Genomic DNA, 288,358 nt, shown 5'->3' with positions numbered 1-288,358 from the left:
GAGTGCAGCTCACGCTGAGTAGTGTGTCCTGCAGCTACGTCTGGCTGTAGGACGCTCAGCGTGCGTCAGTGCCTCACACATATTTTTATTTGAGTGCAGCTCATTTTTTCTTCTATTAGTGTGCATCCATCCGTCTCCATCTACGGTGGTTGCAAACACTATATAGGAGTACACAGTGGAGCCTTTCTGCAGCCTGTCAGTGCCAGTGCCCACTTAGCTGCACTGTTGACGGCTGTCTGAGAGGCCTCTGACTGTGTGTGAGTGCAGCTCACGCTGAGTAGAGTGTCCTGCAGCTACGTCTGGTTGTAGGACGCTCAACGTGCGTCACTGCCTCACACATATTTGTCTTTGAGTGCAGCTCATTTTTTCTTCTTCTATTAGTGTGCATCCATCCGTATCCATCAACATTGGTTGGTTGCAAACACTATATAGGAGTAGATAGAGGAGCCTTTTTTTCTGGCTTGTGCCCTGCCGGCGCAGCCAGATTAGTATTACCCAATTTTTTTGGAGCCTCATCTTTTGCATTGTAGGTTACCTGCCTGCATTGTAATAGCTCCAAAAAGTTGGTGATACTATCAGTTTCAATTCTTTGTTCACATACTTTGAGTTTGTTTCCAACAAAGAAACCACAAAAAAAGTTCACCAAACACTACATTTTGAACTTGTGTAGGCCACATCAGCTCCTATTAAAGTCTAGTCCACACACACACACTTCATAAAATTAGTGTTTCTTGTACCTGTAACCAGCTGTTCAGGAATAAGCACACTAAGGCCCCCCTTTGTCCTTTTTTGCCTATCTTAAGCAGTCTTGCAAGATGAAGAAGGCAGGGAGTAAGGCGCGTGGGCGTGGGCGTGGAGTTTCAGCAGGGAGAGGACGTGGGGATTCTGCAGGGAGAGGACGTGGGGATTCTACAGGTAGAGGACGTGGGGATTCTACAGGTAGAGGACGTGGGGATTCTGGGCCTGCTGCGGGCACCAGTGGATCAGCATCCCCCAGTTTTAGCAGGCAACAGTCCTTTATGCGCAGCTTTGTAGGACCTCAACGTACCCCACTGCTGCGGGAGGAACAAATTGAAGCCGTTGTCGGATGGATGGCAGCTAACGCATCGACTTCAATTACTTCCACATCCTCTCAGGGTCAGAGCACCGAAGAGCAACCATCTGTCTCTTCACCACCTGCCAAAGTGCCCAGGCAGTCAGAGAGACATGGACAGGAGCCATCACAGTCTCTACTTCTGTTCTCGGAATCTGTTGGCTTGGAAAGAGGGGGCCAGCCAAGCAGCATTCCTGAATGTGAAGAAGAGGGAGTATGCAGTGATGCGCAACTTCTTTGTCCCTCTGAATCTGAAGAGGCGAGTGGGCCAGTGCCTATGGTCAGCACACCTCAGTACGCATCAGATGATGACGAGACTCAGTTGCCACTTTCTGGTGCGTACGGTGCTGGCGAGACAACCCCGGAGAAGCAGCTGTTTGAAGAGGGGAGGGAAGATGATGAGGTCCTTGACCCATCATGGCGTGAGCAACAGGAAGGTGGTGGGAGCAGCTCGGAGGAAGAGATTCCCCTACCGGCCAAAACAGGAGGCAGAGGGAGGGGGAAGACTTGGTTGCCTGTACCCTCCACTTCGGCACCCGTTAGGAGCATTCCTCTTTCCAAAGGCAAACCGGGCGCTCACAAGAGTTGCAGTGCGTGGTCCTTTTTTGACACAGTTGCAGATGACATTTGCTTTGTCAAATGCAAGCTGTGTCATCAGAGAGTCAAAAGAGGGAGAAATGTCAGCAACCTCAATACCACAAATATGTGGAAACATGTGCGCACCAAGCACGAGTTGGAGTTGCAGAGACACCCTGAAGACGTAGGCCAACGTACAGCACCACCTACCACCTCTTCAGCTTGTGTTGGGCCCTCTTCCTCCAGCTCACACACTGCTGGTTCGGCTTCCTCACAGGATCGCCAAGGAAGAACCTCTGCCACTGTTGTCCGGAGACCCTGTCAGATTCCACCCATAACAGCACGTTCCCATCCATCACAGCCATCGGTAGCACAGGCATGGGATAAAAGGCGCCCTTACTCGGCAAACCATCCCCGAGCACAGTCTCTGAATGCTGGCATTGCCAAACTTCTGGCAGTTGAAATGCTGTCATTCAGGCTGGTGGACACTGACACCTTCCGGGACTTAATGGCATTGGCAGTCCCCCAATACAACGTGCCCAGCCGCTTTTATTTCAGCAGGCGAGCCGTCCCTGCCCTGCAGAAACATGTTGAGGGCAAAATAAAACATGCGCTACTAAACGCCGTTAGTAGCAAGGTCCACCTGACCACCGATGCGTGGACCAGTAACCATGGACAGGGACGATACCTTTCCCTCACTGCCCACTGGGTCAATGTTGTGGAGCCGGGTACGGATCTGGAGAGTGGCGCTGTACGTGTTCTTCCAACGCCACGGATTGCAGGACTCCAGTCTGTACACATAGACTCCTCCTCCTACTCAAGTTCCTCAGAAACAGCAGAGCAGGAGCCTGTTACGACCGATATGAGCACAGCCGTGGCCAAACGTCAACAGGCTGTACTCAAATTAATTTCTTTGGGGAATCGAAGCCACACAGCGCAGGAGCTCTGGAATGCTGTCAAGCTGGAGAGCGATGTGTGGTTTGGGCCAGCGAATCTCCAGCCGGGCTTGGTAGTGTGTGAGAATGGCCGAAATCTGGTGGCAGCTCTTGGCCTAGGCAACCTCACACACATCCCATGTCTGGCACATGTTCTTAACTTGGTCGTGCAGAGCTTTCTGAGGGACTATCCGGATCTTGCTGCACTGTTGCACAAGGTCCGCATAGAGTGCGCTCACTTGCGACGTTCCAGCACAGCAAGATCGCGCCTTGCTGCTCTGCAGCGCCGATTTGGCCTTCCGGAACATCGCATCATATGTGACCTACCCACCCGGTGGAATTCAACGTTACATATGTTGGAGCGGTTGTGTGAGCAGCAGGCAGCAGTAATGGAGTACCAGCTGCATCAGGCACAAACAAGTCGCACTGTGCGCCGTTCACACTTCAGCACCACTGAGTGGGCCTCTATGAAGGACATCTGCCTCGTTTTGCGTGCCTTCGATGAATCCACGCGGATGGCGAGTGCAGATGATGCACTAGTCAGCATGACTGTCCGCCTTATCTGCCTGCTTCAACAAACACTGCAAGCACTAAGGGAGGAGGTTTCAGAAGAGGTGGAGGATGAGGAGTCCCAAATGCCATCTGCTTCTGGACAGTCTGCGCTACGTGTTTCCTCACAAAGGCCTAGGCAGGGGACACTTTGTGAGGAGGATGAGGAGGAGTCGATGGAGGATGAAGACATCTCTCCAGAGGAGGGAGGTACACAAACCTCTACTCAGTATGTACAGCGAGGGTGGGGTGATGCAGAGCAGGCCGAGGTCACGCCTCAAACAGGGGACAGCGGTTCTTTGGCAGTTGGGAGTCTGCAGCACATGGTTGATTTCATGCTGCAGTGCCTGAGAAACGACCGCCGCATCGCCCACATTCTCGTCTCGGCTGATTATTGGGTGTACACCCTCCTAGATCCTCGCTACCGGGACAGCGTACAAAGGCTCATACCAACGTTGAACCGGGAGCGTAAAATGCGGGAGTACGAAGAGTCACTGGTGCAGTCCATCATGTTTTCCATTCCACCCGACAGCATTGTTGCTAGTGCTTTACAAAGCAGCTCTGTGCGTCGAGGCAGTGGAGGAAACTCTGCACAAAGAGGGAGCAGAGGCAGTGCCGCAGCACAAGGCAAGACCACTATGGCCCAAATGTGGCAAAGTTTTGTGTGTCCACCACAATTGTCTACACCATCAGCGACGCCTCGAGTCAGCAGGAGGCAACGCTTCCGTCAGATGGTGTCAGACTACATGTCTTGCCATGTCGCTGTACTCCCAGATGGCTCTTCCCCCTTCAAGTTTTGGGTCTCTAAGCTGGATACATGGCCAGAGCTTAGCCAGTATGCATTGGAGGTGCTGGCTTGCCCTGCTGCCAGTGTATTATCGGAACGTGTCTTTAGTGCCGCAGGTGGTGTACTAACAGACCGTCGCACGCGACTATCTTCCGATAATGTTGACCGGCTTACTTTTCTGAAAATGAACAAGGCCTGGATCTCCAAAGACTTTGCCATTCCTCTTACAGACTAAATTAGTGGTTGGCAACTGTATCCAGGTCTGCTGGTGTGTTCATTTTTCTACCACCTGAACTATAATCCCTTTGCTTCAACACAGCCAGTTGTCGCTCAGATGTGTCGTCTGCACAGAGAAACACACTAGCTCCTGTGTTAGTGGGGTTCAGTAATGCCAGCTGATCCCCTGCTGTGTGGACGGCAGAGTCACCAGCTCCATCAACATTCAAACCACTACTGATTTTTAACCGTGCCCAACTTAGGTCTCTGGCTCCACTGTCTCTACTATTTCCCCTGACCTCCAACCCCGCCATCTACATCTCTGAAGTGGCGTCAGCACAATCTACACTTGTTCCTGTGTTCCTGTGGCTCAGTCCCGTCAGTTTATCCCCTGATGTGTGTCCGGCAAGGTCTCCTGCTCTGTCCACATTCCCATAACCAGTAGTGGGAATGAGGACAGAGCTGGCGAACTTGCCAGACAAACATCAGGGGATCAACTGACGGGACTGAGCCACAGGAACACAGGAACAAGTGTAGATTGTGCTGACGCCACTTCAGAGACGTAGCTGGCGGGGTTGGAGGCCAGGGTAAATAGTAGAGACAGTGGAGCCAGAGGCCTAAGTGGAGCATGGTTAGAATCAGTAGTAGTCCACAACCTCCATAAAAACCGCTGCCCATTGGCCTCTGCATGCGGCATGCGTAATCCTGGGCTCCAACAGCGTCAGTTGGTGTTCAGAAGTGTCGTCTCCACAGAGCCAAACACATTCGTTAGAGTGTTAGTGGGGTTCATCATTGCCAGCTGATCCCCTGCTGTGGAGATGGCAGTCTCTCCTGCTGTCTCCGCATTACAAAGACAGTAGGCCTCTGCCTACACCCTCCTGTTTCCTGGGCTTCAACACAGCCAGTTGTAGTTCGGAAGTGCCGTCCACACGGAAAGAGATACTTGCTCCCGTGTCTCAGTGGGGTTCAGTAATGCCAGCTGATCCCCTGCTGTGTGGATGGCAAAGTCTCCTGCTGCCTACACAGTCGTACCACTACTGATTTTTAACCGTGCTCCAATTAGGCCTGTGGCTCCACTGTCTCTCGTATTTCCCCTGTCCTCCAACCCTGCCAGTTACAGCTCCGAAGTGGCGTCTGCACAATCCACACTTGTTCCTGTGTTACAGGTGTTCAGTCCGGTCAGTTAATCCCCTGATGTGTGTCCGGCAATGTCGCCTGCTCTGTCCACATTCCCATTCCCATCCCATGTAACACAGGAACAAGTGTGGATTGTGCAGACGCCACTTCGGAGCTGTAACTGGCGGGGTTGGAGGACAGGGGAAATACGAAAATCAGTGAAGCCACAGGCCTAAGTGGAGCTTGGTTCAAATTAGTAGTCTACAACCGATCTTAAAATTTCTTCAATGCAGCCTCAGCCTGCTCCGTGCTTGTCCCTGGGCTTCAACACAGCCAGTTGTTGCTCGGAAGTGCCGTCTTCACAGAGTAAAACACTAGCTCCTGTGTTTGTGGGGTTCAGTAACGTCAGCTGTTCCCCTGCTGTTTTGATGGCAATCTGTCCTGCTGCCTCCCAATTGACAGCACATCAGGCCTCAGCCTGCTAAGTGCTTGTCCTGGGCTCCAACATCGCCAGTTGCTGCTCATAACTGACTTTGGCACGGGTACTCCCTCCTGCCCAGCTTGGTTCCAGCCCTGCCTGCTGTTTCCGGGAAGTGTCAATGTCAGTTTGCCACCCCAAGTTGCCATGTCGTGTTGCGGTTGGGTTAGCCGAGGCTAGGGTGCCAGCAGTTTAGGTGCTTCCTATGTGGACTGCGGGTTCTGGTAAGAAAGGCTTGTTCCATAGTGCCAGTAGGACAAGCACCCCCTGTAGGACTGTGTGATTCGGTAACTGCGGCCAGCTTGCGGCATGCCAACTTTGCTTTTCAGGGGTAACTTCTGATACCCCTCCGGGTTCCAGCACCGTCAGCTGGTTCTCGTCAGAGCCTTTGGCCTAGGTGCCTCCATCTCGGTATCCGAGTTCCGGCAACGTCTGCTGGTCCTTGGTAGTGCTTTGTAGCACAGGTACCTCCTGCTTAGTAACCGGGTTCCAGCACCGTCAGCTGGTCCTCAGTTGTGCCATTGGCTCTTATTCCTTCTGCTGCCCCTCCGGGTGCCAGCACTGTCAGCTGGTCCTCGCTATTTCCATTTGCTCTTGCAGCTTATGCTACCCCTCCGGGTTCCAGCACCGTCAGCTGGTTCTCGTCAGAGCCTTTGGCCTAGGTGCCTCCATCTCGGTATCCGAGTTCCGGCAACGTCTGCTGGTCCTTGGTAGTGCTTTGTAGCACAGGTACCTCCTGCTTAGTAACCGGGTTCCAGCACCGTCAGCTGGTCCTCGGTTGTGCCATTGGCTCTTATTCCTTCTGCTGCCCCTCCGGTTGCCAGCACTGTCAGCTGGTCCTCGCTATTTCCATTTGCTCTTGCAGCTTATGCTACCCCTCCGGGTTCCAGCACCGTCAGCTGGTTCTCGTCAGAGCCTTTGGCCTAGGTGCCTCCATCTCGGTATCCGAGTTCCGGCAACGTCTGCTGGTCCTTGGTAGTGCTTTGTAGCACAGGTACCTCCTGCTTAGTAACCGGGTTCCAGCACCGTCAGCTGGTCCTCGGTAGTGCCATTGGCTCTTGTTCCTTCTGCTGCCCCTCCGGGTGCCAGTACCGTCAGCTGGTTCAAGAGGACAAAGAACAGGAAGACAACCACCAAGATGCAGAACAACAAGAGAGAGAAGACAAAGAAGCATAAAAAAAACAAAGCAGAAGAACATTAAGCATAAGACTAATACTCTGAGCAAATGATATTATCTTATTTATAAGCAGAAGAAGACTAAGCAGTGTATGGGGGTGAGTCCGTTCCTCCTCGTGGTGCCCCTGGAAAAGGCCTGCTGCTGCAGGCCAAACTGAACGCGGACAAATCCTGTTGTAAATCTTTTGTGACAGGCAGAACGGAAGGTGTAAACTTCTAACTTTTCTAGATAACAACTACAGGAATGCCTGACACAAACAAGAATATGATGAAGAAGAATAGGAAGAAGATGAAGAAGTTGAATATGTAGAATAATAATTGTTGAATAAGAAGAATATGAAGAATGTAAGAAAAGGAAGAAGAAGAAGAAGAATGTAAAAAAAGGAAGTAGAAGAATTTAAAAAAGGAAGAAGAAGAAGAATGTAAAAAAAGGAATAAGAAGAAGAATGTAAAAAAAGGAAGAAGAAGAAGAATGTAAAAAAAGGAAGTAGAAGAATGTAAAAAAAGGAAGAAGAAGAAGAATGTAAAAAAAGGAAGAAGAAGAAGAAGAAGGTAAAAAAAGGAAGAAGAATAAGAAAGAAGAAGAAAGAAGAAAGAAGAAGAAGACATACATGTCTGGCAAAATATAAATGAGGCTAACATAGTCAATATCTTTGTAACTCCTAACATCTTTAAAAAAAAAGTTTAATTCCTGCTATTCCATTTGATTGGGCTAAACCTCTATGGCTTTAATGTCTCCTCCACCTCCCACAATACATTCTACATTATTCTTAGTTGTTTTTCTTCATGTAGAATTAACCTACAAGGAAAGAAAGGGTTTTTTTTAATTCCGATATTTTGGCCCCATTGACTTGCATTGGTTCCCGGTATCGGAATCGGTGATACCGATACTTTTTTTTAAGATCGGCCGATCCATTCCGGTCCGATATTTTCAAGTATTGGCTGGTATCGCTCAACTCTACTAGTGATGAAACAAAAAAAAAAACTTGAATTTTATTATTATAGGGATTGTACTCTTTCAAAAAAATCCCAGGCACAGTTTGTTATAAAAAATAAACCGTACATGACATGGAGGGGATATCTGAGACATGGCTGGATGAGAGCCGTGACCGGGGGATAATTTACAGGGCTATAGTCTGTTCAGAAATGACCGTACAAATAAGCGAGGGGGAGGGGGGTGTTTATATGTAAAATCATCCTTACAACCCATCCTGCGTGATAATATATATGAATCTAATGAGAATGTAGAGTCCCTGTGGGTGGAGATAAGGGGAGGGGGGAAAAAAGCCGGATTACTTACCGGTAATGCTCTTTTAATGAGTCCACGACAGCACCCACTGGAGGTATCGGATCCGCCCATTTGGAACAGGAAACCCTACAGGAAAGATAAAAGGGGCGGTCCGCCTTTCCTCCTCAGTTTTACGTTTCAGAGTACCAGAAGGACCGCCAAGGATTAGGCAATGTTCTCTTATTTTAACATCTTTCTTATCCATTATTTGGTTAATATTCTTTAACTATTAATATCTTTAGGGAGGGAAGTGAGCGGGTGCTGTCGTGGACTCATTAAAAGAGCATTACCGGTAAGTAATCCGGCTTTTTACTCTTCGCCACGACAGCACCCACTGGAGAGATTCCAGAGACCATCACCTGGGTGGGACCACCGTGCCAAGGATAGTCCTGCCAAAGCTTAAGTCAGAGGTTGATGAAAGATCAAGTCTGTAGTGCTTATAGAAGGTAGAAGGGGATGACCAAACTGCCGCCTTACATATAGTTTCAATCGGAACATCTCCCTTTTCCGCCCAAGAGGTTGCCATTGCCCTGGTGGAATGCGCCCTGATGTTCCCTGGAGGATCTTCGTTTTTTGCGGAGTAGGCTAAACGAATGGCCTCTCTGATCCACCGGGAAATGGTGCTCTTCGTGACTCCATACCCCTTCTTACAGCCCTGAAATGAAACAAATAGGGCCCTGCTCTGCCTCCAACTGTTGGACCTCTCAATACATTTTAGGACAGTTCTTTTGACGTCCAGAGTATGGAACTTCTGCTCTTCCGGAGTAGAGGGATTTTTATAGAAGGTTGGGAGGAGTATCTCCTGAGATCTATGGTATTTTGTTGCCACTTTTGGCAGGTAGGCAGGGTCTGGTTTTAATACTAATCTGTCTTGGTATTCTTGGAAAAAAGGTGGATCTATTGACAAGGCCTGAATATCACCCACTCTTCTAGCTGAGGTCAGTGATACTAAGAGGGCCATTTTAAGTGCTAAGTATTTGAAGGGTATTGTGTCGATCGGCTCAAAGGGGTCTACCGTTAGGGCGTCTAAGACCAGATTTAGATCCCATGTAGGGACGGAGGGTATGTGGATTGGAGCTATTCGTTCACATGCTGTAATAAAACGAGTTATCCACTTGTTGCCTGCTATATTATGGACATATAGTGCTCCTAATGCCGATATTTGTACTCTCAGTGTATTTACTGCTAAGCCTAAGTCTTTCCCCTTCTGCAGAAATTCCAAGATTGGGATTATCGGAACTTCTGTTGTATGAGGTACTGTATGGAATTGAAGAAATTTTTTCCATATTCTAGTGTAAATTTGGGTTGTGGACTGTTTTCTACTTTGTAGTAGTGTAGTAATTAAGGACTCCAAGAATCCTCTTGTCCTCAATAACTGCCTCTCAAATTCCACGCCGTCAAGTGCAAGCTGAGCACTTGAGGGTGGAAAAAGGGGCCTTGGGAGAGTAGATTGGCAGTCGGAAGGACCCAAGGATCTGTTATCGACATAATCTGCAGCCACGAAAACCACGGTCTTTTTGGCCAGAACGGTGCTATTAAGATTATTCTTGCTTTGTCGTCTCTGATCTTCCGAATTACTTGAGGTAGGAGGATCAATGGAGGGAACGCATACGCTAGGTTGAAATTCCATGGAACTAGAAAGGCGTCCAGTATGTTTGGGTGATCTGACGGAGATAGGGAGGCAAAAGTTTTTATCTGCCTGTTGTCTCTTGTGGCGAAAAGATCCACCTCGGGTTGTCCCCATGCGGCTACTATGTCCCTGAAGACCTTCCGATTGAGGCACCACTCTCCTTGTCGTAGAGTGTGACGGCTTAGGAAGTCTGCCTTTTGATTGCTCTCGCCTCTTATATGAAGGGCCGAGAGGGACAAAAAATAGTTTTCTGCTAAGTTTAAAATTCTTGCCGCTGAAGACATCAGAGTCTCTGATCGAGTTCCTCCTTGTCTGTTTATATATGCCACTGTGGTGGTATTGTCCGACAGGATCCTTACATGCTTCTGTTGGAGCTGCGGAAGGAAGTTGTATAGAGCATAGAACACTGCAGTCAGTTCTTTTAAATTAGATGAGTAATCACATTCCTCTTTACTCCACCTTCCCTGATAAAACCCATTCTCCATGTGGGCTCCCCAGCCCTGGGGACTGGCATCGGTGGTTACAATACAGGATGGAACTATAACCCATGGGACTCCTGAACATAAATGGTCATCATCTATCCACCACTCTAGGGAAGTCAAGACTTCTTGTGACAGGGTTATTTTGCTCTGTAAATGACCACTATGTCGCTTATCCTCCTGGAGGATCTGGTGTTGTAGCGTACGGACATGGTACTGGGCCCACCGGACTGCCGGGGTGCAAGAATTTAGTGATCCTAATAGTGACATTGCTCCTCTTAAGGATACACGTGGTTTATCTATAGCTGCTTGTATTTTTTGTTTTGTGAGGATGATTTTTACCTGGGGTAGTAGACATCTCTGGGTCAAGGAATCTAGTTGAAATCCTAGAAATGTCTGGAGAGATTGCGGATCGAGTCTGGACTTTTGGATATTGATGATCCAGCCAAGGCTCTGAAAAGAGGAGATTGCGTCAGTCACGCGTTCAGTACATTGTTTGACTGAATTCCCAATTACTAGGAAGTCGTCTAGATATGGCACAATTAGTGTGTCCTTTTGGCGAAGGTAGGCCATCACTTCTGCCATCACCTTGGTAAATATTCTCGGTGCCGTGGAAAGCCCGAAGGGCATGGCCGCGTATTGGAAATGACGAATCCTTCCCTCGACTTCCACTGCGACTCTTAGGTATTTCTGGAATCTGTTGTGTATAGGGAGATGATAATAAGCATCTTTTAAATCAATCCCTGCCATTACGCAATTTGGGAAAAGAAGCTTTATAGTGGATCTGATTGATTCCATTTTGAACTTATAATTTTTTATAAATGAATTTAGCTTCTTTAAATTAATAATGGTTCTAAACGTACCGTCTGGTTTAGACACCAAAAACAGGGGAGAGTAAAAGCCTCTACCTTGTTGTTCCTCAGGGACGTCAACTAAAACTTTTTTAGCTAGCAGGACTCGAATCTCGTCTTCGAGAGCCTTTTGCTGAAGTGAGGAATTAAGGCGAGTTATAACAAAGAACTCATAGGGGATCCGAAGGAATTCAATCTTTATTCCTTCCTTGATTATATTCAAAATCCATGGGTTTAACGTAATCTGTTCCCACTTGGTAAAAAAAAATTTTAATCTACCCCCAACTGGTGGGTCTAAACTTTTAATTTTTTTCTCTCCTATATGTTGGCCCTCTGAAGATGGTACCCTTCTGCTTTTCGTCTTTCGTGGCCCATCTGTTCGTTCTGTCCGATTGCCTTCTTCTCCCGAATGGCCGTCTTTTAAAGGTTTTCCTATAAAACGGAATGGGAGAATCACTGAAGGCCTTTTTCCTTTCTTTTGCCTTGGCGAGAATTTCGTCTAAGGCTTTTCCGAAGAGGAACTCACCCTCGCATGGGGTTGCACTAATTTTGGATTTTGACTGTGCATCCCCTTTCCAGCTCTTTATCCACAGCGCGCGTCTGGCGTTATTCACCAGGGCTGCCGACCTTGCTGCCAGTCTTAGGGTGTCCGCTGAAGCGTCTGCCATAAAGGCAGCTGCCCCTCTTATCAACGGGATGGCTGCACGCAGTTTCTCCCTTGACACTCTTTGCTCAATCTGCTGGTCTAACTGATCTAGCCATACCAGCATTGACCTAGCAGTACATGTGCTGGCTATTGCGGGTTTGAATACCCCGGTGGTGGATTCCCAGGACCTTTTGAGCGAAGATTCAGCCTTTCGGTCCAATGGGTCTGCTAACAATCCTGCGTCCTCGACCGGGATCGAGGTCTGTTTGGAAGTGGAGGATATGACAGCGTCCACCTTTGGTATTTTAGTCCATTTTAATAGATCTTCATCAGTGAACGGGTATTTCCGTTTTGAAGCGGATGGGAGAAAACCCCTCTGGTCGTGTTTTTCCCACTCTCTTTTGATGAGATCTTTAATTGCCGGTATCACTGGAAATGATCTCCTCTTTTTCTCTGCCAATCCCGCAAACATAATGTCCTGCGCGGTCTGGGCTCCCCTTTCCTCTTCACACCCCATAGTATTTCTAACCGCTTTTACCAGGTTATCTACGCTGTCCAGTGGAAAACAAGCGCGTCCTTCCACCTCCGAGGATGATGATGAGGACGTGGATGCGGAGCCTGAGATTAACTCCTGTTCTTCCTCTGACTCTGAACTAACAACGACCTGTTTTCTATGACTGGACTCTGCGGGAGTGCTGGCGCGGTTGATGGCTTGTATTTCCTCCCTAATTATGGCTCGGATATCCTTAGAAGATATCGTGGACCCCTGCCTGGTCTCTTTAATGCATTGTTTGCAGAGTTTTTTGGGGTAGGAGTCAGGGAGAGGCTCTGAACATAATGCGCATTCTTTATGTTTTGTTTTTCCTTTTTTCTTTGACTGAAGTGGGAGGTCAAAGGTAAAGAGAGGGGGGAGGGGGGGGAGGAGAGGAGGTTAGCTTAATAGGTAGAGCATATGCTTTGCACACTCACCCAGTGAAGCTTAATACCGGTTCGGATGGCTGAGACGGTTTGGATCGGGTTTCTGCTGCCTCGCTCCTGCGGGCAGTCTCTGTCCTGGCGCTGCGGTCCCTGGTGGAGTTGCCCCCAGCTGAATCCCCTGCTGGGGTCTGCGACTCTGCGGGGGACGACATGTTCCAACGTTGCAGCGCTGCAGCGCTGTTTTATCTGTACACTTATCGTACCCCCGGAAGTCGCCCTGTCACAGGGCGCATGCGCCGCGTCATCGCCATCTTACCCCGGAAGTTCAACCATTACTTCCGGGGCATAGGAGCGTCGGGCGCCGGCCTGCTCCCGCGCCACCGCTATTGACACGCGCGGCTCGCGCGCTCATGGCCTCACCATCCACGTTATACCCCCACCGATGGGGATGGGGGGGGATCTCCCGGATGCCAGACCGGCCCGCTCCCTGGTAAGACTGGGCGGCCCTCCCCGGACCCGGCCATTACCACTATGCCACCAGACGAGGGGGGAGCCGTCAAACGGAGTCTCCCCCGACGCTGCTTCCGGACCGCAGCCCCTGCCGTTCCCGAAGAGACCGCACAGGCGGATGCATGGCCCAGGTAAGATCCTGCAGGATCCTGCTCCATTTGGAACAGGAAACCAAAACTGAGGAGGAAAGGCGGACCGCCCCTTTTATCTTTCCTGTAGGGTTTCCTGTTCCAAATGGGCCGGATCCGATACCTCCAGTGGGTGCTGTCGTGGCGAAGAGTAAAATAATAAATTACTGATAGGGGTTTGTTATAAGTCTCCAAAAATAATGGAAGCAACAGAGAATATCCTCATAAAGCAAATAGATGAAGCAGCGACTCAAGGAGAAGTCATTATTATGGGGGACTTCACCTACCCTGAAATACATTGGGGAACCGAAACCTGCAGTTCCAGCAAAGGTGATAGGTGTCTGACAACGATGAGAGACAATTACCTTTCACCACTGGTTCAGGACCCAACAAGAGGGGGTGCACTGCTAGACCTAATATTACCCCACAGGCCGGACCGCAGATCAGATATAAGGGTTGGGGGTCACTTGGGTAATAGTGGTCACAGGATAATAAGTTTTCATGTGTCCTGTAATAAGATGTGTAGTAGAGGGGTTACAAGGACACTAAACTTCAGGAAGGCAAATTTCCGACGGATGAGAGATGATCTTGGTGCAATTAACTGGGACGATATCCTGAGACATAAAAATACACAAAGAAAATGGGAGACGTTTATTATCCTCCTGAATAGGAGCTGTGCACAATATATACCGTATGGGAATAAACCTGCGAGAAATAGGAGGAGACCACTATGGCTAAATAGAGCTGTAAGGGGCGCAATAAGAGAAAAAATAAAGCATTTATCAAATTAAAGCAAGTAGGTAGTGATGAGGCATTAAATAAATACAGAAAATTAAATAAATGCTGAAAAAAGCAAATCAAGACAGCAAAGATTGAGACAGAGAGACTCATTGCCAGAGAAAGTAAAAATAATCCCAAAATATTCTTTAACTACATAAATGGTAAGAAACTAAAAAATGATAGTGTTGGTCCCCTTAATAATAGTCTGGGTGAGATGGTGGATGAGCAAAAAGCCAATATGCTAAATGACTTTTTTTCAACAGTATTTATACAAGAAAATCCCATGACAGATAACATGATTAGGGATAAAATTCTCCATTAAATGTCACCTGCTTAACCCAGCAGGAAGTACGGCGGCGTCTAAAAATCACTAAAATTGACAAATCCCCGGGCCCGGATGGGATACACCCCCGAGTACTGCAGGAATTAAGTACAGTCATAGATAGACCATTATTTTAATCTTTATAGATTCCATAATAACAGGGTCTGTACCACAGGACTGGCGTATAGCAAATGTGGTGCCAATATTCAAAAAGGGGACAAAAACTGAACTTGGAAATTATAGGCCAGTAAGTTTAACCTCAACTGTGGGTAAAATCCTGGAGGGTTTTCTAAGAGATACTAGACTGGAGTATCTGGAGAAGAATAACCTCATGACCCAATATCAACATGGGTTTACGAGGGACCGTTCCTGTCAGACTAATCTGATAAGCTTTTATGAAGAGGTAAGTTCTGGACTGGACCAAGGGAATGCAGTGGATGTGGTGTACATGGACTTTTCAAAAGCTTTTGATACGGTGCCACACAAAAGGTTGATACATAAAATGAGAACAATGGGGATAGGGAAAAATATGTGTAGGTGGGTTAAGAGCTGGCTCAGGGATAGGAAACAAAGGGTGGTTATTAATGGAGCACACTCGGACTGGGTCACGGTTAGCAGTGGGGTACCGCAGGGGTCAGTATTGAGAATCACAGGGGTTAGTATTGGGTACCACAGGGGTCAGTTTTGGGCCCGCTTCTTTTTAACATATTTATTAATGACCTTGTAGGGGGCATAGAGAGTAGAATTTCAATATTTGCAGATGACACTAAACTCTGCAGGGTAATCAATTCAGAGGAGGACAATTTTATATTACAGGAGGATTTATGTAAACTAGAAACTTTGGCTGAGAAATGGCAAATGAGCTTTAATGGGGATAAATGTAAGGTCATGCACTTGGGTAGAACGAACAAGTTGTATAATTATGTGCTTAATTGGAAAACACTGGGCAAAACAGTCACTGAAAAAGACCTGGGTGTATGGGTGGACGACAAACTCACATTTAGTAAAGTATAGGAGTAACCCCGGCACACTAATAACATGAAAGTAAAGTCTTCTCAACGACAGTCTTTAATTGTTGTGATTTTATTGATTGTGAAAAAAAAGGGTGGTGTTACAATCCAAAAAAGGGTGGTGTTACAATCCAACGTTTCAGCTCTACATCTCGAGCTTTCATCAGGGATATGACTACAATATATACAATAAAAGAACAAAAATCAATAAATAAACTTTATAAAGTATTATAAAACCAAAAATCTAGTGATAGGTGATACATAAGGTGGGGACAGTGTCAAACATCCTTTGTGAAGGTGTGTATGGATCTATAATGATGTGAGGCCAGTGAGTATGTATTGTGGTGTGATACGGTGAACATGTGAGAGGTTGAACAGAGGAATAGAGTGAAGGTGTAAGGAGTTGAAAAGCATGAATGTGTAGGTAGTGTTGAGAAAGGGCATTAGGGGACAGTGAAGTGGAGTGGGAATAAAGGTGAGGTCATCTAAGGAGGCAGTGTGTAAGGGGTGCTCTTGGAAATGTTAAGGCATAAGGTATAAATACCTAGATCCTTGGTTTTGAGGTGTGTGTATAAGTGGTATAGGTTTGCCTTTGTAATCCAGCTGCTGGAACGGTACCTATAGTAACCACTGAGAAAGTGTATAGGTTAAGGAATAGCAAGGTATATAGAAAGAAAAGATATAAAAGAAAGTTTTAGGGGTCACATACCGATGTGTAGGGTCAGCACGTGACTCCCGTCCTAAGGACAAAAAAGCAGGTCAATAAGCTGAGATGGAGAAAGGAAACCCAGTCTATGAAGACTGTAGGGCACCATTACCTTGTGTCCTAAATCTAGTCAGGTGTGGAGGAGGCCGGAAGTGCATGTGGCTTAGTGCAGTGATGTTAAATACTGTCAAGCACTTCCTGATTGGGTGGGGAAGGGGCGGGAATGGGGGGAAGGGCCATCGCCATCTTGGTGAGGTCAAAAATGTCTGAATGAATGTACTGAGCATGTGCAGTGCGGGGATAGAGAATGAGCATGTTTTGACTTGACAGGAAGTGATGGTGGCAGTCGCCATCTTGGTGAGGTCAAAAAATGTCAGAATGAATGTACTGAGCATGTGCAGTGCGGGGATAGAGAATGAGCATGTTTTGACTTGACAGGAAGTGATGTTGGCAGTCGCCATCTTGGTGAGGTCAAAAATGTCAGAATGAATGTACTGAGCAGGTGCGAGCCATCCAGGAAGTGAAGTAAAAAAGGGAGGGTTGTGAGGAAATGTCACATGCATACAGGCGGCCATTTTAACGGTGGGACTGTGCTGAATTCATGCACGGTGATAATTTCAGTGCTGGTTGTGCCTATCAGGTTTCAGAGAAACTTCCTTTTCCTGCCTAAAAACAAAGAAAGGTAATTAGAGCAAGGTTTACATACAAAGAGTAAAACGGCGTTCATATTAACACACTTATGTCAGAAATATCTCCTATAAACCAAAAAACCTTGTGTAGGAAAAGAACTTATTTGGTAGTGATTTTAAACTCCTGATGAAAAACAAAACTAATAAAAAATACATAAAAATTTGGAAAAGCCCCCCGGTAGACCCATAGTGGCATCTACCGACTCTATCCTCTCACCCCTGTCAATAACCTTGGAAAAGATCCTCACTCCACTAGTACCAAAAATTCCATCTTATCTCAAAGACACCGGTGATTTTCTGAACCACGTTAGAACCCTCCATGACATTCCTTCCTTTTGTTTATTAGCCAGCCTAGACGTCAACAGCCTATATACTAGTATAGATCACGATCTTGGCATCGAGGCTGTCAGATGGTTCCTAGATTTACAATCCTCTCTTAGCGAACCCCAGAAATTGTTCTGTACCGATACACTCAAATTGGTCCTCAACAACAACTATTTCCTCTTTGAGGACCAATTCTATCTTCAGGCACGGGGTACCGCGATGGGGGCGAATGTAGCCCCCCCGTACGCTAACATCTTCATGTGTAAATTTGAGGCTGACTTTGTCTACACACATCATCTATATAGAAAACATGCTCTTACCTGGCTCAGATACATAGACGACATCTTTTGTGTATGGACAGGTGACACCAATAGCCTCACAGATTTTGTACATGACCTCAACCAGAGTATACCGAACCTAACCTTTACCTCACATTCCAACACACAGTCTGTCAGTTTCCTTGACACCATGATCTCTAAAACTGACTCTGGCACCCTTACAAGTGACCTTTACGTCAAACCTACAGACCGTAATAGTCTACTACACTGGTCCAGTTGTCACCCAAGACACGTGAAGATAGCTCTACCTAAATCCCAACATGACAGAATTGACCGCATAGTCTCAACACCTGATATCAGGCAAATGAGACATGACGAGATGACTGAAAAGTTTCAAACAAGAGGATACCCCAAAATTAACGCTGAACAACAAACCAGAATTACCCAACGTGACTGTGATGTAGAGAATAGGGTTAAGTTCATCAACACCTATCACCCGTTCTCTCCTCTGATCAAAAAAGCAGTCCTTGAACACTGGCCCCTACTAGAAAAGGCTTACCCGGGGATTGAAAATTTCCAAAATCCTCCTCTCATCTGCCATAAGCGGGCTCAGAACCTAAAAAACACTTTGGTTAGAGCCGACGTGGGCTCCCACTTCAAGACATTCAGGCAGAAGACATTTAGCACGGTGCGCAACGGAACCTTCCCTTGTTTGGGTTGCGCACAATGCACGAATGTTAGTAAAGGCGATTCATTCACCCATCCGAGGTCCGGCAAACGGTACAAGATCAATGGCTATTTTACCTGCAACTCAAATTTTGTCGTCTATTTAATCAAATGCCCATGCGGCCTAGGATACGTTGGGGAAACCACCCAGCATGTGAAAGACCGCATCTCCAAACATAAATCAACCATCCGGTGTGAGAACACACTTTTACCAATTCCTGCCCATTTTGTGGAGAATAGACACTCTGTAAGCCAACTGAAATTTCAGGTTATCGAACAAATCCCTGTACCCAGACGAGGGGGTAATAGAATCCAAACGCTCAAAGAGCGTGAAGCGTATTGGATGTATCACCTAAATACCCTCCATCCACACGGTCTCAATAGAGAATCTGAAATGTATTATTAATCCCTTCTAAATTCCACTTCAGAGTGAATTAGTTTTGTTTTTCATCAGGAGTTTAAAATCACTACCAAATAAGTTATTTTCCTACACAAGGTTTTTTGGTTTATAGGAGATATTTCTGACATAAGTGTGTTAATATGAACGCCGTTTTACTCTTTGTATGTAAACCTTGCTCTAATTACCTTTCTTTGTTTTTAGGCAGGAAAAGGAAGTTTCTCTGAAACCTGATAGGCACAACCAGCACTGAAATTATCACCGTGCATGAATTCAGCACAGTCCCACCGTTAAAATGGCCGCCTGTATGCATGTGACATTTCCTCACAACCCTCCCTTTTTTACTTCACTTCCTGGATGGCTCGCACATGCTCAGTACATTCATTCTGACATTTTTGACCTCACCAAGATGGCGACTGCCAACATCACTTCCTGTCAAGTCAAAACATGTTCATGCTCTATCCCCGCCCTGCACATGCTCAGTACATTCATTCTGACATTTTTTGACCTCACCAAGATGGCGACTGCCACCATCACTTCCTGTCAAGTCAAAACATGCTCATTCTCTATCCCCGCCCTGCACATGCTCAGTACATTCATTCAGACATTTTTGACCTCACTAAGATGGCGATGGCCCTTCCCCCCATTCCCGCCCCTTCCCCACCCAATCAGGAAGTGCTTGACAGTATTTAACATCACTGCACTAAGCCACATGCACTTCCGGCCTCCTCCACACCTGACTAGATTTAGGACACAAGGTAATGGTGCCCTACAGTCTTCATAGACTGGGTTTCCTTTCTCCATCTCAGCTTATTGACCTGCTTTTTTGTCCTTAGGACGGGAGTCACGTGCTGACCCTACACATCGGTATGTGACCCCTAAAACTTTCTTTTATATCTTTTCTTTCTATATACCTTGCTATTCCTTAACCTATACCCTTTCTCAGTGGTTACTATAGGTACCGTTCCAGCAGCTGGATTACAAAGGCAAACCTATACCACTTATACACACACCTCAAAACCAAGGATCTAGGTATTTATACCTTATGCCTTAACATTTCCAAGAGCACCCCTTACACACTGCCTCCTTAGATGACCTCACCTTTATTCCCACTCCACTTCACTGTCCCCTAATACCCTTTCTCAACACTACCTACACATTCATGCTTTTCAACTCCTTACACCTTCACTCTATTCCTCTGTTCAACCTCTCACATGTTCACCGTATCACACCACAATACATACTCACTGGCCTCACATCATTATAGATCCATACACACCTTCACAAAGGATGTTTGACACTGTCCCCACCTTATGTATCACCTATCACTAGATTTTTGGTTTTATAATACTTTATAAAGTTTATTTATTGATTTTTGTTCTTTTATTGTATATATTGTAGTCATATCCCTGATGAAAGCTCGAGATGTAGAGCTGAAACGTTGGATTGTAACACCACCCTTTTTTTTTCACAATCAATAAAATCACAACAATTAAAGACTGTCGTTGAGAAGACTTTACTTTCATGTTATTAGTGTGCCGGGGTTACTCCTATACTTTAGTCTTGTTTTTCCCAGAGCACCTAAGTTGGGGTTTGAGCCTGTCATATCTACTTTATAAACTCACATTTAGTGGCCAGTGTCAGGCAGCTGCTGCAAAGGCAAATAAAATAATGGGATGCATTAAAAGAGGCATAGATGCTCAGGAGGAGAACATAATTTTACCTCTATATAAGTCACTAGTGCGACCACACTTAGAATACTGTGTACAGTTCTGGTCTCCGGTGTATAAGAAAGACATAGCTGAGCTGGAGCGGGTGCAGAGAAGAGCGACCAAGGGTATTAGGGAACTAGGGGGTCTGCAATACCAAGACAGGTTATTACACTTGGGGTTATTTAGTTTGGAGAATCGAAGGCTTAGGGGTGATCTTATTACAATGTTTAAATATATGCGGGGACAGTACAAAGACCTTTCTAATGATCTGTTTACTCTTAGACCTGTGACGGGGACAAGGGGGCATCCTCTACGTCTGGAGGAAAGAAGGTTTAAGCATACTCACAGACGCGGATTTTTTACTGTAAGAGCAGTGAGACTATGGAACTCTCTGCCATATGATGTTGTAATGATTCCCTACTAAGAAGTGACTGGATGCCTTTCTTGAAAAGTATAATATTACAGGGTATATACACTAGTCTCCTTAATATTGCGTTGATCCAGGGAGCTAGTCTGATTGCCGTATGTGGAGTCGGGAAGGAATTTTTTTCCCCAATGTGAAGCTTACTGTTGCCACATGGGTTTTTTTTGCCTTCCTCTGGATCAACATGTTAGGACAGGATATGGGTTAAACTAGATGGACTTAAAGTCTCCCTTCAACCTTAATAACTATGTACTTTACTCACTGTCCCCGAGACCAAGACTGCACTTGGCTGGTCTGAAGGAGGCGGCCAGAACTATACACAGATCACATCCAAGACCCCCAGAATCATTGCACTGAATGTCTGCGACTGTCAGCCTGTGGTCCCGATGATTTCTGCCCCCCCCCCCCCGTCTCTAATACTTAATGCATAATTGGGCCACCAGGCAAGTATTGGCCGAAGTCTCACATCTGTAGGATTGGACCTCTGACATGTTCTCATCTCACGCCAGCGGCTGCTAATCTGTGATCCTGAGGCGCCATACACCAGACCATAGCCACATAGTGACGGCATGATGCCACCATACTGCGCACTAACACATACCGCTGTACTGACACCAGCGGCACCACCATAGAGTGACCATATAGTGATCTATAGCACTGCTGCACCTGTGCTCTCTCACTATATATATATATATATATATATATATATATATATATATATATATATATATATATATATATTAGCTATGAACCCGTTCTACGCCCGAGTGGCGAGCATTTTTATTGGTATATGGTCTCCCATCCTGGTATGTGCTGCCCCCTCCTATCCTGGTATGCATGGCCCCCTCATCCCCCCCCCCCATTCCTCATCCTGGCATGCATGGTCCCCTCACCCCCCAATCCTGCTATGCATGGTCCTCTCACCCCCCTATTCTGGTATACATGGCCCTCTCACCCCCCAATCCTGGTATGCATGGTCCCCTCACCCCCTATCCTGGTATACATGGTCCTTTCACCCCCCTATCCTGGTATGCATGGTCCTCTCTCCCCCCCTATCTTGGTATGCATGGTCCTCTCACCCCCCAATCCTGATATGCATGGTCCTCTCACCCCCCTATCCGGGTATGCATGGTCCCCTCACCCCCCAGTCCTGCTATGCATGGTCCCCTCACCCCCCAATCCTGCTATGCATGGTCCTCTCACCCCCCAATCCTGCTATGCATGGTCCTCTCACCCCCCAATCCTGCTATGCATGGTCCTCTCACCCCCCAATCCTGCTATGCATGGTCCTCTCTCCCCCCAATCCTGGTATGCATGGTCCTCTCACCCCCCTATTCTGGTATGCATGGTCCTCTCACCCCCCTATTCTGGTATGCATGGTCCTCTCACCCCCCTATTCTGGTATGCATGGTCCTCTCACCCCCCTATTCTGGTATGCATGGTCCCCTCACCCCCCAATCCTGGTATGCATGGTCCCCTCACCACCCAATCCTGGTATGCATGGTCCTCTCTCCCCCCCTATCTTGGTATGCATGGTCCTCTCACCCCCCAATCCTGATATGCATGGTCCTCTCACCCCCCTATCCGGGTATGCATGGTCCCCTCACCCCCCAGTCCTGCTATGCATGGTCCCCTCACCCCCCAATCCTGCTATGCATGGTCCTCTCACCCCCCAATCCTGCTATGCATGGTCCTCTCACCCCCCAATCCTGGTATGCATGGTCCTCTCACCCCCCAATCCTGGTATGCATGGTCCTCTCTCCCCCCAATCCTGGTATGCATGGTCCTCTCACCCCCCTATTCTGGTATGCATGGTCCTCTCACCCCCCTATTCTGGTATGCATGGTCCTCTCACCCCCCTATTCTGGTATGCATGGTCCCCTCACCCCCCAATCCTGGTATGCATGGTCCCCTCACCACCCAATCCTGGTATGCATGGTCCTCTCACCCCCCTATTCTGGTATGCATGGTCCTCTCACCCCCCTATTCTGGTATGCATGGTCCCCTCACCCCCCAATCCTGCTATGCATGGTCCTCTCACCCCCCCTATCCTGGTATGCATGGTCCTCTCACCCCCCTATCCTGGTATGCATGGTCCTCGCACCCCCCCTATCGTGGTATGCATGGTCCCCTCACCCCCCTATCCTGATATATATGGTCCTCCTCACCCCTATTAAACTGCACACATACAAAAAACATTTGTACTCACCCTTCTTCCCTGTGCTCCAGCAAGGTCCCGTTCTGCCGGACGCCGGGGGAGGAGTGCAGCGCTGGAGTACACGCATGCTCATACCGTGCTGTCCGGTGCCATATTGCTGAAGACACACTGCAAATGTGTCTTCAGTAAAATGGCGCCATATAGCGCTATGCGCATGCGAGATTCCGACGCCGCACTCCTGCCCCGGTCTCCGGCGAGAAGCAAAACGCTCTTCCCAGTCAGGAAGGTATGAAAGTATGGCGCCGGAGATCGCAGTATGCATTCAGTGTCTACACGTACCGCGATCTCCGGTGCCATACACACTCCTCTTACCTGCAACCGCTGAATGCCTTCTGTCTGGAGCCAGAATGCACAGGTGCGTCGCGCTTGCGCAGTCTGTAAAGGCTTCGGACAGAGTGACGCTTGTAGTGTTATATTACACATATGCACAGTGGATATAAAAAGTATACACGTCCGTGTAAAATTCCAGGTTTTTCTCATGTAAATAATCCTACCAGAAAGAATCATTTCAGATATTTCTCCTTTAATGTCGTCCATAATCTGCACAGATTCGGTGTCGCAGACTCGGACATTCCAGAGCTTCCATCTTCTCCTGGAGAAGCCGTTCTTTTGATGATTTGGAGGTCACTTAGGGCCGTTCTCACTAAAGGTAAAATTCCTCCTCATCTTCAGCCTTTTAGCAGAAACCGGAAGGTTATGATGTAAAATTGTCTGATATTTCTTCTATCCATAATTCCCACCACATTGACTAAAGTCCCAGAGCCCAATGCTGCCTCCACCATGCCTCACTGTGGGGATTAGGGTATTCTGGTGATGTGCAATGTTGGCTTAAAACCTTCTAGAATTATGGCCAAAAACTTCCCCCTTGGTCTCATTGGTTAGAAAATGATCCCTATATGCATTTGGCAGAATCGATGGATGTATTGTTAAAACGTCGCCGGGTCCTGATATTTTTCTTTATAAGAAAAGACCAGATGTTCCTGCAGCTCCTTTAATGTTGCTGTCGGCCTCTTGCAGCCTAAAGAGACAACTTTCATCTTGTTTTTTCATCAATTTTTGAGGGACGTCCAGTTCTGGGTAATGTCACAATTGTGCTGTCAGATTTCAGCCCCTTCTTGATGACATCTTCACTGTGTCCATGGTGGATCTGATGCCGAGGAAATATTTCTGTACCGTCTCCAGACTGACAACTTTCCATACTGATATCCTTTGCTGTGTTGACAGCTGTTTACAGACAAGAAAATGTCAGGAAAATCCTCCTAGAGCAGCGACATTTTCTCTGGGGTTGATGATAATCACTGTAAGTAATACCGGCTGAGCACTGACTATGTAACATGGGGGAGATTTATATCCACGGTACAGATAAACCCACTGACACAGGTGATATTTCTCTCACTGAAGTTGTTCCCAGTCTTTTTTCTTCTCCGTCCACCCAGACCACAATAAACGTGATAACAGAACGCAGCAGAGATGTCTCTGACTCATCACTTATTCCTCACCTCTTCACATAAAGGAATAAACAGTAATAATTGCTCCAACACAAAGTCATAAAGTCCAATCTGTGCGTCGTACAATATTATTATTTATCATTATAGCGCCATTTATTCCATGGTGCTTTACATGTGAGGAGGGGTGTAAATAATAAATACAAGTACAATATACTGTCCTGTAACTGGTACCAGTCACCATCTGTGCAAGAAGTCACCTTACTTCAATGATTCGCTCATGTATCTCCTAAAGAATCAATGATCAGTATATCTGATCTGAAATAACTTCATTATTCTTAATATTCATTATTGCTCTTCTTCAGGTTTAAGTCTAATTGAACAATAGTAGTAGATACAGTGCTGCCACTAGGATTTTTTTGGGGCCCCCTTGAGATTCTCCAGGCTCCACCTCAGCCCCGCCTCCACCCCTCGAACTGTCCACAGCCCCACCGTCCTTTCTTGGAAAACTCCACTTCTCACCATTCTCACATTAACAGTTGCCATCACCAGATTACACATATAGCCAGCAGCTTTTGTTTTGGCTAAAAGATTTTTTTAAGCCGCCACCCCGACAAAGTAGACTCTTTTGTCCGGACCCTACTCTACCCAATCCTATTAATCATTTGTTAAAATATCCAATACAATTTAGGCATATTTTTATTTATTTTTCAATGTTTAAAATGACCAATAATACCACATACAAGGGACAAATACCGCCACACCATGTCCAGACCACACATTACCACCACAGTGACCAAATAATATCACATACGAGGGACAAATACCACCGCACTATGACCAGACACAATATTACGACCATAAGTGCCACAGGAGATCTGTACTTAGTATGCAGTGTCCGTGTACAGGTAACACAGTGATCACCAGTGACATTATTCACAGGAGCTCTGTATATATTGTCAGTGTACAGGTAATACAGTGATCACCAGTGACATTATACACAGGAGCTCTGTATATAGTGTATAGTGTACAGATAATACAGTGATCACCAGTGACATTATTCACAGGAGCTCTGTATATAGTGTCAGTGTACAGGTAGCACAGTGATCACTAGTGACATTATACACAGGAGCTCTGTATATACTGTCTGTGTACAGGTAATACAGGGATCACCAGTGACATTATACACAGGAGCTCTGTATATAGTGTCCGTGTACAGGTAACACAGTGATCATCAGTGACATTATAGACAGGAAATCTGTATATAGTGTCAGTGTACAGGTAATACAGTGATCACCAGTGACATTATACACAGGAGCTCTGTATATAGTGTCAGTATACAGGTAATACAGTGATCATCAGTGACATTATAGACAGGAGCTCTGTATATAGTGTCCGTGTACAGGTAACACCGTGATCACCAGTGACATTATACACAGGAGCTCTCTATATAGTGTCAGTGTACAGGTAACACAGTGATCACCAGTGACATTATACACAGGAGCTCTGTATATAGTGTCAGTGTACAGGTAATACAGTGATCACCAGTGACATTATTCACAGGAGCTCTGAATATAGTGCCAGTGTACAGGTAATACAGGGATCACCAGTGACATTATGCACAGGAGCTCTGTATATACTGTCAGTATACAGGTAATACAGTGATCACCAGTGACATTATACACAGGAACTCTGTATATAGTGTCAGTGCACAGGTAATACAGTGATAACAAGTGACATTATACACAGGAGCTCTGCATATAGTGTCAGTGTACAGGTAATACAGAGATCACCTGTGACATTATACACAGGAGCTCTGTAAATAGTGTCTGTACAGGTAATACAGTGATCACCAGTGACATTATACACAGGAGCTCTGTAGATAGTGTCAGTGTACAGATAATACAGTGATCACCGGTGACATTATACACAGGAGCTCTGTATATAGTGTCAGTGCACAGGTAATACAGGGATCACCAGTGACATTATACACAGGAGCTCTATATATAGTGTACAGGTAATACAGGGATCACCAGTGACATTATACACAGGAGCTCTATATATAGTGTACAGGTAATACAGCGATCACCAGTGACATTATACACAGGAGCTCTGTATATAGTGTCAGTGTACAGGTAATACAGGGATCACCAGTGACATTATACACAGGAGCTCTATATATAGTGTACAGGTAATACAGTGATCACCAGTGACATTATACACAGGAGCTCTGTATATAGTGTCAGTGCACAGGTAATACAGGGATCACCAGTGACATTATACACAGGAGCTCTGTATATAGTGTCAGTGTACAGGTAATACAGGGACCACCAGTGACATTATACACAGGAGCTCTATATATAGTGTACAGGTAATACAGCGATCACCAGTGACATTATACACAGGAGCTCTGTATATAGTGCCAGTGTACAGGTAATATAGTTATCACCAGTGACATTATACACAGGAGCTCTGTATATACACTGTCAGTATACAGGTAATACAGTGATCACCAGTGACATTATACACAGGAGCTCTGTATATAGTGCCAGTGTACAGGTAATATAGTTATCACCAGTGACATTATACACAGGAGCTCTGTATATACACTGTCAGTATACAGGTAATACAGTGATCACCAGTGACATTATACACAGGAGCTCTGTATATAGTATCAGTGTACAGGTAATACAGTAATCACAGGTGACATTATACACAGGAGCTCTGTATATCATGTATAGTGTACAGGTAATACAGTGATCACCGGTGACATTATACACAGGAGCTCTGTATATAGTGTCAGTGCACAGGTAATACAGGGATCACCAGTGACGTTATACAAAGGAGCTCTGCATATAGTGTAAAGTGTACAGGTAATACAGTAATCACCGGTGACATTATACACAGGAGCTCTGTATATAGTGTATAGTGTACAGGTAATACCGTGATCACCAGTGACATTATACACAGGAGCTCTGTATATAGTGTCAGTGTACAGGTAATACAGTGATCACCGGTGACATTATACACATGAGCTCTGTATATACCGTCAGTGTACAGGTAATACAGTGATCACTGGTGACATTGTACACAGGAGCTCTGTATATAGTATATAGAATATAGTGTCAGTGTATAGGTAGCACATTGACTCACCAGTGACGTCTCTAGGTGAAGTACTTCCTTCATCTTTGCTTTTCATCTTTCATCCAGCACAAATCGCCATCACTTCTTCCAGCCAGGGCTCGGCTCTGCAGGAAATAACACAGTTACCTAGAGCTCCGCTTGTGGAGCACATTACTTTTTTCCCACATTCTACAATACACCAGATGAATAAAAATGGCGACAGTGTCGCTCTGCACAGTAACAGGACTGCCCCCCCCTCCCCATTTAAAACAGTATCCTCAAAAAATAAAATACATGACTGCAGTAATAATATCCCTTAATTAGCCCCCAGGGTAATAATATCCCCCATCCTGGCACCCTTGTGTCTCATTCCTTTCTCCATCCATATGTTCTCCCAACCTGCCCTCATTACTATCCATTCTCCCCATGTGATGACCCATCCTGCTCCACATGATCTCCCCATCCTGTCCCTTCTGTCTCCATCCTGCCCCATCTGTCCCATGATACTGCCTCATCTGTGGCATCGTATTCATCCTGCACCATGTCTTTCAAATCTGCCCCATGATCCTGCTCCATCTGTCTCCATCCTGCTCCATGATCCTGCCCCATGTCTCCATCCTACCCATGATCCTGCACCATCTGTCTCATTGGGAAAGGTCAGAGAGGCCCAGGGCCTGTGCACTGCAGTACTTTGCTCTGCCCTCAACAGGGAGAGAAGTGCACCTGCGCAGGAGTGCGATGCCGAGGAGAACGTGGATGACGCATGAACGCGTCATCCACACGGAACAAGGAGGAGGACAGCATCACAAGAAGATGGGAGGTGCCGGACCAAGACCTGCGACATCCCTAGGACCGCCCCGCCCCGCAGGCAAGTATAATGAAAGGTCTTTTTCTTCTCTTTCAGGTCGGGTTGGGGGCAGATATACAGCATTATAGAATGCTGTATATCAGCCCTGAAAGGTGATGGCTGTAATGCGTATTGGCCAAACCTGGTATATAGACAGTTGTGTATACATTATATAGGTGATACTGTGACTGGTGAGTATAGTCGTAGTATCACCCATATATTGTAGTTATAGCAGTCACAATATCACTTATATCATATATAAAGACTGCTGTATCTATACACATGTTATAGAGGATACTGCGACTGCTATAAATGCAATATATGGATGATACTGCTGTATATATTATTATTGTCCATTTATATAGCGCCATTTATTCCATGGCGCTTTACATGTGAAAAGGGGAAATATAGACAAGTATAATAAACATGTGTAAGACAAGGGACACACTAGTACATTAGGCGAGGGGACCCTGCCCGCGAGGGCTCACAGTCTACAGGGATGGTTGAGGATACAGTAGGAGAGGGGAGAGCAGGTCGTGCTGTGGTTCAGTAGACTGAGGATAATTGCAGGCTTTAGGCTTGTCGGAACAGGTGGGTCTTCAGGTTCTTCTTGAAGGTTTCCGTTGATGGTGAGAGTCTGATGTGTTGCGGCAGAGAGTTCCAGAGTATGGGGGAAGCACGGGAGAAGTCTTGTATGCGGTCGTGGGAAGAAGAGATAAGGGGGAGTAGAGAAGGAGATCTTGAGATGATCGAAGGTTGCGTGCGGGTAGGTACCTAGAGACCATGTCACAGATGTATGGAGGGGACAGGTTGTCGATGGCTTTGTATGTCATGGCTAGGGTTTTGAATTGTAGCCTCTGGGCAATAGGAAGCCAGTGAAGGGCCTGGCATAGGGGGGAGGCTGGGGAATAGCGGGGAGACAGGTGGATTAGTCGGGCAGCAGAGTGTAGGATGGACTGGAGTGGAGCCAGAGTGCTAGAGGGGAGGCCAAAGAGTAAGAGGTTGCAGTAGTCGAGGCGGGAGATGATAAGAGCATGCACTAGTGTTTTTGTGGTTTCGTGGCTGAGGAATGAGCGGATCCGGGAAATATTTTTGAGTTTGAGGCGGCAGGAGGAGGCGAGGGCTTGGATATGTGATTTGAAAGAAAGCGCAGAGTCGAGGCTCACCCCAAGGCACCAAGCGTGCAGGATTGGGGAAAGAGAGCAGCCATTGGCGTTGATGGATAGGTCTGGTGGAGGGGTAGAATGAGATGGGGGAAAGATGATGAATTCTGTTTTGTCCATGTTCAGTTTGAGAAAGCTAGTAGAGAAGAAAGCTGAGATAGCAGACAGACAGTGTGGGATTTCAGTCAGTAAGGAGGCGAGGTCGGGTCCAGATAGGTAGATCTGCGTGTCATCGGCATAGAGGTGATACTGGGATTCTATGAGCTGTCCCAAGCCGAAGGTGTAGATGGAGAATAGTAGGGGTCCTAGGACACAGCCTTGAGGAACACCGACAGACGGGGCGAGGTGAGGAGGTGGTGTGTGAGAGGGAGACACTGAATGTTCGATCTGTTAGATATGATGAGATCCAGGATAGGGCCGTCTGTGATGCCAAGAGATGAGAGAATCTGTAGCAGGAGGGAATGGTCTACGGTGTCGAAGGCAGAGGACAGGTCCAGGAGAAGGAGGACAGAGTAGTGTCGCTTGCTCTTGGCGGTTAGCAAGTCGTTAGTGACTTTAGTTAGGGCAGTTTCAGTTGAGTGAAGCGGTCGGAAGCCATATTGTAACCGGTCAAAGAGGGAACAGGAGGAGAGGTGGGAGGACAGTTCAAGATGGACATGCTGTTCCAGAAGTTTTGAGGCGTAAGAAGAGATAACGGGCGATAGTTAAACACAGAGGATGGGTCGAGGGAGGGCTTTTTGAGGATGGGTGTGATTGAGGAATGTTTGAAGGATGAGGGAAAGACATCATTTGTAAGTGAAAGGTTGAAGAGGTGTGTTAGAGATGGGATGAAGACTGTGGCCAAGTTAGGGATGAGGTGAGACGGGAGCGGGTCGAGGGCACAAGTGGTGAGGTGTGATCTTGACAGAAGGGTGGAGAGCTGATCTTCTGTCATGGTGGAGAAGCTGGACTTTGCAGAACAGGGCTGAGCAGCTAAGAGGGGCATTGGGGGCTGCGGGCCAAAGTTATGTCTGATCGTGTCAATCCTCTGCTTAACCCCTTTCTGCCATCCGACATACTATCCCGTCCATGGGACCTGGGCCCCTATGCCCATGGACGGGATAGTACGTCGGCGCGATCAGCGGCGCCCACGTGGTGAGCGCAGCTGATCGCGGCCGGGTGTCAGCTAATTATCACAGCTGACACCCGGCACAATGTGTCAGGGGCGGTCACGGACCGCCCCGACACGTTAACCCCTTGCACACCGCGATCAAACATGATTGCGGTGTACCGGGGGTTAAAGGGAAGCATCGGCAGGGAGGGGGCTCCCTCCGTGCTTCCCTGAGCCCCCCACGGCAGCGCAATGTGCAGCGCTGCTGCGGGGGGCTCCTTTCCTCCAGGCCCCCGAATCCAAGATGGCGACGGGGGCCTGAGGAAGCTGGCATCCTCAGTGCCTGCAAAGCGCAGGCATGAGGAAGCCTTCTGCAGTGCCTGTGTCAGATCGCTGATCTGTCACAGTGATCTGTGATGTGACAGATCAGCGATCTGTCACAGGACAGTGATGTCCCACCTGGGACTATTTAATAAAGTAAAAAAAAAATAAAAAAAAGTGTTAAAATAATTTAAAAAAAATCGCCAAATAAATTAGAAAAAAAAAAAAAAATATTCCCCCAATAAATCCATTTTTTGGAAATAATAAAAAAAAAAACAATAAAAGTACACATATTAGGTATCGGCGCGTCCGTAATGACCCGCCCTATAAAACTGTCCCATTAGTTAACCCCTTTAGCGAACCCCTTAAAAAATAAAAATAAAAAACGAAGCAAAAAATAATGATTTATTATCATACCGCCAAACAAAAAGTGTAATAACGCGCGATCAAAAAGACGCATATAAATATCCATGGTACCGCTGAAAACGTCATCTTGTCCTGCAAAAGACGAGCTGCCACACAGCATCATCAGCGAAAAAATAAAAAAGTTATAGCTCGCAGAATAAAGCGATGCAAAAATAATTATTTTTTTATATAAAATAGTTTTCATTGCATAAAACGACAAAAACATAAAAAAAGACCTAAATGAGGTATTGCTGTAACCGTACTGACCCGAAGAATAAAACTGCTTTATCAATTTTACCGCACGCGGAACGGTGTAAACGCACCCCCCCAAAAGAAATTCATGAAACGCTGGTTTTTGTTCATTCTGCGTCCCAAAAATAGGAATAAAAAGCGATCAAAAAATGTCACGTGCCTGAAAATGGTACCAATAAAAACGTCAACTCGTCCCGCAAAAAATAAGACCTCACATGACTCGGTGGGTCAAAATACGGAAAAATTATAGCTCTCAATATGTGGTGATGCAAAAACTATTTTTACAATAAAAAGCGTCTTTTAGCGTGCGACAGCTGCCAAACATAAAAACCGCCATAAATAGTAAATCAAACCCCCCGTTATCACCCCCTTAGTTAGGGAAAAATAATAAAATAAAAAAAAAAGTATTTATCTCCATTTTCCCGCTAGGGTTAGGGCTAGGGTTAGGGCTAGGGATCAGATTAGGGTTAGGGGTGTGTTGGGGTTAGGGTTGGAGTTATAATTGGGGGGTTTCCACTGTTTGGGCACATCAGGGGCTCTCCAAATGCAACATGGCGTCTGATCTCAATTCCAGCCAATTCCGAGTTGAAAAAGTCAAATGGTGCTCCATCCCTTCTAAGCTCTGCCATGCGCCCAAACAGTGTTTTACCCCCACATGTAGGGTATCAGCCTACTCAGGACAAATTGCAAAACAATTTTTGGGGTCCAATTTCTCCTGTTACCCTTAGGAAAATAAAAAATTGGGGGCAAAAATATCATTTTTGTGGAAAAAAATGATTTTTTTATTTTCACGTCCGAGTGTTATAAACTTCTGTGAAGCACTTGGGGGTTCAAAGTGCTCACCACACATCTAGATAAGTTCCGTGGGGGGTCTAGTGTCCAAAATGGGGTCACTTGTGGGGAGTTTCAATAGTTTAGGTACATCAGGGGCTCTCCAAACGCACATGACACCCGCAGACCATTCCATCAAAGTCTGCATTCCAAAACGTCACTGCTTCCCTTCCGAGCCCCGACATGTGTTCATACAGTAGTTTTCTCCCACATATGGGGTGTCAGCGTACTCAGGCCAAATTGGACAACAACTTTTGGGGGTCCAATTTCTCCTGTTACCCTTGGGAAATTAAAAAAATTGGGGACTAATTGATCATGTTTCTGGAAAAAATACGATTTTTTTTATTTTCATGCCCTGGCATTATAAACTTCTGTGAAGCCCTTGGGGGTTCAAAGTGCTCACCTCACATCTAGATAAGTTCCTTAGTGGGTCTAGTTTTCAAAATGGGGTCATTTGTGGGGGGTTTCCACTGTTTAGGTACATTAGGGGCTCTCCAAAGGCAACATGACACCCGCAGACCATTCCATCAAAGTCTGCATTCCAAAACGTCACTACTTCCCTTCCGAGCCCCGACGTGTGCCCATACAGTAGTTTTCTCCCACATATGGGGTATCAGCATACTCAGGACAAATTGGACAACAACTTTTGGGGTCCAATTTCTCCTGGTACCCTTGGGAAAATAAAAAAATGTTGACTAAAAGATCATGTTTGTGGAAAAAATACGAATTTTTTATTTTCACGCCCGGGCATTATAAACTTCTGTGAAGCACTGGGGGGGGTCAAAGTGCTCACCACACATCTAGATAAGTTCCTTAGGGGGTCTAGTTTCCAAAATGGTGTCATTTGTGGGGGGTTCCACTGTTTTGGTACATCAGGAGTTTTCCAAACGCGACATGGTGTCCGATCTCAATTCCAGCCAAAAACGTCAAATGGCGCTGCTTCCCTTCCGAGCTCTGCCATGCGCCCAAATAGTGGTTTACCCCCACATGTGGGGTATCAGCGTACTCAGGACAAATTGCACAATAACTTTTAGGGTCCTGTTACCCTTGGAAAAATAAGAATTGAGGGTGAAAAGATCATTTTTGTGGAAAAAATATGATTTTTTAATTGTATGGCTTTATGTTATAAACTTCTGTGAAGCCCATGGGGGTTCAAAGTTCTCACCACACATCTAGATAAGTTCCTTAGGGGGTCTAGTTTCCAAAATGGTGTCATTTGTGGGGTGTTTCCACTGTTTTGGTACATCAGGGGTTTTCCAAACGCGACATGGTGTCCGATCTCAATTCCAGCCAAAAACGTCAAATGGCGCTGCTTCCCTTCCGAGCTCTGCCATGCGCCCAAATAGTGGTTTACCCCCACATGTGGGGTATCAGCGTACTCAGGACAAATTGCACAATAACTTTTAGGGTCCTGTTACCCTTGGGAAAATAAAAATTGGGGTGAAAAGATCATTTTTGTGGAAAAAATATGATTTTTTTAATTGTACCGCTGTACGTTATAAACTTCTGTAAAGCCCTTGTGGGTTCAAAGTTCTCACCACATATCTAGTGAAGTTCCTTGGGGGGTCTAGTTTCCAAAATGGGGTCACTTGTAGGGGGTTTCCACTGTTTAGGTACATCAGGGACTCTCCAAACATGACATGGCGTCCAATCTGAATTCCAGCCAATTTTGCATTGAAAAAGTCAAACGGCGCTCCTTCCATTCTGAGCTCTGCCATGCACCGAAACAGTGGTTCCCCCCCACATATCAGGTATCTGCGTACTCAGGACAAATTGCACAATAACTTTTGCAGTCCAATTTCTCCTGTTACCCTTGGTAAAATAAAAAAAATTGAACCTGAAGTATTTTTTTTATGAAAAAAAAGTTAGATGTTCATTTTTTTTTTAAATATTCAAAAAAATTCCTGTGACGCACCTAAAGGGTTAATAAACTTCTTGAATGTGGTTTTGAGCACTTTAAGGGGTGCAGTTTTTAGAATGGTGTCACTTTTGGGTATTTTCTATCATATAGACCCCTCAAAGTGGCTTCAAATGTGATGTGGTCCTAAAAATAAAATGGTGTTGTAAAAATGAGAAATCGCTGGTCAACTTTTAACCCTTATAACTTCCTAACAAAAAAAAATTTTGGTTCCAAAATTGTGCTGATGTAAAGTAAACATGTGGGAAATGTTAGTTATCAAGTTTTTTGTGTGCCGTATCTCTGTGATTTAAGGGCATAAAAATTCAAAGTTGGAAAATTGCGAAATTTTCGCCAAATTTCTGTTTTTCTCACAAATAAACGCAAGTTATTTGAATGAAATTTTACCACTAACATGAAGTACAATATGTCACGAGAAAACAATGTCAGAATCACCGGGATCCATGGAAGCGTTCCAGAGTTATGACCTCATAAAGGTACAGTGGTCAGAATTGTAAAAATTGGCCCGGTCATGAACGTGCAAACCACCCTTGGGGGTGAAGGGGTTAAAGAAGGAGGCAACGTCTTCAGCAGAAATGAGAGGAGGGGGAGGAGGTGCTGTGGGACGGAGCAGAGAATTGAAAGTGTTGAAGAGCTGTTTAGGGTTGTGAGCAGCGTCGGACTGGAACACCTTGGGCCCACCAGAGAAAATCATTCTTGGGGCCCACTATGTAGCTGCATAGAGTTAAATACCAGACCACCAATTATGTGGTAAAACACGCTAATATCCGGGTATAATATAAGGTTGTACATGTCTTAATTATGTAGCAGGAGTTGGGGTAGCCCCCTCATAGAATATAAAGCAGCCCCCTCACATAGTATAATGCAGCCATCTCATAGAATATAATACTGCCCCCCTCATAGGGTATAATACTGCCCCCCTCATAGGGTATAATACTGCCCCCCTCATAGGGTATAATACTGCCCCCCTCATAGGGTATAATACTGCCCCCCTCATAGGGTATAATGCTGCCCCCTCATAGGGTATAATACTGCCCCCCTCATAGGGTATAATACTGCCCTCCTCATAGGGAATAATGCACCCCCTCATAGGGTATAATACTGCCCCCCTCATAGGGTATAATACTGCCCCCCTCATAAGGTATAACAATGCACCCCCTCATAGGGTATAATACTGCCCCCCTCATAGGGAATAATGCACCCCCTCATAGGGTATAATGCTGCCCCCTCATAGGGTATAATACTGCCCCCCTCATAGGGTATAATACTGCCCCCTCATAGGGTATAATACTGCCCCCTCATAGGGTATAATACTGCCCCCTCATAGGGAATAATGCACCCCCTCATAGGGTATAATGCTGCCCCCTCATAGGGTATAATACTGCCCCCCTCATAGGGTATAATACTGCCCCCTCATAGGGTATAATGCTGCCCCCTCATAGGGTATAATACTGCCCCCCTCATAGGGTATAATACTGCCCCCCTCATAGGGTATAATGCTGCCCCCTCATAGGGTATAATACTGCCCCCCTCATAGGGTATAATACTGCCCCCCTCATAGGGTATAATACTGCCCCCTCATAGGGTATAATACTGCCCCCTCATAGGGTATAATACTGCCCCCTCATAGGGTATAATACTGCCCCCTCATAGGGAATAATGCTGCCCTCCTCATAGGGTATAATGCTGCCCCCTCATAGGGTATAATACTGCCCCCCTCATAGGGAATAATGCTGCCCCCTCATAGGGTATAATACTGCCCCCCTCATAGGGAATAATGCTTCCCTCCTCATAGGGTATAATGCTGCCCCCTCATAGGGTATAATACTGCCCCCCTCATAGGGTATAATACTGCCCCCTCATAGGGTATAATACTGCCCCCTCATAGGGTATAATACTGCCCCCTCATAGGGTATAATACTGCCCCCTCATAGGGAATAATGCTGCCCTCCTCATATGGTATAATGCTGCCCCCTCATAGGGTATAATACTGCCCCCCTCATAGGGAATAATGCTGCCCTCCTCATAGGGAATAATGCTATATAGATATAGAGTTAGATAGATATAGATAGAAAGATAGATGTAGAAATAGATAGATATAGAGATAGATAGTAGATAATGGATAGAAAGTAGATAATGGATAGATATAGATAGAAAGATTCATAGAGATAGATATAGAGATAGATAGATAGAAAATAGATAATGGATAGATAGATAGATATAGAGATAGATAGCTATAGATAGAAAGATAGAGATAGATAGATATATAGATAGAGATAGAGATATACAGTAATAATAATAATAATATAGACATATATAGATATAGAGATAAATATATATAGATAGATGGCTATAAATAAAAATAGATATAGAGATATATAGAGATAGATAGATATAGAGATAATAGATATAGAGATAGATACAGTCATATGTAAAAGTTTGGGCACCCCTATTAATGTTAACCTTTTTTCTTTATAACAATTTTGGTTTTTGCAACAGCTATTTCAGTTTCATATATCTAATAACTGATGGACTCAGTTATATTTCTGGATTCAAATGAGGTTTATTGTACTAACAGAAAATGTGCAATCTGCATTTAAACAAAATTTGACCGGTGCAAAAGTATGGGCACCCTTATCATTTTCTTGATTTGAACACTCCTAACTACTTTTTACTGACTTCCTGAAGCACTAAATTGGTTTTGTAACCTCATTGAGCTTTGAACTTCATAGCCAGGTGTATCAAATCATGAGAAAAGGTATTTAAGGTGGCCACTTGCAAGTAGTTCTCCTATTTGATTCTCCTATGAAGAGTGGCATCATGGGCTCCTCAAAACAACTCTCAAATGATCTGAAAACAAAGATTATTCAACATAGCTTTTCAGGGGAAGGATACAAAAAGTTGTCTCATAGATTTAACCTGTCAGTTTCCACTGTGAGGAACATAGTAAGGAAATGGAAGAACACAGGTACAGTTCTTGTTAAGCCCAGAAGTGGCAGGCCAAGAAAAATATCAGAAAGGCAGAGAAGAAGAATGGTGAGAACAGTCAAGGACAATCCACAGACCACCTCCAAAGACCGGCAGCATCATCTTGCTGCAGATGGTGTCACTGTGCATCGGTCAACAATACAGCGCACTTTGCACAAGGAGAAGCTGTATGGGAGAGTGATGCGAAAGAAGCCGTTTCTGCAAGCACGCCACAAACAGAGTCGCCTGAGGTCTGCAAAAGCACATTGGGACAAGCCAGTTACATTTTGGAAGAAGGTCCTGTGGACTGATGAAACAAAGATTGAGTTGTTTGGTCATACAAAAAAGCGTTATGCATGCGCTGTATTGTTGACCGATGCACAGTGACACCATCTGCAGCAAGATGATGCTGCAGGTCTTTGGAGGTGGTCTGTGGATTGTCCTTGACTGTTCTCACCATTCTTCTTCTCTGCCTTTCTGATAGTTTTCTTGGCCTGCCACTTCTGGGCTTAACAAGAACTGTACCTGTGTTCTTCCATTTCCTTACTATGATTCTCACAGTGGAAACTGACAGGTTAAATCTCTGAGACAACTTTTTGTATCCTTCCCCTGAAAAGCTATGTTGAATAATCTTTGTTTTCAGATCATTTGGGAGTTGTTTTGAGGAGCCCATGATGCCACTCTTCATAGGAGAATCAAATAGGAGAACTACTTGCAAGTGGCCACTTTAAAAACCTTTTCTCATGATTTGATACACCTGGCTATGAAGTTCAAAGCTCAATGAGGTTACAAAACCAATTTAGTTCTTCAGGAAGTCAGTAAAAAGTAGTTAGGAGTGTTCAAATCAAGAAAATGATAAGGGTGCCCATACTTTTGCACCGGTCAAATTTTGTTTAAATGCAGATTGCACATTTTCTGTTAGCACAATAAACCTCATTTGAATCCAGAAATATAACTGAGTCCATCAGTTATTAGATATATGAAACTGAAATAGCTGTTGCAAAAACCAAAATTGTTATAAAGAAAAAAGGTTAACATTAATAGGGGTGCCCAAACTTTTACATATGACTGTAGATAGATATAGAGATAGATATAGAGACAGATAGATATAGAAAGATAGATATAGAGATAGATATAGAGATAATAGCTAGATATAGAGATATGTATAGAGATAGATAGATATAGAGTTAGAAAGATAGATATAGAGATAGATAGAGATAGATAGATAGATATAGATAATAGAGATAAGAGATAGATATAGAGATAGATATAGAGATAGATAGATCAATAGATAGATCAATAGATAGATAGATAAAGAGAGAGAGATAGAGATATAGATTGATAGATAATGAGATATAGAGATAGATATAGCGATATAGTGCTATAGAGATAGATAGCTATAGAGATAGATAGATATAGAGATAACGGATATAGAGATAGAGAGAGATAGATAGATAGATATAGAGATAGATAGATAGATATAGAGATAGATAGATAGATAGATAGATATAGAGATGATAGATAGATATAGAGATAATATATAGATAGCTATAGAGAGAGAGATATAGAGATAGATATAGAGAGAAACAGATATATATAGAGATAGATATAGAGATAGATATAGAGATAGATATAGAGATAATATATAGATAGATATAGAGATAATATATAGATAGCTATATAGAGATAGATATAGAGATAGATATAGAGATAATAGATATAGAGATAGATATAGATATAAAGATAGATAGAGATAGAGAGAGTGGTAGATAGAGAGAGATAGATACAGAGATCGATAAATAGATAGAGAGATAGATATAGATATAGATAATAGATAGAGATAGATAAAGATAGATAATAAATATAGAGATAACAGATAGATATAGAGAGAGTAAGATAGAAAGATATAGAGATAGGTAGATATAGATAATAGAGATAGCTAGATAGATAGTAATAATAGATAGATATAGATTTAGATAGAAAGATAGATATAGAGATATATGTAGAGATAGAAAGATAGATATAGAGAGAGCGATAGATATAGATAATAGATAGAGATAAATAGATAGATAGAGAAAGATAGATATAGAGATAGATATAGAGATAGAAAGATAGATATACAGAGAGATAGATATAGAGATAGAGATAAATAGATAGATAGATATAGAGAGAAATAGATATAGATATAGAGATAGATAGATATAGATATAGAGAGAGATAGATACAGAGAAAAGATATAGAGATAAATAGATAAAGATAGATAGATATAGAGATAGAGCGATAGATATACAGAGAGATAGATATAGAGATATAGAGATAGATATATAGATATAGAGATAGAGCGATAGATATACAGAGAGATAGATATAGAGATATATAGATAGATATAGAGAGAAATAGAGATAGATATATAGATATAGAGATAGAGCGATAGATAGCGAGAGATATAGATATAGAGATAGATAGATAGATACAGAGAAAAGATATAGAGATAGATAACGGATAGATAAATAGATAGATAGGTATAGAGATAGATAGATATTAGATAGAGATATATATAGATAAAGATAGATAGATATAGATGGTAGCTAGATAGATAATAAATATAGAGATAATAGATATAGAGATAGATGTAGGATGTAGAGATAGAAAGATAGATATAAAGATAGAGCGATAGAGATAGATATAGAAATAGATAGAGATAGAAAGATAGATAGATATAAGAGAGAGAGAGATATATAGAGAAATAGAGATAGATAGAGAGATATAAAAAACAAAACAAAACACAATACTCACCTCTCCTCCTCGCTCCCACGCTGATCCCGGCTTCAGTGTCAGGAGCTGCCCCCTCTGCCAGACACAGCGGGTGTGTGATGTAGTGACGTCATCGCGCACTGGCTGTGAGCCAGGAGCAGAGAGGACTGAGGGCGGCGCCGGCCCTGATTTACAGCTGTAGTCTGCAGAGCAGCTTACTGGGCTGTGGCGGGGCCTCTGGGGGTGTGGAGACCTGAAATGATATTCACTGCTTCGCAGTGAATATTCATTTCTCTTTAGCAGCGGGGACAGGGGCTCCTGCCTCCTGACACTCGCTGCTGCTCCGCTGGCAGGGGCCCCATAGCAGCTGCATGGTGTGCGACACACCACTGGCTGGGGGCCCCTGGAGCAGCGGGGGCCCTAGGCAACTGCTGGCCCTGTATGCCAGCAGATGCCAGGGCCCACCGGAGAATCCACCGGTTACCCGGTGGGCCAGTCCGACGCTGGTTGTGAGACAGGGAGGATATGAGAGATGCGAAGTAAGTTTGTTTTGCGGCAGAGAGCGTGGACTTAAAGCTGGCAAGGGACTGCTTGTATGCGCTGAAGTGCTTAGTAGAATGGGTTCTCTTCCATCTCCGCTCAGTTACATTGGTGATACTGCGACTATACTCGCCAGTCACAGTATCACCTATATAATATGGAAATACAGAAAAAAACACAAAAATTGAGCTTGGTTTGAGTTGGTATAGATGCAGCAGATAAATGCATGTTCACATTGGCCATAAAGCATACAAAACCTACAACAGACAAAAGGAGAAAATCCCTGCTGTAACTAAATAAGTAAAAAGTAAAAGTGCATTTAAATAATTCAGAGTTCTTAGAAATACTGTATTTGATCATATATAGTATAAAGCCGTTCCACCGCCGACAAGGTGACTCTGATCAGTGCGGTCCTACACCGTCTAATACTAAAAACCTTATGTGTCAAAGTTGACCTCAGTGTGCTGACCAGCGATTTCTAATTTTCACAACACCATTTTATTTTTACGGACCACATCACATGTGAAGTCACTTTGAGGGGTCTATAGGATAGAAAATCCCCAAAAGTGACACCATTCTAAAAACTGCACCCCTCAAGGTGTTCAAAACCACATTCAAGAAGTTTATTAACCCTTCAGGTGCTTCACAGGAATTTTTTGAATGTTTAAAAAAAAATGAACATTTAACTTTTTGTAACAAAAAAATTACTTCAGGTCCAATTTTTTTAATTTTACCAAGGGTAACAGGAGAAATTGGAGTACGCTGATACCTGATATGTGGTGGGGAACCACTGTTTCGGGGCATGGCAGAGTTCAGAAGGGAAGGAGCGCCGTTTGACTTTTTCAATGCAAAATTGGCTGGAATTGAGATCGGACGCCATGTCACGTTTGGAGAGCACCTGATGTGCCCAAACAGTGGAAACTCCCCACAAGTGACCCCATTTTGGAAACTAGACCCCCCAAGGAACTTATCTAGATGTGTGGTGAGAACTTTGAACCCACAAGGGCTTCGCAAAAGTTTATAACGTACAGCCGTACAATTAAAAAATCATATTTTTTCCACAAAAATGATCTTGTCACCCCCAATTTTTATTTTTCCAAGGGTAAAAGGACCCTAAAGTTATTGTGCAATTTGTCCTGAGTACGCTGATACCCCACATGTGGGGGTAAACCACTATTTGGGTGCATGGCAGAGCTCGGAATGGAAGCAGCACCATTTGACTTTTTTGGCTGGAATTGGGAATGGACGCCATGCCGCGTTTGGAAAGCCCCTGATGTACCAAAACAGTGGAAACCCCCCACAAATGACACAATTTTGGAAACTAGACCCCCCCCCCCAGGAACTTATCTAGATGTGTGGTGAGCACTTTGAACCAAAAATTGCTTCACAGAAGTTTATAACGCCCGGGCATGAAAATAAAAAAATCATTTTTTTTTACACAAAAATTATGTTTTAGCCCCCAATTTTTTATTTTCCCAAGGGTAATAGTAGAAATTGGACCCCAAAAGTTGTTTTGCAATATGTCCTGAGTAGGCTGATACCCTATATGTGGGGGTAAACCACTGTTTGGGCGCATGGCAGAGCTTGGAAGGGAAGGAGCACCGTTTGACTTTTTCAACGCTGAATTCGCTGGAATTAAGATCAGGCGCCATGTTGCATTTGGAGAGCCCCTGATGTGCCCAAAAAGTGGAAACCCCCAATTCTAACTCCAACCCTAACCCCAACACAGCCCTAACCCTAGCCCTAACCCTAGCCCTAACCCTAGCCCTAACCCTAATGGGAAAATGGAAATAAATACATTTTTTTAGTTTTATTATTTTTCCCTAACTAAGGGGGTGATAACGGGGGGTTTGATTTACTATTTATGGCGGTTTTTATGTTTGGCGGCTGTCGCACGCTAAAAGACGCTTTTTATTGTAAAAATAGTTTTTGCATCACCACATATTGAGAGCTATAATTTTTCCATATTTTGACCCACTGAGTCAGGTGAGGTCTTATTTTTTGCGGGACGAGTTGACGTTTCCATTGGTACCATTTTCGGGCACGTGACATTTTTTGATCGCTTTTTACTCCGATTTTTGGGACGCAGAATGAACAAAAACCAGCGTTTCAAGTTTTTTATGTTTTGAAATTGTATGCACTAAAAGGTTGAAACAAGAGCGCAATAGGGTCTTATCCGGGTAAAATGTATAAATAGTAAAGGTATTATACTCACCTTCTCAAAGAGAAAGTAAAGCCTGTATAGTATGTCAGCCTGCTGCATGTCCAACGGTCCACAGCGGAACCGCACCACAGTTAATAAGGAATAAATTCTTGGACTTTAAGTGCGCTTCAGGGTAAAAGGTCCCAATTCCGGACCATAGCTTTCTCTTCTGACTCATTGACAACACACAGGATTGCAGGCAGGGGCTGGCTCTCAAATTTTACCCTGAAGCGCACTTAAAGTCCAAGAATTTATTCCTTATTAACCAAGTTTTTTATGTTTTGGCGCTCTTATGCAATGAAAACAATTTTAAATAAAAAATAATTATTTTTGCATCACTTTATTCTGCGAGATATAACTTTTATTTTTTCACTGATGATGCTGTATTGCGGCTCTTTTTTTGTGGGAAAAGATGACATTTTCAGCGGTGCCATGGTTATTTATATCCGTCTTTTTGATCGCGCGTTATTGTACTTTTTGTTCGGCGGTATGATAATAAATCATTATTTTTTGCTTTCATTGTTATTTTTTACGGGGTTCGCTAAAGGGGTTAACTAATGGGACAGTTTTATAGGGCGGGTCGTTATGGACGCGGCGGTACTAAATATGTGTACTTTTATTGTTTTTTTTATTTCCAAAAAATGAATTTATTAGGGATTTTTTTTTTTTTATTTATTTAGCGTTTTTTTTATAAATTATTTTTACACTTTTTTATTTTTTTAACTTTATTACAATGTCCCAGGGGGACATAACTGTCATGTGACAGATCGCTGATCTGTCACAGGCAGTGCAGAAGGCTTCCTCATGCCTGCGCTTTGCAGGCATGAGGAAGCCGCCTCCCTGCAGGCCCCCGAAGGTCCCCACCGCCATTTTGGATCCGAGGACCTGCAGGGAAGGAGGCCCCCGCTGCAGCGCTGCACATTCCGCTGCTGTGGGGGTCTCAAGGAAGCACGGAGGAGCCCCCTCCCTGCTGATGCTTCTCTAAACCCCGGTACACTGCGATCATCTTTAATCGCAGTATGCCAGGGGTTAACGTGTCGGGGGCGGTCCGTGACCACCCCTGACACATAGGGCCGCGATCAGCGGCGCTCACCACGTGAGCGCCGCTGATCGCTATGACGTACTATCCCATCCATGGGCATAGGGGCCCGGGTGCCATGGACGGGATAGTATGTCAGATGGCAGAAAGGGGTTAAAGGTTTCCCCTGACTGGTGTCCAGTCCTTTTGTCTGCCCTTATTTAAATGCACTTTTGCTTTTTATTTATTTAATTACAGCAGGGATTTTCTCACTTTGTCTATTGCAGGTTTAATATGTATATACAGCAGTCGCAGTATCACTTATTGTATATACATCAGTCTATATACAGTATACAGGTGGTGCTGCAAGTGCTGTATATACAGAAAACAAAGTTTCCATATTGAGACTCACCCAGGTCACTGAGATGGGGGGAGGATGAAGAGATGAGAAGGGTCCATCATCGGCCGTGCAGAGGAGCAGATCCCTGGCTGGGACTGGTGGTGAGTAGCGCAGGAAACAACAAACAGAAGCTCTGACGCTGGTACCGGCCAGCGTCAGACAGAAGAGCCCTGCGACTGTCACAGTCCTTGTCAGCGCATGCAAGCAACACAGCGTGCATGCACAGGGCCTCTAGTACGGCATTTTAACGGGCCAGCGACCCACTTTGTAGTATAGAACCGCCTGCCCGGCCCAGCAGATTAGCAATCCGAGCCTGGGCCCGATGTGGGCCCCCTCTGCTCAGTGGGCCCCACATGCCAGTCAGGGAGATAATATGTTGGCCCTGGGTAGATACATTACATACTGTACATCCTGAGTTACATCCTGTATTATACCCCAGAGCTGCACTCACTATTCTGCTGGTGCAGTCACTGTGTACATACATTACATTACTTTCTGAGTTACATCCTGTATTATACTCCAGAGCTGCACTCAATATTCTGCTGGTGCAGTCACTGTGTACATACATTACTGATCCTGAGTTACCTCCTGTATTATACTCCAGAGCTGCACTTCACTATTCTGCTGGTGCAGTCACTGTGTACATACATTACATTACTGATCCTGAGTTACATCCTGTATTATACTCCAGAGCTGCACTCAATATTCTGCTGGTGCAGTCACTGTGTACATACATTACTGATCCTGAGTTACCTCCTGTATTATACTCCAGAGCTGCACTTCACTATTCTGCTGGTGCAGTCACTGTGTACATACATTACATTACTGATCCTGAGTTACATCCTGTATTATACTCCAGAGCTGCACTCACTATTCTGCTGGTGCAGTCACTGTGTACATACATTACATTACTGATCCTGAGTTACATCCTGTATTATACTCCAGAGCTGCACTCACTATTCTGCTGGTGCAGTCACTGTGTACATACATTACATTACTGATCCTGAGTTACATCCTGTAATATACCCCAGAGCTGCACTCACTATTCTGCTGGTGCAGTCACTGTGCACATACATTACATTACTGATCCTGAGTTACATCCTGTATTATACTCCAGAGCTGCACTCACTATTCTGCTGGTGCGGTCACTGTGTACATACAGTTGTGGCCAAAAGTATTGACACCCCTGCAATTCTGTCAGATAATACTCAGTTTCTTCCTGAAAATGACTGCAAACACAAATTCTTTGGTATTATTATCTTCATTTAATTTGTCTTAAATGAAAAAACACAAAAGAGAATGAAGCTAAAAGCAAAACATTGATCATTTCACACAAAACTCCAAAAATGGGCCAGACAAAAGTATTGGCACCCTCAGCCTAATACTTGGTTGCACGACCTTTAGCCAAACTAACTGCGACCAACCGCTTCCGGTAACCATCAATGAGTTTCTTACAATGCTCTGCTGGAATTTTAGACCATTCTTCTTTGGCAAACTGCTCCAGGTCCCTGATATTTGAAGGGTGCCTTCTCCAAACTGCCATTTTTAGATCTCTCCACAGGTGTTCTATGGGATTCAGGTCTGGACTCATTGCTGGCCACCTTAGAAGTCTCCAGTGCTTTCTCTCAAACCATTTTCTAGTGCTTTTTGAAGTGTGTTTTGGGTCATTGTCCTGCTGGAAGACCCATGACCTCTGAGGGAGACCCAGCTTTCTCACACTGGGCCATACATTATGCTGCAAAATTTGTTGGTAGTCTTCTGACTTCATAATGCCATGCATACGGTCAAGCAGTCCAGTGCCAGAGGCAGCAAAGCAACCCCAAAACATCAGGGAACCTCCGCCATGTTTGACTGTAGGGACCGTGTTCTTTTCTTTGAATGCCTCTTTTTTTCTCCTGTAAACTCTATGTTGATGCCTTTGCCCAAAAAGCTCTACTTTTGTCTCATCTGACCAGAGAACATTCTTCCAAAACGTTTTAGGATTTTTCAGGTAAGTTTTGGCAAACTCCGGCCTGGCTTTTTTATGTCTCGGGGTAAGAAGTGGGGTCTTGCTGGGTCTCCTACCATACAGTCCCTTTTCATTCAGACGCTGACGGATAGTACGGGTTGACACTGTTGTACCCTCGGACTGCAGGGCAGCTTGAACTTGTTTGGATGTTAGTCGAGGTTCTTTATCCAACATCCGCACAATCTTGCGTTGAAATCTCTTGTCAATTTTTCTTTCCGTCCACATCTAGGGAGGTTAGCCACAGTGCCATGGGCTTTACACCACTTGATGACACTGCGCACGGCAGACACAGGAACATTCAGGTCTTTGGAGATGGACTTGTAGCCTTGAGATTGCTCATGCTTCCTCACAATTTGGTTTCTCAAGTCCTCAGACAGTTCTTTGGTCTTCTTTCTTTTCTCCATGCTCGATGTGGTACACACAAGGACACAGGACAGAGGTTGAGTCAACTTTAATCCATGTCAACTGGCTGCAAGTGTGATTTACTTATTGCCAACACCTGTTAGGTGCCACAGGTAAGTTACAGGTGCTGTTAATTACACAAATTAGAGAAGCACCACAGGATTTTTCGCACAGTTCCAATACTTGTGTCCACCCTCTTTTTTATGTTTGGTGTGGAATTATATCCAATTTGGCTTTAGGACAATTCTTTTTGTGTTTTTTCATTTAAGACAAATTAAATGAAGATAATAATAACAAAGAATTTGTGTTTGCAATCATTTTCAGGAAGAAACTGAGTATTATCTGACAGAATTGCAGGGGTGTCAATACTTTTGGCCACAACTGTACATTACATTACTGATCCTGAGTAACATCCTGTATTATACCCCAGAGCTGCACTCACTATTCTGCTGGTGCAGTCACTGTGTACATACATTACATTACTGATCCTGAGTTACATCCTGTATTATACCCGAGAGCTGCACTCACTATTCTGCTGGTGCAGTCACTGTGTACATACATTACATTACTGATCCTGAGTTACATCCTGTATTATACTCCAGAGCTGCATTCACTATTCTGCTGGTGCAGTCACTGTGTACATACATTACATTACTGATCCTGAGTTACATCCTGTATTATACCCGAGAGCTGCACTCACTATTCTGCTGGTGCAGTCACTGTGTACATACATTACATTACTGATCCTGAGTTACTTCCTGTATTATACTCCAGAGCTGCACTCACTATTCTTCTGGTGCAGTCACTGTGTACATACATTACTGATCCTGAGTTAGATCCTGTATTATACTCCAGAGCTGCACTCACTATTCTGCTGGTGCAGTCACTGTGTAGATACATTACATTACTGATCCCGTGTTACATCCTGAATTATACTCCAGAGCTGCACTTACTATTCTGCTGGTGCAGTCACTGTGTACATACATTACTTTACTGATCCTGAGTTAGATCCTGTATCATACTCCAGAGCTGCATTCACTATTCTGCTGGTGCAGTCACTGTGTACATACATTACATTACTATCCTGAGTTACATCCTGTATTATACTCCAGAGCTGCACTCACTATCCTGCTGGTGCAGTCACTGTGCACATACATTACATTACTGATCCTGAGTTACATCCTGTATTATACTCCAGAGCTGCACTCACTATTCTGCTGGTGCAGTCACTGTGTACATACGTTACATTACTGATCCTGAGTTACATTCTGTATTATACTCCAGAGCTGCACTTACTATTCTGCTGGTGCAGTCACTGTGTACATACATTACTTTACTGATCCTAAGTTACATCTAGTATTATACTCCAGAGCTGCACTCACTATTCTGCTGGTGCAGTCACTGTGTACATACATTACATTACTGATCCTGAGTTACATCCTGTATTATACTCCAGAGCTGCACTCACTATTCTGCTGGTGCAGTCACTGTGCACATACATTACATTACTGATCCTGAGTTACATCCTGTATTATACTCCAGAGCTGCACTCACTATTCTGCTGGTGCAGTCACTGTGTACATACATTACATTACTGATCCTGAGTTACATCCTGTATTATACCCCAGAGCTGCACTCACTATTCTGCTGGTGCAGTCACTGTGTACATACATTACTGATCCTGAGTTACATCCTGGATTATACCCCAGAGCTGCACTCACTATTCTGCTGGTGCAGTCACTGTGTACATACATTACTGATCCTGAGTTACATCCTGTATTATACCCCAGAGCTGCACTCACTATTCTGCTGGTGCAGTCACTGTGTACATACATTACATTACTGATACTGAGTTACATCCTGTATTATACCCCAGAGCTGCACTCACTATTCTGCTGGTGCAGTCACTGTGTACATACAGTTGTGGCCAAAAGTATTGACACCCCTGCAATTCTGTCGGATAATACTCAGTTTCTTCCTGAAAATGATTGCAAACACAAATTCTTTGGTATTATTATCTTCATTTAATTTGTCTTAAATGAAAAAACACAAAAGAGAATGAAGCTAAAAGCAAAACATTGATCATTTCACACAAAACTCCAAAAATGGGCCAGACAAAAGTATTGGCACCCTCAGCCTAATACTTGGTTGCACAACCTTTAGCCAAACTAACTGCGACCAACCGCTTCCGGTAACCATCAATGAGTTTCTTACAATGCTCTGCTGGAATTTTAGACCATTCTTCTTTGGCAAACTGCTCCAGGTCCCTGATATTTGAAGGGTGCCTTCTCCAAACTGCCGTTTTTAGATCTCTCCACAGGTGTTCTATGGGATTCAGGTCTGGACTCATTGCTGGCCACCTTAGAAGTCTCCAGTGCTTTCTCTCAAACCATTTTCTAGTGCTTTTTGAAGTGTGTTTTGGGTCATTGTCCTGCTGGAAGACCCATGACCTCTGAGGGAGACCCAGCTTTCTCACACTGGGCCCTACATTATGCTGCAAAATTTGTTGGTAGTCTTCTGACTTCATAATGCCATGCATACGGTCAAGCAGTCCAGTGCCAGAGGCAGCAAAGCAACCCCAAAACATCAGGGAACCTCCGCCATGTTTGACTGTAGGGACCGTGTTCTTTTCTTTGAATGCCTCTTTTTTTCTCCTGTAAACTCTATGTTGATGCCTTTGCCCAAAAAGCTCTACTTATGTCTCATCTGACCAGAGAACATTCTTCCAAAACGTTTTAGGATTTTTCAGGTAAGTTTTGGCAAACTCCAGCCTGGCTTTTTTATGTCTCGGGGTAAGAAGTGGGGTCTTGCTGGGTCTCCTACCATACAGTCCCTTTTCATTCAGACGCTGACGGATAGTACGGGTTGACACTGTTGTACCCTCGGACTGCAGGGCAGCTTGAACTTGTTTGGATGTTAGTCGAGGTTCTTTATCCAACATACGCACAATCTTGCGTTGAAATCTCTTGTCAATTTTTCTTTTCGTCCACATCTAGGGAGGTTAGCCACAGTGCCATGGGCTTTACACTTCTTGATGACACTGCGCACGGCAGACACAGGAACATTCAGGTCTTTGGAGATGGACTTGTAGCCTTGAGATTGCTCATGCTTCCTCACAATTTGGTTTCTCAAGTCCTCAGACAGTTCTTTGGTCTTCTTTCTTTTCTCCATGCTCAATGTGGTACACACAAGGACACAGGACAGAGGTTGAGTCAACTTTAATCCATGTCACCTGACTGCAAGTGTGATTTACTTATTGCCAACACCTGTTAGGTGCCACAGGTAAATTACAGGTGCTGTTAATTACACAAATTAGAGAAGCACCACAGGATTTTTCGCACAGTTCCAATACTTGTGTCCACCCTCTTTTTTATGTTTGGTGTGGAATTATATCCAATTTGGCTTTAGGACAATTCTTTTTGTGTTTTTTCATTTAAGACAAATTAAATGAAGATAATAATAACAAAGAATTTGTGTTTGCAATCATTTTCAGGAAGAAACTGAGTATTATCTGACAGAATTGCAGGGGTGTCAATACTTTTGGCCACAACTGTACATTACATTACTGATCCTGAGTAACATCCTGTATTATACCCCAGAGCTGCACTCACTATTCTGCTGGTGCAGTCACTGTGTACATACATTACATTACTGATCCTGAGTTACATCCTGTATTATACTCCAGAGCTGCATTCACTATTCTGCTGGTGCAGTCACTGTGTACATACATTACATTACTGATCCTGAGTTACATCCTGTATTATACCCGAGAGCTGCACTCACTATTCTGCTGGTGCAGTCACTGTGTACATACATTACATTACTGATCCTGAGTTACTTCCTGTATTATACTCCAGAGCTGCACTCACTATTCTTCTGGTGCAGTCACTGTGTACATACATTACTGATCCTGAGTTAGATCCTGTATTATACCCCAGAGCTGCACTCACTATTCTGCTGGTGCAGTCACTGTGTACATACATTACTGTCCTGAGTTACATCTTCTTTTCCTCCCTACAGCTGTGATTTCCCTGTATGAACACTAGGTGTCGCTCTCGCTCTCCATATCTTCGCGATCCGATTCAATGTTTCTATTGAGGTGAGGAGGACACAACTTATCTCTGGACCATTCTGGGATTTTGCACACAAGTTGTTTCCAGCCTCACTTTTCTGGACGTCACCTTGAAGTTTCGTTACATCCAGTCACTTCTGAGCTGCACTCTTTTATTTCCTGACATCCATCTGATGATCCACACACAGGAAAATATCATTTGTGTTTCCTGCTGAAGGCGACAAGTTAATGAAGTGTTCGCTATTAATGATTGCGGTGAAAGCGCTGCAGAGAAGGCTCGACCTTGATGAACAATTCGCTGGCCACATTTGTCCCGACGCGTTTTCCATCCCTCATCAATGCTGGTTGTGGCCTCATCAGTATAACGAGCCGCTGCTCCGTGGAGCGATAAATCCTCCGCAGCCACCAGTATGACCAGTCTGACCAGTTGGGTTTGTTTAGAGTAAAAAAAAAGGCAAAATAACAAAACGTAAACAGCGCCACATAAGATCCTCTATTATTAAGGGCGACCTGCGAATTCTGCCGACCCAGCAACTGAGAACGCGACAGCACCCAACACAAACCAAGGAGACGGAGACGCTGCTGCGGCTGCTGACGTTTTATTGGAGATTTTCCAGCGCTGGATTTTGCACATCATTTGCATTTCATAGATTAATAACCAACACACAATGAGTCTGAAATCTGCGTCAGCGACCTCCGGCGAGGACGCGGGAAAGTGCAGACGATCCGACAACGCGGAGCTGAAATGTATGTCATGGAATGTAAATATTTACAGATGGGTGATGATGTCACCGGTGCAGGATACAGGGCTGCGGCACGGTGCCAGCGATGCGGAGGATCGATCACAGACGAGATCGGGATAAATGGCCAATAATGACCTGCAGGACAGCATGGAGGGGTCTGCTCCCTGCAGGGATATCGGACCACACTGCATCTACCCTCCACATCACCGGACCGCAGAATCCGGCTCCCGAGGCTGCAGCACATAACACAGGAGTTGGTCTCATTATTTTGCACCATGGACCCATCCATCAGCCATCGCTCTTCTTGCCCCCTGACACAAGCCCACATGTTCCTGACTAGAGGTGACACCAGCGAGGACACAACGCCATGACATGACCTCAGCCGTCAGATGGCCATTTCCTATAGACCTGGATCAGCAATTTACAAAGTTCATAGAAACGACATGGTGATTCCCCCGGAGATGAGAAACTTTATTCTTGGCGCTCATGAGATTGCAGCGTTTTTGTGCCTATTCATCAGCAATATTGTGCCCCGGACAATAACGACTAGAACAAGTGGTAAAGCCGTACAGCACATTCAGCTGAGCTCCATATGCAGAGCCGAGCTTCGTGTGCAGAGCCGAGCTTCGTGTGCAGAGCCGAGCTCCGCGTGCAGAGCCGAGCTCCGCGTGCAGAGCCGAGCTCCGCGTGCAGAGCCGAGTTCCGCGTGCAGAGCCGAGTTCCGCGTGCAGAGCCGAGTTCCGCGTGCAGAGCCGAGCTCCGTGTGCAGAGCTCAGCTCCGCGTGAAGAGCCGAGCTCTGTCTGAAGAGCTGAGCTCCGCGTGCAGAGCCGAGCTTCACGTGCAGAGCCCAGCTCCGTGTGCAGAGCCCAGCTCCACGTGAAGAGCCGAGCTCCGTCTGAAGAGCCGAGCTCCGCGTGCAGAGCCCAGCTCTGCGTGCAGAGCCCAGCTCCGCGTGCAGAGCCCAGCTCCGTGTGCAGAGCTCAGCTTGGAGGACAACAGCTCCACTGTGCGGGACCACGTTCCACCGGCTGCACAAACACTGCATTTCTGTCGGGTTTTTTTTTTTGCAGAAACTCTCCTGCTTTTAACAATTGAAACAATACTCCCACTCGCTGTGTATTTCAAGGCGCTTTGTACTGTGTGTTTTTTGGTCTCTATAGACTTCTAATGGAAGATCCAGAAAAAAATGTCTTTGTGAAGCAAATGCAATTTTTAAGTGCAGAATCCCAGAAATTCTGCACTAAATATGCATAAAAAATGGAACAATGCATAAAACCCCCTCTAATATATAGAGTAGATTGCTGGTGTGCGCTCTGGTGCAGAGAACTGCGGAATGAACGCGGCATCTCCATTACTGGGAACACGGCCTCATATTAATCCTTGTGCTTCTGGACCTGCCCTATGTTTGTGCAGTTGACTGGGCCCCGTATGTTCTGGATCCCATGAGCAGATGTGTATATACAGTTGTGCTTAGAAGTTTACATACCCCAGCAGAATTTTTGCTTTTTGGCCTTTTTTCAGAGAATATGAATGATAACACCAAAACTTTTTCTCCACTCATGGTTAGTGGTTGGGTGAAGTCATTTATTGTCAGACTGCTGTGTTTTCTCTTTTTAAATCCTAATGACAACCCAAAACATCCAAATGACCCTGATCAACAGTTCACATACCCTGGGGATTTTGGCCTGATAACATGCACAGAAGTTGACACAAATGGGTTTGAATGGCTACTAAAGGTAACATCTCACCTGTGGCCTGTTTGCTTGTAATCAGTGTGTGTGCATAAAAGCTGAGTGAGTTTCTGGGATCCAGACAGACTCTTACATCTTTCATCCAGCCACTGATATTTCTGGATTGTGAGTCATGGGGAAAGAAAAAGAATTGTCAACGGATCTACGGGAAAAGGTAGTTGACCTGTATAAAACAGGAAAGGGATACAAAAAGATATCCAAGGAATTGATAATGCCAGTCAGCAGCGTTCACACTGTGATTAAGAAATGGAAAACCACAGTCAGATGGAACAAAAGTTTTGTCCACAACTGCCAGGAAAATTGTTCAGGTTGCAAAGAAAAACCCACAAATAACATCAGCTGAAATACTGGACTCTCTGAAAACTAGCTGTGTGGCTGTTTCAAGATGCACAATAAGGAGGCACTTGAAGAAAAATGGGCTGCATGGTCGAGTTGACAGAAGAAAGCCATTACTGCGCAAATGCCACAAAATATCTCACCAATACGCAAAACAGCACAGAGACGAGCCTCAAAACTTCTGGAACAAGGTAACTTGGAGTGATGAGACCAAAACTGAACTTTTTGGCCACAATCATAAACATTACATTTGGAGAGAGGTCAGCAAGGCCTATGATGACAGGAACACCATTCCTACTGTAAAGCACGGAGGTGGTCGCTGAAGTTTTGGGGATGTGTGAGCTACAAAGGCACAGGAAACTTGGTCAAAGTTGAAGGAAAGATGAATGCAGCACGTTATCAGCAAATACTGGAGGCAAATTTGCAATCATCAGCTCGGAAGCTGCGCATGGGACGTACTTGGACGTTCCAACATGACAAAGATCCAAAACACAAGGCCAAGTCGACCTGTCATTGTCTACAGCAGAACAAAGTGAAGGTTCTGGAGTGGCCATCTCAGTCTCCTGACCTCAATATCATTGAGCCACTTTGGGGAGATCTCATACCAGACAGCCCAGGAATTTACAGGAACTGGAGGCGGAGAGTGGGCAGCTTTACCATCTGAGAAAATAAAGAACCTCATCCACAACTACCACAAAAGACTTCAAGCTGTCATTGATGTTAGAGGGGGCAATATACGGTATGGGTGTGTGACCTTTTGATCAGGGTCATTTGGATGTTTTGGATGTCATTATGACTTAAAAAGAGAAAACACAGTAGTTTGACAATAAATGGCTTCACCCAACCACTAACCATGAGTGGAGAAAAAGTTTTGGAGTTATCATTCATATTCTCTGAAAAAAGGCCAAGTGTTATGAATGAGTCACCGGAGGAGGAAAAAACAAAAATACAAGCTAAGTCCAGAAAACCGGAGAGGTTGGTAGCTAACGGATTGCAGACCCCTGATCCTATTCACAACAACTAACAGTAGCCGTGGGGTGTTCCTACGGTGGTCCTAGACACCTCGTTCACAGCCGGAGAACTAAATAAACCTAAAGAAAGAAAGGGGAAATCTAAACTGCCCCAGAGCAGACCCCAAAGCAATAGACAGCCCCCAACATGTATTGACGGTGAAAACAGGTGAAAACACAAACACAGACAGAAAGACAGGCTGAGCAAACGATGGGGCCCTCACTAACTAGATAGGACAGGAAAGAAAAGCAACTGTCTGCAATCACGCAAAAACCCTGCCAAAAATAATGTCCAACACGTCTGATAGAAAAGGCCCTGAAGTCACTAGACTTCAAAATCACTATATCAGCACTCAGGTATATTCTGAAAACAGAGCAAAGAGATCAACTGATCAGAGACAAAAAAGGAGTTCAGCCAGTCCCAACCAGGGCTGGCTGAACACAAACACTAAGTAAACCAGACAAAATTTCATGGAACAATAGCAGAGCAAAAACTTAGCTTTAGCAGACAGGACTAAACTGGAGGCCAGAGCTCAGAGCAGAGAGGATCACCAGCAACCCAGCAGGGCGTCGGCGGCCTTATATCCACTCAGAGATTCCGGATGTCCAATCACACTCCACCTGTTCAGATGACAGGTTTTTCCAATCCAAATCAATTTCACTACCTCCTTTCACCAGCAAAGGGAGTTCATCGGACATCAAAGGTGAAGGAGAAAATGAGCTCATAACAGCCAAGAAAGCAAAAATTCTGCCGGGGTATGTAAACTTTTGAGCACAACTGTATATATGTACACGTTTAGGAGCCTCTCACATGTTTGGTTCCCAGGATCTGTCATTTTCTTGTACAGATTTTTTGGTCTCTAAGGTTAGACTCTGGTTTCAGGATTAGAGATGAGCATGGTCCCTGAAATTTGTATCTGCCTCAATTCTTCCCAAAAATTTTGATTAGGACCAAACTGATTCCTCGTGAATCGAGAGTCTTCTAAAGATTTCAAAAGCCCTGAAAAGACTCTGAGGTCCCCTAAGACCGTACCCGACGCCTCTCCTGCTGCTTAACGTAATCACAGCAATGTGAGCAATGTCCAGGTGACCAAAGCAGAAAACAGAAGAGGAACCTACTGTGACCAATGATAGGAGCCTGGCACCTGACGCGCGCTGCACAAATCGCCGGCAGCAGGAATCAGGGCGGGGATGTAAGATTGTAATTTGTCAGATTTTTTTCTGCATCTCTCCGGAATGTCAAAGAAGAAACTTTCCATTTGGGATTTGCTGGAGATCTGCTAGAGGTGATTGACAGGTCCCTCCCATGTGACCACCTAGTGACCTGTCAATCACCTGGAGTGCTGCAGGGAGAAGCTGTCTGGGCGGCTCTGCACTGGTCTCGTCTCTGCCTTTTGTCCCTGACCAGTGAAATGCCAGAGCATATACCTGCTGCAATCATACTGCCAGGTCCCGAAGGTGCAGCAAGAATCATGGGAGAGGTTCCTCTTCATGACACAGAGCAAAACGGATTATTTATGTGTTTAAAATTAAAATATTAAATTTGTTAATATTATTTTTTATTTTGTTAATAAAATATATTTTTAAATATATTAAATTTGCATTAAATAATAATATTTATCCCGGAGGTGAAGTACCACAGTGCCCAGCATCTGCTACTACCGACCAGACACTTGGTGCCGAGGCTGCTACCTGCGCTGCAGCCTCCACATTGTTAGTGGCAGATGACGTGACACGGACGTTTCCTTTACCACGTCTTGTCATCAATAATCCCACGCTGGTAATGGAGGGCCACATGGTATTTAAATGCTGGTAGTTTGACGCAGAAAATACCTCCATATTGGGTACAGTAAAAGGAGACATGGGAAAGGTGCAAGAAATGATGAAAACCGCGCACGAGCAGAGCGCCATCATGGGATCCTTCGTCTCTGCTTTATGCCACCTGTAACATGGAAAAATGAATCGAGAATTACCTGAAGTTGTAAAATTCTAAAAAATTGTTCTGAACTCGCTTTTCGCAAAATCAACTCACTCATCTCTACTGATGACCGGATATATTTGTGCCCCCTCCTCCGCATCACCCTCAGGATGTTTGAGCCCCCTCCTCCGCATCACCCCCAGGATGTTTGTGTCGTCCCCTTCTCCTCCGCATAGACCCCATGATGTTTGTGTGCAGATATTGGGGTACCTCCTGTCCTCGTCTTAGGTCTTAGTTTCTGGATCTGTTGTATGTATTTGTACAGTTTTAGGTTCCCTGCTCCTACCCTCCCCCCAGGTTCCACATTCAGGATCTGGTAACTATGCGCAGATTTTTGAGTTCCCCTTTAGGTCTCGTCTCCTGGTCTGGTGTCTGTGTGCAGATTTTTGGGTACCATCTTCTCAAAGGTCCCAGTCTTGGGATCTGGTATTTTTGTGTAGATTTTTGGGTTCCTCTTTAGTTCCCCTCTCATGGTCTGGTGTCTGTCTGCTGATTTTTGTGTACCACCTTCCCCCGGGTCCCAGTCTCGGGATCTGGTATTTTTGTGCAGATATTGGAGTACCACCTTCCCCCAGGTCCCAGTCTTGGGATCTGGTATTTTTGTGCAGATATTGGGGTACCACCTTCCCCCGGGTCCCAGTCTCGGGATCTGGTATTATTGTGCAGATATTGGGGTACCACTTTCCCCAGGTCCCAGTCTCGAGATCTGGTAATTTTGTGCAGATATTGGGGTACCTTCTGTCCTCGCCTCACGTTCTGGTTTCTGGATCTGTTGCACATGCGTGCAGATTTTTGGGTGCCCCTGTGCTGCCCTCCCCCCGGTCTCAGGATCGGTTTTGCACCGTGCTTATCATTATATTGGGCAGCGCGTTACGCCGTTTCTTCCAGGATCCGAGCTCGCGGGAATAGCTCTTCATCTGCTGGAACCAGTGTTGAGTTCGGGAATAGTCAGAGTCCCGGAACACGAACCCTTCCCTCTTGACCTCAAGGAGCTCAAAGGTATCGTCACAGTCCGGATCAGAAGACACCACACAGTGGGCAAGTCTCAGGGGATCCCTGAGCATCACAAATTTTCCATTGCTTTTGTCTTTGATAAGAACCAGGACAGCGTCTTTCACCGTTCTGTCGGAGGAGCCGGCGTCCAGGCCGGAGTCTGACGTTCTCTTCACGTTGGTCATCAGTAGCGCGTGCACATTGTGGAACTTTAGAGCCTTACACCCCTTCTTCAGCCATTGCCCGTCTGTCGGCTGAGCCATCTGCAGGAGCCCCTCTTTGATGAAGCGCGTCTCCTCCCGGGGCCAGCCCACCTGCTTGATGGCCATCTCCCGCATCTCGATGTTGGTCACCTCCCTGTTCTTCCTGCTCTCCCTGCGGAAGGAGCGCAATGTCCAGGAGTTCCCCTCCTGCCTGGTCTTCATGTTGATGTGCTCTAAGTGCGACTCGATCCTGCTCTTGGCCTCCCATAAGCTGCTGTGATCTGGATGAAAGTCGGTTGTGCTCTTGAGGATCCGGCTCAGCAGCAGCGGGTACTTGGTGACCCTCTGTAATGGAGCCATGAGGAAGGATCGGAGGTTCATGCGGCGCAGGGCAGTGTTATCGTTCTGAGAAACGTCCAGAAAGATCCTGAAATGAAGAAATGATGGAGAAGACTTAGACATGGTCAGGACAATCCTCAACAACCGGCAGCATTCCCCTCAGATGGAGAAAAGCAGAAGATTACGGCAGATGCAGATGCTGCAGCGCCTCTTACTGGAAAAGTATCCTCATATCTGAATTGCACCTAATATTTAAAGGGACCATTACAGAATGTGAGAATTGTGGAAAACATGATCTCAGGAAAGGACCTTGGTCCCGTGTTGTATGATCTATGATCCGATCGGTGTGGTAGTCCTGCGCGTCTCACCTGAGAAGCTCCTTGTCTTTCTCCAGAGCGTTCAGCGTGGCCATGGAGGTCGGTTGCTGGAGGCAGTAAGTCTGGAAGGCAGGAAGCATGTTCACAAAGTCCAGGAAAACCTCCCCGATGCAGACGGTCATCAGATCATCGTCCCCCTGAGAACACACAGTGATAAGTGTCAGCAGGACCCCGAAGCTGCTCCTATACAAGATTGGCTAAAGGGGTTTTCCAAGATTAGGACATGGCTGCAGGAACAGCGCCACACCCGTCTACAGGTTACACGTGGTACTGCAAGTTAATCCTCTTTCACTTCAGTGGAGCTGAGCTGCAATACCAGACACGATCCATGAACAGGGGTGGTACTGTTGCAGAAGAAAGCCGCCATGTTTATCTAATCCCGGGCCAGGAGCTCAAAGAAGTGTCACAACTAAGGCTGACTACACATTAGATACGAGGGGTTTTAGCATCCGCTTGGATGACAGCTCCTCAACATACACATGCATGCTCAATTCAGCTGAGTGTGCAAGTGTTCAGCAGGAGAGGGGAAAAAGCCTCTGTCTGGGCTTATCTTCTGCAGGATTGGTCATGTTAACAGCCCACACAGCCCTTGCACTTATAGATGGCAGGTTTTGGTGCTATCAGTGGATTTGGATCTACTGTCCAGTCTCGGGATTAGGCTGGGATCACACTACCATGTGTGATTCGAGAAACTCACACGAGTCTCTCACATCAACACCCGGAGCTGCCGCCGTCACTCGGACCGGAGCTGCGGCTGCATGTATTTCTATGCATGTATTTCTATGCAGCCGCAGCTCCGGTCCTGAGTGCCGACCGTAACACCGGGTGTTGATGCGAGAGACTCGTACGAGTTTCTCGCATTACACACGGTAGTGTGATCCCGGCCTTACTCTGGCAGTTCGTGTTCCATTTACCTGGTCGAAAGCTTGGTCTATTTCCTCCTGCAGTACCTCGAGGAACTTCTCGTTGAGGTCGATGAGCTCTTGTATGTTGCTGAACACCACCGCCAGCTGCTCCAGTGTCAGCAGTCCGGCCGTCTGCATGGGCAGGTAGAACTCCTCCTTGATTATCCGCAGGTCCTCTCCGTAGCTCGATTCTGTGTTGACGAACTCCAGCACGGCCTCTTTCCGCTCCGTCCTGCGGGTGACGCATCTCATGCACAGAGTCTCTCTCCTCTTTCCTCTGCTCTCAGGGTCCATTGATAAGTTGTTCTCGCCGCAGTCGATACACGGCCGGTGCGCCTCCCACGCCTCCAGAGACGCCGACGCTTCCGCTACCCGAGCTCTCCACTTTCTGGAAAGTGCATCTCCAATCCCGCTGTCCGCCCTCTCCACCTCTCCGGGCTTCACGGCTCGTGTGCTCCTTTCACATTCTTCCCTCTCATCATTGACCCCAACAATCCCGCTGTCTGTGCTCAGGCTGCTGATGTTGCTCCAACGATGGTGCGATCGGTACGAGTGACCTGCGGGTTCTTTACTGGAGCTGCATGCTGTTGTGGTGTTGGCCTTCATCAGAATGGGTCCTGTGCAATACAGAAGATGACGATCAGTAATGTTACCTGTCCACGCTCGCTGGCCATGTTCTCATGTCATAGATCTGTTATTTGGGTTGCATTCACACTTCTCATGTCTCTGTGCATGGAAAGACTTCTCTACAGTCCCAGCATTATCCCAGATCTAAATATATGGCAGCCGCACTGATAAACTGGATAAGGTTAGAAGTCAACGACATCAGCTGTAATTCCAGCCATGACCATGGGCAGGAGAGGCGCCGTTTTTTGACACATTCTCAATAACTCCAGGACAAGAAGTTTCCTGGAGGCTGATTCATATCGAAATGAGGGACATCTCCAGGGCTAGAGCCTCCATCTTACACAACGTAATTTCAGCACATTCACAAATATTTTTCATTTCTGATCATAATTGACATCATCTATTGCTTTCCAAGCTTATCCAGAGCTGCATTCATAATTCTGCTTGATGCCTCTTGTTATTACCATAGTAGCAGACACAAACCCTACAGATGTGAGATCCGGCAGCCTGAGCACTAACAGGAAAGCAGCAGAATTGGAAATGCAGCTATGGAGGAAATGGGCGCGTTAAAGATGGTGGCTTGCAGGTGCGGTGTAATGGTATGCTCAGTCTGACTGGCAGGTACCGTTCTCTCTGTCCTGCCTCCTCTTCTGAGCGTGGTGACGAGCAGCCGCTGCAATTTTCAGCTCTAACTGTTTCCTCTTCACGGCATCGGTGGGCATGGGGTCGCTGAAATGTGGGCGCAGACGACACCCGCGTTGGGCCTTTCCAGACTCTGCCGCTTCGTGAGTCATGTCTGAGCTGGACCTCCGACACCCAGGGCCGCAGATCTGGAAAACAAAGCAGGTAATGGCGATCACCCCCCCTGTCGGTTACTCATGCGGCCCCTCGACCACACTCAGGCTGCAGGACATACATGGGGGGACATACGAGGTAAGTGTGAGCCGGCACGAGATAAGTGTGAGGGGGAACGAGATAAGTGTAAGGGGGCACGAGATAAGTGTGAGGGGGCACGAGATAAGTGTGAGGGGGAACGAGATAAGTGTAAGGGGGCACGAGATAAGTGTGAGGGGGCACGAGATAAGTGTGAGGGGGAACGAGATAAGTGTGAGGGGGAACGAGATAAGTGTGAGGGGGCACGAGATAAGTGTGAGGGGGCACGAGATAAGTGTGAGGGGGCACGAGATAAGTGTGAGGGGGAACGAGATAAGTGTGAGGGGGAACGAGATAAGTGTGAGGGGGCACGAGATATGTGTGAGGGGGAACGAGATAAGTGTGAGGGGGAACGAGATAAGTGTGAGGGGGAACGAGATAAGTGTGAGGGGGCACGAGATATGTGTGAGGGCACGAGATATGTGTGAGGGGGAACGAGATATGTGTGAGGGGGAACGAGATAAGTATGAGGGGGAACGAGATAAGTGTGAGGGGGAACGAGATAAGTGTGAGGGGGAACGAGATATGTGTGAGGGGGCATAAGATAAGCGCGAGGGGGAACGAGATAAGTGTAAGGGGGCACGAGATAAGTGTGAGGGGGAACGAGATAAGTGTAAGGGGGCACGAGATAAGTGTGAGGGGGCACGAGATAAGTGTGAGGGGGAACGAGATAAGTGTAAGGGGGCACGAGATAAGTGTGAGGGGGCACGAGATAAGTGTGAGGGGGCACGAGATAAGTGTAAGGGGGCACGAGATAAGTGTGAGGGGGAACGAGATAAGTGTGAGGGGGCACGAGATAAGTGTGAGGGGGAACGAGATAAGTGTGAGGGGGAACGAGATAAGTGTGAGGGGGAACGAGATAAGTGTAAGGGGGCACGAGATAAGTGTGAGGGGGCACGAGATAAGTGTGAGGGGGAACGAGATAAGTGTGAGGGGGCACGAGATAAGTGTGAGGGGGCACGAGATAAGTGTGAGGGGGCACGAGATAAGTGTGAGGGGGCACGAGATAAGTGTGAGGGGGAACGAGATAAGTGTGAGGGGGAACGAGATAAGTGTGAGGGGGCACGAGATATGTGTGAGGGGGAACGAGATAAGTATGAGGGGGAACGAGATAAGTGTGAGGGGGAACGAGATAAGTGTGAGGGGGCACGAGATATGTGTGAGGGCACGAGATATGTGTGAGGGGGAACGAGATATGTGTGAGGGGGAACGAGATAAGTATGAGGGGGAACGAGATAAGTATGAGGGGGAACGAGATAAGTGTGAGGGGGAACGAGATAAGTGTGAGGGGGAACGAGATAAGTGTGAGGGGGCATGAGATAAGTGTGAGGGGGAACGAGATAAGTGTGAGGGGGAACGAGATAAGTGTGAGGGGGAACGAGATAAGTGTGAGGGGGCACGAGATAAGTGTGAGGGGGCATGAGATAAGTGTGAGGGGGAACGAGATAAGTGTGAGGGGGAACGAGATAAGTGTGAGGGGAACGAGATAAGTGTGAGGGGGCACGAGATATGTGTGAGGGGGAACGAGATAAGTGTGAGGGGGAACGAGATAAGTGTGAGGGGGAACGAGATAAGTGTGAGGGGGAACGAGATAAGTGTGAGGGGGAACGAGATAAGTGTGAGGGGGCACGAGATATGTGTGAGGGGGCACGAGATAAGTGTGAGGGGGCACGAGATGTGTGAGGGGGAACGAGATAAGTATGAGGGGGAACGAGATAAGTGTGAGGGGGAACGAGATAAGTGTGAGGGGGAACGAGATATGTGTGAGGGGGAACGAGATAAGTGTGAGGGGGAACGAGATATGTGTGAGGGGGAACGAGATATATCTTGTGCCCCCTCACAGTTATCTCGTTCCCCCTCACACATATCTCGTTCCCCCTCACACTTATCTCGTTCCCCCTCACACTTATCTCGTTCCCCCCCACACTTATCTCGTTCCCCCTCACACTTATCTCGTTCCCCCTCACACTTATCTCGTTCCCCCTCACACTTATCTCGTTCCCCCTCACACTTTATCTCGTTCCCCCTCACACTTTATCTCGTTCCCCCTCACACCTACCTTGTTCCCCCTCACACATATCTCGTGCCCCCTCACGCTTATCTCGTGCCCCCTCACGCTTATCTCGTGCCCCCTCACGCTTATCTCGTGCCCCCTCGCGCTTATCTTATTCCCCCTCACACATATCTCGTTCCCCCTCACACTTATATCGTTCCCCCTCACACTTATCTCGTTCCCCCTCACACTTATCTCGTTCCCCCTCACACTTATCTCGTTCCCCCTCACACTTATCTCGTTCCCCCTCACACTTATCTCGTTCCCCCTCACACCTACCTTGTTCCCCCTCACACATATCTCGTGCCCCCTCACACTTACCTCGTTCCCCCTCACACATATCTTGTGCCCCCTCACAGTTGAGGGGGGAACGAGATAAGTGTGAGGGGGAACAAGGTAGGTGTGAGGGGGAACGAGATAAGTGTGAGGGGGAACGAGATAAGTGTGAGGGGGAACGAGATAAGTGTGAGGGGGAACGAGATAAGTGTGAGGGGGAACGAGATAAGTGTGAGGGGGAACGAGATAAGTGTGAGGGGGAACGAGATAGGTGTGAGGGGGAACGAGGTAGGTGTGAGGGGGAACGAGGTAGGTGTGAGGGGGAACGAGGTAGGTGTGAGGGGGAACGAGGTAGGTGTGAGGGGGAACGAGGTAGGTGTGAGGGGGAACGAGGTAGGTGTGAGGGGGAACGAGATAAGTGTGAGGGGGAACGAGATAAGTGTGAGGGGGAACGATATAAGTGCGAGGGGGAACGATATAAGTGCGAGGGGGAACGAGATAAGCGCGAGGGGGAACGAGATAAGCGCGAGGGGGAACGAGATAAGCGCGAGGGGGAACGAGATAAGCGCGAGGGGGCACGAGATAAGCGCGAGGTGGCACTATATAAGCGCGAGGGGGAACGAGATAAGCGCGAGGGGGAACGAGATAAGCGCGAGGGGGCACGAGATAAGCGCGAGGGGGCAACGAGATAAGCGCGAGGGGGAACGAGATAAGCGTGAGGGGGCACGAGATAAGCGCGAGGGGGCACGAGATAAGCGCGAGGGGACACGAGATAAGCGCGAGGGGGCACGAGATAAGCGCGAGGGGGCACGAGATAAGCGCGAGGGGGCACGAGATAAGTGTGAGGGGGCATAAGATAAGCGCGAGGGGGCACGATGTGTCCAAGTCATCCTCATTTATTTGCAGAATAGTGAATGCAAAGCTTGCGCCTCTCAGAGACCACTGTTCTCACAGCCATCAGATCCGCTTCCCATCGGTTAAAAAATTCCCCCATAATCACTAACCTAAGGGCACAAAGCATCCAAGCCCGTGGCGTATAAATGATCATGAGGTACAGACCCCATATTTCCCACCAGCTAATGGAGGCCGCTGCATCGCTCCGCCATAACGAAGATTATATCCTGCAAAGTCCCCCGATCCTGCACCCGGGCACAGCCACCCCCATACTTACACTAGGCTTGGGGTCACAGGTCCTCTCCTTGCTTTTACTAATTTTTGTTGCCATGGATACAGCGGATAATTGACAACTCTGTCGCTCTGTGATATCGGGTTTTGGAGTGTCACATGATGCGCTGGTCGGGGTGTCAGGACTTTCTGAGCTGCAGCTGTTGGGAAAACAAAATGATACAATCACTCAGGTGCATGTCAGGAGACTGCTACAATGTATCCTGCTCCACCTGCAGCCAGACATGAGGCCAGAATCCAGCCGTACTGCAATTGTCAAGAAACAATCAATCAAAAAATCCTCAATGGAAGACGCAGATTAATCACAGCCACAACGCCCCGCAGTCACCAGAACAATAGTCACATCATCATCAGCTTGGTCAGGGGATGGTAAGAATACACTGCAGAGTTGGTCGGAATGGCTGCATCGCCATGATGTAATGCAGCGCCACCACCTAGTGCAGCACCACCACCTAGTGCCGCGCCACCGCCTAGTGCAGCGCCACCATCTTCTGCAGCACCACCACATAGTTCAGCGCCACCACCTAGTTGAGTGTCGCCACATAGTGCAGCTCCACCACCTAGTGCAGCACCACCATCTAGTGCAGCGCTTCCACAACCTAGTACCGCACCACCACCTAGTGCAGCGCGACCACCTTGTGTAGCGCCACCACCAAGTACAGCGCTGCCACAATCTAGTGCAGCACCACCACTCAGTGCAGCGCCACCACCTAATGCTGCACGACCACCTTATGCAGTGCCACCACCTAGTACCGCGCCGCCAACTAGTGCAACCCAACCACCTAGCGCCATTAGGCTTTGTGCAGACGGAGTTTATTGAAGTGATCAAATCCATGAGATTTCAAGTGGAAACCGCTCAACAAAATGTCTTTTTTTCGGAGTGTGGTGTTGTTTTTGTTGTTAGTGGTGGAGTTATTGTTGGTGTTGGTGTTATTGTTGTTGGTATTGTTGGTGGTGGTGGTGTTGGTGGTGGTGTTATTGTTACTTTTGGTGTTATCAGTGTTGGTGTTGTTGGTGATGTTGGAGGTGGTGAGTGTTGGTGTTCTTGGTGGTGGAGTTGGTGTTGTTGCTATTGATGTTAGTGGTGCTGTTATTGTTGCTTTTGGTGTTATTGTTATTGGTGTTGTCAGTGGTGGTGTTGTTGGTGGTGCTGTTGTCGGTGGTGGTGTTGGTGTTATTGTTGGTGATATTGTTGGTGTTCTTGTTGGTAGTGGTGGTGTTGTTGCTGGTATTGTTGTTATTGGTGTTGTTGCTATTGTTGTTGGTGGTGTTGGTGTTATTGTTGTTGGTAGTGGTGGTGTTATTGTTGTTGTTGGTATTATTGTTGTTGTTGGTAGTGGGTTTATTGTTGTTGTTTTGTGTCAGATTTGGAGCAGATTTCAGGAGGTCTCAGAGAAGTGACATGCACGCTCATTTTTCACCAAGTTTTTTCCAAAATCTGAAGGAGAGGAAAGAAAGAGGCTGAAAAACAGCAAAGAGGACTAATATTGGAATAAATAGGAAGAGTCTTTCAAGCGTTACAGGCGATTTTTGTGTGGTTTTCGGAGAGGATCTGCCCCAGAAACTATTCACATAACTCCATGTGCACAGAGCCCTACACGCTCCATGGTTGAGTTGGTAATGGTGGCACAAAACAGCTGCCATGCTGACAATCATGGGAGAAATCTCCGACAGATGAGGGAGACACATTACAGCCTTTTCCTGACATTAATGGGGACCGGTCACCAGATCAGAATTGTCCAGTTGTTGCTCTTATTTTATTCCCTTCGCTCCCCTGAGGTTTTATTGTTTTTTTTATCCTCTGTGCGGCTCCAGATCTGGGACTTTTTGCTCAGAGATAATTTTTATGAACGAGGGTGTGGCTCGCAGGGCAATCATGTAAAGCAACCCAAAGACACACACCCAGAATCCTGGGAGCCACGCCCCCTTGGAAAGTCCTGAAAAGTTACTGCATATAAAAGGCCCAGATCTCTGCGACTGTGTGACGGAATTAATAAAAAAGCAAAATACTGAGGAGGCAGCAGGAATCAAACAGGCGCAAAAGTGGGAGCCCCGATGTGGTGACAAGTCCCCTTTAAGTAATGAAGCAAAATATTGAGAAATCCTGGAAGAAATCCGTCTGCTGTCTGCAAGAGAACGGTGACATCCCCAGACAGAGGCTCGTACCAGTAAGGTTCCCAATCACAGGACCATAAATCCCGCGCCGCCCGCCGTTTTCTCATACAACACTACCACTTTTAAAGGGACATGAGATAATTCTTGTTTCCCCGACTTGCTCAGTGTCGCCATCACCAGAGCATTTCACACATGGCACTCAGACATCACATTACCTTTTCTTGATCAGATCCAGGGCCGATCCTATGAGGCCGTCCTTCATCTTCTGCAGCTTGGCGCCATAACCGGACAGATCAGTTGCTTCTAAAAGCAAAGATGGACAGCAAGAAGAATGGGCTTCAGAAGGGAGACCCTGCTCAGCCATCCCGGGGGGTCCGCTAGCCATATGCGACACATGGGGCTCACACACCACAAGCTCCTCTTTCGTGCTATGCATGTTTAACGCCTGTAATGGAAACCTTGAAACAGGACAGGAACAAATGGGAGCCGTGAATGGCGGCCGACATGAGGGGGGAGCTTTGTGGTCTAACAACCTATCCTGGGCAATGGACAGATCTCCAGTGTTAGCGCCACTGTCAGGCTGGGGAGGGTCCTGCAGGGCACTGGCCCCATGCAGTGCAGAAGTGGAGTCTTGTGCATGGGCCATGCATGGAGAATCAGTAGCGGCCGTCTGGTCAGAGCTGGTGTCCGGCTCATGTCTTGAGCCTGCACTAGTGGCGGATTCTGCAGGTTGTATGTGGACGTCACATTTCTTTTCCCTACTGCTCATCCTCTTGAATTCTTCAAAAGTTGGGATGTAGAATCTGCCTTTATTACTTGGCCTTCCAGTGGGGTCTGCCTTTTCCATTGTGCCCGGCCATGGTCTCTGAACCTTGAAGGACTCTGCCGTCTTTGACTTCACCAGACTTTTGCTCTCATTCTCTTCTTGATGCAGGGTCAGGTTTGGGGAGCTGTTTTGCCTGCGGAGCTGCAATCGCCTTCTCGCCTCCTGCTTTATGTGCTCTGGGTTGGTTCTGGGGGGTAAGAGACTTGTGCATTGCCTGGTTGCCGGCATTGTGCCCCTTGGAAGTGACGGATGACTGGCAGTTATGGCACTACATGGTGCCTTGTGTTTGCAGCACTGGCATCGTTTCTCCGCTGCTTCCTTTGCCATGCAGCCAACTATACAAGCCTGGGGACGGATGGGCCTGCTGGGCTCTACGATTTTGGAGCTGTGAGTCCTTAGCTTCTCTTTCAGTTCCCTTTTGGCATCACCATAGGAGACCTTGTCATCCGCTGAAAGAAAAAGCCACTGATGAACTTTGGCAAAAGGAGGCGCAGGAAAGTCCTGTTGGCCATTTACTCTCTCGGACAGGCCTTGGAAAAGCGCATTTCCTGCAGATCCTTCTGACAGGTGTCTGGTGCTTCTACAGTGCAGAAGAAACTCACTATCCATGCTCCTATAATGCGCAAACACGCCCGACTCTGCCCAGTACAGGTTCTCCAAGCTTCGATACAGCCGAGGCTCAGCAGCTGTGCCCAATGGTGCATTACCCACATGGCATGCATGCAGAGGCTGCAACTGCCCGCCAGTAAGATGGCAATGTGCATTCTTTAATGGATGCATGCTGCTCAGCGAGGACGTCTCTAAGCCATGGTTGGTGCACAACAGATAGTTCTGGGGACTTGGAATGACTCTGCAATGTTCATGCGTCTCATCAGCGCGGATGTATGTCATAGCAGATGGACATGGGAGGTTTGCACACGGATGTTGGAGGAGGTAGAGGGGTCCCTGTAAGCAGCCGTGATGATGCTGAGCGTCCATAGTATGGAAAGCAGCTGCTCAGACTGCTGAGAGTACTCACATTCTGCCAGAATTATTGAGCTCTTTATGTGGAGACCATGATGGCGATATTGCGGAATAGATCCAATCAGATGACGTATCCTGAATAATAAAAAAAGAGAAAAAGAAAATGTTTATGGTGCTTTTACAGACAGTACTTTTTAATGATTACTATGATACTGCCCCCATGTACAAGAATATAACTACTATAATACTGCCCCTATGTACAAGAATATAACTACTATAATATTGCCCCTATGTACAAGAATATAACTATTATAATACTGCTCCTATGTACAAGAATATAACTACTATAATACTGCCCCTATGTACAAGAATATAACTACTATAATATTGCCCCTATGTACAAGAATATAACTATTATAATACTGCCCTCTATGTACAAGAATATAACTACTATAATACTGCCCCTACATACAAGAATATAACTACTATAATACTGCTCCTATGTACAAGAATATAACTACTATAATATTGCCCCTATGTACAAGAATATAACTATTATAATACTGCCCTCTATGTACAAGAATATAACTACTATAATACTGCCCCTACATACAAGAATATAACTACTATAATACTGCCCCCTATATACAAGAATATAACTACTATAATACTGCCCCTACATACAAGAATATAACTACTATAATACTGCCCCCTATATACAAGAATATAACTACTATAATACTGCCCCTATGTACAAGAATATAACTACTATAATACTGCCCCTACATACAAGAATATAACTACTATAATACTGCCCCCTATATACAAGAATATAACTACTATAATACTGCCCCTACATACAAGAATATAACTACTATAATACTGCCCCCTATATACAAGAATATAACTACTATAATACTGCCCCCTATATACAAGAATATAACTACTATAATATTGCCCCTACATACAAGAATATAACTACTATAATACTGCCCCCTATATACAAGAATATAACTACTATAATACTGCCCCTATGTACAAGAATATAGCTACTATAATACCGCTCCTATGTACAAGAATATAACTACTATAATACTGCCCCTATGTACAAGAATATAACTACTATAATACTGACCACTATGTACAAGAATATAACTACTATAATACTGCTCCTATGTACAAGAATATAACTACTATAATACTGCCCCCTATGTACAAGAATATAACTACTATAATACTGCCCCCTATGTACAAAAATATAACTACTATAATACTGACCACTATGTACAAGAATATAACTACTATAATACTGCCCCCTATGTACAAAAATATAACTACTATAATACTGACCACTATGTACAAGAATATAACTACTATAATACTGCTCCTATGTACAAGAATATAACTACTATAATACTGCTCCTATGTACAAGAATATAACTACCATAAAACTGCCCCTATGTGCAAAAATATAACTACTATAATACTGCCCCTATGTACAAGAATATAACTACTATAATACTGCTCCTATGTACAAGAATATAACTATTATAATACTGCCCCCTATGTACAAGAATATAACTACTATAATACTGCCCCTATGTGCAAGAATGTTACTGCTATAATACTGCTCCTATGTACAAGAATATAATTACTATAATACTGCTCCTATATACAAGAATATAACTACTATAATACTGCTCCTATGTACAAGAATATAACTACTATAATACTGCTCCTATGTGCAAGAATATAACTACTATAATACTGCCCCTATGTACAAGAATATAACTACTATAATACTGCTCCTATGTGCAAGAATATAACTACTATAATACTGCTCCTATGTGCAAGAATATAACTACTATAATACTGCTCCTATGTACAAGAATATAACTACTATAATACTGCTCCTATGTACAAGAATATAACTACTATAATACTGCTCCTATGTACAAGAATATAACTACTATAATACTGCCCCTATGTACAAGAATATAACTACTATAATACTGCCCCTATGTATAAGAATATAACTACTATAATACTGCTCCTATGTGCAAGAATATAACTACTATAATACTGCTCCTATGTACAAGAATATAATTACTATAATACTGCTCCTATATACAAGAATATAACTACTACAATACTGCTCCTATATACAAGAATATAACTACTATAATACTGCTCCTATGTGCAAGAATATAACTACTATAATACTGCCCCCTATGTACAAGAATATAACTACCATAATACTGCCCCTATGTGCAAAAATATAACTACTATAATACTGCTCCTATATACAAGAATATAACTACTATAATACTGCTCCTATGTACAAGAATATAACTACTATAATACTGCTCCTATGTACAAGAATATAACTACCATAATACTGCCCCTATGTGCAAAAATATAACTACTATAATACTGCCCCTATGTACAAGAATATAACTACTATAATACTGCTCCTATGTACAAGAATATAACTATTATAATACTGCCCCCTATGTACAAGAATATAACTACTATAATACTGCCCCTATGTGCAAGAATGTTACTGCTATAATACTGCTCCTATGTACAAGAATATAATTACTATAATACTGCTCCTATATACAAGAATATAACTACTATAATACTGCTCCTATGTACAATAATATAACTACTATAATACTGCTCCTATGTGCAAGAATATAACTACTATAATACTGCCCCTATGTACAAGAATATAACTACTATAATACTGCTCCTATGTGCAAGAATATAACTACTATAATACTGCTCCTATGTGCAAGAATATAACTACTATAATACTGCTCCTATGTACAAGAATATAACTACTATAATACTGCTCCTATGTACAAGAATATAACTACTATAATACTGCTCCTATGTACAAGAATATAACTACTATAATACTGCCCCTATGTACAAGAATATAACTACTATAATACTGCCCCTATGTATAAGAATATAACTACTATAATACTGCTCCTATGTGCAAGAATATAACTACTATAATACTGCTCCTATGTGCAAGAATATAACTACTATAATACTGCTCCTATGTACAAGAATATAACTACTATAATACTGCTCCTATGTACAAGAATATAACTACTATAATACTGCTCCTATGTACAAGAATATAACTACTATAATACTGCTCCTATGTACAAGAATATAACTACTATAATACTGCCCCTATGTACAAGAATATAACTACTATAATACTGCCCCTATGTACAAGAATATAACTACTATAATACTGCTCCTATGTACAAGAATATAATTACTATAATACTGCTCCTATATACAAGAATATAACTACTATAATACTGCTCCTATGTACAAGAATATAACTACTATAATACTGCCCCTATATACAAGAATATAACTACTATAATGCTGCCCCTATGTACAAGAATATAACTACTATAATACTGCTCCTATGTACAAGAATATAACTACTATAATACTGCCCCCTATGTACAAGAATATAACTACTATAATGCTGCCCCTATGTACAAGAATATAATTACTATAATACTGCTCCTATGTACAAGAATATAACTACTATAATACTGCTCCTATGTACAAGAATATAACTACTATAATACTGCTCCTATGTACAAGAATATAACTACTATAATACTGCTCCTATGTACAAGAATATAACTACTATAATACTGCCCCCTATGTACAAGAATATAACTACTATAATACTGCCCCTATATACAAGAATATAACTACTATAATGCTGCCCCTATGTACAAGAATATAACTACTATAATACTGCTCCTATGTACAAGAATATAACTACTATAATACTGCCCCTATATACAAGAATATAACTACTATAATGCTGCCCCTATGTACAAGAATATAACTACTATAATACTGCTCCTATGTACAAGAATATAACTACTATAATACTGCCCCCTATGTACAAGAATATAACTACTATAATGCTGCCCCTATGTACAAGAATATAACTACTATAATACTGCTCCTATGTACAAGAATATAACTACTATAATACTGCTCCTATGTACAAGAATATAACTACTATAATACTGCTCCTATGTACAAGAATATAACTACTATAATACTGCTCCTATGTACAAGAATATAACTACTATAATACTGCCCCCTATGTACAAGAATATAACTACTATAATACTGCCCCTATATACAAGAATATAACTACTATAATGCTGCCCCTATGTACAAGAATATAACTACTATAATACTGCTCCTATGTACAAGAATATAACTACTATAATACTGCCCCTATATACAAGAATATAACTACTATAATGCTGCCCCTATGTACAAGAATATAACTACTATAATACTGCTCCTATGTACAAGAATATAACTACTATAATACTGACCCCTATGTACAAGAATATAACTACTATAATGCTGCCCCTATGTACAAGAATATAATTACTATAATACTGCTCCTATATACAAGAATATAACTACTATAATACTGCTCCTATGTACAAGAATATAACTACTATAATACTGCCCCTATGTGCAAGAATGTTACTGCTATAATACTGCCCCTATGTACAAGAATATAACTACTATAATACTGCCCCCTATGTGCAAGGACATTAGCAATCAGGTACGGACTGGGGATGAAATTCAGCCCTGGCATTTGGAATCACACAGGCCCAGGCTGTCCCCGTCCCCAAGCACCAGATGGGATATATTACTAATATTACCCTGGATAGAGGAAAGCAAGATTTACTACAAGACCAATATTTCTAATGATACCTGTGGTCTGCTGGGATAAGTGACAGAGTCAGCGACTTTCTGCTCCGTCACAAACGCTTAACAGTATGAGTGTCTTGAGAACACTGATTCTGTTAGCAATGTAGCAGACAAGGCGGCCCACAACTAGACAGGCCCTTCTGGCATTTGCCAGAATTGCCAGATGGCCAGTCCGGCCCTGTTAGCAATAGTATGAAAAGAATAGATAGGAGGGGAGGATGAAGCTCCGCACAAACTTCCAGTAAATAAAATTCAGACTTTTTTTTATTAAGTGAAAAACATGATTAAAAACAAAACCTGGCACGTTAGCGCCCTTAGTCATAGGATACATAGTAATGCCAACCTGGTCATTATCTGTACAGCGAAAGAAACCCACAGGTGTGATGGTAATTGAGGGATAAATGAATGGAGAGTGCCGGCTGTGTGGACTGATGTGTGACGGGAGGAGCGGAGGTGTTCAGGGAATGTAAGATGCAGGAAAGTGAAATTATTTCATATACTTAATTTCAAAATATTATTTGTTTGCATTTAATATTGGAAAATATGACTATTAATTTCAATAAATGTAAAAGAAATAGTTTTTATGGTTCATACCATTTGGATACCGTCGATTAGGTTTAATAATTCTTTCCACCCCCCAAAAAAGAAAAACTGGAAAGATCCCTCTGCTGTAGTAAGGTGCGATGTTTCCCGGCCCCTGAGGATCTGCTGCTCTTACTCCTTATATTGGCAATGTGCGCTGCGATTCTTTTCTTTAGTTTTTCTTTTTTGGGGGTTGAAAGAATTATTAAACCTTATCGACGGTATCCAAATGGTATGAACCAAAACGATCTCTTTTACATTTATTGAAATTATTAGTCATATTTTCCAATATTAAATGCAAGCAAATAATATTTTGAAATTAAAGTGTATGAAATAATGTTGCTTTCCTGCGTCTTTCATTCCCTGAACACCTCCGCACCTCCCGTCACACATCCGTCCACACAGCCGTCACTCTCCATTCAGTTATCCCTCAATTACCATCACAGCTGTGGGTTTCTTTCCCTGTACATATATAGATGACCAGATTGGCATTACTATGTATCCTATGACTAAGGGCACTGATGTGCCAGAAACGCGTCAGGTTTTTTTTAATCGCGTTTTTTTACTTAATACATTTTTTTTTTGAATTTTATTTACTGGCAGTTTTTGTGCGGAGCTTCATACTCCCCTCCTGACCTACGTTGCCGCAATCACCGGCTGGACTAGCGCCTTCCAGGAACATATCGAACCAGGACTTCACATTGCGCGGTGTGGTAAGCTGTTATTTCTTCCTATGAAAAGAATGCTGCACTAGTAAAGTCAATGCTTCGTCCGGTGCCTATAGGGTCGGGGCGGTTGTGTCGGCCGTTCCTCTGCAGCGCACTCATATTCCTGACATCGCCCCAGTTTTCCCCTCTTGGATTCTCCCGCTCACCACAAACACCCCAAGTTCAGGACCACGGACAGTGATACTATGTATAAGGATAAATGAAGAAAAGTAGTTTTGTACCGAGGTTCAGTGTTTGTTTATTGAAATGTCCATGTATCACACCATGCCTGCACTCTTTACTGTATATAACGAGGTTTCTTCAAATATTGTGTTATTTTGGCCTGATGAAGGGACGTGAGCAGTCCCGAAGGCTTGCTTTGTAACATCATTCACTATATTTTGTAAGCCATTAAAAGGTATCACACCCACAAGATTCCTATTCTGTTTCTCTCACTGAGACCACTTTCTATATCTATGTATAAGGATGGCGCCCCCTATCTGTAATGTAGCCTTATACAGTATATATCCGGCTCGCGGCCTCGGGATATCTTTTATCTTTACTGATTAATATCATTTAAATAAATCTTTAAACTGTAAGAAAAGGAAGAAAACAGCGATTCGTCCCCATTCACACTGATGTCAGTGATTAGGAGTCGTGGATATTAGCAGATTTTTTTTTTTCCAATCTCCTAGTAATCAGCCTGACGATGATAATTATTTATGCGCTGAGCTAATGAGCTTTACAGGAATCTTCTGCTTCGGGTTATTGTTCTGTAAAAAGAATATCGCAGACAAAACTTTGAGCACAACTGAAGCTCAGAGTATCGCAGCGGAGATGATGGGCGTCATTGGCGGCTGTGATAGTCGGATGCTTGCAGAGTATAAGAGGGGGATCTGGAGAAGGATCAGGGGCTGCGGGCGACTTCTGTGTTTTATGACAAGGACGTCTGATGGTCTCTGCCAAAGAAAGAGGCAAAAGGATTGAAAAGGTCAATAATAAGTATTTTCTCCTGTGTGGGTGTGATCGTAGGTGGCGGATAAAAGCCTCCAGTCTATTAATGATGAGAGGCCGAGCTGAGGATGACGCCTTTCCAAGGAGCGGCAGATAATGAGCTGTCACTTCCTTATTATCTTTTATGTGCATCCGGCTAGACGGGTCCTCAGCATCGCTGCCAGTTACCCCTGCTGCGCAATCGTAGTGCCGGGTCTTATTTTCACCATATAATGGCCTGTGTGTGGCCAAAATAGAATTCAAATACTTGCAATTATAGCCACAAACAATTCAATGCATTCCAATTCCTAAATGGTAAGCTCCGGGGAGTAGATCTACCGCGCCTCCTCCTATTCATTATACATTGTTCTCCCCGGATTTACTGCACAATAATAAGAATAGTCATTAACAGTATTTCTAGTCTTGTGTGTATTGTCAAGGATTATCTTTTTATTTGTTTTACAAACCAAGCTAAATAGGTACTACTCACTATAATACTGCCCCTGTGTATAAGAATATAACTACTATAATACTGCCCCCATGTACAAGAATATAACTACTATAATACTGCCCCTGTGTATAAGAATATACTATAATACTGCCCCTGTGTACAAGAATATAACTACTATAACACTGCCCCCTATGTACAAGAATATAACTACTATAATACTGCCCCTGTGTATAAGAATATAACTACTATAATACTGCCCCTGTGTACAAGAATATAACTACTATAATACTGCCCCCTATGTACAAGAATATAACTACTATAATACTGCCCCTGTGTACACGAATATAACTACTATAATACTGCCCCTGTGTATAAGAATATACTATAATACTGCTCCTATGTACAAGAATATAACTACTATAATACTGCCCCCTATGTACAAGAATATAACTACTATAATACTGCTCCTATGTACAAGAATATAACTACTATAATACTGCCCCTGTGTATAAGAATATACTATAATACTGCCCCTGTGTACAATATAACTACTATAATACTGCCCTTATGTACAAGAATATAACTACTATAATACTGCCCCTGTGTATAAGAATATACTATAATACTGCCCCTGTGTACAAGAATATAACTACTATAATACTGCCCCCTATGTACAAGAATATAACTACTATAATACTGCCCCTGTGTACAAGAATATAACTACTCTAATACTGCCCCTGTGTATAAGAAAATAACTACTATAATACTGCCCCTATGTACAAGAATATAACTACTATAATACTGTCCCTATGTACAAGAATATAACTATTATAATACTGCCTCTATGTACAAGAATATAACTACTATAATACTGCTCCTATGTACAAGAATATAACTACTATAATACTGCCCCCTATGTACAAGAATATAACTACTATAATACTACCCCTATGTACAAGAATATAACTTCTATAATACTGCCTATGTACAAGAATATAACTACTATAATACTGCCCCTATGTACAATAATATAACTACTATAATACTGCCTTCTATGTACAAGAATATAACTACTATAATACTGCCTTCTATGTACAAGAATATAACTACTATAATACTGCCTTCTATGTACAAGAATATAACTACTATAATACTGCCCCCTATGTACAAGAATATAACTACTATAATACTGCTCCTATGTACAAGAATATAACTACTATAATACTGCTCCTATGTACAAGAATATAACTACTATAATACTGCCCCTATGTGCAAGAATATAACTACTATAATACTGCCCCTATGTGCAAGAATATAACTACTATAATACTGCTCCCTATGTACAAGAATATAACTACTATAATACTGCCCCCTATGTACAAGAATATAACTACTATAATACTGCTCCTATGTGCAAGAATATAACTACTATAATACTGCTCCTATGTACAAGAATATAACTACTATAATACTGCCCCTATGTACAAGAATATAACTACTATAATACTGCCCCCTATGTGCAAGAATATAACTACTATAATACTGCTCCTATGTACAAGAATATAACTACTATAATACTGCCTCCTATGTACAAGAATATAACTACTATAATACTGTCCCTATGTACAAGAATATAACTACTATAATACTGCTCCTATGTACAAGAATATAACTACAATAATACTGTCCCTATGTACAAGAATATATCTACTATAATACTGCTCCTATGTACAAGAATATAACTACTATAATACTGCTCCTATGTACAAGAATATAACTACTATTATACTGCCCCTATGTACAAGAATATATCTACTATAATACTGCCCCCTATGTACAAGAATATAACTACTACAATACTGCCCCTATGTACAAGAATATAACTACTATAATACTGCCCCTATGTACAAGAATATAACTACTATAATACTGCCTCCTATGTACAAGAATATAACTACTATAATACTGCCTCCTATGTACAAGAATATAACTACTATAATACTGTCCCTATGTACAAGAATATATCTACTATAATACTGCTCCTATGTACAAGAATATAACTACTATAATACTGCTCCTATGTACAAGAATATAACTACTATTATACTGCCCCTATGTACAAGAATATATCTACTATAATACTGCCCCCTATGTACAAGAATATAACTACTACAATACTGCCCCTATGTACAAGAATATAACTACTATAATACTGCCCCTATGTACAAGAATATAACTACTATAATACTGCCCCTATGTACAAGAATATAACTACTATAATACTGCCTCCTATGTACAAGAATATAACTACTATAATACTGTCCCTATGTACAAGAATATAACTACTATAATACTGCCTCCTATGTACAAGAATATAACTACTATAATACTGTCCCTATGTACAAGAATATATCTACTATAATACTGCTCCTATGTACAAGAATATAACTACTATAATACTGCTCCTATGTACAAGAATATAACTACTATTATACTGCCCCTATGTACAAGAATATATCTACTATAATACTGCCCCCTATGTACAAGAATATAACTACTACAATACTGCCCCTATGTACAAGAATATAACTACTATAATACTGCCCCTATGTACAAGAATATAACTACTATAATACTGCCCCCTATGTACAAGAATATAACTACTATAATACTGCTCTTATGTACAAGAATATAACTACTATAATACTGCCCCCTATGTACAAGAATATAACTACTATAATACTGCCCCTATGTACAAGAATATAACTACTATAATACTGCCCCCTATGTACAAGAATATAACTACTATAATACTACCCCCTATTTACAAAAATATAACTACTATAATACTGCCCCCTATGTACAAGAATATAACTACTATAATACTGCCCCTATGTACAAGAATATAACTACTATAATACTGCCCCTATGTACAAGAATATAACTACTATAATACTGCCCCTATGTACAAGAATATAACTACTATAATACTGCCCCCTATGTACAAGAATATAACTACTATAATACTGCCCCTATGTACAGGAATATAACTACTATAATACTGCCCCTATGTACAAGACTATAACTACTATAATACTGCCCCCTATGTACAAGAATATACCTACTATAATACTGCCCCTATGTACAAGAATATAACTACTATAATACTGCCTCCTATGTACAAGAATATAACTACTATAATACTGCCCCTATGTACAAGAATATAACTACTATAATACTGCCCCTATGTACAAGAATATAACTACTATAATACTGCCCCCTATGTACAAGAATATAACTACTATAATACTGCCCCCTATGTACAAGAATATAACTACTATAATACTGCCCCTATGTACAAGAATATAACTACTATAATACTGCCCCTATGTACAAGAATATAACTACTATAATACTGCTCCTGTGTACAAGAATATAACTACTATAATACTGCCCCCTATGTACAAGAATATAACTACTATAATACTGCCCCCTATGTACAAGAATATAACTAATCTGGAGGAGAGGGACAGAGGAGTCGGGAAGAAGGCACGCGTTAGAGTAATGGTTTGGCTGGAGCTCATCTCCCTCTTCCTTTGTACTTGATTCCTTTCGTTCGCCCTCCTGCATTTTTCCTGGTTTTCTGGTTGCCTTTAACAACTTTTTACAGTTCCCTTCCATTTCTTGGGGCGTTGAGAGCGGCGCTCACATTTTGTGCGGTTTGCTGCCTTTTGGTGGCGCAGAGTTCTACACCTGGATGTTTTTAGTGGTTTCTTATGGCGTCTCGTGCAGACACAACATGTGCCGCATATGAGGCGATGAGGATTGCTGGGGAGAATGTTCAGGAGGGTTTGGAGAGTTTTCATTGGTTACTGTTGTTGTGGCGACATTACACGATTGCAGCACTTCTGAATGCCGGACTATCCCATGTAAAAGACACAATCACATTTTCTACGTGAGAGTTTGGTCATTGCAAAAAATGTGGAGAATTTCTTGCCTAATTCTCTCTGAAACGTCTGAAGCCACAAAATATAGATAAAGAAGAAGCTGGTGGCTCAACTGATGTCAAAGTCATTTCCCCTTTAATTAAACCTACATCTAATCTGATCTGCCTGGAATGAAAGCTTCTGAGATATCAGTCATCGTGTTCTAAAAGCCTCCAGTGTTATTAGCAATTTACAGTATTCATCTCATGATGAAATCCTTCCCAGCAGTCACAGAGTTAACGATATTGCGGGCAGAATTAAAGAGACACTTTACAGATAGACGGGATGATCCATAAACACATCCGTCGTCTCCTGGAGTTAAACTTTCCCCCGGGAGCAATGTTACTGTAATACGAGAAATATGACATGTGGTTGGAGGATCAGCAGTGGCCTCCGCTCCGGCCGCCGCTGAGCCCGTGTGCGCACTGACGGCCGCGTTACTGCTGCGTTATACCCTCGAAATACTGAGAGAAGCGGGAAAATCAGCCGCGACTTTTATCTCCTCCGTCTGTCCGCAGGGCCAAACACATCAGCGCCAGCTTCAAAGACGGCGGCAGCCGCCGGTTCATTTAGATAATTAATTACTGATTCCTTCGATTATAAAAAAAAAAACGAATCAAGTTTGTAATAACAAAAATGAGTCGTTATTAACCCCTTGTTGTCGCACTGCACTAATTGTCAGCTCCTGGCTTCCTGCCGATTCAATTAGATGGTTGTGAAGCCTATGATTTGGGTTAAGACATACCCACCCGACCACATCAGCAGCCAAACCCCTGTCTGGTCCTAGTTATGTCTTTCCTGCAGTGATACATTGTATCCGTCTGCACTCCAGGCTCAGAGGATTGTAACTGCAAACAAGAGTTCCTATTCACTGACAGCAAGCAAGAATCTTGAAAATGCTGACAAACTGAAATATAAGATCTATTAAATTTACTAAACGCTACTATAAAAGGATCTGGCTTTAAAGGCGTTTTCTGTCTTAGCGCAAAAGTCTGCAGTTACTGTACAACTGCAGACTGCTGGATCGTGACAGTGCGTGACGTGATTTCTCAGCGTTCCTCGTGTGAGGGCACGATTTGATAAATCTTACCAAATCAGACAAGGTGATTTTCTGGATTTGTTTTCTCATTTTGACTCTCATTGTTGTGGTCTACCTATGATTTCAATTACAGGCCGCTCTCATCTTTTTAAGTGGGAGAACTTGCACAATTGGTGGCTGACTAAATACTTTTTTCCCCCACTGTAGCTGTGATTGCAATGCAGAATAAAAGTGAGTGTACAGTAGGTGTTGGACATGCTAGTTGTCCAAGGCAGATTTAGGGAAAACCTGTTCTGGGCTTTTGTGTTTTGAAACGGACTACAGGATAGTAGTGCTGCAGTCCCTTTCATTCCCGGCCTGGGTTTTCCATGTAGGCCATGGCCACAGATTCCAGTTAAAAGCACTGCAGTAAAGGGTTTGGGTGTGTCAGGGTCAGTGTCAGTGTTAATTTGGACTGGCAAGCATGCATAGGAGAAGGCTCTGCAGAGCTCCACCTGTGTGAGTCAACACAGGCAAGCGGAGCTGAAAGGCCTGGCACCCACAGTGTACATGGCAGTGCAGTCGCCCACGGCAACAGTCTAGGTAGACTGTCCTGTGCCCGGCTGTGACCCGGAGGTGGACTGGCGTGTTTACTGACTGCAATCTGGAGGATATGGTTCCCGTCTGCGATCCGGAGCATATTACGCGCTGTGTTTTGCTGTGAGTTGAACATTAAAGTGACTTTTGTTTTGAACTTTGCAGGGTCACTGCCTCATCACTGCTCAGTGTGGATACCGGTGCACTACAAAGGGAATAGAGAGGAACGCAGTAGACTAGTCGGTACATGACCACAAATGCAAATCTATTACAGGGGAATCACAACAGTGTGCACAGTCAGAGGCAAACAGAGCGACTGCAGACTATTCTTTTTAAAAACCAGAAAACGGCTTTACTTTTTCTTTAAAGAAGCACTCTTCCCATCAAATATTTTATTCTCTTAAAATACTGCACCCATCATATTATACAGCACTGTGCACTTACAATTCATTATTTTGCATTCTACTCAGCTAATTTTTCTCTTTTCCATTAGGTTTATAGCATCATGTGATTAAAAATGACGGGTGAACCCGTGGATGTTCGGGTTCGGACGATCAATTAAAAAAGTTTGGTTCGGCTACCAGAACAGTACCCGAACTCAAACGAAAACCCCATTCAGATAAATGGGGGGTCCCGAATATCCGTTATTTGCATAAAATTAAAATTATTAATTTAAAATTATTACCGCCGGTTAGAGAGCTGCTGTTCCAACGCTGTCAGATGACAGCATATGAGCCAGCAGGTGTGATCGGGGGTAAAAAGGTTACCACCACTCACAGGCATCGGATTATAAGAGTACTACTCTAATCAGAGTATGCCTGCTATCGCTGATAACAGAGCGAGCAGGCGAGGCTGAGGAGAGAATTCATTAGCTGGCACCTGTGGTATAAATAAATAATAAAAAAATGATGTGGGGTCTCTTCTAGCGACTGCTATCCACACCAGCCGGCTCACACTGAGGCAGGAGCGTGAGAACGATCCAGCAGTGTGTAGCGGTGAAGTGAGAAAAGTTATCAGAGTTCATAGCTAATGAACCCAGTCACTTCACTTTTGGTTCTCACACTCCTGTCTCAGTGTGAGTGGGCAGGCGTGGATAGCAGTTGTATCACTGATGTGACCACTATCCATATCATCCGGATCGCCGTGCAACATGCCCATTAATGGATTACCGTTGGACAGGTGAGGTATATGGTGTTTTATTATTTTTGTCTTTTACAGGTTACACGTATTAGTGAGGTGAGTATAACTTTCCATTTTTATTTTTATTTTAAATAATGGAGTCAGAGTCTTTATTTCATTTAAAGAACTTTATTCTGGCTTTTTTTTTTTTTCACAATCCAACTACAGGGTTAGTAATGGGGGTGTCTAATAGACACCTCTCCAGTACTAACCCCTGGGCTTGATATCAGCAGCCATAAAGCAGCTGACATCAACCCCAAACTTATTACCCCACTTGCCATCCTACCAGGGCAAGTGGGAAAAGTCAGGCAAAGTGCCAGAATTGTCACATCTAATAGATGCGCCTTTTCTGGGGCGTCGGCAGGGTGCTATATTTAGGCTGAGGGGCCAATGTCCATGGCCCCTTCCCAGTCTGAGAATATCAGCCCACAGCTATCTGCTTTAGCAAGGCTGGTTTCCAAAAAGTGTGGGGAACCCACGCAGTGTTTTTTAATTATTTATTTAAATAAATTTAAAAAATGGCATGGGACCTCTCTATTCTTGATAGCCAGCCATGATAAAGCCGACAGCTCCGGCTCCGCTGTATTCTGTGTGATATCTCTGCTGTACACTGTGTGCAGGTACGGACTGGGGCTGAAATTCAGCCCTGGTATTTGAAATCACACAGACCCATGCTGTCCCCATCCCCAAGCACCAGATGGGATATATTGCTACTAATATTACCGTGGATGGAGAAAAGCAAGATTTACTACAAGACCAATATTTCTAATGATACCCGTGGCTGCTGGGGTAAGCGACGGCGTCAGCAACTTTGTGCTTCGTCACAACTCTTAACAGTATGGGTGTCTTGAGAACACTGATTCTGTTAAAAACATAGCAGACAAGGCGGCCCACAACCAGACAGGCCCTTCTGGCATTTGCCAGAATTGCCAGATGGCCAGTCCAGCCCTGACTGTGTGATATCCCGGCTCTGCTGTATACTGTGTGATATCCTGGCTTTGCTGTATACTGTGTGATATCCCAGCTCTGCTGTATACTGTGTGAGCTCAGGACACATAATACAACATATCACCCACATATCCATCCGGCGGCTGCATGGATCCATCATTCATGTCCGTATATGTCATACAGCACATTGACTTTTTGTGCCGTTCAGTGCTCATTGATAATACCCGGCGTAGTTTGCACGCACCCCCTTGGAGTTGGTGGGCAATACATTTTGATTTAAGTTATTAAATAAAATATCAGCCGGCGACGAACTTCAGATCTGAACGTGATGATTCCTTTGTTTACATTTGTATGAACCACAATCCGGTAAGTACAAGCCATGGTGACAGACGCAGCGCGCGGCCGGTGTGCGGCAATATGTGATGTATGATGGATGCCACAGCCGTGAATGTCTGTTATCGCGCTCTCTGTGCAGCAATCTTCTAACTGCAAAGACTCTCAAGGCGCAAATGCAGAATTGGCGCCGAGACGCTCGCCCCACACAATGAGAAATTTTAATTAACTCTGCAACAACGTGCCTCGAAATTAAATCATACAGCGGCTTATCTCTAAAATAATGAGGTCGTCGCACTGAAGAGAAATTAAATGTACAATATGAAGTACGGTACTCCAGATTCAGATCAATCCACTTAACTATGTATGAGCTGATCTAGAAGAGACATAACCCTACAGCTGTCACAAGGCACAAGCATCAGTAATGTAATGTATGTCCACAGTGACTGCACCAGCAGAATAGTGAGTGCAGCTCTGGGGTATAATGCAGGAGGTAACTCGGGATCAGTAATGTATGTACACAGTGACTGCACCAGCAGAATAGTGAGTGCAGCTCTGGAGTATAATACAGGATGTAACTCAGGGTCAGTAATGTAATGTATGTACACAGTGACTGCACCAGCAGAATAGTGAGTGCAGCTCTGGAGTATAATACAGGACGTAACTCGGGATCAGTAATGTATGTACACAGTGACTGCACCAGCAGAATAGTGAGTGCAGCTCTGGAGTATAATACAGGATGTAACTCAGGATCAGTAATGTAATGTGTGTACACAGTGACTGCACCAGCAGAATAGTGAGTGCAGCTCTGGAGTATAATACAGGATGTAACTCAGGGTCAGTAATGTAATGTATGTACACAGTGACTGCACCAGCAGAATAGTGAGTGCAGCTCTGGAGTATAATACAGGACGTAACTCGGGATCAGTAATGTATGTACACAGTGACTGCACCAGCAGAATAGTGAGTGCAGCTCTGGAGTATAATACAGGATGTAACTCAGGCTCAGTAATGTAAAGTATGTACACAGTGACTGCACCAGCAGAATAGTGAGTGCAGCTCTGGAGTATAATACAGGACGTAACTCGGGATCAGTAATGTATGTACACAGTGACTGCACCAGCAGAATAGTGAGTGCAGCTCTGGAGTATAATACAGGATGTAACTCAGGATCAGTAATGTAATGTGTGTACACAGTGACTGCACCAGCAGAATAGTGAGTGCAGCTCTGGAGTATAATACAGGACGTAACTCGGGATCAGTAATGTATGTACACAGTGACTGCACCAGCAGAATAGTGAGTGCAGCTCTGGAGTATAATACAGGATGTAACTCAGGATCAGTAATGTAATGTGTGTACACAGTGACTGCACCAGCAGAATAGTGAGTGCAGCTCTGGAGTATAATACAGGACGTAACTCGGGATAAGTAATGTATGTACACAGTGACTCCACCAGCAGAATAGTGAGTGCAGCTCTGGAGTATAATACAGGATGTAACTCAGGGTCAGTAATGTAATGTATGTACACAGTGACTGCACCAGCAGAATAGTGAGTGCAGCTCTGGAGTATAATACAGGATGTAACTCTGGGTCAGTAATGTAATGTATATACACAGTGACTGCACCAGCAGAATAGTGAGTGCAGCTCTGGAGTATAATACAGGACGTAACTCGGGATCAGTAATGTATGTACACAGTGACTGCACCAGCAGAATAGTGAGTGCAGCTCTGGAGTATAATACAGGACGTAACTCGGGATCAGTAATGTAATGTATATACACAGTGACTGCACCAGCAGAATAGTGAGTGCAGCTCTGGAGTATAATACAGGACGTAACTTGGGATCAGTAATGTATGTACACAGTGACTGCACCAGCAGAATAGTGAGTGCAGCTCTGGAGTATAATACAGGACGTAACTCAGGATCAGTAATGTAATGTATGTACACAGTGACTGCACCTGAATAGTGAGTGCAGCTCTGGGGTATAATACAGGATGTAACTCAGGATCAGTAATGTAATGTATGTAGCACTGTGACTGCACCAGAATAGTGAGTGCAGCTCTGGGGTATAATACAGTGGCATCACACTACCATAGAATACGGACGATTGCTATGCAAGAAAACATTGCACAGCACCCGGCCCAGTGTTAATCTATGGTGCAGCTCACATCAGCATTTTTTTCTCAGGTATATTCACTGTGTGTGTAAAATCGCAGCATGCTGCGATTGTCACTGAGACTCGGCCGAGATTCACCAATGCAAGCCTATGGGTGCAAGAAAGAAATCACACAGCACTCAGACCATGCGACTGCTGTCTGATTTTTACACACGGATCTCCTTTGAAAAGCCGGCAATTCATGTGCCGCGTACAGTAAAATGACAGCATGATAGGTTAGAATAAATAGAATAGATATATACACATAAAATACATCGATATGTAGATGTCAGTGACATATACAATTAGTACAGTGTGAGTACAGCTTACTGTACATGTATTTAACTATTAAAAGTTTATTTTTCTGAAAATAAAATGGTGTGGGCTCCCACGTAATTTTCGTAACCAGCAGAGGGAAAGCCGAAGGCTGGGGACGATATTTATAGCCAGGGAAGGGGGTAATACCCATGGAGCTTCCCAGACTATTAATATCAGCTCACAGCTGTATATTAAAGGGAATCTGTCACCCCTTTCTTGAGATATCATATAATGATATCATTCAATTGTGTGTCACATAAGGATTCTCTTAGTAGTTTTGCTTCCCCCTGATCCCGCACCTTTCATGCATAAATACCTTTTTTATATCGGTTCAGATGTATGTAAACTGCCACGGTCCGCTCCGATGGGCGGGGCTTCTTCAACTGCTCCCCCCTCCCTGTCTTGTTCTACACAAGAAGAAATGCGTAGAGCAAGACAGGGAGGGAGGGGGGGAGCAGGTGAATAAGCCCCGCCCAGTGGACCGGACAGCGGCAGTTTACATACATCTGAACCTATATAAAAAAGGTATTTATGCATGAAAGGTGCGGGGGTCAGGGGGAAGCAAAAGTACTAAGAGAATCCTTATGTGACACACAATTGAATGATATCATTATATGATATCTCAAAAAAGGGGTGACAGATTCCCTTTAAGCCTTTACTGGCTACTAAAATGAGGGACCCTAAAAAATTTTCACATGGCGCTCTTGCTGACACCAGAAAGGTGAAGTGAGTTCATTGGCTGTGAACTCCCAGGACACCACGAGCAGGAGAACTTTCTCAAGCTTGCGGTGCCCTCAGACAGGGAATAGGAGTTCACAGGGAAACAATGAGCACACGGTGCTCAGTGTCTGCTGGATGACAGACTGTATGGTTGCATCATGCAACCATGCAGCCTGCCATCTATATGTAGCAGAGCTAGACTCATCATGGGACAATTGGTTTATAATCTTCTCTGCGGAAATGTGAGGAATATTGTTTTTTTTTTTTAACTCTTTTGCAGAAGACAATGTCGTCGGTGGAATGGGTAAGGATGTAAGTATGGTTTAATTAAGATTTATTAAATGAGTCTATGTAATTCTTTCAATTAAAGGACTTTTTTCTGGGTGTCTGTGTTTTCTTACAATGTGACTATGAGGTTAGTAATAGGGGTGTCTTATCGACTCCTCTCCATTACTAACCTTAGGGCTTGATGTCACCTGACAATACAAAGGGGACATCAACCCCTCCAACTATCACCCCACTTGCCACACTTGTCACCGCTACAGGGCAAGTGGGAAGAGTGAGGATAAGTGCCAGAATTGGCGCATCTTAGAGATGTTCCATTTTCTGGGGAGGCTGAGAACTGATGTTTTTAGCCTGGGGGGCCAGTATCCATGGCCCCTTCCTAGGCTATTACTATCAGCCTGGAGCTGTCTGCATAGCCTTCACTGGTTATTAATTATAGGGGGACCCCACATCATTTTTTTAGGGGGGTCCCCTATTTTAATAGCCAGTATAAGCTAATTACACAGCTGTGAACTGATATTAATAGCCTGAGACGCTCCATGGGTATTACCCGTTCCCAGGCTATGAACATCTGCCCTCAGCCATCAGCTTTCCCTCTACTGGTTAAGAAAATTATGTGTGAGCCCTCACCATTTTGTTGAGAAAAAAAACTTTAATTAACTCCTTCACCCCCAAGGGTGGTTTGCACGTTCATGACCGGGCCAATTTTTACAATTCTGACCACTGTACCTTTATGAGGTCATAACTCTCGAACGCTTCCATGGATCCCGGTGATTCTGACATTGTTTTCTCGTGACATATTGTACTTCATGTTAGTGGTAAAATTTCATTCAAATAACTTGCGTTTATTTGTGAGAAAAACGGAAATTTGGCGAAAATTTTGAAAATTTCGCAATTTTCCAACTTTGAATTTTTCTGCCCTTAAATCACAGAGATACGGCACACAAAAAACTTGATAACTAACATTTCCCACATGATTACTTTACATCAGCACAATTTTGGAACCAAAATTTTTTTTTGTTAGGAAGTTATAAGGGTTAAAAGTTGACCAGCGATTTCTCATTTTTACAACACCATTTTATTTTTAGGACCACATCACATTTGAAGCCACTTTGAGGGGTCTATATGATAGAAAATACCCAAAAGTGACACCATTCTAAAAACTGCACCCCTTAAGGTGCTCAAAACCACATTCAAGAAGTTTATTAACCCTTTAGGTGCGTCACATGAAATTTTTTGAATATTTAAAAAAAAATGAACATCTAACTTTTTTTCATAAAAAAAATACTTCAGGTTCAATTTTTTTTATTTTACCAAGGGTAACAGGAGAAATTGGACTGCAAAAGTTATTGTGCAATTTGTCCTGAGTACGCAGATACCTGATATGTGGGGGGGAACGACTGTTTCGGCGCATGGCAGAGCTCAGAATGGAAGGAGCGCAGTTTGACTTTTTCAATGCAAAATTGGCTGGAATTCAGATTGGACGCCATGTCACGTTTGGAGAGTCCCTGATGTACCTAAACAGTGGAAATCCCCTACAAGTGACCCCATTTTGGAAACTAGACCCCCCAAGGAACTTATCTAGATATGTGGTGAGAACTTTGAACCCACAAGGGCTTTACAGAAGTTTATAACGTACAGCGGTACAATTAAAAAATCATATTTTTTCCACAAAAATGATCTTTTCACCCCAATTTTTATTTTCCCAAGGGTAACAGGACCCTAAAAGTTATTGTGCAATTTGTCCTGAGTACGCTGATACCCCACATGTGGGGGTAAACCACTATTTGGGCGCATGGCAGAGCTCGGAAGGGAAGCAGCGCCATTTGACGTTTTTGGCTGGAATTGAGATTGGACACCATGTCGCGTTTGGAAAACCCCTGATGTACCAAAACAGTGGAAACCCCCCACAAATGACACCATTTTGGAAAATAGACCCCCTAAGGAACTTATCTAGATGTGTGGTGAGAACTTTGAACCCCCATGGGCTTCACAGAAGTTTATAACATAAAGCCATACAATTAAAAAATCATATTTTTTTCCACAAAAATGATCTTTTCACCCTCAATTCTTATTTTCCCAAGGGTAACAGGACCCTAAAAGTTATTGTGCAATTTGTCCTGAGTACGCTGATACCCCACATGTGGGGGTAAACCACTATTTGGGCGCATGGCAGAGCTCGGAAGGGAAGCAGCGCCACTTGACGTTTTTGGCTGGAATTGAGATCGGACACCATGTCGCGTTTGGAAAACCCCTGATGTACCAAAACAGTGGAAACCCCCCCACAAATGACACCATTTTGGAAAATAGACCCCCTAAGGAACTTATCTAGATGTGTGGTGAGAACTTTGAACCCCCATGGGCTTCACAGAAGTTTATAACATAAAGCCATACAATTAAAAAATCATATTTTTTTCCACAAAAATGATCTTTTCACCCTCAATTCTTATTTTCCCAAGGGTAACAGGACCCTAAAAGTTATTGTGCAATTTGTCCTGAGTACGCTGATACCCCACATGTGGGGGTAAACCACTATTTGGGCGCATGGCAGAGCTCGGAAGGGAAGCAGCGCCACTTGACGTTTTTGGCTGGAATTGAGATCGGACACCATGTCGCGTTTGGAAAACCCCTGATGTACCAAAACAGTGGAAACCCCCCCACAAATGACACCATTTTGGAAACTAGACCCCCTAAGGAACTTATCTAGATGTGTGGTGAGCACTTTGACCCCCCCAGTGCTTCACAGAAGTTTACAACGCCCGGGCGTGAAAATAAAAAATTCGTATTTTTTCCACAAACATGATCTTTTAGTCACTATTTTTTTATTTTCCCAAGGGTACCAGGAGAAATTGGACCCCAAAAGTTGTTGTCCAATTTGTCCTGAGTATGCTGATACCCCATATGTGGGAGAAAACTACTGTATGGGCACACGTCGGGGCTCGGAAGGGAAGTAGTGACGTTTTGGAATGCAGACTTTGATGGAATGGTCTGCGGGTGTCATGTTGCCTTTGGAGAGCCCCTAATGTACCTAAACAGTGGAAACCCCCCACAAATGACACCATTTTGTAAACTAGACCCCCCAAGGAACTTATCTAGATGTGTGGTGAGCACTTTGACCCCCCCAGTGCTTCACAGAAGTTTACAACGCCCGGGCGTGAAAAAAAAAAATTCGTATTTTTTCCACAAACATGATCTTTTAGTCACCATTTTTTTATTTTCCCAAGGGTACCAGGAGAAATTGGACCCCAAAAGTTGTTGTCCAATTTGTCCTGAGTACGCTGATTTCCCATATGTGGGAGAAAACTACTGTATGGACACACGTCGGGGCTCGGAAGGGAAGCAGTGACGTTTTGGAATGCAGACTTTGATGGAATGGTCTGCGGGTGTCATGTGCGTTTGGAGAGCCCCTGATGTACCTAAACTATTGAAACTCCCCACAAGTGACCCCATTTTGGACACTAGACCCCCCACGGAACTTTTCTAGATGTGTGGTGAGCACTTTGAACCCCCAAGTGCTTCACAGAAGTTTATAACGCTCGGACGTGAAAATAAAAAAATCATTTTTTTCCACAAAAATGATATTTTTGCCCCCAATTTTTTATTTTCCTAAGGGTAACAGGAGAAATTGGACCCCAAAAATTGTTTTGCAATTTGTCCTGAGTAGGCTGATACCCTACATGTGGGGGTAAAACACTGTTTGGGCGCATAGCAGAGCTTGGAAGGGAAGGAGCACCATTTGACTTTTTCAACTCAGAATTGGCTGGAATTGAGATCAGATGCCATGTTGCATTTGGAGAGCCCCTGATGTGCCCAAACAGTGGAAACCCCCAATTCTAACTCCAACCCGAACCCCAACACGCCCCTAACCCTAGCCCTAACCCTAGCCCTAACCCTAGCCCTAGCCCTAACCCTAGCCCTAACCCTAGCCCTAACCCTACCCTAACCCTACCCCAACACACCCCTAGCCCTAACCCTAGCCCTAACCCTAATGGAAAAATGGAAATAAATACATTTTTTTAATTTTATTATTTTTCCCTAACTAAGGGGGTGATAACGGGGGGTTTGATTTACTATTTATGGCGGTTTTTATGTTTGGCGGCTGTCGCACGCTAAAAGACGCTTTTTATTGTAAAAATAGTTTTTGCATCACCACATATTGAGAGCTATAATTTTTCCGTATTTTGACCCACCGAGTCATGTGAGGTCTTATTTTTTGCGGGACGAGTTGACGTTTTTATTGGTACCATTTTCGGGCACGTGAAATTTTTTGATCGCTTTTTATTCCGATTTTTGTGACGCAGAATGAACAAAAACCAGCGTTTCATGAATTTCTTTTGGGGGGGGTGCGTTTACACCGTTCCGCGTGCGGTAAAATTGATAAAGCGGTTTTATTCTTCGGGTCAGTACGGTTACAGCGATACCTCATTTAGGTCTTTTTTTATGTTTTTGTCGGTTTTATGCAATGAAAACTATTTTATATAAAAAATAATTATTTTTGCATCGCTTTATTCTGCGAGTTATAACTTTTTTATTTTTTCACTGATGATGCTGTATGGCGGCTTGTTTTTTGCGGGACAAGATGACGTTTTCAGCGGTACCATGGATATTTATATGCGTCTTTTTGATCGCGCGTTATTGCACTTTTTGTTTGGCGGTATGATAATAAATCATTATTTTTTGCTTCGTTTTTTATTTTTGTTTTTTAAGGGGTTCGCTAAAGGGGTTAACTATTGGGACAGTTTTATAGGGCAGGTCGTTACGGACGCGGCGATACCTAATATGTGTACTTTTATTGTTTTTTTTTTTTTTATTATTTTCAAAAAATGAATTTATTGGGGAATATTTTTTTTTTTTTTTACTAATTTATTTGGCGATTTTTTTTAATTTATTTTTACACTTTTTTTAATTTTTTTTTTACTTTATTACATAGTCCCAGGTGGGACATCACTGTCCTGTGACAGATCGCTGATCTGTCACATCACAGATCACTGTGACAGATCAGCAATCTGTCACAGGCAGTGCACAAGGCTTCCTCATGCCTGCGCTTTGCAGGCACTGAGGAAGCCAGCTTCCCCAGGCCCCCGAAGGCCCCCGTCGCCATCTTGGATCCGGGGGCCTGGAGGAAAGGAGCCCCCCGCAGCAGCGCTGCACATTGCGCTGCCGTGGGGGGCTCAGGGAAGCACGGAGGGAGCCCCCTCCCTGCCGATGCTTCCCTTTAACCCCCGGTACACCGCGATCATGTTTGATCGCGGTGTGCAAGGGGTTAACGTGTCGGGGGCGGTCCGTGACCGCCCCTGACACATTGTGCCGGGTGTCAGCTGTGATAATCAGCTGACACCCGGCCGCGATCAGCGGCGCTCACCACGTGGGCGCCGCTGATCACGGTAGACGTACTATCCCGTCCCCGGTCATACGGGCCCGGGTACCGTGGACGGGATAGTACGTCTCATGTCAGGAAGGGGTTAATTAAATACATGTACAGTAAGCTACACACACTGTACTAATTGTCTTTGTCACTGACATCTACATATCTACCTATTCTATGTGTATTTACTGTATGTAATCCATCTCTTCTATCCTGTCGGTCCTGCTGTGATTTTTCACTACACAGTAGATGAATAATTGCCGGCTTCTCTATCTATGTAATATATATACTGCAGGGGTTTTACTCACTCGGGTGCAACGGGAGGAAAACAGGAGACTTGTTCCTTTAAAAGTTCATGTGGGTTCATTGCTTCATTACCCCAGAATCAAAAACAGAAAATAAACAGCCTTTAGATAAGGCAAAACAAAGTACAAATGTCCACAGTAGGGCTCTGCTCCACCAGGCCTGTGGGCACACAGGCTGGAGTAATGTCCAGTACTCAGGTTTGGGCTGGAGCCACACACACAGGAGGCCTTCTCCCTCCCAACACACAGACCATGTGCCAAACAACAGCCTCCATTATATAGGTTGTATCCACACCCAGAGTTGAGGTATGTGGGTAGCCAGACCTCCCTATTGTCAGAAACACTGCACTGAACTTGCTCACTGAGCCAGTGCGTGTGTCCTGAGTAAAGCGAACTGTGCTCAAAGATACCTGTGGAGTGGGCAGCAGCCGAGTAGATGCGTACTACAGAGCCGCAGGACCTGAAGCACGTGACTGCTAGGGGCGTGGCCTAAACTCCAGGGAGCTAGGAGCTGCAAGAGAACTCCTAGAAAGGTAACTTCGAGACAAAGTTACCAAGGGGCATAGACCGGGAGGATAGTCAGGATGTAGCCAATGAGTCATACACAGAGATAGCTGCAATGTACAAGAGAGGGGCGAGCAGAGAGTAGTCAGATCACGCAATGACTCATACACAGAGAGGATAGCACAGTACAGAATCAACAGGCAAACTCACAACGGGAAACAGAACCGGGTCAGAACCATATAAACAAGCTATAACAACAAACAGGCACACAGAGGTCAGCACACTCGGCCAAAGGCAAAAGTATTACTGGCAGAGTTCGGAGCTTCCCAGGGGTTTAAGAAGCTCTCCCAGAACCAGAAAGAGGCCACAATCATTAACCCCAGGTGTGCAGGTCAAAACCTGCACTGAGCTCCAGACATTAACCCCTGACGTGCAGCTCAAAAACCTGCACTGGGATCATGACATCTATCTCTCCTAGCTACCCGCAACCCGGACCCAGGTGCAACAAAAGAACCTCTTAGTGCTTTCATGCACTCGAGAAAATACTCCGGGTTACAGACAAGCCATTTCTGTGACACATACCTCCCATCGACTATGCGACCATTAGCCACACTTCATACCTCCCCCTCTACCTAAAACCGTGGGGCTTGGCACTTTCCCCTACCAGACAAGGGATTCTCGAGAGGGCATCGGCATTACCATGTAGTTTTCCTGCTCTATGTTCTATATGGAAGTTTAAATCTTGTAGGGCTAAAAACCAACGGGTGACCCTAGCATTTTCCCCTCAACCATCTGAGTAGGGCATGGTCGGATACCAACCTAAACTTACGTCCTATAAGATAGTACCGTAATGTTTCCACTGTCCACTTTATGGCCAAACACTCCTCTACGATGAGTAATTCCTCTCACATGAGGATAGCTTCCTACTCAGGTAGAGAACAGGGTGCTCCTATCTGTATATCTCCAGGGAAAGGACTACTCCTACCCCGACATCTGAGGCATCTGTTTGGAGAATAAACACTTTATTAAAGTCAGGGGCCACCAGAACTGGTTGCTTACACAGAGCCCCTTTCATTTCTTTAAAGGCAGTCTCTGCCTCTTCAGACCACTTGACCATTACCACGATCCCCAGGAAGGCTCTAACTTGCTTCTTGGATAACGGTATCAGCCATGTTTGAATTGCCTCCAGTTTACTGATCTGAGGTTTTATCTCGCCTCGACCCACTACACATCCCAGGTACTTGGCTTCTTCTTTCCTCAAGGCACACTTATTCAGGTTTATTGAAAACTCCACCTTCCTTAGAGCATCAAACACCGCTTGGACCTTTTCCAGATGACTCTCCCAGTCAGGGCTAAAGATAACGATATTGTCCAGGTATGCAGTTGCGTATTGTTTGTGGGGTGCCAGGATTTTATCCATAGCCCTCTGGAAGGTCGCCTGGGCCCCCTGCAGTCCAAACGGCATCCGGAAATACTGGAAGCATCCGTCCGGGGTAGGAAATGCAGTCTTCTCCTTGGCTCCTGGTGCCATGGGGATCTGCCAATATCCCTTCGCCAAATCCAAGGTGGTTATGTGCCTTGCGGGCCCAAGTCTCTTGATTAGCTCATCGACGCGTGGCATGGGATATGCGTCGAACTTGGAGACCTCATTTAACTTCAGTAGTCATTACAGAACCACCATTAGCCATCAGGCTTCAGGACCAGGACAATCTGGCTCTAACAACCGCTCTTGGAATTCTCAGAGACCTCAAGTTTTAGCATACGCTCCACCTCCTTGGAGATCATTTCTCGATGGGTTTCCGGAATCCAATAAGGCTTTACATTGACCCACACATGTGGCTCTGTCCAAACTTCGTGTTCTACGACCTTTGTGCACCCCGGCAATTCCGTGAACAGGTACTTGTTCCTCTGGAGCAATTCCCGGCACTGCTGTTCCTGGGCCTTCGAGAGCATCTCCGCTATGGTGACACCTCCAACCTCACCGTTTGACTTTCCCAGCAAGCAAGGAGATTCAGCCAGCTCTATGTCTTGCCATGGCTTGATGAGGTTGACATGGTAGATCTCATATGGTTTCCATCTTCCTGGCTGGTGAATCTTATAGTTTACATCACCAAGCTTCTCCACCACTTCATACGGCCCTTGCCATTTGGACAAGAACTTGCTCTCCACAATAGGGATTAGCACAAGAACTTGGTCTCCCGGATGGAACTGGCTCACTCTGGCTGATCAGTTGTAGACCGTTGCCTGAGCTTCTTTTCCCAGGAGGAGATGTCCTTTTACAATGAGCACCACCTTCGCAATCCTCTGCTGCATCAGTGCCACGTGCTCAATCATGCTTCTGTGGGGTGTGACTTCGGCTTCCCAGGTTTCCTTGACTATATTCAGGAGACCTTGCGGATGTCGGCCATACAAAAGTTCAAATGGCGAGAACATCGTAGAGACCTGTGGGACCTCACAGATGAAGAACAGCAGATACGGTAAGAGACAGTCCCAGTCTCTACCGTTTTTCTCTATGGCTTTCCGTAGCATGCTCTTCAGTGTCTTATTAAATCTCTCAACAAGGCCATCTGTCTGAGGATGGTACACTGAAGTCCTCAACTTGGAGATTTACAGGACCTTGCATAACTCCTCATCACCTTACTCATAAAAGGTGTTCCCTGGTCGGTCACAATCTCCTTTGGTAAACTTGTCTGGGAAACCACATGGACCAATTCGCGGGCTATACTCTTTGCGGAGGAGTTTCTCAGGAATTGCCTCAGGATAGCGTGTGTCATAGTCCAGGATGACTAATATATACTGATGCCCACAAGCTGATTTAACCAGGGGACCAACCAAGTCCATAGCAATTCTCTCAATCGGCACTTCAATAATGGGCAATGGCACAAGGGGACTCTGAAAGTTAGAGGTGGGGGGCGGTTAACTGATATGTGGGGCAGGACCTGCAATAGTTTACTATTTCCCAGTGACACCAAGGCCAACAGAACCTCTGCACGATCCGTGCCTGCGTTTTTTACACTCCCAGATGTCCCCACAAGATGTGTAAATGGGCCATGTCCTACACCTTCTGTCTATAGGGGCCCGGCACCATAATAATAATAATAATCTTTATTTTTATATAGCGCTAACATATTCCGCAGCGCTTCACAGTTTGCACACATTTTCATCACTGTCCCCGATGGGGCTCACAATCTAAATTCCCTATCAGTATGTTTTTGGAGTGTGGGAGGAAACCGGAGTACCCGGAGGAAACCCACGCAAACACGGGGAGAACATACAAACTCCTTGCAGATGTTGCCCTTGGTAGGATTCGAACCCAGGACCCCAGTGCTGCAAGGCTGCAGCGCTAACCACTGAGCCACCGTGCTGCCCATAACTGCTCCACCAACTCCACCATTATTTTCGTGACCCGGTACAACAACTCCCCACTTATCATAAAGTAGGGAAACCTTGTGTCAGCCCCCGGCTCCTGTGCAACCCCATTAATGCCAATGACATTATTAAAGGCATCTTTCAGAGTTGGGTCCCTATGTTGGGCAGTCCCAAAATTCTCACCGGCCACCCCTAACTCCGTAATGTCAGACACAGGGGACACTTCCTCTTCATCCCCCACAAAGACACAAAAGGGAAACCCGTTTGCCTCTGGGTGTGGTGACACCTTATTAGGGTTCACTGGTTCCCTATTCGCGTCAGCAAACTCAGACCCCTTCCCCCACAGATCCCAAAATAAACAAAAGTCCCGGCCTATAATTATAGGGTGCAACAAGTCCCGAACGACGCCAACCTCGTGGGACTCAGTACCGTGGGCCATTTCTATGTCCATTCTGGCCATAGGATAGTTACCGCTAGACCGTTCATCTACATGGGACACACTTGAGCCCCCTCGATGGGTGGACAGTTCACACTGCAGGCTGGATACAGGTAATATGAACATTGGCGTCCTATGCTGCAGTCAATTTGCTCAGGGGTCAGGGGACAATGGGCGGCTATGTGGTCTGGGCCATGGCACCTCCAGCAAACAATATCACCCGTGCGGACTTTGGACACCACCTCCCCCGCCCCTTTGGACCTTGGGCGCCCCACCCCCTTTTGGGCCTCTGCTCCCTGTTTGAAGTATGGAGTGGGCTGCTTTCCCATGGAACCTTCCATCCCCTGGTTTCTCTGGACCAGTCTGACCAGTTCATCGGCATTCTGGGGATCACCCTGGGCAACCCAAATCTGTACGGGCTTTGGCAGGGAGTGCACAAACCGGTCCATCACCACCCGTTCTACTATCTGTGCAGGCATAGAGGACTCTGGCTACAGCCACTTCTGGACCAGGTGCAACAGGTGGGAGCGCTGTGGTTTGTCCCGGTGATACGCCCAACAGTGAACCCACTGTGCCCTGAGAGTTATTGTTACCCCCAAGCGCGTGAGAATCTCAGTTTTTAGCTTGCCATACTCTTTGGTGTCCTGCAAAGCTAAATCATAGAACACTTTCTGGGGTTCCCCAGTCAATTATGGCGCCAGTACCTCTGCCCACTGCTCTGCTCCGTCATGAAGGCCTCAACATCATTCCAGGGAGTCATTTTCTGCAAAACCCGACTTACCACCTTCCGGACGAGGGCGTCATCAGTCGGACCTGGGGTTGGGGCGCTGGTCCTGCCCTGGATGACGGTTACAAGAAGCTGCATCTGCTGCCGTTGCTCCTGCTGGATCTGCTGTAACAGCCTGCAGGTGTTTCAGCAGGTCCTCCATCTTGTCTGGCGATGCTTGCTGGCTTGCGACAGCTTTAACCCAGGACATGCAATCCTTCCTGTAGCAGTCTCACGTCTCTGCTGGGAACGCTGCCCGCATTCTCCACCATTCTGTAGGGGTTGTAGTCACTCAGGTGCGAAGGGAGGAAAGCAGGGGACTTGTTCCTTTAAAAGTTCATGTGGGTTTATTGCTTCATAAACCCAGAAGCAACAACAGAAAGTAAACAGCCTTTAGATCAGGCAAAACAAAGTACAAATGTCCATAGCACTAGAGAAAATACTCCAGGTTACATCACATAGACAAGCCATCTCTGTGACCCAAACTTCCCATCGACTATGCGACCATTGGTGGAACACATACAGTCCTTCTGTGATTGGGGTGCCTCCAGCTCATGGCTGAGAGAACACGCACACGGTCAGGCTCTCTAGTCCTTGCAGCACTCTCCTGCATTGCTCCTTCTCCCCCCTGATCTCACTGAACACTGAGTTTTTCCCTTCAGCCATTTAAGCTTAGGCCACGTGACTGATCACATGACTGATCACATGACCCAGGTCCTGTCAGCACACAGTGGTGCTAGCCTGTAGGGGGAGATATGGGGGGAGGACACTCTCCCACCACTCTATTAATGTCCCCCTAAAAACCAGCCAATATCATAACTTACCCCTCGCAACACTTACTGTGCTGGAGGAAATAACACTCGAGATTTTAGATCACTGACGCCATTAGGCGTAGTGACACATATCTACCCTCTATTATATTACCAGTGACTTTGTTGTTAGGGGGTGGGATATGATGCCTCTTATGCCTCCCTTCCCTCTGATTGTCTTCCATTATTTAATGTTTCCAGATGTGTTTTATGATTATTGCCTGCGGTACTGCTACATGTATTATTATGTATTACTGCTCATTATTTATGGTACTGCCACTTGAATGTGTTACCATTGTATGGATAAGTGTATATATTGCCTCATGTTCTTGTATGGTAATATTGCGTGTATATTATGTGTCATTTATGTATGTATAGTTAGGGAAAGCTAGTGCATCCTTCATTGGGACATTAGCGGAGGGCACTCTTAGTATATAATTTCCCCATAGACAGGGTAGTTGTGATTATGTTGTGGACCACTAGATGGGGCATACTAGTGGGGCCTGGTAGGAGGTTCATAGAGGGTTAATTATGGGAGGGGCTGCCGGGTAGTAAGAGGGGAGCTTGTAGAAAGTTAGTCAGACGGGGCCAGGGTGCCCAAGAGTCCACATGGGCTATAGGCCCAGACAGCCTGGCAGTCACGTAACATTAAGTGGTTATTGCCCACGCTACCCACGGACACTGCAGGTCTTAGCAGTGGATCAGAACAGGAAAAGGAAGATGAGGCGTCTTACCGCTTGGGCCAATGCTTTTAGGGTAAGAGTTGGTTGGACTAAGGAGATGAAAGGAGTTGGCACTTCAACGATATCGGTACAAACGGGCCAGATGCTACATCGGGGGTCACCAAATGTAGTGATTGTTTAATTCATGTCTGTGGCAAAAAAGGCTGAAGGAAATGTCATTATAGCGAGATCAGACCAGGAAGGAACTGGGAAGCAGTCTAGTACAGTCCGGTCCAGGCGTGTACTGCACAGAAGTGACAGCAAGCAAGGGAAAGATCAGGAAGCAAGTAAAGCGGAGTCCAACAAGGTTCAGTCCTAGGACCCCTGCTCTTCTCCATTTACACCTTTGGCCTGGGACAGCTCATAGAATCTCATGGCTTTCAGTATCATCTCTATGCTGACGACACACAGATCTACATCTCTGGACCAGATATCACCTCCCTACTAACCAGAATCCCTCAATGTCTGTCCACTATTTCATCCTTCTTCGCCGCTAGATTTCTGAAACTTAACATGGACAAAACAGAATTCATCATCTTTCCCCATCTCACGTGACCCCCCCAACGAACCTATCCATTAAAGTAAATGGCTGCCCACTCTCCCCAGTCCCACAAGCTCGCTGCCTCGGGATAATCCTTGACGCTAATCTCTCCTTCAAACCACATATCCAAGCCCTTTCCACTTCCTGCCGACTACAACTCAAAAATATTTCACGAATCCGTTCATTCCTCAACCAAAAATCTGCAAAAACCCTAGTCCATGCCCTCATTATCTCTCGCCTTGACTACTGCAACCTCCTGCTCTGTGGCCTCCCCTCGAACACTCTCGCACCCCTCCAATCTATTCTAAACTCTGCTGCCCGACTAATCCACCTGTCCCCCCGCTATTCCCCAGCTTCTCCCCTCTGTCAATCCCTGCACTGGCTCCCCATTGCCCAGAGACTCCAGTACAAAACCCTAACCATGACATACAAAGCAATCCACAACCTGAGTCCTCCATACATCTGTGACCTCGTCTCCCGGTACTTTCCCGCACGAAACCTCCGATCATCACAAGATTTCCTTCTCTACTCCCCTCTTCCCACAATCGCATACAAGATTTCTCTCGCGCATCACCCCTACTCTGGAACTCTCTACCACAACATATCAGACTCTCACCTACCATCGAAACCTTCAAAAAGAGCCTGAAGACCCACCTCTTCCGACAAGCCTATAACCTGCAGTAACCACCGATCGACCAAACCGCTGCACGACCAGCTCTACCCTCGCCTACTGTATTATCACCCATCCCTTGTAGATTGTGAGCCTTCGCGGGCAGGGTCCTCGCTCCTCCTGTACCAGTTATAACTTGTATTGTTTAACATTATTGTACTTGTTTTTATTATGTATACCCCTTCTCACATGTAAAGCGCCATGGAATAAATGGCGCTATAACAATAAATAATAATAATAATAATAAATGTGATGATGTACCAACTGTGGATGTAACGTGTAAAGAAAATGTTTAAGTTGTCTCAGACTGTGTCTCCATTGATGTGAGTCGCCTAGAAGAGGGACCGTTATGGCCTGGGAAGTGCCCGGGTGAAGATGTATCTAGAGATGCAGGTATGCCAAGGAGAAGAGTATTGTTTCATGTAGAGGAAGGGCTGGGCACAGCTGCCACCAGAGTACAGGTCACGACTACGGTCCCGGCCCTCCCTTACACTGACACACTATATATTCTATGTGTATATATCTGTTCTATCTATTCTAACCTATCACTCTGTGACTTTACTTTAGGCGGCACATGAATTGCCGGCTTTTATTATATCTATCTATCTATTATCTGTCACAGGGTTACCGCGACAGTCTGGAGCCAGAAGACCACAGCGTCTGATTGCTTCTATTCCGGCGCTGAGAAGAAGCACTTATCTTTCATTTTAAATGTTTATTTCTTCTGGAAGAACAGGGGTTAATCAGCCATGTTAGACATCTCTGTGCTCAGCTGAGCTCCCTTAGCCACTCCTTTCCCCTTTATAATCTGGGCTCTGTTACTAATCCTTGTCAGAGCTAGCATTTGCTGCATGGCTAACGGAGGGAGAGGAGGACATATGAGGAGAGTTGGAGGAGTTATCAGTGACTGTTGCTTGCTTTGTATGTGTGGTAATTCCTTATCCTTCTCTATTTTGGCTTATTCCCCATCCTCCACACCCCGGTGCATTCCTCTGTTATATGTGAGTGAATATTTTGTATGCCTGGAGTTTTCCATTAACCCTTGTCCGTTCTGCCTTGTTTGTCGGGTTGGTGTACTGTGTTGCACAGTAGTCCCCCTCATAACTGGGTGGGTGAAGAGAAAAGACAGAGGGCTAACCCAGGAAATAAAGCAAGGGTTGAAGCCCCGCCATCTTCGCCTTCAAAAGTATCCTGGGGAGTAGGGTGAGCTAGGGCCCCCCTTGTGATAGGGACAGGTCATCCGACAGGTGTGTAATGACTCTATCTATCCATCTATCTCTCTGTGTGTGTTTTGAAGAATATTTCCTTTGAAAATGATGTGTAAATGACAGAGAATTGCTGTATGTAAAAGCTCATGTTAAAATCGCATTGCAGTTGGATGTAAATTGGATGCTTGGTGTGAAAAATCAGATTGTACTCATATGACACTCGTGCGACTCGTCAGTGAGAATTGGACCAATTTTTTTTTTTATACATTTAGTGTGACTCCAGCCTAATACCAGCTATAGGTTAAGAATAGCAGCAAGAATGTCATGTATTTACAAAGTTATTATTCAACTCTTTATGTTGAATTGTTTCACATGTTAAACTTGAATGATTTCTAGAGGTGTAAAGTTGTTTTAACGTTAGTTCAATTACTCTGTGAATGTTCAGCCTTGATCTTATCAGTTAGTGTATTGCTCTCTATGGGGTCACAGCTATTTTCCTGTTTTCATTGACAGTTGCACAAGATCTCTGTGCCACCTGCTGCCACTAAGAGGCTCTCACTGCAGACAGATGTATACTCTGCTCTTTGATGAGCTCCCACTAGTGGTGGCCGAAGAACACAAGAATTTCCCTATGTATTTTTTGGCTTTTGAATAATAGCAAGAGATTTAGATGAAGGGTATCCAGAGATTTGGATGAAGAGTAGCTGGAGATTTGGATGAAGAGTAGCCGGAGATTTTGGATGAAGAGTAGCTGGATATTTGGATGAAGAGTAGCCGGAGATTTGGATGAAGAGTAGTTGGAGATTTGAATGAAGAGTAGCCGGAGATTTGGATGAAGAGTAGTCGGAGGTTCGGATGAAGAGTAGTCGGAGATTTGGATGAAGAGTAGCCGGAGATTTGAATGAAGAGTAGCCGGAGATTTGAATGAAGAGTAGTCGGAGATTTGGATGAAGAGTAGCCGGAGATTTGGATGAAGAGTAGCCGGAGATTTGAATGAAGAGTAGTTGGAGATTTCGATGAAGAGTAGTTGGAGATTTCGATGAAGAGTAGCCGGTGTCATGGTTAGGACATGGTTAATGTCCTGTTCTGACAGCGTTAACATTGCCGGCCTCTCTTTGGATCTGGGAGGAGTATTTATGCTCACTCCATACTGGCATTCTATGTCAGTTATACTGCTATTCTGGTGTGTCTGACCCCTGGTGTGCGTGTACTCTGCATTGTTTGTTTGCTTCCCGTGTATGACCCGGCTTGTTCCTTCACTCTGTACTCCGTCTCTCGTTTTTGGTACCATGGTCTTTTCTGGTTCTGACCTCCTGGCTTGGCTATCATTACTCCGTTACAGTTTACCCCTATTGCACCGCCTTTGTTGACTGTGGTTCCTCCATTAATCTGATTGATGCCCAAGTTGTGACTCTTAATAAGATAGGGACAGTCAGGTTAAAAGACCCTGTTAAAATTGTGGCTGTGGATTCATCCCCTCTTACCCGGGATGGAATTTGTTTTATGGTCTGAAGTTTTTTCTATGAAAGTGGGTTCCACTCATATGGAAAATTTAAGTTGTTTCATTATGAATAATCTGCCTGCAGGACTGGTATTGGGAATGCCCTGGTTGCAACGCCACAATCCTCTTATTGATTGGGTGAAGGGGGAGATCACCTGTTGGGGATGTAATGATAATGGTCTGTGTTGTAACCTGGTTCCTTTTGTCAATCCGATAAAATCTGTATCTGTGTCATCTGTCGGTCTGGAGGGTATTCCGGAGTACCTGAGAGACCTTAAAGATGTGTTTTCCGAAAGCGAGGCCGAGGCGCTCCCACCACATAGACCATATGATTGTGCTATCGATTTAGTACCTGGAGCCAAATTACCCAAGGCTCGTTTGTTTAATTTGTCCGGGCCTGAGCGCCAAGCTATGAAAGAGTACATTAAAGAAAGCCTTCGCAAGGGGCATATTCGGCCCTTGGTCTCACCCGTGGCAGCGGGGTTTTTCTTTGTAAAGAAAAAAGATGGTGGGTTGCGACCGTGCCTCGACTTTCGAGAACTGAACAAAATTACTGTTAAGAACACGTACCCTCTCCCGTTGATTCCTGATCTATGCAATCAACTCACGGGGGGCCAAATGGTTTTCTAAGCTCGATCTATGAGGGGCTTATAACCTTATAAGGATCCGGGAGGGGGACGAATGGAAAACAGCGTTCCTGACAACTGAGGGGCTGTTTGAAAACCTGGTTATGCCCTTCGGCCTCACTAACGCTCCTGCGGTTTTTCAGAACTTTATTAATGTTGTTTTTTTCTGACTTGATTGGACGTTATGTAGTCATTTACCTGGATGACATCTTGATTTACTCTGAGGACAGTCAGTCACACTTGCATCATCTGCGTACGATGCTTATGAGACTCCGGGAGAACCATTCATACGCTAAGCTGGAGAAGTGCTCATTTTTTATGCAAGAACTGTCTTTTCTGGGTGTAATTGTATCCGGGGAGGGATTCCGAATGGATCAGGGAAGGTTCAGGCCATTACAGATTGGGTGCAGCCTCATGACCTGAAGGGGTTGCAGCGATTTCTGGGCTTCGCTAATTATTATAGGAAGTTCATTAAAGGGTTCTCGCAGGTGGTAAAATCCTTGACGGACCTCACTCTTAAAGGGGCAGATGTAAAAATTTGGTCTGTGGCCGCAAAAAATTCCTTCCTGGCATTAAAGAAGTGTTTTACTACAGCCCCTGCGTTGGTACAACCCGATTCGTCAAGACCTTTTATCGTCGAGGTCGACGCTTCGGAGGTGGGGGTGGGGGCAGTATTGTCACAGGGCCCCTCTACCCTGACTAACCTCAAACCCTGTGCCTTTTTCTCTAAGAAGTTCTCGTCGGCCGAGAGAAACTATGATGTCGGTAACAGGGAACTGTTAGCAGTTAAATTGGCCTTTGAAGAATGGAGGCATTTTTTGGAGGGGGCCGCTCATCCCATTACGGTCGTCACTGATCATAAAAACCTGGCCTATATCGAGTCTGCTAAGAGATTGACCCCCAGACAGGCTCGGTGGGCACTTTTTTCTTTTCTCGATTTCAATTTACCATCACGTTCCAACCAGGGTCTAAAAATGTAAAGGCAGATGCCTTATCCCGAAGTTTTGATTCTGTGTCCCCTCCAGAACCTCCTTCCTCCATTCTTCAACCGGGAGTGGTTGTAGCCGAAATCTCCTCTGTGTTACAGAGAGAGATTCTGGAAGCACAAGCACAAGCTCCCAGGAATAAACCCCCAGGTAAATTGTTTGTACCCGAACAATTCCGTCCCACACTCCTTCAAGAATTTCATGACTCTATGTTAAGTGCACACCCTGGTATTGCAGCTACCCGGGGGGCAGTAGCTAGGGGTTTTTGATGGCCCTCTATGGGTACTGATATAAAAAGGTTTGTGAATACTTGTGGGGTGTGCGCGCGCTCTAAAAGCTCTCAGGTCCGGCCGGCCGGGGAATTGGTGCCTTTGCCAATTCCGGATAAACCATGGACACACCTGTCCATGGACTTTATCACTAACCTTCCACCTTCCAAGGGCAACTCAGTGGTATGGGTAGTGGTTGTTAGATTTTCTAAGCAAGCCCACTTTGTGCCATTACCTGCGTTACCATCTGCTGAAACCTTGGCTCGTTTGTTTATACAGCACATTGTTCGACTGCATGGAGTGCCTGTGAACGTGGTGTCGGACAGGGGTGTGCAATTTGTGGCCAGGTTTTGGAGAGCGTTTTGTATGAAGTTGGGGGTCACGTTGTCATTCTCCTCTGCCTATCACCCGGAATCTAACGGACAAACGGAACGCACCAACCAGTCATTGGAGCAGATTCTGGGATGCCTGGCCTCCTCCAGACAGGAAGACTGGTGTGAGGTATTACCCATGGCAGAATTTGCATTCAACTGTCGGGTTAATCAGTCTACCGGAAAGCCTCCCTTTCTGGTCAATTATGGGTTTGTTCCGCAGTTTGGGGAATTTTCCCGTATGGATTCGGATTGCCCTGGTGCCGAGGGGATGGTACAACAATTAAAAACCCTCTGGAAGGAGGTACAGGGGAACATCTCCAAAGCCCAGAAGAAGTTCAAACATTTTGCAGACAGGAGGAGGCGGGTGGTTCCTGCGTTGACAGTGGGGGAAAAAGTCTGGATGTCCACTCGTAACATCAAACTTAAAATACCCTCTATGAAGTTGGGCCCCAAATTTATTGGCCCATACAAGATTGTAGAGGTGATCAACCCGGTGGCATACAGATTACAGTTGCACACCTCCTTCAAAATCTCTAACGTCTTCCACATGTCCCTATTAAAACCTGTGGGGACAGTTAGAGAAGATCCCTCATCCGTGGCTCCACCAGTGTTGGTAGAGGGTCAACTGGAGTACGAGATAGGGCGCATCATTGATTCGCGGTGGGTGCGCCGGAGACTTCAGTACCTTATCCATTGGAAGGGATATTCCGTTGAGGATCGATCGTGGGTTCCGGCCAGTTCGGTGCACGCTGATCGACTGGTGCGGGCTTTTCATGCCAGGTACCCTGAGAAACCAGGGGGTCCGGTGGCCCCCCATTAAGAGGGGGGTACTGTCATGGTTAGGACATGGTTAATGTCCTGTTCTGACAGGGTTAACATTGCCGGCCTCTCTTTGGATCTGGGAGGGATATTTATGCTCACTCCATACTGGCATTCTCTGTCAGTTATACTGCTATTCTGGTGTGTCTGACCCCTGGTGTGCGTGTACTCTGCATTGTTTGTTTGCTTCCCGTGTATGACCCGGCTTGTTCCTTCACTCTGTACTCCGTCTCTCGTTTTTGGTACCATTGTCTTTTCTGGTTCTGACCTCCTGGCTTGGCTATCGTTACTCCGTTACAGTTTACCCCTATTGTACCGTCTAATACCTGTTCTGGTTTTCTGATCTATTGCTACGTCCTGACTATTCTTTCTGTCTAAGCCCTTTGGTACTGTCCTGCTATCTCGTGCTTTGACCCGACTTGATCTGGTGTCTGTCTCTGTCTATGCTCCTTGGTAACATTGTCCTGTAGTTACCCTTCTAGGAGTTTCCCTGCAGCTCCTAGCTCTGTGGAGCTTAGGCCACGCCCCCAGCAGTCACGTGATTCAGGTCCTGGAGCATGCATTGTCACCACTGCTGCTCGCTCCGCAGGTAACTTTGTGCACAGTCTTTGTACTCAGGACACGCGCCCTGGCTCAGTGAGCAAGTGCAGTGCGGTGTTCCTGACAGCCGGAGATTTGGATGAAGAGTAGTCTGAGGTTCGGATGAAGAGTAGTCGGATATTTGGATGAAGAGTAGCCGGAGATTTGGATGAAGAGTAGCCGGAGATTTGGATGAAGAGTAGCCGGACATTTGAATGAAGAGTAGCCGGAGATTTGGATGAAGAGTAGCCGGACATTTGAATGAAGAGTAGCCGGAGATTTGAATGAAGAGTAGCCGGAGATTTGGATGAAGAGTAGCCTGAGGTTCGGATGAAGAGTAGTCGGAGATTTGGACGAAGAGTAGTTGGAGATTTGGATGAAGAGTAGCCGGAGATTTGGATGAAGAGTAGTTGGAGGTTCGGATGAAGAGTAGCCGGACATTTGAATGAAGAGTAGCCGGAGATTTGGATGAAGAGTAGTCGGAGGTTCGGATGAAGAGTAGCCGGACATTTGAATGAAGAGTAGCCGGAGGTTTGGATGAAGAGTAGTTGGAGATTTGAATGGAGTAGTTGGAGATTTGGATGAAGAGTAGTTGGAGATTTGAATGGAGTAGTCGGAGGTTCGGATGAAGAGTAGCCGGACATTTGAATGAAGAGTAGCCGGAGATTTGAATGAAGAGTAGTTGGAGATTTGGATGAAGAGTAGCGCTCCTGCTGGATTAATATTAGTATGATGCCATGGGAGATGTCAGGCGTTGGAGTCACTATGACGTGTCTGAGGCTAATACCGCTGGGGTTCGGTCCGTTACGTTCTCATTCTATCTCGCCTGGAGATATCGAGCACTGGATGATAATTCTAATGGTTGCACTTAAGCCGACCGCAGAGACGAGATTTATGAGACCAGATGTTTATAGGTGAAGATGTTGGGATACGAGGGGTGAGGCATGCAGGCCGATACCTCCGGGGACCATAAATGATTGGTTCAGCATTGCCAGGCTCTGTTCACTGATCCCTGACGTGCATAATGACCCGCTACCCTGCCGATGCCCAGACGGACGCCACCCTCAGTTGTGAAAGAGTTATTCATATGGCGTTGCGATGGCTGCCACTTTATAATAAATCTCACTGCGCCATTTCCATCATAGATAAGGATCGGCCGCCGCGGACGAAGGACACAGTGTCAGCCATTAACAGCGAAATGTCACACAGCATCCCCACAGATACCGCGCCCTGAAACGAGGGCGACCTTTACCGCCTCATGTGACCCTGTCCCTTGTAATGAGGCTGATCCATCAATAAGCAAAACGCAAGTGTGTCTGCTGAGCCATGTATCTAATCCCCTCCTGTGTGATACTGTCTGCTGAGCCGTGTATCTAATCCTATCCTGTGTGATACTGTCTGCTGAGCCGTGTATCTAATCCCCAACTGTGTGATACTGACTGCTGAGCCGCGTATCTAATCCCATCCTGTGTGATACTGACTGCTGAGCCGCGTATCTAATCCCATCCTGTGTGATACTGTCTGCTGAGCCGTGTATCTAATCCTCTCCTGTGTGATACTGTCTGCTGAGACGTGTATCTAATCCCCTCCTGTGTGATACTGACTGCTGAGCCGTGTATCTAATCCTCTCCTGTGTGATACTGTCTGCTGAGCCGTGTATCTAATCCTCTCCTGTGTGATACTGTCTGCTGAGCCGTGTATCTAATCCCCTCCTGTGTGATACTGACTGCTGAGCCGCGTATCTAATCCCATCCTGTGTGATACTGACTGCTGAGCCGCGTATCTAATCCCATCCTGTGTGATACTGTCTGCTGAGCCGTGTATCTAATCCTCTCCTGTGTGATACTGTCTGCTGAGACGTGTATCTAATCCCCTCCTGTGTGATACTGACTGCTGAGCCGTGTATCTAATCCTATCCTGTGTGATACTGACTGCTGAGCCGTGTATCTAATCCTTTCCTGTGTGATACTGACTGCTGAGCCGTGTATCTAATCCTATCCTGTGTGATACTGACTGCTGAGCCGTGTATCTAATCCTCTCCTGTGTGATACTGACTGCTGAGCCGTGTATCTAATCCCCTCCTGTGTGATACTGACTGCTGAGCCGTGTATCTAATCCCCTCCTGTGTGATACTGACTGCTGAGCCGTGTATCTAATCCCATCCTGTGTGATACTGACTGCTGAGCCATGTATCTAATCCCATCCTGTGTGATACTGTCTGCTGAGCCATGTATCTAATCCTATCCTGTGTGATACTGTCTGCTGAGCCGTGTATCTAATCCTTTCCTGTGTGATACTGACTGCTGAGCCGTGTATCTAATCCTCTCCTGTGTGATACTGATGTATCTAATCCTATCCTGTGTGATACTGTCTGCTGAGCCGTGTATCTAATACTTTCCTGTGTGATACTGACTGCTGAGCCGTGTATCTAATCCTCTCCTGTGTGATACTGACTGCTGAGCCGTGTATCTAATCCTATCCTGTGTGATACTGACTGCTGAGCCGTGTATCTAATCCTATCCTGTGTGATACTGACTGCTGAGCCGTGTATCTAATCCTTTCCTGTGTAATACTGACTGCTGAGCCGTGTATCTAATCCTATCCTGTGTGATACTGACTGCTGACCTGTGTATCTAATCCTCTCCTGTGTGATACTGACAGCTGAGCCTTGTATCTAATCCCCTCCTGTGTGATACTGACTGCTGAGCCGTGTATCTAATCCTATCCTGTGTGATACTGACTGCTGAGCCGTGTATCTAATCCTCTCCTGTGTGATACTGACTGCTGATCCGTGTATCTAATCCTCTCCTGTGTGATACTGACTGCTGAGCCGTGTATCTAATCCCCTCCTGTGTGATACTGACTGCTGAGCCATGTATCTAATCCTATCCTGTGTGATACTGACTGCTGAGCCGTGTATCTAATCCTATCATGTGTGATACTGACTGCTGAGCTGTGTATCTAATCCTTTCCTGTGTGATACTGACTGCTGAGCCGTGTATCTAATCCTATCCTGTGTGATACTGTCTGCTGAGCCGTGTATCTAATCCCCAACTGTGTGATACTGACTGCTGAGCCGCGTATCTAATCCCATCCTGTGTGATACTGACTGCTGAGCCGCGTATCTAATCTCATCCTGTGTGATACTGTCTGCTGAGCCGTGTATCTAATCCTCTCCTGTATGATACTGTCTGCTGAGACGTGTATCTAATCCCCTCCTGTGTGATACTGACTGCTGAGCCGTGTATCTAATCCTCTCCTGTGTGATACTGTCTGCTGAGCCGTGTATCTAATCCTCTCCTGTGTGATACTGTCTGCTGAGCCGTGTATCTAATCCCCTCCTGTGTGATACTGACTGCTGAGCCGCGTATCTAATCCCATCCTGTGTGATACTGACTGCTGAGCCGCGTATCTAATCCCATCCTGTGTGATACTGTCTGCTGAGCCGTGTATCTAATCCTCTCCTGTGTGATACTGTCTGCTGAGACGTGTATCTAATCCCCTCCTGTGTGATACTGACTGCTGAGCCGTGTATCTAATCCTATCCTGTGTGATACTGACTGCTGAGCCGTGTATCTAATCCTTTCCTGTGTGATACTGACTGCTGAGCCGTGTATCTAATCCTATCCTGTGTGATACTGACTGCTGAGCCATGTATCTAATCCTCTCCTGTGTGATACTGACTGCTGAGCCGTGTATCTAATCCCCTCCTGTGTGATACTGACTGCTGAGCCGTGTATCTAATCCCCTCCTGTGTGATACTGACTGCTGAGCCGTGTATCTAATCCCATCCTGTGTGATACTGACTGCTGAGCCATGTATCTAATCCCATCCTGTGTGATACTGTCTGCTGAGCCATGTATCTAATCCTATCCTGTGTGATACTGTCTGCTGAGCCGTGTATCTAATCCTTTCCTGTGTGATACTGACTGCTGAGACGTGTATCTAATCCTCTCCTGTGTGATACTGATGTATCTAATCCTATCCTGTGTGATACTGTCTGCTGAGCCGTGTATCTAATACTTTCCTGTGTGATACTGACTGCTGAGCCGTGTATCTAATCCTCTCCTGTGTGATACTGACTGCTGAGCCGTGTATCTAATCCTATCCTGTGTGATACTGTCTGCTGAGCCGTGTATCTAATCCTATCCTGTGTGATACTGACTGCTGAGCCGTGTATCTAATCCTATCCTGTGTGATACTGACTGCTGAGCCGTGTATCTAATCCTTTCCTGTGTAATACTGACTGCTGAGCCGTGTATCTAATCCTATCCTGTGTGATACTGACTGCTGAGCTGTGTATCTAATCCTCTCCTGTGTGATACTGACAGCTGAGCCTTGTATCTAATCCCCTCCTGTGTGATACTGACTGCTGAGCCGTGTATCTAATCCTATCCTGTGTGATACTGACTGCTGAGCCGTGTATCTAATCCTCTCCTGTGTGATACTGACTGCTGATCCGTGTATCTAATCCTCTCCTGTGTGATACTGACTGCTGAGCCGTGTATCTAATCCCCTCCTGTGTGATACTGACTGCTGAGCCATGTATCTAATCCTATCCTGTGTGATACTGACTGCTGAGCCGTGTATCTAATCCTATCATGTGTGATACTGACTGCTGAGCTGTGTATCTAATCCTATCCTGTGTGATACTGACTGCTGAGCCGTGTATCTAATCCTATCATGTGTGATACTGACTGCTGAGCTGTGTATCTAATCCTATCCTGTGTGATACTGACTGCTGAGCTGTGTATCTAATCCTATCCTGTGTGATACTGACTGCTGAGCTATTTTTGGTCCTCTCTTTTGCATGTAGATGTGGATGTGTAATGATCGGTGGCAGCGCTGCTCTTTTTTCATCTTTCTCTTTCCTTTATCTCAGACTGCGGCAGTACGTGGGTCTGCTCATGTCTGCTGTGCCGGAGCGCCGCTCCTCTGCCTCTCGGCTACCTGCCTATGGGGGGCGCTACGCTCATGACTGACAGCTCGGGCCGGCGGCTGCATCGCTGGTGCAAACGGTGCGCTCTCCCGTGCTGCAAGCAGAGACAGAATAACCCTGCAGCATCGCAGGAGCGAAGGCTGAATCAGAGCAGAGCTTACAAGCTGTATAGCGCAGAGCATGTAAGCGCTGCTCCTGACCTAGGAGACGGACCACCACTGATAGACGGCAGAGGTGGCTGTTAACCTTGGCAAATAGGGCTACCACATCATGAGTGCAACATGTGAATAAACCCTGGAGGAACAGAAAGTGTAAACCGCAGCGATGCCGGACACCCGGTCCCCGTACAGAAGAGTAAGGGCCCCGGAGAGCAACGGCCCTGGATGTCTGTGGAGCTGGGGACTCTGGGACTGCTCACTATGGCTGCTGTAACTGAGCTGCCCTTGGAGAAGTGGCTGACACCAGAAAACAACAGCGCACAAAAGTGACAGAGAAGTAACCTGTCATTGTTGCAGAGGAGGAGGACAGGAACTCTAGCGCCACCTACTGGACGTAGAAATCCTAACAGTCAGTGTCGACCCCTTACCGAGTGATGTAGGACGATCATGGTGCTGAAATCCTGGGCAGCGCACATAAGGAAAAAATTCCCAAAAATTAAAAAAAAAAACACATTTGAAAGGTTAACTCACCAAAACCCTGAGTAATGCACTAGCAGGATGCAGCAGACCTCCACTGATAAAGGCTGGGGCAGCACAGGTGTAAACCACTGATGAGAACAGCCCAGGAGGGTCCGGCTGCCTAGTGGAAAAATGCACATAAATAGGGCCTGCATAGGACATCAGTCACACAGATAAGTGAGCAGCCTAGTAATGACGCCCATAGTACTAGCAGGCGGGCTGCTCAGCACTGTATATATGCATCACACAGGAAAAACCGAGCCAGCATGAAGAGGTCCGGCCGCATCCTGCAAAAATGATAAAAAGTGCAAAAAGATAAAAAGATATGGGGTATTAGATACTATTCTGGTCAAAGCAGAAATGCTGAAATCCTGGGGTCTGACACTGCGGTGTGACCCCGGGGCGCAGCGCTCTCCCCAGAGACAGGGGGTATATCAATATATAAGGATTGCTCTCTGTCGCCCCCATCCCCTGCAGGTGGCAGCAGGACGCGGATGACTGCTCCCACGTGTCCAGCGGTTACATTCAGCTGTCACAATGGCCGCCCGCACGTGGCCAGATTGTGGTCGAGCCCCTGCGTCATTGACGAAATGTCACCGTGCAGACAGGAGGGACGACGACGGGAACGAACAGCCGCCATTGTCCGGGAGAAGTCGCCCGAGACCGGTGAAAGGTCTCCTGCCATTACTGGGACATTCCCCTGAACACCTGCACGACGGCTGATCCCAAGAGCTCGCGATCTACAGCGCAGCGTGCATGGGGGCGCACGGTGTGTGCCGGAGGGCTGCCGGTGGTGTTCTCTGCGGTCAGCCACAGATCGCTGCAGTGTCATCCTGTGACCTCCAGATTAAGCCCGAACCCGGCGGCGATCGTCCGATTCATGGCAGCGGGATCGTCGTATTATTATTATAGCGCCATTTATTCCATGGCACTTTACATGTGAGGAGGGGTGTACATAATAAATCGTATCGCTGCAGAATGCCGTCACAATGTTTCAGGACCGGGGAAAGTGATCATCTGATTTATGGAAAGTTCGGTCACTTCTGATACATTTCAGTCATTCTCCATTTCTCTGCTCGATGTCAGTGAATAGAAATATTGTTCTATAAAAACAAAGACTAAAACCTCAGACAGACCTAACACTTCCCACAGCTGAGGGTTTGTTACAGTGTATCTGTGCAGACAATGCTCTGTGAGCTAAACACCCCAGACAGACCTAACACTTCCCACAGTTGAAGGTTTGTTACAATGTATCTGAGCAGACAATGCTCTGTGAGCTAAACACCCCAGACAGACCTAACACTTCCTACAGCTGAGGGTTTGTTACAATGTATTTGAGCAGACAATGCTCTGTGAGCTAAACACCCCAGACAGACCTAACACTTCCCACAGCTGAGGGTTTTTTACAGTGTATCTGTGCAGACAATGCTCTGTGAGCTAAACACTCCAGACAGACCTAACACTTCCCACAGCTGAAGGTTTGTTACAGTGTATCTGTGCAGACAATGCTCTGTGAGCTAAACACCCCAGACAGACCTAATACTTCCCACAGCTGAAGGTTTGTTACAATGTATTTGAGCAGACAATGCTCTGTGAGCTAAACACCCCAGACAGACCTAACACTTCCCACAGCTGAGGGTTTGTTACAATGCATCTGTGCAGACAATGCTTTGTGAGCTAAACACCCCAGACAGGCCTAACACTTCCCACAGCTGAAGGTTTGTTACAGTGTATGTGAGCAGACAATGCTCTGTGAGCTAAACACCCCAGACAGACCTAACACTTCCCACAGCTGAGGGTTTGTTACAATGTATCTGTGCAGACAATGCTCTGTGAGCTAAACACCCCAGCAGCGCACATCTCTCCTGTCCCGTTTCTTACAATGTGCCAGTGAAGCCCTGAGCTCCGCCGTCAGGGCACAGACGATGCAGACGTGGATGGTGACAGCCGCCCGCCCCGCGCTCATCGCTGCTCTGACAGGTTCTTCTTCACTCTGTAATTTGCTCTGACGAGTGACTAAGTCAGAAAGTGACCCCGTCATTACACGAAGCACCAGATCAGGGGCCACGTTCATCTCCACGTACCACAGGGGCCCCATGCAAAATCTGCACCAAGGGCCCCAACCGCCATGTCTATAACACTGGGGTGAATGCAAAATCTCCAGCAGGGCCCCAGCTATCGCAGTAGTCTAATATTAATAGTCTTTGCATATGAACCAAAGGGATCGTTTGGGCTCCATAAGTTCTAGGGCCCCTGGGCGACTGCAGCTCCCGCCACTATCATACAGACACCCTGGATTGGGCCCTTCAGGTACCAGAGCCCGAATGTGACGTCAACTTCTGCATCCCAGACAGCCGAACCACAACTCTCACTCCCATCATCCTGGAGTAACGGGAATGATGAGAGCGGCTCATTCCATATGTTACACATCTCATCACAAAGCGAGTCCAAGAGAGAACAATAACCCTCATCATCAGCTTACCGGAGCGTTATAAGAGGGGCTGATATCAGTCACATGTGGTGTAATGTCTGGAGGTTATATCAGTACTGGAGTGTTATAAGAGGGGCTGATATCAGTCACATATGGTGTAATGTCTGGAGGTTATATTAGTACTGGAGCGTTATAAGAGGGGCTGATATCAGTCACATATGGAGTAATGTCTGGAGGTTATATCAGTACTGGAGCGTTATAAGAGAGGCTGATGTCAGTCACATATGGTGTAATGTCTGGAGGTTATATCAGTAGTGGAGCATTATAAGAGGGGCTGATATCAGTCACATATGGTGTAATGTCTGGAGGTTATATCAGTACTGGAGCGTTATAAGAGGGGCTGATATCAGTCACATATGGTGTAATGTCTGGGGGTTATATCAGTAGTGGAGCGTTATAAGAGGGGCTGATATCAGTCACATATGGTGTAATGTCTGGAGGTTATATCAGTACTGGAGCGTTATAAGAGGGGCTGATATCAGTCACATATGGTGTAATGTCTGGGGGTTATATCAGTAGTGGAGCGTTATAAGAGGGGCTGATATCAGTCACGTATGGTGTAATGTCTGGGGGTTATATCAGGACTGGAGCGTTATAAGAGAGGCTGATCTCAGTCACATATGGTGTAATGTCTGGAGGTTATATCAGTACTGGAGCGTTATAAGAGAGGCTGATATCAGTCACGTATGGTGTAATGTCTGGAGGTTATATCAGTACTGGAGCGTTATAAGAGAGGCTGATATCAGTCACGTATGGTGTAATGTCTGGGGGTTATATCAGGACTGGAGCGTTATAAGAGAGGCTGATATCAGTCACATATGATGTAATGTCTGGAGGTTATATCAGTACTGGAGCGTTATAAGAGGGGCTGATATCAGTCACATATGGTGTAATGTCTGGAGGTTATATCAGTACTGGAGCGTTATAAGAAGGGCTGATATCAGTCACATATGGTGTAATGTCTGGAGGTTATATCAGTACTGGAGCGTTATAAGAGGGGCTGATATCAGTCACATATGGTGTAATGTCTGGAGGTTATATCAGTACTGGAGCGTTATAACAGGGGCTGATATCAGTCACATATGGTGTAATGTCTGGAGGTTATATCAGTACTGGAGCGTTATAAGAGGGGCTGATATCAGTCACATATGGTGTAATGTCTGAAGGATATATCAGTACTGGAGCGTTATAAGAGGGGCTGATATCAGTCACATATGGTGTAATGTCTGGAGGTTATATCAGTACTGGAGCGTTATAAGAGAGGCTGATATCAGTCACATATGGTGTAATGTCTGGAGGTTATATCAGTACTGGAGCGTTATAAGAGGGGATGATATCAGTCACATATGGTGTAATGTCTGGAGGTTATATCAGTACTGGAGCGTTATAAGAGGGGCTAATATCAGTCACATATGATGTAATGTCTGGAGGTTATATCAGTACTGGAGCATTATAAGAGGGGCTGATATCAGTCACATATGGTGTAATGTCTGGAGGTTATATCAGTACTGGAGCGTTATAAGAGGGGCTGATATCAGTCACATATGGTGTAATGTCTGAAGGATATATCAGTACTGGAGCGTTATAAGAGGGGCTGATATCAGTCACATATGATGTAATGTCTGGGGGTTATATCAGTGCTGGAGCGTTATGAGGGGCTGATATCAGTCACATATGGTGTAATGTCTGGAGGTTATATCAGTACTGGAGCGTTATAAGAGGGGCTGATATCAGTCACATATGGTGTAATGTCTGGAGGTTATATCAGTACTGGAGAATTATAAGAGGGGATGATATCAGTCACATATGGTGTAATGTCTGGAGGTTATATCAGTACTGGAGTGTTATAAGAGGGGCTGATATCAGTCACATATGATGTAATGTCTGGAGGTTATATCAGCACTGGAGCGTTATAAGAGGGGCTGATATCAGTCACATATGGTGTAATGTCTGGGGGTTATATCAGTACTGGAGCATAAGAGGGGCTGATATCAGTCACATATGATGTAATGTCTGAAGGTTATATCAGTACTGGAGCATTATAAGAGAGGCTGATAGACACATATGGTGTAATGTCTGGAGGTTATATCAGCACTGGAGCATTATAAGAGGGGCTGATATCAGTCACATACGGTGTAATATCTGGGGGTTATATCAGTACTGGAGCGTTATAAGAGGGGCTGATATCAATCACATATGGTGTAATGTCTGGAGGTTATATCAGTACTGGAGCGTTATAAGAGGGGCTGATATCAATCACATATGGTGTAATGTCTGGAGGTTATATCAGTACTGGAGCGTTAAAAGAGGGGCTGATATCAATCACATATGGTGTAATGTCTGGGGGTTATATCAGTACTGGAGCTTTATAAGAGGGGTTGATATCAGTCACATATGGTGTAATGTCTGGGGGTTATATCAGTACTGGAGCGTTATAAGGGGCTGATATCAGTCACATATGGTGTAATGTCTGGAGGTTATATCAGTACTGGAACATTATAAGAGGGGCTGATATCAGTCACATATGGTGTAATGTCTGGAGGTTATATCAGTACTGGAGCATTATAAGAGGGGCTGATATCAGTCACATATGGTGTAATGTCTGAAGGATATATCAGTACTGGAGCGTTATAAGAGGGGCTGATATTCAGTCACATATGATGTAATGTCTGGGGGTTATATCAGTGCTGGAGCGTTATGAGGGGCTGATATCAGTCACATATGGTGTAATGTCTGGAGGTTATATCAGTACTGGAGCGTTATAAGAGGGGATGATATCAGTCACATATGGTGTAATGTCTGGGGGTTATATCAGTGCTGGAGCGTTATGAGGGGCTGATATCAGTCACATATGGTGTAATGTCTGGAGGTTATATCAGTACTGGAGCGTTATAAGAGGGGCTGATATCAGTCACATATGGTGTAATGTCTGGAGGATATATCAGTACTGGAGCGTTATAAGAGAGGCTGATATCAGTCACATATGGTGTAATGTCTGGAGATTATATCAGTACTGGAGCGTTATAAGAGGGGCTGATATCAGTCACATATGGTGTAATGTCTGGAGGTTATATCAGTACTGGAGCATTATAAGAGGGGCTGATATCAGGCACATATGATGTAATGTCTGGAGGTTATATCAGTACTGGAGCATTATAAGAGGGGCTGATATCAGGCACATATGATGTAATGTCTGGAGATTATATCAGTACTGGAGCGTTATAAGAGGGGCTGATATCAGTCACATATGGTGTAATGTCTGGAGGTTATATCAGTACTGGAGCATTATAAGAGGGGCTGATATCAGGCACATATGATGTAATGTCTGGGGGTTATATCAGTACTGGAGCGTTATAAGAGGGGCTGATATCAGTCACATATGGTGTAATGTCTGGAGGTTATATCAGTACTGGAGCGTTATAAGAGGGGCTGATATCAGTCACATATGGTGTAATGTCTGAAGGATATATCAGTACTGGAGCATTATAAGAGGGGCTGATATCAGTCACATATGATGTAATGTCTGGGGGTTATATCAGTACTGGAGCGTTATAAGAGGGGCTGATATCAGTCACATATGGTGCAATGTCTGGGGGTTATATCAGCACTGGAGCGTTATAAGAGGGGCTGATATCAGTCACATATGGTGTAATGTCTGGGGGTTATATCAGTAATGGAGCATTATAAGAGGGGCTGATATCAGTCACATATGGTGTAATGTCTGGGGGTTATATCAGTAATGGAGCATTATAAGAGGGGCTGATATCAGTCACATATGGTGTAATGTCTGGCGGTTATATCAGTACTGGAGAGTTATAAGAGGGGCTGATATTAGTCACATATGGTGTAATGTCTGGGGGTTATATCAGTACTGGAGCATTATAAGAGGGGCTGATATCAGTCACATATGGTGTAATGTCTGGAGGTTAAATCAGCACTGGAGCGTTATAAGAGGGGCTAATATCAGTCACATATGGTGTAATGTCTGGCGGTTATATCAGTACTGGAGTGTTATAAGAGGGGCTGATATCAGTCACATATGGTGTAATGTCTGGCGGTTATATCAGTACTGGAGTGTTATAAGAGGGGCTGATATCAGTCACATATGGTGTAATGTCTGGCGGTTATATCAGTACTGGAGTGTTATAAGAGGGGCTGATATCAGTCACATATGGTGTAATGTCTGGCGGTTATATCAGTACTGGAGTGTTATAAGAGGGGCTGATATCAGTCACATATGGTGTAATGTCTGGAGGTTATATCAGTACTGGAGCTTTATAAGAGGGGCTGATATCAGTCACATATGGTGTAATGTCTGGCGGTTATATCAGTACTGGAGTGTTATAAGAGGGGCTGATATCAGTCACATATGGTGTAATGTCTGGCGGTTATATCAGTACTGGAGTGTTATAAGAGGGGCTGATATCAGTCACATATGGTGTAATGTCTGGAGGTTATATCAGTACTGGAGCTTTATAAGAGGGGCTGATATCAGTCACATATGGTGTAATGTCTGGAGGTTATATCAGTACTGGAGCTTTATAAGAGGGGCTGATATCAGTCACATATGGTGTAATGTCTGGGGGTTATATCAGTACTGGAGTGTTATAAGAGGGGATGATATCAGTCACATATGGTGTAATGTCAGGGGGTTATATCAGTACTGGAGCGTTATGAGGGGCTGATATCAGTCACATATGGTGTAATGTCTGGAGGTTATATCAGGACTGGAGCGTTATAAGAGGGGCTGATATCAGTCACATATGGTGTAATGTCTGGGGGTTATATCAGTACTGGAGTGTTATAAGAGGAGCTGATATCAGTCACATTTGGTGTAATATCTGGGGGTTATATCAACACTGGAGCGTTATAAGAGGGGCTGATATCAGTCACATATGGTGTAATGTCTGGGGGTTATATCAGTACTGGAGCGTTAAAAGGGGCTGATATCAGCCACATATGGTGTAATGTCTGGAGGTTATATCAGTACCGGAGCGTTATAAGAGGGGCTGATATCAGTCACATATGGTGTAATGTCTGGGGGTTATATCAGTACTGGAGCATTATAAGAGGCTGATATCAGTCACATATGGTGTAATGTCTGGAGGTTACAGTGCCTTGCGAAAGTATTTGGCCCCCTGGAACTTTTCAACCTTTTTCCACATATCATGCTTCAAACATAAAGATTCCAAATGTTTTGGTGAAGAACCAACAACAAGTGGGACACAATTGTGAAATTGAACGAAATTTATTGGTTATTTTACATTTTTGTGGAAATTCAAAAACTGAAAAGTGGGGCATGCAATATTATTTGGCCCATTTACTTTTAGTGCAGTAAACTCACTCCAGAAGTTCATTGTGGATCTCTGAATGATCTAATATTGTCCTAAATGACTAATGATGATAAATATAATCCACCTGTGTGTAATCAAGTCTCCGTATAAATGCACCTGCTCTGTGATAGTCTCAGGGTTCTGTTTGAAGCACAGAGAGCATCATGAAGACCAAGGAACACAACAGGCAGGTCCGTGATACTGTTGTGGAGAAGTTTAAAGCCGGATTTGGATACAAAATGATTTCCAAAACTTTAAACATCCCAAGGAGCACTGTGCAAGCGATCATATTGAAATGGAAGGAGTATCATACCACTGCAAACCTACCAAGACCCGGCCGTCCCTCTAAACTTTCATCTCAAACAAGGAGAAGACTGATCAGAGATGCAGCCAAGAGGCCCATGATCACTCTGGATGAACTGCAGAGATCTACAGCTGAGGTGGGACAGTCTGTCCATAGGACAACAATCAGTCGTACACTGCACAAATCTGGCCTTTATGGAAGAGTGGCAAGAAGAAAACCATTTCTCAAAGATATCCATAAAAAGTGTCGTTTAAAGTTTGCAACAAGCCACCTGGGAGACACTAAACATGTGGAAGAAGGTGCTCTGGTCAGATGAAACCAAAATCGAACTTTTTGGCAACAATGCCAAACGATATATTTGGCGTAAAGGCAACAAAGCTCATCACCCTGAACACACCATCCCCACTGTCAAACATGGTGGTGGCAGCATCATGGTTTGGGCCTGCTTTTCTTCAGCAGGGACAGGGAAGAGGGTTACAATTGATGGGAAGATGGATGGAGCCAAATACAGGACCATTCTTGAATAAAACCTTTTGGAGTCTGCAAAAGACCTGAGACTGAGATGGAGATTTGTCTTCCAACAAGACAATGATCCCAAACATAAAGCAAAATCTACAATGGAATGGTTCACAAATAAACGTCTCCAGGTGTGAGAATGGCCAAGTCACAGTCCAGACCTGAATCCAATCGAGAATCTGTGGAAAGAGCTGAAAACTGCTGTTCACAAACGATCTCCATCCAACCTCACTGAGCTCGAGCTGTTTGCCGAGGAAGAATGGGCGAGAATTTCAGTCTCTTGATGTACAAAACTGATAGAGACATACCCCAAGTGACTGCAGCTGTAATCGCAGCAAAAGGTGGCGCAACAAAGTATTAAGTTACAGGGGACGAATAATATTGCACGCCCCAATTTTCAGTTTTTGAATTTCCACTAAAATTTAAAATAACCAATAAATTTCGTTCAACTTCACCATTGTGTCCCACTTGTTGTTGATTCTTCACCAAAAATTTACATTTGGTATCTTTATGTTTGAAGCATGATATGTGGGAAAAGGATGAATAGTTCCAGGGGGCCGAATACTTTCACAAGGCACTGTATATCAGTACTGGAGCGTTAAAAGAGGCTGATATCAGTCAGTCCTGTCCATCACCCCGGCTCTGTGTAGGACGTGCTCTGGGACAGATGACATATAACCCCATTGTTCTTCAGCCGCCTGTGACGTCAGCGCCTCAGTCACATCCCGGATTACAGTCGCTCACGTTGTCATTATTAGGGACGACGTTGATGCCGCCATCTCCCGGATTAACACAAGTCACTGAGATCTGAAGAATCTTTAGCAGACGGCCCCCCCGGGGATGGCAGTGAAGGACACATGTATCTGCTGACACCATGTCCTCCCCCCAGAGCAGCTGATCCCGGGGGTCTCTGATGATGCAACGTCTCTCGGCGTCTGCACCCACTAATCTGCTTATCCAGAGGCGGCGATGCAGACGGAGACGTGGGCGCCACCTCGTTCTCTTCCGTGGGGCACTGAGGGTCCACTCAGTCCGGCGCCTCGTACATCGTAGAATTAAATAGAGCCTAATCACCACAGAACAAGTTCTACAACTTTCTAATAAACGTCATGTGCCAATTTCTTTCCATTTTTATGACCTCTGCATCTTGTCGGTGAAAGCGAACAATTTTCCTTATAACCAGCACTGACCCAGACTGTTACAATTGTATCCAGCTAGGCCCACATCAGCCATCTCTCTGCTGTCCTGGTGGTTTGTTACAATGTATCAGGATTGAATCTAGGATGTAAAGTATCTGCACCCTCCACATTTATCTCCAGGATCTCTTCTGACTTCCATCTACCTCCATAGACATTAATATGGAGTCGCCCCTGTGCAGACATACCGGCTCCCGCTCTTCTGGGATTTCTGTAATGTTTTGGAGACATGTATGGAATTTTTGTCCCTTCATCCAGGAAATCAATTGTGGTGTCAGACCCTGATGTTGGGGGAGGCTTAGGTCACAATCTCCATTATAGGATGGGGCTGAGGTCTGCTCATGTTCCCCCTCCATGTCTGCACGGTCCTTGTGCACTGAGCACAGTCATGGGGGGCAGATAAGGGTCTTCCCCAAACTGTTCCCACAAAGATGAAGCTACAATTGTCCACCATGTCTTGTGCTGAAGATTAAGATTTCCCATCACTGGAGCAGAGGGTCTGCAGCCAGCCCCTGATAACTGCCCATAGCATTATCCTCCTCCACCATCTGTACAGGGGGCAACGCTCTCCTGGAATCACCAAACCCAGACTCCTCCATCAGCCGCAGATAGAGAAGTGCGATCCGTCACTGTACAGAACACGTCTCCTCCAGAGTCCAGTGGTGGCGGCTTTACACCACTCCATCCGACGCTCGGCATTGTGCTTGGTGATATACGGCTGCAGGCAGCTGCTCGGTCATGAAGCTCTTGGCGGGGGTGCAGTGTTTCTGCTGATACTAGAAGTCTGGACTCAGCAGTTATGGGGTCAGCAGAACGGCGGTGGCTTATCTGCACTCGGCCCCCCGCTCTGTAATGTTACGGGGTCTCCTCTTCGTGGCTGAGTTGCTGCGGTTCCTTCCACTTCTCAATAATATTACTCACAGGTGATTGAGAAGATTCAGGAGGAAGAAATGTCATGAACGGACTTGTTACCCCGGCGGCTCCTATTACAGGACCGCACTGGTATCAGGAGCTCTGCACCGCTGGCCGCTCTGTCACATGGTAGTAATGGTGACAGGAGGGGCCTGAGGCTATACACCGGGGGCAATGGGACTGAAGACAAGGTTGGAGCTGAGTGATTGGGATGTGTGGGCCTGTACTGCTGATAGATGTGCACAGTGGTCTCCCCTAACAGAAGTGGGGGCATGTGGCGCCACGCTCCTCAGCTAAGTCCAGTGTGAATTTACGGCCTCATCTCGAGCTATGTGGGCACAGACCCTGGCACGGCGGTGGGCAGTCACATCTTTTGGGCTTAGCTACTTGCTTAATGGAGAGCTGATAATAGCCGGACCCTGTCGGACTCGTCCCCCGACCGGTCACTTCTGCGCTCTCACATGTATCTCGCTGTGACTCCAGCCACATCTACGATAGAATTACGGCAGAATCTGGACCATGCGGGGAGGAAGAGCTGTAACAAGGCAGAATCGACGCACGGGACGGACTGCGCTGCTTTGTGCGGTGTTGTCCAATGTAATCTCGCTTTCTATTAACCCTTCGCCTACAGAAGATCTGATAATTCGGCACAGATCCGCTTGAACTGGTGTCACACTGAAATGTTGAGACACTTACATAGTAAATCACCTGGCGCTTTGTTTTATCATCCAGAGTGTTTGATAATCTGTCACCTGTTGTGTTTTAAAGGAATTTGTTTTAAACAAAGTTATTATCATTGGTTCTTTATATTATAATGATGGCGGCATTGCACCGCTGCCGCGTCGTGTTGGGTCGGGAGATTTCTGTCTAGCGATCCGGTTGCGCTCGTCCTCCTTCCGGGGCTCCCAGTCACTTTTCCTATAACGAAGCAACAGCCCAGGATGAAGCGCAGATAACAAGCAGAGGCGGGAAGTTGTGTCATAGGGAGGAAACACCGCACGTTTTCCATTTAAGTTTGAGGATGAGAGAGAAGGATCCTCATCACACATCACAGGAAGGAGCGGATCCCGGGAATCATCCATACACACAGCACAGGCCCCTATGAGAACTCAGCGCAGACGAGATGGCAGCAAGTGACGACTGATCCGTCCGCAGCACCTGAAGATCACACTGGACCCAACCCAGAAATACTGGGCACACTGCAGCTCTGCACACAGCACAACATGTCCTGGACCCACAAATTATCATTTGCTCCTTTTTTATAATATACAAAGTCCCATAGTTCACAGTCCCTTTACCAACCTCCATATAAAGCTGCTTTATGCTCAGTGCACACAGCGGCTTTTTCAGGTGAATTCTGCTGTGAAAACTGCTGGAAAACACTTCTAAGAAAGAACATAAGCATCTCTATGGAAAAACCACTCGTCGCTCACATGTTCGGGATTTTTCAAGTCTTCAGGCGTCTAACGATAGTTCGTTATCGTTCAAGTCAATGGAAAAGCTCAAAAAATGCACAAAAGACGCCCAGATAGCTTTTAGGGTTTTGATATGTTGCTTATAAAAAACTCTTCATTAAATCAATGGGGTGAAAAAAAACAACCGGAAAACAACAGTAAAAAAAGATGTCACAAAAACCATGAAGAGACCCTTCAAAAAGCCGCCGGCGGCCAAAACCATCCAATAAACTGGAAACGACCGAAAAGACCCCACAAAAGACGTCTCAGGAAAAAAAGCGCCAGTTTCCTGGAGTGTTGTCTGCGGCAGGTTCGTCTGGAGTCACAAGAGTTTCTGCATGGAAAACTCAACAAGAAGACGCCGCGTTCACACAGATTACTGTCAGTGCATAAAAGACAAATCATCAAATCCATCCGAAGTCCAAACAGACAAGAAAAGCAAAATCTGCAGCCTCGAAAATGAGCAAAGGGCTGGAAATGGGCAGTGGGACTAATTCCCCCTGGGCCGGCGTGTACTGTGCAGTGCGGGGGAGGCAGCAACCACAGCCGGGCCCAAAAAGTCCAATACTACTACAGATTTGCGATAATTGGGGGCCCCACTGGAGCTTTTGCACTGGAGCCCAAGAGTTTTAAGCTACGCCGCTGCTGGGAGCTGCTCTGTGCACAGACACAACCCCTGTGTACACCTGTATATTACTGTCCAGTCCTGTGCACCGCACTGCATCCAGCCTCAGGGGCACCGGCCAGCCATTACCGGGGCACAGACAGGACGAGCTCCGTGTATACATATATACATCACTACCATCATATAGAAGGCTGAAAACCGCCAACATTAGTGGTCAGCCTAGGCGCCTCCTGCGCAGGTGAAGCCGATCACCTGCCGGCGGCTCTGGCGACTGTGGCAGCTGCATTGTGAGGACGTAACATTAGGCATTGTTTTCATGTAACACGAGGCAGCGAGACAATGACGGCTCCAGTATCAATATCTCCTAGACAATGCCTGCAGTCATTTAAAGGGCAAGCAGTCCCGGACCGGATCACTGGCCCATTGCAGCAACACTTCACCAATTCTTCATCTGCAACATTATAACATCCTCCGAGCGGCTGCAAAGTTTTTAGGAGCAGAATAACGGAGTCATCTCTGGCCGCGAGCCCAGCTGTATCCGACTACCAGCAGCGGGACGCAGGCGACAGCTCGCTCGCAGCTCCGCTCGGGTCACGTACTGAAGAGCGTCACCGTAAATTATAACTATTGACGGGCGGTAAATTCATAATCGCTTTGTCTCCGGCACACAATAATCTCCTATGGCAAAACGAAAAACCTGATTTTTCGCATTTTTTATGATCCATTGTCACAAAAAAGACCCCTGGGAGGAAAAAAAAGACACAAAATCCTTGTTCCCAATAATGACAGCACCACACAACACCCCGGCATTAACCCTCTGTGTGCTCGGGGCAGATGTCTCCAGAGGTCACAGCTTTGGTTACCTGCCTGCGGCATTGTTAGATATCCACAAGCCTCAGGGCCCCCGGGTCACAGCGACATCCCAGCCCTGTAGAGTTGGGTTACCCCAGGGTCACCCCCAATGGCATCATCAGATTGCCACCAATGTCCCTGGGGTCCTTCTCACCATTAAATAGGGCCAGTGCGGATGTGTTCACACCCCCTGCTTACCATCCTCAGAAGAGAGGTGTGTTCCGGTCATTCTGCAGCGTGGCCCCCATCATCTCGTAGTCCGGCTGGGAATTCTGCATATTCCAGGGTGCGGGGAGCATTGTTCTGCAGATGGTGGCACCTGCTGGGGGTCTCTGTGCTGTACCTCACAGTGAGTGTGCGGCAGTGGGTGTGTAGTCGGGGTGTGGGTTGGGGTCCCTGTGTCTCCTGCGGATGTCTGTTCCTATAGGTGGGGTGCACGTCGGTGCAGGGTTCAGGTGCAGGGTGCAGGGGTGCTGCCACTACCTGGATATTGTGTGTGTCAGGCTCCCGGCCGCTTCTTTGTGTGTGGGCTCTGCAGAAGCTGGCTTTGCATTGGGAATCAGCCTGGAGCTGCCTCCTCCTCCTCCATCACTGCTCACTCCCCTCCTCCTCCTCCCTCTCTGCTCTGTCCCTATGAATCAGCTCTGCCCTCCCTCGCTCGCTCATCTTCCAGAGAGGGTCCAGCTACACTGGCAGCCCTTTTGGTTTCACTGGTGGTCATGGAAACGGGGGGGCAGGGAGCCATGGCGGGGTACCGGGGCCGTCACATGAGCTGCCATGAATGACTACCGCATCATCCCTGCAGCAAGGTCCGTGCGCACTACACAGCCCAGAAGTAAGGCCTGGGGTCATAGAGACAGGTTGGGGTCCTCGCCCATTATTAGTGATGATGATGGTAACATTCTATAACACCAACATAGTCTGCGGCGTTCTACAAGACAGAAACTTCTCAAATATTCTAAGAGAAAACCCTGGGTAGAAAAGCTAACAATCTACAGGGGAGGAGGACACGAGGCAGCAATGCTGGACCGGGGAAATATACTGTAGATACAGTGAATAAGTATTTGATACCTGCTGATTTTGCAAGTTTTCCAACCTACAGAGAATGGAGAGGTCTGTAATTTTTATCATAGGTACACATCACCTGTAAGAGACAGAATCTAAAAATAAAAACCAGAAAATCACATTGTAGGATTGTTACATAATTAATTTGCATTTTATTGCATGAAATAAGTATTTGATACAATAGAAAAACAGAACTTAATATTTGGTACAGAAAGCTTTGTTTGCAGTTACAGAGGTCAGACGTTTCCTGTGATTCTTGACCAGGTTTGCACACACCGCATCAAAGTAAATGGCTGGCCATTCTCCCCAGTCCCACAAGCTCGCTGCCTCGGGGTAATCCTGGACTCTGATCACTCCTACAAACCACATATCCGAGCCCTTTCCACTTCCTGCCCACTACAACTCAAAAATATTTCCCGGATCCGTACATTCCTCAACCAAGACTCTGCAAAAACTCTAGTGCATGCCCTCATCATCTCCCACCTTGACTACTGCAACCTCCTGCTCTGTGGCCTCCCCTCTAACACTCTTCCACCTGTCCCCCCGCTATTCCCCGGCCTCTTCTCTCTGTCAATCCCTGCACTGGCTCCCCATTACCCATAGACTTCAGTTTAAAACACTAACTAGGACATACAAAGCCATCCACAACCTGTGTCCTCCATAAATCTGTGACTTCATCTCCCGGTACTTACCTGCATGTAATCTCAGATCCTCACAAGATCTCCTTCTCTACTCCCCTCTTATCTCTTCTTCCCACAATCGCATACAAGACTTCTCCCGCACTTCCCCCCTACTCTGGAACTCTCTACCCCAACAAATTAGACTCTCACCTACCATGGAAACCTTCAAAAAGAACTTGAAGACCCAGATCTCCCAACAAGCCTACAACCTGCAGTAACCACCGATCCACCAAACCGCTGCACGACCAGCTCTGCCCTCACCTACTGTATCCTCATCCATCCCGTGTAGACTTTGAGACCTTGCGGGCACAGTCCTCTCTCCTTCTGTACCATTCTCTGACTTGTTTTGTTCAATATTACTCAATTTGTTTTAGTTATATATCCATTTTCACATGTAAAGCGCCATGGAATAAATGGCGCTATTTTAATAAATAATAATAACATTCCAGCAGGGATTTTGGCCCACTCCTCCATACAGATCTTTCAGGTTTTGGGGCTGTCATTGGGCAACATTGAGTTTCAGCTCCTCCAAAGATTTTCTATTGGGTTCAGGTCTGGACAGTGCCTAGGTCACTCCAGGACCATGAAATGCTTCTTACGGAGACACTCCTTAGTTCCTCTGGCTGTGTGTTTGGGGTCATTGTCATGCTGGAAGACCCAGCCATGACCCATCTTCAATGTTCTTACTGAGAGAAAGAGATTGTTTGCCAAACTCTCGCGATACATGACCCCATCCATCCTCCCTTCAATACGGTGCAGTCATCCTGTCACCTTCCAGGAAAAGCACCCCCAAGGTATGATGCTTCCCCCACCATGCTTCACTGTTGGAACTGTGTTCCTTGGGTTGTACTCATCCTTCATATCATTAAGCAAGAGGCACCACCAACCAAACACCACCATGAACACCAAGGAGATCTCCAAACAACACCATGAAGACCAAGGAGATCTCCAAACAACATTATGAAGACCAACAAGATCACCAAACAAGTCAGGGACAAAGCTGTTGAGAAGTACAAGTCAAGGTTGGGTTATATAAAAATCTCCCAAACTCTGGTGATCATCCAGAACACCATGAAATCCATTATCATGGAAAGAATATGTTACCACAACAAACCTGTCAAGAGAGGACATCCCCCAAAACTGTCAGCCTGGGCAAGGAGGGCATTAATCAAAAAGGCAGCCCAGACACCAAATGTAACCATGAAGGAGCTGTAGAGTTCCCATGCAGAGACTGAAATATCTGTCCATACAATCACACTAAGCTGTACACACCATAGAGGTGGCTTTTATGGAAGAGTGGGAAGAAAAAAGCCTTTACTTACACACAAAAATTGTAAGGCTCGTTTTGATTTTGCAAAAAGACATGTGGAATACTCCCCAAATGTACAGAGGAAGGGGCTGGGGTCAGATGGAACCAAAATTGAACTTTGGCTCCAAGCCAACATAGCTCATCACCCCAAGAATACCATCCATACAATGAAATATAGTGGTGGCAGGATCAGGCTGTGGGGATGTTTTTCAGCAACAGGGACAGGGAAAATAGTCCACGTTGAGGGGAAGATGGTGCAAAATACAGGGATATTCTTGAGAAAAACATGTTTCAGTCTGTCAGTGATTTGAGACTGGAACGGAGATTCACCTTTCAACAAGAAAATGACCCAAAGCATAGTGCTACAGCAACACTTGACTGGTGTACAGGGGAACATATACCGTAAATATTCTAGAGTGTCCGAGTCACAGCCCAGACCTTAATGCAATGGAAAATCTGTGCTCAGACTTGAAGATTGATGTTGACCAGAGGAGGCATCTAACCTGAAGGAGCTGGAGCAGTTTTGCCCTGAATAACGCACAAAAATCACAGTGGCGAGATGTGGAAAGCTCATAGAGACTTATCCAAAGCGACTTGTAACTGTAATTGCCACAAAAGGAGGCTCTACAAAGTACTGACTTTAGGGGGGGGTGAATAGTTATGCACACTGAAGTTTACAGTTATTTTGTCTTATTTGTTGTTTGCTTCACAATAAAAAGAAAACCAAATGTTCACAGCTGTCGGTATGTTCTTTATATGAACTGATACAAACTTTGAAAAAAAAAAAAAAAACAGTAAAATTCCAGGTTGTAAGGTAGCAAAACAAGGAAAATGCCATGGGGGCGAATACTTTTGCAAGCCACTGCACATCCAAAATCAAAAAACAAGGAGTACTTCTAACCACAAAAATCAATAAATTTTATTCCAGACTCACTAAAAACGCAACTGCAGAAATAACTGTTCAAGAACCAGATAAACAGAATGAGGCAGCGAGAAAATAAAAAAATGTTCTTACACATAGCTGGGCCAATAATGATTAAACGCACAGAACATCAAGATTACCAAAATCAAACTTAAAAATTCTCAATGTTTCAAATAGCCAGAGCCATCATCTCACTCTCCTCTCCTATTGGCCCCAACATGAGTTTTGCGTGTTGTTGTGAACGCTTCCTCTGGAAACAGTTCATAAACCCCTGAAGAAGCGTTCATAGTAACAGGCGAAACGCATGATCTTGGTTTTCAGACCATGTGACTGCATTTTGGATAAAAAAAAAAAAAAACCAGAAAAAAAACAGACATGCAAATGCAAAGGGATCCAATGTTTTCCAGACTTTAAGGTGTAATAAAGGAGATACCTCCAGCTTCCATTTTTTACAGAATGAAGGGCTGCTATGCTATTTCGTTCCTTTAACCCCTTCCTGCTGCAGCCAAACTTTATTTTTGCACTTTAATTTTTCCTCCCCTTTTTCCAAGATACAAAAATGTTTTTACTTCTCCATCAGCATAGATGAGGGCTTGTTTTCTGTGGCACGAGTTGCAGTTATGATGGTGCCTTTCATTTTACTATTGAAATGTACAAAAAAAATTCCAAATACAGTAAAATTGCAAAAACAAAATTCTGTTACTGTTTTTGTCTTTGGTTTTTATTGTGTTCATTTTGTGTCTAGAATGACCTGGTAACTCGATTCTCCAGGTCGGTCTGATCACAGTGATACCAGACTCGTAACATTTCTGTTTTATTTAGTGCTGAAAAAAAATTCTGAAATTTGTAAAAAAAAAAAAAAAAAAAACAATTAAAAAATAGATTTGTCGCCATTTTCTGTGACCTGTGACTTTTATTTCTCCATCAATGGGGCGGTGTGAGGGCTTGTTTTTTGCGTGGTGAGTTGACATATTCATTGATACCATTTTGGGATACATAGGATATTTTCCTTACTTTTTAATGCGTATTTTGCAGCAACCAAAAAACAGCGGTTCTGGCATTTACTGTATGGGTTAAACAATTTTAGATTTTGATAGATCGGACTTTTATGGGCATGGTGATACGAAAAATGTCTATTTTTGTAATGTCTTTATTTTTAATGGGGGAGAAAGGTGCGATTTAATTTTATTATTTGTAATTTATACTTTTTTTTCCCCTTTTTTCAGTCCCCTTTAGGCCTGATCGCTTGTACAATATATTACAACATAGTGTAAGATGCGTCTCGGCCTCACAGGAGTAACAATATGGCAGCCATTGGGGTCTACAGCAGTCTTCCCTTTTTCTGGCTGCCATGGCAACCCAATAGTATGGCTGTTGGGCTCCCCGGGACCCCCTTAAATGCCACTGTAAGAATAACTAGCATTTAAAGTGGTTAACAGCAGCTCTGATTGCTGTTGGTACAGGCAGATGCCGGCTGTGTAATGCAGCTCCTGAGCCAACACCATACACCCGCACCAGACATGTAGAGCAGAGATCTGGAAGGGGTTAAAAACACTGGACCAAAGGTAAATATACACCAAGGTATGGCAAGCAGAACCCCTCACATTCTATGTGAACAATGTATCCCTGTGAATATGATGGTGAACACATGGTGGAACGAGCTGCATGGTCCCATATTACTTTGTTCTCATTGTCCTGTAGAGGAATTTTCTCCAAGGTGCTAGGTTTATGTTCACACTGAAAATCTTCCTGGATTTTACGCTCCTATCTTCCATTTAACAGGACACTCAGCCCCTGAGGGTCTGCTAGAGGTAAATCTGACCACAAATCCTCCTGCAGTCCAGCGGGGTCCATTGCCTCCTTGTAAACCCCAGACACTTTTTTGTGGTTTGCCTCTTTCCAGCCGGTGACGACCATGGTGCTCCTCGGCTCCTGAGGGATCACCTCGTGTCGCAGTTCCGGGGACTCAGATGCTGCTCATTCTGATGCCCAAACACTTAGCATTTTGTATCGTTTTTCCATCCCTTCATCTATCATTTCTCTTTGGTCTTAAGGGCCTGTCACACTAAGCGATATCGCTAGAACGTCACTGGTTTTGTGACACAGCAGCGATATTGCTAGCGATATCACTATGTCTGATACTTACCTCCGACCGGCTCCCCCGCTGGTTATCAATGATCGCGCGAGAATGGCCTGAGCCGTTTCTCGTCGGCCGCTTCTTGCTGGAGCGACGCGTGGACGCGGGCGGGAGGACGTCTTCATCGCCGCGTCTGACAGGTAAGTAGCGACCCCCGACCCCTGCTATGTCGCTGGTGAGATCTTCCTGTGTGGCAGCTCACTAGCGACCACCTAGCGATGCACCAGCGATCCTGACCGCGTCATATCGTTGTCGGGATTGCTGGGGCATCGCTAAGTGTGACAGTACCTTAAGTCTTCACAAATTTCATAAGATTCAACCACTCGATGATAATGCATTTGCTTTGGCAGCAGACGGAGGTGCAGTGATCAGTTCTACGTCTGATATTATTGCAGCTTAGTCGGGTAACATTTTTAGAGGGTTGAATACTTTTGCACCACATTTTGTCCAGAATACTCCTGATGTGGTTTTCCAGACGATGCATCACATTATAGACAGACTTTCTACATGATCTATTGCCCTCGTCTTATGGCTCCTTTGCGCCATCAGTGGAGCCATTATTTTCCGGCACGCTCCCCCTGTTGTCTCGGGTAAAGCTGCTCTCCGCTCCCTTTCCTCTGATTTCTTCTTCAATTTTCCCTTTTTCTGGACAAGAGGAGACTTGCTGGTGTGTCAGGCTGGGTGCACGTCCTCCACTGACTACAACTCATTAAACCCTTCATTGAGGCTTCCTCCTCCTCGTCATCATCTTCGTAGAGTTTCTTGCAGCTGCTCCACCCTGTGAACTTTCTCCATGACTTTTCTGAGGCTCCCGGATCTTTCCTCGGAGACGATGCTATTATTGAAGTAGCGGGCGCTGCGGAGGACGTCAGATCCAGCACCACTGACAGGTCGGGTATTGGGGCAGTGAGTCGTCCTTTATTCACCGCTTTAGATCCTCATTTATGATCATGTGCAGATCCCGTGGCAGCGGATCCCCGCACCTGACAGCTGGATCAGGTTCTTAAAGTTGCCAAACACATTTACTAATTTATTCCATCTTATTGCCATAACTTTCTACATTTTCCTGTATCCGGCCATGTTTGGAGGGGGAAGGGGCAGGAAAAGTTAAAGTTTTGAATGACCCCATTCACTTTACCATGTAACACGCTAAAAAAAACAAGCAAAGTAAAATGGAAGAATAAAAAAAAGTCATAATACCATAATGTTTTTTTTGTGTTCATTGTGCAGTCGGTGCGATCAGAGACACCAAACTTATCTAGTTATTTGCTTTTCTTTAATTTTGGTAGCTTAACCCTTCCCACTATGGCAACAGATGTGCACCTCAGCGGCTCGTGGTACCGCTGCAGCCGAGCCGCTGTCCCGTCAGCACTAAGAACACAAATCACAGTACCGTCATCTCTGGAATAACTTCTGCTATGAATCTAACACGTGTGAACCCACATAGTGATCATAATTTGCCAGATGGCAACTAAAGATTATAATAAAACATAACTTTTATTGAACTAATAAGGACCATTAAAATTGCCAAGTAGGTGTGTAATCGTCACCAGATTAATGGGAAAAATTCAAAGTCCAAGATCATTTGATTAATTTCTATTTATCTAATTTCCCCAATATTATTATTCATTTGATTTGTGGGATTGGTACGGCCGCTACCTTCATCCCCATCAACTAAGTTGCTACACTCCTAGCTTGTTATTAAAATCCATTCCTATGCCTCCCCGGCATGTTTCGCCAGCTTAACTGGCTTCAACAGGGTAAGAGGCTAGACTGAATAAGCACATGGGTAACCGGGACATGATGTCCTCAAATACAGACAAACAAAATTGACGAATCAGAGCATGTAAGACATTTTACCCAATCACCGCTCATCTTAGGGAATACGCGCTCCCAATATACTGTACAGATCCCTTACAATGTTAAGGTTCATAAATAGCGTTAATAGTACTCACAAAGAGCTTCATATAATAGTCTTCACTCACACTATTCTGAGGCACGCTACCGCGTTATCTATAATGGGGTAGGAGAACAGATAGACACCTTCACTTCCGGAAGAGTTTACTATTGGTGCTCGCTGTCACCGTGCAGCAATCATCTCCTAGCAACTGCTGCCAGCGGTGATAGGACCACAAATTCCTTCGGGGGAAATCTCCCGACCCGCTGGACGCGCATGCGCTCTCTCTTCATGGACTCACAGCTCCAGAGAGGCCCATTGCGCATGTCATTTCCAGCTATGTTCACGCCTGCGCAGAGCGAGTGATTGTTCTTGATCTCTACGTTGAACTTTCCACAGATAGATCGGAGATAGAAGAACAATGCAGGTAGCTCAATATCTCTTCCAATTGATTACCATCATACTTATACCACAATCTAATCATTAAACCCTCCGATAAAAGGGGAAATATAGTCCTCATGGATAAAGGAGATTATGTCAGGATGGTCATGGACCTTTTGAATGATGATAAAATCTCTGTCATCCTTAGAACAGATCCAACAGGAAGTTATATGAAAGAACTGCTTATTGTATTGAGAGATGCAATGGAAAATAATTTTATCTCGGATGATGAACTGAAGATGTATAATCCTCAACCCACTCTAGAAACTTTTTACACCTTGCCAAAAGTCCACAAAAGTATAAGACCTATTCCAGGTAGACCCATTGTGTCTGGTAACAACTCACTGACGGAGGGAGCCAGCCAGTGCCTTGAGGAATTATTATCACCTATTGTACATACCCTACCATCATTTGTTCAGGATACAAAGAGCATGGGTCTCAAATTGAAAGATATAAATGTCTCGGATGCCTCCATCCTTACAAGTTTAGATATAGAGGCTCTCAATGGTAATATAGATCAGGAGCTAGGTATCACAGCGGTGTCACATTTTCTTTCCACGAAAGGTAGACAATTTTCGGTGCACAGTGGTTTCTTAAAGTTCACTTTTATATTTTGTACTCAAATTATTTTACATTTAACGGTACCTTTTACCATCAGGTAAGAGGTACCGCAATGGGTACACCTTGTGCACCATCTTTTGCCAATTTATTTTTGGGGTGGTGGGAGGATGCACACGTTTTCTATGAAGATCTCAGTTTCTATACAAGTCACATATTATTTTGAGGTAGATCTATAGATGACGTTTTGATTTTGTGGGATGGTGATTCGCAATTATTTAAAGATTTTGTATCCATATTGAATAATAATGAGGTGGGAAAGCATTTTATGATGGAAATTGGATACAAAGCAATTAATTTCTTGGATTTAACAATTTCTATTGACGATGGAGGGAATATTAATACAGACATATATAGAGAGCCCACGTCTACAAATAATTTCCTACATTGGGAAAGCTGGCATCCTCCGTCCTTAAAAGCTGGAATATCCTGTTGGACAATATGTAAGGGCAAGGCGCAACTGCTCTAGTGATAGGCTTTTTTGTGAAGAAATCCAAGATCTCTTTCAGAGATTCTCCACGAGGGGAAATCCAAAGAGGGTTTTGTGTAAGGCCTGTAATAGGGCCAAAATGACAAATCGAAATAGGCTATTAGATGCGGTTCCGAAAAGGATGGAGGAATCAATAGTGAGATTCATAGGGGCCAACAATGAAAAATCCACTGAAGCATTTGGTATATTATATAAGTACTGGCTGATTTTGAGAGCCGATCCAGATCTGAAGGATATAGTTGGGGGTTATCCCTCTATTACCTACCACAGAGGGAAGAACCAATATCCGTATTTAGTATTTTCTAAATTCTTTGTTTTTAACTAAGGAAAAGCTCAGTTTGAACCTGTACTAACCCAGTATGCAGGTAGTCTGGGCTGTATACCGCAGTACGCGGGTAGTCTGGGCTATATACCGCAGTACGCGGGTAGTCTGGGCTATATACCGCAGTACGTGGGTAGTCTGGGCTGTATACCGCAGTACGCGGGTATTCTGGGCTGTATACCGCAGTACGCGGGTAGTCTGGGCTATATACCGCAGCACGCGGGTTGTCTGGGCTGTATACCGCAGCACGCAGGTTGTCTGGGCTGTATACCGCAGTACGCGGGTAGTCTGGGCTATATACCGCAGTACGAGGGTAGTCTGGGCTGTATACCACAGTACGAGGGTAGTCTGGGCTATATACACCGCAGTACACTGGTAGTCTGGGCTGTATACCACAGTACGCGGGTAGTCTGGGCTGTATACCACAGTACTCAGGTAGTCTGGGCGATATACCGCAGTATGCGGGTAATCTGGGCTGTATACCACAGTACGCAGGTAGTCTGGGCTATATACCGCAGTACGAGGGTAATCTGGGCTGTATACCGCAGAACGAGGGTAATCTGGGCTATATACCGCAGTGCGTGGGTAGTCTGGGCTATATACCGCAGTACGCGGGTAATCTGGGCTGTATACCGCAGTACGCAGGTAATCTGGGCTGTATACCACAGTACGCAGGTAGTCTGGGCTATATACCGCAGTACGCAGGTAATCTGGGCTATATACCACAGTACGCAGGTAGTCTGGGCTATATACCGCAGTACACGGGTAATCTGGGCTGTATACCACAGTACGCAGGTAGTCTGGGCTATATACCGCAGAACGAGGGTAATCTGAGCTATATACCACAGTGCGTGGGTAGTCTGGGCTATATACCGCAGTACGAGGGTAATCTGGGCTATATACCACAGTGCGTGGGAAGTCTGGGCTATATACCGCAGTACGCGGGTAATCTGGGCTGTATACCACAGTACGCAGGAAGTCTAGGCTATATACCGCAGTACGCAGGTAATCTGGGCTGTATACCACAGTACGCAGGTAGTCTGGGCTATATACCGCAGTACGCAGGTAATCTGGGCTGTATACCACAGTACGCAGGTAGTCTGGGCTATATACCGCAGTACGCGGGTAATCTGGGCTATATACCGCAGAACGAGGGTAATCTGAGCTATATACCACAGTGCGTGGGTAGTCTGGGCTATATACCGCAGTACGCGGGTAGTCTGGGCTATATACCGCAGTACGCGGGTAATCTGGGCTATATACCACAGTACGCGGGTAATCTGGGCTATATACCGCAGAACGAGGGTAATCTGAGCTATGTACCACAGTGCGTGGGTAGTCTGGGCTATATATATCGCAGTGCGTGGGTAGTCTGGGCTATATACCGCAGTACGCAGGTAGCCTGGGCTATATACCGCAGTACGCGGGTAATCTGGGCTGTATACCACAGTATGCAGGTAGTCTAGGCTATATGCCACAGTAAGCAGGTAATCTGGGCTGTATACCACAGTACGCAGGTAGTCTGGGCTATATACAACAGTACAAGGGTAGTCTGGGCTATATACCGCAGTACGCGGGTAGTCTGGGCTATATACCGCAGTACGCGGGTAATCTGGGCTATATACCGCAGTACGCGGGTAATCTGGGCTATATAACGCAGTACGCGGGTAGTCTGGGCTGTATACCACTGTACGTGGGTAGTCTGGGCTGTATACCACTGTACGTGGGTAGTCTGGGCTATATACCGCAGTACGCGGGTAGTCTGGGCTATATACCGCAGTACGCGGGTAGTCTGGGCTATATACCACTGTACGCAGGTAGTCTGGGCTGTATACCGCAGAACGAGGGTAATCTGGGCTATATACCACAGTGCGTGGGTAGTCTGGGCTATATACCACAGTACGTGGGTAGTCTGGGCTATATACCGCAGTACGCGGGTAGTCTGGGCTGTATACCACTGTACGCAGGTAGTCAGGGATATATACCGCAGTACGCGGGTAATCTGGGCTGTATACCACAGTACGAAGGTAGTCTGGGCTATATACCGCAATACGCGGGTAGTCTGGGCTATATACCGCAGTACGCGGGTAGTCTGGGCTGTATACCACTGTACGTGGGTAGTCTGGGCTATATACCGCAGTACGCGGGTAGTCTGGGCTATATACCGCAGTACGCGGGTAGTCTGGGCTATATACCACTGTACGCAGGTAGTCTGGGCTGTATACCGCAGAACGAGGGTAATCTGGGCTATATACCACAGTGCGTGGGTAGTCTGGGCTATATACCACAGTACGTGGGTAGTCTGGGCTATATACCGCAGTACGCGGGTAATCTGGGCTATATACCACTGTACGCAGGTAGTCAGGGATATATACCGCAGTACGCGGGTAATCTGGGCTGTATACCACAGTACGAAGGTAGTCTGGGCTATATACCACAGTGCGTGGGTAGTCTGGGCTATATACCACAGTACGTGGGTAGTCTGGGCTATATACCGCAGTACGCGGGTAATCTGGGCTGTATACCACAGTACGAAGGTAGTCTGGGCTATATACCACAGTACGCGGGTAGTCTGGGCTATATACCGCAGTACGCGGGTAGTCTGGGCTATATACCGCAGTACGCGGGTAGTCTGGGCTGTATACCACTGTACGCAGGTAGTCAGGGATATATACCGCAGTACGAGGGTAGTCTGGGCTGTATACCGCAGAACGAGGGTAATCTGGGCTATATACCACAGTGCGTGGGTAGTCTGGGCTATATACCGCAGTACGCGGGTAGTCTGGGCTGTATACCACTGTACGCAGGTAGTCAGGGATATATACCGCAGTACGAGGGTAGTCTGGGCTGTATACCGCAGAACGAGGGTAATCTGGGCTATATACCACAGTGCGTGGGTAGTCTGGGCTGTTTACTGTATTTGAGCTGTATCTTTGCATTATTTATTGCATGATCGTTAACTTTGCTATGACTGTTCTACATGAACTGTTGAATTGTAAAGCGCTGTGGAATATATACTGCAGTAGGTCGTGAATCCCACGGTCACTTATGAAGCCCACTCCGCCTTCCGCAGTCCCCCGGCATTTCGTTGCACCATCTGCCTTCACCCTCTTTTGGTGCTCAGGTCGCCACTTAATAAGCAAAGCCGAACGCTGCTGATTGACAATAACTGGAGTCGACTCCATGTGGAGGTGGAGATTGTACAAGAACAGACGGTTTAAAGCAAGTGGAAAAAAAATAATTGGAAAACTACGAACAGGAACTTACAACAAAGAAATGTACATCCCGGAGCCACAGATTAGCCGACGACGGCCGCAGTCACAGATTAGCCGACGACGGCCGCAGTCACAGATTAGCCAACCACGGCCACAGATTAGCCAATGACAGCCGTGGCGCTCCTGCTTGGTGGGCATCACTGTTACATGGTATGGGGGTGCAGGCATCAGTGGACGACTCGTTCCTTAACTTGTGGTGAACATCTTGGATGACAAAATGCATTTAACCATGTACTACCCAGTAATTGGAGTTGGAGGAAGGCGACCCCGGTGCGGGTCAGTGGCAGGGTCTGGGTAGACTATGGCTGTTTGATTCCAGCCATGAAGATGATGCCATGCTCCATGTCAGCGATGTCTCCCAGAAAAGCTTCATCTTCCCTTACAAACTCATCACTTAGCCGCTTCCACCAGGGCCAGCGGCTGCGTTTCAACATTGTGCTGTGGCTTTGTTTGGCTTTAAGGGCGACTGGGACGGATCGGCTGGTGAAGAAGTCGACGTCCTTCTCAGTTGCATCTCTCAGACTTGGGGCACCTACAAAATAATGGAATATGCAGCGCACAGTGAGGAGGAGTGCATGAATCCTGAGACTTGTCGGTGCAGATTAGACAGCACAGGCCATACCCATGAGCATGCTGAGGTCGGTGTTGATCTGGGCGAGCAGCGCCTCCCTGCGTTGCTCCTGTCGCTGCTGCTGCTTTCTGGACAGCAGGAATTGGCCGAGTCTGTCCTGCACCTTCCCGTGCAGCTCCTGGCTCTCCGCTAGTGACATCTGCTGGGCCTAAGAGGGATGACACCATCATTGTTCTGACTCCATAGATCCTGTACTTGCATCGCTTCGGGTTCATACAGACGTCCGTGAAAATTAGTCTGAGCATTGACCGTTGTACACGAACTGGCCGCAGTTCTCTAGATCTGAGTGGGACAGCTCCATATATATCTAAGAGGCTGTGACGCTCGGGTTGATAAAGCCGCGGTCAGTCCCTGCTAGAATCAATTTGCACAGACGCTTGCATGAGCATTAGTGATTCAGACTGTAATACACCCAGATGCTGTATAGTTTGTCTCTCTATAAGAGCAGTAATTACAGGAATGCCATTACAACAGGACCCGTCTCCCACCTCTAAGGGCTCGTGCAGACGACCATGTTATCAGTCCAAGTGCGATCTAACAATAACAAAACATTAGAACACACTCGGACCAACGTTATTCTATGGGGCTGGGTACATGTCCCGTTCTTTTCTTAGAGACGGCCCATAATATATATTTTTTCCCTCACGTATCAAACTTAGCCATGCAAGTCAATGAGTCTGCGGACAACATCACACTGCACGCGGATGACATCTGAGTGCAGTCCAATTTCCACAGACAGACAGAATGGAGATTTTTTTTTCTCTCCATCTTCTCATCCCAGAGAAATGGATCACACAATGAAAGTGGATTTGCGTGTGATCAGCTTTATCAGCCCAATCCTCTCGGATGAGAATATCCGCTGGCATGACCGGGTCTATACAGTGTGGTATAGACCGCTCTGACCGGGTGCAGCTGGAGGCGAGCGTCCACTTTCTGCTGAAGCCTCTTTCGTTCCTCATCTGAGAGATCTTGGTTCCTTTTCCAAGGAGATAATGATTCCCGGATCCTTCTACATTTCTTTAAAAATCTTAGTGCCTGTGGAATAAGAAAAACAAAACCCCAGAATGATCACGTCTTCCTGACCCTATGGCACGGCAGAATTTCATTTTACAGAGTTTTTCCGGTAGTGACGCACCGCCCTCTGGATGGTGACCGCAGCCTTGTACCGTTTCAGGGTTTGTCTCTGCAGCAGGAATTGCCTTCTATCCCTGCAGCCCCGCCAGTGTTTCTGGATTATTAGCGCAGACGTCGTCTGGATTTCCAGGATGTGTTTGTCCATTTGTCCTGTAGATGACAGAGGTAAGGGATATTTCTGTTAGCCCCTTTGCGCCTTCTGCCTCTGTTCGTTCTTTACAGAACTTTGCTTTTTGTGAGTAAAGATGAACAGAAACTACAGAACATCTTTCCTGGCTGTCTTTAGCTGACGTTGATCTACATATTTTTCAGTCCTTATGTCAGAGACCAATGCCATTGTATTTTGGGGTCTGATCTGCCCCCATATAACACTTAGATCACGAGTCTAAATTAATTCGTAACCCACCCCTGCCACCTTTAGGCCTTATTCACATCAGTATTTCATCAGTATTTGTATGCAAAACCAGGAGATCTAGAAAACACAGAGCAGGCGTCAGTCTTTCAATGATGGGTTTTCTCTAAGTTCCACTCCTGACTGTGGCATACAAACACTGATGCAAAATCCTGACGTGTGAATCAGGCCTTACATGCCCGTTCCTTCCTCTGAACCCACGGTTACCTGCACGGACGATTTCCAGCAGCGTCAGCTGCTTCTCTCTGAACTCCCTCATGGCTCGGAGTCTCTGCAGCTTCAGCCGCTCCATCAGCGCCTCTTCTTCCTTCTGTCTTTTCAGCTGTCTCATCTCTTGGTCACGTTTGGCTCTACATTTAGGAAGAGGAAACACTTCAATTTCAGACAACTTGGAATTTTATCTTTTTTTAATTTAATTTTAGACATTTATGGAATCCGAATCGAGTCGCGTACGGCTATAAAATCTCAGAGTCGCAGCACATCCTCACTATGTCCAAGTACCTAAAGCTCCGCTGTAAAGACGTCACGGCTGCGGGCAGCTTCCTGATCCTCCTCCGTGTCTGGAATCCCCTCCACACGGCCTGCACGGTGCACGCAGCGCGGTGCAGTCTCTGCGCACACAAAGTTCACAGAGGAATTCAGGAACTGAAAAATGTTGTGTTTGCAATTTCAATTTTTCCTTTCCTCTTTTTCAATCCTATTTATTTATTTGCAGCTGCAGGAGGGCTTTCAGTTCAGGGAGACAAGCTGGAGTTTTCAAAGACAACATCAATTTTGCCAGATAAGGAGAAAGGCAAAATTCCCAGTGACTGAAATGCTGGGGAAAAAAAAAAACAACACCTGCAATGCTGACATTTCCCCTTTTTTTTCTCCTTCAACCAGATTTGTTAACGCTGTAAAATTTTATATTTTGGTAGATCAGACTTTTTTTTATTTTTAACTGGGCAAAAAGACGTGCATGTAGAATCGCATTTTTGTATTTACTTTTTACTTTGCATTAGTCCCCTTAGGGAACCTGAACCTGCGATTGTTTGATCACTTGTTCCATAGTAGTGCTCTATATAGTAAAGTCAGGGTCTCTTATGACGCCGGCCCCTTGCTGTCATTACAGCCCATCAGCTGCATTCGATTGCATTGCGAGGGTGTGTGGGCTCAATGGGCACTGAACGTCTGCGTCAGCCGGATCGTGGCCATTAAATTCTGCTATCCATAACTGACAGCGGCATTTAAGAGGTTAACAGTAGTGACGCAGCTAGCTATGTAATATAGCCGGGATCAGATCCTGACATGCTCAGAAAATATTAAACTATGTCACGGAACTGATAGCAATGTTTTTTGCATGTAATGAATGCTTTCTATGGGTGAAAAAACACTGCAAAAGTGCTGCAAGAAGTGACATGCTGCAGTTTAAAAAAAAACAAAAACAAAGGTTTTCCAATTCTGTCAGGAAAGAAAAACACTGCTTTTTTCTGCAGCTTTTTTTTACTGCCAAGAGATAAGGTTTTTGGCTGTAAAAAAAAAAGCAACATGAGAACATGGTCTGATGTAGATTTTCACAGCAGGTTTCCCCCATTCACAGTAACACGTGCGTGTGCACATGCGATCTTTCCTGCTGCAGATGATCTGATGACCATTGTACCTGCAGCTCCTCCTGCTGGTAAGAGCTGGAATACAGAATGTCCAAGAGGCGGCTGAGCTCCCGGCCAAAGCCCTTCCCGGTCCATTGCTTACTCAAAAGAGACCTGAGACCTGCGGGTAAATACATAATTAATGTGTGTGAGGAATAAGACCCGTCATACGTCACTAAGAGCTGGAGAACGCAGCAGACGACGAGTGCATAATTCTCTCCTTAAGGTGAACGTCCAAGCAGCACATTTTTCCAGAGTAGAGAAGTATTACAATAGTTCACTCTTACAAAGTAAGACAACAGTAACAAAATAAGTCAGCTCAGCCACTGAGGAATCCAAAGCCAGGGAAGCCAGCAGCGCAGCAGGAGGAGGAATCGAAAGCAGAAAGGTCCAGCATCAAGGATCCTCTAAAATATGGTATAATATATATATTACACACACACGATAGATGATCCGTGATCATGTTCTCCCTTATTGAGAGAATTGCATCCAGCCCATCGTGCTTCATGTCAGCGTACTGAGATTTATTCTCCATTTCTAACTTTGCTGTTAATGATTATTGTACAATGGGGGGAGGGGTCCTAGGACTCGGCTGTAGCCTCCATACATGAAGCGATAATAGGTGAACCCTTTCCATAATGATCCGGTTATGTAATTCTGCACAACCAGCAAGCGCCGATATAGTCACTACTGTCTCTACTTTGCATACAGTATCTTTTTAGAAATGGAGGAGCAGCGAATATCAGGGAAAGCACACCAACTATGTACACTAATGGTATTATACTCCAGAGCAGCACTCATTATTCTGCTGGAGCAGGCACTGTGTACATACATTACATTACTGATCCTGAGTTACATCCTGTATTATACTCCAGAGCTGCACTCACTATTCTGCTGGTGCAGTCACTGTGTGCATACATTACATTACTGATCCTGAGTTACCTCCTGTATTATGCCCCAGAGCTGCACTCACTATTCTGCTGGTGCGGTCACTGTATACACACATTACATTACTGATCCTGAGTTACATCCCGTATTATACTTCAGAGCTGCACTCACTATTCTGGTGCAGTCACTGTGTACATACATTATATTACTGATCCTGAGTTACATCCTGTATTATACTTCAGAGCTGCACTCACTATTCTGGTGCAGTCACTGTGTACATACATTACATTACAGATCCTGAGTTACATCCTGTATTATACTCCAGAGCTGCACTCACTATTCTGCTGGTGCAGTCACTGTGTACATACATTACATTACTGATCCTGAGTTACATCCTGTATTATACCCCAGAGCTGCACTCACTATTCTGCTGGTGCAGTCTCTGTGTACATACATTACATTACTGATCCTGAGTTACATCTTGTATTATACTCCAGAGCTGCACTCACTATTCTGCTGGTGCAGTCACTGTGTACATACATTACATTACTGATCCTGAGTTACATCCTGTATTATACCCCAGAGCTGCACTCACTATTCTGCTGGTGCAGTCTCTGTGTACATACATTACATTACTGATCCTGAGTTACATCTTGTATTATACTCCAGAGCTGCACTCACTATTCTGCTGGTGCAGTCACTGTGTACATACATTACATTACTGATCCTGAGTTACATCCTGTATTATACCCCAGAGCTGCACTCACTATTCTGCTGGTGCAGTCTCTGTGTACATACATTACATTACTGATCCTGAGTTACATCCTGTATTATACCCCAGAGCTGCACTCACTATTCTGCTGGTGCAGTCACTGTGTACATACATTACATTACTGATCCTGAGTTACATCCTGTATTATACCCCAGAGCTGCACTCACTATTCTGCTGGTGCAGTCACTGTGTACATACATTACATTGCTGATCCTGAGTTACATCCTGTATTATACTCCAGAGCTGCACTCACTATTCTGCTGGTGCAGTCACTGTGTACATACATAACTTATCCTACTTCCAACCTGATGCCTCAGTCCCTGAGTGGTAATGAATCCTGTACACAGAGCACTGTATAGAGGGGGTGTCCGGGCACCGGGATAATGAGAATATATGGAGCCTGCGATGGACTAAGAGGCCACTTGATATCAGACTGCTGACCGATGCGCTCCCCTACAATTTATACATAATTTACACTGATGCACTGCTGCGTCTGGAGAACAGCTACTCAAGGCAGAAATACCGTATCGGCAGAGGAAAGCAAGAACGCTGCTTGTATGTGTAACATACGTCTGCCCGGGAGCAGCTTATACTAATAGGACTCTGCAGGATTAGAGAAATGTAGCAACATTCTGGCGATGATAGCGCAACTCTAGACTACAGGTTGTGTGTGGTACTGCAGCTCATTTCAACCTGAATTGACTGATGCCTACAGGTTCTGGTATTGTACATCCTGGTAATGTGGCCTGTAGGACCCCTGTAGCCTCTATATCCCACCTTTATAACGCGTGCCCACCATCTGTGCGATAGGAGGACTGGACTCCACCATCTGAAGCAGCGACCGAGTTGCAGAACTGCCAGTGACTGGATTGGAGGTGGCAGAAAGTTTATAAACCAGTTCGTCCAGGATCAGGTGCAGCACCTCCTCTGGAATCTGACGAAGGACAGAGCTGCCAATGACAGGAGACAGATGACGCCACGTCAGGTCCTAGTAGAGATGGCCATCGTCACGTATAGACTACAAAGAACCCACCCCAGGTCCATCCTCCAGAGGGGACTCTGCCCAATCATCTCCCTCCCAAACTAAACTAAGTGATCAGCCACAGAGCAAAACTACCGGCCAAATATTGTGCATCCGCCATATCGAGCCCTGGACTCCCCTCTCCGCTGCAGGAGTCCTGTGGTGGGAGCTGGTCTTGTGCTCGTGCGGCCTCCATGGATCCCACAGATAATCGATCGGATGGAGATCTGGGGAGTCTCGTTGCCATGGGCGAGGGGGCAAATGACAATGTTTTAGGCAAGTGCTATGTGTCGCATCCACATAATGCCAGCAGAACATCGCCCCGTCACTCTGCGTCTGACGGCTTTAAAAAAAGTGCATCCTGGAGCTCTCTACCTCCCTGGTGACACACCCGGCCGCCCACATGAGGAGGAAAAACAAAAACCCCACGGGATTCATCAGAACAGACCACCTTCTTCCACCGCTCCGTGGTCCAGGTCTGATGTTTATGTGCCCATGATCAGCAGTGAACAGCGTGGGAACTGGTCTGCTGCTTCTCAGAAAGCTGCGATGCTCTGCGTGGCCCCACACCTTGCTGTCACGGCTGTGAAGCCCACAGATAGAATTCTATGGGCAGAGCTGATCCTGATAACGCATGTGGCTGTGAAGAATCCAATGCTAGACATACTGATCAGACGGCCGTCAGCTGAATGTGGCTTTGGCCGATCGACCATCAGTAATGTGTCATCTCTCCCATACACAGGAGCGTTTGCAGGTCGAGCATTTCTGTGTTCTCTGAGAAAGATGTCGTCCAGCGGCTTATCTCTGGGAGAACAATGCAATCAGCAGTCCGAAAGTGGACAAACACAATGGACAGCGCTCCCAATGATCAGTAGGCCAGTGCCCCTCCCCCGCAATAGACTATCGGCTGCTTCAGCTTACATCAGTCTTATGTGTGTAAGGGCATTAACATGTCAGTCCCTCGTCCACTCTCTGTCCCCCACATCCACAGCACAGTCAGTCCCGTCCACTCTCCGTCCCCCCTCTACGCCCCGGTCAGTCACCCACATCCACTGTCAGTCCCCCATCCACTCTCTGTCCCCCACATCCACAGTCAGTCCCATCCACAGTCAGTCCCGTCCACTCTCTGTCCCCTCCCCGTCCACTCTCTGTCCCCCCCCCCCGGCCACGGTCAGTCCCCCATCCACTCTCTGTCCCCCACATCCACGGTCAGTCCCCCATCCACTCTCTGTCCCACACATCCACAGTCAGTCCCGTCCACTCGCTGCCCCCCCGTCACCCGTCAGTCACCCACATCCACGGTCAGTCCCTTGTCCACTCTCTGTCCCCCCCGTCCACGGTCAGTCACCCACATCCACGGTCAGTCCCCCGTCCACTCTCTGTCCCTCTGTTCTCTCCCTGCTCGTATCGGATCTCCTCCGTCACCGGGTTGATATAATTAAGCTTTTTCGCTGGATTTCTAACGTTGCGCAGAATGAATTGCTCTACCTGTTGGCGCGCAGGACGGCCTGCAGGACAGACATGACAGCTGTGCCGCTCTCCACATCATCTGTCATCAGAAGCTGCAAGAAATGTGCCTGCCTGAAAACTGTGGATAAACACAAGGGATTCAGTTATCACCAGAGGGGAAGGTGACGAGGACGCTGCGTGTACGAGCAGAGGTCTGAGAAGTGGCAATATGGAAAATCACGCAAACCAACGGAAGCAGCAATAGGCGTCATCTACAGCTGAAACCAGAAGTTTCCATCCACTATATATAAAGACACATCTGCAGGTTTCTCTCAGTATGTGACATGAAATCAGAATAAACCTTTCCTGTTTTAGGTCACTTAGGATTACCATCATTATAAGGCTGAGTTCACACATGGCGTTTTTTTCGCGTTTCTGCGGCTGTTTTAACCGCGCGATTTTGCCGCGAAAAATAAGCATCCCATGCATTCCTATGGGATTCCGCAATGCTGTGCTAATGCTGCGGTTTTTACCGCGGCGGAATCGCTTCGCGGTAAAAACCGCAGCATGCTCATTAATTTGCGGAATCGCGGCGATCCCGCACCCATAGGAATGCATTGTTCCGCTTACTTCCCGCGTGTGGCTGTGCACACCATGCGGAAAGTAAGCAGAACAATTGCGGATGGTACCCACGGTCCGGAGGAGAGGAGACTGTCCTCCGGGCTTTGGGTACCATATCCCTGTAAAAAATAGAATTTAAAAATAAAAAATATTGTTATTCTCACCCTCCGACGTCCCACGCAGTCTTTCCACTTCTCTTCACGCTCCCGTTCCCAGTAGTCCTTTGCGAAAATGCCCGCGATGGCGTCCGTTCTCACGGGATCGCGAAGTCTCGCGGTCATTCGCGCGACGTCATCGCGAATTACCACGAGACATCGCGATCCCGCGAGAACGGACGTCTTCGCGGGCATTTTCGCAAAGGATTACTGGGAACGGATGCGCGGGACGTCGGAGGGTGAGAATAACACCATTTTTTATTTTTTTTTACATTTTATCTTTTACTACTGATGCTGCATAGGCGGCCTCAGTAGTAAAAAGTTGGTCACACTCGTCAAACACTATGTTTGACGAGTGTGACCAACCTGTCAATCAGTTCTCCAAGCGATGCTACAGATCGCTTGGAAAACGCTAGCATTTTGCAAGCTAAATACGCTTGCAAAATGCTAGTTTTTCCGGGGGAAAATCGCGGGAATTTAAAATGCGATTTTCCCGCGGACTGGAATTCCGGAATTCTCGCGGTAATTTCCGCGAGAGTTCCGGTACGTGTGCACTTAGCCTTAATATTTGCCAAATGCCAAAATAACAAGAGAGAGAGAGAGAGAGAGAAAAAATGTTTTGAGGCATTTTTATTACTTACTGCAAAGTCAGAAATTTCCATCCATTTCATTAGTATTTGGTCCCATTGCCCTTAACCTGAATGACTTGGGTTAGACGTTTGGGATCTCCTTCCACGAGCTTCTCACAACAGTTGGTCGGAATTTGGGCCCATTCCTCCTGACAAAACTGGTGTAACCGATCCAGGATTATAGGTCGCCTTGCTCGCACAGTCCTTTGAAGCTTTGTCCATAAATTTTCAATAGGATTGAGATCAGGGCTTTGTGATGGCCGCTCCAGAACATTGACTTTGTTATCCTTAACCCCTTAATGACTGAGCCAATTATGACCTTAATGACCAAGCCAATTATTACAATTCTGACCACTGTCACTTTATGAGGTTATAGCTCTGGAACGCGTCAGATTCCACTGATTCTAGGAATTTTTTTTTTTTTCATCACATATTGTACTTCATGTTAGTGGTACAATTTATTCGATATGACTTGTGTGTAGATATGAAAAAAAAACAACACAAATTTGGCAAAAACTTTGAAATTTCAAACTTTTAATTTTTGTGCCCTTAAATCAGAGAGTCATGTCGCATAAAATAGTTAATAAATAACATTTCCCACATGTTTACTTTACATCTGCACAATTTTGGAAACCATTTTTTTTGTTAGGACGTATAAGGGTTAAAAGTTGACCAGCAATTTCTCAATTTTCCAACAAAATTTACAAAACCATTTTTTTTTAAGGGACCACATCACATTTGAAGTGAGTTTTGGGGGGGGGTCCATAAAACAGAAAATACCCAAAAGGGACACCATTCTAAAAACTGCACCCCTCAAGGTGCGCAAAACCACATTCAAGAAGTTTATTAACCCTTCAGGTGCTTCACGAGAATGAAAGCAATGTGGAAGGAAAAAATTAACATTTTACTTTTTTTCACAAAAAATTTACTTTAGACCCAAACTTTATTTTCACAAGAGTATCAGGAGAAAATGGACAACAAAATATGTTGTGCAATTTTTCCTGAATATGCCGATACACGGTATGTGGGGGAAAGCCACTGTTTGGGCACATGGCAGGGCTCAGTAGGGAGGGAGCACCGTTTCATTTTTTTTAACACAAAATTGGCTGGAATCAATGGCGGGCATCATGTCGCGTTTGGAGACCCCCTGATGTGCCTAAACAGTGGAAACCCCCCAATTCTTACTCCAACCCTAACACAGCCCCAACCCTAACCGTAATCCCAACCCTAACCATAACCCCAACCCCAGCCCTAACTCTAGCTCTAATCCCAACCCTAATCCCACCCACATCCCTGGCTCTAACCCCCACCCTATCTGAAAAGAATGGAATAAAATAAAAAAAATTTAATTTTATTATTTCTACCTAACTAAGGGGGTATTAAAGGGTGATTTGATTTACTATTTTTTTATTTAGATCACTGTGATAGGGTCTCTCACAGTGATCAAAATGAACCAATAGGAAAAATCTCCTGTTGTTGCCAGGTACTGGTCGGCAGATCTCGGCGGGCGCACTGCACATATGCCTGCCATTTTCTTCCAGGAAGAAGACATGGAGGGCCGTGGAAGGGAGCCGGAGGGTCCGGGGGACCCCATTTCTTTCTCCTCTAGTATGCTAGATCATATCAGAGGAGAGAGATATGAATGGGTAATCAGACTTCATTTTTTTTTTTGCGATCCCGATAGCTGAGATCCTGGATATTTTCCAAAACTGGGGGTCGCTATACCCTTATTTCTCATTGCCGTTAAAAAGCGACGCTGTTGAATAAGGCCCCTTAACTGCCATCGCAGTTGTTAAGAGATTAAGCCACTCTGGTCATTGTCCATTTGAGAGACCCATTTCCGCCCAAACTAACTTCTTGGCTGATGTCTTGATATGTCTCTTCAGTATTGCCACATAATCTTCTTTTCTCATGATGCCATCTATTTTGTGAAGTGCACCAGTCCCTCCTGCAATAAAACAACCCCACAACATGATGCTGCCACCACCATGATACACAGTGGATATGGTGTTCTTACACTTCCAAGCCTCTCCCTTTTTCTTCCAAACGTAACGATGGTCATTATGCCCAAAAAGTTAAATTTTAGTTTCATCAGACAACAGGACAGGTCTCCAAAAATTATGATCTTTGTTCCTGTGTGCATTTGCAAACACTAATCTGGCTTTTTTAATGTTTTTTTTTTTTTTGAGTAATGGCTTCTTCCTGGCAGAGTGACCTTTCTGCCCATGTTGATACAGTACTCATTTCACTGTGAATATTGACACAATCTTACCAGCTTTCGCCATCATCTTCACAAGGTCTTTTGCTTTTGTCCTTGGGTTGATATGCACATGTCGGACCAAAGCACGTTCAATTCTGGGACACAGAACCCGTCTCCTTCCAGAGCGGTATGATGGCTGGACATTCCCATCTTGTTTGTACTTGCATATAATTGTTTGAACAGATGAAGGAGGCGCCTTCAGGTATCTTGAAATTATACCCAAGAATGAGCCAGACTTGTGCAAGTCCACAATTCTCTTCCTCATATCTTCATAGAATCATAGAATCGCAGAGTTGGAAGGGACCTCCTGGGCCATCTGGTCCAACCCCCTGCTCAAAGCAGGATTCGCTAAATCATCCCAGTCAGATGTCTGTCCAGCCTCTGTTTGAAGACATCCATTGAAGGAGAACTCACCACTTCTCGTGGCAGCCTGTTCCACTCATTGATCACTCTAACTGTCAAAAAGTTTTTTCTAATATCTAATCTGTGTCTCCTCCCATTCAGTTTCATCCCATTGCTTCTAGTCTTTCCTTGTGCAAATAAGAATAAAGTTGATCCTTCTACAATGTGACAGCCCTTTAGATATTTGTAGACAGCTATTAAGTCTCCTCTCAGTCTTCTCTTCTGCAAGCTAAATATTCCCAGATCCTGCAACCCTTCCTCATAAGACAGGGTTTGCAGACCGGTCACCATTCTGGTCGCTCTTTTCTGAACTTGCTCCAGTTTGTTGATGTCTTTTTTAAAATGTGGTGCCCAAAACTGGACACAATATTCCAGATGAGGTCTGACCAAAGAGGAGTCTTGGATGATTTCTTTAAGCTTTGCTATGATACTACACAAAGAAGCAGTGTGTTTCAGGTGTGCATTAAAATACATCCACAGGTGTCTCTAATTAACTCACATGTTGCTAAAAACCTATCAGAAGCTTCCAAACACATCATCATATGGGCCGGACAGAATTGCAGAGTAATGTTATTGTATGTAAACTTTTGACTTTGCAGTAATAAAAATGCCTTAAACCATTCTCTCTCTCATTACTGGCATTTGGCAAATAATTATGGTAATCCTAACTGATCTAAAACGGGAAAGATTTATTCTGATTTCATGTAAGGTATTGAGAAAAACATCCATATGTGTAAGTCTGCAAGGACAGGGTCCTCTCCCCTCTGTACCAGTGTCATTGTAAATTTGTTTACTGTTAACGATGTCTATAACTTTGTATGTACAGCACAATGGAATTAATGGCGCTATATAAATAAATATTATTATTATTATTATTATTAAGTGTCTCTTTTCATATAGTGGATGGAGACTTCTGGTTGTAACTGTACATCACTACAGGCACATGGCGTAAAGCAAGGTTTAGGCACCAGCCTTCTGACACTTTCCAACCGGCTATGTGCCACTTACCGAGGTCCGCCAACTGTATGTGACCACTGAACAACCAACATAGGGAATCCATCACCAGCCTGAAGCCCCGCAGCAGCTCCCCACTCTCTTCCTCCTTAGAGGAAAAAACATTACAACACGTCACATATCCAGAGCACACAGTACACGGTACACACGTCCAGAGAGCGTGATCTATGGGTGCAATGTACAAATCCGCCTCCTACAGATGCACAACATGAAATAGTCTCTACATCATTGAGGTTCAGACATTTATTTCTGAAAATAAGGAGTGAACAACCTTTTTTGGTCTGAGGGCCACAGTGTCAGTTCAAGGTACCTAAAAGGGGTATTACTGACACACCGGTATGATACGTCACAAGTGTCAGATGGGTGAAGCTTTCACTGATTTTCCCCTATCAGAATAATTGGGGTCACCTTCTCACCCATTAGGCACTTTACAGAGGAGGAGACCATGCATATGACCCAGGGAAGTATTGGACAGATCTGAAATTAAAGAGGGAGGAAGACGCACACAGATGACAGCGCTGCACCTCATTTACTGCTAACCCACGGTCTGGGGACTCCTATACATATATACGTAACCTCGGAGTGGACTGTTAGTACTCACTCATCCTTACAGGCCACTCTACTCCTCTCGGACACGGAAGCTACATGCGAGCATCCCCTGCACACCTACAAACCTGTCCACAAGATTAAAGGCCGCACTAAACAGCACTGGGCAGCATGTGATGCCCTAAACAAGCCTCGTCTCAGCTGCTGTCTCGAGGAGGTCATATCTACCTTGACACAGCGCACAAGTCTCGCCTGGATCCGTCTTCCCAGCACCAACATGTTCAGGGCGGCAGACGGCAGCAACTTTGAGTAAAAGTCATCTGCATCAATCTTAGGATCCAAACCAACGCAGCACTTACTAGAAAATGAAGGAAAGGGTTAATTACAAGACAGTACACAAGAGCCAATAACCCACATCGATTGATCCGATCCAGATCCAACAAGGAGAGGAGGAGAGAAGAGGGGCCCGACTGAGGAGAAGAGGGGCCCGACTGAGGAGAAGAGGGGCCCGACTGAGGAGAAGAGGGGCCCGACTGAGGAGAAGAGGCCTGCTGGGGACCGGCAAAGGCATCAACAACCCACTAGAGCGAGAACAAGATTTAGACCGGGAGCAAGTCCCACAGGACTGCACAAAATTCCTGACATCATGAGACAAGGTGGGCCACCAAAAAGAGCGACTCACCAGATCTCTAGTACCAAAAATACCTGGATGACCAGCCAATGCAGAGCAATGAACTTCAGACATCACTCTCTTCTTCCACTGGTCAGGAACATACAACTTTCCACTGGGACAACGCTCAGGTTTGTCCTCCTGCAACTCTTGCAGCGCAAGTCTCAAATCGGGCGAGATGGCAGAAAGAACTACCCCTTCGCCTAAGATGGTAGCAGGCTTGGTCACCACAGGAGAATCAGCAAAGAAACTCCTAGAGAGGGCGTCAGCCTTGACATTCTTAGTTCCAGGAAGAAAAGAGACCACAAAATCAAAACGTGTAAAAAACAAGGCCCACCTAGCCTGTCTAGGGTTCAAGCGTTTAGCCGACTCTAGGTAAATCAAATTATTGTGGTCAGTGAGGACCACGACTTGATGTCTAGCTCCCTCCAACCAATGTCTCCACTCCTCAAATGCCCACTTCATGGCCAACAGCTCCCGATTCCCCACATCATAGTTACGTTCAGATGGAGAGAACTTTCGGGAAAAGAAAGCACAGGGATTCATTTTAGATGTTACAGGATCCTTTTGGGACAAAACAGCTCCTGCACCAATCTCAGAAGCGTCCACCTCTACCTGGAACGGGAGTGAGACATCAGGTTGCCGCAAAACCGGGGCGGAGGTTAATCTTCGCTTCAGCTCCTGAAAGGAAGCAACAGCCTCCGGAGACCAATTCAACACATCAGCACCCTTCTTAGTCAGATCAGTCAATGGCTTGGCAAAACTAGAAAATTTTGCTATAAATTTCCGATAAAAATTAGCAAAACCCAAAAACTTCTGGAGGGCCTTCAAAGAAGTGGGCTGAACCCAATCATAAATGGCCTGTACCTTGGCCGGGTCCATTTCAATAGTTGACGGAGACAAAATAAATCCCAAAAAAGAAATCCTCTGTACTCCAAAAAGGCATTTCGATCCTTTGACATACAGGGAATTCTCCCTCAAGATCCGGAACACAGTCCGAATATGTTCCACATGAGAATCCCAATCCTTGGAGAAGATCAAAATATCATCCAGATAGATAATCAAAAAATTATCGACAAAGTCTCGGAAAATATCGTTCATGAAGCACTGGAAGACAGAAGGGGCATTAGTGAGCCCAAAAGGCATCACCAGGTACTCAAAATGTCCCTCCGGAGTATTAAACGCCGTCTTCCATTCATCCCCCTGCTTAATGCGGATAAGATTATACGCCCCCCTGAGGTCAAGCTTGGTAAACCAGCAAGCACCTCTAACTCTAGAGAATAGATCCGAAATCAGGGGTAACGGATACTGATATTTAATAGTAATTTTGTTGAGGGCACGATAATCAATACAAGGCCTTAAAGAACCATCCTTTTTGGCCACAAAAAAAAAACCGGCACCTAAGGGTGAAGTGGATGGTCTAATATGACCCTTCTCCAACGCCTCCTTAATATAGGATCGCATAGCCTCGTGCTCGGGTACAGATAAATTGAAGAGCCGACCCTTGGGAAATTTACACGCCGGGCTTAGTTCAATTGCACAGTCATAACTCCTATGAGGAGGCAAGGACGCAGACTCATTCTCACTAAATACATCATAAAAGTCCGCCAAATAGTCAGGAACATCATGCGACTGAGGAGAGGTGGAAAAAACCAGAGCCTCACTAAAGGAACACCGACAACCCCAACTCACCACAGACACAGATTTCCAATCCAAAACTGGATTATGAATTTGCAACCAGGGAAACCCCAGAACAACGGCATCATGCAGACCATGCAACATCAAAAATCTGCAATTTTCTTGATGGTCTGGGGCGACCCGCATGACCACCTGGGTCCAAAACTGAGGTTTATTTTTAGCCAAAGGAGTAGCATCAATCCCCCTCAAAGGGATAGGCGTCTGCAGAGGTGTCATCGGAAATCCACAACGTTTAGCAAAATCCAAGTCCATTAGGTTTAGCGCTGCTCCCGAATCCACAAAAGCCTTGGCGGAAAATGTGGACAGGGAGCAGATCAGAGTAATTGCCAGAAGAAACTTAGGTTGAACACCACCAACAGAAAACGTGTGTGCAAAGCGTTTCTCTCGTTTAGGACAAACAGAAATAATATGCGAGGCATCTCCACAGAAAAAACACAGCTTATTACGCCTTCTGAACTCCTGACGTTGCGCCTTAGACAAAACTCTATCACATTGCATAGGTTCAGACGTCTGTTCAACCGGTGGCAACACCTCTCGTGCAATCCTGCGTTCACGCAAACGCCGACCAACCTGAATGGCTAATGACATAGAATCGTCCAGACCAGAGGGAACAGGAAATCCCACCATAGTATCTTTTACGGCTTCTGACAAACCCTTCCGAAAGAGAGCAGCCAAGGCATTATCATTCCAGGTAGTAAGGACCGCCCACTTTCGGAACTTTTGACAGTACAACTCTGCAGAATCTCGACCCTGGTTCAATGCCAACAGGGTCTTTTCAGCCTGATCAATAGCATTAGGTTCGTCATACAACAACCCTAAAGCTTGAAAGAATGCGTTCACATTAGTCAGAATAGGATCATCTGGTTTCAAAGAAAACGCCCAATCCTGGGGATCGCCACGCAGCAAAGAGATGACAATTTTAACCTGCTGCGCGGAGCTCCCTGACGAGTTAGGCTTCAAAGCAAAAAATAATTTACAATTATTTTTGAAACTCAAAAATTTAGATCGATCCCCAAAAAATACATCAGGTGTAGGGATCTTTGGTTCAAAAGCATGCGAATGAGCAAGGTAAACGGAAATTCCCCGCACTTCCGCAGCGAGCTGCTCCACACGATCAGACAATTGCTTTATCTCCATTGAGAGAAAAAAAAATTCCCCCTACAGCCTCAGATATAGAGGAAAAAATATACACTTTTTTTTTTTTTTTTTACAATTCTTTCCTGCTATTGAGTACCCTAGGATCTGCGGTATGGCGGGTGATTCTGTTATGATTGAGTCACCGTAGGAGGCAAAAACAGAAATGCTAGTTAAGTCCAGAAAACCAGAGAAGTTGGCAGCTATCGGATTGCAGACCCCTGAACCTATCAACACAACTAGCAGTAGCCGTGGGGAGTTCCTACGATGCCCTAGACCCCTCGATCACAGCCGGAGAATTAAATAGGCCTAAAGAAAGAAATGGGAAATCTAAACTGCCCCAGAGCAGACCCCAAAGCAATAGGCAGCCCCCAACATATAATGACGGTGAAGCAAGATGAAAACACTAACACAGACAGAAAGATAGACTGAGCAAAGATGGGGCCCCAGCTAACTAGATAGAAAAGGACAGGAAGGTTGCTGTCTACAATCCGTGAAAAACCCTATGAAAATAAGAGCCAACATACTGACTGTGAAAAAGGCCCTGAAGACGCTAGGCTTCAAAAAGCTATGTCAGTACTCAGGAATATTCTGAAGACAGAGCAACAGGCAAAAGGAGATTCAGCTCACCCCAGCAGGGAATGGCAGAATCCAGAAAAGCAAGGAAAACAAAAACAAAACACAAATGCAACAGGCAAAGCAAAAATCTTAGCTTTAGAGGAGCAGGAATCAGACTGGTGTCCTAGAAGTCCACAGAGAAATCACCTGCAGGGCAGAAGGGCGTCGGCAGCCCTATATCCAGTCCGTGACTCCACTCAGCCAGTCATCCTCATTAGACTCAGGTGCCTGATAATCAGGCTCATTACCTTCCTTTACCAGAATAGGGAGTTCACCAGACCTCAGTGACGAAGGGGAAAATGAACTCACAACACCGGGCCCGACTGAGGAGAAGCCGGTCCCGACTGAGGAGAAGCCGGGCCCGACTGAGGAGAAGCCGGGCCCGACTGAGGAGAAGCCGGGCCCGACTGAGGAGAAGCCGGGCCCGACTGAGGAGTTGCCGACCTGATCCTAGAAGATATTCTAGTAACTCATCTGCAGAAGCCTCCGGTCGTTCTAGCAGGACTGTAGAGTCGGTAAGCCAAACCTCTAACTCCTCAAATTCCATGACACCGACTCCAACTCGGACTCCACCAAAATGGGCTCCGACTCCGACTCCACAGCCCTGCGCTCTAGTAAACAGCAGAGTGCTCATACTCTTCAGTCTCCATTACCTCAGGACTTCAGCCAGAGCAGCGGCCGTCATCCAGCCGCCATTGACCCGGCTGTAATCCTGCTTCAGAACCAGAATGCAATACTGGATCAGGCCGTAACTGTAGGAATCCTCCTTGAGTTTCTGCAGCTCTTCACGTCCAGACGCCGGACTCAGGATATCTGGAGACAGAGACACTGACTATGAAGCGGCTGAGAAGAGGAGGCGTCAGTAATGGCGGGCCCGGGGGCTCACAGCTCACCTCTCAGGTTCAGCAGCAGGATTGGGTCTGAGCCGGTGCTGCTCTCCGTCAGCTTAGCCGCCAGCTCCAGGATCCGGGGGTCCACACTCTGCTCCGCGCTCATCTCCTGTGTGAGAAAAGACGTCGCAGATTATCCCGGCAGAACGACCATCGCAGACAACAAAGTGTTAGCAACTGTCCAAGACACTTTGTGTGTCCAGATCCCACCATTGTCAAGATCTCTGCTTGCTGTCAGCCCAATACTTTATTATCTTTACAATCTGCCAAATCCTCTGTGAACCTGGACTGTCGACTGATACACTGTAACAAGCTGTCAGGACAGAACAGAGACAATTGTAACAAACCCTCAGCTGCAAAAAGTATTTGGTTTTTCACATAAAAATGTTTCAAGACCTCTGCAAAGTAAGAAAGTGGCAGAACATCTCATAAAAGCAGCTCGCAACTGCAATCACATGGCGGCGAGTCTGGCAAGAACCGCAGGTGATGGTGCGGTGCCGATGGGTTGCCATGGCAGCCAGGGTCCCGCTGACAGCCCCATAGTCAGCCGCGATCGTTACCACAAACCGCAATATACACAAATGTTAACAGAACGGCGCCGCCAGTCTCCACACATCACTAACAACGGCTGGATGTTCTCATAGACCCGGAGTCACCGACATGGCACTGACCAGAGGAATCCGCCCCCGAGAGCTGACGTGACGCCGTGCTCAGCAATGGTGGCGGGAAAAATATGTTGCAAACGTTTTTTTCTTTTCCGCTAATTTTTTGTTTTCGTCCAGTCATTAGTCAGAGCAGCTGAGGCCACGCCCACTTGGCAATGACCATGAACCTCCGCATTAGACTCTGAGAGCATCTACTCCCTCTCCAACTAACTGTCATATACCGCCCTCCAGGGTCAGCCACCACCTTCTTTGACCACTTCACCACCTGGCTACTTCATTTCCTTTCCACTGATATCGCCACTATCATCTTGGGCGACTTCAACATCCCCATTGACACTTCCCTCTCAGCTGCCACGAAACTTCTATCTCTCACTTCCTCCTTCGGCCTCACTCAATGGACTTCTGCAGCCACTCACAAAGATGGCCACACACTAGACCTCATCTTCACCCGCCTCTGCTCCCTATCTAGCCTCTCTAACTCACCTCTTCCTCTCTCTAACCACAACCTACTTACATTCTCTTCCCTCTCCTCCTCAGGTCCACAATCCCCGCCTCAAAAACTCGCACACCCTCGCAGAAATCTTCAACACCTCGATCTACACTCTCTGTCTGAATCCCTCCTCCCTCCTACAGACATAAGACACACAATGCGGATGCCGCTGCCGCTCTATATAACACCACAATAGCTGTAGCTTTGGAATCAGTTGCCCATCTCAAAAATACCAAAGCTCGCAAAATCAACAGACAGCCCTGGCACACCAGTCTGACCAAAGAACTGAGGCGAGCTTCCAGGGCTGCTGAGCGGAGATGGAAAAAATCCCACTCCAATGAGAACTTCATCACATTCAAACAGTCCCTCACTACTTTCAAGGCCACACTCGCTGCAGCAAAACAAACCTACTTCTCATCTCTCATATCCTCCCTGTCTCACAACCCTAAACAGTTATTCAACACCTTGAATTCTCTCCTCCGCCCCCCAGCACCTCCTCCCTCCCCACTCATCTCAGCTGAAGACTTTGCCTCATTTTTCAAGGAAAAGATTGATAACATCAGCGACAGTTTTGGTCAACAACCCCCAGTGCCCTTCCTCCTACCTGCCCTGCCCTCCTCCCCCAAAACCAACTTCTCCACCATTACAGAAGATCGACTCTCCACTCTACTCTCAAGATCACATCTCACTACCTGTGCACTTGACCCGATCCCATCCCACTTCATCCCAAACCTCACCACAGTCTTCATCCCAACCCTAACCCATCTCTTCAACCTATCACTAACAACTGGTGTTTTCCCCTCAAGCTTTAAACATGCCTCAATCACACCTATCCTCAAAAAGCCCTCTCTTGACCCATCCTCTGTATCTAACCATCGCCCTATATCACTTCTCCCCTATGCCTCAAAACTACTGGAACAAGACGTCCATCTTGAACTGTCCTCCCATCTCTCTTCTTGCTCCCTCCTTGACCACTTGCAATCCGGCTTCTGACCACACCACTCCACTGAAACTGCCCTAACTAAGGTCACCAATGACCTACTAGCTGCCAAGGCCAAGCGACACTACTCTGTCCTCCTCCTCCTGCCTCTGCCTTTGACACAGTGGACCATTCCCTATTACTACAGACCCTCTGATCTCTTGGCATCACAGACTCGGCCCTATCCTGGATCTCATCATACCTAACAGACCGGACATTCAGCGTCTCCCACTCACACACCACCTCCTCACCTCGCCCCCATCCGTCGGAGTCCCACAAGGTTCAGTCCTAGGGCCCCTGCTCGTCTCCATTTCCACCTTTGGCCTGGGACAGCTCATAGAATCTCATGGCTTTCAGTATCATCTCTATGCTGATGACAGATCTACATCTCTGGACCTGATATCACCTCCCTACTAACCAGAATCCCTCAATGTCTGTCCACTATTTCATCCTTCTTCTCCGCTAGATTTCTAAAACTTAATATGGACAAAGCAGAATTCATCATCTTTCCCCCATCTCACGTGACCCCCCCCTACGAACCTATCAATTACAGTAAATGACTGCCCACTCTCCCCAGTCCCACAAGCTCGCTGCCTCGGAGTAATCCTTGACACTGATCTCTCTTTCAAACCACATATCCAAGCCCTTTCCACTTCCTGCCGACTTCAACTCAAAAATATTTCACGGATCCGTACATTCCTCAACCAAGAATCTGCAAAAACCCTGGTCCATGCCCTCATCATCTCCCGCCTTGACTACTGCAACCTCCTGCTCAGCGGCCTCCCGTCGAATACTCTCGCACCCCTCCAATCTATTCTTAACTCTGCTGCCCGACTAATCCACCTGTCCCCCCGCTATTCCCCGGCTTCTCCCCTTTGTCAATCCCTGCACTGGCTCCCCATTACCCAAAGACTCCAGTTCAAAACCCTAACCGTGACACACAAAGCCATCCACAACCTGTCTCCTCCATACATCTGTGACCTCGTCTCCCGGTACTTACCTGCACGAAACCTCCGATCCTCACAAGATCTCCTTCTCTACTCCCCCCTCATCTCTTCTTCCCACAATCGCATACAAGATTTCTCCCGCGCATCCCCCCTACTCTGGAACTCTCTACCACAACATATCAGACTCTCACCTACCATCGAAACCTTCATAAAGAGCCTGAAGACCCACATCTTCCGACAAGCCTACAGCCTGCAGTAACCACCGATCCACCAAACCGCTGCACGACCAGCTCTACCCTCGCCTACTGTATTATCACCCATCCCTTGTAGATTGTGAGCCCTCGCGGGTAGGGTCCTCTCTCCTCCTGGACCAGTCGTGACTTGTATTGTGTAAGATTACTGTACTTGTATGTATTACGTATACCCCTCCTCACATGTAAAGCGCCATGGAATAAATGGCGCTATAACAATAATAATAATTAGATTTTTTTTAAAAAGCCCTTATATACAGAAATCAGAAGAATGAAAGCCAAGAATCAAACGAGAGCAAAACCTGCCCACTGTTGACAACTTTAAAGGGTTAATGACAGCAGTAATGGCGGCCGCCGCCCTCCCCGCAGCCCCGGCCCGCACTCACGGCGCAGCAGCTCGGTCCTCTCAGAACGACAGCATAAGATGAATTTTATCAAGTTGCTAAGCAACCGGATACAACTCCAGTGAGGAGGCCCTATTAGCTAGGCCTCAGCCCTGCTGCATGCCGGGAAATTAAGTGATTGCCTGTCACTGAGGTGGTGAACAAACCGACAGAGGGCGCCTATTTCTGTAGAGTTACACTTACACGTGCAGCAGCCATTTTGATGGAGTCACGGTCGCTGGTCTTCCGAGGGTGGTAACCACAAAGATGGCGGCGGCGCTGACGACACTACTATTGCACAGGTTTATACTATTTGTATAGTTCTCATCTACAGGCGCCAAAGAGAGGCGGAGTTATAAAATTACAGCGAATCAGATTGCTCCTTCGCTGCTGAGGGACCAATGAACGTTGTGTGCGGGACAGGCTCCGCCCCGCGGTGTCTGGCTGGCGGTGTAACCGGCTGACTGAGGGCAGAGGCCATGGTTGGTGCCGGGAGTCCGCGACCATGAACGGCGCCGTCTGCTCTCTCTTCGACACCAAGGAGCGAGTGCTGAAGCTCGGGGAAAGCTTCGAGAAGCAGCCGCGCTGCGGATTCCACACCATCAGATGTGAGGAGGGGAGGCTGACAGCTGCTGGCGGGGCCGCTGTGGGGGAGGGGAGCCTGTCACCGGGGGGAGGGAGGAGGGGGCCCGGAGCTACCGAGGGGAGGGGAGACTGTCACCGGCAGGGGGCTGGGGCTGTCATCGGTGGGGAGGGGGGCCTGTCACCGGGGGGAGGGAGGAGGGGGCCCGGGACTATCGAGGGGAGGGGAGACTGTCACCGGCAGGGGGCTGGGGCTGTCACCGGGGGGAGGGAGGAGGGGGCCCGGAGCTACCGAGGGGAGGGGAGACTGTCACCGGCAGGGGGCTGGGGCTGTCATCGGTGGGGAGGGGGGCCTGTCACCGGGGGGAGGGAGGAGGGGGCCCGGAGCTACCGAGGGGAGGGGAGACTGTCACCGGGAGGGGGCTGGGGCTGTCATCGGTGGGGAGGGGAGACTGTCACCGGGGGGGAGGGAGGAAGGGGCCCGGGACTATCGAGGGGAGGGGAGACTGTCACCGGGAGGGGGCTGGGGCTGTCACCGGGGGGAGGGAGGAGGGGGCCCGGAGCTACCGAGGGGAGGGGAGACTGTCACCGGCAGGGGGCTGGGGCTGTCATCGGTGGGGAGGGGGGCCTGTCACCGGGGGGAGGGAGGAGGGGGCCCGGGACTATCGAGGGGAGGGGAGACTGTCACCGGCAGGGGGCTGGGGCTGTCACCGGGGGGAGGGAGGAGGGGGCCCGGAGCTACCGAGGGGAGGGGAGACTGTCACCGGCAGGGGGCTGGGGCTGTCATCGGTGGGGAGGGGGGCCTGTCACCGGGGGGAGGGAGGAGGGGGCCCGGAGCTACCGAGGGGAGACTGTCACCGGGAGGGGGCTGGGGCTGTCATCGGTGGGGAGGGGAGACTGTCACCGGGGGGGAGGGAGGAAGGGGCCCGGGACTATCGAGGGGAGGGGAGACTGTCACCGGGAGGGGGCTGGGGCTGTCACCGGGGGGAGGGAGGAGGGGGCCCGGAGCTACCGAGGGGAGGGGAGACTGTCACCGGCAGGGGGCTGGGGCTGTCATCGGTGGGGAGGGGGGCCTGTCACCGGGGGGAGGGAGGAGGGGGCCCGGAGCTACCGAGGGGAGGGGAGACTGTCACCGGCAGGGGGCTGGGGCTGTCATCGGTGGGGAGGGGGGCTGTCACCGGGGGGAGGGAGGAAGGGGCCCGGGACTATCGAGGGGAGGGGGCCCGGAGCTGCTGTGGGGGAGGGGAGACTGTCACCGGCAGGGGGCTGGGGCTGTCGTTGGTGGGGAGGGGGGCTGTCACCGGGGGGAGGTACGAAGGGGCCCGGGACTATCGAGGGGAGGGGGCCCGGAGCTGCTGTGGGGGGAGTGGAGCTTGTCACTGGGGGGAGGGGAGGGGGCCCGGGGCTGTCGTCACCAATTTTTGTGCATTTTTCACAGGTTTTCTGACAAGTAAATAATTACAAATTCTCAGATAATTTTCTTCACTGCAGAAGATGAATAAACGGCCCAGGCAGCGGTGGGGGGAGAGTCTCCCGGTCACTGCCAGCTTCTGAGAACCACGATCCCCGGTGTGACCATGGCCAGGAAGCAGCTGTGCGCCCGCTCATGTGTTGCTGCACCTGACAGCCTCGGAAATAGCTGCTGGCAGCCACTGACTGCTCACAGCTGAGGGCTCGTTACAAGTAACAGTCTGGACCAAATGCACCAGCGCAATCTGCCTCCTGCACTGAGACATTGTAACAAACACTCAGCAGTGTGAGCAGGATCTTGTGCAGATAAAGTTTAGTGGTGGGGAAAAAGTCCTCTTCTATAGAATCAGGGTTTGGCACAAAAAACGCAGCAAAATCAGATACCGGGGGATTTGGTGCAGGTTTTTTTAATCATTTTTTCAGGAGCCGTTCATTTCAATCGGTAAAAATGATGATAGAAGCGACATGCTCCAGTGTGCGAAAAAAACAGCACAAAATCCTGAAAACAAAAACCCCAATGTGTGAACTTAAGGCCCCGTCACACATAGCGACTCGCCAGCGATCCCGACAGCGATATCAACGTGTCAGGATCGCTGGTGAGTCGCTAGATGATCGCTGGTGAGCTGTCACACAGACTGTTTCACCAGCGATCAGCACAGTGCGCCGATGCAGGGAGCTGGTAACTAACGTACACAACGGGTTTCTAATTGATGCGTGCTGTCCAGCGGGAGACCAGCGACCAAAGCAATGTCCAGGGCTTTCCTACAGCGATACCGGCAGGGGGGCCGCTCGCTGGTGAGATCGCTGTTGTGTCACAAAAGTTGTGACTCAGCAGCGATCTCGCTAGCGGGATGGATATGTGTGACGGGGCCCTTAGCCTTAAGGCCCCTTTACATTTAGCGATGCACCAGCGATCCGACCCGGTCAGGATCGCTGGTGCATCGCTAAATGATCGCTAGTGAGCTGTCACACAGGCAGATCTCACAGCGATACAGCGCACGATACTCACCTTTCACACACAGCGATCCTGACGTCCTCCCGCCAGCGTCGCTCGTCGTCACAGCAGGAAGCGCCGGACATTCTCGCGCGATCAGCGATGGACAGCGGGGGAGCCGGTCGGAGGTAAGTATCACACATAGCGATATCGCTATAACGTCACAAAATCGGTGACGTTATAGCGATATCGCTATGTGTAAAACCCCCTTGACTGTGATCCCAGTGCTCATTGTTTTCAGCTGTGGTGATAGCAATCTGAATTCGGTATACTGTGTCCTCTGTCTCTCCCCCCCCCCCCCCCGTATACTGTGACCTCCCCCCCCATATACTGTGACCTCTTGCTGTAACCTCTCCTGACAACCGCTGCACACTGACATGTTCTCATCTTCTCTTCACCAGATGATTTCAAGCCAGCCTCCATCGACACTTCCTGCGAAGGAGACCTGGTGGTGGGGAAAGGGGAGCAGGTGACCATAACCCTCCCCAATCTAGAGGTAAAAGTCCAGCGAAGTGTCAGATACTGTAACTATATACAGGGGGCAGTATTATAGTAGTTATATTCTTGTACATAGGAGCAGTATTATAGTAGTTATATTCTTGAACATAGGGGGCAGTATTATAGTAGTTATATTCTTGTACATAGGGAGCAGTATTATAGTAGTTATATTCTTGTACATAGGGAGCAGTATTATAGTAGTTATATTCTTGTACATAGGGGCAGTATTATAGTAGTTATATTCTTGTACATAGGAGCAGTATTATAGTAGTTATATTCTTGTACATAGGGGGCAGTATTATAGTAGTTATATTCTTGTACATAGGGAGCAGTATTATAGTAGTTATATTCTTGTACATAGGAGCAGTATTATAGGAGTTATATTCTTGTACATAGGGGCAGTATTATATCAGTTATATTCTTGTACATAGGGGCAGTATTATAGTAGTTATATTCCTGTACAAAGGGGCAGTATTATAGTAGTGTAGTTATATTCTTGTACATAGGGGCAGTATTATAGTAGTTATATTCTTGTACATAGGAGCAGTATTATAGTAGTTATATTCTTGTACATAGGGGGCAGTATTATAGTAGTTATATTCTTGTATATAGGGGCAGTATTATAGTAGTTATATTCTTGTACATAGGGGCAGTATTATAGTAGCTATATTCCTGTACATAGGGGCAGTATTATAGTAGCTATATTCCTGTACATAGGGGCAGTATTATAGTAGTTATATTCCTGTACATAGGGGCAGTATTATAGTAGTTATATTCCTGTACATAGGGGGCAGTATTATAGTAGTTATATTCTTGCATATAGGGGCAGTATTATAGTAGTCATATTCTTGTACATAGGAGCAGTATTATAGTAGTTATATTCTTGTACATAGGGAGCAGTATTATAGTAGTTATATTCTTGTACATAGGGAGCAGTATTATAGTAGTTATATTCTTGTACATAGGAGCAGTATTATAGTAGTTATATTCTTGTACATAGGAGCAGTATTATAGTAGTTATATTCTTGTATATAGGGGCAGTATTATAGTAGTTATATTCTTGTACATAGGGGCAGTATTATAGTAGCTATATTCCTGTACATAGGGGCAGTATTATAGTAGCTATATTCCTGTACATAGGGGCAGTATTATAGTAGTTATATTCCTGTACATAGGGGCAGTATTATAGTAGTTATATTCCTGTACATAGGGGGCAGTATTATAGTAGTTATATTCTTGTACATAGGGAGCAGTATTATAGTAGTTATATTCTTGTACATAGGGAGCAGTATTATAGTAGTTATATTCTTGTACATAGGGAGCAGTATTATAGTAGTTATATTCTTGTACATAGGGAGCAGTATTATAGTAGTTATATTCTTGTACATAGGGAGCAGTATTATAGTAGTTATATTCTTGTACATAGGGAGCAGTATTATAGTAGTTATATTCTTGTACATAGGGAGCAGTATTATAGTAGTTATATTCTTGTACATAGGGAGCAGTATTATAGTAGTTATATTCTTGTACATAGGGAGCAGTATTATAGTAGTTATATTCTTGTACATACGAGCAGTATTATAGTGGTTATATTCTTGTACATACGAGCAGTATTATAGTGGTTATATTCTTGTACATAGGGGCAGTATTATAGTAGTTATATTCTTGTACATAGGGGCAGTATTATAGGAGTTATATTCTTGTACATAGGAGCAGTATTATAGTAGTTATATTCCTGTACATAGGGGCAGTATTATAGTAGTTATATTCTTGTACATAGGAGAATCATAGAATCGTAGAGTTGGAAGGGACCTCCTGGGCCATCTGGTCCAACCCCCTGCTCAAAGCAGGATTCGCTAAATCATCCCAGTCAGATGTCTGTCCAGCCTCTGTTTGAAGACTTCCATTGAAGGAGAACTCACCACTTCTCGTGGCAGCCTGTTCCACTCATTGATCACTCTAACTGTCAAAAAGTTTTTTCTAATATCTAATCTGTGTCTCCTCCCATTCAGTTTCATCCCATTGCTTCTAGTCTTTCCTTGTGCAAATGAGAATAAAGTTGATCCTTCTACAATGTGACAGCCCTTTAGATATTTGTAGACAGCTATTAAGTCTCCTCTCAGTCTTCTCTTTTGCAAACTAAACATTCCCAAATCCTGCAACCTTTCCTCATAAGACAGGGTTTGCAGACCGATCACCATTCTGGTCGCTCTTTTCTGAACTTGCTCCAGTTTGTTGATGTCTTTTTTAAAATGTGGTGCCCAAAACTGGACACAATATTCCAGATGAGGTCTGACCAAAGAGGAGTAGAGGGAAATAATGACTTCACGTGATCTAGACTGTATGCTTCTGTTAATACATCCTAGAATTGCATTTGCCTTTTTTGCTGCTGCATCACACTGTTGACTCATATTCAGTCTGTGATCTATTAGTATACCCAAGTCTTTTTCACATGTGCTGTCACTTAGCCCTATTCCTCCCATTCTATATATGCTTTTTCCATTTTTATTGCCCAGATGTAGTACTTTGCATTTCTCCCTGTTAAAAACCATTCTGTTAGTTGCTGCCCACTTCTCCAGTTTATTTATATCTTTTTGAATCCTCTCTCTCTCTTCTCTAGTATTAGCTATCCCTCCTAGCTTTGTGTCATCAGCAAATTTAATCAGTTTACCCTCAATTCCTTCATCTAAATCGTTGATAAAGATGTTGAACAATACAGGGCCCAGGACAGAGCCCTGTGGTACCCCACTTGAGACATTCTTCCAACTGGATGTGCAGCCATTTACGACCACTCTTTGGGTCCGATCACTAAGCCAGTTATGAATCCACCTAACAGTTGCCTTGTCCATTCCATACTTAATCATTTTTTCAATAAGGATTGTATGAGAGACTTTGTCAAATGCTTTGCTGAAGTCAAGATATACTATATCTACAGCATTTCCTTGATCCACCCAATCAGTGATACCGTCATAGAAGGAAATTAAGTTAGTCTGACATGACTTATTAGTTACAAACCCATGCTGACTCTGTTTAATCACTTCATTCTTATCCAGGTATTGACATACATGTTGTTTAATAATTTGTTCAAAGATCTTTCCTGGTATAGAAGTCAGACTCACCGGCCTATAGTTGCCTGGGTCCACCTTCTTCCCCTTTTTGAAGATAGGAACAACATTTGCTCTTCTCCAGTCTTCTGGCACTTCTCCTGTTCTCCAAGAATTTTCAAAGATTATAGAGAGGGGTTCAAAAATTTCTTCTGCTATCTCCTTCAGTACTCTGGGGTGTAATTCATCTGGACCTGGAGACTTGAATTCATTTAGGCTAGCTAAGTGTTTCCTCACTATCTTTCTGTTTATAGATATCCTGGATTCTTCTATTCCCTTAATAGGACAGTGAATAACAGTTGATGTTACATTTCCTTTCTGAGAGAAAACAGATGCAAAATAGGAATTTAAAAGTTCAGCCTTCTCAACATCCTGTCTTACCATTTCATCATTTTCATCCTGTAAAAATCCTATAGCATCTTTGACTTTTCTTTTACTTTTGACATATCCCCAAAATCCTTTATTATTGCTTTTGACATCTCTTGCAAGCCTCAATTCATTTTCAGCTTTAGTTAATCTGATCTGTGCCCTGCAGGTTCTGCAGACAGCTTTATATTCTTCTTTAGATATGCCTCCCTCTTTCCATTTTATAAACATTTTTTTCTTCCTTTTTAGTATGTGCTTAAGTTCTGTGTTCATCCATCCTGGTTTCCTTAACTGCTTCCTATTCTTCCCTCTTTTCGGAATTGTTAACAACTGTGCTTTGAGAATTTCATTTTTCAAGATTTCCCATCCTTCCTGGACATTTTTGTCTTTAAGGATATCCAGCCATTGGATCCCTCCAATTCTCTTTCTGAATCCCTTAAAATCTGCCTTTCTGAAATCTAACCTTGACGTCTGAGTCTTCAAAGGTCTTCCGCCTCTAGTTATCCAAAATTCTAAAATAGCACGGTCGCTACCTCCTAGGGTCCCAGCCACTTTTACCTCCTCAACCATTTCCTCCCTGTTTATAAGGATTAGATCCAAGGTAGCAGTTCCCCTTGTTTTCTCCCCTACCTTTTGGAAGATAAAGTTGTCAGCAAGAGAGGATAAGAATTTCCTTGACCTGTTAGTTTTGCCTGAGAGAGATTCCCAACAAATGTCTGGATAGTTGAAATCTCCCATGACAACTATGTCATATTTTTTGGAGAACTTGGCCATTTGATGCATAAAGAGTTCATCCATATCTTCAGCTTGCACAGGCGGCCTGTAGTAAATGCCTACAATGGTGTCCTTTCCATTGTTCTGTCCTTGTATTCTTACCCAAACAGTTTCCACAGAACTCCCAGTCTCTGAAGCTTCAATCTCTGTGCAGATATACGCGTTTCTAACATACAATGTGATACCTCCTCCTCGTTTATCAAGTCTGTTTCTTGCAAATAAGTTGTATCCTTCTAGTCTTGTATTCCAATCATGTGTATCGTCCCACCAAGTTTCAGTGATTCCAATGACATCATATTTCTTTTCCTGTGTTAGTAGTTCCAATTCTCCTTGTTTGTTGCCCATGCTTTGTGCATTAGTATAGAAACATTTTAGTTTGTGATTGGTTTCTCTTTCTCCAATATTTTTATTAATTAGATTCTTTCGTCTTTGTTCTTCCTTTCCACTTCTAATAGCAGAGTACTCAATAGCATTTGTCAGGTGTATGGCTTTTTCTGGTCTTTTGCTTCCCTTCCCATGTTGTTCTAGTTTAAAGCTCTCCTTACAAGTGTAGCAAGGCGACTTCCAAATACATGCTTTCCAGTCTTCGTAAGGTGCACCCCATCTCTAGCAAGTAGTCCATCGTATAAGTAGTTCACTCCGTGATCCAGAAATCCAAATCGTTGCTGACGGCACCATCGACGTAGCCAGTTGTTCACCTGCAGAATCTTATTCCACCTCCTTGTTCCATGGCCATCCACTGGGAGGATGGAAGAGAAGACCACCTGCGCTCCCAGTTCTTTCACTTTCTTGCCTAAGTCTTCAAAGTCTCTGCAGATGGTTTCCAGGTCGTTTCTTTCAGTGTCATTTGTCCCCACATGTAGTAGCAGGAATGGGTAGTCATCTGTAGGTCTGAAGAGTCCTGATCTCCTGTCAGACACATCTTTAATTTTTGCACCTGGAAGACAACACATTTCTCTTGAAGTTATATCCGGTCTGCAGATAGCGGCCTCTGTTCCTCTCAACAGGAGCAGTATTATAGTAGTTATATTCTTTTACATAGGGAGCAGTATTTTAGTAGTTATATTCTTGTACATAGGGGCAGTATTATAGTAGTTATATTCTTGTACATAGGGACAGTATTATAGTAGTTATATTCTTGTACATAGGGAACAGTATTTTAGTAGTTATATTCTTGTACATAGAGGCAGTAATATAGTAGTTATATTCTTGTATATAGGAGCAGTATTATAGTAGTTATATTCTTGTACATAGGGGGCAGTATTATAGTAGTTATATTCTTGTAGATAGGGTCAGTATTATAGTAGTTATATTCTTGTACATAGGGGGCAGTATTATAGTAGTTATATTCTTGTACATAGGGGCAGTATTATAGTAGTTATATTCTTGTACATAGGGTCAGTATTATAGTAGTTATATTCTTGTACATAGGGGGCAGTATTATAGTAGTTATATTCTTGTACATAGGGGGCAGTATTATAGTAGTTATATTCTTGTACATAGGGAGCAGTATTTTAGTAGTTATATTCTTGTACATAGGGGGCAGTATTATAGTAGTTATATTCTTGTATATAGGGGGCAGTATTATAGTAGTTATATTCTTGTATATAGGAGCAGTATTATAGTAGTTATATTCTTGTACATAGGGGGCAGTATTATAGTAGTTATATTCTTGTACATAGGGACAGTATTATAGTAGTTATATTCTTGTACATAGGGACAGTATTATAGTAGTTATATTCTTGTACATAGGGGGCAGTATTATAGTAGTTATATTCTTGTACATAGGGGGCAGTATTATAGTAGTTATATTCTTGTACATAGGGAGCAGTATTTTAGTAGTTATATTCTTGTACATAGGGGGCAGTATTATAGTAGTTATATTCTTGTACATAGGGACAGTATTATAGTAGTTATATTCTTGTACATAGGGGGCATTATTATAGTAGTTATATTCTTGTACTTAGGGGGCAGTATTATAGTAGTTATATTCTTGTATATAGGAGCAGTATTATAGTAGTTATATTCTTGTACATAGGGGGCAGTATTATAGTAGTTATATTCTTGTACATAGGGAGCAGTATTTTAGTAGTTATATTCTTGTACATAGGGGCAGTATTATAGTAGTTATATTCTTGTATATAGGAGCAGTATTATAGTAGTTATATTCTTGTACATAGGGGCAGTATTATAGTAGTTATATTCTTGTGCATAGGGGCAGTATTATAGTAGTTATATTCTTGTACATGGGAGCAGTATTACAGTAGTTATATTCTTGTACATAGGGAGCAGTATTATAGTAGTTATATTCTTGTACATAGGGGCAGTATTATAGTAGTTATATTCTTGTACATAGGAGGCAATATTATAGTAGTTATATTCTTGTACATAGGGGCAGTATTATAGTAGTTATATTCTTGTACATAGGGAGCAGTATTATAGTAGTTATATTCTTGTACATAGGGACAGTATTATAGTAGTTATATTCTTGTACATAGGGACAGTATTATAGTAGTTATATTCTTGTACATAGGGACAGTATTATAGTAGTTATATTCTTGTACATAGGGGGCAGTATTATAGTAGTTATATCTTTGTACATAGGGACAGTATTATAGTAGTTATATTCTTGTACATAGGAGCAGTATTATAGTGGTTATATTTTTGTACATAGGGGGCAGTATTACATCAGTTTTGTCCTGTGCTGATGATGTTTCTGTTTGTTACTGATGTTTTGCCCCCGTGTTTTCAGGGATCCACCACTCCCATTACAGTATTTAAAGGCTCTAAGCGTCCGTACCTGCGGGAATGTATCCTGATAGTAAATCATGACACTGGCGAGTGTCGCTTGGAGAAGCTGAACAGTAATATCAGTGTGAAGAAGATCAGGTGCGGTGTCAGATCTTTGTGTTTTCTGTATTTCCCCCTCGTCCGCTGCTTTTGCTTTTTCACCTTTTGTGGTTTCTTGATTGGCTGTAAAATAGTACCTTTATGTTCTTTTCTGCAGGTTGTGGAGATGTCAGATGTTCTTTTTTCTCTTTCAGCTGAGCTCCGTTGATTGCAGTAAAGTCTGCATCTATTGGAGGTCTTAATTCAGTAATAAGGGGATCCCTAGGATATGATTCCTGCTGCAATTCACGTTAATATAATATTTAGATAGTTTGCCTCCATCTTATATTTGATCTTTGATTACAGAGCTGAAGGAAGTAGTAAGATCCAGTCTCGTATTGAGCAGCAGCAGCAACAGATGAGAAATGCAAGCAAGACTCCAACCAGCGGCAAAACCTCCTCCCCTCTAGGAAAACTATCCCCCACATCTCCAATAGATGACATAGAACGAGGTACATTGACTCATAAATCTGTGCTGCTTAATATTTTGCAAAGCTGCACATCCAGCTTCAGTAACTTTTATAAGCTTTGAGTTATGTAAAAAAGTTATTAGAGCCTGCAACCACCACTAGGGGGAGCTCCCTGTATACAGAGATACATAAGATCCTGTCTGCAGTTACCACTAGGGGGAGCTCCCTGTATACAGAGATACATGATAAGATCCTGTCTACAGCCACCACTAGGGAGAGCTTCCTGCATACATTTAGTAGCTAATGAGCTCATTGGGAGCTGGTAGGATCACTATACAGGGAGCCCCCTAGTGGTGTCAGACAGTGAGAATAACTGTCAGTGTCTGTCTGTTTATTGGGTATGATATTGGCTGTGTTTATGCATTTAGAAGTTCAATGTGAATTAATATACAACATTTTGAGTGGATTTTACTGGTGGTCCTAAGTCCAAATTAATTTTCCTCCTGAATAAAATTAAATGCGACTAGATAAATCATTTTATAATACACTTGAATTAATAATTGTGTCCTTCCCTCACCACACGATGTAACTGCCTTTATTTTGTACCCTACTTCCTTTCTGATAATGCTTGGTTTGAGAATCTCCGTGCATGCTCACTTCAGGGGCTTGGGTGAGTCCCTGTGCGCTGGGCTATGTGCACAATGACAGTGCGCTCTCTGTTGTCGGCTCAGATCAGCAGTAATGAGCCGGCACCAGAGCAGTGTCAGAGTACCAGGTGTGCAGAAACTAGTGATGTCACTTCTGAGGTCATCGCTGGTTACTGTACGCTGAGTAACTTTAAAATGCACAGTGACAGTGCGCTCTGGTGCCGGCTTGTTACTGCAGGTCTGAGCCAGCATCAGAGAGTGCACTGTCATTGTGCACAGCGCGCTGGCAGTCACCCAGCCTGGGTGCGGTCATTGATGCATGGTTTAGGAAGACAGAGGCTGGGGCAATGATCGCAGCCTCTACCCACTGATGCTTCATTTGAGTATCCCAGCATGCAGTGGGGAAGCGTCATCAAAAAGCAAGTAGGGTAAAAAAAAAAAAGTATACTAGTTAGTCGTTAGGGAAAGATTGGGAATTATTAATGCGAGTATATTAGAAAAAAAGATTTAGTAGGAAATTACTTTGGTCTTCGGACCACCCGTTTAATGCTTTTTATAAAATAGCTGAGGGGATGGCGGGGCAGGGTCACGTCCTGACTCCTGCTGCTGTTGATCCCGGCGGGGTAGGAACGTTTCATCTTACCTTCCATCTTTCTGCAGAGCTGATGGCGGAGGCCAGCGTCATTGAGCAGATGAGCAGCTCCGACAGTTCATCCGAGTCCAAGAGTTCGTCGTCCTCCAGCAGTGAGGACAGCTCCAGCGACGACGAGGAGAACAAATCTTCACACTCGGCCTCCCAAGTGCCGCAATCCTCATCCAGCGTGGAGAGTGGGAGTAATAATCCTCTGGATGGCAGCAAGCAGCTGATGAGCACCCTGAGTATGTGTCCCCGGCACGGACATCAGTATGTGGGGGAGCGCCTCCAGGTCACATAGGCAGAAGTGCCACCTGGTGGTGCATGATACACTGGGGAGGGAGAGCCGTGGACGATGTCCGCACTTGTCTAATATCAACCAGACCTGCCCATTGGGAGTGTCGGGGCAGCACCGCACGTACCGGAGGTGGGAGCCCCCCACATATGCTCCATGGACACATTAGTGGCTGGGCGGCAGGAATTGCCCATTGGCTCTATGCTGGTCATTTACCTACAGAAAGTGCTGGGAGCAGAGCGGTGACTGATGCATTGATTGTCCCCTGTAGCATCGGGTTATCGGCAGCGCATCCGGTTTATACGCAGCAATGTGCTGCCGAGAATGGGGACTTTTTTATTCCTCTAAGAATCATCCATAACTCGATGAGCGAGTGTTTGCTCTTCTGGAAGTCTCCGGTATGTCTGTATGGCACGATGATTAGTAAAAGGCTCGTCTCCATATGTCCATCATCCACTTGTATCAATGTGTATGGGGTCTCCCGAGAGATGGTGTCATAGATAAGAGGGTACAGCATGGTGAATCGTTAACACTCAATCCTTCTGTTATGGAACACAAGCTGGGGGACAGACGAGCCTGTCCGGGGGGGCCAGGAGCGATAGTTGTTAGGGCGAAGATATGGAGGGTGCCCGTCGGTGGTCTATAGTGTTGTGCCAAGCTCCTCACCAGGGTCCGAGGCCCCTTTTTTGGGCTGAGTTTAGGTAGTGCCCTGTTTTTTGCAGCCATAAATTGCCCGTCCGCCTGTTCTGCCCATGTGATGGCTGATGTGAAATGTTTTGCATTCAGAGCTGCTTCCTGTTTTCCACCTTTTTGCACTTTTTTGCGTTTTGTCTTCCGCGGCGCTGCACCCTGGCTCGGTTTGTACTACGCTCCGGTCTTTGGTGTCCTCTCTGAGCCTCTTGAACATCTGTGTAAATGTCAGATGCTGAGAGACCAGTCGGCGAGGTTTCCTGCGGTGTCATTACAATTTGTCGCCTTATCTCCAGCGAGGTTGTAGAGGCCGCACCCTGCAGCGGAGGGCTATCTGCCCCAGACTCGGGCTTGCCCCCTTCACATCACAGGGCCGGTGCTGCCTTTACATAAGATTATTGCCCCAGTGTTCAGGCTTTTGTGGAGGAGCCCATAATGGGCCCAATGAGTTTCCTTCTAATTGTTCATCTGTGCTTTTCACTGCAGCTGTTCTCTCCTCACCTGATGAATGGGATTTCTCTACATTTCTCGCTTTGTTTTTCAGGGAACGACCTGCAACTGAGCGAGTCCGGCAGTGACAGCGATGACTGAGCCCCGGAGCTGACGCTTCGCTCCTCCAGCTTTTGTTTTGCACTAGCTCACAATGACCGAGAGGATCGCTGTGATCGGACCTCCGTGTCGTGTCTGGAAGGGATCGTCCGCACCGGCCGCCTCCTCCAATCGCTGCCTCTTATCACTCAAGGACCAGAGTATTGCTGCCGTTTTATTTCTCCTTTTTGACTGTGAAGTAATAGACCCTGGTGGGCCGGCGCAGCCCCCGTCCTCCATCATGACAAGGGTTAAAACAGTGTTTATTTTTCTAACTGGAAAAGAACCAAAGTGCAATAAAGTCCAGATTATCTTCTGCTCGTCACCTCGACCTTCTTACTTTGTGGCGTCCTGAGAAGTGTGAACAGAGCAAAATAAAGGGCCGGCGTCTGGTTATTGTCATGTAAGGGGTTCTCCACTACTATACGTCCGTTTTGGGGCCCAAATTTTTGTAAGAAAAAAACCTTTACCCTTCTCCTGGCATTGACAGCTGGTATTTTCCACTCAGTTGGCAGGTGAAGGCTGCAGTCAATCACTGTCTGCAGCAGTCACAGGATGTGCCCTTACTGGACTCTGATGGGGGTATAGTGTCGCGCTCCAGGGAGTGGCGGCGCTGGTACTGGAGGTGTGTAGATGTTGGTTCTTGTTTCGTTTCTCCAGAGCCCTTGTAAGGCTGAGTTCTTGTTTAATGTGACGTTCTGTAACTTTCCCAGTGGGCGACTTGCTGATTGTTTCCCCAGTTTGGTCAGGTGTGAGGTTTAGTAATGATTCATAATGGCACCCAACACCTAGGGAGGATACGTGTATTAATGAGACCCCTGCCCCCAAAAAGAGCGACACTAACCCGTCACTCTGCACAGTCTGCCCCCTGCTGGACGGGTGCGGACTCTGCTTTATGTATTTGATCATTAGTCATCTCCCATTTATTTACAGGCCGTATCGACAGGTCATAAAGGGTTAAATGGGTGCAGGCCGATGTCTGACCACGCTCAGAGGATGATGCACTACGTCGGATAATCGTCGTCCGTTCTGAGCTTTTATATAATGTGGTCGACTTTCAGATTCTCCATCGTTGGGGCAGATCGTTCTTCCTATCCGATCAGTCTCTGGCAGATAACAGATTTCACTTGTTCTCCCCAATTTAGACATTTTTTCTGAGGACAGGACCTGGTCGGCTGCCTGCGCATGTAAAGGCCGCCTGCGGTGGGTATGTAGGGGTGGTGTCTGGTGCGGATGAGTCGTCCGGCAGAACTGGGTTGCGGTCCCTTTAAGTTCATTGTCATTTGCCTTCTGTGTAATTGGAGCAGAAATCTGCAAGACGCATAAAAAGCACAAACATCGTCATTTACATAATGCTGCATCGTCCTGCAATTAGGAGCGACCCCGGGGCGGCGGAGCGGCGTACAATCCACCAATTACATGTCAGCTAGAAAGCAGAACGTGTCTGAGGTTTCTGCATCTCTGAAAACGGGGAGCGTCCGTACGAGGCGACATAATGGGGAGTCACAACCTCTGCACTGGGATCGTCTGCATCATTATCTGCCTCCGGAGCTGTGCTCCCAGTTCTGAGAGTAGTGCATTGTGGGAGCTGAAAGCTGCACAGAATGATCACTGACAGCAAGCAGAGGTCCTGGAGATGGGCAGGGACGAGGCACAAAGGGATCACTCGTCACTTGTCACGTTTCTTTTTTCTCTCTCACGTATTCATCCAAATATTGGACCACCTCCCATTTGAAGTGACTTTGGGGGGTCAATAGGACAGAAAATACCCAAAAGTGACACCATTATAAAAACTGCACCCCTCAAAACAATTCAGGTGCTTGACAGGAATATTTTGAAATGTGGGGAAAAAAGAACATTTAACTTTTTTTTTTTTTTTTTTTTTTTTTTAACAAAAAATACTTTAGACCCCTTTTTTATTTTTACAATGGAAGCAGGAAAAAAAGGACCCCAAAACTTGTGCAATTTCTCCTGAGCACGCCAATACCCCATTATGTGGGGAAAAACATTCATTGGGAGCACGGCAAAGCTCGGAAGGGAGGGAGCTCCATTTAACTTTTTGAATGCTAAATTTGCTGAAACAATTAGCAGACGCCATGTTGCGTTTGCAGAGCCCCTGATGTGCCTAAACAGTGAAAATCCCCCCACAAGTGACTCCATTTTGGAAAGCGGACCCCTCAAGGAATGTCTTTACATGTGATGTGAGCACCTTGAACCACCAGGTGCTTCACAGAAGTTTATAATGTTGAGCTGTGAAAATTAAAAAACAAAGCACATTTTCCCTGCAAAAAATGTCATTTTAGCCCCATTTTTTTTATTTTCACAAGGAGAACAGGAGATGTTGCACCATACAATTTGTTGTGCAATTTCTCCTGGGTACGCAGATACCCTATATGAGGTGGAATACTACTTTTGAGGCACAGTGCATAGCTTAGAAGGGAAGAGGCGCCATATTGGAGTTCAGATTTTGCTGGACTGGTTTGAGGGTGCCTTGTCACATTGGCCGAGCCTCTGAGGAGGAAGAACAACAGGAACCCAAAATATGTGAACTCATTTTACAAACTCCGCTCCCCAGTGAATTCATCTAGGGGTGCAGTGATCACATTGACACCACATGTGTCTCACAGAAGTTTATATCACTGAGCGGTGAAGAAAGAACAAATTACATTTTTGTTACTATAAAATGTTGTTTTAGCCATAAGGTTTTAATTTTTCTAAAATTAAAATTTTTTCTAATAGATTTTTTTTTTTTTTTTATTTTTTTTTTTTTACAACAAACTGAGGTCCATTGTATCCTGAGTGCGCCAATACCCTACATGTATCGGGAAATATTTTTCAGGCACAGTGCAAAGCTCAGAAGGCAAGGAGCGCCAGATCTACGGTTATGGTTTGCAGGTGCCATGACCCACTGGGAGAGCCCATGAGATGCAGAATCCCCCATAAGTGACCCCATTTACCCCATTTTACAAACTACACCTCTCAATGATTTCATCTATGGGTGCAGTGATCATATTGACTCCACAGGTTTGTCACAGAATTTTATACCATTGGGCAATGAAGAAAAAATACATTTTTACCACCAAAATGTTTTAGATCCAGATTTTACATTTTCACACAAGAATTGAGGACAAATAACACCAAAATTTGTCCCACAATTTCTCCTGAACGTGGCAATACCCCATATGTGGCTGTACAGTGCTACTTAGCCATACGGAGAGACTTGGGAGGAGCAGAGTGCTATTTGGCTCCTAGAGCGCAGATTTACTAAGAGCAGTTTGCAGACTCCATATAAGGAGCCCCTAATTGCTAGAAGAGCAGAATCCCCCCACAAGTGGCCCCATTTTGGAAATTATAACCCTTGGGCAGTTTATCTACAGATGTAGTGTCGATTTTGACTCCATTGTTTCCAGAAACAAGCCGCAGTGGATGTTACCGAAAATTGCAAACTGCCGTTGTAGTGACCAGTACAATGTAGTTACCAGTATGGTATAGTGACCAATACGCTGTAGTGACCAATACGCTGTAGTCACCAGTACGTTATAGTGACCAATACACTGTAGTGACCAGTACCCTGTAGTCACCAGTATGTTATGCCCAGCCTGTCCTTCTGGAGGCATGCACCAGTAAGTTAGGTGGGTCTCGTTGCTTCAGAAATGCCAAACATGGATGCAATATGTGATTTAGGTACTCTGTGGGGCTCAGAAGGAAGGAGAGCATTTGGATTTGGGAGCTGAGAATTTGCTGAATCTCTTTTAGCAGGTGAGGAGCAATTACTTTTCCAGAGCCTTTGTGTTACCAGTACCGTGGAAGGCTCTATATTTACATTGACATACCTGAGAGGGGACTTTTTTGTGGATTGAGTTGAAGCTTTCATTAGGAACATTTTACATAACATTTATGATCACAGTTATCCGGTGCTCTAAGCTGAGCACTTTGGGGCTTCCATCTAAATCTCTGAGTGACGTGATTCAGATGAAACCCACGGTGGATCCATTCTCTATAATGAGGCAGCAGAGTTACCCTGGACTCCGCCTGGCCTCTCTTCAGTGGTGTCTTTCTTTTCAGAAGTGCAAAAAACCGTGGTCGACAGCACTTTTATGCAATCCTAAAAAGATGGACCCCACCGGATCACAGGTCAGACCGTTCAACAGTGCCTCCATCTGCCTCATTATAGGGAATCTTCCATTGAGGGTTCTATCAGAATCACATGTTTCAGAGATTTACACAGAAACCCCAGTGCAAGCGCTCAGTGCAGAGCGCAGGATAAATGTGAGCTGAGGCAGAATGAACAAAATAGCAGGTGAAGAATTGGTTTTAAAAATTCTTACGCCTTCCCTCATACGGTATAAGTGATTAAATTTGGTTTTTATGTTTGACTGGATTATCGCATTTTGAGAGCTATAATTTTTCCATACTTCAGCTCACAGAGTCACGTCAGGGGTTGTATTTTGTGGGATGAATTGACCTTTTTTTTGGTACTATTTTCAGACATATGACATTTTTTGATCGCTTTCTATTCCAATATTTGTGGGAGGCAGAATGAACAAAAACCAGCAATTCAGGAAATTCTTTTTTTTGGGGGGGTATGTTGTTGCGCTTGTGGTAAAATTGATAATGAAGCTTTAGGCTGTGTGCACACGCTGCAGATTTTGCTGCGGTGTACAGTAGCATGATTCCCTATGGGAATCAAAAACCGCAATGCAGACAGTGCGGAATTTTCCGCGCGGATTATCTGCGGTTTTCAATCCGCAGAAAGAATTGACATGTCAATTCCTTCTGCGGATTCCCCTGTGGTTTGCCATCTCCTCCATTGAGGAGATGAATAACCGCAGGGCAAAACCGCAGAGCAATCCGCAGGTAAAACCGCAGGTATTTTGACCTGCGGTTTCACCTGCGGATTTAACAAAATCCGCGCGGATGAATCCGCACCTAATCCGCAGCGTGTGCACACAGCCTTATTCTTCTGGTGTGTATGATTACAGTGATACCTCATTTATATCGCTTTTTAATGTTATCTATCAGTGGGGAAAATAAGCATTTGATACACTGTCAATATTGTTATATTTTCCACCCTCCAAAGAATGGCGAGGTCTGTAATTTTTTATCATAGGAACTCGATGAGAAGGCAACAACTGTTAGCACAATTATTATAAAATGGAAGAAACACAAGATCACTGTCAGCCTTCCTCGGTCTGGGGCTCCAGGCAGGATGTCGCCTCTTGATGTAAGGATGATTTAGGAAAACGTCAGGACCCAGCCCAGAACTACGGGAGGAACTGGTCAATGACCTGGAGAGAGCTGGGACCACAGTCTCAAACATCACTGTTAGTAACGCACTACGCCATTATGGATTACAATCCTGCAGGGCACAGGAGGTCCCCCGGCTCACGTCAGCACATCTCCAGGCTGGTTTGGATGGCCATCTGGATAATCCAGAGGAGGCATGGGAGGAGGTCATGTGGTCAGATGAGACCAAAATAGAACTTTTTGGTATCAACTCCACTCACCGTGTTTGAAGGAAGAAGGAGGATGAAAAGTTGCAGAATTGGCAGTGTATCAAATACTTGTTTTCCCCACTGTATTGGTGCAATGCATGCAGTATGTGTGTGTATATCACTGTTATTTATTATTATTGCGCCATTGATTTCATGGCGCTTTACATGTGAGGAGGGGTGTACATAATAAAAACAAGTACAATAATCTTAAACAATACAAGTCACGACTGGTCCAGGAGGAGCGAGGACCCTGCCCGCGAGGGCTCACAATCTACAAGGGATGGGTGAGGATACAGTAGGCGAGGGTAGAGCTGGTCGTGTAGCGGTTTGGTGGATCGGTGGTTACTGCAGGCTGTAGGCTTGTCGGAAGAGGTGGGTCTTCAGGTTCCTTTTGAAGGTTTCCATGGTAGGCGAGAGTCTGATGTGTTGGGGTAGAGAGTTCCAGAGTAGGGGGGAAGCACGGGAGAAGTCTTGTATGAGATTGTGGGAAGAGGAGATAAGAGGGGAGTAGAGAAGGAAATCTTGTGAGGATCGGAGGTTGTGTGCAGGTAAGTACCGGGAGACGAGGTCACAGTGGGGAGGACTCAGGTTGTGGATGGCTTTGTATGCCATGGTTAGGGTTTTGAACTGGAGTCTCTGGGCAATGGGGAGCCAATGCAGGGATTGACAGAGGGGAGAGACCGGGGGATAGCGGGGGGACAGGTGGATTAGTCAACCAGCAGATTTTAGTATAGATTGGAGGAGCGCAAGAGTGTTAGAGGGGAGGCCACAGAGCAGGAGGTTGCAGTAGTAGGGTTTTTTTGAAGATTCTTAGTTGAATGTATGGATCCGGGAAATATTTTTGAGTTGTAGTGGACAGGAAGTGGAAAGGGCTCGGATATGTGGTTTGTAGGAGCGATCAGAGTCCAGGATTACCCCGAGGCAGCGAGCTTGTGAGACTGGAGAGAGTGGGCAGCCGTTTACTTTAATGGATAGGTTCGTTGGGGGGGTCACGTGAGATGGGGGAAAGATGATGAATTCTGTTTTGTCCATGTTAAGTTTTAGAAATCTAGTGGAGAAGAAGGATGAAATAGCGGACAGACATTGAGGGATTCTGGTTAGTAGGGAGGTGATATCTGGTCCGGAGATGTAGATCTGTGTGTCATCAGCATAGAGGTGATACTGAAAGCCATGAGATTCTATGAGCTGTCCCAGGCCAAAGGTGTAAACGGAGAAGAGCAGGGGCCCTAGGACTGAACCTTGCGGGACTCCGACAGATAGGGGGCGAAGTGAGGAGGTGGTGTGTGAGTGGGAGACGCTGAATGTCCGGTCTGTTAGGTGTGATGAGATCCAGGATAGGGCCAAGTCTGTGATACCAAGAGATGAGAGGGTCTGTAGTAAGAGGGAGTGGTCCACTGTGTCAAAGGCAGAGGAGGTCCAGGAAGAGGAGGACAGAGTAGTGTCATTTGGCTTTGGCAGTCAGTAGGTCATTAGTGACCTTAGTTAGGGCAGTTTCAGTGGTGTGACGCGGCCGGAAGCCAGATTGTAAGCCGTTGAAGAGGGAGCAAGAAGAGAGGTGGGAGGACAGTTCAAGGTGGACGTGTTGTTCCAGTAGTTTTGAGACATAGTGATTATAGGGCGATAGCTAGATACAGAGGATGGGTCAAGAGAGGACTTTTTAAGGATAGGTGTGATTGAGGCATGCTTAAAGCTTGAGGGGAAAACACTAGTTGTTAGTGATAGGTTGAAGACATGGGTTAGGGTTGGGATGAAGACTGTGGTGAGGTTTGGGATGAAGTGGGATGGGATCGGGCCAAGTGCACAGGTAGTGAGATGTGATCTTGAGAGTAGAGTGGAGAGTCGATCTTCTGTAATGGTGGAGAAGTTGGTTTGGAGGAGGGGTTGTGGGGGTTTGCAGGCCAAAGCTTTCTCTGATGTTATCAATCTTCTGCTTGAAGAATGAGGCAAAGTCTTCAGCTGAGTCGAGAGGAAAGGGAGGCGGTGCTGTGGAACTGAGGAGAGAATTGAAGGTGTTTAATAGGTGTTTAGGGTTGTGAGAGGAAGGATATGAGAGATGAGAAGTAGGTTTATTTTGCTGCAGCTAGTGTGGCCTCGAAAGTAGTGAGGGACTGTTTGAATGAGATGAATTGCTCGTTGGAGTGGGATCGTTTCCATCTCCGCTCATATTTTAGTTGTGGTGGTCCTTGTCTCTCCTGGTTCTTCCCATACTGTCTGCTGGAGCGGTGTATATATATATATTTTAGGTGTGGCGATCCTTGTCTCTCCTGATCGCTGTTCCGGAGCGGGTGTGTATATATATATATATATATATATATTAATATACATAATATTTTAGGTCTGGCTGTCTTTGCCTCTCCTGGTTCTTCACGTTCTGTACGCCGACTTGGAGCGGTGTGTGTGTGTGTATGTGTATGTGTATATATATATATATTTTAGGTGTGGCAGTGTGAGTTCGATCTATCTGAGCTCTCGGGGTCACCGCTGGTCCCCTCCACCTGCTGAATCAATGGCGGCTTTCCTCTGATAAATCTTTGGCTCTTTTGTTGCCCCTGAAGTGACTGCGACGATCAATTTTGACGCCTGCGAATACACAAGAAAACGAGGGGGATTTGTTAAGTGCTTTCTTGGCTTCCCGCCATTTCTTCGTTAGTGACTGAACCTTTTAATTGATGACTTCCAAAGATCGGGAACCAGAATATTTTAACCCTTCCATCCATTACTCTTAAGCCGAAGGTTCTGACCCAATAGTCTGAGGAACATTGCTATAATCCTGGACTTCCCATAAATTCCCCCAATCAGCAGGATCCAGCTATGACCTCTTTGATCTGCCGTCCTGCGGTGGGCACTGCTGACGAGGACTAGCAAAGCACCAGGGTAAGCACAACAGTAATGTCAGAGCCACTTCTCAGAGCAATGTCTCCGACGCGGTCTCTGGGCAGCGTCTGATCAGGATTTTATGTCTCTACATTTGGATTTATTTTATCGGCTCTGGTCCTGATGATATAACTTGCCATTATCACTTTGGCCACTAGATGTCAGCAGAGCAGCTGCAGGAGCAGCATCTTTGTTTTGCTGCCTGCTGTGAAGCTGACTGTCCTGGTCATCTCATAGTTTAATGGACTGAATATAACACAGAGCGAAGTATTGACCTGATGCCGTTATAGACCGTGGCGATGATTACCCGGAATATCACATGTTTGGCCTGTGGTGAAGATACCATCCAATGTTTCATATAGTTACGGTGTTAATGAACGTATCAGCTTCAACCATGATACGTGTGTATTGTGCAGTGTCAGTCGCCGGGGTCTGACAACCTTGACACCCACGTACTCCTTCACATGTATAAGGCAATGCGTCTATAGCGCACATGGAGATTTTATTTTTTAGTGCATTTTATGCTTTTGTAGAGTTTTTTAGATGGATATTTTTGGTGGAAAATCCACATCTAAAAGCGATCTCTGTATATGTGTTTTTGATGTTGGTTTTGACCCTTTTTATCACTCCATATTAATCATAATACAGGAGCATTAATATGGGGCATTTTGGGTTAATTGTTCCTGCAAAAACTTTGCAAAGACTGAACAAAAATGTGCACTTTGCGAGGATGTACGTGCTGCAGACTTTCCAAGTAGTTCACATGAGGCTTTTTTAACATTTGCCTTATAAGATTTTTAAAATGTGAATTTTGATGCAAAATCGTCGTAAACAGCATTGGCCGATTATTCCCTTAGAAAAAGGCGTCATGTTAATTCTTTGTGTATTTTCCACAGGTAAATCACAGTCACGCGCTGATCCTTCGCTGCAGAAATGAGACAAACATCTGATTCTAGCTGCGGCCACAATATAATGAATAATACTTCGTCAGAAAGCATAAAAAAGCCACAAAACAGCGGAAAGGACGGCTGCCATCATAGAACCTTGTTACTTTTAGAAGCGGTTTTTAGATGTGGATTTTTCCAGAATAACAAACTCCAAAGCTGAAACTAGAAACTGACGGCGATTCTTATAGATCTCGTAGAGATTCCTGGGGATAAAGTGTAATCATCTCGGGAAGACTTTCTGATCGTTTTCTTGCTTCCAGTCCGCAGATTTCAAGCCCTCCGTTATTGGCCGTCACTGGAGACGTCTTATTTTCACGCTGCCTAAGTGCAGCTGAGGGTTTGTTACAATGTGTCCGTTCTTGAATATTGCTTTCTTGGAGGCCACAACATCAATGACAACTACGTTACAATGTATCAGTGGGAGAAGCTTCCTTTACACTTAGAGTTTAGACTTTTATTTAGGCCGGGGTCACACTTGGGAGAAACTCGCACGAGTCTTGCACCTCAATACCCGGCACTGCCGCCGGCACTCGGGAGCGGAGCGCTCAGCTGCATAGAAATACATGGAGCCGCACACTCCGGTCCCGAGTGCCGGGTATTGAGACGCGAGATTCGTGCGAGTGTGACCCCGGCCTTACCCAGATAGTCGGGAATGAACGTTAAGTACGGTTTACTGATCGGTGGTCGTATTGTCCCGCGGCTGCTCGGTTCGTGTAAACTGACCCTTACTCTTGTAGCAAACCCTCAGCTGTGAGAAGGGAAGGTCTCATGCATTGCAGATTATGCAGGAAGCCTGGGACTCACAGCTAGACCTCTGCCTGTCCTCTTCGCACAGGCGCGGTCCTGCCAGTAGGGGGCACTGTGCTCCTCTCTATGCCGTGACTGCAGCTGTTCCCATAATGAAGATTCGCTCATTGCTGAACTGAATTAATTGTCTGTACAATAAGTTCATCTTTGTGAAATCCTCGCTCATTCTCCTGTTCATGGGAGTCATTAAGGCGAGGACGATCTTCCCTTCTTCTGAGGTTTGTTTTAACTGGAGACAGATGGTCATTGAGATGAAACTGTACAATATTCTCCTCTTTTATCGAAGCTCAGTGGTTGGCGACATGAAGAATAGATTGAACTCTGGGGTGTGCTGGGGTTTTATGCCACGAGCTAATAATTTACTACAGACGGTGAATCGACCATCTGATTAGTTTTTTGCCCTAAAATGTTGCACCATCTTCATTTGTATTCCTGCACGTCCTGTCCTTATCTCCGCACAAATCAACGAGACAGAAAAATTACCCGAAAGATCAGCAGCTTGCACATCTCAGGGTCATCAGCGCTCTGAAAATGGCTGACAGCCAACAAGACAATGACTCCGAAATCTATCGATCACCCCAAGGTGCTCAGATATAATGGTTAGCACTATTAGGCTGTGTTCACATGTAGCGTTTTTTTCGTGGCCATTTTAAACGCGTGATTTTGCCGTGAAAACGCCAAAACAAAGCATCCCATGCATTCCTATGGCATTCCACACATCCTGTGCTAATGCTGCGGATTTGCATCGTGGAAAATTACGCAGCATGCTCATTCTTTGTGCGGAATTGCGGGAAAATCCTGAAAATCCGCACCCATAGGAATGCATTGTTCTTCTTACTTTCTACATGTGGCTGTGCCCACCATGTGAAAAGTAAGCAGAACATTTGCGGATGGTACCCACGGTCCGGAGGAGAGGAGACTGTCCTCCAGGCTCTGGGTGTCATATCCCTGTAAAAAATAGAATTAAAATAAAAAAAATCGTCATATTCTCACCTTCCGACGTCCCTCGCAGCGTCAGCAGGCCGCAGCGATGCTCCCGGCAGGGCTCGTTCCCAGTGATGCCTTGTGACAATGACCATTGATAACGTCACAGTCTCGCGATACCGTAACGTCATCAAAGGTCATTGTCGCAAGGCATCACTGGGAACGGGACCTGCCGGGAGCATCGCGATGATCGGGAACGCTGGAAGGTGAGAATAACAGGATTTTTTATTTTTTAAATTATTTTTAACATTAGATCTTTTTACTACTGATGCCGCATAGGCAGCCAATAGTAAAAAGTTGGTCACACTTGTAAACACTATGTTTGTTTGACGAGTGTGACAACCTGTCTGTCAGTTTTCCAAGCGATGCTACAGATCACTTGGAAAACGTTAGCATTCTGCAAGCTAATTACGCTTGCAAATCATTAGTTTTTCCACAGGAAATACGCAGTAATTTGAAATGCGGATTTCTCGCATATTTCCCGCGGAATGGAATTCTGAATTCCCGCGGATATTTCCGTGGCAATTCCACAACGTGTGCACATAGCCTTATTATTTCAGGGAGACAAGATCCAATAATTTGTACAAAAATGTAATTATTCTCATAATATCATGGCTACAGCCACCACTAGGGGGAGCTCCCTGTATACAGAGATACATGATAAGGTTCTGTCTGCAGTCACCACTAGGGGGAGCGCCCTGTATACAGAGATACATGATAAGATCCTGTCTGCAGCCACCACTAGGGGGAGTTCCCTGTATACAGAGATACATGATAAGATCCTGTCTGCAACCGCCACTAGGGGGAGCTGCCTGTATACAGAAATACATACGATTCTGTCTGCAGCCACCACTAGGGGGAGCTCCCTGTATACAGAGATACATGATAAGATCCTGTCTGCAGCCACCACTAGGGGGAGCTCTCTGTATACAGAGATACATGATAAGATCCCGTCTGCAGTCACCACTAGGGGGAGCTCCCTGTATACAGAGATACATGATAAGATTCTGTCTGCAGTCACCACTAGGTGGAGCTCCCTGTATACAGAGATACATGATAAGATCCCGTCTGCAGTCACCACTAGGGGGAGCTCCCTGTATACAGAGATACATGATAAGATTCTGTCTGCAGCCACCACTAGGGGGAGCTCCCTGTATAAAGAGACACATGGTAAGGTTTTGTCTCTTGAGCAGTTCTCTGCTACTTTGCCCATTTCCATTCACTGACGGTAAGCAGAACTTTTATGACAAAGTTGCTAACTTTTTACATGACAGTTAGTCTGGTTCCTGAAGCCCCCCGGACTGTATCACTCAGGGTCCTAGACTCCTGCTCCGGATTAGTTTTATCGCTCTCAGTAGGAGCGAAAATCCTGCAGTTTCTTGTGAATGATCAAGTGCAGGAAAAAAGCCATTAATAATAATGATGATAATCTTTATATAGCGCCAACATATTCCGCAGCGCTTTACAGTTTCAGACACAACAGTCACAAGTAACAGCGTTATCAATAATAACATAATTAAAGTAAAATCAGCCGCCCCTGCTGGTGAGAGCTTACCCTCTGCAATGAGGTGGGGGAGGTACAGGGGCGTGTATACAGGGGGGTCCGGCCATGCTGAGGGGGTGAGGGATGGATGGGGGTACTGAATGGGCCACAAATTAAACGTTATTACCTGCAAACGATTACTTTGTTTCTCCATCGTGTAGCGGATCACTGCACCTTTTTGGTGTTACGGATTTATTTCCCGCCAGTGTTTCCCGGATTTCGACAAGGCGTCTGATTGGCTACATTGGATTATTTGAGATTGTGCTGAGATTTCCTGCTGGGAGAGGGGAGCCGCTGCTATGGTGGGGGCTTCTCCTGTCTGTGGGGGGACGGTCTGTGTTCCCCCCCATTTAATATCAGGTCTCCTCTACCTGTGTAATAGATGATTTATTCTGTAATAGCATTTGGCAGCGCAGAATGGCGGCAGCACAAGGGGTTAATGCTGCCACCTTCACAATGCACAGTGGCCTCTTAATGGTTTTCACTGGTTTTTGCTGCATCATTTTATCACTTCTGTTTTGCATGAAAACCAGACACAATAATCATAATAATCATAAACTCTGCTGCATCGCCTCTTCTTAAAGGGACCCCGACCGCATCCACTTCACTACGGAGCAGCCGCGACCAGAGCACATGAGGCCTGATTCACATTTCAGTTATTTACGTCAGTCAAAATCCGCCAGGTTGTGAAAAAACGGATCCGCTTTAGTAGTTAGCGAGAGAGAGGGATTTTTCTGCCGCCAGAACTGAATTTGGGGTTAAATTTCTTGCAAGGAAATTCAAAATCGGATCCATTGCCGCATTCCGTCAAAAAACGATTGCCAACGGAACCGCTGCCCATAGGCGGCCATTATAGCCAATGGCGGATAATGGCAGATCCGTTTTTTTTTTGCAAAACTGCGGATTTTGACTGATGGCAACAAACGGAAATGTGAAACAGGCCTTACTGGGAATTGTATGGACAGTGTGGTGGCGGATCCCAGCTCCGCGTCCACAGACGTCACTGACACTATGAAGGTTACTTATAAGCAATGTTTGCCCTCAGCTGGCAGAGGAAGTGCAGCACCGGCGGTATACAACATTTACATGAACATAGCTTTCCCGGAATGGGGTGAGAGGAGCCGAGCACCGATACACCCACCATTGCACCTGCAGGTCTAATTTGCATATAATTAAAAGACAAATTCCTGCACAATGTGGCCCCTGAGAGTGACAAAAAGGTGTAGATGAAATGTTTCCTGCCCCACCCCGCACTCCCACCGCAGAGGGAAAACCTACAGATTCTCTTCATTATTTTTCCAATTTTACAGGCAGAATAGTGAGTGCAGCTCTGGGGTATAATACAGGATGTAACTCAGGATCACTAATGTATGTATGTACACAGTGACTGCACCAGCAGAATAGTGAGTGCAGCTCTGGGGTATAATACAGGATGTAACTCAGGATCAGTAATGTAATGTATGTACACAGTGACTGCACCAGCAGAATAGTGAGTGCAGCTCTGGGGTATAATACAGGATGTAACTCAGGATCAGTAATGTATGTACACAGTGACTGCACCAGCAGAATAGTGAGCGCAGCTCTGGAGTATAATACAGGATGTAACTCAGGATCAGTAATGTAATGTATGTACACAGTGACTGCACCAGCAGAATAGTGAGTGCAGCTCTGGGGTATAATACAGGATGTAACTCAGGATCAGTAATGTATGTACACAGTGACTGCACCAGCAGAATAGTGAGTGCAGCTCTGGAGTATAATACAGGATGTAACTCAGGATCAGTAATGTAATGTATGTACACAGTGACTGCACCAGCAGAATAGTGAGTGCAGCTCCGGGGTATAATACAGGATGTAACTCAGGATCAGTAATGTATGTACACAGTGACTGCACCAGCAGAATAGTGAGTGCAGCTCTGGAGTATAATACAGGATGTAACTCAGGATCAGTAATGTAATGTATGTACACAGTGACTGCACCAGCAGAATAGTGAGTGCAGCTCTGAGGTATAATACAGGATGTAACTCAGGATCAGTAATGTACAGTTGCTTCTCACAAAATTAGAATATCATCAGAAAGTTCATTTATTTCAGTTCTTCAATACAGACAGTGACCCTCCTCTATTCTCTAGAGTCATTACACCCAGAGGGATCTATTTCACGGGTTTATCTCTGGTAATGTTGATGATTATGGCTTACAGCCAATAAAACCCAAAAGTCATTATCTCAGTAAATTAGAATACTTTATAACACCAGCTTGAAAAATTATTGTAAAATCTGAAATGTCGTCCTCCTGAAATGTATGATCAGTAAATGCACTCAATACTTGGTCGGGCTCCATCTGCATCAATTACTGCATCACTGCGGCGTGGCATAGAGGCGATCAGCCTGTGGCACTGCTGAGGGGTTATGGAAGCCCAGGTTGCTTTGATAGCAGCCTTCAGCTCATCTGCATTGTTGGGTCTGGTGTCTCTCATCTTCCTCTTGACAATACTCCATAGATTCTCTATGGGGTTAAGGTCAGGCGAGTTTGCTGCCAATCAATCCCAGTGATACTGTTGTGTGTACACCAGGGTATTGGTACTTTTGGCCGTGTGGACAGGGGCCAAGTCCTGCTGGAGAATGACATTTCCATCTCCATAAAGCTTGTGGGGAGAGGGAAGCATGAAGTGTCTAACATGTCCTGGTAGACGGCTGCGCTGACTTTGGTCTTGATAAAACACAGTGGACCTACACCAGCAGATGACATGGCTCCCCAAACCATCACTGATTGTGGAGACTTCACACTAGACCTCCAGCAGCTTGGATTGTGGCCTCTCCACTTTTCCTCCAGACTCTGGGACCACTGACAACAGTCCGGTTCTTTTTGTCCTTGGCCCAGGTAAGACGCTTCTGTGTTATGATTGGGTCACCGAGGAGGAGAGCAAGCCCAAGCTAAGCCACAGAAAACCAGAGAGGTTGGTAACTAAGCGGATTGCAGACCCCTGATCCTATCCGCACAACTAGCAGTAGCCGTGGAGCGTGCCTACGATGATCCTAGACGCCTCGGCACAGCCGGAGAGCTAACTAAGCCTAAAGCAAGAAAAGGGAAATCTAAACTACCCCAGAGCAGACCCCAAAGGAATAGACAGCCCCCAAACATATATTGTCGGTGAGACAAGATGAAAACACAAACGCAGGTAGGAAAATAGACTGAGCAAACGATGGGGCCTACACTGACTAGACAGGAAAGGAAAGACACTGTCTGCAATCACGCAAAAACCCTGCAAAAAAGTCCAACACGTCTGATGCAAAAAATACTGAAGTCGCACGACTTTGCCGACATTATCAGCACTCTGGTATATTCTGAAAGCAGAGCAAAAAGAGGGAGTCGGCTGTCTTAAATCCAGTCTGAAACCCAGATCTCCAGTCGTCATCCTCATTATCAGGTGGCAAGCCTCTGTTAATCAGATCATCTCCATTACCTCCAGTAACCAGCAGAAGGCTCCACCTGCCCTGAAGAAAATCGAGGATGAAACCCAAAGTTCCAAAAAAAAGGTGACATCAAAGTGGCAGAACTATCTCTATTATTTAAAGCAAATTCGGCCAAGGGCAAAAATGAGACCCAATCATCCTGATCAGCGGAAGCAAAACATCTCAAATACGACTCCAAGGTCTGGTTTGTTCTCTCTGCCCATTGGTCTGAGGGTGAAAAGCAGAGGAGAAGGACAGCTGAATTCCCAGCTTGGAACAGAAAGTCCTCCAAAATCTAGACACAAACTGAACTCCTCTGTCAGATACAATGTTCTCAGGAATCCCGTGCAAGCGAACCACCTGTTGCAAAAACAGGGGCACCAACTCAGAGGAAGACGGCAACTTAGGGAGTGGTACAAGATGAACCATCTTAGAGAACCTATCACAAATCACCCAAATAACAGTCATTCTTTGAGAGACCGGCATATCAGAGATGAAATCCATTGAAATATGGGTCCATGGCCTCCTGGGGACCGGCAAAGGCATCAACAACCCACTAGAGCGAGAACAAGATTTAGACCGGGAGCAAGTCCCACAGGACTGCACAAAATTCCTGACATCATGAGACAAGGTGGGCCACCAAAAAGAGCGACTCACCAGATCTCTAGTACCAAAAATACCTGGATGACCAGCCAATGCAGAGCAATGAACTTCAGACATCACTCTCTTCTTCCACTGGTCAGGAACATACAACTTTCCACTGGGACAACGCTCAGGTTTGTCCTCCTGGAACTCTTGCAGAGCAAGTCTCAAATCGGGCGAGATGGCAGAAAGAACTACCCCTTCGCCTAAGATGGTAGCAAGCTTGGTCACCACAGGAGAATCAGCAAAGAAGCTCCTAGAGAGGGTGTCTGCCTTGACATTCTTAGTTCCAGGAAGAAAAGAGACCACAAAATCAAAACGTGTAAAAAACAAGGCCCACCTAGCCTGTCTAGGGTTCAAGCGTTTAGCCGACTCTAGGTAAATCAAATTCTTGTGGTCAGTGAGGACCACAACTTGATGTTTAGCTCCCTCCAACCAATGTCTCCACTCCTCAAATGCCCATTTCATGGCCAACAGTTCCCGATTCCCCACATCATAGTTACGTTCAGATGGAGAGAACTTTCGGGAAAAGAAAGCACAGGGATTCATTTTAGATGTTACAGGATCCTTTTGGGACAAAACAGTTCCTGCACCAATCTCAGAAGCATCCACCTCTACCTGAAACGGGAGTGAGACATCAGGTTGCCGCAAAACCGGGGCGGAGGTAAATCTTCACTTCAGCTCCTGAAAGGAAGCAACAGCCTCCGGAGACCAATTCAGCACATCAGCACCCTTCTTAGTCAGATCAGTCAATGGCTTGGCAAAACTAGAAAATTTTGCTATAAATTTCCGATAAAAATTAGCAAAACCCAAAAACTTCTGGAGGGCCTTCAAAGAAGTGGGCTGAACCCAATCATAAATGGCCTGTACCTTGGCCGGGTCCATTTCAATAGTTGACGGAGACAAAATAAATCCCAAAAATGAAATCCTCTGTACTCCAAAAAGGCATTTCGATCCTTTGACATACAGGGAATTCTCCCTCAAGATCCGGAACACAGTCCGAATATGTTCCACATGAGAATCCCAATCCTTGGAGAAGATCAAAATATCATCCAGATAGATAATCAAAAATTTATCGACAAAGTCTCGGAAAATATCGTTCATGAAGCACTGGAAGACAAAAGGGGCATTAGTGAGGCCACCAGGTACTCAAAATGTCCCTCCGGAGTATTAAACGCCGTCTTCCATTCATCCCCCTGCTTAATGCGGATAAGATTATACGCCCCCCTGAGATCAAGCTTGGTAAACCAGCAAGCACCTCTGACTCTAGAGAATAGATCTGAAATCAGGGGTAACGGATACTGATATTTAATAGTAATTTTGTTGAGGGCACGATAATCAATACAAGGCCTTAATGAACCATCCTTTTTGGCCACAAAAAAAAACCGGCACCTAAGGGTGAAGAGGATGGTCTAATATGACCCTTCTCCAACGCCTCCTTAATATAGGACCGCATAGCCTCGTGCTCGGGTACAGATAAATTGAAGAGCCGACCCTTGGGAAATTTACACCCCGGGCTCAGTTCAATTGCACAGTCATAGCTCCTATGAGGAGGCAAGGACGCAGACTCATTCTCACTAAATACATCATAAAAGTCCACCAAATAATCAGGAACATCATGCGACTGAGGAGAGGTGGAAAAAACTGGAGCCTCACTAAAGGCACACCGACAACCCCAACTCACCACAGACACAGATTTCCAATCCAAAACTGGATTATGATTTTGCAACCAGGGAAACCCCAGAACAACGGCATCATGCAGACCATGCAACACCAAAAATCTGCAATTTTCTTGATGGTCTGGGGCGACCCGCATGACCACCTGGGTCCAAAACTGAGGTTTATTTTTAGCCAAAGGAGTAGCATCAATCCCCCTCAAAGGGATAGGCGTCTGCAGAGGTGTCATCGGAAATCCACAACGTTTAGCAAAATCCAAGTCCATTAGGTTTTGCGCTGCTCCCGAATCCACAAAAGCCTTGGCGGAAAATGTGGACAGGGAGCAGATCAGAGTAATTGCCAGAAGAAACTTAGGTTGAACACCACCAACAGAAAACGTGTGTGCAAAGCGTTTCTCTCGTTTAGGACAAACAGAAATAATATGCGAGGCATCTCCACAGAAAAAACACAGCTTATTACGCGGCGCCTTCTGAACTCCTGACGTTGCGCCCTAGACAAAACTCTATCACATTGCATAGGTTCAGACGTCTGTTCAACCGGTGGCAACACCTCTCGTGCAATCCTGCGTTCACGTAAACGCCGATCAACCTGAATGGCTAATGACATAGAATCGTCCAGACCAGAGGGAACAGGAAATCCCACCATAGTATCTTTTACGGCTTCTGACAAACCCTTCCGAAAGAGAGCAGCCAAGGCATTATCATTCCAGGTAGTAAGGACCGCCCACTTTCGGAACTTTTGACAGTACAACTCTGCAGAATCTTGACCCTGGATCAATGCCAACAGGGTCTTTTCAGCCTGATCAATAGCATTAGGTTCGTCATACAGCAACCCCAAGGCTTGAAAGAATGCGTTCACATTAGTCAGAATAGGATCATCTGGTTTCAAAGAAAACGCCCAATCCTGGGGATCGCCACGCAGCAAAGAGATGACAATTTTAACCTGCTGCGCGGAGCTCCCTGACGAGTTAGGCTTCAAGGCAAAAAATAATTTACAATTATTTTTGAAACTCAAAAATTTAGATCGATCCCCAAAAAATACATCAGGTGTAGGGATCTTTGGTTCAACAGCATGCGAACGAGCAAGGTAGGCGGAAATTCCACGCACTTCCGCAGCGAGCTGCTCCACACGATCAGACAATTGCTTTATCTCCATTGAGAGAAAAAAAAAAATTCCCCCTACGGCCTCAGAGATATAGAGGAAAGAATATACACACACCTTTTTTTTTTTTTTTTTTAAACACAATTCTTTCCTGCTATTGAGTACCCTAGGATCTGCGGTATGGCGGGTGATTCTGTTATGATTGAGTCACCGTAGGAGGCAAAAACAGAAATGCTAGCTAAGTCCAGAAAACCAGAGAGGTTGGCAGCTATCGGATTGCAGACCCCTGAACCTATCAACACAACTAGCAGTAGCCGTGGGGGGTTCCTACGATGCCCTAGACCCCTCGATCACAGCCGGAGGACTAAATAGCCTAAAGACAGAAAGGGAAATCTAAACTGCCCCAGAGCAGCCCCCAAAGCAAAAGGCAGCCCCCCACATATAATGACGGTGAAGCAAGATGAAAACACTAACACAGACAGAAAGATAGACTGAGCAAAGACGGGGCCCAAGCTAACTAGATAGGAAAGGACAGGAAGGCTGCTGTCTGCAATCCGTGAAAAACCCTATGAAAATAAGAGCCAACAGACTGACAGTGAAAAAGGCCCTGAAGACGCTAGGCTTCAAAAAGACTATGTCAGTACTCAGAAATATTTTGAAGACAGAGCAACCGGCAAAGGAGATTCAGCTCACCCCAGCAGGGAATGGCAGAATCCAGAAAAGCAAGGCAAACAAAAACAAAACACGAATGCTAAAAGGCAAAGCAGAAAACTTAGCTTTAGAGGAGCAGGAATCAGACTGGTCTCCTAGAAGTCCATAGAGAAATCACCCGCAGGGCAGAAGGGCGTAGGCAGCCTTATATCCAGTCCGTGACTCCACTCAGCCAGTCATCATCATTAGGCTCAGGTGCCTGATAATCAGGCTCATTACCTTCCTTTACCAGAATAGGGAGTTCACCAGACCTCAGTGACGAAGGGGAAAATGAACTCACAAAAACCCCCCCTTGAGGAGGGGTCACCGAACCCTCATCCATGCCACCAGGCCGATCAGGATGGGCCCGGTGAAAAGCACGAACCAATCTATAGGCATGAATATCAGAAGCAGAGACCCAAGAATTATTCTCCTGGCCATAACCCTTCCATTTGACCAAGTACTGGAGTTTCCGTCTAGCCAAACGAGAATCCAATATTTTCTCTACCTCATATTCCACATTGCCTTTAACCAATACAGGGTCAGGAGGCACCGCCATAGGAACTACTGGCACAACAAACCTCTTCAACAGAGATTTATGAAACACGTTATGGATCTTAAACGTAACTGGAAGAGCCAAGCGAAAAGAACAGAATTAAGAATCTCCAAAATCTTATAAGGTCCAATGAATCTTGGCTTGAACTTTGGAGACGCAACCTTCATAGCAATATTCTTTGATGACAACCAAACCATATCACCCACCTTAAACCGGGGACCAAAGGTCCTATGCCGGTTGGAAAACCGTTGGGCTTTTTCCTGAGAGAGAGACAACTTATCCAACACTTGGTCCCAAATCTGCTGCATTCTCTCTACCACAGTGTCCACACTTGGGCAGGTCGAAGATTCCACCTGCCCTGAAGAAAATCGAGGATGAAACCCAAAGTTACAGAAAAAGGACGACATCAAAGTGGCAGAACTAGCTCTATTGTTTGGCGCGAATTTTGCCAAGGTCAAAAATGAGACCCAGTCATCCTGATCAGCAGGTATAAAACATCTCAAATAGGACTTCAAAGTCTGGTTTGTTCTCTCAGTCTGCCCATTGGTCTGAGGATGAAATGCAGAGGAGAAAGATAACTGAATTCCCAGATTGGAACAAAAGGCTTTCCAGAATCTGGAAACAAACTGGACTCCTCTGTCCGACACAATGTTCTCAGGAATCCCGTGCAACCGAACCACCTGTTGTAAAAACAAGGGCACCAACTCAGCGGAAGATGGTAACTTTGGGAGTGGTACAAGATGGATCATCTTAGAAAATCTATCACAAATCACCCAAATAACAGTCATTCTCTGAGAGACAGGAAGATCGTAAATAAAATCCATTGAGATATGGGTCCATGGCCTCCTGGGCACCGGCAGGGGCATCAACAACCCACTAGAACGAGAACAGGGTTTGGACCGAGAACAAGTCCCACAGGACTGCACAAAATTCCTGACATCTCGAGATAAGGCAGGCCACCAAAAAGACCGACTCACCAAATCTCTGGTACCATAAATACCTGGATGACCAGCCAACGCGGAGCAATGAATTTCAGACATTACTCTCTTCCTCCACTGGTCAGTGACATACAATTATCCCATAGGGCAACGTTCAGATTTATCCTCCTGAAATTCCTCCAGGGCACGTCTCAAATCGGGTGAGATGGTGGAAAGAACTACCCCCTCACCTAGGATGGTAGTAGGCTCGGTCACAATAAGAGAATCCGCAAAGAAACTCCTAGAAAGGGCATCCGCCTTAACATTCTTAGTGCCCGGAAGAAAAGAGACCACAAAATTAAAACACGTGAAAAACAGAGCCCACCTAGCCTGTCTAGGATTCAAGCATTTGGCTGACTCCAAGTAAATCAAATTCATGTGGTTGGTGAGAACCACAACTTGATGTCTAGCTCCCTCCAACCAATGTCTCCACTCTTCAAATGCCCATTTCATGGCCAACAATTCCCGATTCCCCACATCATAGTTGCGTTCAGATGGGGAGAACTTTCAAGAAAAGAAGGCACAGGGATTCATTTTCGAAGTCACCGGATCTTTTTGGGACAAAACAGCTCCTGCACCAAACACAGAAGCATCTACCTCTATCTGAAATGGGAGTGAGACATCAGGTTGCCGCAGAACTGGAGCAGAAGTGAATCTCCGCTTAAGCTCCTGAAATGCCGAGACTGCCTCTGGAGACCAATTCACCACATCAGCGCCCGTCTTGGTCAGATCAGTCAGTGGTTTGACACTACCAGAAAAATTACTTATAAATTTACGGTAGAAATTAGCAAAACCCAAAAACTTCTGGAGAGCCTTCAGAGAAGTGGGCTGAACCCAATCATAAATGGCCTGTATCTTGGCCAAGTCCATTTCAATAGCCGACAGGGACAAAATGAACCCCAAAAATGAAATCCTCTGTACACCAAAGAGGCATTTCGATCCCTTAACATACAGGGAATTTTCCCTCAAAATCCGGAACACAGTCCGAACATGTTCCACATGAGAATCCCAATCACTGGAAAAGATCAAAATATCATCCAGATAAATGATCAAAAACTTATCCACAAAGTCCCAGAAAATATAGTTCATAAAAGATTGGAAGACAGAAGGGGCATTATTGAGCCCAAAAGGCATCACCAGGTACTCAAAATGTCCCTCCGGAGTATTAAACGCCGTCTTCCATTCATCCCTGTGCTTGATGCGAATAAGATTATACGCCCCCCTGAGGTCAAGCTTAGTAAACCAGCAGGCACTCATAACTCTGGAAAATAGATCAGACATATGGGTAACGGGTACTGATACAGTCATATGTAAAAGTTTGGGCACCCCTATTAATGTTAACCTTTTTTCTTTATAACAATTTTGGTTTTTGCAACAGCTATTTCAGTTTCATATATCTAATAACTGATGGACTCATTTATATTTCTGGATTCAAATGAGGTTTATTGTGCTAACAGAAAATGTGCAATCTGCATTTAAACAAAATTTGACCGGTGCAAAAGTATGGGCACCCTTATCATTTTCTTGATTTGAACACTCCTAACTACTTTTTACTGACTTCCTGAAGAACTAAATTGGTTTTGTAACCTCATTGAGCTTTGAACTTCATAGCCAGGTGTATCAAATCATGAGAAAAGGTATTTAAGGTGGCCACTTGCAAGTAGTTCTCCTATTTGATTCTCCTATGAAGAGTGGCATCATGGGCTCCTCAAAACAACTCCCAAATGATCTGAAAACAAAGATTATTCAACATAGCTTTTCAGGGGAAGGATACAAAAAGTTGTCTCAGAGATTTAACCTGTCAGTTTCCACTGTGAGGAACATAGTAAGGAAATGGAAGAACACAGGTACAGTTCTTGTTAAGCCCAGAAGTGGCAGGCCAAGAAAAATATCCGAAAGGCAGAGAAGAAGAATGGTGAGAACAGTCAAGGACAATCCACAGACCACCTCCAAAGACCTGCAGCATCATCTTGCTGCAGATGGTGTCACTGTGCATCGGTCAACAATACAGCGCATGCATAATGCCTTTTTGTATGACCAAACAACTCAATCTTTGTTTCATCAGTCCACAGGACCTTCTTCCAAAATGTAACTGGCTTGTCCCAATGTGCTTTTGCAGACCTCAGGCGACTCTGTTTGTGGCGTGCTTGCAGAAACGGCTTCTTTCGCATCACTCTCCCATACAGCTTCTCCTTGTGCAAAGTGCGCTGTATTGTTGACCGATGCACAGTGACACCATCTGCAGCAAGATGAGGCTGCAGGTCTTTGGAGGTGGTCTGTGGATTGTCCTTGACTGTTCTCACCATTCTTCTTCTCTGCCTTTCTGATATTTTTCTTGGTCTGCCACTTCTGGGCTTAACAAGAACTGTACCTGTGTTCTTCCATTTCCTTACTATGTTCCTCACAGTGGAAACTGACAGGTTAAATCTCTGAGACAACTTTTTGTATCCTTCCCCTGAAAAGCTATGTTGAATAATCTTTGTTTTCAGATCATTTGAGAGTTGTTTTGAGGAGCCCATGATGCCACTCTTCATAGGAGAATCAAATAGGAGAACTACTTGCAAGTGGCCACCTTAAATACCTTTTCTCATGATTTGATACACCTGGCTATGAAGTTCAAAGCTCAATGAGGTTACAAAACCAATTTAGTGCTTCAGGAAGTCAGTAAAAAGTAGTTAGGAGTGTTCAAATCAAGAAAATGATAAGGGTGCCCATACTTTTGCACCGGTCAAATTTTGTTTAAATGCAGATTGCACATTTTCTGTTAGTACAATAAACCTCATACCTCATTTGAATCCAGAACTATAACTGAGTCCATCAGTTATTAGATATATGAAACTGAAATAGCTGTTGCAAAAACCAAAATTGTTATAAAGAAAAAAGGTTAACATTAATAGGGGTGCCCAAACTTTTACATATGACTGTATTTAACAGTGATTTTGTTAAGGGAACGATAGTCAATACAAGGCCTTAATGAACCATCTTTCTTGGTCACAAAAAAAACCCAGCACCTAAGGGTGACGAGGATGGTATAATATGACCCTTCCCCAATGACTCCTTGATATAAGATCGCATAGCATCATGTTCGGGTACCAATAAGTTGAAAAGCCGACCCTTGGGAAATTTACACCCAGGCATCAACTCAATTGCACAGTCATAACTCCTATGAGGAGGCAAAGACGCAGACTTACTCTCACTAAATACATCAGAAAAATCAGCCAAATAATCAGGAATACCATGAGACTGGGGCGAGGTGGAGAAAACAGAAGTGTCACTAAGAACACACCGACAACCCCAACTCACCACAGACACAGACTTCCAATCCAAAACAGGATTATGAGTTTGCAACCAGGGAAAACCCAGAACAATAGTATCATGCAAATTGTGCAGCACCAAAAATTTACAATTTTCTTGGTGGTCCGGGGTGACCCACATTATCACCTGGGTCCAAAACTGGGGTTTATTCTCCGCCAAAGGAGTAGCATCAATACCCCTCAACGGTATAGGAGTCCGCAGGGGTATCATGGGAAAACCACAACGTTTAGCAAAGTCTAAATCCATCAGATTCAAAGCTGCTCCTGAATCTACAAAAGCCTTAGCGGAAAATGTAGACAAGGAGCAGATCAGAGTAATTGCCAAAAGGAATTTAGGTTGTACACTGCCCACAGCAAATGTGTGAGCAAAACGCTTTTCTCGTTTAATGCAGACAGAAATAGTATGAGAGGCGTCTCCACAGAAAAAACACAGCTTTTTACGCCTTCTAAACTCCTGACGTTGCGCCCTAGACAAAACCCCATCACATTGCATAGGTTCAGACGTTCATTCAAAAGGCGGCAACGCCTCTCGTGTAGTTTTACGTTCACGTAAACGCCGATCAATTTGAATGGCCAATGACAGTGTCGTCAAGACCAGAGGGAACAGGAAATCCCACCATAACATCTTTTACTGTTTCTGCCAAACCCTTCCGAAAGAGAGCTGCTAAGGCACCATCATTCCATGTAGTAAGGACCGCCCACTTTTGGAATTTTTGACAGTATGACTCTGCAGAATCCTGACCCTGGTTCAATGCCAATAGGGTTTTCTCTGCTTGATCAACAGCATTAGGTTCATCATACAACAACCCCAAGGCATGAAAAAATGCGTCCACATTAGTCAGAATAGGATCTCCAGATTGTCAGAGAAAAAGTCCAATCCCGGGAATCGCCGCACAGCAAGGAGATGACAATTTTAACCTGCTGCGCAGAGCTCCTCGATGAGTTAGTCTTCAAGGCAAGAAATTCAAAAATTTAGACCGATCCCCAGAAAACACATCAGGAGTAGGAATCTTTGGTTCAACAGCAGATGATTGAGCGAGATAGGCAGAAATTCCCCGCACTTCAGCAGCGAGCTGCTCCACACAGTCACACAATTGCTTAATCTCCATTAAAGAATAAATCCTCCTACGGCCCCAGAGAAAAAGAGGAAGAAATATATAAAAAAATTCTGACACTTTTTTTTTTTTTAACAATTCTTTCCTTCTTTTGAGTACCCTAGAGTCTGCGGTTAGGCTGCTGATTCTGCTATGATTGGGTCACCAAGGAGGAGAGCAAGCCCAAGCTCAGCCACAGAAAACCAGAGAGGTTGGCAACTAAGTGGATTGTAGACCCCTGATCCTATCCACACAACTAGCAGTAGCCGTGGAGCGTGCCTATGATGATCCTAGTCGCCTCAGCACAGCCAAAGAGCTAACTAAGCCTAAAGCAAGAAAAGGGGAAATCTAAACTGCCCCAGAGCAGACCCCAAAGGCATAGCCCCCAAACATATATTGTCGGTGAGACAAGATGAAAACACAAACGCAGGTAGGAAAATAGACTGAGCAAACGATGGGGCACACACTGACTAGACAGGACAGGAAAGGAAAGACACTGTCTGCAATCACGTAAAAAACCCTGCAAAAAGGTCCAACACGTCTGATGCAAAAATACTGAAGTTGCACGACTTCGCCCACTATGTCAGCACTCTGGTATATTCTGAAAGCAGAGCAAAAAGAGGCCAATCTAACAGGGGATAAAACAAACTGGTACAAGCAGTAACATATGGATAGTGATTCAGCACAGCCCCAGCCGGAGCTGGCTGACCCACACAAAACTGAAATAGACAAAACCAGATCAAATGTGAACAGAATAGCATAAGAACACTTAGCTGAGTATGCAGGGACTGAGCTGGAAACTAAGACCTCAGGAGGCAGGAAGAAAATCACCAGCAGTGATAGAGGGAGTCAGCTGTCTTAAATCCAGTCTGAAACCCCAGATCTCCAATCGTCGTCCTCATTATCAGGTGGCAAGCCTCTGTTAATCAGATCAGCTCCATTACCACCAGTAACCACCAGAGGGAGCCCCGAAAGAGAACTCGCATCCCCTCTGTCAATTTAACCAGCTCCACTACCTTCAGTAGTAACCAGAGGTAGGCCATAAAGCGAATTCACAACACTTCTGGTGTTGTCTATTGGTCATGAGTGGCTGACACAAGGAATGTGACACTTGTAGCCCATGTCCTGGAGACGTCTGAGTGTGGTGTGAAGCAATGACTCCAGCAGCAGTCCGCTCCTTGTGAATCTTCCCCACATTACTGAATGGCCTTTTCTTAACAATCCTTTCCAGGCTGCGGTTATCCCGGTGGCTTGTGCACCTTTTTCTACCACACTTTTTCCTTCCACTCCACTTTCCATTAATATTCTTGGATACAGAACTCAGTGAACAGCCGGCTTCTTTAGCAATGACCTTTTGTGGAGTCTGTCAGTGACTGCCTTCTGGACATCTGTCAGGTCAGCAGTCTTCCCCATGATTGTGGAGCTACTGAAACAGACTAAGGGACCTTTATAAACACTTAGGAGCCTTTACAGGTGTTTATTGTTAATTATTCTAATTTACTGAGATAATGACTTCTGGGTTTTCATTTGCTGTAAGCCATAATCATCAACATTACCAGAAATAAACCCGTGGAATAGATCCCTCTGTGAGTAATGACTCTGTAGAATACAGGAGAGTCACTTTCTGATGATGTTGTGATTGTGTGAGACGCACCTGTATATGACCTGTATTATATACACCCCACACACTATATACATAATTCTGCACACGATGATGAGCTAATAACAGATCTGTGAGTAGAAGGTTTTATTCTCCGCAGAATACGATGAATGGAGGACATGTGATATCAGGGGCGGCCGCCGCGTGTACTTGGTGAACGCTCCACTTACGGTTCCCCATCAGCTGGACAAGGACACAATTATTTGCATATGAGTAAATATGCGCATTAACCCTGGAGATGCTGGAGCCGGTGTTCCCAGTGATTGCAGGGGTCGACATTTGACACGTTCTTGGCCGCTGCGCAATGTATTGTTTTGTAAAGTGGCAATTTCCTAATCGGAGCACATGACTTCCAATTTACAGCAGCGTCCTCTTCACTAATCAGGACAGATGTCACTGGGAGAGCGCACTGACATTGCTGAATTAATGGCCCAAGAGCAGCAGAAATGGATCTGGATGTAAAGTGAAGTCATTAATTTTAATATTCATCAGACTGATCCTCAAGGTGCAGAGACGGCAAATGTGGAGCCGAGAACTGCAAATGGGACATAGTGGAAAAAAGGCAAAGGAACGACTCTTTACATTACAGACTGGATGGCTACAAAGTGTCAGCACATCCTGCAATAATCTGTAAGGCAAACTGAAAAACAGAATAGTGAGTGCAGCTCTGGGGTATAATACAGGATGTAACTCAGGATCAGTAATGTAATGTATGTACACAGTGACTGCACCAGCAGAATAGTGAGTGCAGCTCTGGGGTATAATACAGGATGTAACTCAGGATCAGTAATGTAATGTATGTACACAGTGACTGCACCAGCAGAATAGTGAGTGCAGCTCTGGGGTATAATACAGGATGTAACTCAGGATCAGTAATGTAATGTATGTACACAGTGACTGCACCAGCAGAATAGTGAGTGCAGCTCCGGGGTATAATACAGGATGTAACTCAGGATCAGTAATGTATGTACACAGTGACTGCACCAGCAGAATAGTGAGTGCAGCTCTGGAGTATAATACAGGATGTAACTCAGGATCAGTAATGTAATGTATGTACACAGTGACTGCACTAGCAGAATAGTGAGTGCAGCTCTGGAGTATAATACAGGATGTAACTCAGGATCAGTAATGTAATGTATGTACACAGTGACTGCACCAGCAGAATAGTGAGTGCAGCTCTGGGATATAATACAGGATGTAACTCAGGATCAGTAATGTAATGTATGTACACAGGGACTGCACCAGCAGAATAGTGAGTGCAGCTCTGGGGTATAATACAGGAGGTAACTCTGGATCAGTAATGTATGTACAGAGTGACTGCACCAGCAGAATAGTGAGTTCAGCTCTGGAGAATAATACAGGATGTAACTCAGGATCAGTAATGTAATGTATGTACACAGTGACTGCACCAGCAGAATAGTAAGTGCAGCTCTAGGGTATAATACAGGAGGTAACTCTGGATCAGTAATGTATGTACAGAGTGACTGCACCAGCAGAATAGTGAGTGCAGCTCTGGAGAATAATAAATATTCTCATGTGAAAAGAGACCTTGAAATCAGTGTAGAAATGAAGTAGGTAAATGACACTATATATCTCTGTTAGCGATAAAGGATTTATATGTGAAGTCCGGTGAGATAATGATAGTACATTGGTGTTTTGCAGCGAATTCCTTACTGATCTCTTATTGATAACGCAGTGCTGGGACTTGTTGTGTCCTCTCGTTGCATTTTCTTCCTTATCCGTTAACCCTTTCCATGTTGCACGGCCGTGTTGTTTTGTGGTTGGTGTCTTGACCTCGTGTGAAGGATGAGATGTTACACTGAGCAGACCACGCTGCGCACATGACTTGTTATGGGGGATCCTCTTATTAATGGTGCCCGGAGTTCCTGCTCGGAAGTCAGAAGCGCTGACTGAGCCGATCTGTCACCGATTGTCCCTGACATATCTTCATATTCCTGACTCTCCTGTCTGGTAATGAATGCGGCTCCTTCGGCCTCCTCCTTCCCTCCCGCCGCCGGTAATTTATATCTGGTGGTGTATTATTTATAACCTGGCGGCGGCGGCATCTCGCTTATTACATCATAGGTGGAAGTATAAATGATTCCTGTGAAGAACCTCAGAGATCTCTGCTGGATCCAGCAGTCCAGAGATCTGCAGCTGGTAGACGAGACGAAGCTTTCAGTGAGTGGGAACACGTTTGTCGCCTTCCACAATTTTAAAACCTGGATAGACTTTATCCTTCACACAGCTGAGGGCTTGTTACAATGTAGCACCAATCTCCTTTACTGATGGTCTATTGCATTTTACCAGCACTCAGGGCCAGAGGGTGGGCCATTGATATGGAGACACCTAAATAAAATGGGAATGGCTGGTGATATCAACTCCCTGTTTGTGGCACATTAGTATTCGGGAGGGGGGAAACTTTTCAAGATGGGTGGTGACCATGGCGGCCATTTTGGATCCAACTTTATTTTTTCCAATGGGACGAGGGCAGGGCCGGACTGGGACTAAAATTCAGCCCTGGCATTTGAAGTTACACAGGCCCACTAGTCACATGGTGACTATATAATATCTTTGTACACTTGTAGTTTACAAGAAGTGAGAGGAGATTAACACGACCATATAACATGTAGTCACAGCTGTGCCCAGTATTTCAGCTCAGTCCTATTTATTGCTTTTAGGTACAGTACTCCTCCCAAATCTCTGTCCCCTTTTGTACGCATGATTACAAAATTCCTGTCAGAACTGCTCTCTATTGGGCAACCAGACCCCCTGGTCATAGCTGCCCCTATCATACCTCCCAACTTTTGAAGAAGGGAAAGATGGACAAAGACTGCAGCGCGCCGCTGCAAATTTTGGCCATGCCCAGCCACACCCATTTCACAACTAGTCACACCCATGTCCACACCTAATCGCACCCATTTAGCACTGCTGATCACACTGACTGGTACTGAGGGCACAGTGGCTGGCACTAAGGAAGAGAGAAAACAGAGAGAGAGAAAAAAGAAAAAAGAGAGAGAAAGAAAGGGGAAAGAAAGAAAGAAAACAGTGAGAGACAAAGAAAGAAGTAAAGAAAAGAAAGAACAGAGAGAAAGAGAGGAAAGAAAAAGAAAGAGGGGAAGAAAGAACAGAGAGAGAAAAAAGAAAGAACAGAGAGAGAAAGAAAATGAGGGAAAGACAGAACAGAGAATGAAAGAAAAAGAGAGAAAGAAATAAAGAAAGATTCTACAAAGATACTATAGCAGCCCGGCTCCCATTGTAGTGCCCACCTGAGCCTCCCGGTGCAGGACATATCATGATCCGCTCACATGGCCGACATCCCCGATTCCAAGGCGATCCTGCTGTCTGCGCTGTCGGAGGAGGACACGGTGATGGATCTGAAGCATTCCTGGTTCCGTCACAATCTCCTCAAGAAATTATCTCATTTCCGGTCAGCTTCCAGCACATCACTTCAGGTGGAACGTCATGTGTGTGTTTTAAAATGCTCCTCGGGGCTCCGCCGTGTACTCCTGTGTCCGTGGGAAAGCAACGCTTTGTATGCTTTGTACACACTTGGCTCCGCTCCGTACATCCCGTACACATATGGCTCCACTCCATACACACACGGCTCCACTCCGTCCACCTCGTACACGCGTGGCTCCGCTCCGTACACCTCGTACACACACGGCTCCGCTCCGTACACCTCGTACACACACGGCTCCGCTCCGTACACCTCGTACACACACGGCTCCGCTCCGTACACCTTGTACACACGCGGCTCCGCTCCGTACACCTCGTACACACACGGCTCCTCTCCGTACACCTCGTACACACACGGCTCCACTCCGTCCACCTCGTACACACGGCTCCTCTCCGTACACCTCGTACACACGCGGCTCCTCTCCGTACACCTCGTACACACGGCTCCTCTCCGTACACCTCGTACACATGCGGCTCCGCTCCGTACACCGTACACACGCGGCTCCGCTCCGTACACACGGCTCCGCACCGTACACCTCGTACACACGCGGCTCCTCTCCGTACACCTCGTACACGCGCGGCTCCTCTCCGTACACCACGTACACGCGCGGCTCCTCTCCGTACACCACGTACACGCGCTGCTCCTCTCCGTACACCACGTACACGCGCTGCTCCTCTCCGTACACCACGTACACGCGCGGCTCCGCTCCGTACACCTCGTACATGCGCGGCTCCGCTCCGTACACCTCGTACACGCGCGGCTCGGCTCCGTACACCTCGTACACGCGCGGCTCGGCTCCGTACACCTCGTACACGCGCGGCTCGGCTCCGTACACCTCGTACACGCGCGGCTCGGCTCCGTACACCTCGTACACGCGCGGCTCTGCTCCGTACACCTCGTACACGCGCGGCTCTGCTCCGTACACCTCGTACACGCGCGGCTCGGCTCCGTACACCTCGTACACGCGCGGCTCCGCTCCGTACACCTCATACACGCGCGGCTCCGCTACATCCACACTGTAAATCCTGACCCCACACATACTTACCTCAACCAGTACCATGACAACAGCAAAGCAGAGTCTTGCAGACGGTAGAGGCAAGGCTGAGCGCACAGGACCTGTGATGAGGTCACAGGAGGGGCGGAGTCAGGGGTGACATGATCGGGGGTCTGGACAAAGGCTCCTAATCATGTGACCCCCCTGACTCCTCCCCTCCTGTGAACTCATCACAGGTCCTGCGAACAGAGCGAGCAGGCAAGCGAGTGCGACGCTGTGAGTGGCTGCGGGGGGGAGGGGGTCTCATGCTAAGGCGAGGATGGGGTGCGAGGGGGGGGCGTGGCGGCTTATCTCCCTGCAGTGCGGGAGGAACCTGAAACTATCACCGCCGTGCCCGCAGAGGGCCGGCGGCAGGAGCAACAGTGGCCGCAGCAGCTGGCAAGCGGCCAGATGATCGGGCGCTGCCGCCCGCGGCCCACGTGACAGCGGCCCAGCGGGAAAATGCCTGGTTGGTTATATTGCCAATCCGGGCCTGGACGAGGGTCATGTGACACATCAAACTCATTGAGAATTTCACAAGAAAAACAATTGTGAGCTTGGTTTTAGTGTAACGTTATTCTTTCATCAGTTATTTACAAGTTTCTCTTTGTTTACAGCCATTGCAATGTCGCAGAGGTGAACACGTGAGGAGCCGATAGAAATTGTGTCTGGTGAACGCAGCACCCGGGTCACTGCAGCAGATTTCAATGCAAGAAAACTGTCACCATTCCCATTTTATTTAGGTGTATCCATATAAATGGATAGATATATGTAGATATATGTCTTTATATTTCATAGACAGATACATAGAAGAATCGTCGCTAATTCATCTGTCGTGTTCTGTAAAATCATTGCAGGAGCCGACAGGATAGAAGAGATGGATTACACATAGTTAATCCATGCAGAATAGTTAGATATATAGATGTCAGTGACCAATACAATTAGTATAGTGGGTGTGGAAATTACTGGACATGTGTGTACTTAATAAAAGAATCTTTTTGGGGAAAAAATGGCGTGGGCTCCCGCCCCACTTTCCAAGCCAGAGAGGGAAAGCCAGCGACTGGGGGAAGATATTCATAGCCTAGGAAGGGACCATGGTTATTGCCCCCCCCGACTTCAAACATCTGCCCCCAGCGACCCCAGAAATGGCGCATCTCTAAGTTCTTTCTACTATGTGTTTCTCTATGAAATATAAAGGTGTGTGTGTCACTGACATTTTTATATATACTGTATATACAGTGCTCAGAAAAATAAAGGGAACACTCAAATAACACATCTTAGATCTGAATGAATGAAATATTCCCATTGTTCTGTACAAGGTTGAATGTGCTGACAACAAAATCACACAAAAATCATCAATGGAAATCAAATTTATTAACCAATGGAGGGCTGGATTTGGAGAGACCCCCAAAATGAAAATGGAATGGAATGTCCTTAAAATAAGTCAAAATGATGCTCAGTATTGTGTGTGGCCTCCACGCGCCTGTATGACCTCCCTACAACGCCTGGGCATGCTCCTGTTGAGGTGGCGGATGGTCTCCTGAGGGATCTCCTCCCAGACCTGGACTAAAGCATCCGCCAACTCCTGGATAGTCTGTGGTGCAACGTGATGTTGGTGGATGGAGCGAGACATGATGTCCCAGATGTGCTCAATCTGATTCAGGTCTGGGGAACGGGCGGGCCAGTGCATAGCTTCAATGCCTTCATCTTACAGGAACTGCTGACACACTCCAGCCACATGAGGTCTGGCATTGTCCGGCATTAGGAGGAACCCAGGGCCAACCGCACCAGCATATGAGGATCTCATCTCGGTACCTAATGGCAGTCGGGCTACCTCTGGCGAGCACATGGAGGGCTGTGTGGCCCTCCAAATAAATGCCACCCCACACCATTACTGACCCACTGCCAAACCGGTCATGCTGAAGGATGTTGCAGGCAGCAGATCGCTCTCCACGGCGTCTCCAGACACTGTCACGTCTGTGCTCAGTGTGAACCTGCTTTCACCTGTGAAGAGCACAGGGCGTCCCCCGCTCATCAAACACCACCGCTATCCCAGCCACAGTCATACAGAAACATTAGTGGAAATGCGTCGATTTACTGAACTGTGAGCGACTTTGAGTAAAAATGCTTAGGAAAGCGAATTGGCGAATGTTTTCAGAACATCTTCACTCATCTCTATTCGGGGGGCTACGACCACCCCGAAAACAGATGGAGTTGTGCCTTATGAGGAGCTATTGGAGCAAGGGGCCATTACACTGTTCCTGCACAGGGGCCCTTTTCTATCTGGGGCCCCACTAGGTGTACCAGCGGCCCCGCGCGCAGTGAGGCATGGCTTCAGTCTGGCATCCATCCTGTGATCGCTCCAGGCCTGTAGAGGTTAATGTCCCGCCGGTCGTGGTCACATCCGCACCGCTCTCGCCGCGGCCCGAGCTTTATGAGGCGGCATTTGATGTCCTCGGTGTGACAAGCGCTGACTCCGCACAAGCGTCTGGCATTTGCTCAGCACATTTGCAGCCGCTAAGTGGAATTACAACCATTTCAATTCATTTTACATACAAATGGGGAAGAAACTTCGCTCGCTCCGACTTTCTCTGCTGTGACTTTCCTCCGAGCTGCGTTAATGTCGCCGTGGAAAGGTCAGGCTAATCCAGAAAATTCAATCAACACAAAATGGATTGATAGGGGGCTCAATTAATTTGGCTTAGTCGCAGGAGGTTGAAAGCCGGAATCAGTGTAATAAAATCCATCAGTGGAAGCCGCGCAGCCATTAAGCCGAGCACAAAGGACGTCCGGGTTTTATTTTTCTAATGGCTCAAATGTCATTAGCAATGTTTTCTTTTATTAAGACAAAATATTTAGCAAACTAGAAACTTAATTTAGTAAAATTGATGAGTGCGCCACATGGGGAGAGCGCCAGTGACATTGTGCCACATGGGGAGAGCGCCAGTGACATTGTGCCACATGGGGAGAGCGCCAGCGACATTGTGCCACATGGGGAGAGCGCCAGCGACATTGTGCCACATGGGGAGAGCGCCAGTGACATTGTGCCACATGGGGAGAGCGCCAGCGACATTGTGCCACATGGGGAGAGCGCCAGCGACATTGTGCCACATGGGGAGAGCGCCAGCGACATTGTGCCACATGGGGAGAGCGCCAGCGACATTGTGCCACATGGGGAGAGCGCCAGCGACATTGTGCCACATGGGGAGAGCGCCAGTGACATTGTGCCACATGGGGAGAGCGCCAGCGACATTGTGCCACACGGGGAGAGCGCCAGCGACATTGTGCCACACGGGGAGAGCGCCAGTGACATTGTGCCACACGGGGAGAGCGCCAGCGACATTGTGCCACACGGGGAGAGCGCCAGCGACATTGTGCCACACGGGGAGGGCGCCAGCGACATTGTGCCACACGGGGAGAGCGCCAGCGACATTGTGCCACACGGGGAGAGCGCCAGCGACATTGTGCCACACGGGGAGAGCGCCAGCGACATTGTGCCACACGGGGAGAACGCCAGCGACATTGTGCCACACGGGGAGAGCGCCAGCGACATTGTGCCACACGGGGAGAGCGCCAGCGACATTGTGCCACACGGGGAGAGCGCCAGGGACATTGTGCCACACGGGGAGAGCGCCAGCGACATTGTGCCACACGGGGAGAGCGCCAGCGACATTGTGCCACACGAGGAGAGCGCCAGTGACATTGTGCCACACGAGGAGAGCGCCAGCGACATTGTGCCACATAGGGAGAGTGCCAGTGACATTGCACCACATGGGGAGAGTGCCAGTGACATTGCGCCACATGGGGAGAGCGCCAGTGACATTGAGCCACATGGGGAGAGCGCCAGTGACATTGCGCCACAAGGGGAGAGCGCCAGTGACATTGCGCCATACGGGGAGAGCGCCAGTGACATTGTGCCACACGGGGAGAGCGCCAGTGACATTGTGCCACATGGGGAGAGCGCCAATGACATTGTGCCACACGGGGAGAGCGCCAGCGACCTGGTGCCATACGGGGAGAGTGCCAGTGACATTGTGCCACACGAGGAGAGCGCCAGTGACATTGCACCATGTGGGGAGAACACCAGCGACCTGGTGCCACATGGGGAGAGCACCAGCGACCTGGTGCCACATGGGGAGAGCGCCAGTGACCTGGTGCCACATGGGGAGAGCGCAAGTGACATTGTGTCACATGGGGAGAGCACCAGTGACATTGTGCCACATGAGTAGAGCGCCAGTGACATTGCACCATGCGGGGAGAGCGCCAGCGACCTGGTGCCATGAGGGGAGAGCGCCAGCGACCTGGTGCCACGCACAAAGAATGCACGTGACATTGTGCCATGCGGGGAGAGCGCCAACGACATTTTGCCATGAGGGGAGAGCACCATTGACCTTGTGCCACGTGGGGAGAGTGCCAGAGACATTGTACTACACAGGGAGAGCACCAGCGACCTGGTGCCACGCGGGGTGAGCGCCAGCGACATTGTTCAAGGTGGGGAGAGCGCCACTGACCTGGTGCCACGCGGGGAGAGCGCTAGCAACCTGGTGCCACATGGGGAGAGTGCTAACAACCTGGTGCCATGCGGGGAGAGCGCCAGCGACATTGTGCTACGTGCGGAGAGCGCTAGCAACCTGGTGCCATGTGGGGAGAGCGCCAGCGATATTGTGCCACGTGGGGAGAGTGCCAGCAACCTTGTGCTACACAAGTAGAGCACCAGCGACCTTGTGCTACAAGGGGAGACCGCCAACCACCTTGTGCTACACAGGGAGAGCACCAATGACCTTGTGCTACAAGGGAAGAGTGAAAGCAACACTGGCACATAAGAGTGCCAGCGACATTGTGTCACGTGGGGAAACCGCCAGCAACCTTGTGGTACACATCGAGAGTGTCAGCAACATTGTGCTACGTGGGAAGAGTGCTAGGAACCTGGTGCCACGTGGGGAGAGCGCCAGCGACCTTGTACCATGTGGGGAGAGCGCCAGCGACATTGTGCCACGTGAGGAGAGTGCCAGCGACCTTGTACCACGTGGGGAGAGCGCCAGCGACATTGTGCCACCTGGGGAGAGTGCCAGCAACCTTGTGCTACACAGGGAGAGTGCCAGCGACCTTGTGCTACAAGGGGAGAGCGCCAGCAACACTGGCACATGAGAGTGCCAGCGACATTGTGTCACGCGGGGAAACCACCAGCAACCTTGTGGTACGCATCGAGAGTGTCAGCAACATTGTGGTACGTGGGGAGAGTGCTAGGAACCTGGTGCCACGTGGGGAGAGCGCTAGCAACCTGGTGCCATGTGGGGAGAGCGCCAGCGACCTTGTACCACGTGGGGAGAGCACCAGCGACCCTGGACCACGTGGGGAGAGCGCCAGTGATATTGTGCCACGTGGGGAGAGTGCCAGCAACCTTGTGCTACACAAGTAGAGCACCAGCGACCTTGTGCTACAAGGGGAGAACGCCAACCACCTTGTGCTACACAGGGAGAGCACCAATGACCTTGTGCTACAAGGGAAGAGTGAAAGCAACACTGGCACATGAGAGTGCCAGCGACATTGTGTCACGTGGGGAAACCGCCAGCAACCTTGTGGTAACATCGAGAGTGTCAGCAACATTGTGCTACGTGGGAAGAGTGCTAGGAACCTGGTGCCACGTGGGGAGAGCGCCAGCGACCTTGTACCATGTGGGGAGAGCGCCAGCGACATTGTGCCACGTGAGGAGAGTGCCAGCGACCTTGTACCACGTGGGGAGAGCGCCAGCAACATTGTGCCACCTGGGGAGAGTGCCAGCAACCTTGTGCTACACAGGGAGAGTGCCAGCGACCTTGTGCTACAAGGGGAGAGCGCCAGCAACACTGGCACATGAGAGTGCCAGCGACATTGTGTCACGCGGGGAAACCACCAGCAACCTTGTGGTACGCATCGAGAGTGTCAGCAACATTGTGGTACGTGGGGAGAGTGCTAGGAACCTGGTGCCACGTGGGGAGAGCGCTAGCAACCTGGTGCCACGTGGGGAGAGCGCCAGCGACCTTGTACCACGTGGGGAGAGCACCAGCGACCCTGGACCACATGGGGAGAGCGCCAGCGACATTGTGCCACATGGGGAGAGTGCCAGCAACCTTGTGCTACACAGGGAGAGTGCCAGCGACCTTGTGCTACAAGGGGAGAGCGCCAGCGACCTTGTACCATGCGGGGAGAGCGCCAGCGACCTTGTGCTACAAAGGGAGAGCACCAACGACCTTTTGCTCCAAGGGAAGAGCGCCAGCGACACTGTGCCATGTGAGGAGAGTGCCAGCGACATTGTGTCACGTGGGGAGAGCGCCAGCGACCTTGTGCCTTTTACCCGGCCCCAGGACATCGGTCCTGCTAGCGGCCATAAAGACTGAGGATGAAAATGGAAATAAAGTAGCAGCAATAATAAAGGACCTGGATACAATGTGAGCAAAACGTGGAAAGAGGAAACAAATAAACAATATTTATCAAATAGAAGTATAGTGGACCATTACTTTTGCACTGATGAGAAGAAAGAACACGAAACACTTGTCTGTAAAAGGAGAACGTTTCCTTTTGGGGAAGATTTTGATCTGGCAGGAGCCAGAGGTTGGGCTCATTTTAGGGTCACCATTGGCACATAGGGGGGCTGCATCCCATAGGTGGCTCTAGACAGGGCCGGCCCGAGAGATTACGGCGCCCTAGGCGAAACTATTTTGTTGCGCCCCTACTATTCTCGGCAGTAGATGAAAACTTGGGATATAAATTTAGGAGCAAAATAAACCACAACAACAATGATTAATTAACTCTCTCCTAACTCTTTAATCTTCTGAGAAGTTGTATAGGACAAATATATACAAAATAATCAATAACACAAAACAAAAACCACCATAGGTAATTAAAATTTTTGTTTCCTTGCCTTTTTTTTTGGAAAGGATGACACTAAGTCACCGAGATTAATTTGTTTAGCAACTTCAGATTCTATCGAAATTGTTGCCAACCCAACCAACCTCTCTTGCGTCATATTTGCCCTTAAATATGTACACTTTTCTTTCCATCCCTAAAACTTTTGCCTTTTGAAAAGATTTGTTATAATTTTTTCTATTTTTTCTCTGGCGCCCCCTTTGGGTCGGCGCCCTAGGCGGCCGCCTAGTTCGCCTATATGTTTGGGCCGGCCCTGGCTCTAGAGACCCAGCGTTCTCCTCCATGCACCCAGGGAGCCTTGCCGCCCTATGTGTCTCTGAGCTTTGTGACACATTCCCCGTAGACTTCCATGGAGCCAGTCACACGTCTGTGAGTACACAGAAGACTGCGCCAAATGCCGCACGGTGACCACATTCATCCCATCCGAATCGCTGACGCCTGAAAAGGTCGGATCCGGGTTTTATTTATCTCTGTGACTTTCTTTTTATGGATTTGTAATTATCTGCAGAATGAGAAAAAAACACTGAAACAAGCGACACAAGGAAGCGGCAGGAGACGGCGGCAGGGATTCGGCGTGACGGACGTTCGCGGCATCCGCTTTTCTTCTGGATCACGTTCCCTTCCTGATTTCATCATTCTCGGGATCTTCACTTTCATAGAACTTTTCTTAAGTCTGAAACACAAGAACTTCAAAGACGTGAAGATGAAGAACACTTTGCATTCAGAGGATTTTCTTTGATAAATCAGAAACCTTCTTTCCCCCAGATTTTCCCGCAGAGACTTTGATAGATGCCATTCATTTATTTTTACTGCCCCAATACAGAGGGGGTTGGGCAGCTGACAGGTGTGGGATCGCCTGACCCAGCATGGGCACTAGGTGGCAGCACAGCACTGACCTGAGCAGACACAGAAACATCTAATCAGGACTTTTGTTACATTGTGTCTGAGACTTTCTACTATTGGTAAATACATACAAACACTAAAGAGCATCTGCAGAGCTGTGGGTGCCCCAACCAAAAGCTGCAGGGGCTGCCAGGGGAGCACTGACATATCTCTGCCCTGACAAGGTATTCAGACACTAAGCCAGACAGAGCAGTGAATGATTGCCCCAGGAGAAGGAAATCTTGTGCGTCTGTATGTCCCTGGTCTTACAGAAAGACCCCCATCTCTGCAGCTGCTGGGATCCTCCACACTTTGCTGTTATGGCTCTAAAAAGGAGCTATAGGATTTTCATCTCCCCCAAGTAAAACATGGACAGGTCTCCTTATAGCTACTCCTTATAATGGCTCTGACCTAATAGCTGTATATTTTGTAACAGGGCAAATGAAAGCTAATTACATTTATCTTTTGGATAGATAATTACTTCACACATCTTTCTTGAGGTCATGGCTCTATTTTTCATAAATACAACACCAAGTTCTCTGCATAGACTCAGAGAATAATTATATTTTACTGTGCTGTCAACTACCACCACTAGGGGGAGCTCCCTGTATACAGAGATACATGATAAGATTCTGTCTGCAGTTACCACTAGGGGGAGCTCCCTGTATACAGAGATACATGATAAGATCCTGTCTGCAGCCACCACTAGGGGGAGCTTCCTGTATACAGAGATACATGATAGGATCCTGTCTGCAGCCACCACTAGGGGGAGCTCCCTGTATACAGAGATACATGATAGGATCCTGTCTGCAGCCACCACTAGGGGGAGCTCCCTGTATACAGAGATACATGATAAGATCCTGTCTGCAGCCACCACTAGGGGGAGCTTCCTGTATACAGAGATACATGATAAGATCCTGTCTGCAGCCACCACTAGGGGGAGCTCCCTGTATACAGAGATACATGATAGAATCCTGTCTGCAGCCACCACTAGGGGGAGCTTCCTGTATACAGAGATACATGATAGGATCCTGTCTGCAGCCACCACTAGGGGGAGCTCCCTGTATACAGAGATACATGATAAGATCCTGTCTGCAGCCACCACTAGAGGGAGCTCCCTGTATTCACAGATACGAGATTGGAACAGGTGGTTGAAAGTCAATGTTTCCATTCACTGAAAGTAAGCAGAGATCTTAAAAAATGTTTAAAAATTGAAAGTTGCACTATAGAAAAATCACTTTTCCTTTACTTAGGACTACACCGCCCTTTAAGCCAATGATACAGAGATGTGTCAAGATGGAGCCGTTACTCGCTGTGGGTATGTGGAGACACTGAACTCTCCAGATGCAGAATATTTTCTATGTGATCGTGCACTAATAACAGGACCTTCACTCTTCCTAGGATTCGAGCCCCCCGGTGGCGCCGCTTATCCTGCCTGTGCATTGTGCTGTCTCCTGCCCTCCTGTGATCCCGCCGTCCTGCCCCACATAATGTCCTGCCCAGAATGTGCTGCTGGGTCCAGCTCTGGAGCGCCATGTCCACGGGGATGGTGTGATGTCCGGCGGCCCGGACCGTCCCCGCTGCTCAGGGATGACGCCGCTGCTCTCAGGAGAGCGATCAGGATGGGTTTGATATTTTGCGCCTTTCTTTGATGTGAGCAGAATGCAGACTTCTCCAGATCCGGGTAATTATCCTTCCTATCTGCGACTCAGCAGTGAAAAGCTTCAATAAAAGACAAGTATTTTGGGAGGAGCGGCGGCGTGTCCTCATCACTCGCAGCCAGAGAGTAAATGAACAGGTGTCTCGTCGCCAGAAACGCTGCGTTCGTCCCAAGGCGCCAGGCAATCATTGAGCAGCCGAATGGCAAAAATTGAACAATTTCAAGATAATATTCGCCAGGTGAATAACGGCGAGACGAGAATGTTAATGGCTTCTGAGCATCAGGCGGCAGATCCAGCCGTAAGGGTGAAATCTCCGACTAGGAAGACATCACACATCTGCACTGTATCACACCCGCATACACACTCATACCATATACATACATACCGTATACACACATACCGTATACGTACACACTGTACATACACATACTGTATACGTACACACTGTACATACACATACCGTATACATACATACCGTATACATACACACTGTACACATACATACCGTATACACACATACCGTATACATACACACTGTACACACACATACCGTATACATACATACCGTATACACACATACCGTATACATACACACTGTACACACTCATTCCGTATATATACATACTGTATACATACACACTGTACACACACACTGTATGCATACACACTGTACATACATATACCGTATACATACACACTGTATACACTCATACTATATACATACACACTGTACACACTCATACCGTATACGTACACACTGTACACACATACTGTATGCAAACACACTGTACACACCTATACCATATACATACACACTGTACACATACACACCTATACCGTATATGTACACGCTGTACACACTCATACCGTATAAATACGCACTGTATGAACTCATACTATATACATACACACTGTACACACACCATATAAATGCATATTTACCATATACATATACTCTGCACATATACACTGTCCACACACAAACTATATACACTGTACATACACATACCATATATATACATGCTTGCTATGCGCCTATATCTACTCTGTTCTGTCCCCTCCCAGGGTAGTGGGAAGCTAAAGTGTATAGGATAGCACTAACCAGACTAACAATAGAAGATGGACAGGGATAAAGGAAAGAAACAATCATACAAAATACACTCACCAAACAACAGAATGGGACACAGGTGAGTTAAACAACGGAGAAACCAAATGGGAGAGGATGAGGATGTGCACACAGGCAAAACTCCAAGGAACAGTCTCCTGAACAATCTCCAAACACTAACTCCAACCACGAACAACACCTCCAACTCCAAATCAGGCAACAAGAACTAACACTGGCAATCCGGAGTGCCAGAGGCGAGCATTTACAGTGATGAGCAAAAGGGTAACAATGTTTTGTACTTTTGACTTTCAGGCTCCATATCTCACCATCCTCGACTGCTTTGAACTTGAATCTGCCATCAGTTTTATAGACAATGATCTTGGCTATCTCATGCATAGATTTGACTCACGGCTATTTAGCATATGATTAGTTCTGCAGATTCTTGTCATGTCGGTGCATTGTTACTGTTTTGCTCCTAAAGATCTACATTTTAATTTGTATTATTTTATTAGTATTTTGTAAATCCACCTTTGGGTATGTGCACGCGTAGTTTTCAGGTGCTGCGGATTTCTCCCCGCAGATTTTGTAAAATCCGCAGGTAAATTTCAGGTCAAAAGACCTGCGGCTTACCTGCGGATTAGGCTGCGGTTTTGCACCTCTACAATGGAGGAGATGGTAAACCGCAGCGGAATCCTCAGAAAAGAAGTGACATGTCATTTCTTTCTGCGGTTTTGAAACCGCAGCAAAACCGTGCGGAAAATTCTGCAGCATGTGCACAGCGGTTTCCATTTTACATAGAGTAAAATGTACAACGCAGCAGATTCTGCTGCGGACCCGCAGGGCCAGAAACGCTGCAGATCTGCAGCAAAATCCGCAACGTGTGCACACACCCTTTGGCTTTCACCATGGCCTGAATCCTTCGCGGCTGCTCTCGATCAGATTCAAGCATGTGTCGACCGATATCTGATCCCAGGTCTCTTCTCTACGTTCCCCATGTTGGTGCACACTGGTCGCCTCACTTGGGTCTGTATACAGCTGTTTTCTCCCCTCTGCTCACAAGTGTTTGTGGTTGAGGTCTGAGCACTGTGGGGACAATCCAGCTCGTCTACTTCATTGTCATTGAACCATTTATTCGCCAATCTTGCCGTACGTGTTGAGTGCTTGTCCTGTTGGTAGAATATGTTTTCCTTTTCATACCCATAGTACTCGATACACAAAGTAACTCATCTCGTAGGACACTCACACATAGCTCAGCGTTTAGACCACCATCGATCCTGGTCAAGCATCCAACAACTCTGACTATGAAACAACCTCTTATTTGTCAGGCCTAACTGGTCATTTCCTTCAATTACTCGATCCAATAGCCCCTTTTTCCCTTATTTCTTCCAGATCCATTTGCACCTATCAGAGCCTAATCTATTGACTTTCATCTCATTTCTCCAAATCACCTGTTTCCAATCTTCTACTCTCCACTTTTCAGACTTTTTTTAGCAATCTCGAGCCAACGTTTCTTATGATGATATTGAAGTTGAGGCTTCTTCCCCTTTTTTTCGGGCCACCATTCCAGACTTAAATAATGTGCATCCCACGTTGTTTGCTTGGATGTCTGTGATCTCACTATGAAGAATACGAGCCTCCTCCACTGCCGTGTTTGTCGAGGCAGAACTGAGAGACCTTGTGATGAACTGACTTATTGATTGGACGTCCACCTCTTGGCTGTTTGATTGGATGGACTGACTTCATTTCGTATTCTTCCAACTTTCATTGTCATGCCTCTGTTGTCAGGTGTCCCGGGACCAGGGGCTCCTTCACTGTCCCTAACACAATGGGCGCCCTAGCTCGCCCTGTTCCCTGGATTACTTCTGATGGTGAAGATGCCGGGGCCATGTACCTTGCCTTAGCTCCTAAATCCACCCTCAGTCTGTACCCTTACCATACCCAGGGAAGAGGGGAGTAGTAGTGTACCATAATACACCAACCAGACTAAAAAGGTAATGCGAACAGGGGTAACAAAAAATATTAATCATACAAATATACTCACACAAACAACAGAAGGATTCACCAGGGAGTGGTGGATGGGGTTAAACCAAAGTAGGAGAAGAAAGGGAATTATCACATACTCAAAACCTAGCAGCAGTCACAGATAAATCCACCAAACACCTTCTCCTATAATAACAACCAACAACCTCCAGCCATGCAGCGTAAGCTAGCCCTGACAATGAATTCTAGCCAAGGCCCAGATTATATAGGACAAGGGAGTGGCTAACAGTGAACAGCTGAGAGCCTTAAAGGGAATCTGACACCTACCCTTTGGTGGGCGATGAAAACGAGGTCGGTCCGGTCCGATGGGCGGTGTTTCCGATGTGTGCCGCCTCCCCATCCTTGCCCGCCATCCGCAGGTTATTGCTGAATTGGAGTAGGTGTACGCCATTTTTTGCGTGTGCGCTAAGCATTCATAGCTAGCGCACGCGCAGTATGCTTTGCCCAACTGCGGGCAAAGCTGAAAAGCCGGACTGTGCATGCGCCGGTTAACTAAGCCCAGGAAGTATTTTGCTGTGTTCCGGGGCTTAGTAAACCGGGCTTTGCCCGCAGTTGGGCAAAGCATACTGCGCGTGCGCTAGCTATGAATGCTTAGTGCACGTGCACAAAATGGCGTACACCTACTCCAATTCAGCAATAACCTGCGGACGGCGGGCAAGGATGGGGAGGCGGCACACATCGGAAACACCGCCCATCGGACCGGACCGACCTCGTTTTCATCGCTCGCCAAAGGGTAGGTGACAGATTCCCTTTAATGCAGAAAAACTTCCAGGAGCGCTCAACTGAAGCACATTAACCCCTGCACTGCTAAAAGAAACCTGCACCATTTAATATGAAGGTGAAGTGCTTCTAATCCGTGCATGAGTCGGAGAAATCAGATGATGTGGTCTTCTGGGTCCTCTCTGCTGCGGCAAACCGGTGACACTTATGGTGATCACATGATGCAGTTTGGCAATTTCCTTGGCTAAGAGACCACTATTGATGAGCTGGATGATGATGGTTCTTTGGAGATCTTCAAGGCTGCTCCTCATCCTGAACAGCTGAGATAATCCAGGTAGGAAAGCTCCAGGAGATCAACTAAACAGATTAACCCTTGACTTGCCAACAAGGAAAAAACCTGCTCTGCTTAATAAGATGGTGAAGTACTTCTAACCAGTGCACGGGTGCGTGAAACCAGACAACGCGGTCTTCCGGCCCCTCTCTGTCGCGGTAAACTCGTGACACATATATATGCGGGTAAACATATACCGCACAAATGTAGGAATACACATACACTATACAGGCACATACACACCTACTATATACATAGGCATTGTATACATAACACATAAAACACATTGTATAACTACCGTAGGTGCATAGCAGGAAAGAGGAGGCACGTTCTCTTGAAAGTCCATGTGAGTTTATTTGCTTCATAAACCACCAAAATGCCAACAAAAGTTAAAGTCTTTACATCAGGCAGACAAAACCTCCATGTCCATAGCGGAGCTCTGCTCCCTCAGACCTGTGGAAAAATAATTGGGTAGACGTGGACTTATCCTGCACTGCTGAATAACTGGAGAATCCGATATATTATCATAACATTTCAAAGTTCCAAGACTTCTTCATCAGGAAATTCCACAATTGTATAGATACAGACACTTCAGGGCTTTAAATAGACAAAGATTTCAAATTTCGGCGCCAATGCAATCACCTGACAGGCAATGTCCGAGGCCAAAGACAGAACACATGATGCAGCCACAGTTGAGTTATATATGGACAAAAATTGTTATTAATGCCCAATATTAACATTGTTTCCTTTTATGTTTATTCACAGAACGAAAAAATATATATAAAGCTTTGAAAAAAATAAAAAAGAAGAATTAAAGAAAAATACCATGGAAGAGACAAGAACTCGCTATTACAAAAATAAAATGATTGCATGTGCCACCTCCTGATGCCGGAACACACGAACCTCACTGACTGGGGACTGTTTCATTCAGAAGTGATGTATCTAAAAAAAAGTGTAAAAATGTTAATAAATTTTATTAATAAAGCAAACAAGTAAACAGTAATAACAATGTATTAAAAAATGATTTATAATTCAATGAAGTGTCTGTATCTATACAATTGTGTTATTTCCTGATGAAGAAGTCTTGGAACTTTGAAACGTGTCGAATAAAACTACATTTTATGATAATATATCGGATTCCTCAGTTATTCAGCAGCGCAGGATAAGTCCACATCTACCCTATGGATGGTCATTAATGGACCGGTGTATCTGCTGCAGCGAATATTCCTAGAAGCTCAATTATAGCTCCATCTGGTGAGTACAATTCAATTGTATCAAACCAGTTATGTCTTGGATAAGACCCTATTTGCACTATTTTCTCCAGCAGCACTTATTGGATTTTCACCCTCAGACCTGTGGGCACACAGGCTGTGCAGTGTACAGCACGCAGGCTTGGTCTGGAGCCACGCACACAGGAAGGCTTTCTACCTCCCAAGTCACAGACCATGTGCCAAACAACAACCTCCATTACATAGGCATAACCACACACCCACAGGTGAGGTACACATCACATGGACTGGTCATATGACCATGACATCACTGCAGGTTCTCAACACCTGCAGGTTCTGCAGGTAAAGGGGTACAGTGAGCACCCTCACCCAGATGTGAGGTATGTGGGTAGCCAGACCCGCCCATCTCTCATAGCTACCCGCAACCCGAACTCAAGTACACTAAATTACATCTTAGTGCTCATGTGCACTAAAGCAAAATACTCTGGCTTGCATCACAAGTAGCAGCCATCTCTGCAACACATACCTCCCCCATCGATTACATGGCCATTAGCCTCCTTACACTACTCACTCATACTCATACACATATGCATTCACATAGGAACATACATCAGAACGTGCTGAGCTTAAATTGTGTACTATGTGTTGTGTAGCTTATTTATTGTGTGCTTTACACGCTTTTCACGACTTGCTCAATATGGGGTGTGGCCTAGCGTGAAAGGGGAGGGGCTTGGAATGCTACTCTGTGGCCAAAAATGCTTTAAAACTTTAGTAGAAAATAAGCAAAATAGTAAGAAAAGAAGAGGGGTAGCAATGTGGAGACACAGCATTGGATGTTAATTAACCAGACAACTATTTTTAGCAAGCCAGGGGAGAATAGACTGTTATCTATATGTTGAGTTTTGAATTTAAGTGTTGATTTCTGGTTGGTAAAGAAAACAGACTTTTGCTTATGTAAGCCTGTAATATTGACTTGCAAGCTGATGTTTGATATAACATATTGTGCTCTTATCCTTGCTGACTAGTCATGTTTACTGATTTGCTAATTATGCATTGTGTAGGCCAGATAGTTTGTTGAGTTCGAAAACAGAGGAGGAAAATCTATACAAATAGATTAAATAATCAACTACTTGGTCTCTTCTCCATTCTTACTTTTTATGTCAATACTGTGTGGTGTAGTGACCACTGTGTCCGCTAGGGGGCACGGTGTGGATGTCCCAGGACGAACGGATAGCCTTGTCCAGAGTGGTAACAGGAGCAGGGTGCTAAAGGATCATTATGTATCTCATGGTGGATGGCCTTGGGATGGAGGCTTGCTTATGTGCTGATCAGCAGAGCTGATCTTTCGTTCCAGTGTGTCAGGGAGAAGTCTCCAGGTAGCTGGTGAGACGGGCAGGACCAGTTACCTACAAACCCACCCAGGGGGTGCATTTAAGAACGCTATTGTAAAGTGTGTATGAGTGGTTGAAGGACCTGTGATGAGGTCATAGCCATGTGACCCGGTGGGCGTGGCTACGGACCATATAGGGTGGCCAGGATTGGTCACATGGAGTGAATGCAGGGACCCGGTTGGTCCGTTTTGGAAGGTCCCGTCTGAGAGAGATGGGGCTGTCTTCCTGACAGCAAGTGAACGCTGTGTTTAATTGCTGCACATGCCTGATAGTTCCCTGGAGGGAATGGACGTCTGCAGCGTGGTGAAGCAGCCATGAGGTAAAACCAGAGAGGGGATATAACTGTGAGGCCAAGAGAGCCTGTGTGCTGGACATGGCACAACCTGTGTTACCACAGGGATAAGAGAGTGAAGCTCTGTCATGGACGCTATGCTGTTGATATGAACTTTATGTTGCTGGTCATGATGCCTAAATAAACCGCATGGACTGTGATTGTTTTATGGAAAACCCGTGCCGGATGTGATTTATTGGCTGCCAAGCGAATATCCCCTACCCGAATGACAGCGCTACCTTACAACTGAATGAAGGAAACTTGTTAAGTATAAAAATAGGTTGCATGTCTCTCTATAGTGAGACGGAGAGACAGCTAAAGATTCTGCCAAGGCACCCCAACATCCAGGGGACAATTCAGGACTGCTGCCAATACAACATGACTCCATCACGAGGGACATGGATCTATCATTTTACAGGAGATGACCTAGGGGACCTCGGCACCGATTTGAGTAATACTGATGTGCTCTATTGACCATCGCTAAACCATGGATATATTTGTAGAAAGCCAGGATTGGGACACACTGGTCGCCTGGCTACATGGAGATGTTCGGAGAAGCTAGGCTGTGACCCTTGGGTCAACTGGCCTTGTTCCTGAATAGACGGTCATCTTCCTAAGCTTGTTGTTACCTCCTCACTGTGTGCGTCAACCCTGGGAGCTCTGAAGTAACAGCTGTTCTTATCCTGGCGAGTCAGTGGAAGGGTGAGACTCTGTAATGGGCACCATCTTGGGGTATTGTGCTGGGACAGGGGTGCCCACCGACCCCTCCATGTCTCCACATTATGGTTGTCTCCACAGGGGTGAAACAAAAGTGTGAGAGTGATTTATCCCAAAGGGCAGGATGGTCTGACAGCGAGAGGCTGACAGGGAGAGTTGACAGTGAGCGGCGGAGTCTGTGATGCAGAAGTGAAGGCGCCCCCTTCTGTGAAGCATCAGACTATTGAGGGATTTCGGACGGCTCCTCATCAGGAGATTCGTGGCTCCATCGTCAGTCTTTATGTCGCTGTATCCGCTAATATACCTTGATGATGCCCTTAAAGAATTTTACAACATGCTGTAAAACTGCCTGATAAGATAAGAAATTCTGAGATCACCCATAAAACGAGGAGCAGAAATGTTTTCATTGTGAATTATGGGTATTACTGAGCAACGATGGGGCAGAGCAGCAAGAGGGCGCTGTGTGCCATTACGCTGCACACGGCAGGGAGGAGCAAGATGGCAGACACCACGAACGCGGAGAGATCCCCAAGACTGAATACATTAAATGACATAAAGAAGGGCGATTACAATAAGTGTGCTCGCTTGTGGTGTTGGGGGCATTTCTGCACTGTATGGTGGCATTATTTATTAAATGTAGAACACTTGTAGTTATGCACTATACAGCAGTATTATTTAAACACAGTATGGTGGTATTTGTTCAATACAATAATGGAAATAAGTATTTGATCCCTTGCTTACTTTGTAAGTTTGCCCACTGACGGAGACATGAACAGCCTATAATTTTAAGGGTTAGTTAATTTTAACATTGAGAGATGGAATATCAAAAATAAAATCCAGAAAATCACACATTGTATAAATTATATAAATTTATTTGCATTTTGCAGTGAGAAATAAGTATTCGATCCCTCTGGCAAACAAGACTTAATACTTGGTGGTAAAACCCTTTTTGGCAGCCCAGCAGTCAGACGTTTTTTTGCAGTTGATGATGAGGTTTGCGCACATGTCAGGAGATATTTTGCTCCACTCCTCTTTGCAGATTATCTCTAAATCATTAGATTTTGAGGCTGTCGCTTGGCCACTCGGAGCTTCAGCTCCCCCCATAAGTTTTCTATGGGATTAATGTCTGGAGACTGGCTAGGCCACTCCATGACTTTAATGTGCTTCTTTTTGAGCCACTCCTTTGTTGCCTTGGCTGTATGTTTTAGGTCATTGTCTTGCTGGAAGACCCAGCCACAACCCATTTTTAATGTCCTGGCGGAGGGAAGGAGGTTGTCCCACAGGATTTTACAGTACATGGCTCCATCCATTCTCCCACTGATGCGGTGAAGTAGTTCTGTGCCCTTAGCAGAGAAACACCCCCAAACATAATCTTTCCACCTCCATGCTTGACAGTGGGGATGGTGTTCTTTGGGTCATAGGCTGCATTTCTCTTCCTCCAAACCTGGCGAGTTGAGTTATTGCCAAAAAGCTCAATTTTTGTCTCATCTGACCACAGCACCTTCTCCCAATCACTCACAGAATCATCCGGGTGTTCATTGGCAAACTTCAGACGGGCCTGCACCTGTGCCTTCTTGAGCAGGGGGACCTTGCGGGCACTGCAGGATTTTAAACCTTTATGGCGTAATGTATTACCAATGGTTTTCTTGGTGACTGTGGTCCCAGCTGCCTTGAGATCATTAACTAGTTCCCTCCGTGTAGTTTTAGGCTGATCTCTCACCTTCCTGATGATCAAGGATACCCCACGCGGTGAGATTTTGCATGGTGCTCCAGATCGATATCGATTGACAGTTATTTTGTATTTCTTCCATTTTCTTACTATTGCACCAACAGTTGTCTCCTTCTCACCCAGCGTCTTACTTATGGTTTTGAGGCCCATTACAGCTTTGTGCAGGTCTATGATCTTGTCCCTGACATCCATTTAAAGCTTTTTGGCCTTGCCCATGTTGGAGAGGTTAGAGTCTGACTGATTAATTGAGTCTGTGGATAGGAGTCTTTTATAAAAGTAACTATGTAAGACAACTGTCTATAATGCAGGTAATGAGTTGATTAGGAGCGTCTAACGGGTCTGTAGGAGCCAGAACTCTTAATGGTTGGTAGGTGATCAAATACTTATTTCTCATTGGAAAATGCAGATAAATTTATATAATTTATACAATGTGATTTCCTGGGTTGTATTTCTGATATTCTATCTCTCAATGTTAATATTAGCCTACCCTTAAAATTATAAACTGTTCATGTCTTTGTCAGTGGGCAAACTTACAAAATCAGCAAGGGATCAAATACTTATTTCCCCCACTGTATATGGTAGCATTTATGAACTAGTGATATTGTACATTATGCACCGGGATGTTATCCACGGTGACACTATGGAATGGTATCCGTGGTGACACTATGGAATGGTGTCCACGGAGACACTATGGGATGTTATCCGTGGTGACACTATGGGATGGTATCCGCGGTGACACTATAGGATGGTATCAACGGTGACACTATGGGATGGTATCCGCGGTGACACTATAGGATGGTATCCGCGGTGACACTAAGGGATGGTATCTGCGGTGACACTATCCAAGGTGACACTATGGGATGGTATCTGCGGTGACACTATCCAAGGTGACACTATGGGATGGTATCTGCGGTGACACTATCCAAGGTGACACTATGGGATGGTATCAACGGTGACACTATGGGATGTTATCCGCGGTGACACTAAGGGATGGTATCCGCGGTGACACTATCCAAGGTGACTCTATGGGATGGTATCAGCGGTGACACTATCCAAGGTGACTCTATGGGATGGTATCAGCGGTGACACTATGAGATGGTGTCCGAGTTGACAATATGGGATGGTATGCGTGGTGACATTATGGGATGTATTCACGGTGAAACTATGGGATGGTATCCACGGTGACACTATGGGATGGTATCAGCGGTGACACTATGGGATGTTATTCGCGGTGACGCTATGAGATGGTGTCCGAGTTGACAATATGGGATGGTATGCGTGGTGACATTATGGGATGTATTCACGGTGACACTATGGGATGGTATCCACGGTGACACTATGGGATGGTATCTGCGGTGACAATATGGGATGGTATCCGCGGTGACACTATCCAAGGTGACACTATGGGATTGTGTTCTCAGTGACAATATGGGATGTATTCGCAGTGACACTATGGGATGGTATCCATGGTGACACTATGGGATGGTATCCGCGGTGACACTAAGGGATGGTATCTGCGGTGACACTAAGGGATGGTATCCACGGTGACATTATGGGATGGTGTCCGTGGTGACACTATGGGATGGTGTCTGTGGTGACACTATGGGATGGTATCCACGGTGACATTATGGGATGGCATCCGAGGTGACACTACGGTATAGTATCCGCGGTGAGAATATGTGATGGTATCCGTGGTGACATTATGGGATGGTATCCGTGGTGACATTATGGGATGGTGTCCGTGGTGACACTATGGGATGGTATCCGTGGTGACATTATGTGATGGTGTCCACGTTCCCCCATGAGTGATATCTTTTTAATACTCAGACTGACGAGAGCAGGAATCTTTTGTAAAGCCCCTGAGGGCCGAAAAACCGAGAGACGAAGAGGTGGAGAGGATTCTTGTTCACTGAGGGGAATGATCCAAGGATATTTCTTGATTTCATGAAGTGACATTATCATGGTGGTGGCTGAGGTCCGGTGTGCAGGACGCCGGTGGACTGTGGTCCAAGGACGCAGCGTGTGGCCTTCATGTGTTATAGATGAAGAGGTGACTAATATTTAAGAGAAAGGAGACACAAAGCGCAAAATAGCGTCTTATCCCACAAATAGACAGAGATTGCCAAAGAGCTGCTCAGCTGATATCGTGGAATAAAAGCGTGTATAGATGTAGGCGGCTGCAGATCCACGGCTCGATCAACGACCAAATAATACAGTATGCGCTGTAGGAAATGTGGATTATGGTTTATTAAACCAATGTTAAAACTTCACCATCCTCCGGAATTTCATTGCTAGGGCAGCGCGGACTTAATCCTCATGTCCTACACAGTATACTATAGATGAAGAGGTGAAATATGTGGAATAATGCAGCTGTGATAACAATGTGCTGTGATGGCAGAAACCATGCGGGGTCATGTACGACAGCAAGAAATGTCCTGTATGTACAGAGTACGATATACACATGCGAGGACAGCGGGGAGGGGCGCACGCGGGGCTGTATATTATCATTGCATTATACTATTCTCTGGCCTGGACTCTCCCACCTCAACATCATCTGCCCTGGATGCTTCACCCCAATAACATCTGCCCTGTATGCTTCACCCCAATAACATCTGCCCCCAATTCTGCACTGTAGATTGTGGTGGGGAGTCTTGACAACTTGGTCTGCGCAGAAATATGGCTCAAAGCAACAGCTGCCACAGTAACCTCACAGTATATCAGGAGCTCTGTGTATAGTGTCTGTGTACAGATAATACAGTGATCACCAGTGACATTATACACAGGAGCTCTGCATATAGTGTGTTAGTCGTCGGGTTCCTGCAGCGGCACAGCAGGAATCAAGAGCCTTGCATTCAGCGGTCTCCCATTCTCCATTGACCGCAGAGGAGCTTGCTCAGCAGCCCCGTCGTTCCCGACGCTCTGCTCAGACCTGCTCTGTGGGTCTGGCTGTTGCTGCCCCCCCTGAGCCAGCAATAGCAACGCAGGCTGCTCAGCAGCAAGCCACTCCAGAAGCTAAGTCCTTCCGTTGCTCCAGTGAGCATGCTCACGAGACGATCTCCCATTGGAGATCGGGAGTCACATGCACAGGTCCTGCTCCAGATCTGATTGGTCCATCTCAGGGATCGGGAAGCTTCCGCATAGTCCCGGCTATAAAAGGTTATAGTATAGTATAGACTCTAGTTGCTACCTGTGTGAATGATGATGGGCATGGACTTGCAAATGACTCATTAAAATTCCCCTCCCTCTGATATTACGTGTGTGGCTACGGTCAGCGCCAGTCAGTGGCAAGCTACAGGCCACAGTGCATATCATCCACAGCACTAGTGTCTGACAGTGTGCCTGCTACCGGGCTTTGTCGTACAGTGGCAGTGTCTGTCGCCGCACTGCAGTCAGCAGTACTTTTGGTGTCCGCGGTTACGACGCCGCACGCACGGTAGGTCTAGAAGGACGCTGACCCAGGGTCTTGGGCCCGAGTCCTGTGACCATATACCGTGCATGCATTCCGCTGAGTTCTGTGACGTCAACAGGCTCGGCATTTGTGCTTAACGCTTCGGCGCCTCTGTGAAGCAACAGAGACCGCCCAGCGCACTCCGGGTGACGTTCAACTCGCGTGCGTTATACCGCCATATTGTGCATCTGCCTTTACATAGCAGCACCTTCTGCACGGTGGACCCCGGGCGGCGAACGCACTTACTATTATTTATTATTTAGTGCATTTCGCCGTCCCTAACATAGTGTCAGTGTACAGATAATACAGTGATCACCAGTGACATTATACACAGGAGCTCTGTATACAGTGTCAGTGTATAGGTAATACAGTGATCACCAGTGACATTATACACAGGAGCTCTGTATATAGTGTCAGTGTACAGGTAATACAGTGCTCACCAGTGACATTATACACAGGAGCTCTGTATATAGTGTATAGTGTACAGGTAATACAGTGATCACCAGTGACATTATACACCAGAGCTCTGTATATAGTGTCAGTGTACAGGTAATACAGGGATCACCAGTGACATTATACACAGGAGCTCTGTATATAGTGTCAGTGTACAGGTAATACAGGGATCACCAGTGACATTATACATAGGAGCTCTGTATATAGTGTACAGGTAATACAGTGATCACCAGTGACATTATACACCAGAGCTCTGTATGTAGTGTCAGTGTACAGGTAATACAGTGATCACTGGTGACATTATACATAGGAGCTCTGTATATAGTGTCAGTGTACAGGTAATACAGGGATCACCAGTGACATTATACATAGGAGCTCTGTATATAGTGTACAGGTAATACAGTAATCACCAGTGACATTATACATAGGTGCTCTGTATACTGTACAGGTAATACAGTGATCACCAGTGATATTATACACAGGAGTTCTGTATATAGTGTATAGTGTACAGATAATACAGTAATCACCAGTGACATTATACACAGGAGCTGTGCATATAGTGTCAATGTATTATTATTGCACCACCCAGCAGGTGTATTAATAGGGACACATACGGCAGAAATGGCACAGTATTGGGGTATCAGCAGGATGAGGAGTTTGTGCAGGTTGGGGATAGATGGGGACGGTGCAGGAAATGTGAGAAGTCCGTTGTGTCTGTGCTGTAATCTCTGCAGCCGAGTCCTGGGCGGTGAAGTCGTCATGTCAGTCTGGGCCAGATGGAAAGAATGCGAAAAGTGTTGACTCCACCAGGAAAAACGTCCTCTGTAAGTCACTATATATAGCTACTATAATCTCCTATACGTTCTATCACTGTATGTCACCATATAACGGTAATATACGGTAGCTCTTGGTCTTTGTAGAGAGATTTATTTTCAGTAACAGCGCGGTCATCTGCTGAGATTCCCCTCTAACCACAGTTTGGGGGCACCACTGTATTTGTGATCAGGATTATCATTTAGGGGCCCACTCAGATGTTTCGCCCCCGGGAGCTGAACCCCTATCTACGCCTCTGACCTGACTTATGATCGTTTCCTTCTCTTTCTGCGATCCAGCAGAACAAGGACACAAATCACCAGCCTTCCACCGAGGTCGGGTCTGCGGCTGATGATTTCCTCTTTTGTCGTCTATCATATTCTTGCTACCTGACTAATCAGAGGAACGTAAAAAATGGAATGAGCAGCCTGGAAGTCGTATAGCGCTTCTCATCTGCAGACATCGCTAGTTAATATCGTAATGACTCTGAAAGGTCGGACATAAATGTTTAACAGACAATTAATTATTTAGAGGATCGTAAAGATTTCATTGGTATTTTCCCAATAATAAAATTGTGCAAAAATTTCCAATTATCACACAAAAGGCGAAAATGTCAGATAAAAAGTAGAAGGCTCTGGGAGCAAATCACACTGGTGCCCACAAGTAAAGCGCACATACTACATGCTACATATATACAGATGATTAAGGCTTACAGCCAATGAAAACCCAAAAGTCAATATCTCAGTAAATTAGAATACTTTATAACACCAGCTTGAAAAAATAATTTTAAAAATCCGAAATGTTGTCCTACTGGTATGTCTGTTCAGTAAATGCACTCAATACTTGGTCAGGCTCCTTTTGCATCAATTACTGCATCAATGCGGCGTGGCATGGAGGCGATCAGCCTGTGGCACTGCTGAGGGGTTATGGAAGCCCAGGTTGCTTTGATAGCAGCCTTCAGCTCGTCTGCATTGTGGGGTCTGGTGTCTCTCATCTTCCTCTTGACAATACTCCATAGATTCTCTATGGGGTTAAGGTCAGGCGAATTTGCTGCCAATCAAGCCCAGTGATACTGTTGTGTGTACACCAGGTATTGGTACTTTTGGCAGTGTGGACAGGGGTCAAGTCCTGCTGGAGAATGACATTTCCATCTCCATAAAGCTTGTCGGCAGAGGGAAGCATGAAGAGCTCTAAAAAACCAGGAGAAGAGTCTTGAGGAGATCATTTGCATATTCCCAGTGCCTTCTGGGATAAGTGAAGAGTCTCCGCGAGCTCAACGATCACTGGGTTTTGGCTGTTGCAGCTGAAAAGAGGAAATCGGAAAACCAGGGGAAGAGTCTTGAGGAGATCATTTGCATATTCCCAGTGCCTTCTGGGATAAGTGAAGAGTCTCGGCGCGTGAATTCTGGCTCATCTTTCATCGTTTTTAAGAAATCTCAAGATGGAAGAGGCCAGGAGCCATTAGTGAGCTGCATTTCTTGCTACATGTTCACAGATTTTCCAGTGGAAAAGCCAAACTTCACATGCCACAAATGCAAGCTTGTGTCCCTGTTGGAGGAAAAGTTGCAAAATCTCGAAGAGAGGTTGGCTACGTTGAAGATCATTAAGGAAGGTGAAGAGTTCTTGGACAGAGCAGAATTATCTCTTCATGTTACAGAAAGAGAAGAAATTCGAAGTGCACCTGAAGAAACAGAGGAATGGAGACATGTGACCCAGAGAAGCAGGAGGATCAGGAGGCAGTCAGCACCCATACTGCTCAGAAACCAGTACCAGGCTCTCACGCAGGAAAACGATGAAGAAATACATCAGGATAAGACTCTGCCAACAAGCAGCAACCTTGTACGCCCTCAGAGTCCTCCTGGATGGAGAAAGAAAAATGTTGTGAAGAAGAAACGGAGAGTGGTGGTCATGGGGGATTCCCTGCTGAGAGGAACAGAGGCCGCTATCTGCAGACCGGATATAACTTCAAGAGAAATGTGCTGTCTTCCAGGTGCAAGAATTAAAGATGTGTCTGACAGGATATCAGGACTCTTCAGACCTACAGATGACTACCCATTCCTGCTACTACATGTGGGGACAAATGACACCGCAAGAAACGACCTGGAAACCATCTGCAGAGACTTTGAAGACTTAGGCAAGAAAGTGAAAGAACTGGGAGCGCAGGTGGTCTTCTCTTCCATCCTCCCAGTGGATGGCCATGGAACAAGGAGGTGGAATAAGATTCTGCAGGTGAACAACTGGCTACGTCGATGGTGCCGTCAGCAACGATTTGGATTTCTGGATCACGGAGTGAACTACTTATACGATGGACTACTTGCTAGAGATGGGGTGCACCTTACGAAGACTGGAAAGCAGGTATTTGGAAGTCGCCTTGCTACACTTGTAAGGAGAGCTTTAAACTAGAACAACATGGGAAGGGAAGCAAAAGACCAGAAAAAGCCATACACCTGACAAATGCTATTGAGAACTCTGCTATTAGAAGTGGAAAGGAAGAACAAAGACGAAAGAATCTAATTAATAAAAATATTGGAGAAAGAGAAACCAATCACAAACTAAAATGTTTCTATACTAATGCACAAAGCATGGGCAACAAACAAGGAGAATTGGAACTACTAACACAGGAAAAGAAATATGATGTCATTGGAATCACTGAAACTTGGCGGGACGATACACATGATTGGAATACAAGACTAGAAGGATACAACTTATTTTCAAGAAACAGACTTGATAAACGAGGAGGGGGTGTCACATTTTATGTTAGAAACGCGTATATCTGCACAGAGATTGAAGCTTCAGAGACTGGGAGTTCTGTGGAAACTGTTTGGGTAAGAATACAAGGACAGAACAATGGAAAGGACACCATTGTAGGCATTTACTACAGGCCGCCTGTGCAAGCTGAAGATATGGATGAACTCTTTATGCATCAAATGGCCAAGTTCTCCAAAAAATATGACATAGTTGTCATGGGAGATTTCAACTATCCAGACATTTGTTGGGAATCTCTCTCAGGCAAAACTAACAGGTCAAGGAAATTCTTATCCTCTCTTGCTGACAACTTTATCTTCCAAAAGGTAAGGGAGAAAACAAGGGGAACTGCTACCTTGGATCTAATCCTTATAAACAGGGAGGAAATGGTTGAGGAGGTAAAAGTGGCTGGGACCCTAGGAGGTAGCGACCATGCTATTTTAGAATTTTGGATAACTAGAGGCGGAAGACCTGTGAAGACTCAGACGTCAAGGTTAGATTTCAGAAAGGCAGATTTTAAGGGATTCAGAAAGAGAATTGGAGGGATCCAATGGCTGGATATCCTTAAAGACAAAAATGTCCAGGAAGGATGGGAAATCTTGAAAAATGAAATTCTCAAAGCACAGTTGTTAACAATTCCAAAAAGAGGGAAGAATAGGAAGCATTTAAGGAAACCAGGATGGATGAACACAGAACTTAAGCACATGCTAAAAAGGAAGAAAAATATGTTTACAAAATGGAAAGAGGGAGGCATATCTAAAGAAGAATATAAAGCTGTCTGCAGAACCTGCAGGGCACAGATCAGATTAACTAAAGCTGAAAATGAATTGAGGCTTGCAAGAGATGTCAAAAGCAATAATAAAGGATTTTGGGGATATGTCAAAAGTAAAAGAAAAGTCAAAGATGCTATAGGATTTTTACAGGATGAAAATGATGAAATGGTAAGACAGGATGTTGAGAAGGCTGAACTTTTAAATTCCTATTTTGCATCTGTTTTCTCTCAGAAAGGAAATGTAACGTCAACTGTTATTCACTGTCCTATTAAGGGAATAGAAGAATCCAGGATATCTATAAACAGAAAGATAGTGAGGAAACACTTAGCTAACCTAAATGAATTCAAGTCTCCAGGTCCAGATGAATTACACCCCAGAGTACTGAAGGAGATAGCAGAAGAAATTTTTGAACCCCTCTCCATAATCTTTGAAAATTCTTGGAGAACAGGAGAAGTGCCAGAAGACTGGAGAAGAGCAAATGTTGTTCCTATCTTCAAAAAGGGGAAGAAGGTGGACCCAGGCAACTATAGGCCGGTGAGTCTGACTTCTATACCAGGAAAGATCTTTGAACAAATTATTAAACAACATGTATGTCAATACCTGGATAAGAATGAAGTGATTAAACAGAGTCAGCATGGGTTTGTAACTAATAAGTCATGTCAGACTAACTTAATTTCCTTCTATGACGGTATCACTGATTGGGTGGATCAAGGAAATGCTGTAGATATAGTATATCTTGACTTCAGCAAAGCATTTGACAAAGTCTCTCATACAATCCTTATTGAAAAAATGACTAAGTATGGAATGGACAAGGCAACTGTTAGGTGGATTCATAACTGGCTTAGTGATCGGACCCAACGAGTGGTCGTAAATGGCTGCACATCCAGTTGGAAGAATGTCTCAAGTGGGGTACCACAGGGCTCTGCCCTGGGCCCTGTATTGTTCAACATCTTTATCAACGATTTAGATGAAGGAATTGAGGGTAAACTGATTAAATTTGCTGATGACACAAAGCTAGGAGGGATAGCTAATACTAGAGAAGAGAGAGAGAGGATTCAAAAAGATTTAAATAAACTGGAGAAGTGGGCAGCAACTAACAGAATGGTTTTTAACAGGGAGAAATGCAAAGTACTACATCTGGGCAATAAAAATGAAAAAAGCATATATAGAATGGGAGGAATAGGGCTAAGTGACAGCACATGTGAAAGAGACTTGGGTATACTAATAGATCACAGACTGAATATGAGTCAACAGTGTGATGCAGCAGCAAAAAAGGCAAATGCAATTCTAGGATGTATTAACAGAAGCATACAGTCTAGATCACGTGAAGTCATTATTTCCCTCTACTCCTCTTTGGTCAGACCTCATCTGGAATATTGTGTCCAGTTTTGAGCACCACATTTTAAAAAAGACATCAACAAACTGGAGCAAGTTCAGAAAAGAACGACCAGAATGGTGACCGGTCTGCAAACCCTGTCTTATGAGGAAAGGTTGCAGGATTTGGGAATGTTTAGTTTGCAAAAGAGAAGACTGAGAGGAGACTTAATAGCTGTCTACAAATATCTAAAGGGCTGTCACATTGTAGAAGGATCAACTTTATTCTCATTTGCACAAGGAAAGACTAGAAGCAATGGGATGAAACTGAATGGGAGGAGACACAGATTAGATATTAGAAAAAACTTTTTGACAGTTAGAGTGATCAATGAGTGGAACAGGCTGCCACGAGAAGTGGTGAGTTCTCCTTCAATGGAAGTCTTCAAACAGAGGCTGGACAGACATCTGACTGGGATGATTTAGCGAATCCTGCTTTGAGCAGGGGGTTAGACCAGATGGCCCAGGAGGTCCCTTCCAACTCTACGATTCTATGATTCTATGATTCTATGTCCTGGTAGACGGCTGTGCTGACCTTGGTCTTGATAAAACACAGTGGACCTCCACCAGCAGATGACATGGCTCCCCAAACCATCACTGATGGTGGAGACTTCACACTAGACCTCCAGCAGCTTGGATTGTGGCCTCTCCACTCTTTCTCCAGACTCTGGGACCTTGATTTCCAAATGAAATGCAAAATTTACTTTCATCTGAAAACAATACCTTGGACCACCTACAAAGAATGGAGATGTTTGTAATTTTTATCGTAGGTACACTTCAATTGTGAGAGACAGAATCTAAAAATAAAATCCAGAAAATCACATTGTAGGAATGTTTCATAATTAATTTGCATTTTATTGCAGGAAATAAGTATTTGATACAATAGAAAAACAGAACTTAATATTTGATCCAGAAACCTTTGCTTCCAGTTACAGAGGTCGGACGTCTTCTGTGGTTCTTGACCAAGTTTGCTCACACTGCAGCAGGGATTTTGGCCCCCTCCTCCATACAGATCTTATCCAGATCTTTCAGGTTTTGGGGCTGTCACTGGGCAACATTGAGTTTCAGCTCCCTACAAAGATTTTCTATTGGGTTCAGGTCTGGAGACTGGCTAGGCCATACCAGGACCTTGAAATGCTTCTTACGGAGCCACTCCTTAGTTTCCGTGGCTGTGTGTTTGGGTCATTGTCATGCTGGAAGACGCAACCACCACCCATCTTCAATGCTCTTACTGACAGAAGGAGTTTAGTCAAAATCTCACAATACATGACCTCATCCATCCTTCCTACAGTACGGTGCAGTGGTCCTGTCCCCTTTGCAGAAAAGCACTCCCAAAGTATGATGTTTCCCCCACCATTCTTCACGGTTGGGATGGTGTTCTCCAAGTTTTACTTATCCTTCTTCTTCCTGCAAACATGGCGAGTGGAGTTGATACCCAAAAGTTCTATTTTGGTCTCATCTGGCCACATGACCTTCTACCATTCTTCCTCTGGATCATTCAGATGGTCATTGGCAAATATCAAAAGAGAAATTTCATGCCTGGACATGTGCTGGTGTGAGCAGGGGGACCTTGCGTGCCCTGCCGGATTGTAATCCATGACGGCGTAGTGTGTTACGGTAATGTGTGAGACTGTGGTTCCAGCTCTCTTCAGGTGATTGACCAGGTCCTCCCGTGTAGCTCTGGGCTGATTCTTAATCATTCTCAGAATCTTCCTTACCAAATGAGGCGAGATCTTGCATGTAACAAGTGACGAAAAGAAGTGATGAAGGTGAAGGACGGTCACCAGATACTGAATGGCGGCGACGGGTGGTCAACAGATATTGATGATGAAGGTGACGGGAAGTCATAATACTGATGGTGAAGGTGAGGGGTGATCACCAGATACTGATGATGGAGGTGACAGGTGGTCACCAGATACTGATGATGGAGGTGAGGGGTGATCATCAGATACTGATGATGGAGGTGAGGGGCGGTCACCAGATACTGATGATGGCGGCGACGGGCGGTCACCAGATACTGATAATGGAGGCGACGGGAAGTCATAATACTGATGGTGAAGGTGAAGGGTGATCACCAGATATTGATGATGGAGGTGACAGGTGATCACCAGATACTGATGATGGAGTTGAGGGGTGATCACCAGATACTGATGATGGAGTTGAGAGGTGATCACCAGATACTGATGATGGTGGCGACAGGCGGTCAACAGATATTGATGATTAAGGTGACGGGAAGTCATAATACTGATGGTGAAGGTGAAGGGTGATCACCAGATATTGATGATGGAGGTGACAGGTGATCACCAGATACTGATGATGGAGTTGAGGGGTGATCACCAGATACTGATGATGGTGGCGACGGGCGGTCAACAGATATTGATGATGAAGGTGACGGGAAGTCATAATACTGATGGTGAAGGTGAGGGGTGATCACCAGATACTGATGATGGAGGTGACAGGTGGTCACCAGATACTGATGATGGAGGTGAGGGGTGATCACCAGATACTGATGATGGAGGTGAGGGGTGGTCACCAGATACTGATGATGGCGGCGACGGGCGGTCAACAGATATTGATGATGAAGGTGACGGGAAGTCATAATACTGATGGTGAAGGTGAGGGGTGATCACTAGATACTGATGATGGAGGTGACAGGTGGTCACGAGATACTGATGGTGGAGGTGAGGGGTGATCACTAGATACTCATGATGGAGGTGACAGGTGGTCACCAGATACTGATGATGGAGGTGAGGGGTGATCACCAGATACTGATGATGGAGGTGAGGGGTGATCACCAGATACTGATGGTGGAGGTGAGGGGTGATCACCAGATACTGATGATGGAGGTGAGGGGTGATCACCAAATACTGATGGTGGAGGTGAGGGGTAATCACCACATACTGTTGATGGTGGCGATGTGGGTGATTTATTTTTTTCTTGATTCATTTTGCATTTTTCGCTTGTGGTTTTGATATCTTTCTTGTGCAGCATTTTTTCCACACCTGCCTAAAACTTTTGCACAGTGCTGTATATCACATATATCATACATGACATATACCACAGATATATCCTGCGCCACTCCCCCAGTTTCAGGAAGTACCTGGACCCTTCCGGCTGGGGGTTATAGTCTCCCAGTTGACCTTTTTGACTTGTTGCCATTAGTTTTGTCTTCATTGATCGCTGACGATTATTTGCTGTTCTCTTCCTGCTGTAATCTGCAGATAATAAACTCCCAGAATTTATGGGATTATGTGCAATTATCATAATCTTTGTATTCTGCTCATTGGTGCAATTTACCGGCAGCGATCACCCAGCTTTTCTGGTCTCTGGTATGGTTCTTCTTACCTAGGTGTCATCATATAATGGGAATATCCCGCTCCCATATCCACATTATCTCCTGTACAACTTGTCACTTTGTATAAATCGATTTTGACTTTACATTTATGAAGCCAAAGTCCAAAATAAGCAATAAACACCGCACAAACAGCGAGGAGAAAAGAGCAACATATAGAAATAGCACAGAGGCTGCGGTAATCATGGCAGAGGGGCTCAAATGTCAGGGGTCTCTGCATCACTATGGACAGATGTGGGGGCAGAGCGAGGTGTGCACGGTATGGCAGTACTATGAATGCACCATTTATAAGGCTCCCTGCTCGGATTTGCTGCTGTTTCTATATTTTTCCCTATTTCACCTGTTTCATATTTTTCTGTTCTGCACTTTGAAAAAAAATGGTGTATAAGGAGCCACAGATAAGGAGCCCGGATGATGGAAGATGTTACAAATGTGGCGGGAAGAGACACGTAACACGACGCGTAACACGTAACACGAATCGCGGGGCGGAACTGCGGCTTCTGTTATAAATAACAATGTCCTTATTAATAAAAGCCAAATATGATAAACTGTGCGACCAGAAGCTGCAACGTTCTGCAATGTCTAAAAATGTTCTGCTCATCCTGAAACATTCTTTAATAGTCATAATGCATGGCATGATTGTGCAATGCTCTGCTATGTCATGCAATGCTCTGCAGTGTCATGCAATGCTCTGCAGTGTCAAGTAATGTTTTGCAGTGTCGTGCAATATGTAATGTTCTGCAGTATTGTAATGTCCTGCTCATTCTGAAACATTCTTTAATTGTATGTGCGGCAGTGTCATGCAGTGCTCTGCAGTGTCGTTCAGGGATGTGCAATATTCTGCAGTGTTGTGCAATGATCTTGTCTTACAATTTTCTGCTCATCCTGAAACATTCTCTTCAGTTTTCTGCAATGTTCTGCAGGGTCCTGCCATGCTCTGCCATTTTCTCTCATCCTCCCACTATCACAAATGAAGAAAATATTGACTACAAACAAGTGGAAATCACACATAAAAGAAAAAGTCTATAAGCGATGCTTTTGCTGGATGTATGGAGACAGTCGGGGCCTCTTTAATTCCAGGCGTCTGCGCTGCTCCCTAGGACAAAAAGCAAAAATGATGATTGTGTGAGAAAAAAGGCTCTGATTACACGGTGGAGAGAAAAACGCTGAGGATACATGTAATGGTAACCATAAGAGACTATCCAGGGCCGAAACAACTACAGGAGACAGGAAAATAGGAAATAGTGAAGAAAAAATTTAATAAGTCTTATAATAAGTGATAGTAAATCTAAGTGTCATTATCTGCACATCTGTAGACACAAAACAGGCAAAGTATAAAAATATGATAAAATCACAGGACACAGAGTTTGTGTGGATCATCTGCGACATTTCATGCCTGGATTTAGGTTCCCAAGTACAGAGGTGGGCAGCTTTATGTGCTCCTACATTAGGAGCAAATGTTGTCCCCATGGCGGTCCCCAGGAAGCAAAAGAATATTCCCATCAAAGAAAAATACATTGTCCTTCAGAATAAGGTTAATAGTTGCTAAAATAAAAATCTGTTTTGAGGGCATGAGGTGTTATGAATGAGTCACCGTAGGAGGCAAAAACAGAAATACTAGCTAAGTCCAGAAAACCAGAGAAGTTGGCAGCTATCGGATTGCAGACCCCTGAACCTAACAACAACAACTAGCAGTAGCCGTGGGGGGTTCCTACGGTGCCCTAGACCCCTCGATCACAGCCGGAGGACTACATAGCCTAAAGACAGAAAGGGAAATCTAAACTGCCCCAGAGCAGACCCCAAAGCAATAGGCAGCCCCCAACATATAATGACGGTGAAGCAAGATGAAAAAACACTCACACAGATAGAAAGATAGACTGAGCAAATGATGGGGCCCAAGCTAACTAAATAGGACAGAATAGAAAAGCTGCTGTCTGCAATCCGCCAAAACCCTCTCAAAAACAAGAGCCAACAGACTGATAGGGAAAAAAGCCCTGAAGACGCTAGGCTTCAAAAAGACTATATCAGTACTCAGGTATTATCTGAAGACAGAGCAAAAAGGAATTCAGCTCACCCAGCAGGGAAAGGCAGAAATCCAGAAAAACAAGGCAAAACAAAACCAAAACACAAATGCAAAAAGTAGAGCAGAAAACTTAGCTTTTGAGGAGCAGGAATCAGACTGGTCTCCAAGAATCCCTCAGAGTAATCACCCGCAAGGCAGAAGGGTGTCGGCTGCCTTATATCCAGTCAGCAATCCCAGTCACACAGTCATCATCATTCTGCTCAGGTGCTTTGTAATCAGCCTCACTACCTTCCTTCACCAGAAGAGGGAGTTCATCAGACCTCAATGGTGAAGGGGAAAATGAACTCACAACAATGAGGGGTGTCTTGACAAGCAACTGAGAAGGCCTCCCTTATCATGGGGCACATTGTATCGCCCATTTGATGTCCCCAACCAGTGGATGTTTTGAGGTTTCACAATGATGCCAGCTATTTTTGGATGTTCTGGGTGATTATTATCATATTTATGGACTTTCAGGAGGGGATAATATATAGTGTGTTGGGGATTTGATGCTGATAAATGCTGCATCTGTAGACACTTCTTTAGTTAGATCATGATACACTTTATAAGCATTGTTGGGTTTGTGTGAGAGAACGGAGTAGAATCCATTCCACAGTATCTTCATCGCTCTGGTGATATGGGCAGGGCAGTACTGTATTACGGTCCCCGTCCGCTTCTCTATTTACTGTCAGTTTTATCCATGCAACTTCTTCCTTTGTAAGGTTTCTTAGATCTTTCTGGGGGGCTTGATTTGTTAATTCCCCTGAAAGTTGTAGAGTAAAGCCCCCTTCACACATAGCGATATCGCTAAAGCGTCACCAATTTTGTGACGCAACAGCGATATCGCTACATGTGACACGTACCTGCGACCCGGCCCCCCCACTGGATATCGCTGATCGCGCTCGAACATCCTGGGCCATTTTCTTCTCGCTGGCACCGACTAGCGACGCATGGACGCAGGCGGAAGTCGTCATCATCGCTGCGTGTGACAGGTAAGTAACGACCGCCGACGGGCTGCTGCATCGCTGTGAGATCTGCCTGTTTGGCAGCTCACTAGTGACCATTTAGCGATGCACCAGCGATCCTGACCGGGTCGTATCATTGTCGGGATCACTGGTGCATCGCTAAATGTAACGGGGCCTTAACTGGGAGCTGCATAAGACGGAAGAAATGACATCGGAAACAGTTACGTGTTATCTGTCCAATCTTCAACATGGAAATGACAGCAGCAAGAAGGAGAAGTGGTGGATGAAGGAGATCACCGGACAGAGATGTCACCGATCTGCACATGGTGGAGAAACGGAATCAACTTTATCCAAACCTCTGAATTCTCCCGTCCAGAATCTCAGCCTTGTGCAGAAATCCCGGCCCCTCCGGCCTCGGCTGCTGTCACTGAGGTCATTAATGGTCGTCTGCGGAAGGTTCTGCCGCTGAATGGACAAATCATCCGGATCCGATGCGGCAGCTCCTGTGCAATCACGATTCACGACCAATGACATCACTGATGTGTCCGATGAAGACAAGTCTAGAGACGCTGCTGGCATCTTATATATGATCATTATTAACTAATGATATCCCCGATGTGCACGATGGAGACAAGTCCGGAGATGCTGCTGGCAGCTCCTGTGTAATCACTGACCAATGACGTTCCCTATGTGCTTGATGGAGATAAGTCTGGAGACACTGCCAGCAGCTCCTGTGTAATCACTGACCAATGACGTCCCCAATGTGCCCAATGGATACAAGTACAGTGACTCTTGCTGGCAGCTCCTGTGTAATCACCGACCATTAACGTTCACTATGTGCTTGATGGAGACAAGTCCAGAGATGCTGCCGGCAGCTCCTGTGTAATCACCGACCAATGACATCAACATTGTGCCCAATGGAGACAAGTCCAGAGACGCTGCCGGCAGCTCCTGTGTAATCACCAACCAATGACGTCTCTGATGTGCCCGATGGATACAAGTACAGTGATTCTGCTGGCAGCTCCTGTGTAATCAGCGACCAATGACGTTCTCTATGTGCTTGATGGAGACAAGTCCGGAGACGCTGCTGGACGCTCTTTTGTAGTCACTGACCAATGACGTCTCCGATGTGCTTGATGGAGACAAGTCTAGAGATGCTGCAGCCACGGGAGGAGGTTTACATCACACAGGTGCCTCACAGAACTATGAGGAACAGGAGACCGGGGGTTGTCGTGGTTGGGTATAAATATGGAGATGTGTGATTAGTTGTATGTACGTCTTTTGAAACTGAGGAGGTTTGATCGAAACACGTCAGTCGTGTGACAATGGCCGACCTTTATTACTGACGCACTGGATTCCTGCACATTGGGAAAAGGATGATCAGAAATCACAGGATCCATCGTGTCCTGCAGCTGCTCCTCGTTACTCATGATCATCTCTCTGTATTCAGTCCTTACATTCGATGGTGTCCTGCTCACTCCCTCTACGTGTCCGTACATCAGTTTTATGAGACAGAACATCATTTTGTGACATTTAATGTCTTTTTTTGGTACATAATTTAGTTTTGTGAGATCATTAATAAATTTGATGTCTACACCATCCATAGAAATGTGCAATTGGCGCTGTTAGGTTTCGTGCACACAAAGGCGATCTCGAGTGGAAACTGCTCTAAGGATCGGCCCTTCCCTGAGGAATGTTTGGAGGAGATTTTCACTTTCTGAAGCTGTTTTCAAATAGTTTTTTAAATATTTTGGAAGAATTTTTTGCAGCCTTCTGATTGGACAGAGACTGGTTTGGGGTGATTTCCATCACAAGTTGCTTCCTAGAAATGATCGTAGTTTTTTCCCACCGAGCATTTTTCAAAAAATGAAATGGAAATAAGACGCTGAAAATGTGAACAGCAAAGTGGTTTTCCTACAGAAATTTACAAGATGAGGCTTTTTTTCTGTTGCATATAATAATAATTTTATTTCTATAGCTCCGACATATTCCGCAGCACTTTACATTTCAGAGGGGACTTGTACAGACAATAGACATTACAGCATAACAATAATCACATAGATCATAACAGATACCAAGAGGAATGAGGGCCCTGCTCGCAAGCATATACCATAAAGCTCTGTGTGTAGATACCCTAAACCCTATATGTGCACATACCCTAATCCTCTGTGTGCACATACCCTAAACCCTATATGTGCACATTCCCTAATCCTCTGTGTGCACATACCCTAATCCTCTGTGTGCACATTCCCTAAACCTTATATGTGCACATACCCTAATCCTCTGTGTGCACATACCCTAAACCTTATATGTGCACATACCCTAATCCTCTGTGTGCACATACCCTAAACCCTATATGTGCACATTCCCTAATCCTCTGTGTGCATATACCCTAAACCCTATATGTGCACATACCCTAATCCTCTGTGTACACATACCCTAATCCTCTGTGTGCACATTCCCTAATCCTCTGTGTGCACATACCCTAATCCTCTGTGTGCACATACCCTAAACCCTATATGTGCACATACCCTAATCCTCTGTGTGCACATACCCTAATCCTCTGTGTGCACATTCCCTAATACTCTGTGTACACATTCCCTAATCCTCTGTGTGCACATACCCTAATCCTCTGTGTGCACATTCCCTAATCCTCTGGGTGCACATTCCCTAAACCTTATATGTGCACATTCCCTAATCCTCTGTGTGCACATACCCTAATCCTCTGTGTGCACATTCCCTAAACCTTATATGTGCACATACCCTAATCCTCTGTGTGCACATTCCCTAAACCTTATATGTGCACATTCCCTAATCCTCTGTGTGCACATACCCTAATCCTCTGTGTGCACATTCCCTAAACCTTATATGTATGTGCACATACCCTAATCCTCTGTGTGCACATTCCCTAAACCCTATATGTGCACATTCCCTAATCCTCTGTGTGCACATTCCCTAATCCTCTGTGTGCACATACCCTAATCCTCTGTGTGCACATTCCCTAAACCTTATATGTGCACATTCCCTAATCCTCCGTGTGCACATACCCTAAACCCTATATGTGCACATTCCCTAATCCTCTGTGTGCACATACCCTAAACCCTATATGTGCACATACCCTAATCCTCTGTGTGCACATACCCTAATCCTCCGTGTGCACATACCCTTAACCCTATATGTGCACATACCCTAATCCTCTGTGTGCACATACCCTAAACCCTATATGTGCACATACCCTAATCCTCCGTGTGCACGTACCCTAAACTCTATATGTGCACATACCCTAATCCTCCGTGTGCACATACCCTAATCCTCTGTGTGCACATTCCCTAATCCTCTGTGTGCACATACCCTAAACCCTATATGTGCACATTCCCTAATCCTCTGTGTGCACATACCCTAATCCTCTGGGTGCACATTCCCTAAACCTTATATGCGCACATTCCCTAATCCTCTGTGTGCACATACCCTAAACCTTATATGTGTACATTCCCTAAACCTTATACGTATGTGCACATTCCCTAATCCTCTGTGTGCACATTCCCTAATCCTCCGTGTGCACATACTCTAAACCCTATATGTGCACATTCCCTATTCCTCTGTGTGCACATTCCCTAATCATCTGTGTGCACATATCCTAAACCCTATATGTGCACATTCCCTAATCCTCTGTGTGCACATTCCCTAAACTTTATATGTGCACATTCTCTAATCCTCTGTGTGCACATACCCTAATCCTCCGTGCGCACATACCCTAATCCTCTGTGTGCACATACCCTAATCCTCCGTGTGCACATACCCTAATCCTCCGTGTGCACGTACCCTAAACCCTATATGTGCACATACTCTAATCCTCCGTGTGCACATACCCTAATCCTCTGTGTGCACATACCCTAATCCTCTGTATGCACATACCCTAAACCCTATATGTGCACATACCCTAATCCTCCGTGTGAACATACCCTAATCCTCTGTGTGCACAAACCCTAATCCTCTATGTGCACATACCCTAATCCTCTGTGTGCACATACCCTAAACCCTATATGTGCACATACCCTAATCCTCCGTGTGCACATACCCTAATCCTCTGTGTGCACAAACCCTAATCTTCTGTGTGCACATACCCTAATCCTCTGTGTGCACATACCCTAATCCTCTGTGTGCACATACCCTAATCCTCTGTGTGCACATACCCTAATCCTCTATGTGCACATACCCTAAACCCTATATGTGCACATACCTTAATCCTCCGTGTGCACGTACCCTAAACCCTATATGTGCACATACTCTAATCCTCCGTGTGCACATACCCTAATCCTCTGTGTGCACATACCCTAATCCTCTGTGTGCACATACCCTAATCCTCCGTGTGCACATACCCTAGTCCTCTGTGTGCACATACCCTAATCCTCTGTGTGCACATTCCCTAATCCTCTGTGTGCACATACCCTAATCCTCTGTGTGCACATACCTTAATCTTCTGTGTGCACATACCCTAATCCTGTGTGCACATACCCTAATCCTCTGTGTGCACATACCCTAATCTTCTGTGTGCACATACCCTAATCCTCTGTGTGCACATATCCTAAACCCTATATGTGCACATTCCCTAATCCTATGTGTGCACATTCCCTAAACCCTATATGTGCACATTCTCTAATCCTCTGTGTGCACATACCCTAATCCTCCGTGCGCACATACCCTAATCCTCTGTGTGCACATACTCTAATCCTCCGTGTGCACATACCCTAATCCTCCGTGTGCACATACCCTAATCCTCCGTGTGCACGTACCCTAAACCCTATATGTGCACATACTCTAATCCTCCGTGTGCACATACCCTAATCCTCTGTGTGCACATACCCTAATCCTCTGTGTGCACATACCCTAAACCCTATATGTGCACATACCCTAATCCTCCGTGTGCACATACCCTAATCCTCTGTGTGCACAAACCCTAATCCTCTATGTGCACATACCCTAATCCTCTGTGTGCACATACCCTAAACCCTATATGTGCACATACCCTAATCCTCCGTGTGCACATACCCTAATCCTCTGTGTGCACAAACCCTAATCTTCTGTGTGCACATACCCTAATCCTCTGTGTGCACATACCCTAATCCTCTGTGTGCACATACCCTAATCCTCTGTGTGCACATACCCTAATCCTCTGTGTGCACATACCCTAATCCTCTATGTGCACATACCCTAAACCCTATATGTGCACATACCTTAATCCTCCGTGTGCACGTACCCTAAACCCTATATGTGCACATACTCTAATCCTCCGTGTGCACATTCCCTAATCCTCTGTGTGCACATACCCTAATCCTCCGTGTGCACATACCCTAATCCTCTGTGTGCACATACCCTAATCCTCTGTGTGCACATTCCCTAATCCTCTGTGTGCACATACCCTAATCCTCTGTGTGCACATACCCTAATCTTCTGTGTGCACATACCCTAATCCTGTGTGCACATACCCTAATCCTCTGTGTGCACATACCCTAATCCTGTGTGCACATACCCTAATCCTCTGTGTGCACATACCCTAATCTTCTGTGTGCACATACCCTAATCCTCTGTGTGCACATACCCTAAGAGCTGCTGTCTCTTTAAGATGATAATCAGCGCCGTCTATTGCAGCAATCACAGAGACGTAGGATCGTAATCACAGGCTGTTATACGCCGCCCTGCTGACCCCAGGAGAAAGTGCGCACGTAGTGTAAATGTGGATGTCAGCGCTATACTGTGAGGTCGGCAGAGCTCTCTGGGAATTGTATTTTCTGACCTGTGATCTCTGAACCCGATGATCCGGGTTATTATTGTCGATGGTATCGATGCCCCCATTACCGCATGTAATAATATGGCCACGTAATGTCGCAGGTTATTAGCACCGATAACGCAGACGCCGGATACATACAGAGTTCAATGTCGTAAACTGTGGCTCAGATAAACTGACCAAACATTATGGCATATTCTATCAAAATGTGACCTAGAAAAGTAGAGTGCAAAAGTATTCACTCCCTTCCTCAGGATTTCAGGACTGCAGACAGGTGCCGCCCTTTGTGCAGCCACGTCTTGACCTCTTTACTTGTCGTGTACGATCTTCCTTTCTTACTGTGCTATAAATCCTCTCTCCTTGCACTGACTCTGCTGAGCTTTGCTTATACAGAATATACATCTTGCAGCTGCAGTGTAAAGAATGGGGGATGACAGCCAAACTCAAATTTTAGAATCCAATAGACAATGTTGAACAACTTAAAGGGGTTTTCCTCTTTCAGGAAAGAAAAGAATCTCAGCAGTAACTCGCACTCTCCAGGTCCAGCGCTGTCTCCCAGTCTCATTGTTTTGGCTGCAGAAGTCATCACATGTCAGCAGCACATGTCACCACTGTAGCCAATCACTGAGCTGAGGTGATGCACTGTGTGATGGCGCGATGTTCTGCAGATGTCAAGTAAATGCACTCCTGATCTCTGGATATACAGCGCTCCTGATCTCTGGATATACAGCGCTCCTGATCTTGGGATACACAGCACTCCTGATTTCTGGATACACAGCACTCTTGATGTTTGGATACACGGTGCTCCTCATTTCGGGATACACAGCGCTCCTGATCTTGGGATACACAGCGCTCCTGATCTCTAGATACATGGCGCTCCTGATCTCGGGATACACAGCGCTCCTGATCTCTGGATACATGGCGCTCCTGATCTCGGGATTCACAGCGCTCCTGATCTCTGGATACATGGCGCTCCTGATCTCGGGATTCACAGCGCTCCTGATCTCTGGATACACAGCGCTCCTGATCTCTGGATACACAGCGCTCCTGATCTCTGAATACACAGCGCTCCTGATCTCAGGATACACAGCGCTCCTGATCTCTGGATACACAGCGCTCCTGATCTCTGGATACACAGCGCTCCTGATCTCTGGATACACAGCGCTCCTGATCTCAGGATACACAGCGCTCCTGATCTCTGGATACACAGCGCTCCTGATCTCTGGATACACAGCGCTCCTGATCTCGGGATTCACGGCGTTCCTGATCTCGGGATACATGACGCTCCTGATCTCGGGATACATGGCACTCCTGATCTTGGGATACACGGCGCTCCTGATCTCGGGATACACAGCGCTCCTGATTTCGGGATTCACAGCGCTCCTGATCTCGGGATACACAGCGCTCCTGATCTCGGGATACATGGCGCTCCTGATCTTGGGATACACGGCGCTCCTGATCTCGGGATACACAGCGCTCCTGATCTCTGGATACACAGCGCTCCTGATCTCTGAATACACAGCGCTCCTGATCTCAGGATACACAGCGCTCCTGATCTCTGGATACACAGCGCTCCTGATCTCTGGATACAAAGCGCTCCTGATCTCTGGATACACAGCGCTCCTGATCTCAGGATACACAGCGCTCCTGATCTCTGGATACACAGCGCTCCTGATCTCTGGATACACAGCGCTCCTGATCTCGGGATTCACGGCGTTCCTGATCTCGGGATACATGACGCTCCTGATCTCAGGATACATGGCACTCCTGATCTTGGAATACACGGCGCTCCTGATCTCGGGATACACGGCGCTCCTGATCTCGGGATACACAGCGCTCCTGATTTCGGGATTCACAGCGCTCCTGATCTCGGGATACACAGCGCTCCTGATCTCGGGATACATGGCGCTCCTGATCTTGGGATACACGGCGCTCCTGATCTCGGGATACACAGCGCTCCTGATCTCTGGATACACAGCGCTCCTGATCTCTGAATACACAGCGCTCCTGATCTCAGGATACACAGCGCTCCTGATCTCTGGATACACAGCGCTCCTGATCTCTGGATACACAGCGCTCCTGATCTCTGGATACACAGCGCTCCTGATCTCTGAATACACAGCGCTCCTGATCTCAGGATACACAGCGCTCCTGATCTCGGGATACATGGCGCTCCTGATCTTGGGATACACGGCGCTCCTGATCTCGGGATACACAGCGCTCCTGATCTCTGGATACACAGCGCTCCTGATCTCTGAATACACAGCGCTCCTGATCTCAGGATACACAGCGCTCCTGATCTCTGGATACACAGCGCTCCTGATCTCTGGATACACAGCGCTCCTGATCTCTGGATACACAGCGCTCCTGATCTCTGGATACACAGCGCTCCTGATCTCAGGATACACAGCGCTCCTGATCTCTGGATACACAGCGCTCCTGATCTCTGGATACACAGCGCTCCTGATCTCGGGATTCACGGCGTTCCTGATCTCGGGATACATGACGCTCCTGATCTCGGGATACATGGCACTCCTGATCTTGGAATACACGGCGCTCCTGATCTTGGGATACACAGCGCTCCTGATTCGGGATACATGGCGCTCCTGATCTCGGGATACATGGCGCTCCTGATCTCGGGATACATGGCGCTCCTGATCTTGGGATACACGGCGCTCCTGATCTCGGGATATCCATTTTATTCAGGCAGCAGTTCATTATTATCACATTTCCTTTTTACTGACCCAGTAATATCAGTAGTGATTGGTGATAAGACCTGGCTCTGCTCCCAGCCCCAGTGATTATCATGATTATTAATCCCTTTTTGGGCACTGCTCGGTCACGTGGGCTGTCGTGTGGCGTTCCCGCCTTGGTGTTGTAATCCTCCCTGTATACTATGATGGCACTATGGAGAGCACATGGCGGCCCATGGAGTAGCAGAAGTGACCTGGTGACCAAGGACCTCAGAAATAAATAATCAGGAACAATTATCTCCCAAATTATCAGCTGGAAATCATCGGGTGAAAGAGCAAAACCCCGATAGTCAGATGTGGTGAGCTGTAAACTGCCCTAAAGTCATCGATAACGTGATGTTCTGAGCTCATAGAAGTGCGGCCGGACCGAACTGCTGCTAGACAGCCGCCGACTGGTGAACGTAGCCGGAAAGCAGCCAGTGAACGGCCATGATCAGAATCGTCAGTGATACAGGTGTGAGATACGGAGGATGGATTGTCAGCTCCTGGGTCAGGGATAATAAACTATTGTAACCTTCATCCTCTCCTCTAGGTGAACTTCCCCAAGTGAGGGAATGAGGCGGAAAGGTCCCAAACATCTGAGATCCTTCTCCATCTTGTGACACCATCAGGAGACGTCTGATCGGCTCCAGATTTATTCTACAGCCGGACAACGATCCCCAACATCCAGCCAGTGTCGGTAAGAGCAAGTAGTCCTGGGAGTGAAGATCCGGCCCCGATCTCCCATCATCCCGTCTGCGTAGGGTTCGGGCAGATTCTCAGCTTGCAGTGACGAGACACGAGACGGGGTATGACTTGTGTAATCAACTTTTATAAACTGGCGCCACTTGGGCTATGCTGAACAGGCAAAAGAAGGGATAACACCAATCTGTCCTCGCAGGGACTCAATAAAATAAACAATACTTTTCTAAGTAGCAGGAAGTACCCGGCTAGTCCGGGTGACAAAGACCGAAATATGGCCAAACTATGGTACTTATTGCTATAGTCCACTTATCCTTCCTTGCGTCACTCGGGATCGCAGATGCGGCCGCTTTGAGATCGTTGATGCGGCTGTCTTGACGTCTCGATATTCCGGGAATACTTGGGCGCAACAGGCCCTGAAGAAGAGATGTCGTTGGGGCGCAACAAGCCCTGAAGAAACAGTGACGCCGGCACGCAACAGGCCCTGAAGAAACGGTGCCGGTGGGGCGCAACAGGCCCTGAAGAAACGATGCCGGTGGGGCGCAACAGGCCCTGAAGAAACGATGCCGGTGGGGCGCAACAGGCCCTGAAGAAACGATGCCGGTGGGGCGCAACAGGCCCTGAAGAAACGATGCCGATGGGGCGCAACAGGCCCTGAAGAAACGGTGCCGGTGGGGCGCAACAGGCCCTGAAGAAACGATGCCGGTGGGGCGCAACAGGCCCTGAAGAAACGATGCCGGTGGGGCGCAACAGGCCCTGAAGAAACGATGCCGGTGGGGGCGCAACAGGCCCTGAAGAAACGATGCCGGTGGGGCGCAACAGGCCCTGAAGAAACGATGTCGGTGGGGCGCAACAGGCCCTGAAGAAACGATGCCAATGGGGCGCAACAGGCCCTGAAGAAACGATGCCGGTGGGGCGTGGTAATGACGCTGTTCCCCTAAATGTCCAGTGGCCATCCTCCGCTAAGGGTCCCTCCGTAGCCGGGACAAGGGCCTCTAATGTCGCCTATGACGAGGTGGCGTCCCCTGAGGCCGGTGATGACAGTGTCGCCGCGGTGGGAGGAGGCCGGGGGGCAGTGTCCAAGCCTCTGTGGCCGTTTTATGCGTAGCCACAGCCGCGACCTGAGGTAAGGGATCTGTCTCACAAGGGCGGGGGACGGCGGGCATGGCTCTCTGTGAACGTGGGTACCGGCCCAGTCACTGTCTGGGAGTCCTCCTCCCCACATCTGTCTGGGATCACATGAAGGATCTGCACAGCCTCATACACAGGAGATCTGGGGTCAGTGATACAAGATGTCAGGAGCAACCGCCTGCCGAGACCCTCCATAACCAGTGTACGACGAGAAGAAGTGATGGAGGCGACGGACGGTCACTAGATACTGATGATGGAGGTGACGGGCGGTCATCAGATACTGATGGTGGATGCAATGGGCAGTCACTAGATACTGATGATGGAGGTAATGGGCGGTCACAAGATACTGATGATGGAGGCGACGGGCGGTCACCAGATACTGATGGTGGAGGCAATGGGCAGTCACTAGATACTGATGGTGGATGCAATGGGCAGTCACTAGATACTGATGGTGGAGGCGATGGGCGGTCACTAGATACTGATGGTGGAGGTGATGGGCGGTCACCAGATACTGACGGTGGATGCAATGGGCAGTCACTAGATACTGATGATGGAGGCGACGGGCGGTCACCAGATACTGATGGTGGAGGCAATGGGCAGTCACTAGATACTGATGGTGGATGCAATGGGCAGTCACTAGATACTGATGGTGGAGGTGATGGGCGGTCACCAGATACTGACGGTGGATGCAATGGGTAGTCACTAGATACTGATGATGGAGGCGACGGGCGGTCACCAGATACTGATGGTGGAGGCAATGGGCAGTCACTAGATACTGATGGTGGGTGCAATGGGCAGTCACTAGATACTGATGGTGGAGGTGATGGGCGGTCACCAGATACTGATGGTGGATGCAATGGGCAGTCACTAGATACTGATGATGGAGGTAATGGGCGGTCACAAGATACTGATGATGGAGGCGACGGGCGGTCACCAGATACTGATGGTGGAGGCAATGGGCAGTCACTAGATACTGATGGTGGATGCAATGGGCAGTCACTAGATACTGATGGTGGAGGCGATGGGCGGTCACTAGATACTGATGATGGAGGTGATGGGTGCTCACAAGATACTGATAATGGAGGCGACGGGCGGTCACTAGATACTGATGGTGGAGACACGGGCGGTCAACAGATACTGATGATGGAGGTGATGGGCAGTCACCAGATACTGATGATGGAGGTGATGGGCGCTCACCAGATACTGATGATGGAGGTGACGGGCGGTCACTAGATACAGATGGTGGAGGCGATGGGCGGTCACTAGATACTGATGGTGGAGGCGGTGGGCGGTCACTAGATACTGATGGTGGAGGCGATGGGCGGTCACTAGATACTGATGATGGAGGTGATGGGCGGTTCAAGATACTGATGATGGAGGCGACGGGCGGTCATTAGATACTGATGGTGGAGGCGACGGGCGGTCACCAGATACTGATGATGGAGGTGATGGGCAGTCACCAGATACTGATGGTGGAGGTGATGGGCGGTCACCAGATACTGATGATGGAGGAGACAGGCGGTCAACAGATACTGATGATCAAGGTGATGGGTGCTCACCAGATACTGATGGTGGAGGTGATGGGCGGTCACCAGATACTGATGGTGGAAGTGATGGGCGGTCACCAGATACTGATGGTGGAGGTGATGGGCGGTCACCAGATACTGATGGTGGAGGTGATGGGCGGTCACCAGATACTGATGGTGGAGGTGATGGGCGGTCACCAGATACTGATGGTGGAAGTGATGAGTGGTCACCAGATACTGATGGTGGAGGTGATGGGCGGTCACCAGATACTGATGGTGGAAGTGATGAGTGGTCACCAGATACTGATGGTGGAGGTGATGGGCGGTCACCAGATACTGATGGTGGAGGTGATGGGTGCTCACCAGATACTGATGGTGGAAGTGATGAGTGGTCACCAGATACTGATGGTGGAAGTGATGAGTGGTCACCAGATACTGATGGTGGAGGTGATGGGCGGTCACCAGATAATGATGATAGAGGCGACGGGCGGTCAACAGATACTTGTGGCGACATTGCATATAATCTGAATTATCCAGACATATTATTTCAGGAGACCCAGGGACATTAGCTCGAGTCCATGTGGGAATGACTGTTGACCCTTATTGTCAGTGAATGATCGATCACTGGTTGCTGGTTACCTATTGTATCTGTCCTTGTATTGTTCTAGTATCTTTGGGAAACAAAGGCACAATGTCTGAATGTTGTTATATGTCGATGACCCATTGGTGCTCTGCAATATGAAGGACAATCTGTGCATGTTGTTTGCACACTCCAGCAGTGATGGCCTCCTGCCACCTTCCCCCAAGCCTGTGGTGGAATTAGTGAATGAGAAGTTCTGATCTATAATGAGGAGGATCCGCCGGTGCTCAGAGTCTACATTACAGACGTCCTGGCATCATGGCTCCAACTGAGGAAATACAGAGCTGCCTCACTGACCGGCACTGAACCCTCAAAGACGTGTAAAGAATCCAGGTTGGGACAATCAGGTCACCAGACCTCGTGCATCAACGGACTGTCAGCTTCCTAAGCTCACCTCCTCACTGTGGGGGCCCACTAAAAGCGGGGGGCCACTGGTGGGGGTACCCGACCCGGGAAGCAGCTCTAATCCCAGCGAGTCAGCGGGAGGGTGAGACTCTGTGATTTGCACCATCTTGGGGTAATTGCTGGGACTGTTCTGTGTGATATTGTGTGTTGTGGCTCAATAAATTATTGCCGCACTGTGTCACCCCGTGCTGTCTGAGTAGTAATCTGCCTACGGGGAGAGAGAGCAGGCGATCAGTGGGATGAGCCCCGATCCATGGAGTCTTTCTATAGACAGCCGGGCCAGCGGATGAGAGCACCCACTGACCCCCATGTCTCCACACTACTGATGATGGAGGTAACGGGCGGTCACCAGATACTGATGATGGAGGTGACGGGCGGTCCCCAGATATTGATGGTGGAGGTGACGGGCGGTCACCAGATACTGATGATGGAGGTGGTGGGTGGTCCCCAGATACTGATGATGGAGGTAACGGGCGGTCACCAGATACTGATGATGGAGGTGACGGGCGGTCACCAGATATTGATGGTGGAGGTGACGGGCGGTCACCAGATACTGATGATGGAGGTGGTGGGTGGTCCCCAGATACTGATGATGGAGGTGACGGGCGATCCCCAGATACTGAAGGTGGAGGTGGCGGGTGGTCCCCAGATACTGATGATGGAGGTGACGGGCGGTCACCAGATACTGATTGTCATAATTTGTAGTTTTGCCCTGTCCTGTATTTTGTATAATATGTCATTTAACTTTTCTCTGGTTCATTTGCTGTAAATTAACCATGTCTCCTTCCCCCAATACTTTGCAATGTCTTGTGATGTACCTGGACCATAATCTAATTTAGGCTTGTGTCAATAGCTAGTGGAACTGTGGCTGTTGTTTCCTAAGCAGAAGATAACCTACAATACACATCCTGTAGACTCAGTGGAGCCCTTACATTTCTAGAATCTTCTGATGGACCAAACCATTGAATAGTAGGTGTGACCCCTACCCCCGTTCAGATGGGCTGATCTCAGGAGCCCTGACAATACATTCTTGTTTTAAGATCAGTTGTGATTTGAGTGCGGATGTGGAAGGAGTCACGAACTGAGTTGAGGCCAGCTCGTGACATCCGTGGGATTGTGTGGAATCCTGTGGACTATTGCAAGGATTATTGTTATCGCATCTGGCACAAGGACTATCGTGAGGTGCCCGGATTTGTTTCCATTGTGTGGACTTATTGTGGACTTCTCATGGAATCCAAGGACATTATGGATATTTGATGTTGTATTCTCCCTGCCTTAATAAATCTGTTGGATCGTCCCTCGGCCTGTTGTCCCTTCTTGCTCTGTCGTATACCCCGTCACAAACTGGTTGGCAGCGCTGGGATCAGAGCAGAAGGAATGGAGGACAATGGCCCATCAACATCTGGAACCAGCACCGCAGAGTACAAGAACTGGACTGCGGTGAACCTACAAACAAAGGCCCGTGAACTGGGAGTCAGCTACAAGGGACTCTCCAAGGAGCAGCTGATTGAGACTTTGGAAGGAGTTCGCCTGCAAGATGACGCTGAGGAAGGATCCCCACAGCAAACGGAGGAAAGACTGCAGCCAGAGGTAAATACCCAAAAAAGTCAGTGGGTTGTGTGGTACGAGGAAGAGTTGGCATTGCTGCGAGAAGAGGCTACCATAGAAGATAAGAGGGAGGCCATTCATAGAGGTCAAGAGAGGGCATTGCTGGAGAGGCAGCTCGCTGTGGAAGCAGCTAGAAGCTCCAGACAGACTGTAACCCCAGCAGCCACCATGAGGGAACTCCCCAGAGTGTCCGGCAAAGACTTCAAGCCGTTTAATGAGGCTTCAGGTGACACTGAGGGCTTCTTCCAGGACGTTGAGCATCAGTGTCGATTAATGGAAGTCCCGGAAAGGGAGTGAGTCTGACATCTGATGAGGCTCTTAGAGGGTGGAGCTGCCGCAGCCTATAGAGCTATGGAAGCTCGGTGGAACTGTGAGTATGCGGAGATTAAACAGACTATTCTAGAACATTATGCTGTGACCCCAGACACTTACAGGACCCAGTTCCGTACTTTAGCCTGTGATGAGGAAGTGTCCTTCAAGATGTATGCCCACAGACTCAAATAAATATGTCATCGCTGACTGGAGGGAGAGGAGGCCTTAACTTGGGAGACCTTCCTCCAAGTCATCCTAAAAGAGCAGTATTACTTCAAGTGCCCCGCTGAGATCCGGGAATGGGTGCGTGAAAGGAGACCAGCCACTGTGGAGGAAGCTGCAGCTCTAGCTGATGAGGTTCTCACCATCAAGCCTCAGTGGAAAAAACTACTACTCAGTGAGAAAAAAACTACCAGCCCCCCAACGCTGGCGGCCCCTGGTCCTTCAGCCTCCAATATTCACCATCCCACTAGACCATCAACTCATGGTGACCTTCGTGTGACTGTGCCTCCCATTACTCCTGCTCCACCTTTGGGACTACGACGTGGAGGAAGAATCCCAGAGCGCAGATGTTATAGATGTGGGCAGCCTGGGCATGTGCAATTCCAATGTCCAGGCGTTCGGAGGCAGGACAGCTACAGACCGCCTTTGCCTGTTCATTATCTACAGACACCCTCACCAGGAGAAGAGCTGGATTCAGTCCCTGCAGACGTTCTTCTAGGAAATGATGTGGGAAACCTTCATTGCCACTTTGTCGGTGCGGTAACCAGAAGTCAAGCCAAGAGAGCAGCTAATGTGGACGTGTACAACCCATCCATGGAAATGAGGACACCAGAACTGCCGTCACAGCCGTACATCCTCACTGTTGTGGACTATGCCATCCAATATCCAGAAGCTGTGGCCTTGTCAAGTATTTCTGCAACCTCAACTCATGGTGACCTTCGTGTGACTGTGCCTCGCATTACTCCTGCTCCACCTTCGGGACTACGAGGTGGAGGAAAATTTCCAGAGCGCAGATGTTATGGCTGTGGGCAGCCCGGGCATCTGCAATTCCAATGTCCAGGCGTTCGGAGGCAGGACAGCTACAGACCGCCTTTGCCTGTTCATTATCTACAGTATAGAAGAGGCAGCCAACACCAAAATGCAGATGGACTGTCCAGGCAGGAGGAGCCCTGAGTCTGGTCAGCCATGCCTGTGTGCAGTGTCGGACTGGGGTGCCAAAGGCCCACCAGTAACATTGACCTTGGGGGGCCCACTTTTCACCCGCATACAAATATTACACTACCCTCGTTCACAAATTTACCTATATCTATATAATAATAAACTGGGTAGTTTGGTTAATGAAAGATGCTGTTTTTTTCTGTACAGAGTGAATAAACTGAATTGTACCAAATACTCACCATACAGTGGGGTTGGGGGCCCAGATCTGCACAGAGGCCCACTGGGGGATTCCCCTCTATGGGCCAGTCCGAGCCTGCCTGTGTGTACTTAACAAGTGACCTGTAGAGGTCCCTAGTATGTACACAAATTGGGAGGGGAAGGGATTGTCATGATTTGTAGTTTTGCCCTGTCCTGTATTTTGTATAATATGTCATTTAACTTTTCTCTGGTTGTATTTGCTGTAAATTAACCATGTCTCCTTCCCCCAATACTTTGCAATGTATTGTGATGTACCTGGACCATAATCTAATTTAGGCTTGTGTCAACAGCTAGTGGAACTTTGGCTATTGGTTTCCTAAGCAGAAGATAACCTACAATACACATCCTGAAGACTCAGTGGAGCCCTTACATTTCTAGAATCTTCTGATGGACCAAACCATTGAATAGTAGGTGTGACCCCTACCCCCGTTCAGATGGACTGATCCCAGGAGCCCTGACAATACATTCTTGTTTTAAGATCAGTTGTGATTTGAGTGCGGATGTGGAAGGAGTCACAAACTGAGTTGAGGCCAGCTCGTGGCGTCCGTGGGATTGTGTGGAATCCTGTGGACTATTGCAAGGATTATTGTTATCGCATCTGGCACAAGGACTATCGTGAGGTGTCCGGATTTGTTTCCATTGTGTGGACTTATTGTGGACTTCTCATGGACTCCAAGGACATTATGGATATTTGATGTTGTATGCTCCCTGCCTTAATAAATCTCGTTGGATCGTCCCTCGGCCTGTTGTCCCTTCTTGCTCTGTCGTATACCCCGTTACACTGATGATGGAGGTGACGGGAGGTCACCAGATACTGATGATGGAGGTGACAGGCGGTCACCAAATACTGATGATGGAGGTGACAGGCGGTCACCAGATACTGATGATGGAGGTGAAGGGCAGTCACCAGATACTGATGATGGGTGAGACGGGCGGTCACCAGATACTGATGATGGAGGAGACAGGCGGTCACGAGATACTGAAGATGACGGGCGGTCACCAGATACTGATGATGGAGGTGATGGGTAGTCACCAGATGCAGGTTGTAACGGGGTCTTCCGTGCTGTAATACCTCTTACATTACCACCCCGTTTCTCAGGCGGTCTACTCTGCTTTTCCTCACTTCTGAATGAAGGGAGCTGGCTCGAAAGGCTTTGTAATATGGGAACATAAAAAAGATCACTGCTTCTCCACGTATTTCCAGTGTGACCACATTTTACTCATCGGTCTCAGAATATATATATATACATACAGAGGGCAAGACAATCAATATGTGGCGGGCCAGTAGATAACAGGTTCCAATTAAGACGCCAGATGTACATTACAATAGCCGTGGGATTTACAAAGGTGGGGGAGGTCAGAAGTGGGATATCTCGTTTACCTCTGCCCAGGGGGTCGGAGCCGATCGGTTGCTGCATTAAGGGCATACATCTCACATTACACCTATCATACATGCATCTCCTATTCGGGGTGCTGGGGGGTTCTGTAACACGGCTCCCCCTTTTCAGCGACGCGATCGGCATACATAGTCTGATCCTTAACGGATCAGCTTGGGGATGACCGAAGTCTATGGGGTTGGTACAAGTTCCGTTTGTCGACTTAGTCCATCGGCGTTACCTGTTAAGAACGAGTCACCGTAGGAGGCAAAAACAGAAATACAAGCTAAGTCCAGAAAACCAGAGAAGTTGGCAACTATCAGATTGCAGACCCCTGAACCTATCAACACAACTAGCAGTAGCCGTGGGGGGTTCCTACGAAGTCCTAGACCCCTCGATCACAGCCAGAGAATTAAATAGGCCTAAACAAAGAAAGTGGAAATCTAAACTGCCCCAGAGCAGACCCCAAGCAATAGGCAGCCCCCAACATATAATGACGGTGAAGCAAGATGAAAACACTAGCACAGACAGAAAGATAGACTGAGCAAAGACGGGGCCCAAAACTACCTAGATAGGAAAGGACAGGAAGGCTGCTGTCTGCAATCTGCCAAAACCCTATCAAAGACATAAGCCAACAAGCTGATATGAAAAAGGCCCTGAAGCAGCTAGGCTTCAAAAACTAAATCATCACTCAGGTATTTTCAGAAGACAGAGCTAAAGGAATTCAGCACACCCCAGCAGGGAATGGCAGAAATCCAGAAAAACAAAGCAAAACAAAGTCAAAGCACCAATGCAAAAAGCCGAGCAGCAAACTTAGCTTTAGAGGAGCAGGAATTCAGACTAGTCTCAAAGGATCCCACAGAGAAATCACCCGCAGGGCAGAAGGGCGTCGGCAGCCTTATATCCAGTCAGAAACTCCACTCAGCCAGTCATCATCAGCAACCTCAGGTGTTTGATAATCAGGCTCACTACCTTTCTTTACCAGAAGAGGGAGTTCCTCGGGCCTCAGTAGTGAAGGGGAAAATGAACTCACAACAGTTACCATTTTGTTTGCCGGGTCTGTAGTGGATGGTGAAGTCTAGAGGTTGTAGGGCTAAACTCCACCGCAGTAATCTGGCGTTGTCTCCAGAGACCCAATTAAGCCACACTAGGGGATTATGGTCCGTTATTAGGGAAAACTGTCGTCCATACAAATATGGTTGTAACTTCTTGAGTGCCCATACTACTGCCAGGCACTCCTTCTCGATGGCCGCAAAGCTTACTTCGCGGGGCAGTAGTTTCCGACTCAGGTAAGTTACCGGGTAGTCTTGACCGTCCGGCCCGACTTGGCTCAGCACTGCCCCCAATCCAAACATAGAAGCGTCTGTGTGAACCAGGAAACATTTACTTGGATCAGGTGCGGCCAATACCGGGGTATTTGTGAGGGCGTCCATTAGCTGGCGGAAGGCTTCCTCTCACTCGGGGGTCCAGGTTACCTGGCGGGGGAGATTCTTACGGGTCAGATCAGTGAGGGGCTTGGCTACGCTGCTGTAATTGGGGACAAATTTCCTATAATACCCTGCTGTCCCTAGAAACGCCATGACCTGGGTTCTAGTGCGTGGGGTGGGCCATTTGGCTATGGCCTCAATCTTGGCTGGTTCTGGTCGCTGTTTCCCACTTCCCACCCAATGTCATAAATACTGAACCGCTGCTTTGCCCACGTGACAATTGTTGGGGTTCAAGGTGATTCCTGCCTTGTGGATCCTGTCCAATACTGTCTCTAGGTGATTTAGATGCTCATCCCATGTCGCGCTGTATATGGCGATGTCGTCCAGGTAGGTACAAGCATAGTCCTGGAGACCATCCAGAAGCCGGTCAGCCACCCTCTGGAAGGTCACCGGGGCATTCTTTATCCCGAATGGCATAACTCGAAACTGGAATAAGCTGAACGGGGTGACAAATGCAGACTTGGGAATAGCGTCAGGACTTAGGGGGATCTGCCAATAGCCTTTGCATAGATCGATGTTGGTCAAATATTTTGCCCCCGCCAGCCGGTCTAACAAATCATCCACACGCAGCATGGGATACGCATCCGTCACCGTTTTCTCATTTCGCTTGCGATAGTCTACACAAAACCGAGTAGTCCCATCCTTCTTGGGCACTAACACTACGGGGGATGCCCAGGGACTGACTCTTCAATGACCCCTAAACGCAACATCTCTTGTATCTCTTGTCGCATCCCTTCTCGTACAGACTCAGGGACGCGGAAGGGGTTTTGTCGCAGGGGGGTCTGATCCTGGGTCTCAACCTTGTGTTGTGCCAGGCGGGTGTACCCCGGTCTCTCTGAAAACATCCTCTGTCGCAGCCTCAACAACGCCTCCGCCTGGTGTCTCTCCCGGGGGCCCTAGGTTTTCTCCCAAGTGTACCTGGTCCCATGTTTTAGACTGAGTCCTCTCCCCTAAGACATCAGGCAAGGGGAGTCCTGCTAAATCCTCTGCTTCGGGTGCACAGATGGCCAATACCTCTTCAGGGCGCTCCCGGTACGGCTTCAGCATATTCATGGAAGATGCGGATAACCCTGGGGTCGTCGCAATAGGCCACGTACAGCCTGAGTCAGCTCCTGTAGGCGGTCCCGGAATTCCAGCACATAGGGTACAATAGGTACCCCTACTATGAGGCCTTCCCCTTCCCAGTGTTCTCGCACTAAGTCTAGGGGTCCCCTTACCCGCCTCCCATATAACAGTTCGAATGGGGAGAACCCCTTGGATTCTTGGGGCACCTCCCGATAGGCAAACAGGAGGTGTGGCAAGAATTTCTCCCAGTCCCTGTAGGTCCTGGTAAAAGTCTCAATGAGCTGTTTTATTGTCCCGTTAAAGCGTTCACACAACCCATTGATTTGCGGGTGGTACGGGGCGCTTCTAATGGACTTTACGCCGCACAGCTTCAACAGTTGGTTGGTCACCTCTGCTGTAAACTGGGTACCCTGGTCCGAGATAATCTCCCGGGGAAGTCCAACCCGCGAGAAAACCTGGAGCAGGGCGGCCGCCACTGTCTCTGCCAGTATGTTAGGTAATGCAACCTCCTCTGGATACCGTGTGGCATAATCTACCACTGTCAATATATACTTTTTCCCTGACGGACTGGGTTTGGCTAACGGCCCTATCGGATCGACCGCTACTCGGCTAAATGGTTCCTCCACAATGGGGAGGGGGTGTAGTTTGGCCTTGCATCGATCCCCCCTCTTGCCAATGCGCTGGCAACTGTCACAGGTCTGGCAGTACTGACGAACATCACAGGTTACCCCCGGCCAAAAGAAGTTTTCTGTCAGACGATGTCTGGTGCGACTGACGCCGAGGTGCCCGGCCAAGGGTATGTGATGAGAGAGTCGCAGTAGCTCCTGCCTATACTTCTTATTCCTTCCTGCCTATACCAGCTGTCATTTTATAGTGGGGATCGTCCCTGCTCTGTAACCCGGAAGAGGAGTCCTTGATGCCATACAAACTGTTCCCCTTCCAGTACTCCTCTCCCCTCCTGTGCCTTCCCACGATACCCCTGCAATGAGGGTTCCCCAAGTAACTCCCTTTTAAACTCAGCTGGGGTGGCCCAAGAAATGTGTCTGGCTATGGGGATACGTGTAGGGCTGGGATGTCTTACCTGGGCCTCCTCTGAGTGTGATTCCGCCTCCGCAGCCCGAGCTTGTCTCCGGGTGGTCACAGGATAAGTCTCAGCCAGAGGGGCCACCGAGAATGCAGACAACATGCGCCCCAAGTCATTTCCCAGCAAGACGTCCGCAGGCCAATCCTCCATCAGGCCGACCTCAGCAAGGCCATCCCCGACTAACCAGTTCAGGTGAATCCTGGCAGTGGGCAGTCGATGTATGGCCACTGTCCGATCCATCTTCTCTTGGTCCCGGATGAGATGAGGCTTCACAAGGGTCAAAGTTGCTCCGGAATCTCTTAGTCCCTGCATACATTTCCCATTAACCCACACCGCCTGTTGATGCTGTTGTCGATTATCTGCCCGGGCTGCCTGCACGGGGTCTACTTCATGCAGCACTTCCTCCATCTCTTTCATCCCCGGATTAGTCCTAGCCCCCAATGCCGGGTCAGCTGCGTACACCAGTATGTAGCTGTGATAGGAACTGAAGGAGTTAAATTGAGTTCTGTCTATGTTGCATTCTCTTGTTTAAAACCTTATCTGTTCTTCGAGGAGATGTCTCAGACATCTCCCTTGTGAACCAAGGTCAAATACCTCTGCTTTTTCGCCTAAATGACTTTCTTTGTCTAAAACAAGTTGTAAAATCATTTGTACTGCGCATGTCTGTAAAATGTTTAAATTCTTTACTATAAAAGACGGAAGCCTAACTGATAAGCCAGAGGCGTCTTGGAGGCATCCTGAGTGGTATTATACAGCTGGTGTCTGTGTAGTTCTTCTCGATGGAGCTGATTTAATTAGAGACATATGATGCTTCACACCTAAGAACATCGGTCCTTCAGATGAAAGAGTAATCTGAGGGATCCCGACAGTTTCCTGGCGCCCAAAACAGGGACCTGATATAGGCACCTCTCCAAGACTACCCGATCTACAGACCACTCCAGTTACTGATGAAATTGTGAACAGCAGACCTAAACACCTGGCCAGGTAAGAGATCAATTTTTCTCTTCTCTGCTCTTCATAATCTATCATTATAACTAAGGTCCGTATAAAGGGGAATCTAGTAGAGGAGGGGGCCGTAAAATCAGGTCCATATAAGAACTCTGAGGAAATCGGGTGTGACACGCATATGTAATTTCTGCTCGAATGAGAGGTTACTGTAGGTTCTGTCTGTGCACAGCTATTTTTAGAAAAAGAGCTGATGCAAATCAAAATGGGAGAGGTCTGACATTATGGAATATAAGGCTGGGTGAACAGTTCATACTGCGCAGCCCGGACGGACAAGTTTTTCACAATAGACGGTTCCGTACTAGGAATAGAGGAGGTTGTTGAATGGCTACTTTGATTTGAAAGGTTGTGGAAAGTAGACAAATAAGCTGCACAGTAGGTATTCGTTCAAAGAGTGGTGATATTGCCTAACTGGGTCATGTGACAGCGTCCTTTCGGGGAGGTCACCGCCTAAGCTTAAATCAACACCCTTTACGAATAAACCTTGTGACAGATAAGAGTGTGACCGAATGAGCACAGGACCGTGAAATGAGCCTGTGACAGGATATGACTGAAGAACCCCAGTAGATGGACACTTTATTTACAATCCTGTGTGTTGTGGGAGTATTTCTGTTCGGATGCTACATAGCATATAAGTACACGAAACACGTAGTACACCGAGGAACAGACACTCCATTTAGCCTGTTAGCACCTTAGGAAGAAGGTAACGAGGTATAGTAGAGCCTAGTCTTGAGCTTACCCAATACACCACCTAAGGCAGGGGACTAACAGGAAGACAACAAGAGAGACAGGATAAGAATAAAAGATAAGATGGGGAACAGTCAGGGAAAGATACCTGAAGAAGGAAATCGGTTATGTGATATAATTGAGGATAGATATGGAAGTAGTGCAGCAAAGAACCTGGAAAAAGTATTAATCAAATCCAAAGTGCAAGATAGGCAGGCTGTGTGAATCCTTGTATATATGTCTATGAGAACCTCTGAATAAGATGAAAGATGAGTAATTGAGTAAAAAAAAATCAGTGAATGAGCACGTATGAATGAATCATCACACATCATTTTTGTGTCAAGAGATTTGTGACCTTTCTAGTTGTGGTGGAATCCCGGACAGATGCGTTATAGATATTTCAAATCTACATCTGAGACTGAATGAATTGAGTAATGATATAGTTCGTGTTATATGTGGCATTACATTGTAAAGTTTCCTGAATGCATTTGGCCAGAAAAAGGGCAAGGCATGGTTAATCTCATTATACAGTTATCTGCCCTTACAGTGAAATCCCGTGATTTTGAGTTTCTTTGTAGAAATTGATTTTGATAAGTCTAAAGAACTACAGAATTCTGTGAAGGACGACGCTGCATTCTGATGGGAGGGGGGAATGATACCGCTGCGTAGTTTTTCTTCTCCCTTCGCTCTTATCTCTGCTGAGTGTGAGCTGTGCTCAAAATTCTCTGTAATTCTATCCGTAAGGTACACGCTGAAAGATTTGTGCATTTTAAAGCAACAGTACTTAATTGAAGATTGGAAGTTAAAAGTAAGATTTGGTGCCTAATTTAGAAGGGAATTGTAAGTGATTGCTTGGTCATTAATGTGTTTGAACCTGCTTCTAGTTGTGTGATTGATTTGTATAGCAAATTGTGTCAAATTACAAGAGACAGAGAAGGAAGGAAGCAGTAAAACAAGTGGGACAAACATTGAAAAAGGCAAAAATACCAGAGTGTGAATGTTTGGATGTACAAAAAGGCACAGACAAGGGAAGAAAATAGCAAGTGAATAAATGATGCTTGAGAATGTGCAGCAGTATGGAAGGTGTATTATGAATGTTTGATTGACAAAGTGTAACCAGAGACCCAGACAAAACAGATGGACTTGTAAACACTGTGGTCAGACTCAGACAAATCCAGACTGAATAGCTACTTGTGTGACCTGTGCTACTGACCTAAGAGAATTGCACTAAATCCTATCCAGACAAGATCATAAGAAGCTGACATAATAGTGTGGATAGTGGGTAGTGGGGACATTGGCCCTTGAGGAGTAAGCTGACAGTAGACATCAGACGGCCAACCCCATCAGGACCAAGAAGTGTGACTAGAATAAGAAAGATACAGGTGTATTATCCCTGGAGCCCCTCTGACCAGCTAGCTTTGCTGAAGCAGCTGCCTGCCCCTGAAGACCAACCATTCCCGTTTTACAGACACATAAAGGAAGTACAGCAGACATATAAGTGTACCTGGGCAGACCTAGAGAGGTTGGTGAGTTTAAAGGCAGGTGACGCACTAGATCATATAATTAAGACACACAGATGTGACAAAGAATCAGGCTTGGGGCATGGATGATAAATCTGCACGATCTGGGGAGACGTACTGTGAGTCACTAAGACAATGGGCTGCAGTGGAACAATCAGAGCAGTCTGTACTCCTGACTAATGTGACACAGCAAAGAGGAGAGAGAGTAGAGATATACCTTGGACGGTTACAGCTGAAATGGGCAGACATGGGTACATTTGCATAAACCCACTTGATGTTAGAATACTGGTGAATGCATTCATTGACGGTATGAACAAAGACTTACGAGACGCAGTACAGACAGCCAGACCTGAATGGAGACATGTAGATCCGAAAGACCTCCTTAAGGTAGCTAAAGAAATTGAGCAAACAAGGATAATAAAACGACCTGTCATGTATGCTGGAGCACAAGGAAAAAAGTGGAGACGTAATAGGGAAGGCATGTGAGATGACACTGACGTTTCTTTTGACAATCTATTCCCCACATGACATCCATGCCATACTCCTACAAGTTCAACCAAAACATCTGTCTATGGCCAGACAGCTCCGACTTGAGTGTGCTCTACTAATTCCTGAGTATGTCACTCCTCAAAAGATGTAACGTTCTGAATCCAGCCACCCTCCTGCCTGTGGATTCAGAAAAGGGGGAATTGGTGACCGTATTGGCAAGTGAGGAAGGATACTTTGACATGACGCATGAACATGTCTGCATAGAACTGATGAGTCAGGAGACAGTTGGGTTTGCACACATTCATGAAAAACCTGTTCCTAATGCAGACTTTGAGTTTCTTTTTTGTAGATGGCCCCAGATACCACCAGGATGGACGATTCTACACTGGGTATGCAGTAGTATCCTCACATGAGGTAATCCGAGCGGAACCACTCTCTCCTCACATGTCGGCGCAGGAGGCAGAGTTGAAGGCACTCACTGAGGCGTGTAGAGCCGCTGCAGGTAAAGTCGCTAATATTTTCACAGATTCGAAGCCCATTAAAAATGCAGAGCTGGTGAAACAATTGATGGAGGCATTGATGTTACCAGTCCAGGTTGGCATTGTCAAGGTAAAAGCACACACAAAGGTGACTCCGTGGAGGTAGAGGGCAATAGAAGGGCGAACGAGGCTGCTAAAATAGCACAAGGCGGCCTAGAGAGAGCAGTGGACGGTGGCGGGGAGTCAGCGTATTCCAGCCACATTGGGTCTAGATGTCCTGAAATCCCTCCAGCAAAAGGCTGCCCAAACAGAGAAGGTACACCGGGGGAGACTGGGAGCTGAGCTGAACTCAAATGGAGTATGGGAGAATAAGGATAAGATGTGCCCACCAAAGTCCCTGTTCCCAATCATGGCGCAAGCAGCACATGGCCCCAATCACACCTCAAAAAGTCACATGTGTGCCATGGTAGATGCCTTCTGGATCGCTCCTGGTTTCAGTTACGCAGCCGCGAAACTTGTACAATCATGCCTCATCTGTGCACAGCACAACCCAGGTAAAACAGTGAAAGTCCCTAAGAAAGCGACACCTAGGCCTCTCTACCCGTTTCAGAGACGGCAGATTGACGACATACAGCTACCAAGGTAGGAGTGTATGCAAATATCCTAGTATGTGTAGATCTCTTCTCTGGATGGCCAGAGGCCTACCCGGTGAAAACGGCTACAGCTCGAGCCACTGCAAAGAAACTGGTGATGGAACTAGTACCACGATTCGGTGTCCCTGAAACAATTGAATCAGACAGAGGTACACACTTTACTGCTGAGGTAATGCAAAATGTAATGCAAATGATAGGTGTAGAACAAGCATTTCATACACCCTACCACCCACAGAGTTCAGGGAAGGTAGAAAGAATGAACGGGACACTGAAATTGAAAATACAGAAAACCATGGAGCAGACCCATAGACCATGGCCAGAGTGTCTCCCATTAGCATTATTCTCAGTAAGGTACACACCCACGGGGAAAACTAAACTGTCACCCTTCGAGATACTGTTTGGAAGACCACCGAACACAGGGTTGTACTACCCACAGGTCTTAACACTCAATGTGGATAATTTGACAAGTTATGTAATCCAGTTGCAAAAGCATTTAACTCAAATGCATTCTCTAGTTTTCTCTTCCACTCCAGATCCAGATAGTGTGGAAGGAACTCACTGTCTACAACCTGGTGATTACGTATATGTCAAGAAACACTCCAGAAAGACCCTTGAACCCCGATATCAAGGACCTTACCAAGTACTCCTGACAACGCCTACTTCTGTTAAGTTGGAAGGACGACCAACCTGGATCCATGCATCGCATTGCAAACTAGCCACAGGAGTTAACAAAGCATAAGAGTGCATAATGTTTTGGTTTGGTTTTGTTGCATTATCTGTAATAATGGTAGCTGCGTGGGACAATCTAAATTCTCCAATGTCCTTGAATAATAAGTTTATACAACATCATGAAAAAATACTAAATGATTGGTCAAAAGACACTCAGTCTCCAGCAGATTGCTGGATCTGCACACATTCACCAATATCAGCCACTAGTATTCCGTTCCTTGTTATTCCTATGCCACCCGAGGAATTATTTGCCTGGACCAGTTGTTCTGATACACTTGCTAATAATGCCACAAATAATGTGAAGTTATGGAACACAACTGTTGGTATACCTATTGTGGGATGGGTAGGATACCCTTGGTGGCAGGGTAATCTTTCAGGAAGTAACACATACCTTCAATATCTGGCATATAAAGGGGGGGCTTGGGTACCCAGGAATAGAACTCGATTAACCTACCTGGGGCAAATTCCAATGTATGGCCTACAAGTTAGTTTTAATGTAACTTCCCACTCTACTGATGCCTTCAAACCAATACTGCTAGAAAGAAGGTTGCATAATACGTCCTGGGAGTATTCCAATTTATTTCCCCAGGGCAATAATGAAACTTGTTTTAATATTTCAGGTAATATACCTTGCAACGAGTCATCTGGATATGAGAAAGGAACTCCCACCTGTGGAAATCCCGATGTAGGGTAGTGTAGCCCTTTAGGACAACTTCCAAATTGGTGTATGCTTCAGAATGTATCTGCGTTCATAGATTTAGTTCATAGACTGGTATTACAACATTCAGCCCTATGGGACCTACCTAGTGACATGCTCTGGGTATGTGGAGACAATGCATATAAATGGTTGCCAGTAGGGGTAAAAGGTGCTTGTACTCTGGGTCGTTTGACTCCAGCTACCTTTGTTATTCCGAATGACCAGTTGAATACTCAGAGCATACCTAAACACACGTTGTACAAAAGAGCTGCTGACAATACACCTCGCCTCTCTGGGAGACCACATATAGTGCAGATGAGTGTGGCTAATAAAATTGTCAGCTCTATTTTTATTTATCCTATGATTACTCAAATGTGGGATAAATTAGTCAGGGCTACAGATTACTTAGATGACCAAATATGGGATATATTGGATATATTGAACACCACCGTTGCTGTCCAAAATCATTGTTGTTTGTATCTTTGTAATATATGTGCTATTGAAACTTGTTTTTTGGTGTATCTCTGTATGCAAGAAAAGATGTAGAAATAGATAAGGAAGTTTGACTGTAAACAACAAGAATTTAACTATTATTCCTTTGAGTCCTAGATTGACATCTCATTTCTGGCATGAAGGAGCGTACTCTTGCAATGATGGACGTGGCTTCAGTATCTGGGGGATGGAGAAGGTAAAAGACCTGTCTCCCTTGGGCAACCCGTCGGCCTGGGATAGTACCTGGTGAACGAGCCACTATCCGCTGTTGTTGCAGGATCCAGTGTTCCAGATTGTGGAAAATGAAGATGTCAAAGGGGGGAATGATAGGAACTGAAGGAGTTAAATTGAGTTCTGTCTATGTTGCATTCTCTTGTTTAAAACCTTATCTGTTCTTCGAGGAGATGTCTCAGACATCTCCCTTGTGAACCAAGGTCAAATACCTCTGCTTTTTCGCCTAAATGACTTTCTTTGTCTAAAACAAGTTGTAAAATCATTTGTACTGCGCATGTCTGTAAAATGTTTAAATTCTTTACTATAAAAGACGGAAGCCTAACTGATAAGCCAGAGGCGTCTTGGAGGCATCCTGAGTGGTATTATACAGCTGGTGTCTGTGTAGTTCTTCTCGATGGAGCTGATTTAATTAGAGACATATGATGCTTCACACCTAAGAACATCGGTCCTTCAGATGAAAGAGTAATCTGAGGGATCCCGACAAGCTGCGTGCACCAGTATGTAGTTGCGTGCACCAGTATGTAGCTGAGTACACCAATATATAGCTGCGTGCACCAGTCTGTAGTTGCGTGCACCAGTATAAAGCTGCGTACACCAATATAAAGCTGCGTACACCAATATAAAGCTGCGTGCACCAGCATATAGCTGCGTGCACCAGTATATAGCTGCGTACACCAGTATGTAGCTGCGTGCACCAGTATATAGCTGCGTGCACCAGTATGTAGCTGCGTGCACCAGTATATAGCTGCGTACACCAGTATGTAGCTGCATGCACCAGTATGTTGCTGCGTGCATCAGTATATAGCTGCATGCACCAGTATATAGTTGCGTGCACCAGTATATAGCTGCGTACACCAGTATATAGTTGCGTACAGCAGTATATAGCTGCGTACACCAGTATATAGCTGCGTGCACCAGTATGTAGCTGCTTACACCAGTATATAGTTACGTGCACCAGTATATAGCTGCGTGCACCAGTATGTAGCTGCGTGCACCAGTATACAGCTGCGTACACCAGTATATAGTTGCGTACACCAGTATGTAGCTGCGTGCACCAGTATGTAGCTGCGAACACCAGTATGTAGCTGTGTGCACCAGTATATAGCTGCGTACACCAGTATGTAGCTGCGTGCACCAGTATATAGCTGCGTACACCAGTATATAGTTGCGTACACCAGTATATAGCTGCGTACACCAGTATAAAGCTGCGTGCACCAGTATGTAGCTGCGTGCACCAGTATATAGCTGGGATGTAGCTGGGAACTGGGATGTAGCTCAGTGGTAGCTCAGTGGTAGAGCGCACGCTTTGCATGTGTGAGGCCCCGGGTTCAATCCCCGGCATCTCCATGGCCAGCCTGCATGTATGTGCAAGGATCGCACTTCCCTTTGGTGGTCACTTTTAGGACTCATGCGTTGGTGGTATAGTGGTGAGAATAACTGCTTCCCAAGCAGTTGACCCGGGTTCGATTCCCGGCCAACGCAACAAATAAGTGTTTCAGGATATCAGGACTCTTCAGACCTACAGATGACTACCCATTCCTGCTACTACATGTGGGGACAAATGACACCGCAAGAAACGACCTGGAAACCATCTGCAGAGACTTTGAAGACTTAGGCAAGAAAGTGAAAGAACAGGTGGTCTTCTCTTCCATCCTCCCAGTGGATGGCCATGGAACAAGGAGGTGGAATAAGATTCTGCAGGTGAACAACTGGCTACGTCGATGGTGCCGTCAGCAACGATTTGGATTTCTGGATCACGGAGTGAACTACTTATACGATGGACTACTTGCTAGAGATGGGGTGCACCTTACGAAGACTGGAAAGCATGTATTTGGAAGTCGCCTTGCTACACTTGTAAGGAGAGCTTTAAACTAGAACAACATGGGAAGGGAAGCAAAAGACCAGAAAAAGCCATACACCTGACAAATGCTATTGAGAACTCTGCTATTAGAAGTGGAAAGGAAGAACAAAGGCAAAAGAAGCTAAATAATAAAAATATTGGAGAAAGAGAAACCAATCACAAACTAAAATGCTTCTATACTAATGCACAAAGCATGGGCAACAAACAAGGAGAATTGGAACTACTAACACAGGAAAAGAAATATGATGTCATTGGAATCACTGAAACTTGGTGGGACAATACACATGATTGGAAACAAGACTAGAAGGATACAACTTATTTGCAAGAAACAGACTTGATAAACGAGGAGGGGGTGTCGCATTGTATGTTAGAAACGCGTATATCTGCACAGAGATTGAAGCTTCAGAGACTGGGAGTTCTGTGGAAACTGTTTGGGTAAGAATACAAGGACAGAATAATGGAAAGGACACCATTGTAGGCATTTACTACAGGCCGCCTGTGCAAGCTGAAGATATGGATGAACTCTTTATGCATCAAATGGCCAAGTTCTCCAAAAAATATGACATAGTTGTCATGGGAGATTTCAACTATCCAGACATTTGTTGGGAATCTCTCTCAGGCAAAACTAACAGGTCAAGGAAATTCTTATCCTCTCTTGCTGACAACTTTATCTTCCAAAAGGTAAGGGAGAAAACAAGGGGAACTGCTACCTTGGATCTAATCCTTATAAACAGGGAGGAAATGGTTGAGGAGGTAAAAGTGGCTGGGACCCTAGGAGGTAGCGACCATGCTATTTTAGAATTTTGGATAACTAGAGGCGGAAGACCTGTGAAGACTCAGACGTCAAGGTTAGATTTCAGAAAGGCAGATTTTAAGGGATTCAGAAAGAGAATTGGAGGGATCCAATGGCTGGATATCCTAAAAGACAAAAATGTCCAGGAGGGATGGGAAATCTTGAAAAATGAAATTCTCAAAGCACAGTTGTTAACAATTCCGAAAAGAGGGAAGAATAGGAAGCATTTAAGGAAACCAGGATGGATGAACACAGAACTTAAGCACATGCTAAAAAGGAAGAAAAAAATGTTTATAAAATGGAAAGAGGGAGGCATATCTAAAGAAGAATATAATGCTGTCTGCAGAACCTGCAGGGCACAAATCAGATTATCTAAAGCTGAAAATGAATTGAGGCTTGCAAGAGATGTCAAAAACAATAATAAAGGATTTTGGGGATATGTCAAAAGTAAAAGAAAAGTCAAAGATGCTATAGGATTTTTACAGGATGAAAATGATGAAATGGTAAGACAGGATGTTGAGAAGGCTGAACTTTTAAATTCCTATTTTGCATCTGTTTTCTCTCAGAAAGGAAATGTAACATCAACGGTTATTCACTGTCCTATTAAGGGAATAGAAGAATCCAGGATATCTATAAACAGAAAGATAGTGAGGAAACACTTAGCTAACCTAAATGAATTCAAGTCTCCAGGTCCAGATGAATTACACCCCAGAGTACTGAAGGAGATAGCAGAAGAAATTTTTGAACCCCTCTCCATAATCTTTGAAAATTCTTGGAGAACAGGAGAAGTGCCAGAAGACTGGAGAAGAGCAAATGTTGTTCCTATCTTCAAAAAGGGGAAGAAGGTGGACCCAGGGAACTATAGGCCGGTGAGTCTGACTTCTATACCAGGAAAGATCTTTGAACAAATTATTAAACAACATGTATGTCAATACCTGGATAAGAATGAAGTGATTAAACAGAGTCAGCATGGGTTTGTAACTAATAAGTCATGTCAGACTAACTTAATTTCCTTCTATGACGGTATCACTGATTGGGTGGATCAAGGAAATGCTGTAGATATAGTATATCTTGACTTCAGCAAAGCATTTGACAAAGTCTCTCATACAATCCTTATTGAAAAAATGACTAAGTATGGAATGGACAAGGCAACTGTTAGGTGGACTCATAACTGGCTTAGTGATCGGACCCAAAGAGTGGTCGTAAATGGCTGCACATCCAGTTGGAAGAATGTCTCAAGTGGAGTACCACAGGGCTCTGTCCTGGGCCCTGTATTGTTCAACATCTTTATCAACGATTTAGATGAAGGAATTGAGGGTAAACTGATTAAATTTGCTGATGACACAAAGCTAGGAGGGATAGCTAATACTAGAGAAGAGAGAGAGAGGATTCAAAAAGATTTAAATAAACTGGAGAAGTGGGCAGCAACTAACAGAATGGTTTTTAACAGGGAGAAATGCAAGGTACTACATCTGGGCAATAAAAATGAAAAAAGCATATATAGAATGGGAGGAATAGGGCTAAGTGACAGCACATGTGAAAAAGACTTGGGTATACTAATAGATCACAGACTGAATATGAGTCAACAGTGTGATGCAGCAGCAAAAAAGGCAAATGCAATTCTAGGATGTATTAACAGAAGCATACTGTCTAGATCACGTGAAGTCATTATTTCCCTCTACTCCTCTTTGGTCAGACCTCATCTGGAATATTGTGTCCAGTTTTGGGCACCACATTTTAAAAAAGACATCAACAAACTGGAGCAAGTTCAGAAAAGAGCAACCAGAATGGTGACCGGTCTGCAAACCCTGTCTTATGAGGAAAGGTTGCAGGATTTGGGAATGTTTAGTTTGCAAAAGAGAAGACTGAGAGGAGACTTAATAGCTGTCTACAAATATCTAAAGGGCTGTCACATTGTAGAAGGATCAACTTTATTCTCATTTGCACAAGGAAAGACTAGAAGCAATGGGATGAAACTGAATGGGAGGAGACACAGATTAGATATTAGAAAAAACTTTTTGACAGTTAGAGTGATCAATGAGTGGAACAGGCTGCCACGAGAAGTGGTGAGTTCTCCTTCAATGGAAGTCTTCAAACAGAGGCTGGACAGACATCTGACTGGGATGATTTAGCGAATCCTGCTTTGAGCAGGGGGTTGGACCAGATGGCCCAGGAGGTCCCTTCCAACTCTACGATTCTATGATTCTATGATTCTATGATAGCTGCGTACACCAGTATGTAGCTGCGTACACCAGTATGTAGCTGCGTGCACCAGTATATAGCTGCGTACACCAGTATATAGCTGCGTACACCAGTATGTAGCTGTGTGCACCAGTATATAGCTGCGTGCACCAGTATATAGCTGTGTGCACCATTATATAGCTGCGTACACCAGTATGTAGCTGTGTGCACCAGTATATATCTGCGTACACCAGTATGTAGCTGCGTGCACCAGTATATAGCTGCGTGCACCAGTATATGGCTGCGTACACCAGTATGTAGCTGCGTGCACCAGTATATAGTTGCGTGCACCAGTATATAGCTGCATGCACCAGTATGTAGCTGCGTGCACCAGTATATAGCTGCGTGCACCAGTATATAGCTGCGTACACCAGTATGTAGCTGCGTGCACCAGTATATAGTTGTGTACACCAGTATGTAGCTGCGTCCACCAGCATATAGCTGCGTACACCAGTATGTAGCTGAGTGCACCAGTATGTAGCTGCGTGCACCAGTATGTAGCTGCGTGCACCAGTATGTAGCTGCGTACACCAGTATATAGCTGTGTGCACCAGTATATAGCTGTGTGCACCATTATATAGCTGCGTACACGAGTATGTAGCTGTGTGCACCAGTATATATCTGCGTACACCAGTATGTAGCTGCGTGCACCAGTATATAGCTGCGTGCACCAGTATAAGCTGCGTACACCAGTATGTAGCTGCGTGCACCAGTATATAGTTGCGTGCACCAGTATATAGCTGCATGCACCAGTATGTAGCTGCGTGCACCAGTATATAGCTGCGTGCACCAGTATACAGCTGCGTACACCAGTATGTAGCTGCGTGCACCAGTATATAGCTGCGTACACCAGTATGTAGCTGCGTGCACCAGTATATAGCTGTGTACACCAGTATGTAGCTGCGTGCACCAGCATATAGCTGCGTACACCAGTATGTAGCTGCGTGCACCAGTATGTAGCTGCATACACCAGTATATAGTTGCGTACACCAGTATATAGCTGCATGCACCAGTATGTAGCTGCGTGCACCAGTATATAGCTGCGTGCACCAGTATATAGCTGCGTACACCAGTATGTAGCTGCGTGCACCAGTATATAGCTGCGTACACCAGTATATAGCTGCGTGCACCAGTATGTAGCTGCGTGCACCAGCATATAGCTGCGTACACCAGTATGTAGCTGCGTGCACCAGCATATAGCTGCGTACACCAGTATGTAGCTGCGTGCACCAGTATGTAGCTGCGTGCACCAGTATGTAGCTGCGTGCACCAGTATATAGCTGCGTGCACCAGTATGTAGCTGCGTGCACCAGTATGTAGCTGCGTGCACCAGTATGTAGCTGCGTACACCAGTATGTAGCTGCGTGCACCAGTATATAGCTGCGTACACCAGTATATAGCTGCGTGCACCAGTATATAGCTGCGTACACCAGTGTTGTGAGTTCATTTTCCCCTTCGTCACTGAGGTCTGGTGAACTCCCTATTCTGGTGAAGGAAGGTAATAAGCCTGATTATCAGGCACCTGAGTCTAATGAGGATGACTGGCTTAGTGGAGTCAGTGACTGGATATAAGGCTGCCGACGCCCTTCTGCCCTGCGGGTGATTTCTCTGTGGACTTCTAGGACACCAGTCTGATTCCTGCTTCCCTAAAGCTAAGTTTTCTGCTTTGCATTTATGTTTTGTTTTTGTTTTCCTTGCTTTTCTGGATTCTGCCATTCCCTGCTGGGATGAGCTGAATCTCCTTTTGCCGGTTGCTCTGCCTTCAGAATATTCCTGAGTACTGACATAGCTTTCTTGAAGCCTAGCGTCTTCAGGGCCTTTTTCACTGTCAGTCTGTTGGCTCTTATTTTCATAGGGTTTTTCACGGATTGCAGACAGCAGCCTTCCTGTCCTTTCCTATCTAGGTAGTTTTGGCCCCGTCTTTGCTCAGTCTATCTTTCTGTCTGTGTTAGTGTTTTCATCTTGCTTCACCGTCATTATATTTTGGGGGCTGCCTATTGCTTTGGGGTCTGCTCTGGGGCAGTTTAGATTTCCCCTTTCTTTCTTTAGGCCTATTTAATTCTTCGGCTGTGATCGAGGGGTCTAGGGCATCGTAGGAACCCCCCACGGCTACTGTTAGTTGTTGTGATAGGATCAGGGGTCTGCAATCCGATAGCTGCCAACCTCTCTGGTTTTCTGGACTTAGCTAGCATTTCTGTTTTTGCCTCCTACGGTGACTCAATCATAACAGAATCACCCGCCATACCGCAGATCCTAGGGTACTCAATAGCAGGAAAGAATTGTGTTTTAAAAAAAAAAAAAAAAAAAAAGGTGTGTGTATATTCTTTCCTCTATATCTCTGAGGCCGTAGGGGGAATTTTTTTTTTCTCTCAATGGAGATAAAGCAATTGTCTAATCGTGTGGAGCAGCTCGCTGCGGAAGTGCGGGGAATTTCCGCCTACCTTGCTCGTTCGCATGCTGTTGAACCAAAGATCCCTACACCTGATGTATTTTTTGGGGATCGATCTAAATTTTTGAGTTTCAAAAATAATTGTAAATTATTTTTTGCCTTGAAGCCTAACTCGTCAGGGAGCCCCGCGCAGCAGGTTAAAATTGTCATCTCTTTGCTGCGTGGCGATCCCCAGGATTGGGCGTTTTCTTTGAAACCAGATGATCCTATTCTGACTAATGTGAACGCATTCTTTCAAGCTTTGGGGTTGTTCTATGACGAACCTAATGCTATTGATCAGGCTGAAAAGACCCTGTTGGCATTGAGCCAGGGTCGAGATTCTGCAGAGTTGTACTGTCAAAAGTTCTGAAAGTGGGCGGTCCTTACTACCTGGAATGATAATGCCTTGGCTGCTCTCTTTCAGAAGGGTTTGTCAGAAGCCGTAAAAGATACTATGGTGGGATTTCCTGTTCCCTCTGGTCTGGACGATTCTATGTCATTAGCCATTCAGGTTGATCGGCGTTTACTTGAACGCAGGATTGCACGAGAGGTGTTGCCACTGGTTGAACAGACGTCTGAACCTATGCAATGTGATAGAGTTTTGTCTAAGGCGCAACGTCAGGAGTTCAGAAGGCGTAATAAGCTGTGTTTTTTCTGTGGAGATGCCTCGCATATTATTTCTGTTTGTCCTAAACGAGAGAAACGCTTTGCACACACGTTTTCTGTTGGTGGTGTTCAATCTGCTCCCTGTCCACATTTTCCGCCAAGGCTTTTGTGGATTCGGGAGCAGCGCTAAACCTAATGGACTTGGATTTTGCTAAACGTTGTGGATTTCCGATGACACCTCTGCAGACGCCTATCCCTTTGAGGGGGATTGATGCTACTCCTTTGGCTAAAAATAAACCTCAGTTTTGGACCCAGGTGGTCATGCGGGTTGCCCCAGACCATCAAGAAAATTGCAGATTTTTGGTGTTGCATGGTCTGCATGATGCCGTTGTTCTGGGGTTTCCCTGGTTGCAAATTCATAATCCAGTTTTGGATTGGAAGTCTGTGTCTGTGGTGAGTTGGGGTTGTCGGTGTGCCTTTAGTGAGGCTCCTTTTTTTCCACCTCTCCTCAGTCGCATGATGTTCCTGACTATTTGGCGGACTTTTATGATGTATTTAGTGAGAATGAGTCTGCGTCCTTGCCTCCTCATAGGAGTTATGACTGTGCAATTGAACTGAGCCCGGGGTGTAAATTTCCCAAGGGTCGGCTCTTCAATTTATCTGTACCCGAGCACGAGGCTATGCGATCCTATATTAAGGAGGCGTTGGAGAAGGGTCATATTAGACCATCCTCTTCACCCTTAGGTGCCGGGTTTTTTTTGTGGCCAAAAAGGATGGTTCTTTAAGGCCTTGTATTGATTATCGTGCCCTCAATAAAATTACTATTAAATATCAGGAAAGATGTATATCTTTGTACCGTGTTAGCCAGTGGATAGAAAAATATTCAGGATTGAGAGTCCTCAGTAGTTGATACCTTTTAATGGCTAACTGAAAAGATGGTAATACATTGCAAGCTTTCGAGACTACTCAGGTCTCTTCATCAGGCTAGACTAATACAAAATCTGAAGTCACATATTTATGCACAATACAGCCTAGAAAAAATGCAATAGATAAGACAAGTGACGTGAAGCAGAACTATCAATATGGGAGAGGGAGAAACATAAATATAAACATTGGACCAGTTCATAGATAAGGAGTCTGGATGTTTTATGGTCCTCTGATTGGGGTCTAGTTCTGTGTTGCCCAGCAAGGTTTTAAAAGGAAATTCCTTAATTGATGTAAAAAGACATAAATCCATGCGACACATTCATTCCAGCACTGAGAGTGTCAAAGTTCGTCATAAATTTGTACTCCCAAACTCGATACAGGAAAGATGTATATCTTTGTACCGTGTTAGCCAGTAGATAGAAAAATATTCAGGATTGAGAGTCCTCAGTAGTTGATACCTTTTAATGGCTAACTGAAAAGATGGTAATACATTGCAAGCTTTCGAGACTACTCAGGTCTCTTCATCAGGCTAGACTAATACAAAATCTGAAGTCACATATTTATGCACAATACAGCCTAGAAAAAATGCAATAGATAAGACAAGTGACGTGAAGCAGAACTATCAATATGGGAGAGGGAGAAACATAAATATAAACATTGGACCAGTTCATAGATAAGGAGTCTGGATGTTTTATGGTCCTCTGATTGGGGTCTAGTTCTGTGTTGCCCTGCAAGGTTTTAAAAGGAAATTCCTTAATTGATGTAAAAAGACATAAATCCATGCGACACATTCATTCCAGCACTGAGAGTGTCAAAGTTCGTCATAAATTTGTACTCCCAAACTCGTCTCTCTATCTGAGATGTGAAGTTACCTTTCAATACCAGTAATTTCATATCCATGCTGCTGTGATCAGGGATACAGAAATGTTTTGCCACAGGTAGATCCATTCTTTTTTCTCTTATTGTGTGACGATGAGCATATTGATAGTTCTGCTTCACGTCACTTGTCTTATCTATTGCATTTTTTCTAGGCTGTATTGTGCATAAATATGTGACTTCAGATTTTGTATTAGTCTAGCCTGATGAAGAGACCTGAGTAGTCTCGAAAGCTTGCAATGTATTACCATCTTTTCAGTTAGCCATTAAAAGGTATCAACTACTGAGGACTCTCAATCCTGAATATTTTACTCCCAAACTCGTCTCTCTCTCTGAGATGTGAAGTTACCTTTCAATACCAGTAATTTCATATCCATGCTGCTGTGATCAGGGATACAGAAATGTTTTGCAAAACATTTCTGTATCCCTGATCACAGCAGCATGGATATGAAATTACTGGTATTGAAAGGTAACTTCACATCTCAGAGAGAGAGACGAGTTTGGGAGTACAAATTTATGACGAACTTTGACACTCTCAGTGCTGGAATGAATGTGTCGCATGGATTTATGTCTTTTTACATCAATTAAGGAATTTCCTTTTAAAACCTTGCGGGGCAACACAGAACTAGACCCCAATCAGAGGACCATAAAACATCCAGACTCCTTATCTATGAACTGGTCCAATGTTTATATTTATGTTTCTCCCTCTCCCATATTGATAGTTCTGCTTCACGTCACTTGTCTTATCTATTGCATTTTTTCTAGGCTGTATTGTGCATAAATATGTGACTTCAGATTTTGTATTAGTCTAGCCTGATGAAGAGACCTGAGTAGTCTCGAAAGCTTGCAATGTATTACCATCTTTTCAGTTAGCCATTAAAAGGTATCAACTACTGAGGACTCTCAATCCTGAATATTATTAAATATCAGTATTAGAGTTGAGCGAAACGGGTCGCAAAATTTCAAAAGTCGCCGACTTTTGGCAAAGTCGGGTTTCATGAAACGAAACCCGACCCTAGGATGAGGTCGGCCACGAGGTCGGCGACTTACGTGCCAAAGTCGCGTTTCAAAAGTTTGTTTTGCTCTCTTTTTCAGCCAATCAGGATCCACGGACACTGTGGGCAACGTGATGACATAGGCAGGGGTCACCACCATCTTTCAGAAGGGCATGCAAGTGATTGGCTTGCTTTGGTGGGCGTCACAGGGGTTATAAAAGGGCGTGCACGCCGACCGCCATCTTACTTCTGCCGATCTTAGCATAGGGAGAGGTTGCTGCTGCTGATTCTGTAGGGAGAGCGTTAGGCAGGGAAGAAGAAAAAAAAACTGCTTCTGCTGCTAGCGATTTTGCCTGTACAACACACCAGTCACTGTGTGTGCAGTGCAAAGGGAGGCTATATTGTGGTGGATCAGCGGTGTTGGTTGTTAGGCTGCCTTCTAAGGCTTCCTGACAGCTGCATTGCTGTTTACCCACTGCTCTGCAAACTGCTTTTTTAAAAGCAATCCCAATTTTTTTTTTTCTCCTGCTGAGGTACTGAGCGTGCATTTTTTCACACCATACAGCGGTGTACGCTCCTCACACAGTACCGTGTAACGGCTCTTATCACAGCCACAGTGAAGCTATCTGTGTGTCACTCTGTGAGAATAAGTCGAGGACATGTTCCGTTCTTACAGACCTGCACCTACTAGTTTTGTCTAGCTTTCAAACAGTTAAATATATTTGCTGTTTGATCACATTCAAAACTATAGAGAGACAGCGTGTGTCAGTCCGTATACTTAAAAAACATGAGCTTGACAATTTTACATACACCGGACAGCCGTGTACGTGCACGCTCCTCTCAGTACCGTGTAACGGCTGTTATCACGGCCACAGTGAAGCTATCTGTGTGTCACTGTGGAAGGATAAGTGGAGGACTTGTTCCGTTCTTACAGACCTACACTCTAGGGAGATTCCTATTCTGCCCAATTCTACATACACCTTGTAGTTTGTGATACACTAGGCAATTTCTGCCTGTGACATAGCGCTCTGATATTCAGTGGGCCTCACACAATCCAAAAGTGTCCAGTGTCCACTAGTGTGTGCAGAAATTCAAAATCTCCCTTATCCTGTAGTCACTTTTTTCACACCTGTGCCATCGAGCCTGTGACATAGCGCTCTGATATTCAGTGGGCCTCACACAATCCAAAAGTGTCCAGTGTCCACTAGTGTGTGCAGAAATTCAAAATCTCCCTTATCCTGTAGTCATTTTTTTCACACCTGTGCCATCGAGCCTGTGACATAGCGCTCTGATATTCAGTGGGCCTCACACAATCCAAAAGTGTCCAGTGTCCACTAGTGTGTGCAGAAATTCAAAATCTCTGTGATCCTGTAGTCACTTTTTTCACACCTGTGCCATCGAGCCTGTGACATAGCGCTCTGATATTCAGTGGGCCTCACACAATCCAATAGTGTCCAGTGTCCACTAGTGTGTGCAGAAATTCAAAATCTCTGTGATCCTGTAGTCACTTTTTTCACACCTGTGCCATCGAGCCTGTGACATAGCGCTCTGATATTCAGTGGGCCTCACACAATCCAAAAGTGTCCAGTGTCCACTAGTGTGTGCAGAAATTCAAAATCTCCCTTATCCTGTAGTCACTTTTTTCACACCTGTGCCGTCGAGCCTGTGACATAGCGCTGTGATATTCAGTGGGCCTCACACAATCCATAAGTGTCCAGTGTCCACAAGTGTGTGCAGAAATTCAAAATCTCTGTGATCCTGTAGTCACTTTTTTCACACCTGTGCCATCGAGCCTGTGACATAGCGCTCTGATATTCAGTGGGCCTCACACAATCCAAAAGTGTCCAGTGTCCACTAGTGTGTGCAGAAATTCAAAATCTCCCTTATCCTGTAGTCACTTTTTTCACACCTGTGCCATCGAGCCTGTGACATAGCGCTCTGATATTCAGTGGGCCTCACACAATCCAAAAGTGTCCAGTGTCCACTAGTGTGTGCAGAAATTCAAAATCTCCCTTATCCTGTAGTCACTTTTTTCACACCTGTGCCATCGAGCCTGTGACATAGCGCTCTGATATTCAGTGGGCCTCACACAATCCAAAAGTGTCCAGTGTCCACTAGTGTGTGCAGAAATTCAAAATCTCTGTGATCCTGTAGTCACTTTTTTCACACCTGTGCCATCGAGCCTGTGACATAGCGCTCTGATATTCAGTGGGCCTCACACAATCCAAAAGTGTCCAGTGTCCACTAGTGTGTGCAGAAATTCAAAATCTCTGTGATCCTGTAGTCACTTTTTTTCACACCTGTGCCATCGAGCCTGTGACATAGCGCTCTGATATTCAGTGGGCCTCACACAATCCAAAAGTGTCCAGTGCACACTAGTGTCTGCAGAAATTCAAAATCTCCCTTATCCTGTAGTCACTTTTTTCACACCTGTGACATCGAGCCTGTGACATAGCGCTCTGATATTCAGTGGGCCTCACACAATCCATAAGTGTCCAGTGTCCACAAGTGTGTGCAGAAATTCAAAATCTCTGTGATCCTGTAGTCACTTTTTTCACACCTGTGCCATCGAGCCTGTGACATAGCGCTCTGATATTCAGTGGGCCTCACACAATCCAAAAGTGTCCAGTGTCCACTAGTGTGTGCAGAAATTCAAAATCTCCCATATCCTGTAGTCACTTTTTTCACACCTGTGCCATCGAGCCTGTGACATAGCGCTCTGATATTCAGTGGGCCTCACACAATCCAAAAGTGTCCAGTGTCCACTAGTGTGTGCAGAAATTCAAAAACTCCCTTATCCTGTAGTCACTTTTTTCACACCTGTGCCATCGAGCCTGTGACATAGCGCTGTGATATTCAGTGGGCCTCACACAATCCATAAGTGTCCAGTGTCCACAAGTGTGTGCAGAAATTCAAAATCTCCCCTGTCCTATAGACACCTTGTACCTTGTTTTACATTACTATATAGTTTGTTGGATTTTGTCTACATTTCTACAAAAAATGAGGAAGGCTGGTGGAAGAGGCCGTGGAATTGGGCGGGGGTTGGCAGCTGGTAATGATGGTGTTGGTGGTGGATCTGATGGTAGTGGCAAGAGCAAAATAGGACCGAATGCAGGAGGTGTTGAGCCTGCGTCATCGTCTGGCTCCATAAGGCTTCGAAGGCTTAGTTTTCTAGGAGTTGGCAAACCGCTTTTAAAGCCAGAGCATCAGGAAAAAGTTTTGTCTTACATTGCTGACTCAGCCTCCAGCTCTATCGCCTCCTCTTCTTCAGTTGTAAAAAGTAAAAGCACTGAGTCGTCATTGGAGGCTCATGTTCATGAACCACACCTTTCCTTGTGTCCTTCACCCCAACCAAGATTGAAGGATGACGCAGGCCATACTACTGATTACTCCATGGAGCTGTTTTCACATACCATGCCTGGATTATCAAGTGAAATGGTGAATTACCCAGGCCAAGATGAATCTGACATGGAGTGCACTGATGCACAGCCGCTGATGGATGATTCTGCTGGTACATTCACTCAGAGCACTACATTGTCCTCGCAGTGTACAGAGCCAGATTCTGACCCTGATGAGACTCAGGTGCCCCTTCCCGCACACTATACCACCATACACGGTGACACAGAGGAAGGTGCACATGACATAGAAGAGGAGGTGATAGATGACCCAGTTGTTGACCCAGATTGGCATCCATTGGGGGAAGAGGGTGCTGCTTCCAATAGCTCAGATGAGGAGCATCCACAGCAGACATCGACATCGCAACAGCTGTTATCTGGCAGGCCCGGAGCACTCCAAAGACAGGTTCCAAAAATCAAAAGAGTTGCTGGACAGCTTGTCCAGAGGGTCAAAAGATCACAGCATGCTAGGCCGCAAAATGTCTGCCAAAGTAGGAAGAGTGCAGTGTGGCACTTTTTTGAACAAAATCCTCATGATCAGGCCAAGGTTATCTGTAAGAAGTGCGCAAAGACCTTTAGCCGAGGGAAAAATCTGAAAAATTTGAATACCAGTTGCATGCTTAGACATTTAACCAGCATGCACTTGCAAGCGTGGACACAACACCAAACCTCAAGTGCCACATGTGCAACTGATCACAACGAAGGTAGTCAGCAACGCTACATTGTTTCCCCCACTGTAAGCCCACCGGTTAGCACAGCAGCAAATGTTGAAGTGTCGTTGCAAGGCCACAGCAGTCAGGGAATCCCACTGTTATATCAACGAAATACTGAATCTAGGCCATCAGAAAGAACACCAACTCCATCACCATCATCAACCCTCTCTCAGTCCGCCCTGTCCACCGCTACTTCCACCATATGCAGCTCTCAAGTCCAGCTCACCCTCCCAGACACTATGAGTAGGTCAAGAAAGTACTCAGTCTCTCATCCGCGTACACTGGGTTTGAACGCCCACATTGCCAAACTAATCTCGTTTGAGATGATGCCCTATCGGTTGGTGGAAAGCGCAGCTTTCCGCGAACTCATGGCCTATGCAGTACCACGCTATGACCTACCCAGTCGCCACTTCTTCTCTCGCAAAGCCATCCCAGCCCTCCACCATCATGTAAAAGACCGCATTGTCCATGCACTCAAGCAGTCAGTGAGCGGAAAGGTGCACCTCACAACTGATGCATGGTCCAGTCGGCATGGCCAGGGCCGTTACGTGTCCATCACTGCGCACTGGGTTAATGTGGTGGATGCAGGGTCCACAGGGGACAGCGGTGGTGGGACAGTGCTGCCTAGCCCACGGTATAGGAAACAGTTGGCTGTAGGCGTTCCACCCTCCTCCTCCTCCAGAAGCGAAAGCTCGTCCACAGAGCGCAGTCGTACGAGCACTCCATCTGCAGCTGCCACTGTTGCACACGAGGTGTCCCCCTATCGAGCAGCTAGGGGAAAGCGTCAGCAGGCTGTGTTGCAGATGATGTGTTTGGGCGACAGACACACCGCCGAGGTGCTGGCCGAGTACTTGAAGCGACAAACTGAGTCATGGCTGGGCAGTGTACATCTTGAGGCAGGCAAGGTAGTTAGTGATAACGGCCGTAATTTTGTGGCAGCCATAGCCCTTTCAAAACTCAGCCACATACCTTGCTTGGCTCACACCTTGAACCTGGTGGTGCAGTGCTTCCTCAAAAATTATCCGGAGTTAACAGCCCTGCTCCATAAGGTGCGAAGACTGTGCGCGCACATCCGCCGGTCGCCTGTACACTCCGTTCCTATGCAGAAGCTGCAGCGATTGCTCCACCTTCCCAACCACCGCCTCATTATCGACATTGCAACAAGGTGGAACTCCACCCTGCACATGGTGGAGCGGCTGTGCGAGCAGAGGCAGGCCATAATGCATTTGTGGGAGGATACACGGCCAGGCACTTTGAGAGCAGACATGGAGTTGACAGGCGTGCAGTGGTCAAAGCTGAAAGACCTCTGTAAAGTCCTTCAGTGTTTTGAGGAATGCACACGGCTGGTAAGCGCAGACGACGCCATCCTAAGCATGAGCATCCCACTTATGTGTCTGCTCATGCAAACTTTGACGCACCTTAAGGAGCAGGCGTCTGCAGCCAATGTTGACGAGGAGGAGGGAATCCTTGATGACATTCAGCCATTGTCTGCTCAGGGACCTCTCCTGGACGAGGTGGAGGAAGAAGAGGAGGATGATGATGGGGATGATTACTTAGGGGAGGAGGTTGCATCTCGTGGGGCAAGTGAAAGTGTTGGCGTGGCAAGGTCTGGTACAGGGTTTGTGCGTGACTGGAGGGATGTGGATTTGCCAGAAAGTGCTCCTCCAACCAGCACTCGCAGTGCATCATTGACACCGGGAACATTGGCCCACATGTCAGATTATGCCTTGCAGATCCTAAAAAGGGACCCCCGCATTGCCAAAATGATGAACGATGACGACTACTGGTTGGCCAGCATCCTGGATCCACGCTATAAAGGCAAATTACAAAACATCATGCCACAGGAGAACCTTGACCTAATATTGGCTAATAAACAAGCAACTCTGGTAAATCGGTTGCTTGAGGCATTCCCAGCACACAGCAGCGGTGATGGTTCTCACACGAGCCGTACGGGCCGGGGGCAG

The 288,358-nt window shown here is 45.9% G+C and overlaps 4 protein-coding genes and 2 non-coding genes across 9 annotated transcripts in view; 3 read left to right on the top strand and 3 right to left on the bottom strand.

The window, feature by feature from the left end:
• Positions 1 to 16,367, bottom strand: part of NIFK (nucleolar protein interacting with the FHA domain of MKI67) — a 37,069-nt gene extending 20,702 nt beyond the window's left edge. The window contains exons 1-2 of one of the 2 annotated variants that reach the window (XM_073545299.1): positions 16,307 to 16,367; positions 16,198 to 16,228 (exon numbers count right to left, since the gene is read on the bottom strand). In XM_073545299.1, the coding sequence (XP_073401400.1) occupies positions 16,198 to 16,228; positions 16,307 to 16,352 (77 nt within the window). In that variant the 5' untranslated portion in view covers positions 16,353 to 16,367. The remainder of the gene's footprint in view (positions 1 to 16,197; positions 16,229 to 16,306) is intronic. The other variant, XM_073545300.1, reaches the window with a different exon arrangement.
• Positions 16,368 to 51,304: 34,937 nt separating this feature from the next.
• On the bottom strand, positions 51,305 to 127,204 carry LOC141049143 (uncharacterized). 2 transcript variants are annotated; one of them, XR_012220262.1, is made up of 8 exons: positions 126,747 to 127,204; positions 66,762 to 68,470; positions 64,418 to 64,571; positions 60,610 to 60,814; positions 59,367 to 59,974; positions 58,444 to 58,589; positions 56,595 to 58,163; positions 51,305 to 56,504 (listed from the first exon to the last, which is right to left on the bottom strand). XR_012220262.1 is itself a non-coding variant. In XM_073545298.1 (7 exons), exons 2-7 carry the CDS (start codon positions 68,348 to 68,350, stop codon positions 57,365 to 57,367), a joined length of 3,501 nt encoding a protein of 1,166 aa, XP_073401399.1. In that variant the 5' UTR covers positions 68,351 to 68,470; positions 126,747 to 127,204; the 3' UTR covers positions 51,305 to 57,364. The 2 variants fall into 2 exon arrangements, 1 of the variants encoding a protein (XP_073401399.1); XM_073545298.1 differs by having other exon boundaries at positions 51,305 to 58,163.
• Positions 127,205 to 139,615: 12,411 nt separating this feature from the next.
• Positions 139,616 to 162,307, bottom strand: IQCB1 (IQ motif containing B1). 2 transcript variants are annotated; one of them, XM_073545294.1, is made up of 14 exons: positions 162,196 to 162,307; positions 158,280 to 158,385; positions 158,040 to 158,199; positions 153,495 to 153,624; positions 152,715 to 152,808; positions 147,679 to 147,778; positions 145,947 to 146,119; positions 143,521 to 143,630; positions 142,383 to 142,492; positions 142,089 to 142,231; positions 141,471 to 141,619; positions 141,239 to 141,370; positions 140,327 to 140,483; positions 139,616 to 140,236 (listed from the first exon to the last, which is right to left on the bottom strand). In XM_073545294.1, the coding sequence occupies exons 1-14, from the start codon at positions 162,208 to 162,210 to the stop codon at positions 140,004 to 140,006; spliced, it is 1,812 nt and encodes a 603-aa protein (XP_073401395.1). In that variant the 5' UTR covers positions 162,211 to 162,307; the 3' UTR covers positions 139,616 to 140,003. The 2 variants fall into 2 exon arrangements, with proteins under 2 accessions (XP_073401395.1, XP_073401397.1); XM_073545296.1 differs by lacking the exon at positions 162,196 to 162,307 and adding an exon at positions 161,995 to 162,130.
• Positions 162,308 to 162,376: 69 nt separating this feature from the next.
• Positions 162,377 to 176,257, top strand: EAF2 (ELL associated factor 2). Its single transcript, XM_073545297.1, has 6 exons — positions 162,377 to 162,599; positions 165,439 to 165,533; positions 172,532 to 172,668; positions 172,975 to 173,120; positions 174,386 to 174,604; positions 175,889 to 176,257. The coding sequence occupies exons 1-6, from the start codon at positions 162,497 to 162,499 to the stop codon at positions 175,933 to 175,935; spliced, it is 747 nt and encodes a 248-aa protein (XP_073401398.1). The 5' UTR covers positions 162,377 to 162,496; the 3' UTR covers positions 175,936 to 176,257.
• A 96,580-nt stretch (positions 176,258 to 272,837) lies between these two features.
• Positions 272,838 to 272,906, top strand: TRNAA-UGC (transfer RNA alanine (anticodon UGC)). The gene has a single exon. It is a non-coding gene; the product is annotated as a tRNA-Ala (tRNA).
• Positions 272,907 to 272,969: 63 nt separating this feature from the next.
• TRNAG-CCC (transfer RNA glycine (anticodon CCC)) lies at positions 272,970 to 273,041 on the top strand. The gene has a single exon. It is a non-coding gene; the product is annotated as a tRNA-Gly (tRNA).
• The last annotated feature ends 15,317 nt before the right edge of the window (positions 273,042 to 288,358 follow it).

Source organism: Dendrobates tinctorius, unplaced genomic scaffold (assembly GCF_039654945.1).
Source record: "Dendrobates tinctorius isolate UK_male_01 unplaced genomic scaffold, ASM3965494v1 ptg000143l, whole genome shotgun sequence".
Lineage (NCBI taxonomy): Eukaryota > Metazoa > Chordata > Amphibia > Anura > Dendrobatidae > Dendrobates > Dendrobates tinctorius.
This window is presented reverse-complemented; position numbering and strand designations above follow the sequence as displayed.

Bases quoted from the DNA above. Each gene is read 5' to 3' on its own strand.
- EAF2 (XM_073545297.1), top strand. From the start codon at position 162,497: ATGAACGGCGCCGTCTGCTCTCTCTTCGACACCAAGGAGCGAGTGCTG. The intron at 173,121-174,385 runs GTACATTGACTC...ATCTTTCTGCAG, and splicing joins AATAGATGACATAGAACGAG to AGCTGATGGCGGAGGCCAGC. The intron at 174,605-175,888 runs GTATGTGTCCCC...TTTGTTTTTCAG, and splicing joins GCAGCTGATGAGCACCCTGA to GGAACGACCTGCAACTGAGC.
- LOC141049143 (XM_073545298.1), bottom strand. From the start codon at position 68,350: ATGGACGCTCAGCATCATCACGGCTGCTTACAGGGACCCCTCTACCTC. The intron at 64,572-66,761 runs GTAATGTGATGT...TTTTCCCAACAG, and splicing joins CTGGATCTGATCAAGAAAAG to CTGCAGCTCAGAAAGTCCTG. The intron at 58,590-59,366 runs GTAAATGGAACA...GTGTGTTCTCAG, and splicing joins TAGACCAAGCTTTCGACCAG to GGGGACGATGATCTGATGAC.
- IQCB1 (XM_073545294.1), bottom strand. The intron at 143,631-145,946 runs GTGGGATATAGA...ATTTACCCGCAG, and splicing joins GGTGGGCACGCGTTATAAAG to GTCTCAGGTCTCTTTTGAGT. The intron at 140,484-141,238 runs GTCAGAGCGGTC...CATCCCTCTTAG, and splicing joins CTCGCCTCCAGCTGCACCCG to GCCCAGCAGATGTCACTAGC.